The sequence below is a fragment of the Bufo gargarizans genome, chromosome 6, assembly GCF_014858855.1.
Source record: "Bufo gargarizans isolate SCDJY-AF-19 chromosome 6, ASM1485885v1, whole genome shotgun sequence".
NCBI classification, from domain to species: domain Eukaryota; kingdom Metazoa; phylum Chordata; class Amphibia; order Anura; family Bufonidae; genus Bufo; species Bufo gargarizans.
This window is the reverse complement of record NC_058085.1, coordinates 181,819,949-182,047,195: the sequence shown is the minus strand read 5'-3', so window position 1 is coordinate 182,047,195 and position 227,247 is coordinate 181,819,949. Positions and strand designations below refer to the sequence as shown.

Genomic DNA, 227,247 nt, shown 5'->3' with positions numbered 1-227,247 from the left:
CGACAAACCAGGGGAGGACATACTGGGGGAGATTTATCAAACTGGTGTAAAGTAGAACTGGTTTAGTTGCCCATAGCAACCAATCAGATTCCACCTTTCATTTTGGACAGCTCCTTTGGAAAATGAAAGGTGGAATCTGATTGGTTGCTGTGCAGCTTAGCCAGTTCTACCTTCACCAGATTGATAAGTCTCCCCCGCTGTATGTGCGGCCGGCTCAGCAGGGGCCCGGTGTGGGAGGGCATGCAGACACCTGCGGGCAGATTTGAGAAGCTGAGGGCGAGTTTCGGGCCATCGTCGAGGATTCCGTCAAAAAACACCGGAGGAAAATGTCCTGCATGTTGAAAAAAAGAAAGTGAACAGACTCCATTGTGCTTTTTTGTGTAATTCTGTACATCTGTGATGTGAACTCGGCCCCACTGAAAAAAACCCCATAGGAAATGAAAGCTGAGCTCTGATTGGTTGCTGTGGACAAGAAAGATGTGGTAACCAATCACTGTGCACCTTTCATGTGTCAGAGCAGTTCACAGAATAAAAGCTGAGCTCCGATTGGCTGCTGTGGACAACAAATTCATGGTAACCAATCACTGTTCACCTTTCATGTGTCAGAGCAGTTCACAGAATGAAAGCTGAGCTCTGATTGGTTGCTGTGGGGACAGCAGTTTAGGTAAAGGTGAATGTGGTGCTTTCCTTTTCCTCTCCTTATCGAAGCCCCTATTTCAGACCACCTTAGACTCAGGTAAGCTGTGCTGGAGTCATTGATCTGGAGCAGAGCTGCAGTGTAAAGCATGAGTACGGACGGCATTCTGAGCCTCCGATGTAACCGGTTGTGGGTTTCAGACCTTGACTTTTCTGACGGTTTGTCTTCTGATCCCTGTACACGAGTAATTCATGTTATCCCCCAGGGGTCTGCCCAGCGGCGGGGACACCTACCTTTAAGACATAATCTGGAAGATACGGGGCGCCATTACACCCAGTGATACGATTCATGGAGCCTGTGTGTGGAACGCTGGGGAAGGTCGTGTGACCGGCTAGTCCCAGTGCACGCGGCAGGTCGTGTGACCGGCTAGTCCCAGTGCACGCGGCAGGTCGTGTGACCGCCTAGTCCCAGTGTACGCGTCAGGTCGTGTGACCGCCTAGTCCCAGTGTACGCGGCAGGTTGTGTGACCGCCTAGTCCCAGTGTACGCGGCAGGTTGTGTGACCGCCTGGTCCCAGTGTACGCGGCAGGTCGTGTGACCGCCTGGTCCCAGTGTACGCGGCAGGTCGTGTGACCGCCTGGTCCCAGTGTACGCGGCAGGTCGTGTGACCGCCTAGTCCCAGTGTACGCGGCAGGTCGTGTGACCGCCTAGTCCCAGTGTACGCGGCAGGTCGTGTGACCGCCTAGGTCCCAGTGTACGCGGCAGGTCGCGTGACCGCCTGGTCCCAGTGTACGCGGCAGGTCGTGTGACCGCCTGGTCCCAGTGTACGCGGCAGGTCGCGTGACCGCCTGGTCCCAGTGTACGCGGCAGGTCGTGTGACCGCCTGGTCCCAGTGTACGCGGCAGGTCGCGTGACCGCCTGGTCCCAGTGTACGCGGCAGGTCGCGTGACCGCCTGGTCCCAGTGTACGCGGCAGGTCGCGTGACCGCCTGGTCCCAGTGTACGCGGCAGGTCGCGTGACCGCCTGGTCCCAGTGTACGCGGCAGGTCGCGTGACCGCCTGGTCCCAGTGTACGCGGCAGGTCGTGTGACCGCCTGGTCCCAGTGTACGCGGCAGGTCGTGTGACCGCCTGGTCCCAGTGTACGCGGCAGGTCGTGTGACCGCCTGGTCCCAGTGTACGCGGCAGGTCGCGTGACCGCCTGGTCCCAGTGTACGCGGCAGGTCGCGTGACCGCCTGGTCCCAGTGTACGCGGCAGGTCGTGTGACCGCCTGGTCCCAGTGTACGCGGCAGGTCGTGTGACCGCCTGGTCCCAGTGTACGCGGCAGGTCGTGTGACCGCCTGGTCCCAGTGTACGCGGCAGGTCGTGTGACCGCCTAGTCCCAGTGTACGCGGCAGGTCGTGAGGTTCTGATCTTAAATTTCTCTCCTGCCCATTCCCCAGAATGCAATGCAGCGGACTGTGAGGGCGGGTTGGGGTGGAGATGACAGCCTGCAGAATGGTGACTGAAGCTCTGGATGTGACTAGAGAAGAAGACACAATGTCACCCAGGGTGAGTGCACAATGCTGCTCGTTGCCTTGGATACAGACAGTGGCTCATCCACCCTCTGCGGACATGCTTGTCACCCACCAGCCTATTCTGTGCATCTGTTATTTCAGCTCTGGATGTTACTGGTGACAGCAGAATTATAACTGCGGCTCTGGATGGGACTGGTGACAGCAGAATTATAACTGCGGCTCTGGATGGGACTGGTGACAGCAGAATTATAACTGCAGCTCTGGATGGGACTGGTGACAGCAGAATTGTAACTGCAGCTCTGGATGGGACTGGTGACAGCAGAATTGTAACTGCAGCTCTGGATGTGACTGGTGACAGCAGAATTGTAACTGCAGCTCTGGATGGGACTGGTGACAGCAGAATTGTAACTGCAGCTCTGGATGGGACTGGTGACAGCAGAATTGTAACTGCAGCTCTGGATGGGACTGGTGACAGCAGAATTGTAACTGCAGCTCTGGATGGGACTGGTGACAGCAGAATTGTAACTGCAGCTCTGGATGGGACTGGTGACAGCAGAATTGTAACTGCAGCTCTGGATGGGACTGGTGACAGCAGAATTGTAACTGCAGCTCTGGATGGGACTGGTGACAGCAGAATTGTAACTGCAGCTCTGGATGGGACTGGTGACAGCAGAATTGTAACTGCAGCTCTGGATGGGACTGGTGACAGCAGAATTGTAACTGCAGCTCTGGATGGGACTGATCTCTGATGAGCTGTCAGTCTCAGGTCACGTTGCGCTCAGTCTTCAGTCCCTTACATCACGGTGAATGGCGGTCATGGGTGTAACTGGCGGTTTATTTTACAAGATTAGTGACGGGCCGGTTATTTCCTGGGACGATTCTAGGATTTCTGTGAATCACGGGACACATTTGGTCGCTGATTACCGCCTGTGTGCACACTCGCAGCACTGGGGTAAATACAGCGCCATCCAGGGACATCAACGGGTTCTGCAGCTTTCTAACAGGCGTTGTGTTTTTGTCATCACTCTCAAGATCTCTGCTTGCAGCCAATGTCCTGACCTAATACATCTCACCACTGAGGGTTTGGTATAATGTATCAGTGTAGTTTAGAGGCAAGATCAGGCGCGGCATCTATGGTGTTGTGATCTACACTGATACATTGTTCCATACCCTCAGCTGTGTGAGCGGGGTGGGTCAGAACAGGTTTTCGGTGTCTACATTTAAACAAGAACATTCATATTCACTGAAAGCAAGCAGAGATCTTGAACATGGCGAGAAATTGAAGCACAGCGTCTCTCAGGAGCTTGCAGTGTGCGGCCGGTCGGGGGGACGTGACCATACATTGGCGCTGCGGTGGGTGCGTCCTCTGTGGCGCTCGGCTGTTGATGAAGTGGAGGGTGAAGGGCAGCGGCCGATCGATGGACGCGCTTATTGCGATCTCCGCAACGCCGGTCGAAGTGGATTTAATTGGCAGAAAGTATGTGCACAGTGCTCCGGGCCTGAGATCAATGGCCGCCCTCCCGTCAGCGCATGGCTGGATCAGATCATGTATGTAACACGTATGACGCCGCTGCGCTGTTCCTGCTTACACCAGAAGTTATGTCATGCATGACGTTGTCCCTGTGATTGGCCGCAGTGGTTGTCATGGTTACAGGCTACGTGCTCGCTTCATCTTCTGAAAAATGCAGGCTCCGTCCAAGTTCTGATGCTGACGACATAAAAAAAAGATGGAAACGCGGGAGGACGGCGCGAACAGATGTGAGCGGCGAGCGTCACGGGGCGTGCGGTGTGGGTGAGCCGCTTCATGTCTTTCTGTCCAGTGTTACATGGGAATGCCACAGATACATTGTAACCATCAGAGCCTGTGCGTCTCCCTGGCGATAATCATTACCCACATCCCAGCGTTTCCCCGGAGGCGCAAAAATCCCGAATATTACATGTACAAACCGGACATGGCGACATTTCTGTGCGTCACCGAGCATCCGGCCGCAGCTCGTTCTGTCAATTTCCTCCATGTTTTGAATCCTCTGCTCGCGGTTTTTCACGTCTGCGTTCCTGTTTGGAGCCGCCGCTGCTCTGCACGTGTCCCCCGCTCTTCTCTCTGACCTTGCGTGACCTTGGAGCGTGACATCATCACTTACCTGTTGCATGCATCTACAAATCCCAAATCATTCTCCCAAAAACAAGTGTGCGAAGTGCGGGCCGACGTCTGTGCCTGTCCCCAGGAGCTGACAATCTACGTCCCGCATATAGAGTAATTAGTGATTGTACGGATACGACTGTAACAAACCCTCAGCTATGATGTACAGGGTCAAAACGACTCTCTAGATGCAAATGATCATTTTCTCATTTACTGGCTGCAAGCAGAGATCTTAACAATGGTAAAAGTTGCAGAATTTCTTATTATACAATTGTATTGAAGTGTTCAGAAAAGTCAGTGTGGAGCCGCCATACCATGTGCACAGACCCTACCGCACCCCTGTGCACACTCCTCTGTACACCTCTCCATACCCTTCGTGCACCCTGCACCGCTGTATACCCCCCGCACAACTCTATACCCCCTGCACACCCGTCTGTGCACCCTGCATACCCCCCTCACTACTCTGTACCCCCCTCACTACTCTGTACCCCCCGCACACCCCTGCATACTTCCCGCACCCCTATATACCCCCTCACTACCCTGTACCCCCCTCACTACTCTGTACCTCCCGCACACCCCTGCATACTTCCCGCACCCCTATATACCCCCTCACTACCCTGTACCCCCCTCACTACTCTGTACCTCCCGCACCCCTATGTACCCCCCTCACTACTCTGTACCTCCCGCACCCCTATATACCCCCTCACTACCCTGTACTCCCCTCACTACTCTGTACCTCCCGCACCCCTATATACCCCCTCACTACCCTGTACCCCCCTCACTACTCTGTACCTCCCGCACCCCTATATACCCCCTCACTACCCTGTACCCCCCTCACTACTCTGTACCTCCCGCACCCCTATATACCCCCTCACTACCCTGTACCCCCCTCACTACTCTGTACCTCCCGCACCCCTATATACCCCCTCACTACTCTGTACCTCCCGCACCCCTATATACCCCCCTCACTACTCTGTACCGCCCGCACCCCTATATACCCCCTCACTACTCTGTACCGCCCGCACCCCTATATACCCCCTCACTACTCTGTACCTCCCGCACCCCTATGTACCCCCCCTCACTACTCTGTACCTCCCGCACCCCTATGTACCCCCCTCACTACTCTGTACCTCCCGCACCCCTATATACCCCCTCACTACTCTGTACCTCCCGCACCCCTATATACCCCCTCACTACTCTGTACCGCCCGCACCCCTATATACCCCCTCACTACTCTGTACCTCCCGCACCCCTATATACCCCCCTCACTACTCTGTACCGCCCGCACCCCTATATACCCCCCTCACTACTCTGTACCGCCCGCACCCCTATATACCCCCTCACTACTCTGTACCGCCCGCACCCCTATATACCCCCTCACTACTCTGTACCTCCCGCACCCCTATATACCCCCCTCACTACTCTGTACCGCCCGCACCCCTGTATACCCCCCTCACTACTCTGTACCTCCCGCACCCCTGTATACCCCCCTCACTACTCTGTACCTCCCGCACCCCTATATACCCCCCTCACTACTCTGTACCTCCCGCACCCCTATATACCCCCCTCACTACTCTGTACCTCCCGCACCCCTATATACCCCCCTCACTACTCTGTACCTCCCGCACCACTGTATACCCCCCTCACTACTCTGTACCTCCCGCACCCCTATATACCCCCCTCACTACTCTGTATCGCCCGCACCCCTATATACCCCCCTCACTACTCTGTAGCTCCCGCACCCCTATATACCCCCCTCACTACTCTGTTCATCCCGCACCCCTATATACCCCCCTCACTACTCTGTACCTCCCGCACCCCTATATACCCCCCTCACTACTCTGTACCGCCCGCACCCCTCTGTACACCCTGTATATCCCTGCACCACTCTATACCCCCCCACACCCCCTCATAGAAGTGGCTGTGCCTGTAAGATGCTGGCACATCTGTTCGGGGCCCACACTGTGGCCCCTGCTGTTTGTAGTGGCGGCGGCTCTGGGGCCTCTGTTTCTGCTGCACTTAGGGGCCAGCTGACGGATGCAGCAGAGCCGGCCGCCCCTGGTCTGAGCGGTGCAGTCCTTGCTGGGGGTATCTTGTTACCTTGTGACAAATGTTGAGGACCCTACAGATGACTGGAGCCCCCCCCCCCCATCCACTGCAGGGCTCGAGGGGGATACGTCTGCGACAGACAGAAATAGCAGCGACAATCTGCCGGCGTCACATCACAGGCCGCGGATCATACACCGCGCAGTGTCCGGCAAATGGTGGACGCAGGACACGGCAACAGCTGCCGCCTAACAATGGGATTTACTAGATTAGTCCTCATCTGTTATTTATATGTGCTGGACACACAGTGTATCACTCCCATCATCCATCTCACACACAATGTATCGCTCCCATCATCCCTGCCCCCAGGAGCTCACAATCTAATCTCACACACCATGTACTGGAGACCCTGTGACCCTTGTAATAGCCGCTCGCGCTCTTGCGCTTGCTCATGTTTCCTGCTTCCAGTACATCGACTTCAATAACTGACTGTTCACCCCCGACAGGCGCCTTCGTCACCGGGTAATCCGCGCTGTTCCCTGCACCTCTCGGTGGTTTTAATGTTATGGCTGCTCGGTACACACGGCGTTGTGCTGGGCCGGTGACACCGCGGGAGGGGGGCGATCCTATAATACCCCCCCCCCTCTCCGCGCTTGTACGGTAGAACATACACGCCGCTCCAGCCATGTACTGTAGGTCTCTGCCGGTGTCGCCTAAGTAATTGTGTAGACGAGCAGTGTCCTTGCTGCCATTGTCCCCGGAGCAGCCTTCCTACCGCGGGCGGCCGCGTGCTCCGTGTACGGTTTATGAAGAATGTGGCGCAATAAATAGTATTGAATCCCCCAACAAACAGCAGCACGGGGGGCTTCACATGGCTGCAGATGACAGGGGCTCGTCTGGGAAGAGAAGCTGTAGAGGTACATGGTGGATGCTCACACGGAAGAGCTGGCGACGAGGCATGTCGTGCCTCATGCCTCAGTGAAGCTCTTTACTTCATGACCTTCTGCTGCTATAATGAATAGACAGCGGGTCCTGGGACCTGACCAGGGGCCACATCTGGGTGGAGTCTGGACCTTCTCCCCATGTTCATGTGGGGTTCCTCCGGTTTCCAGAATCCTCCTCTGGTCGTGATTTGTGGGGGGGGGGGGGGGGGGGGGCCTGAGCGGCGACAACCTGTGTACAGCGCTGCGCAGTATGTAGGTGCCATCAGTGTATAGTAAGGTGCGGAGATCAGCATGTAACGCTGAGCGCCTCGTACCCCCGAGACATCCGCTCTGAGGGGCTGTATCACAGGAAGGTGGTGGGATAGCAGGAAAGTGGCCAGAGAGACCCCGAGGCCTGGATGTAAGGGGTTAATGTGTTCACTAATAGCCGGAGAGACGCAGACCGCGAGGAATTACAGAGCGAATCCGTGTCCAGCGTAAGAGGCCTGAAGGACGCGGCGGAGGGGGAATGATGGAGGAGGGGAGGAGGATGATGGAGGAGGGGAGGAGGATGATGGAGGAGGGGAGGAGGATGATGGAGGAAGGATGATGGAGGAGGAAGATTGAGGAAGGGAGGAGGAGTATTGAGGAAGGATTATGGAGGAGGGGAGGAGGATGATAGAGGAAGGATTTTGGAGGAGGAGGAGGAGGAGGATGGAGGGGATGAAGGAGGAGAGCAAGATGGAGGAGGGGAGGAAAATGGAGGGAGAATGATAGAGAAGGGGAGGAGGGGAAAAACATGGAGGGAGAATGATAGAGGAGGATGACTGAGGTGGGGGGGATATATGATGGAGGAAGATAGAGGGAAATGATGGACAAGGAGGATGATAGAGGTGGGGGAGGAGTATGATGATGGAGGTGGGGGAGGAGTATGATGATGGAGGTGGGGGAGGAGTATGATGATGGAGGGGGAGGGAAAGGATGATGGAGTCCAGCCCTGACTCGTCTTCTGATTGGCTCCGCAGTACATGACAGGTGATCTCTATCACGGTGAGGACAGAACTATTATAAAGAAGAAGATTATCAGGAAGGGCGGCCCGTAGGCTGAGGGGAGCCGTGGTGCGGGGGAGCTGGGAGGGGCTTTGAAGGGTGTGTAGACTTTTGCCACCAGCTTGGTTATTGCTTGAATTCATCTAAAATAAAAGATTAAACTACTTTGCAAATAGCGTTGTTTAAAAAAAAAAATATATATAAAATCGCCCATTTTGTGTGCAGGTCCTGTGCAGATCTATGTGTCTCCATGGTTACGTGTAGTCCTGGTCCTGGTGCTTCTACTCCTGATAAACCACAGTTAGTAAGAGGAGGGATCTGGAGCCCAGGAGGATCACACTCCGCAGGGGCTGCTTGGAGGCGGTAACCATGGAGACTCATCCCTCTGCATAGGAGCTGGAGCCCAGGAGGATCACACTCCGCAGGGGCTGCTTGGAGGCGGTAACCATGGAGACTCATCCCTCTGCATAGGAGCTGGAGCCCAGGAGGATCACACTCCGCAGGGGCTGCTTGGAGGCGGTAACCATGGAGACGCATCACACTGCATAGGAGCTGGAGCCCAGGAGGATCACTCTCCGCAGGGGCTGCTTGGAGGCCGTAACCATGGAGACGCACCCCTCTGCATAGGAGCTGGAGCCCAGGAGGATCACACTCCGCAGGGGCTGCTTGGAGGCGGTAACCATGGAGACACATCACACTGCATAGGAGCTGGAGCCCAGGAGGATCACTCTCCGCAGGGGCTGCTTGGAGGCGGTAACCATGGAGACGCACCCCTCTGCATAGGAGCTGGAGCCCAGGAGGATCACTCTCCGCAGGGGCTGCTTGGAGGCTGTAACCATGGAGACACATCACTCTGCATAGGAGCTGGAGCCCAGGAGGATCACTCTCCGCAGGGGCTGCTTGGAGGCTGTAACCATGGAGACGCACCCCTCTGCATAGGAGCTGGAGCCCAGGAGGATCACACTCCGCAGGGGCTGCTTGGAGGCTGTAACCATGGAGACGCATCCCTCTGATTAGGAGCTGGAGCCACAAAATGGCTGATGGGAATGAAGCCACTGTTTACATGGTCCTCACGCCCCCAAAACCTCTCCTATTGGCTGCGCCCTTTGTGTTGGCGGTTTTATTTCCGGCCATGCCTCCCTCATTAGCCGTGACCTCGGGGAGCAGCGAGCCTCCTATCTCCCCGCAGCTGTCATGGAGTCCCGATTGCTTAGATGACAGGCGGCGGAGTTATTTGCTCAGCTGTCCCCGCTGTTAACACCATAATGTGATGTAAATCCAGAGACGCCGCTGATATCGACCATTCGCCAGCTGTCCCAGGCCTCTGAGCGTGCGGTCTGCCCCGTAGTCAGAGGCCTAGGAAAGCTGGGTGACCCTGCATGTGGGAGCTGTGCCAGCAGACGTATTGGTTCTCGCCCAGCGTTTTCGTACGCGGATGTGTCCTCGTGTCACACGCTGGCAGGGATCACTTTGTGTTTCGCTCCTCGTACATCGCCCTGTGGTGCGGTGGCCGCTTACTGACAGACTCCAGCCGCAAATCGCGAATTAGACCAAGCGGCTATTTAATGCGTGCGGTCAGCTGTGAAACACTTCCTCAGACTGCAGGGACATGATCCCCCAGTAGAGGGGGCAGCGGCTGTGTAGACCTATCACCCCCATCTCCCCCCTGCAGCCCCGGACCCTGCCCCGAGATCAGAGTGTCAGCTGCCACAATGGCGAGGCGGAGACCTGGCAGATGGCGGATGAAGCGTCCTGCGGGGGTCACGTGTTACATTGGGGCTGCTGGCAGCTGGGGCTGTGTCATTATCATGTGGGGGCAAGGGCACTAGAAGGCCCAGCAAGACCCCCTCAGATCCCAGCATCCTTACTGATACAATAACCCTGTGATTATTACATCTCCTGCACTGCCATCTGACCAGGACATATTAATCTGTTCATCCTGAGCTGCCTGGTCCATGAGTAGAATGCCAGAACTACAGTGAGCACTGACACTTCATAGAGCGGTAGAGAGGGGCCTGATGAGTGACATTCCAGAGAACATGCAGCTCTATTCATCCAGTGCTTGCTGTTTCACGAGGCCTGCCACACAGACGGGTAGTCTATGATGAGTTCTATGCCTTGCAAAGTGTGTAGAAAGCTGGGTGGCTCCCAATATGGCCGCCGTTAGTGCTGCAGTTATCGCTCGGCCGAATATTTAATTTGTTTAGTTACTGCGGACAGAGACGGAAGGTGTATAATTTTGGGGGTCTTGTGGTCCGTGTCTGGTTCCCGTCTTCAGGGCGCTACTGCCGCTTTGTGTTTCATGGCAATCGAGGCGTGAGAGGTGATTATTGATCAGCTCCCCAGCGCCTCCTGTGGACGGACGTGAAGAGACTGGGTGGGCGCAGAGTAATGGGGAATGGTACGGGGGTTGTCGCCTCCGTGCAGGGCGCGTCCCACACCAGAAATATTTGTCTGGGGGTAAAATCCGGCATCTGTCGATGGCTCTGATGACTTATGTATTGCAGTGGGATCCTGGACTAACACAGGGAACCATCAGCAGGTAGTGTCCAGAAAGCTGAATCTGCATTGTGCACACAGGGTCTCTGCAGATTTGCTGCGGACCCCATGTTTTCCATTCAGGAGCTGATTCAGATGTTGGGAGTGATCCTCCTGCTGCCATCTGTTGCTTCCTTTTGTGTAATTCGCAGAGGATTATCCAATCTGATACACTGGAACAAACGCTCAGCTGTGAGCAGGGTTAGGTTTGTACAAGAATCCTCCTGTTCACTGACAGCAAACAGAGGTATTTTATTGGACTAGATGGTCCCTGATTTTCATAGGCCTGGCCCTTTATTTTCATAGGACTGACCCTTTACTTACATAGGACTGACCCTTTACTTACATAGGACTGACCCTTTACTTACATAGGACTGTCTATTTACTTAGGACTGGCCCCTTATTTACCCTTTATTTCCATAGGACTGACCCTCTATTTACATAGGACTATTTGTAGAGTTAATTTCCCGTTCGCAGTCGCTCGCTCTCGGCGGCGTCCGTCCCAGATTTCCTGAATCTATAGAATATTGATTTAATGTGGCAGCGGAGACAAGCGGTCAATAAGTGGCGGCGGCGCTGGAGACCGCTCGCATCTCATTACACTGGATTCACGGGGAAGAATCAGATTTACAGATGTTGTAACGAGAGAACGCAGAGCGACACGTGAGCGGGGTTCACTTACCACAAGAGTGGCGCCATATTGGTTGTTATCCAGCTTTTCCAGAAACAGATATCGCTGAGAGGCTGTAGAATATGACAGAAGGTGACGGCAGTGAAGGGGTTCCTGCGCTCCTCTGTGAGGGTCTCTTCCAGGAAACGTAAATATTTAATGGCTCCATAATGGTCTCTAAGTGTCCAGGTAAAAAGCCAGTGGTGGGGGAGGGGGCCCATGTGCTCAGCGGTTTATATGGGTGCGGCTACCACAACATGTCCCTCCCAGGAAGTTGCTATCCTCTGTTATCTGCCACTGACCCCTCACGACAGAGCTTCCACTGGTGCAGCAGTGTCATAAGGGAGTGTTCACACCTGGCAGACACGTTGCACAAGTCACTGCTGCCGTCACTAGGTGGCTGAAGCAGTCATATGACTCCATGTGTCAAGGCTGGACCATGGAGTAGAGAGACAGTGACCAGGCTGGGGGCGAACTGCGGCATGAGGATGTTCACAACATTCCGATTAGGTTTACTTGTTATTAATGCAAGTATTTTTACCTGGAATAAGCCTTCAATTACAAAGATAAAAAATAATTTACAATGTATTCAGCTCAAACATTTTCATCTGCAGTACAGTACCCCCTGGAAATCAGTTACTTACATAGTATGGCTCCACCTGGTGGTCAGTTATTTACATAGTATGGCTCCACCTGGTGATCAGTTACTTACATAGTATGGCTCCCCCTGGTGTTCAGTTACTTACATAGTTTGGCTCCCCTGGTGTTCAGTTACTTACATAGTATGGCTCCCCCTGGTGTTCAGTTACTTACATAGTATGACTCCCCCTGGTGATCAGTTACTTACATAGTATGGCTCCCCCTGGTGTTCAGTTACTTACATAGTATGGCTCCACCTGGTGTTCAGTTACTTACATAGTATGGCTCCACCTGGTGATCAGTTACTTACATAGTATGGCTCCCCCTGGTGTTCAGTTACTTACATAGTATGGCTCCCCCTGGTGTTCAGTTACTTACATAGTATGGCTCCCCCTGGTGTTCAGTTATTTACATAGTATGGCTCCACCTGGTGATCAGTTACTTACATAGTATGGCTCCCCCTGGTGTTCAGTTACTTACATAGTATGGCTCCACCTGGTGTTCAGTTACTTACATAGTATGGCTCCCCTGGTGTCCAGTTACTTACATAGTATGGCTTCCCAGGGGTGATCAGTTACTTACATATCCCCCTGGTGTTCAGTTACTTACATAGTATGGCTCCACCTGGTGATCAGTCACTTACATAGTATGGCTCCCCTGGTGTTCAGTTACTTACATAGTATGGCTCCCCCTGGTGATCAGTTACTTACATAGTATGGCTCCACTTGGTGTTCAGTTACTTACATAGTATGGCTCCACCTGGTGATCAGTTACTTACATAGTATGGCTCCCCCTGGTGTTCAGTTACTTACATAGTATGGCTCCCCCTGGTGTTCAGTTACTTACATAGTATGGCTCCACCTGGTGATCAGTTACTTACATAGTATGGCTCCCCCTGGTGTTCAGTTACTTACATAGTATGGCACCCCTGGTGTTCAGTTACTTACATAGTATGGCTCCCCCTGGTGATCAGTTACTTACATAGTATGGCTCCCCCTGGTGATCAGTTACTTACATAGTATGGCTCCCCCTGGTGTTCAGTCACTTACATAGTATGGCTCCACCTAGTGAGCAGTTACTTACATAGTATGGCTCCACCTAGTGAGCAGTTACTTACATAGTATGGCTCCCCCTGGTGATGAGTCACTTACATAGTATGGCTCCCCCTGGTGATCAGTCACTTACATAGTATGGCTCCCCCTGGTGATCAGTTACTTACATAGTATGGCTCCCCCTGGTGATCAGTCACTTACATAGTATGGCTCCCCCTGGTGATCAGTTACTTACATAGTATGGCTCCCCCTGGTGATCAGTCACTTACATAGTATGGCTCCCCCTGGTGATTAGTTACTTACATAGTATGGCGCCCCCTGGTGATCAGTTACTTACATAGTATGGCTCCACCTGGTGATCAGTTACTTACATAGTATGGCTCCCCCTGGTGATCAGTTACTTACATAGTATGGCTCCCCCTGGTGATCAGTTACTTACATAGTATGGCTCCCCCTGGTGATCAGTTACTTACATAGTATGGCTCCCCCTGGTGATCAGTTACTTACATAGTATGGCTCCACCTGGTGTTCAGTTACTTACATAGTATGGCTCCACCTGGTGTTCAGTTACTTACATAGTATGGCTCCCCTGGTGTTCAGTTACTTACATAGTATGGCTCCCCCTGGTGATCAGTTACTTACATATCCCCCTGGTGTTCAGTTACTTACATAGTATGGCTCCACTTGGTGATCAGTCACTTACATAGTATGGCTCCCCTGGTGTTCAGTTACTTACATAGTATGGCTCCCCCTGGTGATCAGTCACTTACATAGTATGGCTCCCCCTGGTGATCAGTTACTTATATAGTATGGCTCCCCCTGGTGATCAGTCACTTACATAGTATGGCTCCCCCTGATGATTAGTTACTTACATAGTATGGCGCCCCCTGGTGATCAGTTACTTACATAGTATGGCTCCACCTGGTGATCAGTTACTTACATAGTATGGCTCCCCCTGGTGATCAGTTACTTACATAGTATGGCTCCCCCTGGTGATCAGTTACTTACATAGTATGGCTCCCCCTGGTGATCAGTTACTTACATAGTATGGCTCCCCCTGGTGATCAGTTACTTACATAGTATGGCTCCCCCTGGTGATCAGTTACTTACATAGTATGGCTCCCCCTGGTGATCAGTTACTTACATAGTATGGCTCCCCCTGGTGATCAGTTACTTACATAGTATGGCTCCACCTGGTGTTCAGTTACTTACATAGTATGGCTCCCCTGGTGTTCAGTTACTTACATAGTATGGCTCCCCCTGGTGATCAGTTACTTACATATCCCCCTGGTGTTCAGTTACTTACATAGTATGGCTCCACTTGGTGATCAGTCACTTACATAGTATGGCTCCCCTGGTGTTCAGTTACTTACATAGTATGGCTCCACCTGGTGGTCAGTTACTTCCATAGTATGGCTCCCCCTGGTGTTCAGTTACTTACATAGTATGGCTCCCCCTGGTGATCAGTTACTTACATATCCCCCTGGTGTTCAGTTACTTACATAGTATGGCTCCACCTGGTGATCAGTCACTTACATAGTATGGCTCCCCTGGTGTTCAGTTACTTACATAGTATGGCTCCCCCTGGTGATCAGTTACTTACATAGTATGGCTCCACTTGGTGTTCAGTTACTTACATAGTATGGCTCCACCTGGTGATCAGTTACTTACATAGTATGGCTCCCCCTGGTGTTCAGTTACTTACATAGTATGGCTCCCCCTGGTGTTCAGTTACTTACATAGTATGGCTCCACCTGGTGATCAGTTACTTACATAGTATGGCTCCCCCTGGTGTTCAGTTACTTACATAGTATGGCACCCCTGGTTTTCAGTTACTTACATAGTATGGCTCCCCCTGGTGATCAGTTACTTACATAGTATGGCTCCCCCTGGTGATCAGTTACTTACATAGTATGGCTCCCCCTGGTGATCAGTTACTTACATAGTATGGCTCCCCCTGGAGATCAGTTACTTACATAGTATGGCTCCACCTGGTGTTCAGTCACTTACATAGTATGGCTCCACCTAGTGAGCAGTTACTTACATAGTATGGCTCCCCCTGGTGTTCAGTTACTTACATAGTATGGCTCCCCTGGTGTTCAGTTACTTACATAGTATGGCTAAACCTGGTGTTCAGTCACTTACATAGTATGGCTCCCCCTGGTGATGAGTCACTTACATAGTATGGCTCCCCCTGGTGATCAGTTACTTACATAGTATGGCTCCCCCTGGTGATCAGTCACTTACATAGTATGGCTCCCCCTGGTGATTAGTTACTTACATAGTATGGCGCCCCCTGGTGATCAGTTACTTACATAGTATGGCTCCCCCTGGTGATCAGTTACTTACATAGTATGGCTCCCCCTGGTGATCAGTTACTTACATAGTATGGCTCCCCCTGGTGATCAGTTACTTACATAGTATGGCTCCCCCTGGTGATCAGTTACTTACATAGTATGGCTCCCCCTGGTGATCAGTTACTTACATAGTATGGCTCCCCCTGGTGATCAGTTACTTACATAGTATGGCTCCCCCTGGTGATTAGTTACTTACATAGTATGGCTCCACCCGGTGATCAGTTACTTACATAGTATGGCTCCACCTGGTGTTCAGTTACTTATGGCGCCCCCTGGTGTTCACATCCGCCCGCTGAGCTGAGAACTGGTGGACACACATGCTCAGCCTCAGCCACACTCCTCTGTCCTCCTTTCTGTCCTCTGCGTAGTCATTCTCTTGTCAGAGAGCAGCAGAAGAACCAGTTGCTTGTCAGGGAAGGACCGGAGTCTTTGTAGTAGAACGGCGGAGAAGACTTCTAGCGAGCAAGTGCTGTTCACCTTCACTGGTGCAGTTATCCAACTGTGCAGGCGAGCTTACTGGGGATCATATTTACAGCTACCAGAAGGGGAAGGAGACTGACCGAGAATTTACTGGGAACTATATTTAAACTGCTACTGGGGGAAGGAGACTGACTGAGACTTTTTGTGGACTAGATTTATAGCTGCCAATGGGGGAAAGGGACTGATTGAGAACTTCTTCATGACTATATTTACAGCTGTGACATATATATATATATTTACATAAGTGACGCGTTTCGTCACCGAGCGTGCCTTCATCAGACTGCACAGACATATTAACTAAACTGTCCAAAATACAAAGGAATGTGCTACAAGAGAGGTGACAACAGTAAAGACGGAGCAGTCAGGGCCGACATTGGTAGCAGCGAGACAGAATTGAGGCCGAGCGCGTGGTCATCTCTGAGACGGGGAACCTTCCCGTGTTTAAATTGTGTAAACTGCTCGAGTGTGATAAAAGGCACACATTTCACCCATCCACACTCGGGCGAACGAATACCGGTACGAGGCGTGTTCACACGTGATGGTTGATTTGTGGTTTATATATTGAAATGTCCCTGTGGCTTATTGTACGTAGGGGCGACCTCGATGAGAATGAAGGATAGGCTCAGTAAACACAAGCCTACTATAAGATTTACTCCTCCTCGTACCGTTTTCACCAGCAGAAACATGCTGTAGCACAATCACGTTTACGGATTATTGAAGGTGTCTCACGACCTCGCCGAGGAGGTGACCAGAATAACGTGATTGAAAAGGGAGCCTTATAGCATCCACCGGGTGCAGACGATGGAACCAAGAAACCTCAACCGTGATTACAACGTATGTGGTCTCCTATGAATCAAGTCCCTGACGTAGCTCTGTCCGCCGCCTGACGTAGCTCTGTCCGCCGCCTGACGTAGCTCTGTCCGCCGCCTGACGTAGCTCTGTCCGCCGCCTGACGTAGCTCTATAGGTTTCTGTTTTAGCGGAGTTGAACACAATATTACTCTGAACACATGGACGTCTACCTATTAGTTCTGCATCTCTTTATGTATCCGTGCAGTTGTGTTCTATTGTTCCACTTGGGGGGGGGGGGGGGGGTTTAATGACATCAGTTCCTTTGTATTTTGGGGTCTATTTAAAGGACTGTTTAGTTAATATGTCTGTACAGTCTGATGAAGGCACGCTCGGTGCCGAAACGCGTCACTTATGATATGTGACCAATAAATTCAGCATTGAATAAGCTACTACAGGCGAGCCAGCCCACGGACACGTGCACCGCCACACTATTCCATCGCAGTGCCGACCGGTGAACACTACATATATTTACAGCACAGGATTAGATGAGAAGGGAAGCAGTGCAAAGCAGTGTAGAATAGTAGATGACGGCCGTAACCTCAGCAGTGTCTCGGGGTGTTCGGCGCTCGCCCGTCGTGAAGATGGAAAGATGTCTTGGCGGAATCCAGTGCATGGTTCCCCGGATCCCCCGCCCGCCCAGTCTGATCCCCCCGATCCTCGTCCGCGTTGTCCTCAGACCTCCAGCGTCCTGTGTGTTTTCTGGGTGGTGGAGCAGATTGGGGGTCAGGTGCCCCTCAGGCTGAGGATACTGTAAGGCGAGAATTCCGCGCGGGTACAATGCATGAGGTGAACACATTGCACCCGGACCCATTCACTCCAGTGGGGCTTGTGCACTTGTGCGTTGCGTGAAAATCCCAGCAAGCTCTATATTCTGTGTTTTTTTTTTCATGCAACACAGGCCCCATAGAAGTGAATGGGGTTGTGTGAAAATCGCACTGCATCCGCAGATGCTTGTGATTTTCACGCACGGTTGCTAGGAGACGATCGGGATGGGGACCCGATCTTTATTATTTCCCCTTATAACATTATTATGAGGGGAAATAATAGCATTCTTACTACAGAATGCTTAGTAAAATGTCCATTGAGGGGTTAAAAATAATAAACAAATTAACCTCCCCTCATCCACTTGTTCGCGCTGCCGGCTTCTCTTGTCGTCTTCTTCTTCTTTGAGGACCTGGGAGGAAAAGGACCTTTGGTGACGTCACTGCGCTCATCACATGGTCCGTCACCATTTTATAAGAGAAAATAATATAATCTACACAACGCCGATCTGTCCGGCTTCAGGTCTGGGTACCAAACATGCCGATTATTCTCACGTGCGTGAAAAACGCATTCAAACGCTTTGCACTTGCACGGAAAAATCGTGCATTTTCCCGCGACACACCTGCATCCTATCCGGCCCTCACACGCGACGCCCGTGTGAAAGAGGCCTAAGACCGTGGACGTCTGACACCCCCCAGATCCTAGACCCAGTCACCGGTGTTGTTGGAGTCACTGCGCCCCCATGATCCCCTGCTGTATATGGCGTCTTTCAGAGACACACTGCTCATCATGTGCCTCCTGATTCATGAACAGAATCCTATAAGTGAAGACACAGGTGACCATATAAGAACACCGGAAATGGCTGATAACAGGGAGTAGTAGACGGTAGGTGTGGTAGTGGTCCCCGGTCGGGGGCTAGCTGGGGATCTCGTGTTCGGGTCTGTCTTTGAGTCATCGCACCGTTTGGCAGGAGATTGGGGGGATGCGGAGGAGGTGGTCCCTGCGCTCTTTATGGCGGTCACTGGGCGCTCGTGTGGGATGTGAATCTCCGGTTGCTGAGAATCTTCTGTGTTTCCGCCTCAGCTCCTCGTCAGCAGCGAACATGGCGACGCCGGGCACAGCTGACTGACCTGTGTGATGCCAGCACCAGTACCAGCCTCAGCAACAATGTGACAATCTCAGTAACAATGTAACAGCTGCAGTAACAACCAGAGTAACAATGTAACAGCTGCAGTAACAACCAGAGTAACAATGTAACAGCTGCAGTAACAATCACCATAATAACGGTAAAAGCCGCTGTACAATGTAACAACCAGAGTAACAATGTAACAGCTGCAGTAACAATCACCATAATAACGGTAAAAGCCGCTGTACAATGTAACAACCATGGTAACAATGTAACAGCTGCAGTAACAACCAGAGTAACAATGTAACAGCTGCAGTAACAACCAGAGTAACAATACAACAGCTGCAGTAACAATCACCATAATAACGGTAAAAGCCGCTGTACAATGTAACAACCAGAGTAACAATGTAACAGCTGCAGTAACAATCACCATAATAACGGTAAAAGCCGCTGTACAATGTAACAACCATGGTAACAATGTAACAGCTGCAGTAACAACCAGAGTAACAATGTAACAGCTGCAGTAACAAGATAACGACCAGAGTAAAGGTGGATTTACACTTTCCAGTTATCGGGAACGAATGTTCCTTTCGATGCTTTTTCCTGACAATCTCCAGTGTAGGGCCTCATGCACACGGCAGCGTTTTTTCACTGTCAGTGATTTGGCTTCAGTGGTCCGTGTCCGATTTTGCTTCAGTTGTGTTTCCTTGTGTCTTCCTTTTTTTTTGTTAATGAAAAGTGTAATTTTATGCCGGGTGGCAGAGGGCGCAGCGGGGTGTTGTCACCGCTGATCTCTAGTGATGGATAGGCGGCATTCTCCGTGATGTCACCGCTGATCTCTTGTGATGGATAGGCGGCATTCTCAGTGATGGCACCGCTGAGCTCTAGTGATAGGCGGCATTCTCGGTGATGTCACCGCTGATCTCTAGTGATGGATAGGCGGCATTCTCAGTGATGTCACCGCTGAGCTCTAGTGAATGGATAGGCGGCATTCTCAGTGATGTCACCGCTGATCTCTAGCGAAGCTTCCAGTTTCGTAGATCTTCGTGCTGACATTGTGGTTTCCCGTCACCCCGGACGCAGCGAGAGGCGTCTCCTGCCGCTGTGGCTGATCCTGGTGGCGGCAGCTCCTGCCATATAGCCGTACATTATGTCCTAGTGATACATTGTTGGCGGTGGTGACGGGGGCTCCGCTGTGTGGGGTCTTCATGCTCTGCATGTTAATGAGCAGCTGCCCATGGTCGCCCGCTCTGCGCTTGTGGGGCTGATTGTACCCGCTCAGCGCCCTTTTTCTGCGGTAACAAGCACGCTCTGTGCTCTCAACCGGTGACTGCAAATTCCCAACAATTCCCTATTTTCAGCTTTCTTGTCGTCTTTTCTGTCGCAGTCACATGACCCGGAGCAATGGCTGCACCGGAGCCTCCGTCTTGTGATTTATCGCCTTAAAGGGACAGAGCCGCAATGATCTCTCAGTGTTGTTCGTGTTGTGCGGTGTCAGCTCTGCTGTCTGGTACAGTTGGGCGGTTGTTTTACGTCTTCGCCGAGATTCCTGGGGGTCTACGATGCCGCTGACCCCAATCACTTGTACTCGATCAGATTCACCGGAAATCCTGCAGCTGTGACGATATCGTGACCTGTGCACCGCCGCTGGTGACAACCCGCTCAGGCACATGGTGCAGGACATTTGGGTTGTCGCACAGCTTTTCCGGAGTGTGAGGTCAGCGCAGTTATCCCTTGCGTTGCGCCAGATTTCCTGTGCTGGTCGATACGGTTGTTTTGTGAATCCCCATACTGACGCTAGTCTGGGGCCTGCGCTGAGTCTTCGATATGCGCCGTCAGACATTGTGATACATGTGGCACAATTTGCGCCTTTTATGTCCACATCCGTGTATTTTCCTCTGACACCAAGACATAGCATGGAGGCGGTGATGTCACCGTGGGGGCGGTGCTTGTCTGCAGATGCTGGCGGGTTTCTTTTTTTTAGGTTTGGCCCGGATGGGCTGGCGCGGCGCTTTCGGCTCTCCTCTCCGAACTTGGATCCAGTTGCATCGGGGGCGGATTATTCCTCGCAGTTAACTGCTCGTGGCCGGGGATGTATTGCGCAGGACGCTGTGTACATCTGACATATTTATTTTAGTATTTCCCCTCAGTGTTACGTGTACTGCATTGGCTGCGTCCTGTGCTCCGGTCACTGCAGGGTTAATGGTGCCGTCCATGGATCTCATGTCACGGAGGACGAGCGAATCCTGTGCGGCGTAATCTGGAGGAACCGGATTACTGCAGCCATAATCTGCGCCCAAAACACGGAACGTGTCGCAGACGTGACCTCCTGGAAGAGTCGCCTATATTATTATTACATCTCACCTCCCTATAGGATACTATACGTCTCTCTCCCCCCTATAGGATACTATACGTCTCTCTCTCCCCCTATAGGATACTATACGCCCCTCTCCCCCTATAGGATACTATACGTCCCTCTCCCCCTATAGGATACTATACGTCTCTCTCCCCCCTATAGGATACTATACGTCTCTCTCCCTCCCTATAGGATACTATACGTCTCTCTCCCTCCCTATAGGATACTATACGTCTCTCTCCCCCCTATAGGATACTATACGTCTCTCTCTCCCCCTATAGGATACTATACGTCTCTCTCCCTCCCTATAGGATACTATACGTCTCTCTCTCCCCCTATAGGATACTATACGTCCCTCTCCCCCTATAGGATACTATACGTCCCTCTCCCCCTATAGGATACTATACGTCCCTCTCCCCCTATAGGATACTATACGTCTCTCTCTCCCCCTATAGGATACTATACGTCTCTCTCTCCCCCTATAGGATATTATACGTCTCTCTCTCTCTCCCCTATAGGATATTATACGTCTCTCTCTATCCCCATATAGGATATTATATCTCTCCCCCTATAGGATATTATACGTCTCTCTCTCTATCCCCTATAGGATATTATACGTCTCTCTCCCCCTATAGGATATTATACGTCTCTCTATCCCCTATAGGATACTATACGTCTCTATATCTCCCCTATAGGATACTATACGTCTCTCTCTATCCCCTATAGGATACTATACGTCCCTCCCTCTCTCCCCTATAGGATATTATACGTCTCTCTATCCCCTATAGGATACTATACGTCTCTCTCTCCCCTATAGGATATTATACGGCTCTCTATCCCCTATAGGATATTATACGTCTCTCTCTCCCCCTATAGGATACTATACGTCTCTCCCCCCTATAGGATAGTATACGTCTCTCCCCCCTATAGGATACTATACGTCTCTCTCCCCCTATAGGATACTATACGCCTCTCCCTCTCTCCCCTATAGGATATTATACGTCTCTCTATCCCCTATAGGATACTATGCGTCTCTCTCTCCCCTATAGGATACTATACGTCTCTCTCTATCCCCTATAGGATACTATACGTCTCTCTCTCCCCCCTATATGATATTATACATCTCTCTCTCTATCCCCTATAGGATACTATACGTCTCTCTCTCCCCTATAGGATACTATACGTCTCTCTCTCCCCTATAGGATATTATACGGCTCTCTATCCCCTATAGGATATTATACGTCTCTCTCTCCCCCTATAGGATACTATACGTCTCTCTCTCCCTATAGGATAGTATACGTCTCTCTCCCCTATAGGATACTATACGTCTCTCTCCCCCTATAGGATACTATACGCCTCTCCCTCTCTCCCCTATAGGATATTATACGTCTCTCTATCCCCTATAGGATACTATGCGTCTCTCTCTCCCCTATAGGATACTATACGTCTCTCTCTATCCCCTATAGGATACTATACGTCTCTCTCTCCCCCCTATATGATATTATACATCTCTCTCTCTATCCCCTATAGGATACTATACGTCTCTCTCTCCCCTATAGGATACTATACGTCTCTCTCTCCCCTATAGGATATTATACGGCTCTCTATCCCCTATAGGATATTATACGTCTCTCTCTCCCCTATAGGATACTATACGTCTCTCTCTCCCTATAGGATAGTATACGTCTCTCTCCCCCCTATAGGATACTATACGTCTCTCTCTCCCCTATAGGATATTATACGGCTCTCTATCCCCTATAGGATACTATACGTCTCTCTATCCCCTATAGGAAACTATACGTCTCTCTCTCTCTCCCCTATATGATATTATACGTCTCTCTCCCCCTATAGGATATGTGGGGTTTCGCTCTGGTAGTAGGATAAGCGAGCGCAGTACAGAGGCAAAATACAAGTTTGTAATTCAAACTTCAGTGTTTATTCACACATGATGCCAAAAACAAAGTGTCCCTTTGGCAGTGTCGGGGTTACTTCACACCCAATGGCATATAACAAAAGTCACCTCGGTGGCAGTTCTGCCTCAGAAAGTTCAAATACAGGCTTTAGGGGGCCTGTTCCCCGGACACATGGGTCTCCTCTCCAGCCCAGCACAGGCCTCAGATCCCAGCACACAGACCTCCTGAGCTCCACTGTCAGACGGAGGTACTCCTCTCCACCTGGCAGTGCTGGCTGCTTTTATGCCTGGCAAAACCCGGCCTGGAACATGGGGAGTAGTCACCCACCCAGCACTCTGACTACTCCCAGTAAGAGACGTCCCGGATCAGCTATTATAGCCATACTAAGTAATAAGGTGTCAAACAGCAACTGCTGCTGACACATAAAAACCTTCTCTTTCTCCACCGGAGCCAGGAACCTCTGTGACACATACCTATCATCCACGATGATTCCTTGTACCTTCTTACATGCCTCCCCCCTTTGTTCAACCCTGAGGGGGTGAACACCTGCCATACAATATACTTGGGACAGGGCATCCGCGTTTCTCTGCAACTGGCTTGCCCTGTGTTCTACGGAGAACTTAATGTTCTGTAAGGACAGAAACCACCTGGTGACCCGGGCATTCCTCTCTTTGGCCTGACTCATCCACTTGAGAGGAGAGTGGTCGGTCACCAGGCGGAATGTTCTCCCCAACAAATAATAGCGGAGAGACTTGAGTGCCCACTTGATGGCCAGGCACTCTCTCCTCGCTATACTGTACCTGGTCTGGGCTGGGGGGAGCTTACGGCTGAGGAAGACCACGGGATGCTCCTTCCATTTGACTTCCTGAGACAGTACAGCACCGAGGACTACTTCGGAGGCGTCCATCAGTACTATAAACTCCCTTTTGGAGTCAATAAAACCGGGGACCCACACAGGGCCGACTTCAAAGTGGAGAAAGCCTCTTCCGCCCGATCATCCCAGCGAACCATCACTGACTTGTGTCCCTTCAAGAGTCCTGTCAATGGTGCGATCACAAACCTCATGTAATAGCCCACCATTCCCAGGAATGACTTTATTTGCCTAGGGGTGACAGGTCGGGGCCAATTCTGTATCGCGTCTATTTTATTCACGTGGGGTGTGATGACTCCGCGCCCAATGACATACCCCAGGTACTTAGTCTCTTCTAACCCTATTGCACATTTTTTGGGGTTAGCTGCTAGTCCAGCCTTCCGAAGGGCGTCCACTACGGCCTGCACTTTGGGTAGGTGACTTTCCCAGTCGGTACTGTGGATGACTATATCGTCCAGGTAAGCCGATGTGGACGAAGCACAATGTCCATAAGTCGTGAGGGGCGCCATGCAGACCAAAGGGTAACACCTTATAGTGATACAGCCCCTCAGGGGTGATGAAGGCCGTTTTCTCTTTGGCAGCCTCTGTTAAGGGCACCTGCCAGTACCCATTGGTGAGATCCAAAACAGAAAAATACCTGCTTGTCCTAACTTTTCAATGAGCTCATCCACCCGGGGCATGGGATACGCATCGAACTTGGAAATCTCGTCCAGTTTAAGAAAATCGTTACAGGACCGTAACGTCCCATCCGGTTTGGGTATCAATACTATAGGACTGGCCCACTCACTTTTTGACTTGGTAGTAGGATAAGCGGGCGCAGTACAGAGGCAAAATAAAAATTGGTAAGTCAAACTTCAGTGTTTGTTCACACATGGTGCCAAAAACAAAGCTTCACTTTGGCAGTGTCGGGGTTACTTCACACCCAATGGCAAGTTAATAAAACTAAAGTCACCTCGGTGGCAGTTCTGCCTCAGAAAGTTCAAATACAGGCTTAAGGCGGCCTGTTCCCCGGACACGGGTCTCCGCTCTCCAGCCCAGCACAGGCCTCAGATCCCAGCACACAGACCTCCTGAGCTCCACTGTCAGACGGAGGTACTCCTCTCCACCTGGCAGTGCTGGCTGCTTTTATGCCTGGCAAAACCCGGCCTGGAACGTGGGGAGCAGTCACCCACCCAGCACTTTGACTACTCCCAGTAAGAGCCATCCCGGATCAGCTATTATAGCCATGCTAAGTACAAGGTGTCAAACAGCAACTGCTGCTGACACATAAAAACCTTCTCTTATTCCACCAAGGCCAGGAACCTCGGTGACACGTACCCATCATCCACGATGATTCCTTGTACCTTCTGTGACACAGTGAGAGGTTTGGTCTGAGAAAACAGGTATTTTCCTCTCAGCATGTTTGGCTGGGCTGATTTACAGCCAGGTGAGGTCAAATACTTGACCGGATTTTAAGTGCCGCTCCAGGTTTTGGCAGCACCTGGCTGTCCTTAAATAGGCAGCTGGGCTCAGAAGCCATGTCTGTGTGCTGGGATCTGGGAGCCTTGTATCTGGATGAAGGCTTGCTACCTGTTTGGCGTGAAAACCGGTACTGCTATGGTCAAGGACTCTGTGAGGCAGAATTGCCGCATGGTGCGAATTACCACCAACACCGCCCCTGTGGCGGCCATTAGCGGTTGTTTTCCTTGCAGGAGGCCCAGCGAGCTCTGAGTGGAATGTTAAGTCCCCGTGCTGGAGGCGGCTCCGGTACGTGCAGGACATCCCGCCGTCTCTTCCCGCGGCCAGTTTCGTCGGATGGAGCCAGCAATCGGTGATTTGTATGAATCGGGGGAGTGGGAACTGGACACCAGTTAGGGACTGGACACAATGAGATCTTGTCCTGGTCACTGCACACGTCACATACGTGATGGACGGCCGCGCTGTCCTCGCACAACCTGCTGCGCACTCAGGATTAACCCCTTCACACGCAGGAGGCAGCTGTCACCCAGCTTTTCCTGTCTGAATGCCAGCGTTCCTTATGTTTCTTGTCAGGAGAGTAGGAAAGCTGTGTGACAACCTCTGTCAGCTGTGAAGGCGTCTATGGGAGGGTTGTCACTCAGCTTTTCCAGAAATTGTTACTGGATTCACAGTATTTCTTTACATCCTGCCCTAGTCTTGCTCTCACAGCTGCAGGCTTGTTACACTGTATCAGTGCAGGTCATATTCAGCTGTAGGCAGCAGTGGTAGAGACCTCATCCCAGTGCAGCGAACCCTCAGCTGTGAGAACTATTAGGCCTTTGCAGTGTTCGGTTTCAGCACTTGAAGCCCCGAGATGACTCTGGTTCTCAGAGATGCTGAATTGTCGTGTCCGTGCCAAAGATGATGGTCCGGAAGGGGGTCATTAACCTCAGCGTCTCTGGGGTCAGCGCAGGTCATCTTAGGGAGAGCCCAGAGGATCGGGGGGCGTCTTAGGGAGAGTCCAGAGGATATCGGGGGGCGTCTTAGGGAGAGCCCAGAGGATCGGGGGGCGTCTTAGGGAGAGTCCAGAGGATATCGGGGGGCGTCTTAGGGAGAGCCCAGAGGATCAGGGGGCGTCTTAGGGAGAGCCCAGAGGATCAGGGGGCGTCTTAGGGAGAGTCCAGAGGATCGGGGGGCGTCTTGGGGAGAGCCCAGAGGATCAGGGGGCGTCTTAGGGAGAGTCCAGAGGATCGGGGGGCGTCTTGGGGAGAGCCCAGAGGATCGGAGGGCGTCTTAGGGAGAGCCCAGAGGATCGGAGGGCGTCTTAGGGAGAGCCCAGAGGATCGGAGGGCGTCTTAGGGAGAGCCCAGAGGATCGGGGGGCGTCTTAGGGAGAGCCCAGAGGATCGAGGGGCGTCTTAGGGAGAGCCCAGAGGATCGGGGGGCGTCTTGGGGAGAGCCCAGGGGATCGGAGGGCGTCTTAGGGAGAGCCCAGAGGATCGGAGGGCGTCTTAGGGAGAGCCCAGAGGATCGGGGGGCGTCTTAGGGAGAGCCCAGAGGATCGAGGGGCGTCTTAGGGAGAGCCCAGAGGATCGGGGGGCGTCTTAGGGAGAGCCCAGAGGATCAGGGGGCGTCTTAGGGAGAGCCCAGAGGATCAGGGGGCGTCTTAGGGAGAGTCCAGAGGATCGGGGGGCGTCTTGGGGAGAGCCCAGAGGATCGGGGGGCGTCTTGGGGAGAGCCCAGAGGATCGGGGGGCGTCTTGGGGAGAGCCCAGAGGATCGGGGGGCGTCTTGGGGAGAGCCCAGAGGATCAGGGGGCGTCTTAGGGAGAGTCCAGAGGATCAGGGGGCGTCTTAGGGAGAGCCCAGAGGATCGGGGGGCGTCTTGGGGAGAGCCCAGAGGATCGGGGGGCGTCTTGGGGAGAGCAAAGAGGATCGGGGGGCGTCATAATAGAAGTCTATGGGCTGCAGAACGGATCCGTCCCGTTTCTGTTATGGAGGGGAGTCCTCTGAAGGCATGCCGTCATACAATTGTGTCATGGTCCGTGGTAACGGAATCTATAACGCAATTTAGCATTTACTATCAAACGAAGCGTGAACGATTTTCACAATATGGCATTCGCTCATCTCTAATGGTGGTAGTCGCCCTCCTGCCACACCTGTCCACATGTTGGGCGGCACACAGCGGTATATTACGGCTGGAGGCGGTGGGGGCAGGGAACAATGGCCGATCCCCGGAGACGCTGCTGCTCTATTAATGCTGAGAATCAATCAGCTGCAGAGCTTTGTAACTGGACGGCAGCTGCACAACACGAGAGCGGGGGAAATGGGCAGCTGTGACGTGTGGTACACCAGAGTGTGCGGTACACAGCCGTATGTAATAATGTACAGGACACGTGTATAATACCGCCATCTGTAATACACCAGAGTGTGCGGTACACAGCCTTATGTAATAATGTACAGGACGCGTGTATAATACACCAGAGTGTGCGGTACACAGCCGTATGTAATAATGTACAGGACACGTGTATAATACCGCAATCTATAATACACCAGAGTGTGCGATACACAGCCTTATGTAATAATGTACAGGACACGTGTATAATACCGCAATCTGTAATACACCAGAGTGTGCGGTACACAGCCGTATGTAATAATGTACAGGACACGTGTATAATACCGCAATCTATAATACACCAGAGTGTGCGGTACACAGCCGTATGTAATAATTGCCCTGGCCTGTCCGGTTGCGCCCTGGCCTGTCCGGTTGCGCCCTGGCCTGTCCGGTTGCGCCCTGGCCTGTCCGGTTGCGCCCTGGCCTGTCCCGTTACAGCCGGCTCATGAAAACAGGAGTGTAAGTTTTATATGCAGTTTTGGAACTCCATTCATGAACCAGAAAGCTTAGGATGAGCATTGCTATCAGATAGCGGAGTGCTGCAGATGAACCATTGTGTATATTAACCCAGTGATAACCAGAGCAGTGACGACGCGGCCTCTGTGGGGTCTATAGGGGGTCATCACATAACATGACGCTATGACTTGGTGACAGGTTTGGCGCTCAGGTCGGTGGCGGTATTCCAGGAATGAGAAGTATTTGTCTGTGATAAGTGGTCAGGACCCAGCTGTGCCGGATCTGTCTGCGGAGGAGACGGAGAATGACCCCCGACAGCCGCGTCATTCCAGTCCTCATCATTTCCCTAGAGGTGTATTCACACGGTGCAGACATGTGCTTGCTGCCACAGAATCGCTGTGACGGGGGCTGCGTACCTCAGGCGAGGTCTGACAACAGTGGCGATTTCTGACAACGCCGTTTATGTCCAGGTTCTCCTGCACCGCGCCTCTCGTTTGTGCTTCTCCTGCGCTCCTTGGCGATAATTCTTGTGTCTTTCGTGCAGCGGTTTTCTCGACGTTTCGCTCTGAGATTATTTTTAGCTCCTGGAGCCGCTGATGTCCCCCCCTGACAGAGACCCCTGAGCCCCCCAGGTGCTGACATGGGAGGCGTCCCTGACCCCGACAACACTCTGACAACACACAACCGTCTGCAGAGTGAGGCGCGCCATGCCTCCTGCCTCATCGCTGTACTAATGGCAGGAGAGAGGAGGTGCAGCCCCCCTATATAAAGGGACACATACCGAGCCACTGGGTATATACATAACAGTCTGTATTATACTCCACAGCTGCACTCATTATTCTGCTGGTTGTTTTTGGATACAGTCAACAAGCTTGAAAACAGACACCAATGGAATTTACCCCAAGAGTATAGATACAGGGGAGCAGAGGACTCCACCAGCAGAATAGTGAGTGCAGCTCTGGAGTATAATACAGGATGTAACTCAGGATCAGTACAGGATAAGTAATGTATGTACACAGTGACTGTACCAGCAGAATAGTGAGTGCAGCTCTGGAGTGTAATACAGGATGTAACTCAGGATCAGTACAGGATAAGTAATGTATGTACACAGTGACTGCACAAGCAGAATAGTGAGTGCAGCTCTGGAGTGTAATACAGGATGTAACTCGGGATCAGTACAGGATAAGTAATGTATGTACACAGTGACTCCACCAGCAGAATAGTGAGTGCAGCTCTGGAGTGTAATACAGGATGTAACTCGGGATCAGTACAGGATAAGTAATGTATGTACACAGTGACTCCACCAGCAGAATAGTGAGTGCAGCTCTGGAGTGTAATACAGGATGTAACTCAGGATCGGTACAGGATCAGTAATGTAATGTACACAGTGACTGCACCAGCAGAATAGTGAGCGCAGCTCTGGAGTATAATACAGGATGTAACTCCGGATCAGTACAGGATAAGTAATGTATGTGCACAGTGACTGCACCAGCAGAATAGTGAGTGCAGCTCTGGAGTATAATACAGGATGTAACTCAGGATCAGTACAGGATAAGTAATGTATGTACACGGTGACTGCACCAGCAGAACAGTGAGCGTAGCTCTGGAGTATAATACAGGATGTAACTCAGGATCAGTACAGGATAAGTAATGTATGTACACAGTGACTGCACCAGCAGAATAGTGAGTGCAGCTCTGGAGTATAATACAGGATATAACTCAGGATCAGTGCAGGATAAGTGATGTATGTACACAGTGACTGCACCAGCAGAATAGTGAGTGCAGCTCTGGAGTGTAATACAGGATGTAACTCAGGATCAGTACAGGATAAGTAATGTATGTGCACAGTGACTGCACCAGCAGAATAGTGAGTGCAGCTCTGGAGTATAATACAGGATGTAACTCAGGATCAGTACAGGATAAGTAATGTATGTACACGGTGACTGCTCCAGCAGAACAGTGAGCGCAGCTCTGGAGTATAATACAGGATGTAACTCAGGATCAGTACAGGATAAGTAATGTATGTACACAGTGACTGCACCAGCAGAATAGTGAGTGCAGCTCTGGAGTATAATACAGGATATAACTCAGGATCAGTGCAGGATAAGTGATGTATGTACACAGTGACTGCACCAGCAGAATAGTGAGTGCAGCTCTGGAGTATAATACAGGATGTAACTCAGGATCAGTACAGGATAAGTAATGTATGTACACAGTGACTGCGCCAGCAGAATAGTGAGTGCAGCTCTGGAGTATAATACAGGATGTAACTCAGGATCAGTACAGGATAAGTAATGTATGTACACAGTGGCTCCACCAGCAGAATAGTGAGTGCAGCTCCGGAGTATAATACAGGATGTAACTCAGGATCAGTACAGGATAAGTAATGTATGTACACAGTGACTGTACCAGCAGAATAGTGAGTGCAGCTCTGGAGTATAATACAGGATGTAACTCAGGATCAGTACAGGATAAGTAATGTATGTGCACAGTGACTGTACCAGCAGAATAGTGAGTGCAGCTCTGGAGTATAATACAGGATGTAACTCAGGATCAGTACAGGATAAGTAATGTATGTACACAGTGACTGCACCAGCAGAATAGTGAGTGCAGCTCTGGAGTATAATACAGGATGTAACTCAGGATCAGTACAGGATAAGTAATGTATGTACACAGTGACTGCACCAGCAGAATAGTGAGTGCAGCTCTGGAGTGTAATACAGGATGTAACTCAGGATCAGTGCAGGATAAGTAATGTATGTACACAGCGACTGCACCAGCAGAATAGTGAGTGCAGCTCTGCAGTATAATACAGGATGTAACTCAGGATCAGTACAGGATAAGTAATGTATGTACACAGTGACTGCACCAGCAGAATAGTGAGTGCAGCTCTGGAGTATAATACAGGATGTAACCCAGGATCTGTACAGGATAAGTAATGTAAGTACACAGTGACTGCACCAGCAGAATAGTGAGTGCAGCTCTGGAGTGTAATACAGGATGTAACTCAGGATCAGTGCAGGATAAGTAATGTATGTACACAGTGACTGCACCAGCAGAATAGTGAGTGCAGCTCTGGAGTATAATACAGGATGTAACTCAGGATCAGTACAGGATAAGTAATGTATGTACACAGCGACTGCACCAGCAGAATAGTGAGTGCAGCTCTGCAGTATAATACAGGATGTAACTCAGGATCAGTACAGGATAAGTAATGTAAGTACACAGTGACTGCACCAGCAGAATAGTGAGTGCAGCTCTGGAGTATAATACGGGATGTAACTCGGGATCAGTACAGTCAGTGCTGATATTGGCGGATTATTGGTAATTGATCAGTGTTGGTCTCTGATCTAGCGCCGCTTGTTTCTGCTCTTATCTTGAAGGAGGTGTTTATTGTCTCTGTTATCAGCTGATGTTTCGGATCGCTTGTCTCTAATTAGCCAGATGCAGATGAGTTTGGTTTTATGTGGTTTTAATGATTTTCATCATTTTACGGCTCCGCTCTTCTGCTGTATATGTAATCTCTGCTATAAATTCCCCCCAACTGCGGCTGCATGTCGTCCCTCCCCACCTGCGACATCTTACAATGGAGGACGCCGGATTCGTTCAGCAACGCTGTCCGCATCCGCACTTCCGTTCCGCAAAAAATAGAACTTATCCTATTGTCTGCAGAAACTGACAATAAAAGGCATTTCTATTAAAGTACAAAATACGGATCGCACATGGCCGGTGTCCGTGTCTTGCGGATGTGTGAATGGACCCTTACAGGAAGACGAGCAAAAGCTGTGGAATTAAGTCTGCGCCGCCCCCCCCCCCCCCCCCTTATGTTTTTTGAGTGGATTTAATTTCACGTATTACGGTCATTATCGGAGAACCTGTTAGAGCCGAGAAGGTGGAAAGTAGAAAGCGGGAAACGCTGCGGCGGGAGAGACGTGGAGCGCCTCCGTGCGCGCCGCAGTTCACTGCTCTGTTTAGAGGGAAATCTCTTAAAGGACCAATGCAGTCCTGTGTATATGAAGTGTCATCACTGTGTTTTCAAGACCTCTGCTTGCTGTCAGGGAATGGAACGTCTTTGTTGACATCCAGTCACTGAAAGCCTGTGGGTTCGTGATCACACAGCTGATGTGCTCGTTACAGTGTATCGACGGAGATGAACACAGGTGCAGCACAGTTGGGTCTCCTCCTTTGTAGTTCTGAAGGTTTGCCACAGTGTATCAGTGCAGGCAAGTGGTGTCAGCCTGGCGTCCAGGAATGGAGAGAGATGTGTGATGCTGGGGGTTATCCACACGGATACATTGTAATAAACCCTCAGCTCTGTGAGCAGGGCGAGAACATGATGGGTTTCATCCCCTGGGTGTGAACAAGAACACAAGGATGAATCTTTATTACAGGAGTCGCTGGCCCTTTAAGTGGTGCTTGCTGGGCCGGTCCACATGTACACAAATGGCGGCTACGTCTCCAGTCACAGAACATGTGGAGGTGAAGGGATATCCCGGTGCGGGGCGTCACCGGCAGCAGATTCACAGCTGGAGTGCTTGTCACACTGTTTCTGTGCTGAGGATCCATCACTGGTCTATAGTTCAGTCTGAGTGTTACCAGGATTGGACAGTGTGTGGATTTATCCAGTGATGTCGGTGCTCAGGGGGGGGGGGGATGTCGGCAGCTCTGGGGGGGATGTCGGCAGCTCTGGGGGGGATGTCGGCAGCTCTGGGGGGGATGTCGGCAGCTCTGGGGGGGATGTCGGCAGCTCTGGGGGGGATGTCGGCAGCTCGGCGGGGGATGTCGGCAGCTCGGCGGGTGATGCCGGCAGCTCAGGGGGGGTGCCGGCAGCTCAGCGGGGGGTGCCGGCAGCTCTGGGGGGGTGCCGGCAGCTATGGGGGGGATGTCGGCAGCTCAGCGGGTGATGCCGGCAGTTCAGCGGGGGATGTCGGCAGCTCGGCGGGGAGGGGGGGGGGATGCCGGCAGCTCAGGGGGGGATGCCGGCAGCTCAGCGGGTGATGTCGGCAGCTCAGGGGGGGATGCCGGCAGCTCAGCGGGTGATGCCGGCAGCTCAGGGGGGGGTGCCGGCAGCTCAGGGGGGAGGTTACCAGTTTAGGGGGGGGGATGTTACCAGCTCAGCGGGTTATGCCGGCAGCTCTGGGGGGGAAGCCGACAGCTCAGCGGGGGATGTCGGCAGCTCTGGGGGGGAAGTCGACAGCTCGGGGGGGGGGGGGGGGTGACGGCAGCTCAGGGGGGAGGTTACCAGTTTAGGGGGGGGATGTTACCAGCTCAGGGGGGATGTTACCAGCGTAGGGGGGATGCAGGCAGCTCAGGGGGGGATGTTACCAGCTCGGCGGGGTTGGTGTTACCAGCTCAGCGGGAGATGTCGGCAGCTCAGCTATAAGAGTAAGTAATTACTATTAGGTAGTTGCATGAATAGCAATTCCCTGATACACTGCAATCATTTTCGCCTCCACCGTCACAGGCAGCAGGGCTCTGGTTGTTTTTCGGGGTGCGACGAAGGTGTCACCACAGATCTCCTGGCACCAGATGCCGGTGACCGGAGGGCACTGTAATGTATATTTGTACACTGTGTGTATATTGGGGGGGGACAGAAGGGACAGCACACAGGGCAGGCTGCATACAATGTCTCATAGTCTGCATTACACCCGGCATATGGGGAGACCCGTCCTCCTGACCCATGAGTTCCGGCTGAACTGCTGCCCTGATGTGATGGGGGGACACGCGCTGCCTGGCTGGGGGTCTGTGTGGGCCCGGCCGCTCGGCGCTCAGAAGAGGCAGTCTGTTCTGCAGCACACACAGCCCTCCACAGCTGTGCGCTGGAGCTGCGGCCCGCAGAGCTCGGAGGAGATGATGGGGATGTGGAGTCAGGCGAAAGGTCAGTCTGGGGGTCCTGCAGGGGGGGGCGATGCCTTCTCATTAACCATGTGTGCGCCGTGTCCGCTCCAGCCCGAGCTGGCGTCTGTACAGCGATTGTGTGGATGTCTCTTCCATCTCTCGGGTGCTGACCCCAAATAGGAGCTGTCGTCCCCAGAGCTGACACTTCTCCCCCCCAGTCCATCTGCGCAGACCCCGCTGTAAGCACAGGCCGGGCAGGCGGAGGGAGCGCAGCCCCTTTAAGAGGATAATTTCTCAGAGCCAGAACATAAAAAAACAGCCCCATTTACGGGTCCTTTCATGTGCACGCACGCTGCAAGGGTTACCATGGAAACGCCAGAGAAATGGGAAAATGACAAAGATGGAACAAAACGGCAAGTGAAAAGGAAACATTGAGGAGGGAGAGAGCCAGCGACACCCCAACACCATGTACGCCCGCTGACACCCCAACACCATGTACACCCGCTGACACCCCAACACCATGTACGCCCGCTGACACCCCAACACCATGTACACCCGCTGACACCCCAACACCATCTAACCCCGCTGACACCCCAACACCATCTAACCCCGCTGACACCCCAACACCATCTAACCCCGCTGACACCCCAACACCATGTACGCCTGCTGACACCCCAACACCATGTACGCCCGCTGACACCCCAACACCATGTACGCCCGCTGACACCCCAACACCATGTACGCCCGCTGACACCCCAACACCATGTACGCCCGCTGACACCCCAACACCATGTACGCCCGCTGACACCCCAACACCATGTACGCCTGCTGACACCCCAACACCATGTACGCCCGCTGACACCCCAACACCATGTACGCCTGCTGACACCCCAACACCATGTACGCCTGCTGACACCCCAACACCATGTACGCCTGCTGACACCCCAACACCATGTACGCCCGCTGACACCCCAACACCATGTACGCCCGCTGACACCCCAACACCATGTACGCCCGCTGACACCCCAACACCATGTACGCCCGCTGACACCCCAACACCATGTACACCCACTGACACCCCAACACCATGTACACCCGCTGACACCCCGACACCATGTACGCCTGCTGACACCCCAACACCATGTACGCCCGCTGACACCCCAACACCATGTACACCCGCTGACACCCCAACACCATGTACGCCTGCTGACACCCCAACACCATGTACGCCCGCTGACACCCCAACACCATGTACGCCCGCTGACACCCCAACACCATGTACACCCGCTGACACCCCAACACCATGTACACCCGCTGACACCCCAACACCATGTACGCCTGCTGACACCCCAACACCATGTACGCCCGCTGACACCCCAACACCATGTACACCCGCTGACACCCCAACACCATGTACACCCGCTGACACCCCGACACCATGTACGCCTGCTGACACCCCAACACCATGTACGCCCGCTGACACCCCGACACCATGTACGCCCGCTGACACCCCGACACCATGTACGCCCGCTGACACCCCGACACCATGTACACCCGCTGACACCCCGACACCATGTACGCCCGCTGACACCCCAACACCATGTACACCGCTGACACCCCAACACCATGTACACCCGCTGACACCCCTACACCATGTACACCCGCTGACACCCCAACACCATGTACACCCGCTGACACCCCAACACCATGTACGCCGCTGACACCATGTACGCCCGCTGACACCATGTACGCCCGCTGACACCCCCAACACCATGTACACCCACTGACACCCCGACACCATGTACGCCCGCTGACACCATGTACGCCCGCTGACACCCCGTACGCCCGCTGACACCCCGTACGCCCGCTGACACCCCGTACGCCCGCTGACACCCCGTACGCCCGCTGACACCCCGTACGCCCGCTGACACCCCGTACGCCCGCTGACACCCCGTACGCCCGCTGACACCATGTACGCCCGCTGACACCCCAACATCCTAGCCCCATCTAAACTTACTGATACCCCATCCCTACAGTGTCACATGTATGACAGTACTTTTACAGCTGCGCCATTGGTGGAGTCACATGACCTGGGACAGTCGGTGACCGTCCTTCCTTCGGCCGTGTCATCGGGGGTCTGGTGACTTTTCTGGCTGCGGTCTGTCGGCGTGCGCCGGAGACGCTCAGCACTGAGACTTATGTAAAGCCTCGAGGCGCTCGCTCTGTGCACAGTTCAGACTCGCAGTAGTTATTCCTTTGTGGTGAGATTTTCTGCGCATCTCATCCCACGTCCGTGTTTTTGTGTGTCTAATCTGCGCTTTCTGACCGCAGCAGGGCACATCGCGCCGTGGGGTGAACTCATCCGTTCCTGCTGTCCTAATGCCATGAGAAAGCCTTGTGAAATAATGGCGGCACCGGTCGGATTACTATGTCTGCGCCATTTTGTGTTCCTGAGATTTAATTTCCTAAATGACATAGAAATGAATTCTGTATGGCGGGGGAGGGGGGTATCGCACCTCAGGGGAGGATATTTACTGGATAGGTGGTGCTGTGACCTCTGCTGGTCTGATGAGCGTAGTAGTTCTCAGGCCAAACGTCCTGTACCCGCAGTGGTGCCATCATGGCCGCCGCTGTGTGTAGGATGTGGAGGCGGCCTCTGTGCCTGCTGCTGTTCTCTGGTATCCGCCGTCTGGGTGCAGTGACCCCAGTATCGGGGAGGATCGGATCTGGATCATGTGACCTGTAAGAGGGCGGCGGACACCTTATGCAGAAACCCGTCCACCCAAGGAAGGGTTAATGGCAGCGTGATTTCCTCTTCAGGGCGGCACTGAGAGCTGTGATTTCAATTCATGTCAGCGCTGAACTGGAGACGCGATACACGGCGAGCGCCATGGCGCATTAAATATTTACGCCGCCTTCTGCTTTCATGTTTCCTGGCCTTGGAGCTGAAGCTGGGATGTCGCCTGTTGTATGCGCGGGGGAGGGGGCGATCAGTGGCCTCTAGAGGGGGATATCTGCGCAGGGCGGGTGTGGCCCCGGGTCATGACATCATATTACACCAGCAGAAGGACGCGGCTTCGCTCGGGTATAGGTCATCTAGTTCATTTAATGTTTGTGTGTCGGTAAAAGATTTCGACAGTAACCCCCATAACAGTGACCTCTACAGCACCCCACCCCCTTAACGCTGACCCCCCACCTTAAAATGGGACCTCCACAACAGCCCACTCCCTTGACAGTGACCTCCACAGGGGCCCGCCCCCTAAACAGTGACCTATACAGCGCCCCCTTAATGCTGGGGCTACACGACAACATGTGTTGCGCGACACTTTGTCCCAACAATTTTTATAATGATAGTCTATGGTGTTGCACTGCGACATGTGACATGCGACTGCTACATGACGGTGTAAGATGGAACTGTCACAGTATGTCACATGTCGCAGTGCAACGCCATAGACTATCATTATAAAAATTGTTGCGTGACACATGTAGCAGCGTAGTTGTGCCCTATGTGTCGTGCAGCCCTAGCCTAAAGCGGACCTACAGCAGTGAAGAAAAATGGCTGGGTTGTTATGTAAAGCTGAAGTAAAACTGTGTGTATGTGGAGACTAAGGGCCTGTGCTCTTCTATTGGCTGATAAGGGTCATGTGACCGTGGGTATGGCAGTTGGGATATGAGTGAAAGACTTGCAGGCTTGTATTGGCTAATGCAGGTTATTTTTGGGTAATATCTCAGGAACAGTAAATCCTAGAGAGCTGAGGCCCGGTCTAAAACCTTCCCGGACACCTGATGTACCCGTGTGCCAAATTTGGTGAAGATCGGTTCAGTAGTTTGGTCACGCATAAAGAACAGACAGACGGACAGACAAACTCCTTGTGTACCGGCATGTCACCTCCACAGTACTCTTTCCCAGATAGTAAGTGATATGTCACCAAGCTTAGTAGAAATTGATCGATGAGTTTTTGAGTTACAGAGCAAAATGTGTGCAGCAAAAACAGTCGGAGCAAACAGACTCCATGCAGCTGCTGTGTAGGGGCGGAGGACCCCCACAAGATGTCCAGGTAGCAAGGGATGTGTATACCAAGTGTCGTTGAAATCGATGGTTGTGTTTTTGAGTGATCGCGAAACATAGATACACACATACAGTGCCTTGCAAAAGTATTCACACCCCATGACTTTATACGTATTTTGGTGCCTCACAACCTGGAAGTAACATGGATTGTTTGAGGATTCGCATCATGTAATTACAGAACACGACGACAACTTTGAAGATTTTTATTTTATTGTGAAGCAAACAACAAATAGGACAAAATAACAGAAAAGGTCAATGTGCAGAACTATTCACCCCCTACAGTCAGTACTTTGTAGAGGCCCATTTGCGGCAATCACAGCTCCAAGTCGCTCTGGATAAGTCTCTAGGAGCAGTCTCCACATCTGACCGCTGGGATTTGTGCCCGTTCCTCCTTGCAGAACGGCTCCGGCTCCTTCAGGTCGGATGTTTGCGCTTGTGAACAGCGATCTTTACGTCTGACCACAGATCTTCTATTGGACTGAGATCTGGGCTGTGACTCGGCCGTTCCATCACATTTACATGTTTCCCCTTAAACCAGTCAAGTCCCGTGTGTTTTGGGCCATTGTCCTGCTGGAAGGTGAGCCTCCGTCCTAGCCTCAGATCACGCACAGAGTGGGGCAGGTTCTGCTCAGGAATATCCCTGTATTTAGCACCGTCCATCTTTCCCTCAGCTCTGACCAGTATCCCAGTCCCCCCAGTATGATGCTGCCACCACCAGGTCTCACTGTGGGATGGTGTCCTCTATACATTTTTGGAGTCTCCTCAGACCAGAGCCCCTTCCTCCATACATTTTTGGAGTCTCCTCAGACCAGAGCCCCTTCCTCCATACATTTTTGGAGTCTCCTCAGACCAGAGCCCCTTCCTCCATACATTTTTGGAGTCTCCTCAGACCAGAGCCCCTTCCTCCATACATTTTGGAGTCTCCTCAGACCAGAGCCCCTTCCTCCATACATTTTTGGAGTCTCCTCAGACCAGAGCCCCTTCCTCCATACATTTTGGAGTCTCCTCAGACCAGAGCCCCTTCCTCCATACATTTTGGAGTCTCCCACAGGCCTTTTCACAACCTCACAACGCGCCTTATTGTCTTTATCTGACAGTAATGGCTTCTTCTGGCCGCTCTGCCATAAAGCTCAACTCTATGGAGTGTACGGCTTATTGTTGTCCTCTGTACAGATAGTCCAGTCTCTGCTGTGGAACTCTGCAGCTCCTCCAGGGTCACCTTAGGTCTCTGTGCTGCCTCTCTGATTAATGCTCTCCTTGCCCGGTCCGTCAGTTTTGGTGGGCGGCCGTCTCTTGGCAGGTTTGCTGTTGTGCCATGTACTTTCTATTTGGTTATGATAGATGTGATGCTGCTCCTGGGGATCATCACAGATTTGGATTTTTTTTTGTACTTCTCCACAACATTGCCCCTTACTTGTTTGGAGAGTTCCTCGGTCTTCATGGCAGGGTTTGGTTAGTGATGCCTCTTGCTTAGGTGCTGCAGCCTCTGGTGTGTATATGTAATGACAGATCATGTGACACTCAGATTGCACACAGGTGACATCATGTCACTAATTATGTGACTTCTGAAGGAAATCGGCTGCACCAGAGCTTTTTATGGGCTTCCTAACAAAGGGGGTGAATACATACGCACAGGGCAATTTTCTGATTTCTATTTCTAAACAATAGTTTTATTTATATATTTTTCTCATTTCACTTCACCGACTTAGACGATTGTATCTCATCCATCACATAACATTGAACTTAAGGCTGTAATGTAACAAAATATAAAAAAGTCAAGGGGTGAATACTTTTGCAAGGCACTGTATATATGTCCTCCTTTATACATATAGATTACATGATGATTGGCGCCAGTCATCTTTATCCTACATTATACCACAACTCCCAGCATCTATCCGACAGGAATATTCCTAACATATCCCCTAGTCTAGGGCCCTGGTGACTATCCCGGATATTGTGCAGTCCTATGTAAATGGGGCTTCAGCTCAGAAGCTCTGCAATTGTCCAGTAGTCTTTCTGTTTTACTTCCTGGCTGTTTTCAAGAGCTCTGCTTGCTGATGGAGAGTGGAGACCTTCTTGTTTACTGCCCTGACCTAATACTTCTCACAGCTGAGGAGCTGGTACAGTGTACATGTCAGCCGCACAGATCTCACTCCTGTGCAGATGGTTTGTTACAATGTATCATCCTGTTCAGCAGACTGACACATTGTAGCAGATCAGTGACGTGTGAATGTATTGTGCGCCTGGATTGATTGAAGCTGGATGTGAACATCGCGCACAGAACGTGAATTTCCCATCATCCTGAACGCGGAACGTTCTCCTCCCCCTGGAGGCGATCTCGGCTTTGCCGCAGCCATTTATATCACCGGCAGCTGGAAAGATCTGAAATAGACCGATTAAAGGATACGTAAGGAGCGCGGCGTGCGCGAGGAGAGGAGGCGATTCTGGAGGCTCGTACGCCCGACCGTCACGCAGACATTTAATGCAAAGGGCCGATGGACCGCTGTGGTCTCTGACATTGTGATCCACGGCCGGCCAAAAATACAAGGAGGCGGTGAGGTGGCCATTTGTGTTTCCTAAACTGGCGCCCTCATCGGCCAGTTACCTCCGCCATCTATAACCCCCACCAAAAGGCTGCACTCTCGCCAATACCGACCGGTTTCCTGCTGCTGAGGAATCTGTCTGATATGCAATCTATTTCAATCACAGAAAGGGTTAATGAGATGTCCAAGCCACTGGTTACCGGAATTGGGCCAAACTGCAATACCAGACATGGCCATAGCAAGGGGGGGGCGCTGGTTCTGGAAAACCAGCATAAGGGCTCGTTCACACGACCGTTGCCCCTCCGTGCCTGTGCTGTGGACCACAAATTGCAGTCCGCAATGTACGTGCACCGACCGTGGGCCAGCCGCATGCAGATCGCGGACCCAATGAAGTTGAATAGGTCCGCAATCCGTCAGTTCCGCAGAAAGATAGAGCAAGTTCTATCTTTTTGCGGTGCAGAGGCACGGAACGGAACCACAGGAAGCCCTCCGTAGTGCTTCCATGGGGTTCCATTCCATGCTTCCGTTCCGTACCGCATCTCCGGATTTGCGGACCCATTGAAGGGAATGCCCACGAACGTAAGGGCTCCTTGCCCCTTCTGCGGACCGCAAATTGCGATCCGCAATGCACAGGCATCGACCGCGGGGCAGCCACATGCGGATTGCAGATCCGCATCAGATGGTCCGCACCACAAAAAAGTAGGTGCGGAGGCATGGCCAGAAACACCACGTAGTGCTTCCACATCTCCGGGTTTGCAGACCCATTCAAGTGAATGCTGGGGGGATAGGCCGGTGCCCCGTGTATTTCGGGCCGCAATACGTACTCGGTGGGGCAACGGCCGTGTGCATGAGCCCTAACTGTTATAAAAATACTGAAAAGGTGCCTGTGAGGGAGGGAATGCTGCCCCCTAGGAGCACGGATGTAGCTAGGTCTGTCACCCCCCGATTCAGGGCGGCCGCTCACCCCATAGAAGTCAATGGTGCTTGGTACGGGAGTTATGTGACGAGCGGTGAGTGCTGGGGGAGAGGTGCAGGGATGGTGACTGCTCATGGTTCTCGTGCTGCCGGCTGCGGTCTGGTTCTGCTGCCGAGCGGCGCAATGTTCTGCAGATGTCAGAGGGTTTGAGGGCCTGCAGGCTGTAATTGTGAGACCACGCCGGGGCCACTCGGCGTAAAGATGGAGACCGGGGCCACTCGGCGTAAAGATGGAGACCGGGGCCACTCGGCGTAAAGATGGAGACCGGGGCCACTCGGCGTAAAGATGGAGACCGGGGCCACTCGGCGTAAAGATGGAGACCGGGGCCACTCGGCGTAAAGATGGAGACTGGGGCCACTCGGCGTAAAGATGGAGACTGGGGCCACTCGGCGTAAAGATGGAGACTGGGGCCACTCGGCGTAAAGATGGAGACCGGGGCCACTCGGCGTAAAGATGGAGACCGGGGCCACTCAGGAATCGCATGATGTCACCGCTGATCTCTAGTGAAGGGATAGGCGGCATTCTCAGTCATGTCACCGCTGATCTCTAGTGAGTGAATAGGCGGCATTCTCAGTCATGTCACCGCTGATCTCTAGTGAGTGAATAGGCGGCATTCTCAGTCATGTCACCGCTGATCTCTAGTGAGTGAATAGGCGGCATTCTCAGTCATGTCACCGCTGATCTCTAGTGAGTGAATAGGCGGCATTCTCCGTGATGTCACCGCTGATCTCTAGTGAATGGATAGGCGGCATTCTCCGTGATGTCACCGCTGATCTCTAGTGAATGAATAGGCGGCATTCTCAGTGATGTCACCGCTGATCTCTAGTGATGGATAGGCTGCATTCTCAGTGATGTCACCGCTGATCTCTAGTGAATGGATAGGCGGCATTCTCAGTGATGTCACCGCTGATCTCTAGTGAATGGATAGGCAGCATTCTCAGTGATGTCACCGCTGATCTCTAGTGAGTGGATAGGCGGCATTCTCCGTGATGTCACCGCTGATCTCTAGTGAATGGATAGGCGGCATTCTCAGTGATGTCGCCGCTGATCTCTAGTGAGTTGATTCCAGTTTTGCTCTGTGCAGATGACCAGAGGCTGCACTGTGTTCTGCTCCACCTGCTGTATCTCCTGTCTGAGAGGAAGAGGTTAATAATTTTGGCGCCGGTCGTAGCGTTCGCCAGTTTCAGCTACTTGAGTTGATTTTTGCAATGAATATTCATTGGTCTGAGTGCGGATTATGTCAAGAGGTCGCAGTCGCGGCGCTGGCGATATTTTCATTATTTCGTCGTATAATTTGCTCTTTTTCTGCCAATTTTTCTCCATATTTATAGGGACGGTGCTGCGTTAACCCTGTGGACTCCGCAGTGCAGGGAAAGTGGTGAAAATAACCCTAGGAGGGCAGTGGCTGTATGGGCAGCCGCCTGGCACTGAGCAGCGCAGTTGCCCTAGTTCAGGACCCGCAGAACTTTTCCAGTTTGTGGTGAATTTCCCGCCGTTACGTTCCGCTGAAGTGCCGATTTCTCCCTTCCTCCCTTTGTTACATTGTGTCCTCCTGACTGTAACATAGGGGTCCCTCTGAGAACTGTCGTGGCTAGCCTCCCGTCCAGTTGGCTCCTCATTACAGCCAATCATCATACAACACGGATCAAACACGTGATCTGCAGCAGTGAACTGGGAGGTTATGTGAGCCTCCTGCCGGTGCACGTCCTATAGGGTCCGGGACATGCATACTGGTCCAATATATCATTAACGGCATATAGCGCCAGACTTCGGGACCACAGCCACCCGCTCCCCCATTGTAGTAGTTAAATTCTTGTACATAGGAGCAGTATTATAGTAGTTATATTCCTGTATATAGGAGCAGTATTATAGTAGTTATATTCCTGTACATAGGAGCAGTATTATAGTAGTTATATTCTTGTACATAGGAGGCAGTATTATAGTAGTTATATTCTTGTACATAGGAGGCAGTATTATAGTAGTTATATTCCTGTACATAGGAGCAGTATTATAGTAGTTATATTCCTGTACATAGGAGCAGTATTATAGTAGTTATATTCTTGTATATAGGAGCAGTATTATAGTAGTTATATTCTTGTACATAGGAGCAGTATTATAGTAGTTATATTCCTGTACATAGGAGCAGTATTATAGTAGTTATATTCCTGTACATAGGAGCAGTATTATAGCAGTTATATTCTTGTACATAGGAGCAGTATTATAGTAGTTATATTCTTGTACATAGGAGCAGTATTATAGTAGATATATTCTTGTACATAGGAGCAGTATTATAGTAGTTATATTCTTGTACATAGGAAGCAGTATTATAGCAGTTATATTCTTGTACATAGGAGCAGTATTATAGTAGTTATATTCTTGTACATAGGAGCAGTATTATAGTAGTTATATTCTTGTACATAGGAGCAGTATTATAGTAGTTATATTCTTGTACATAGGAGCAGTATTATAGTAGGTATATTCTTGTACATAGGAGCAGTATTATAGTAGTATATTCTTGTACATAGGAGCAGTATTATAGTAGTTATATTCTTGTACATAGGAGGCAGTATTATAGTAGTTATATTCTTGTACATAGGAGCAGTATTATAGTAGTTATATTCTTGTACATAGGAGCAGTATTATAGTAGTTTATATTCTTGTACATAGGAGCAGTATTATAGTAGTTATATTCTTGTACATAGGAGGCAGTATTATAGTAGTTATATTCTTGTACATAGGAGCAGTATTATAGTAGTTATATTCTTGTACATAGGAGCAGTATTATAGTAGTTATATTCTTTGTACATAGGAGGCAGTATATAGTAGCTTATATTCTTGTACATAGGAGCAGTATTATAGTAGTTATATTCCTGTACATAGGAGCAGTATTATAGTAGTTATATTCTTGTACATAGGAGCAGTATTATAGTAGTTATATTCCTGTACATAGGAGCAGTATTATAGTTAGATATATATTCTTGTACATAGGAGCAGTATTATAGTAGTTATATTCTTGTACATAGGAGCAGTATTATAGTAGTTATATTCTTGTACATAGGAGGCAGTATTATAGTAGTTATATTCTTGTACATAGGAGCAGTATTATAGTAGTTATATTCTTGTACATAGGAGGCAGTATTATAGTAGTTATATTCTTGTACATAGGAGCAGTATTATAGTAGTTATATTCTTGTACATAGGAGCAGTATTATAGTAGTTATATTCTTGTACATAGGAGCAGTATTATAGTAGTTATATTCTTGTACATAGGAGGCAGTATTATAGTAGTTATATTCTTGTACATAGGAGGCAGTATTATAGTAGTTATATTCTTGTACATAGGAGCAGTATTATAGTAGTTATATTCTTGTACATAGGAGGCAGTATTATAGTAGTTATATTCTTGTACATAGGAGGCAGTATTATAGTAGTTATATTCTTGTACATAGGAGGCAGTATTATAGTAGTTATATTCTGTAATAGGAGCAGTATTATAGTAGTTATATTCTTGTACATAGGAGCAGTATTATAGTAGTTATATTCCTGTACATAGGAGCAGTATTAGTAGTTATATTCCTGTACATAGGAGGCAGTATTATAGTAGTTATATTCTTGTACATAGGAGGCAGTATTATAGTAGTTATATTCTTGTACATAGGAGGCAGTATTATAGTAGTTATATTCTTGTACATAGGAGGCAGTATTATAGTAGTTATATTCTTGTACATAGGAGGCAGTATTATAGTAGTTATATTCTTGTACATAGGAGCAGTATTATAGTAGTTATATTCCTGTACATAGGAGCAGTATTATAGTAGTTATATTCTTGTACATAGGAGGCAGTATTATAGTAGTTATATTCTTGTACATAGGAGGCAGTATTATAGTAGTTATATTCTTGTACATAGGAGGCAGTATTATAGTAGTTATATTCTTGTACATAGGAGGCAGTATTATAGTAGTTATATTCTTGTACATAGGAGGCAGTATTATAGTAGTTATATTCTTGTACATAGGAGGCAGTATTATAGTAGTTATATTCTTGTACATAGGAGGCAGTATTATAGTAGTTATATTCCTGTACATAGGAGGCAGTATTATAGTAGTTATATTCTTGTATATAGGAGCAGTATTATAGTAGTTATATTCTTGTTAATAGGAGGCAGTATTATAGTAGTTATATTCTTGTACATAGGAGCAGTATTATAGTAGTTATCTTCTTGTACATAGGAGCAGTATTATAGTAGTTATATTCCTGTACATAGGAGCAGTATTATAGTAGTTATATTCTTGTACATAGGAGCAGTATTATAGTAGTTATATTTCTTGTACGTAGGAGCAGTATTATAGTAGTTATATTCCTGTACATAGGAGCAGTATTATAGTAGTTATATTCCTTGTACATAGGAGCAGTATTATAGTAGTTATATTCTTGTACATAGGAGCAGTATTATAGTAGTTATATCTTGTACATAGGAGCAGTATTATAGTAGTTATATTCCTTGTACATAGGAGCAGTATTATAGTAGTTATATTCCTTGTACATAGGAGCAGTATTATAGTAGTTATATTCTTGTACATAGGAGCAGTATTATAGTAGTTATATTCTGTACATAGGAGCAGTATTATAGTAGTTATATTCTTGTACATAGGAGCAGTATTATAGTAGTTATATTCTGTACATAGGAGCAGTATTATAGTAGTTATATTCTTGTACGTAGGAGCAGTATTATAGTAGTTATATTCCTGTACATAGGAGCAGTATTATAGAAGTTATATTCTTGTACATAGGAGCAGTATTATAGTAGTTATATTCTTGTACATAGGAGCAGTATTATAGTAGTTATATTCTTGTACATAGGGGTGCAGTTAGTCCTATAATTGTGGGCTGTTTCTGGCTCTTTTGTTTGCTTCTGATGCTGTTTCATTATTGGAGTCTTTATCTATTCGTTCCGGTGTCTCGCCTTCGTCTACCTGTGCGCGATGCAGAAAATCTCTCATTTATATAGTCTCCTTTAAACATTATGTAAATGAGTCATGTGATGTTACCTCATTTGCATAGTCGCCGATCTGATTGACAGCATGCTTTATTTGACTCGTTACTTTGTTTGGGAGTGCAGATGAGTATTCGTCAGTCGCTTGTGTCCATTTCGCTGTCCGGTGTTGATTCCGGCTTCTGATTGGTTCAGTCCTTGTCCTCTGTTCTCATTGTCAGGTCGTTGCGGCAATCTCTCGGTGCTCTCCGTGGTCTCCCTGTCGTGACATCGCTTTTTTCTCTTTTTTTTCAGGTTCTTTCCGGAACGACGGTCTGAAAGCTACTGATGTCCTGCCGACCCTGAAGGAGAAAGTGGCCTTTGTATCAGGTATAGTGTGTTAGGATGTGTCACATGCATTATATATAGAAAGGATGCTGAGTGTATAATATCCCGTCCATTATATACTATCAGGAGTGTGGAGTATACCATCCTTTATATACTATCAGTACCTGATCTGTGAGTTCAAACCTTTCTCATTAATTTACCTTTGGATAGATACAGTTGCTCTTAGGTTCTATTACCACGTGGAGGTCATTGGTCGTAGGTTCTATTCCCATGTGGCGGTCATTGGTCGTAGGTTCTATTCCCATGTGGCGGTCATTGGTCGTAGGTTCTATTCCCATGTGGCGGTCATTGGTCGTAGGTTCTATTCCCATGTGGCGGTCATTGGTCGTAGGTTCTATTCCCATGTGGCGGTCATTGGTCGTAGGTTCTATTACCACGTGGAGGTCATTGGTCGTAGGTTCTATTCCCATGTGGCGGTCATTGGTCGTAGGTTCTATTCCCATGTGGCGGTCATTGGTCGTAGGTTCTATTCCCATGTGGCGGTCATTGGTCGTAGGTTCTATTCCCATGTGGCGGTCATTGGTCGTAGGTTCTATTCCCATGTGGCGGTCATTGGTCGTAGGTTCTATTCCCATGTGACGGTCATTGGTCGTAGGTTCTATTCCCATGTGGCGGTCATTGGTCGTAGGTTATATTCCCATGTGGAGGTCATTGGTCGTAGGTTCTATTCCCATGTGGCGGTCATTGGTCGTAGGTTCTATTCCCACGTGGAGGTCATTGGTCGTAGGTTCTATTCCCATGTGGCGGTCATTGGTCGTAGGTTCTATTCCCATGTGGCGGTCATTGGTCGTAGGTTCTATTCCCATGTGGCGGTCATTGGTCGTAGGTTCTATTCCCATGTGGCGGTCATTGGTCGTAGGTTCTATTCCCATGTGGCGGTCATTGGTCGTAGGTTCTATTCCCATGTGGCGGTCATTGGTCGTAGGTTCTATTCCCATGTGACGGTCATTGGTCGTAGGTTCTATTCCCATGTGGCGGTCATTGGTCGTAGGTTATATTCCCATGTGGAGGTCATTGGTCGTAGGTTCTATTCCCATGTGGCGGTCATTGGTCATAGGTTCTATTCCCACGTGGAGGTCATTGGTCGTAGGTTCTATTCCCATGTGGCGGTCATTGGTCGTAGGTTCTATTCCCATGTGGCGGTCATTGGTCGTAGGTTCTATTCCCATGTGGCGGTCATTGGTCGTAGGTTCTATTCACATGTGGCGGTCATTGGTCGTAGGTTCTATTCACACACGGAGGTCATTGGTTGTAGGTTCTATTCCCATGTGGCGGTCATTGGTTGTAGGTTCTATTCCCATGTGGCGGTCATTGGTCGTAGGTTCTTTTCCCATGTGGCGGTCATTGGTCATAGGTTATATTCCCAAGTGGCGGTTATTGGTCATAGGTTCTATTCCCACGTAGCGGTCATTGGTCGTAGGTTATATTCCCATGTGGAGATCATTGGTCGTAGGTTATATTCGCAAATGGCGGTCATTGGTCGTAGGTTATATTCACACGTAGCGGTCATTGGTTGTAGGTTCTATTCCCACGTGGCGGTCATTGGTTGTAGGTTATATTCACACGTAGCGGTCATTGGTCGTAGGTTATATTCACATGTGGCGGTCATTGGTCGTAGGTTATATTCACACGTGGCGGTCATTGGTCGTAGGTTCTATTTCACGTGGCGGTCATTGGTCGTAGGTTCTATTTCACGTGGCAGTCATTGGTCGTAGGTTATATTCACATGTGGCGGTCATTGGTCGTAGGTTATATTCACACGTAGCGGTCATTCGTCGTAGGTTCTATTCCCACGTAGCGGTCATTGGTCGTAGGTTATATTCACATGTGACGGTCATTGGTCGTAGGTTCTATTTCACGTGGCAGTCTTTGCTGTAATGTTGTGCTCACACTTGGCTTTCATGTTCCGTTTTCCTTTTTGTCACGTTTTTCTCAGGCGCAGTTGCAGTAATGAGCTATGACTGTTGCTTCTGGACGGATGACGTGTAATTGAATGTGTTGATGTCGCAGGGCCCTCAGCGATGCTCATGAGGGGCCACCAGTGTGTGAATCAGTGTCCCTGCATTCAGTAGTACGGACACGTCCGGTAATCTAGCGTCCGTCACCATAGGTTCCCGTAGTGCACCGCCTCTGGTGTGTATGGCACATGCAGTACCACTTGTCTCCTGGCTGTGGCGCTCTCGTCACTGCCTCCTCCCCGGGGGCATCGGTGTCATCGGTTCAGCCAGATGTGGCGGTGAATAACCCGCTGTAATCTGGGATCATCCAGTAATCCGCAGCCGGCTGTGCACTTCAGAAGCTTCTGCCCGCTTTTCTATGGATTACGATCTGCGCTGGATCACTCGACACCAAACTGCAAGCGTCTGAGGGGTGTCAGAGATTAACCCTCTGTGGTCACTGTACAAATACTGACACCTCTGAAGTTTTGTTTCTGTGTATCAGTGTCACGTCTGAACTTATATTATGGGGGGAGGGATCTAAACATCAGACCCCCCACCCCCCCCCATACGAGTCTCCCAGTCCGTCAGGTCCCCCACCATCTGCCTCTTCCACTCCTTCCGGATATTTCCGGCTGGTTTTCCCCTTGTTATCATGTGATTAGTGGTGTGATGAACTGAAGGCCGCTCCACCTGTCTGGAATAGTGGACACAGTTTATAGATTCATCTGCTGTCGGGAACCTAGGAAAGCTGGGTGATGTAACGCACAGCCGCCTGACAGCGGAGGATAGCTCCAGGACCGGGGACCACCTGTAGAGCCCAGGCAGGCCTGGACCCAGGGGCCCATCTTTAAGAGCCAGAACTATAGCTCAGAGACTGGTGTACAAGGGTCAGGGTCTAGAGACTGGGGCCCAGGGGCCAGTGTTCGGGTTTAGGGTTGGTGGCTGAGTGTTAGAGGTCTAGGGTTTTGGACACAGGGGCCGGGGTTTAAGAGCCACGGTTCAGTCCCATGGGCTCAGGGGCTGAGTTTTTGGGGCCAGGATTCAAAGGCCAGGGTTCAGGGATTGTCGACTGGGGTTCAAGCGCTAAAGGATTGGGGCTCAATTGTAAGTGTTCATGGACCAGGGGTGCAGAGGTCATGGACCAGGGGTGCAGAGGTCATGGACCAGGGGTGCAGAGGTCATGGACCAGGGGTGCAGAGGTCATGGACCAGGGGTGCAGAGGTTATGGACCAGGGGTGCAGGGGTCATTAGTCATAAACAGGAGTCAGGGGCCAACCTTCAGCAGTCATGGACAGGGTTCAGAGTCACGGACAGGGTTCAGGGGTGAGCACCCCACATGTGGGAGATGGTGTAGATGCGGAGCGATGGTTTTTCTGGCAGAACTAGCGGCATAGATGACATTATGAAGAATGAAGATGAGGGAACGAAGCTGAGGAAATTTTTGAGAAATGGCGCGGAGCCAAACTCTAAAAATAGCCGCACTTAAAGGGCTCAGAAATAGAAGGCGGAGAGGATACAATGTTTACATAATGACTGATGTCCGTTACCAAGGAAACGCCTGTATCAGGTTAACCCTTTATGCTCTCTGTCTGTCCAGGAGGCCGCGATAAGAGAGGAGGCCCAATCCTGACTTTCCCGGCACGCAGTAACCACGACAGGATACGACAAGAAGACCTGCGCCGGCTGGTGACGTATCTGGCCAGCGTGCCAAGGTGAGCCCCCTATATGTGCCGTGTATATGTCTCCTGCTTAAAGGGCCGGTAACACTGCAGTCTGGAGCTCATGACACCGACAATGGAGCCATCAATATAATGTGCATGATTGTGGAAGGGTTGGCGACCGCGGTGTAAGCCGGTGAAACTTCCTTCTTTACCAATACTCTAAAGGAGAATTCTAATGCGATAAAATTTTCAGCTGTTTGTAAAATGTTATGAAGTAACAGAAGGAACTAATCCTTCCCAATCCCTCGCCGCTCCCACGCTGACATTTCACTGGTCCCCCTCCAGTCTCTGCTCAACCAGCTTCAGGAACCATTCACCGGCTGCTGCGGTGAACTCGGCAGAGCCCCGTAAACCAGCCTCTCCCCGGCCTGAAATGGCTGATAACAGGGGGCAATAGACTGTATTCTCCGATCCTACAGTCATCCTCTCCCCTGAAATGGCTGATAACAGGGGGCAATAGATTGTATTCTCCTGTCCTACAGTCATCCACTCACCTGAAATGGCTGATAACAGGGGGAAATAGACTGTATTCTCCTGTCCTACAGTCATCCTCTCTCCTGAAATGGCTGATAACAGGGGGCAATAGACTGTATTCTCCTGTCCTACAGTCATCCTCTCCCCTGACATGGCTGATAACAGGGGGCAATAGACTGTATTCTCCTGTCCTACAGTCATCCTCTCCCCTGAAATGGCTGATAACAGGGGGCAATAGACTGTATTATTATGTCCTACAGTCATCCTCTCCCCTGAAATGTCTGATAACAGGGAGCAATAGACTGTATTCTCCTGTCCTACAGTCATCCTGTCCCCTGAAATGGCTGATAACAGGGGGCAATAGACTGTATTCTCCTGTCCTACAGTCATCCTCTCCCTGAAATGGCTGATAACAGGGGCAATAGACTGTATTCTCCTGTCCTACAGTCATCCTCTCCCCTGAGATGGCTGATAACAGGGGCAATAGACTGTATTCTCCTGTCCTACAGTCATCCTCTCCCCTGAATGGCTGATAACAGGGGGCAATAGACTGTATTATCCTGTCCTACAGTCATCCTCTGCCCTGAAATGGCTGATAACAGGGGGCAATAGACTGTATTCTCCTGTCCTACAGTCATCCTCTCCCCTGAAATGGCTGATAACAGGGGGCAATAGACTGTATTCTCCTGTCCTACAGTCATCCTCTCCCCTGAAATGGCTGATAACAGGGGGCAATAGACTGTATTCTCCTGTCCTACAGTCATCCTCTCCCCTGAAATGGCTGATAACAGGGGGCAATAGACTGTATTCTCCTGTCCTACAGTCATCCTCTCCCCTGAAATGGCTGATAACAGGGGCAATAGACTGTATTCCTCCTGTCCTACAGTCAGGCCTCTCCCCTGAAATGGCTGATAACAGGGGGCAATAGACTGTATTCTCCTGTCCTACAGTCATCCTCTCCCCTGAAATGGCTGATAACAGGGGCAATAGACTGTATTCTCCTGTCCTACAGTCATCCTCTCCCCTGAAATGGCTGATAACAGGGGCAATAGACTGTATTCTCCTGTCCTACAGTCATCCTCTCCCCTGAGATGGCTGATAATAGGGAGGCAATAGATGTATTCTCCTGTCCTACAGTCATACCTCCCCCTGAAATGGCTGATAACAGGGGGCAATAGACTGTATTCTCCTGTCCTACAGTCTCCTCTCCCCTGAAGGTGGCTGATAACAGGGGGCAATAGACTGTATTCTCCTGTCCTACCAGTCATCCTCCCCCTGAAATGGCTGATAACAGGGGGACAATAGACTGTATTCTCCTGTCCTACAGTCATACTCTCCCTGAAATGGCTGATAACAGGGGGCAATAGACTGTATTCTCCTGTCCTACAGTCATCCTCTCCCCTGAAATGGCTGATAACAGGGAGCAATAGACTGTATTCTCCTGTCCTACAGTCATCCTCTCCCCTGAATGGCTGATAACAGGGGGCAATAGACTGTATTCTCCTGTCCTACAGTCATCCTCTCCCCTGAAGTGGCTGATAACAGGGGGCAATAGACTGTATTCCTCCTGTCCTACAGTCATCCTCTCCCCCTGAAATGGCTGATAACAGGGGCCAATAGACTGTATTCTCCTGTCTACAGTCATCCTCTCCCCTGAATGGCTGATAACAGGGGGCAATAGACTGTATTCTCCTGTCTACAGTCATCCTCCTCCCCTGAAATGGCTGATAACAGGGAGCAATAGACTGTATTCTCCTGTCCTACAGTCATCCTCTCCCCTGAAGTGGCTGATAACAGGGGGCAATAGACTGTATTCTCCTGTCCTACAGTCATCCTCTCCCCTGAAATGGCTGATAACAGGGGCAATAGACTGTATTCTCCTTCCTACAGTCATCCTCTCCCCTGACATGGCTGATAACAGGGGCATATAGACTGTATTCTCCTGTCCTACAGCCATCCTCTCCCTGACATGGTCGATAACAGGGGGCAATAGCTGTATTCTCGTCCTACAGTCATCCTCTCCCCTGAAATGGCTGATAACAGGGGGCAATAGACTGTATTCTCCTGTCCTACAGTCCTGCCTCTCCCCTGAAATGGCTGATACAGGGAGCAATAGACTGTATTCTCCTGTCCTACAGTCATCCTCTCCCCTGAAATGGCTGATAACAGGGGCAATAGACTGTATTCTCCTGTCCTACAGTCATCCTCCTCCCCTGAATGGCTGATAAAGGAGGCAATAGACTGTATTCTCCTGTCTACAGTCATCCTCTCCCCTGAAATGGCTGATAACAGGGGCACAGGGGGCAATAGACTGTATTCTCCTGTCCTACAGTCATCCTCTCCCTGAAATGTCTGATAACAGGGAGCAATAGACTGTATTCTCCTGTCCTACAGTCATCCTCTCCCCTGAATGGCTAGATAACAGGGGGCAATAGACTGTATTCTCCTGTCCTACAGTCATCCCTCCCCTGAAATGGCTGATAACAGGGAGGCAATAGACTGTATTCTCCTGTCCTACAGTCATCCTCTCCCCTGAAATGGCTGATAACAGGGGGCAATAGACTGTATTCTCCTGTCCTACAGTCATCCCTCTCCCCTGAAATGGCTGATAACAGGGGGCAATAGACTGTATTCTCCTGTCCTACAGTCATCCTCTCCCCTGAAATGGCTGATAACAGGGAGCAATAGACTGTATTCTCCTGTCCTACAGTCATCCTCTCCCCTGAGGTGGCTGATAACAGGGGGCAATAGACTGTATTCTCCTGTCCTACAGTCATCCTCTCCCCTGAAATGGCTGATAACAGGGAGCAATAGACTGTATTCTCCTGTCCTACAGTCATCCTCTCCCCTGAAGTGGCTGATAACAGGGAGCAATAGACTGTATTCTCCTGTCCTACAGTCATCCTCTCCCCTGAGGTGGCTGATAACAGGGGCAGTAGACTGTATTCTCCTGTCCTACAGTCATCCTCTCCCCTGAGATGGCTGATAACAGGGGGCAATAGACTGTATTCTCCTGTCCTACAGTCATCCTCTCCCCTGAGGTGGCTGATAACAGGGGGCAGTAGATGGCCTCAGATGGTGACATTACAGTTGTGTGTATTGTGATAATCCGGCATCTTCTCCCCTCCCCCACAGCGAGGATGTCTGTAAGCGCGGCTTCACCGTCATCATTGATATGCGTGGATCCAAATGGGACTTGATCAAACCTCTCCTGAAGACCCTGCAGGAGGCGTTCCCGGCCGAGATCCATGTCGCTCTCATCATCAAGCCTGAGAACTTCTGGCAGAAGCAGAAAACCAACTTTGGCAGCTCCAAGTTCATCTTCGAGGTGAGGAATGGTGGGGTCTGGACTCTGGAGATGAGTGCAGGGCTCCAGTGCTGGGATCGTCTGAATATTCTAGGTTCACCTTCTTACGATGTGACTGTATAGAAATGCAAAACTACTACTCCTAGCATGGCTGCAGGCTGTCAGAGCTTGCTGGGAGTAGTAGTGTGCTGACCTGGCACTTTCTCTCCTTTGCACAGACCAGCATGGTGTCGGTGGAGGGGCTGACGAAGCTGGTGGACCCCTCTCAGCTGACGGAGGAGTTTGAAGGCTCCCTGGATTACAATCACGAGGAGTGGATCGAGCTGCGCGTCTCCTTGGAGGAATTCTTCAACAGCGCGGTGCACCTGCTCTCGCGGCTGGAGGACCTGCAGGAGATGCTGGCCAGGAAGGAGTTCCCAGTGGACGTGGAGGGATCGCGGCGGCTGATCGACGAACACACTCAGCTCAAGAAGAAGGTGATGAAGGCTCCGGTGGAGGAGCTGGACCGCGACGGCCAGAGGCTGCTGCAGTGCATCCGCTGCGGCGACGGCTTCTCGGGCAGGAACTGTATCCCAGGAGGCGCCGACTTCCAAAGTCTGGTGCCAAAGATTACCAGCCTCCTGGACAAGCTGCACTCCACCCGACAACACCTGCACCAGATGTGGCATGTGCGGAAACTGAAGCTGGACCAGTGCTTCCAGCTCCGGCTGTTTGAACAGGACGCCGAGAAGGTAAGGGTCTGTGGTGTTACATAGGACTGCAGGTGACATCTACTACATTATCTGTACTCAGAGAGTTATCACTGTGTTATATGTGGTGTTACATGGGACTGCAGGTGACATCTACTACATTATCTGTGTACTCAGAGAGTTATCACTGTGTTATCGGTGGTGTTACATAGGACTGCAGGTGACATCTACTACATTATCTGTACTCAGAGAGCTATCACTGTGTTATCTGTGGTGTTACATAGGACTGCAGGTGACATCTACTACATTATCTGTACTCAGAGAGCTATCACTGTGTTATCTGTGGTGTTGCATAGGACTGCAGGTGACATCTACTACATTATCTGTACTCAGAGAGCTATCACTGTGTTATATGTGGTGTTACATAGGACTGCAGGTGACATCTACTACATTATCTGTACTCAGAGAGCTATCACTGTGTTATATGTGGTGTTACATAGGACTGCAGGTGACATCTACTACATTATCTGTAGTCAGAGAGCTATCACTGTGTTATCGGTGGTGTTACATAGGACTGCAGGTGACATCTACTACATTATCTGTAGTCAGAGAGCTATCACTGTGTTATCGGTGGTGTTACATAGGACTGCAGGGCTGCATGGATGCAGTTGAATCAGAGTTTCATCTCTGCTACATCAGTCTGTGAATGTGTTGGTTACTTTGCATCTCCTTTTTTATGATTGGTTGTTCAGTGTCATGTGATTATTATATTGGATATTATTGTGATGTATTTTGTTGTGACTTCGACAATTTTAGGAAATAGTTTATAAAGCTGCGGCAGATTTGCGCCATTCTTTGTTTTAAGCTCACAGAAATGAGTATATCTCAGTTGTATACATATAACTCACATGAAGCAAAAAAAGAAATAAAACATAACTTTTAATAAAAAATATATAATATAAACAGCCGATACATAAATGAGATAATTTTATATAATTGCCCACAGATTAATCATTTATAACCGATACAAAGTCACATGTGGAGCAGATTGTGCGCAATCAGAACCAGAGGAATTCACCAAGTCGGCCTCTCGGGCTCGGTCTACACGACGACAGGTTTCGCGCAACATTTTTATTAATGATGGTCTGAAGCAGTGATGAGTAACCTTGGCACTCCAGCTGTGGTGAAACTACAACTCCCAGCATGCTCCATTTATTTCTATAGAGTTCTGAGAGCAGCCAAGCAAGGGGGGTATCTTGGGAGTTGTAGTTTTGCCACAGCTGGAGTGCCAGGGTTAGCCGTCACTGGTCTATAGTGTCGCACTGCGACATACAGCGACGCGGCAGTCGCAGAAAAATCCATCTCGAATGCATCATGTCGCAGTGCGACACCATAGACTATCATTTATAGAATTGTCGCGTGACAGATGTCGTCGTGTAGACCTAGCCTTAATGAGGTTCCTCGCGGTTCCCGTGATTTGTAGATATCGCCAGTTGGAGTGCACAGATGAATTCACGGTTCTTGCAATCTGAGAAGAGTTGCCCACCAGGGTCTGATGTGACCGAGAAGTGTGACGTCGGGAGACGACCTGTCCCTTCTTGGCTGTCCCTGCCTAAAAGCCGAGCGTCCGCCCCGAAAAGGGCGACCCCACTTCTGTGGCTAAACCCTGTACAATAGCCCTAGACGGCCCTGAAACAACTGTCAAGCTGAAGTCCCAAGGGGACAGATAATGCTACACAACGCTCTGCAGGACACGGGTAATGCTACACAACGCTCTGCAGGACACAGGTAATGCTACACAACGCTCTGCAGGACACAGGTAATGCTACACAACGCTCTGCAGGTTACTGGTAATACTACACAACGCTCTGCAGGTTACTGGTAATACTACACAACACTCTGCAGGTTACTGGTAATACTACACAACGCTCTGCAGGTTACTGGTAATACTACACAACACTCTGCAGGTTACTGGTAATACTACACAACGCTCTGCAGGACATAGGTAATGCTACACAGCGCTATGCAGGACACAGGTAATACTACACAACGCTCTGCAGGACACAGGTAATGCTACACAACGCTCTGCAGGTTACTGGTAATACCACACAACACTCTGCAGGTTACTGGTAATACTACACAACGCTCTGCAGGTTACTGGTAATACTACACAACACTCTGCAGGTTACTGGTAATACTACACAACACTCTGCAGGGCACAGATAATACTACACAACGCTCTGCGGGACACAGGTAATGCTACACAACGCTCTGCAGGACACAGGTAATGCTACACAACACTCTGCAGGTTACTGGTAATACTACACAACGCTCTGTAGGACACATATAATACTACACAATGCTCTGCAGGTTACTGGTAATACTACACAACGCTCTGCAGGACACAGATAATACTACACACAACGCTCTGCAGGACACAGATAATACTATACACAACGCTCTGCAGGACACAGATAATACTACACACAACGCTCTGCAGGACACAGACAATACACAACACTCTGCAGGGCACAGATAATACTACACAACGCTCTGCAGGACACAGGTAATGCTACACAACGCTCTGCAGGACACAGATAATACTATACACAACGCTCTGCAGGACACAGATAATACTATACACAACGCTCTGCAGGACACAGACAATACACAACGCTCTGTAGGACACAGACAATACACAACGCTCTGCAGGACACAGATAATACACAACGCTCTGCAGGACACAGACAATACACACCGCTCTGCAGGGCACAGATAATATTACACACAACGCTCTGCAGGACACAGATAATACACAACGCTCTGCAGGACACAGACAATACACAACGCTCTGCAGGGCTCATTCCTCTACGTCTTGTAGGTTGGCGCTGTTTTCAGATCTCATGCTCGCTGTACATGGTGGATTTGCGTCGCGGGTTCTGCCGCCTTTCCTTGCATCTTCTTAACAAGGAATTGAATAATTTACGAGCGCTTGCAGTTTGTCATTCGTGGTGCCGGGGATTCGGGGTCCCCAGAGGCTCCCAACACGTGGTGAAGCTGCTGCCGCTTCTCTGCCGCCGTCAGTGGTTTTCACCTCAGTCGCCCTGCGCGGTGTAATAAGTGTACATTCACACGCAGCAGCGGGCACCTCGCTCCCAGGGTTCTGTGGTTTCTTATGCAGTTGTAGTTTTTAACAGTAAATGTGGTTTTGAAGCAGGTGTGAACACGTTGTAAAGCTGCGTCCTCCAGGGCGCTTCAGTGTCTCATGTTACGCGTCGCTGGATCCTTATTGTCGCTCTCATATATACACTACTACAGGCAGGCTCACTCTCATATACACACTACTACAGGCAGGCTCACTCTCATATACACACTACTACAGGCAGGCTCACTCTCATATACACACTACTACAGGCAGGCTCACTCTCATATACACACTATTACAGGCAGGCTCACTCTAATATATACACTATTACAGGCAGGCTCACTCTCATATACACACTACTACAGGCAGGCTCACTCTCATATACACACTATATTACAGGCAGGCTCACTCTCATATACACACTATTACAGGCAGGCTCACTCTCATATACACACTACTACAGGCAGGCTCACTCTCATATACACACTACTACAGGCAGGCTCACTCTCATATATACACTACTACAGGCAGGCTCACTCTCATATATACACTACTACAGGCAGGCTCACTCTCATATACACACTATTACAGGCAGGCTCACTCTCATATATACACTATTACAGGCAGGCTCACTCTCATATACACACTACTACAGGCAGGCACACTCTCATATACACATTACTACAGGCAGGCTTACTCTCATATACACACTATTACATGCAGGCTCACTCTCATATACACACTACTACAGGCAGGCTCACTCTCATATACACACTATTACATGCAGGCTCACTCTCATATATACACTATTACAGGCAGGCTCATTCTCATATACACACTACTACAGGCAGGCTCACTCTTATATACACACTACTACAGGCAGGCTCACTCTTATATACACACTACTACAGGCAGGCTCACTCTTATATACACACTACTACAGGCAGGCTCACTCTTATATACACACTACTACAGGCAGGCTCACTCTCATATACACACTACTACAGGCAGGCTCACTCTCATATACACAGTATTACAAGCAGGCTCACTCTCATATACACACTATTACAGGCAGGCTCACTCTCATATACACACTATTACAGGCAGGCTCACTCTCATATATACACTATTACAGGCAGGCTCACTCTCATATACACACTACTACAGGCAGGCTCACTCTCATATACACACTACTACAGGCAGGCACACTCTCATATACACACTACTACAGGCAGGCTCACTCTCATATATACACTATTACAGGCAGGCTCACTCTCATATACACACTACTACAGGCAGGCTCACTCTCATATACACACTACTACAGGCAGGCACACTCTCATATACACACTACTACAGGCAGGCACACTCTCATATACACACTACTACAGGCAGGCTCACTCTCATATACACACTATTACAGGCAGGCTCACTCTCATATACACACTATTACAGGCAGGCTCACTCTCATATACACACTATTACAGGCAGGCTCACTCTCATATACACACTATTACAGGCAGGCTCACTCTCATATACACACTATTACAGGCAGGCTCACTCTCATATACACACTATTACAGGCAGGCTTACTCTCATATACACACTATTATAGGCAGGCTCACTCTCATATACACACTATTACAGGCAGGCTCACTCTCATATACACACTATTACAGGCAGGCTCACTCTCATATACACACTATTACAGGCAGGCTCACTCTCATATACACACTACTACAGGCAGGCTCACTCTCATATACACACTATTACAGGCAGGCTCACTCTCATATACACACTATTACAGGCAGGCTCACTCTCATATACACACTATTACAGGCAGGCTCACTCTCATATACACACTATTACAGGCAGGCTCACTCTCATATACACACTACTACAGGCAGGCTCACTCTCATATATACACTATTACAGGCAGGCTCACTCTCATATATACACTACTACAGGCAGGCTCACTCTCATATATACACTACTACAGGCAGGCTCACTCTCATATATACACTACTACAGGCAGGCTCACTCTCATATATACACTACTACAGGCAGGCTCACTCTCATATACACACTACTACAGGCAGGCTCACTCTCATATATACACTACTACAGGCAGGCTCACTCTCATATATACACTACTACAGGCAGGCTCACTCTCATATATACACTATTACAGGCAGGCTCACTCTCATATACACACTATTATAGGCAGGCTCACTCTCATATACACACTACTACAGGCAGGCTCACTCTCATATACACACTATTACAGGCAGGCTCACTCTCATATACACACTATTACAGGCAGGCTCACTCTCATATACACACTATTACAGGCAGGCTCACTCTCATATACACACTATTACAGGCAGGCTCACTCTCATATACACACTACTACAGGCAGGCTCACTCTCATATACACACTATTATAGGCAGGCTCACTCTCATATACACACTACTACAGGCAGGCTCACTCTCATATACACACTATTACAGGCAGGCTCACTCTCATATACACACTACTACAGGCAGGCTCACTCTCATATACACACTATTACAGGCAGGCTCACTCTCATATACACACTATTACAGGCAGGCTCACTCTCATATACACACTACTACAGGCAGGCTCACTCTCATATACACACTATTACAGGCAGGCTCACTCTCATATACACACTACTACAGGCAGGCTCACTCTCATATACACACTACTACAGGCAGGCTCACTCTCATATACACACTATTACAGGCAGGCTCACTCTCATATACACACTATTACAGGCAGGCTCACTCTCATATACACACTATTACAGGCAGGCTCACTCTCATATACACACTACTACAGGCAGGCTCACTCTCATATACACACTATTACAGGCAGGCGCACTCTCATTTCATCCCATTGTTTGCTGCACTCTCTTCCTGGTGTCCGGGGGGTTATGACGGATCTGCTGTCTGCTCCTTGTTTTGTGTTCTGCGTTTTGCCGTCTTGCGCATTTCCTGTGTAATTATGTAAATTGATTCATCAGAATAAGCGCTCACAATCAGTTGTCTTCAGAAGCTCCGGCGCAGATCAGCCGTCCAGAAAATTAAAAAGTCTTGGTTTGTTTAATAATGTCTGTGTTAATTGTCTAATCAGTGCGGGGATCTGCCGCGGATCGGATGGCGCTTCTTAAGTAGGATCAGGGATAATTGAGGATTACTCAGTCTGGATGTGCGGCGGCGGCGACTTATTATCCATAGAGGCCAATAGTCACACATACAAATAACACAACCAGCAAGTATGAGTTCAGGTGGGGGGAGATGTCATATCAAGAAACCGCCATATGTCCGACCAATGTATTGTAAAGATAGCGGCGAGAGATAAGACGCAGGCCTCCATCACCCAACCATTGGTGCGGCTGTTATTTCACTTCTTATAATTCTTCGTTATTGGATTTTCCGCAAATGCTCTGAGGAATGTCGCTGGTTAATTGTTCTGCAAGTGTTTCCAAAAGCCTTTATCTTGTTACATTGTAGCGTAGTGGGTGTGGCTTGTAAGTATAATATTTTAAGGGAAACAGGTAGATTATAAGGGGTTGGTCAGCTGAGTCGGCCAGGTAGGTGGTCTTCAGAGACATTTTGAGAGAGGTGCATACAGACTGGGCTTATTATGTACTGAGCAGATCTGGGGTGGGTGTCGTGCAGCCCCCCCTAGTGGACGAACATGGAGCTTATCTAGATCTTCTGGCACTATGACTGTTCGGAAATAGGGAGACAACCCTAACTCTTGCCCTTTTAGACCTCAGACCGGGGGCAGTACACAGCATCTGGTGAGCTGCCGCCATCTCTTTGCCGCCATATTGTTGTGTTCCTGTGGTGTCGTGTCTCCTCATCCTCCTCTTTCTTTCTCCGCAGATGTTTGATTGGATCACGCACAACAAGGAGGTTTTCCTGCAGGGTCACACGGAGATCGGAATGAGCTACCAGCATGCCCTCGACCTGCAGACCCAGCACAACCACTTTGCCATGAATTCCATGGTAAGTCCGCTACACAAGATAAAAGCCTAAAAGTAGAGCAAAACTGAGCAACATGGAGAGTAAGGGCCAGAAGAGAGCAGGAGGCCGTAATGTGGACGGTAAGAGAGCAGGAGGCCGTAATGTGGACGGTAAGAGAGCAGGAGGCCGTAATGTGGACGGTAAGAGAGCAGGAGGCCGTAATGTGGACGGTAAGAGAGCAGGAGGCCGTAATGTGGACGGTAAGAGAGCAATGTGGACGGTAGGAGAGCAGGAGGCCGTAATGTGGACGGTAGGCGAGCAGGAGGCCGTAATGTGGACGGTAGGCGAGCAGGAGGCCGTAATGTGGACGGTAGGCGAGCAGGAGGCCGTAATGTGGACGGTAGGCGAGCAGGAGGCCGTAATGTGGACGGTAGGCGAGCAGGAGGCCGTAATGTGGACGGTAGGCGAGCAGGAGGCCGTAATGTGGACGGTAGGCGAGCAGGAGGCCGTAATGTGGACGGTAGGCGAGCAGGAGGCCGTAATGTGGACGGTAGGCGAGCAGGAGGCCGTAATGTGGACGGTAGGCGAGCAGGAGGCCGTAATGTGGACGGTAGGCGAGCAGGAGGCCGTAATGTGAACGGTAGGCGAGCAGGAGGCCGTAATGTGGACGGTAGGCGAGCAGGAGGCCGTAATGTGGACGGTAGGCGAGCAGGAGGCCGTAATGTGGACGGTAGGCGAGCAGGAGGCCGTAATGTGGACGGTAGGCGAGCAGGAGGCCGTAATGTGGACGGTAGGCGAGCAGGAGGCCGTAATGTGGACGGTAGGCGAGCAGGAGGCCGTAATGTGGACGGTAGGCGAGCAGGAGGCCGTAATGTGGACGGTAGGCGAGCAGGAGGCCGTAATGTGGACGGTAGGCGAGCAGGAGGCCGTAATGTGGACGGTAGGCGAGCAGGAGGCCGTAATGTGGACGGTAGGCGAGCAGGAGGCCGTAATGTGGACGGTAGGCGAGCAGGAGGCCGTAATGTGGACGGTAGGCGAGCAGGAGGCCGTAATGTGGACGGTAGGCGAGCAGGAGGCCGTAATGTGGACGGTAGGCGAGCAGGAGGCCGTAATGTGGACGGTAGGCGAGCAGGAGGCCGTAATGAGAGAGGAAGGGTAGGCGAGCAGGAGGCCGTAATGTGGACGGTAGGAGAGCAGGAGGCCGTAATGTGGACGGTAGGAGAGCAGGAGGCCGTAATGTGGACGGTAGGAGAGCAGGAGGCCGTAATGAGAGAGGAAGGGTAGGCTGTAGTGCGGGAGCTGGAGGAGGCTCTGCCTCTGTGTTTCACCCTGAGCTTCTCCTTAGGTGTGGACTGACCCGTGTCGGGGTCACCCATAGTCGTTTACACGGGCGGCTAATCGCTCATCCAGGTAAGGAAACGGGTGTAAGATTCACTCCTGCAGAATATGAGCTGTTTCTTGAATGGTGGCGATCATCCTCCGCACCCTCACCACGGCTTCATTGCTGAGAACGAGCCCCCGACCTTCACGTGTTCCATGTCTGACAGAATTTCATGTGGAGGGCCTCGGACACGGCAGCGGGGGTCTCAGGAGCCATGGGGGGGGGTTAATATACACATGTCGTGGTGCTCGCCTAAGGAGAGTGTCTGACTTCTAGCAAAATGTGCCAAATTAGTCTTTTTCATGGCTTTGCCGCAGTTTCTGCGTTTCTGGTCTCGTCCATCTTCAGCTCAGTAATAATACATCTGCCCCATTGTGTATCCGTATTACCCAGCCATGACAGGACCTGTGCAGTTACATGGGACTGCAAGGGACACCTACTACATGTTCTGTACTACCTGTTATATGTGTATTACATGGGACTGCAGGTGACACCTACTACATGTTCTGTACAACGTGTTATATGTGTATTACATGGGACTGCAGGGTGTTTATTACATGGGACTGCAGGTGATGCAGTATTGCTATATTCTGGGCCTGCACTCTATTTCCCAGCATGCTCGGTGTCTGTATCGGATGTCGGCGTGCTGCCCCCTCCCCCGTGTTTTATGGAGCTGCTACAACACTTTATGGGTAATTAGAGCATTGAGCGGACGCGGCGGCCAGCCCAGAGAATAACCGGTCGATTCAGCGCTGGACACGTGGCGGGACAGGAGATCTCGTAAAAGACATCACCAGATCCCTGGGGGGTGGGAAGGGGGTCCAGGAATGTGCTATCATATAGGTTACCTTGAAACTGTAACAGACCTAATACTTCTCACAGCTGAGGGTTTGTTACAAAGTATGCAGTCTACACAATCCTGTGTGATGATTGTGATGAACAGCCCGGACTCCTGACTGATACATTGTAGCAAATATTATGTTATGTATAATATGTACAGGCCCAGATAATATCCATCAGCCGTCGGGGCAGGATATTGTACCGCCAGTCTGATGTACGGAAGACCTGCAGACGCCGCAGTAATAAGGCTCAATTCACACAGTAACCGTGAAAAACTGCTTTGAGATGGCCACTAAAGTGACCAAGTCAAACAATAGGACGTCTTATTCTTCGCCGTTCTCACAGCGAGCTGGGCCCCATTAAAGTCAGTGGGAGTGCCCCTGGCCATTAAAAACTCGCACACGCAGGGGCATCGGCTCCTCACTGCCGGAATTAGGGCCTGACGCTCCCAGCATGGTGACATCATCACTCTGGGAGCGTAGCAAGAATTACTGAGGGGTAAATTCTATAGACTGAGGGCATGGGGGGGCTAATACTGTACTTATAACGAGGGCACCAAAGGGGCCGTTCTTTATACTGGGGGCCAGTCATTCTACTCAGGGGGTACAGAGGGGCTCTTTCTTTATACTGGGGGGGGCACTATGGGGACATTATATGTACTCAGAGTTCTGCAGGGGTGGGAAATCAAGACTACTTTCACACTGGCGTTTTGATTTCCGTTTCTGAGATCCGTTCAGGGCTCTCACAAGCAGTAAAAAAACGGATCAGTTTTGCCCCAATGCATTCTGAATGTAGAAGGATCCGCTCAGAATGCATCACTTTGCCTCCGTTCCGTCCCCGTTCCGCTCTGGAGACCGCCTGCAGCGTTTTAGTGCCCGTCTGATGAAACCGAGCTGAACGGATCCGTCCTGACACACAATGTAAGTCAATGGGGACGGATCCGTTTTCTCTGGCACAATAGGAAACGGATCAGTCTCCCATTGACTTTCAATGGTGTTCAACTGCAATAAAAACAGATCAAAAGGGCCATTAAAAACTGAGAGAAACGGACAGAAAATGGTCGCACAAATAGTTGAAAAATGTCCATGAAAAACTGACAGTTTGTCCTTACTGTGACGGCATGTCCGTTTTTAGTGTGAATGTAGCGTTAGATTGTCAGCTTTGTGGTCTGGCCCAGTGCAGCACGGAAAGTGTTAAACAGCTTGGACCTGTCTCCGGTTTATTTTTAGGTTTTCCGGATATATTTCCAGCGTCGCTCCGTCCCTAAATATGAAATGCTATAGAATGTGGTGTTCTGGCTCCATTACATCTGCCGCCCGCGATTAAGCCGCATCTTTTCACAATTATTTACAAGACGTCGGGGGAGTGCGCAGATTTACACAGGACACCAAGATCCGTCCTGAACCTTATAACCCCGGTACCTTGAGCTTCCCACTAAGAGGGGAGCCAAGATCCTTCCTGAACCCGTACTACTCCGGTGTCGGGAGCGTCCCGCCAAGAGAGGAGCCAGGATCCGTCCTGAACCCTACTACTTCGGGGCCAGGAGCGTCCCGCCAAGAGTGGAGCCAGGATCCGTCCTGAACCCTACTACTCCGGTGTCGGGAGCTGAGGGGGGAGTCAGGATCCGTCCTGAACTGTACTACTCCGGGGCCAGGAGCGTCCGGGGCCAAGAGTGGAGCCAGGATCTGTTCTGAACCGTACTACTTCGGGGCCAGGAACGTCCCGCCAAGAGTGGAGCCAGGATCCATCCTGAACCGTACTACTCCGGGGCCAGGAACGTCCCGCCAAGAGTGGAGCCAGGATCCATCCTGAACCGTACTACTCCGGGGCCAGGAACGTCCCACCAAGAGGGGAGCCAGGATCCATCCTGAACCGTACTACTCCGGGGCCAGGAACGTCCCACCAAGAATGGAGCCAGGATCTGTTCTGAACCCTACTACTTCGGGGACAGGAGCGTCCTGCCAAGAGTGGAGCCAGGATCTGTTCTGAACCCTACTACTCCGGGGCCAGGAACGTCCTGCCAAGAATGGAGCCAGGATCTGTTCTGAACCCTACTACTCCAGGGCCAGGAGCGCCCCGCCAAGAGTGGAGCCAGGATCTGTTCTGAACCATACTACTCCGGGGCCAGGAGCGTCCGGGGCCAGGAGCGTCCTGCCAAGAGAGGAGCCAGGATCCATCCTAAATCATACTACTCCGGGGCCAGGAACGTCCCACCAAGAGAGGAGCCAGGATCCATCCTGAACCTTACCAATCTGGGGCCAGGAGCGTCCCGCCAAGAGAGGAGCCAGGATCCATCCTGAACCTTACCAATCTGGGGCCAGGAGCGTCCCGCCAAGAGGCTGCAGTTTCAGGATCATCTTCAGTACGTGGCTGGACATTTTGCTTCTCAGACTTTTAGCATAATGTTTAGGGCCCCAGGGGCCCAAACACTGCTCACTTGAGTGGCAATTTATAGCCGTTCTTGTATTAACCCCTGCTGGGTCAGTGTGTTGGTATGGATGTTTTAAAAGTTCCGACATCAGCGGGTGTCAGCTCCCGGGGCTCAGGATAAGGTCGATGTAGGAGAGGAGTCCTGTGGCCCCATTGTGCGGTATTTTCAGATCCGTGCCAGACACCAACTTACTAATCACTGTATAATGCATTCTGAAGATCTCTGCTTGCTGTCAGTGAATTGGAACGTTCTTATTTAGATTTGGGTCCAGTCTAGACAATCCTCTGAAGTAAACAGACTGGTACATTTAAGCTGCACTGATACATAGTATCAAACCCTCAGCAGTAGACTTTTTGCTTTTCCAGTTGCTGCTTTCAGTAGGTGAATGAGGATGTGAAGAGTCCTGTGACTCTTGGTTTCCATTCACATCTGTCTGTCTGTGGCTGTTACGTTAGTGTCTTGACTTACAGCTGATTTGCAGGTGAAGTGTCGTTACTGTGGGTCCGTCTGTCTTTCAGATTCATAGCTGCACAACAGTCGGGACTAAAATGACCTCACAACTTCAGACTGCGATTAGAGGGAGACCAAAGGGATGGAGATGCTGGGAGTTGTAGTCCTCATGCTCTTTACGAGCCCCCCCCCCCCCCCACACCCGTCGGCATGGGTGATTTAGATTGGCTGGGATGAGATTATGCTGTGGCGCTCGGCCTTATTTATCTGCGTGCGAGGCACTGGGCGAGCGAGGAGGCTGCGGAGAATCATGCCTGGTGCCTCACATGCCTCCTCCTGTGACAGTCATGTCTTGTAGCAGCAGATTTATAACTGCAGTATGTCACTCTTTATACTCCAGTCACATCCAGAGCTGCAGCCATGTCCTGCTGATATGTCATTTCATATACTCCAGTGGCATCCAGGGCTATATTCACAATTACATTGTTATATCACACATTATACTACAGTCACATTTCTGCAGATACACTACTCAAAAAGTTCATTATATTTAGCTTTTGGGTAAAATTTCTGGAAAACGTAAAAAGTCCCCGCTCCAGTGATATTATATCACTAAAGTCGGGTATTAAGTAGAAGCAGCCATGGTGATTTCCTCATCTCAGAAGCTGACCCCAGTGCTGGGTATACCGCCACAAGATGTCAGCGCCTCACCGACCCCAGTGCTGCGTATACCGCCACAAGATGTCAGCGCCTCACCGACCCCAGTGCTGGGTATACCGCCACAAGATGTCAGCGCCTCACCGACCCCAGTGCTGGGTATACCGCCACAAGATGTCAGCGCCTCACCGACCCCAGTGCTGGGTATACCGCCACAAGATGTCAGCGCCTCACCGACCCCAGTGCTGGGTATACCGCCACAAGATGTCAGCGCCTCACCGACCCCAGTGCTGGGTATACCGCCACAAGATGTCAGTCTCACCGACCCCAGTGCTGGGTATACCGTCACAAGATGTCAGCGTCTCACCGACCCCAGTGCTGGGTATACCGCCACAAGATGTCAGTGTCTCACCGACCCCAGTGCTGGGTATACCGTCACAAGATGTCAGCGTCTCACCGACCCCAGTGCTAGGTATACCGCCACAAGATGTCAGCGTCTCACCGACCCCTGTGCTGGGTATACCGCCACAAGATGTCAGCGCCTCACCGACCTCAGTGCTGGGTATACCGCCACAAGATGTCAGCGCCTCACCAACCCCAGTGCTGGGTATACCGCCACAAGATGTCAGCGTCTCACCGACCCCAGTGCTGGGTATACCGCCACAAGATGTCAGCGCCTCACCGACCCCAGTGCTGGGTATACCGCCACAAGATGTCAGCGTCTCACCGACCCCAGTGCTGGGTATACCGCCACAAGATGTCAGCGCCTCACCGACCCCAGTGCTGGGTATACCGCCACAAGATGTCAGCGCCTCACCGACCCCAGTGCTGGGTATACCGCCACAAGATGTCAGCGCCTCACCGACCCCAGTGCTGGGTATACCGCCACAAGATGTCAGTCTCACCGACCCCAGTGCTGGGTATACCATCACAAGATGTCAGCGTCTCACCGACCCCAGTGCTGGGTATACCGCCACAAGATGTCAGTGTCTCACCGACCCCAGTGCTGGGTATACCGTCACAAGATGTCAGCGTCTCACCGACCCCAGTGCTAGGTATACCGCCACAAGATGTCAGCGTCTCACCGACCCCAGTGCTGGGTATACCGCCACAAGATGTCAGCGCCTCACCGACCTCAGTGCTGGGTATACCGCCACAAGATGTCAGCGCCTCACCAACCCCAGTGCTGGGTATACCGCCACAAGATGTCAGCGTCTCACCGACCCCAGTGCTGGGTATACCGCCACAAGATGTCAGCGCCTCACCGACCCCAGTGCTGGGTATACCGCCACAAGATGTCAGCGTCTCACCGACCCCAGTGCTGGGTATACCGCCACAAGATGTCAGCGCCTCACCGACCCCAGTGCTGGGTATACCGCCACAAGATGTCAGCGCCTCACCGACCCCAGTGCTGGGTATACCGCCACAAGATGTCAGTGTCTCACCGACCCCAGTGCTGGGTATACCGCCACAAGATGTCAGCGCCTCACCGACCCCAGTGCTGGGTATACCGCCACAAGATGTCATCGTCTCACCGACCCCAGTGATGGGTATACCGCCACAAGATGTCAGCGCCTCACAGACCCCAGTGCTGGGTATACCGCCACAAGACGTCAGCGCCTCACAGACCCCAGTGCTGGGTATACCGCCACAAGATGTCAGCGCCTCACCGACCCCAGTGCTGGGTATACCGCCACAAGATGTCAGCGCCTCACCGACCCCAGTGCTGGGTATACCGCCACAAGATGTCAGTGTCTCACCGACCCCAGTGCTGGGTATACCGCCACAAGATGTCAGTACCTCACCGACCCCAGTGCTGGGTATACCGCCACAAGATGTCAGCGCCTCACCGACCCCAGTGCTGGGTATACCGCCACAAGATGTCAGCGCCTCACCGACCCCAGTGCTGGGTATACCGCCACAAGATGTCAGCGTCTCACCGACCCCAGTGCTGGGTATACCGCCACAAGATGTCAGTGTCTCACCAACCCCAGTGCTGGGTATACCGCCACAAGATGTCAGCGTCTCACCGACCCCTGTGCTGGGTATACCGCCACAAGATGTCAGTGTCTCAGGAACTTGTCCTGTGGCCTTGAGCATCAATTGCAGCCTGACAAAGACGTCTCCTGCTGTTCACAAGTCATCTTATTGTCCTCTGAGGCATGGCATCCCACTGTTCTTGAAGGGCAGCCCTCAGGTCATTGAGGTTCTGAGGTACAGAGTTACGTGCCTCTAGACAGCAACTCAGCTGATACCAGAGATTTTCAATGGGATTCAGGTCTCGCGAAAGTGCAGGTCACGCCATGTGAGGTCTCCAGCGGTTCCCTAATGATGTGACCTCGATGCTGGGGCATTGTCCTCCATGAAGATGACATTAGGCCGGTGCTGTTCCTGCAGAGGCACCATGACTGGAGTAATGATGGTCTTCAGGTAGTCTGGGCTGTCACTGGACCAGTCACACAGTGTAGGGCAGGTCTGTACAGACTAGACGCACCGGCCCGCACTGTGACACCACCAAAGGCTGGTCCGATGACCACAGTGGATGATGCAGAGCGCTCTCCTTGACGTCTCCAACATCATCTCGGCTCAGAATGAATAGACTTTCATCAGTGAACAGCACTGAGGCCACTGGTTCCTCGTCACCAGCGTAGATGTTCCTTTGCCCATGCAGGACAATGACGCCTGTGCCTGGTGGTGCGGTCAGGTACCCTGCAGGTTGTCTAGAACGCAGACCACGCTGATGTAAACGGTTTCCGATGGTCTGACGTGACACTTGGTGCCTCTCACCTCCCTGTGCCTGGAGTTGTGTTGCATTCATCATCCGGTTCCGCAGTGCATTGCTCACAATGAAGCGGTCATCAGTGTGGGATCTGGCCACTTCTCTGCCTTTCTGTGACTCTTCCAGTCTCTGTATCTCTGATGCAACCTGCTGATGACTCTCTGTGACAATCTAAGCTCAGGGGCCACTTCCATCTGAGAACATCCTGCTTGAAGCCACTTCCATCTTGAAGCCTCACAATGACGAGGTACTGTTCATCAATTGGTAGGTGTCGTCTTGGTCTCATGATGTCAGAATGTGAGCAGCGTGATGAGGAGGACTGTTTAGTACCAATTCTAATTGATCCATGAATCGCCCAATAAACTTCCTGGACCAAACGCTGTTGTGAATTTTGCTGTTAAGCTCATTGTTAGGCTGAGTTCACATCAGCGTTCAGCCTTTCCGTTATAGGAGCAGGAGAACGGAAAGGACTGATTCGGCACATAACTGAGCCGAACGGAGCCAACGGACCCCATAGACTATAATGGGGTCCGTTAGGTTTACACTCAGAAGATTATTTGGGAGCGGAGAAAAAAGTTGTGCATGCAGGATTTTTGTCTCCGCTACAAAATTATCTTCTGAGCGTAAATCTAACGGACCCCATTATAGTCTATGGCAGGCATCCTCAAACTGCGGCCCTCCAGCTGTTGCAAAACTACAACTCCCAGCATGCCTTAACAGTCTACAGGTATCTGCCTACAGCAGGGCATTGTGGGAGTTGTAGTTTTGCAACAGCTGGAGGGCCGCAGTTTGAGGATGCCTGGTCTATGGGGTCCGTTGGCTCCGTTCGGCTCAGTTATGTGCCGAATCCGTCCTTTCCGTTCTCCTACTCCTATAACGGAAAGGCTGAACGCTGATGTGAACTCAGCCTTTGAGAACAGCAAGTTGTGCAAAAAGTCGTTGGACGTGTGCATTCAGAAGGTTAGAGAAGGTGACATTAAGTCCTCCTGTAAAGCTTAGAGGGCATTTTAGGTTCATCCTGAAATTTCACCCATAGGCCAAATATCCCGAACATTTTGGGAGTAGTGTATATCTTGTCTTATACTCAAGTCACATCCAGAGCTGCAGTCATGTTTCTGCAGATATATCATGTCTTTTATGCCAGTCACGTCCAGAGCTGCACTCACAATGATGTTGGTATATCACACATTATACTGCAGTCACAATTTTTGCTATGTAATGTCTTATTCTCCAGTCACAGTTAGAGCTGCAGGATGCTACTGCATTGGATGACCGTTTTATGGACAGGTTAATTGGGGCTCCTATAATGCATTGCACAGTCACTGTGCATACCCTGGTGTGGACGCTACATGTCATAGAGCGAGCACTGTGCAGATATTGAATCAGCGAGGCGTGTTGGGAGATATGAGGTCACCTGCTTGCTGAGCAGAGAATGCAGCTCTGGTTGTGACTGGAGTATAAGACATCAATGTATGTGCACACTTTGTCTGCTTGCAGTTTATTGCTGGCTGTTGTCAGCCCTTTAAGGTACTCTCGTCAGGCTCTACTGTCCTGAAATGGCTGATAACAGGGAGCAGTGAATAGTATTTTAATGTTTTGGGCCCCGCTGCTCTTCACCTCTTGAGCTCTTCCTCTTGTGGTTGCAGAATGCCTACGTCAACATCAATCGCATTATGTCCGTGGCCTCGCGTCTGATTGAAGCCGGACATTACGCATCGCAGCAGATCAAGCAGATCTCCACGCAGCTGGATCAGGAATGGAAGAGCTTCGCCGCCGCGCTGGACGAAAGGAGCACCATCCTCGCGATGTCCGCCGTGTTCCATCAGAAGGCTGAACAGGTGATGATGCTGGTGATAGTGGTAGTAGTTGTAGGGATAATGAAGATGGGTGATGATGATGAGGATTGTGGTGGTGATGGTGGGCTCATCAGTCTCGTCCGATAGGGCATCTCCAGCACTATGTAATAATAGTAGCTGTCATATATTAGATTGCGAGCTTCACAGTCCAGAGTGCAGAATGACATCACCACTGCCAATATTATAAAGTACAGGCAGATGTTACAGGACTCCTCTGTATGTTGTCGGACATTGCAGGACTCCTCTGTATATTGTCGGACATTACAGGACTCCTCTGTATGTTGTCGGACATTACAGGACTCCTCTGTATGTTGTCGGACATTACAGGACTCCTCTGTATGTTGTCGGACATTACAGGACTCCTCTGTATATTGTCGGACATTACAGGACTCCTCTGTATATTGTCGGACATTACAGGACTCCCCTGTATGTTGTCGGACATTACAGGACTCCTCTGTATATTGTCGGACATTACAGGACTCCTCTGTATATTGTCGGACATTACAGGACTCCACTGTATGTTGTCGGACATTACAGGACTCCTCTGTATATTGTCGGACATTACAGGACTCCTCTGTATATTGTCGGACATTACAGGACTCCTCTGTATATTGTCGGACATTACAGGACTCCTCTGTATATTGTCGGACATTACAGGACTCCTCTGTATATTGTCGGACATTGCAGGACTCCTCTGTATATTGTCGGACATTACAGGACTCCTCTGTATATTGTCGGACATTACAGGACTCCTCTGTATATTGTCGGACATTACAGGACTCCTCTGTATATTGTCGGACATTACAGGACTCCTCTGTATATTGTCGGACATTACAGGACTCCTCTGTATATTGTCGGACATTACAGGACTCCTCTGTATATTGTCGGACATTACAGGACTCCTCTGTATATTGTCGGACATTACAGGACTCCTCTGTATATTGTCGGACATTACAGGACTCCTCTGTATATTGTCGGACATTACAGGACTCCTCTGTATGTTGTCGGACATTGCAGGACTCCTCTGTACATTCTAGGACATTACAGGACTCCTCTGTATGTTGTCGGACATTGCAGGACTCCTCTGTATGTTGTCGGACATTACAGGACTCCTCTGTATGTTGTCGGACATTGCAGGACTCCTCTGTATGTTGTCGGACATTGCAGGACTCCTCTGTATGTTGTCGGACTTTACAGGACTCCTCTGTATATTGTCGGACATTACAGGACTCCTCTGTATGTTGTCGGACTTTACAGGACTCCTCTGTATGTTGTCAGACATTACAGGACTCCTCTGTATATTGTCGGACATTACAGGACTCCTCTGTATGTTGTCGGACATTACAGGACTCCTCTGTATGTTGTCGGACATTACAGGACTCCTCTGTATGTTGTCGGACATTACAGGACTCCTCTGTATGTTGTCGGACATTACAGGACTCCTCTGTACTTTCTAGGACATTACAGGACTCCTCTGTATGTTGTCGGACATTGCAGGACTCCTCTGTATGTTGTCGGACATTACAGGACTCCTCTGTATGTTGTCGGACATTGCAGGACTCCTCTGTATGTTGTCGGACATTGCAGGACTCCTCTGTATGTTGTCGGACTTTACAGGACTCCTCTGTATATTGTCGGACATTACAGGACTCCTCTGTATGTTGTCGGACTTTACAGGACTCCTCTGTATGTTGTCAGACATTGCAGGACTCCTCTGTATGTTGTCGGACATTACAGGACTCCTCTGTACATTCTAGGACATTACAGGACTCCTCTGTATGTTGTCGGACATTGCAGGACTCCTCTGTATGTTGTCGGACATTACAGGACTCCTCTGTATGTTGTCGGACATTGCAGGACTCCTCTGTATGTTGTCGGACATTACAGGACTCCTCTGTACATTCTAGGACATTACAGGACTCCTCTGTATGTTGTCGGACTTTACAGGACTCCTCTGTATGTTGTCGGACTTTACAGGACTCCTCTGTATGTTGTCGGACATTACAGGACTCCTCTGTACATTCTAGGACATTACAGGACTCCTCTGTATGTTGTCGGACTTTACAGGACTCCTCTGTATATTCTAGGACTTTACAGGACTCCTCTGTATGTTGTCGGACATTACAGGACTCCTCTGTATGTTGTCGGACATTGCAGGACTCCTCTGTATGTTGTCGGACATTGCAGGACTCCTCTGTATGTTGTCGGACATTACAGGACTCCTCTGTATGTTGTCGGACAGTACAGGACTCCTCTGTATGTTGTCGGACATTACAGGACTCCTCTGTATGTTGTCGGACAGTACAGGACTCCTCTGTATGTTGTCGGACATTACAGGACCCCTCTGTATGTTGTCGGACATTACAGGACTCCTCTGTATGTTGTCGGACATTGCAGGACTCCTCTGTACATTCTAGGACATTACAGGACTCCTCTGTATGTTGTCGGACATTGCAGGACTCCTCTGTATGTTGTCGGACATTGCAGGACTCCTCTGTATGTTGTCGGACATTGCAGGACTCCTCTGTATGTTGTCGGACATTACAGGACTCCTCTGTATGTTGTCGGACAGTACAGGACTCCTCTGTATGTTGTCGGACATTACAGGACTCCTCTGTATGTTGTCGGACATTACAGGACTCCCCGTGATTGTGCAGCGCTCATCCATTGTTCTGCTTTTTCTTGCAGTTCCTGTCTGGTGTGGACACGTGGTGTAAGCTCTGCAATGACGGCGGGCTCCCATCTGAGATGCAGGGACTGGAGATGGCGATTCATCATCATCAGACGCTGTACGAGGAGGTGACGCAGGCGTATGCAGAGGTAAGTCCCCCTGTGTGTATGGCCCAGCTGTCGGCAGATGTGACACTTTATATAGATATATAGGTCACGTCCCCCAGTATAATGACCTCTCCCCTGGCCCCAGGGCAGAGTTCCCCTTCAACGATATTGTCTCCTTGCGTTCTTACTCGTCTCCCCTTGTAGCCCTGGTGTCACTGTCAAGCTTCCTGATCTTTCCTCCTCCGCTCTCAGGTCAGCCAGGACGGGAAGGCTTTGCTGGATGTTCTGCAGCGTCCGCTCAGCCCAGGGAACTCCGAATCTCTCACGGCCACTGCCAACTACTCCAAGGCCGTGCATCAGGTTTTGGATGTCGTCCACGAGGTTCTGCATCACCAGCGGCGGTTGGAAAGTATATGGCAGCACCGTAAAGTGCGTCTGCACCAGCGTCTCCAGCTCTGCGTCTTCCAGCAGGACGTCCAACAGGTAACGCGTCAGCCAGCAGTCCAGCTTAGGAGCCAAGCAGCCCCTGGGGGGGGACGGTGGCACTGAGGACCAAATAGGACTGTAAACCAGCACGCCGCTCCGCTTTATCCTATTTTGCGTATGTGGACAGACGGTGATGCATCATGTGACTCCAGACTGATACATTGTATATCTCTCATAGAATTGTCCACACTGACCCACTGTAGCAAACACTCAGCCGATAAACAAGTGTTCATCCTTCTGTAGAGGTTCTCTGACAAAAAGCAATAACTTGTAATAACATCCAGGTGAATTCCAGGTACGACCCGGCTGCTCGGGATCTGTGCCGCTAAGGGATTGTCTGCTTTTATGGAAAACATGAGCCGGACCTATTGGTTTGTTACAGTGTATCAGCGCAGATGATGTGTATCAGTCAAGAGTCTGTGCTGGATGCAACTGTAACAAACCCTCAGCTGTGAGGGGCTGTAATCTGTAGGGGTTGTCCGCCTCTAGATGTTAACAAGAATGTTCCTTTTCACTGACAGTAAGCAGAGATCTTGACGCACAGAGTAGATTAGATGGTTATGGAAGTTTCAATCATGTGACACTGGGACAGGGGCTGATATCTGATGATAATTACGTTCGCGGGACCCGGGATGTGTCGCTGCACGCACTGCGTTTCGCCTGTGCACTCTCGTCCCTCGCATCTCGTCACTGACTCTTTTTCCGACCGCTGTTTCCTTGATTTGCATCCTGATGGAGCATAAATAATGGCCGTCGTGTTTTGCCAGTCGATCGGCCGCCACTTCGCTGCTGAAGGTGACGTTGATTTTGATGAATTTTCAGTTGTTTTTAAAAAATAAGTGTTTTTTTCCCTACATTTGTCACTTGTCCATGAAGTATTGATCCCCTCGCCCGGCCGCAGCGCTCCTGCCAGGGACGGAGTGATGGATGTCGCCTGTGTTTGTGGCGGCGTGGGCGGCTTATATACTGGGTCCCCACTGGTTGATTCCTATGGAGACCAGTGACCAGACAATGAAGGATCACTGGGCAACAGTACACAGTTCAGCTGTGGAGAACTACAAGTCCCAGCATATCCTTCCTGCAGCAGCGTTGTATGTAACATGGGGGCAGGGAGCGTTCTGCATGAGCTTTCGCCTGTCCTGTACTCCGCTTCTGGCCGATAACAGGAGACAATGGATTGCAATTAACAGCGCAGTAAAAGAAGATCCAGTAATCGGCAGGGTCCCTTTAAGGATATGGGGGAGGGGCATTATAGTCTGCGGCTGTCATTTCTCATAACACCCCCATTATAATACTTGGACCCTCCCATTTATGCTAATTACCAACCTGGCGCCTGATCAGGACCCCCGGGCTCATTGGGCCCATTATCAGCGGCTGCAGTAAAACACGATGGTCCCTCAATCGGACGGCTGTGATCAGACAATAGCGCTCCTGGGGGGGGCGGCCCCTCCATTGTGTGTGCTGCCCCCAGCCTGCTATCTGCCCCTAACAGATGCAACAACATTAACCACCGTGGCCGCAACAACCGGCGCAAATCATAAACCTCAGCGCCTGCGATCAGCCTGTTTCCACAGCAACGGGAGAAGCGACTCCATAATCTGCGCTGTGATATAATGAGCCGTGCCACAGAAGTAAGGGGTCGATGGTCTGGAGTCGCCGCTATCTTATCCTTGCTCATCTACCCAAAAACGGTCTGTGGGGGCGTCCGGCAGCTTTCCCCTGAGCCCGGACAGTAGGAAATCCGCAGATTCATTTCCCAGCTCCCCCTCTATTGGTAGTCTGTCCGTGTGTCAGTCTTCACTGCAGTTCTAGCATTTTATTCATGAGCCAGGAGGCTCAGGATGAATACATATAGGTCCCTCCAGAACAGGGGATTGTGTGAGGACCCAGAATAAAGTGACAGTAGTGGCTAATCTCCGGTGGTGGGGTCATGTCCTGTGAGCAGTGGAGGATGGGGGCTGCATCCGGCCGCTGCTGACTGTGTTCTGTATCATGTTCCCCGCAGGTCCTGGACTGGATCGAAAATCACGGAGAAGCATTCCTCAGTAAACACACTGGAGTGGGCAAATCTCTCCACCGGGCGCGGGCGCTGCAGAAGAGGCACGACGACTTCGAGGAGGTTGCACAGGTAATATTATGTCCTGTAATGCCTCCCCCCCGCCTCAATCATACCGAGGTCTGCTCTAAATGGAGACAATCTGCTATAAATGGAGACACCGGGATCTGCTCCATCTGTAATGAATACGCAGAACAGTTCTGCTCCACCAACTGCAATAATGTACTGTACTGCTCCCCCGTCACATTGTATCACGCTGTACTGTACAGCTCCCCCGTCACATTGTATCACGCTGTACTGTACAGCTCCCCCGTCACATTGTATCACGCTGTAATGTACAGCTCCCCCGTCACATTGTATCACGCTGTACTGTACAGCTCCTCCGTCACATTGTATCACGCTGTACTGTACAGCTCCTTCGTCACATTGTATCACACTGTACTGTACAGCTCCACCGTCACATTGTATCACTGTGTACTGTACAGCTCCCCCGTCACATTGTATCACTGTGTACTGTACAGCTCCTCCGTCACATTGTATCACGCTGTACTGTACAGCTCCTCCGTCACATTGTATCACGCTGTACTGTACAGCTCCTCCGTCACATTGTATCACGCTGTACTGTACAGCTCCCAGTCACATTGTATCACGCTGTAATGTACAGCTCCTCCGTCACATTGTATCACGCTGTACTGTACAGCTCCCCCGTCACATTGTATCACACTGTACTGTACAGCTCCCCCGTCACATTGTATCACTGTGTAATGTACTGCTCCCCCGTCACATTGTATCACACTGTACTGTACAGCTCCCCCGTCACATTGTATCACTGTGTAATGTACTGCTCCCCTGTCACATTGTATCACTGTGTAATGTACTGCTCCCCCGTCACATTGTATCACACTGTACTGTACAGCTCCCCCGTCACATTGTATCACGCTGTAATGTACAGCTCCCTGTCACATTGTATCACGCTGTACTGTACAGCTCCTCCTTCACATTGTATCACTGTGTACTGTACAGCTCCCCCGTCACATTGTATCACTGTGTACTGTACAGCTCCCCCGTCACATTGTATCACGCTGTACTGTACAGCTCCCAGTCACATTGTATCACGCTGTAATGTACAGCTCCTCCGTCACATTGTATCACGCTGTACTGTACAGCTCCCCCGTCACATTGTATCACGCTGTAATGTACAGCTCCCCCGTCACATTGTATCACGCTGTACTGTACAGCTCCTCCGTCACATTGTATCACACTGTACTGTACAGCTCCTCCTTCACATTGTATCCCTGTGTACTGTACAGCTCCCTCGTCACATTGTATCCTGCTGTAATGTACAGCTCCCAGTCACATTGTATCACGCTGTAATGTACAGCTCCCCCGTCACATTGTATCACACTATACTGTACAGCTCCCCCGTCACATTGTATCACGCTGTAATGTACAGCTCCCCCGTCACATTGTATCACGCTGTACTGTACAGCTCCTCCGTCACATTGTATCACGCTGTACTGTACAGCTCCTCCGTCACATTGTATCACACTGTACTGTACAGCTCCACCGTCACATTGTATCACTGTGTACTGTACAGCTCCTCCGTCACATTGTATCACGCTGTACTGTACAGCTCCTCCGTCACATTGTATCACGCTGTACTGTACAGCTCCTCCGTCACATTGTATCACGCTGTACTGTACAGCTCCACCGTCACATTGTATCACTGTGTACTGTACAGCTCCCCCGTCACATTGTATCACTGTGTACTGTACAGCTCCCCCGTCACATTGTATCACGCTGTACTGTACAGCTCCTCCGTCACATTGTATCACACTGTACTGTACAGCTCCACCGTCACATTGTATCAGGCTGTACTGTACAGCTCCACCGTCACATTGTATCAGGCTGTACTGTACAGCTCCTCCGTCACATTGTATCACACTGTACTGTACAGCTCCACCGTCACATTGTATCAGGCTGTACTGTACAGCTCCACCGTCACATTGTATCAGGCTGTACTGTACAGCTCCACCGTCACATTGTATCAGGCTGTACTGTACAGCTCCTCCGTCACATTGTATCGCGCTGTACTGTACAGCTCCACCGTCACATTGTATCACTGTGTACTGTACAGCTCCCCCGTCACATTGTATCACGCTGTAATGTACAGCTCCCCAGTCACATTGTATCACTGTGTAATGTACAGCTCCCCAGTCACATTGTATCACTGTGTAATGTACAGCTCCCCAGTCACATTGTATCACTGTGTACTGTACAGCTCCACCATCACATTGTATCGCGCTGTAATGTACAGCTCCTCCGTCACATTGTATCACGCTGTACTGTACAGCTCCCTGTCACATTGTATCACGCTGTACTGTACAGCTCCACCGTCACATTGTATCGCGCTGTAATGTACAGCTCCTTTGTCACATTGTATCACTGTGTAATGTACAGCTCCCCAGTCACATTGTATCACGCTGTACTGTACAGCTCCCCACATTGCGCTGTCGGGGGGCTGTAGTCGCTGCTGTGAGGGATTTGCTGGTATTTTTGATTCTGTTCTGTCATTTTTGAATGGCTGCATTAACTATAATTCCTGGGATCATGGAGTGTGGAAAAACAGCGTTACTGATGTGCGGTGGGCGGCGAATTCATCATCCTGCAGAGCAACAAACACGAAATGAGAAAGAAATAGGATTAACCCTTCACTGGAATTGCAGCTGCCTTCTCGTTCTTATTGGCGCCCAGCTCCATCTCTGTATTTTTCCGGTTTATTTGGTATCAGACGGGAGTTTTGCTTGTAGCAAACCCTCAGCTGTGGTTACTAGGTTCTCAGGCTCTGGATCAGCGCTTCTATTCACTTGCAGCAAGCAGAAATGATGAACAGGCGGTCTACTTTATGCCGTCTTTTGCTGTATTTCCATTGCAGTGGGTTGTGTGTAATGTGTGGGATACTGAGTGGTCTTCAGGTGTGAATGGCGTAGATGCGGTGTTAGCCGCCATTATCCACGGTTGTATTAACTCTGCACTGTGCGGACATGATGAGATGATGATGATGCTGTGATTTACACGTAGAAGCAGTGAATCGTGGGTGGATGCAGTAACCATAGCAACTGTTCCTAGTAACTGGGTGCCACGTGCCCACCGGCGTCGCCGCCTCCGCGTGCCATCAGGACCTGATTTTAGGTGTTTAGTAGTTGTGGTTCTGGCCGTACCTGAGGCTGGTGACAGAACGCGGCCCAGTCACGGAAGGGTTGCCCGTCGCTGGGGCGTGTGATTGCTGTATGGCGGCAGCTAGTCCTCCCATCTTCACAGCATTGTGTTGTTACAGTGTATCAGCGGCTTGTCGCTGGGTTATTCTGTATCAGTCATTGCATGAGGTTATTTCCAGGCTTTTCTTATTCCTTTGTTTCTTGGTTATTTGTCATATTTTCTTCATGTAACAGAGAAGATTTGCATTCCGTTCAGGATCAAAGAAAAGCTGGGTGACCTAGTTCAGTAGTGCAGACCTGTGGGGGTCTCTTATGTATCATCTATATAAAGCTGGATGACAGTTCAGTAGTGCAGACCTGTGTAGCCTCTTATGAATCATATATAGAAAGCTGGATGACATAGTTCAGTAGTGCAGACCTGTGGAGTCTCTTATGTATCATCTATATAAAGCTGGGTGATATAGTTCAGTAGTGCAGACCTGTGGAGTCTCGTATGTATCATATAAGCTGGATGGCATAGTTCAGTAGTGCAGACCTGTGGGGTCTCATATGTATCATCTATATAAAGCTGGATGACAGTTCAGTAGTGCAGACCTGTGGGGTCTCTTATGTATCATCTATATAAAGCTGGATGACATAGTTCAGTAGTGCAGACCTGTGGAGTCTCTTATGTATCATCTATATAAAGCTGGATGACATAGTTCAGTAGTGCAGACCTGTGGGGGTCTCTTATGTATCATCTATATAAAGCTGGATGACATAGTTCAGTAGTGCAGACCTGTGGGGGTCTCTTATGTATCATCTATATAAAGCTGGATGGCATAGTTCAGTAGTGCAGACCTGTGGGGTCTCTTATGTATCATCTATATAAAGCTGGATGACAGTTCAGTAGTGCAGACCTGTGGAGCCTCTTATGAATCATATATAGAAAGCTGGATGACATAGTTCAGTAGTGCAGACCTGTGGAGTCTCTTATGTATCATCTATATAAAGCTGGGTGATATAGTTCAGTAGTGCAGACCTGTGGAGTCTCGTATGTATCATATAAGCTGGATGGCATAGTTCAGTAGTGCAGACCTGTGGGGTCTCATATACATCATCTATATAAAGCTGGGTGACATAGTTCAGTAGTGCAGACCTGTGGGGTCTCTTATGTATCATCTATATAAAGCTGGATGACATAGTTCAGTAGTGCAGACCTGTGGGGGTCTTATATGTATCATCTATATAAAGCTGGATGACATAGTTCAGTAGTGCAGACCTGTGGGGTCTCATGTGTATCATCTATATAAAGCTGGATGACAGTTCAGTAGTGCAGACCTGTGGGGTCTCTTATTTATCATCTATATAAAGCTGGATGACATAGTTCAGTAGTGCAGACCTGTGGGGTCTCTTATGTATCATCTATATAAAGCTGATGACATAGTTCAGTAGTGCAGACCTGTGGGGTCTCCTGTGTATCATCTATATAAAGCTGGTGACATAGTTCAGTAGTGCAGACCTGTGGGGTCTCTTATGTATCATCTATATAAAGCTGGGTGACATAGTTCAGTAGTGCAGACCTGTGGGGTCTCTTATGTATCATCTATATAAAGCTGGGTGACATAGTTCAGTAGTGCAGACCTGTGGGGTCTCTTATGTATCATCTATATAAAGCTAGTGACATAGTTCAGTAGTGCAGACCTGTGGGGTCTCTTATGTATCATCTATATAAAGCTGGATGACATAGTTCAGTAGTGCAGACCTGTGGGGTCTCTTATGTATCATCTATATAAAGCTGATGACATAGTTCAGTAGTGCAGACCTGTGGGGTCTCTTATGTATCATCTATATAAAGCTGGTGACATAGTTCAGTAGTGCAGACCTGTGGGGTCTCTTATGTATCATCTATATAAAGCTGGTGACATAGTTCAGTAGTGCAGACCTGTGGGGTCTCATGTGTATCATCTATATAGAGCTGGATGACAGTTCAGTAGTGCAGACCTGTGGGGTCTCTTATGTATCATCTATATAGAGCTGGATGACAGTTCAGTAGTGCAGACCTGTGGAGCCTCTTATGAATCATATATAGAAAGCTGGATGACATAGTTCAGTAGTGCAGACCTGTGGAGTCTCTTATGTATCATCTATATAAAGCTGGGTGATATAGTTCAGTAGTGCAGACCTGTGGAGTCTCGTATGTATCATATAAGCTGGATGGCATAGTTCAGTAGTGCAGACCTGTGGGGTCTCATATACATCATCTATATAAAGCTGGGTGACATAGTTCAGTAGTGCAGACCTGTGGGGTCTCTTATGTATCATCTATATAAAGCTGGATGACATAGTTCAGTAGTGCAGACCTGTGGGGGTCTTATATGTATCATCTATATAAAGCTGGATGACATAGTTCAGTAGTGCAGACCTGTGGGGTCTCATGTGTATCATCTATATAAAGCTGGATGACAGTTCAGTAGTGCAGACCTGTGGGGTCTCTTATTTATCATCTATATAAAGCTGGATGACATAGTTCAGTAGTGCAGACCTGTGGGGTCTCTTATGTATCATCTATATAAAGCTGATGACATAGTTCAGTAGTGCAGACCTGTGGGGTCTCCTGTGTATCATCTATATAAAGCTGGTGACATAGTTCAGTAGTGCAGACCTGTGGGGTCTCTTATGTATCATCTATATAAAGCTGGGTGACATAGTTCAGTAGTGCAGACCTGTGGGGTCTCTTATGTATCATCTATATAAAGCTGGGTGACATAGTTCAGTAGTGCAGACCTGTGGGGTCTCTTATGTATCATCTATATAAAGCTAGTGACATAGTTCAGTAGTGCAGACCTGTGGGGTCTCTTATGTATCATCTATATAAAGCTGGATGACATAGTTCAGTAGTGCAGACCTGTGGGGTCTCTTATGTATCATCTATATAAAGCTGATGACATAGTTCAGTAGTGCAGACCTGTGGGGTCTCTTATGTATCATCTATATAAAGCTGGTGACATAGTTCAGTAGTGCAGACCTGTGGGGTCTCTTATGTATCATCTATATAAAGCTGGTGACATAGTTCAGTAGTGCAGACCTGTGGGGTCTCATGTGTATCATCTATATAGAGCTGGATGACAGTTCAGTAGTGCAGACCTGTGGGGTCTCTTATGTATCATCTATATAGAGCTGGATGACAGTTCAGTAGTGCAGACCTGTGGGGTCTCTTATGTATCATCTATATAAAGCTGGGTGACATAGTTCAGTAGTGCAGACCTGTGGGGTCTCTTATGTATCATCTATATAAAGCTGGTGACATAGTTCAGTAGTGCAGACCTGTGGGGGCTCTTATGTATCATCTACATAAAGCTGGTGACATAGTTCAGTAGTGCAGACCTGTGGGGGCTCTTATGTATAATCTATATAAAGCTGATGACAGTTCAGTAGTGCAGACCTGTGGGGTCTCTTATTTATCATCTATATAAAGCTGGGTGACATAGTTCAGTAGTGCAGACCTGTGGGGTCTCATATATATCCTCTATATAAAGCTGGATGGCATAGTTCAGTAGTGCAGACCTGTGGGGTCTCTTATGTATCATCTATATAAAGCTGATGACATAGTTCTGTAGTGCAGACCTGTGGGGTCTCTTATGTATCATCTATATAAAGCTGGGTGACATAGTTCAGTAGTGCAGACCTGTGGGGTCTCTTATGTATCAGCTATATAAAGCTGGTGACATAGTTCAGTAGTGCAGACCTGTGGAGGCTCTTATGTATCATCTATATAAAGCTGGGTGACATAGTTCAGTAGTGCAGACCTGTGGGGTCTCATATATATCCTCTATATAAAGCTGGATGACATAGTTCAGTAGTGCAGACCTGTGGGGTCTCTTATATATCATCTATATAAAGCTGGATGACATAGTTCAGTAGGGCAGACCTGTGGGGTCTCTTATGTATCATCTATATAAAGCTGGATGACAGTTCAGTAGTGCAGACCTGTGGGTTCTCTTATGTATCATCTATATAAAGCTGGGTGACATAGTTCAGTAGTGCAGACCTGTGGGTTCTCTTATGTATCATCTATATAAAGCTGGGTGACATAGTTCAGTAGTGCAGACCTGTGGGGTCTCATATACATCATCTATATAAAGCTGGATGACATAGTTCAGTAGTGCAGACCTGTGGGGTCTCATATGTATCATCTATATAAAGCTGGATGACATAGTTCAGTAGTGCAGACCTGTGGGGGTCTTATATGTATCATCTATATAAAGCTGGATGACATAGTTCAGTAGTGCAGACCTGTGGGTTCTCTTATGTATCATCTATATAAAGCTGGATGACATAGTTCAGTAGTGCAGACCTGTGGGTTCTCTTATGTATCATCTATTTAAAGCTGGGTGACATAGTTCAGTAGTGCAGACCTGTGGGTTCTCTTATGTATCATCTATATAAAGCTGGATGACATAGTTCAGTAGTGCAGACCTGTGGGTTCTCTTATGTATCATCTATATAAAGCTGGATGACATAGTTCAGTAGTGCAGACCTGTGGGTTCTCTTATGTATCATCTATATAAAGCTGGGTGACATAGTTCAGTAGTGCAGACCTGTGGGGTCTCATATACATCATCTATATAAAGCTGGATGACATAGTTCAGTAGTGCAGACCTGTGGGTTCTCTTATGTATCATCTATATAAAGCTGGGTGACATAGTTCAGTAGTGCAGACCTGTGGGGGTCTCATATACATCATCTATATAAAGCTGGATGACATAGTTCAGTAGTGCAGACCTGTGGGTTCTCTTATGTATCATCTATATAAAGCTGGATGACATAGTTCAGTAGTGCAGACCTGTGGGTTCTCTTATGTATCATCTATTTAAAGCTGGGTGACATAGTTCAGTAGTGCAGACCTGTGGGTTCTCTTATGTATCATCTATATAAAGCTGGATGACATAGTTCAGTAGTGCAGACCTGTGGGTTCTCTTATGTATCATCTATATAAAGCTGGGTGACATAGTTCAGTAGTGCAGACCTGTGGGTTCTCTTATGTATCATCTATATAAAGCTGGGTGACATAGTTCAGTAGTGCAGACCTGTGGGTTCTCTTATGTATCATCTATATAAAGCTGGATGACATAGTTCAGTAGTGCAGACCTGTGGGTTCTCTTATGTATCATCTATATAAAGCTGGGTGACATAGTTCAGTAGTGCAGACCTGTGGGGTCTCATATACATCATCTATATAAAGCTGGGTGACATTGTTCAGTAGTGCAGACCTGTGGGTTCTCTTATGTATCATCTATATAAAGCTGGGTGACATAGTTCAGTAGTGCAGACCTGTGGGTTCTCTTATGTATCATCTATATAAAGCTGGGTGACATAGTTCAGTAGTGCAGACCTGTGGGGTCTCATATACATCATCTATATAAAGCTGGGTGACATAGTTCAGTAGTGCAGACCTGTGGGGTCTCATATATATCCTCTATATAAAGCTGGATGACATAGTTCAGTAGTGCAGACCTGTGGGGTCTCTTATATATCATCTATATAAAGCTGGATGACATAGTTCAGTAGTGCAGACCTGTGGGGTCTCTTATGTATCATCTATATAAAGCTGGATGACAGTTCAGTAGTGCAGACCTGTGGGGTCTCATATACATCATCTATATAAAGCTGGGTGACATAGTTCAGTAGTGCAGACCTGTGGGTTCTCTTATGTATCATCTATATAAAGCTGGGTGACATAGTTCAGTAGTGCAGACCTGTGGGGTCTCATATACATCATCTATATAAAGCTGGATGACATAGTTCAGTAGTGCAGACCTGTGGGTTCTCTTATGTATCATCTATATAAAGCTGGGTGACATAGTTCAGTAGTGCAGACCTGTGGGGTCTCATATACATCATCTATATAAAGCTGGGTGACATAGTTCAGTAGTGCAGACCTGTGGGGTCTCATATACATCATCTATATAAAGCTGGATGACATAGTTCAGTAGTGCAGACCTGTGGGTTCTCTTATGTATCATCTATATAAAGCTGGGTGACATAGTTCAGTAGTGCAGACCTGTGGGGTCTCATATACATCATCTATATAAAGCTGGGTGACCGTTCAGTAGTGCAGACCTGTGGGGTCTCTTATGTATCATCTATATAGAGCTGGATGACATAGTTCAGTAGTGCAGACCTGTGGGGCTCTTATGTAACATCTATATAAAGCTGGTGACATAGTTCAGTAGTGCAGACCTGTGGAGGCTCTTATATATCATCTATATAAAGCTGGGTGACATAGTTCAGTAGTGCAGACCTGTGGGGTCTCATATATATCCTCTATATAAAGCTGGATGACATAGTTCAGTAGTGCAGACCTGTGGGGTCTCTTATATATCATCTATATAAAGCTGGGTGACATAGTTCAGTAGTGCAGACCTGTGGGGTCTCATATACATCATCTATATAAAGCTGGGTGACATAGTTCAGTAGTGCAGACCTGTGGGTTCTCTTATGTATCATCTATATAAAGCTGGGTGACATAGTTCAGTAGTGCAGACCTGTGGGTTCTCTTATGTATCATCTATATAAAGCTGGGTGACATAGTTCAGTAGTGCAGACCTGTGGGTTCTCTTATGTATCATCTATATAAAGCTGGTGACATAGTTCAGTAGTGCAGACCTGTGGGGTCTCATATACATCATCTATATAAAGCTGGGTGACATAGTTCAGTAGTGCAGACCTGTGGGGTCTCATATACATCATCTATATAAAGCTGGGTGACATAGTTCAGTAGTTCAGACCTGTGGGTTCTCTTATGTATCATCTATATAAAGCTGGATGACATAGTTCAGTAGTGCAGACCTGTGGGGGCTCTTATGTATCATCTATATAAAGCTGGTGACATAGTTCAGTAGTGCAGACCTGTGGGGGCTCTTATGTATCATCTATATAAAGCTGGTGACATAGTTCAGTAGTGCAGACCTGTGGGGGCTCTTATGTATCATCTATATAAAGCTGGGTGACATAGTTCAGTAGTGCAGACCTGTGGGGTCTCATATACATCATCTATATAAAGCTGGGTGACATAGTTCAGTAGTGCAGACCTGTGGGGTCTCATATACATCATCTATATAAAGCTGGGTGACATAGTTCAGTAGTTCAGACCTGTGGGTTCTCTTATGTATCATCTATATAAAGCTGGATGACATAGTTCAGTAGTGCAGACCTGTGGGGGCTCTTATGTATCATCTATATAAAGCTGGTGACATAGTTCAGTAGTGCAGACCTGTGGGGGCTCTTATGTATCATCTATATAAAGCTGGTGACATAGTTCAGTAGTGCAGACCTGTGGGGGCTCTTATGTATCATCTATATAAAGCTGGATGACATAGTTCAGTAGTGCAGACCTGTGGGGTCTCATATACATCATCTATATAAAGCTGGGTGACATAGTTCAGTAGTGCAGACCTGTGGGTTCTCTTATGTATCATCTATATAAAGCTGGGTGACATCGTTCAGTAGTGCAGACCTGTGGGGCGCTATACTGCATTGCGGGTGCAGCTTCAGGTGACTCCTTATTGGCCCCGTGAAACACGAGTCCGATCGCTGCGCCCCATTCATCTCTTGCGCCCGTTGCGCTGCTGTCTACATAGGCTCCTCCCCTAATTCCCAGAAAATTGCAGGAAAACATGCAACGCCCTGTACACACATTATTCCGCTCTGGTGTCGCGTTTATTCCGCTTTTCCATCCACGTGTGATCCGAGAAGACGCGGCAGAACGCTCCTCAGGGGGCACAGACTGCGTCTCCCTCGCCTCCCAGTAGAACAGCGCCACCTGGCGGCCATAATATCATTAGCGTTTAATGATGAAGGCCTTCGCTCTTCTTCTCTTGGCAGAACACGTACACCAACGCCGACAAGTTACTGGAGGCGGCGGAGCAGCTCGCTCAGACCGGCGAATGTGACCCGGAGGAGATCTACAAGGCGGCCCGGCATCTGGAGGTGCGGATCCAGGACTTTGTCCGGAGGGTGGAACAGAGGAAGCTGCTGCTGGACATGTCGGTGTCCTTCCACAGCCACACGAAGGAGGTAAGAGCCGGCCTCACCGCAGAGCATCGCGTCTCCTGGGGAATCTCCCAGGACACGAATCGTCTCATTCATTGTAATCTCAGGTTCACACGTAGATTATAAAGTTATCTCCAGAGAAGCTGGGCAGGGAGCCGATCAGTTCCCAGGGGCCACTCAGTCTATGTTATAGGGCCACAGCTCCGCCATCTCCATGTGATGGTTCCCAGGGGCCACCCCAAATATATTTCAGGGCCACAGCTCCTCCATCTACATGTAATGACCCGAGGCAGTCAGCTGCAGGGGCCACACAGTCTATGTTATAGGGCCACAGCTCCGCCATCTCCATCTGATGGTGCAGGGAGCCGATCAGTTCCCAGGGGCCACACCATATATATTTCAGGGCCACAGCTCCTCCCACTCCATGTAATGATGCAAGGAGCTGATCAGTTATAGGGGCCACGCAGTCTATGTTATAGGGCCACAGCTCCGCCATCTCCATGTGATGGTGCAGGGGGCTGATCAGTTATAGGGGCCACGCAGTCTATGTTATAGGGCCACAGCTCCGCCATCTCCATGTGATGGTGCAGGGGGCTGATCAGTTCCCAGGGGCCACGCAGTCTGTTATAGGGCCACAGCTCCTCCTGCTCGTGGTGTAGATCTGTGTCAGATATTAATATCTGTGTCTTTCTCACTGGATGTTCCAGTTATTTTCCTAATTTTGCCGCCCGGATCCTGGGAGATGATTGTCTGCAGACGGAATTAAAGCTTCTTAATTAGGACATTGTCTTTTTTGCACTTTAATGAGGTTTTGATGACACAAGAGGACGGAGGACGTTACAAGGTCACAAAACCTGAACACAGTCAAATACAGAAAACCTGAAAACTGGGACAGGGGGTAAAATAATCCACAGCTGTAGCCAGAGGACAGATACGTGTGACCGGCTCCTAAAGAGAGCTGTCTGTGTATAGCACCCTGGGGAGCGGGGAACAGGAGCACCCTGGGGAGCGGGGAACAGGAGCACCCTGGGGAGCGGGGAACAGGAGCACCCTGGGGAACAGGAGCACCCTGGGGAGCGGGGAACAGGAGCACCCTGGGGAGCGGGGAACAGGAGCACCCTGGGGAGCGGGGAACAGGAGCACCCTGGGGAGCGGGGAACAGGAGCACCCTGGGGAGCGGGGAACAGGAGCACCCTGGGGAGCGGGGAACAGGAGCACCCTGGGTAACAGGAGCACCCTGGGGAGCGGGGAACAGGAGCACCCTGGGGAGCGGGGAACAGGAGCACCCTGGGGAGCGGGGAACAGGAGCACCCTGGGGAGCGGGGAACAGGAGCACCCTGGGGAGCGGGGAACAGGAGCACCCTGGGGAGCGGGGAACAGGAGCACCCTGGGGAGCGGGGAACAGGAGCACCCTGGGGAGCGGGGAACAGGAGCACCCTGGGGAGCGGGGAACAGGAGCACCCTGGGGAGCGGGGAACAGGAGCACCCTGGGGAGCGGGGAACAGGAGCACCCTGGGGAGCAGGAGCACCCTGGGGAGCGGGGAGCAGGAGCACCCTGGGAGCGGGGAACAGGAGCACCCTGGGGAGCGGGGAACAGGAGCACCCTGGGGAGCGGGGAACAGGAGCACCCTGGGGAGCGGGGAACAGGAGCACCCTGGGGAGCGGGGAACAGGAGCACCCTGGGGAGCGGGGAACAGGAGCACCCTGGGAGCGGGGAACAGGAGCACCCTGGGGAGCGGGGAACAGGAGCACCCTGGGGAGCGGGGAGCGGGGAACAGGAGCACCCTGGGGAGCGGGGAGCGGGGAACAGGAGCACCCTGGGGAGCGGGGAACGGGGAACAGGAGCACCCTGGGGAGCGGGGAACGGGGAACAGGAGCACCCTGGGGAGCGGGGAACGGGGAACAGGAGCACCCTGGGGAGCGGGGAACGGGGAACAGGAGCACCCTGGGGAGCGGGGAACGGGGAACAGGAGCACCCTGGGGAGCAGGAGCACCCTGGGGAGCGGGGAGCAGGAGCACCCTGGGGAGCGGGGAGCAGGAGCACCCTGGGGAGCGGGAGCAGGAGCACCCTGGGGAGCGGGGAGCAGGAGCACCCTGGGGAGCGGGGAGCAGGAGCACCCTGGGGAGCGGGGGAAAAAGGAGCACCCTGGGGAGCGGGGGAAAAAGGAGCACCCCGGGGAGCGGGGGAAAAAGGAGCACCCTGGGGAGCGGGGGAAAAAGGAGCACCCCGGGGAGCGGGGGAAAAAGGAGCACCCCGGGGAGCGGGGGAAAAAGGAGCACCCCGGGGAGCGGGGAAAAAGGAGCACCCCGGGGAGCGGGGGAAAAAGGAGCACCCCGGGGAGCGGGGGAAAAAGGAGCACCCCGGGGAGCGGGGGAAAAAGGAGCACCCCGGGGAGCGGGGAACAGGAGCACCCCGGGGAGCGGGGAGCAGGAGCACCCCGGGGAGCGGGGAGCAGGAGCACCCTGGGGAGCGGGGAACAGGAGCACCCTGGGGAGCGGGGAACAGGAGCACCCCCGGGGAGCTGGTAACAGAACCACCCTGAAGAGCGATACTTTTGGGGCTCCACTTCAGTGACCCGGCTCCTAAAGAAAACTGTGTATAGCAGGTGTTGGGAATGGAATATCCAGAGGGACACGTTTGAATAGTACCACGCTGGAAAGCAGAGAACAGAACCCCCCTGAAGAGCTGCCCCCAGCCATCAGTCCTGCAGCAGCCCGTGGGCAGACAAATGTAACGGGTACAGTCCTGCTGCGGAAATAGGAGTGTGAGAGGTGCAGGGTCCATCCAAATAATCCTGCCCAGTACTATGTAGACATAATGGCAGATGATCACTACTGAGCGCAAAGAGACAATCCGCAACCATGGCAGAACGTTACAATGTACGTCAGCATCAGCGGTGCCGAAATGATACATTTGTCAATAATGAGGATGTTTGTAACAATGTAATAGCGTCCAAAGATGGCAGCGATGCGTGTGGGCTCCATTTCAGTGACGGGAATGGGATTTCCAGAGAGACACGTGTGAATAGTACCACGAATAAACAGACCCAACTCCACAATGTAATGACTAGTATGTAGAGATCATGTGTACACACCGCTACCGACCGTAACATGCGCCGCGGAGCACCAGGCGACTCACACGCTGACATGTGCTCATGTTGGAGCTCTTCTTTCTCCTTTCGGTGGTGTCTTCTGACTCTTCCTCCTCTCAATGGTGTCCTCTGTCTCTTCCTTCTCCTGTCACTGATGTCTTCTGTCTCTTCCTTCTCCTGTCACTGATGTCTTCTGTCTCTTCCTTCTCCTGTCACTGATGTCTTCTGTCTCTTCCTTCTCCTGTCACTGATGTCTTCTGTCTCTTCCTTCTCCTGTCACTGATGTCTTCTGTCTCTTCCTTCTCCTGTCACTGATGTCTTCTGTCTCTTCCTTCTCCTGTCACTGATGTCTTCTGTCTCTTCCTTCTCCTGTCACTGATGTCTTCTGTCTCTTCCTTCTCCTGTCACTGATGTCTTCTGTCTCTTCCTTCTCCTGTCACTGATGTCTTCTGTCTCTTCCTTCTCCTGTCACTGATGTCTTCTGTCTCTTCCTTCTCCTGTCACTGATGTCTTCTGTCTCTTCCTTCTCTCGTCACTGATGTCTTCTGTCTCTTCCTTCTCTCGTCACTGATGTCTTCTGTCTCTTCCTTCTCTCGCTGGTGTCTTCTTTCTCTTCCTTCTCATCTTGCTGATGTCTTCTGTCTCTTCCTTCTCCTCTTGCTGGTGTCTTCTTTCTCTTCCTCCTCTCGGTGATGTCTTCTGTCTCTCATTTTTCCCTTTTTGCTTCTCAGCTCTGGACCTGGATGGAGGATCTGCAGAAGGAGTTGCTGGAGGATGTGTGTGCGGACTCTGTAGATGCCGTCCAGGAGCTCATCAAACAGTTCCAGCAGCAGCAAACGGCCACACTGGACGGGACCCTCAATGTCATTAAGGAGGGAGAAGATCTCATCCAACAACTCAGGTGGGTGCTAATGGTGATGGTGGAGGGAGGCTGAATCCCTGGGGGCCTTTATGTACTTGCAGATTATAAGGAGGAGCAGCCACATTTTAGGAGCCCTGTTCAGACGTGGTGCAGAGCTGAGTTGTGGTCTGTATGATGACACGTGGTGCAGAGCTGAGTTGTGGTCTGTGTGATGACACGTGGTGCAGAGCTGAGTTGTGGTCTGTATGATGAGACGTGCCGCAGAGCTGAGTTGTGGTCTGTATGATGAGACGTGGTGCAGAGCTGAGTTGTGGTCTGTGTGATGAGACGTGCCGCAGAGCTGAGTTGTAGTCTGTATGATGAGACGTGCTGCAGAGCTGAGTTGTGGTCTGTGTGATGACACGTGGTGCAGAGCTTAGTTGTGTTCTGTATGATGAGGCGTGATAACACGTGGTGCAGAGCTGAGTTGTGGTCTGTATGATGAGACGTGGTGCAGAGCTGAGTTGTGGTCTGTGTGATGACACGTGGTGCAGAGCTGAGTTGTGGTCTGTATGATGAGACGTGCTGCAGAGCTGAGTTGTGGTCTGTGTGATGAGACGTGCCGCAGAGCTGAGTTGTAGTCTGTATGATGAGACGTGCTGCAGAGCTGAGTTGTGGTCTGTGTGATGAAACGGTGCAGAGCTGAGTTTGTTTTGTGCTCCACAGGGACTCGGCGGTGTCCAGCAATAAAACTCCGCACAACAGCTCCATCAGTCACATCGAGTCTGTTCTGCAGCAGCTGGACGAAGCTCAGGTTCAGATGGAAGAACTTTTTCATGAGAGGAAGATAAAGTTGGACATCTTCCTGCAGCTGCGGATCTTCGAGCAGTACACGATCGAGGTGAGTCATGTGACGGCGCTATTTATTGGGCGCAGTGTTTCTGTACATCTGTAAGGAGAAACAACCTTGTAATAAAATCCACGGAAGAAACCGCTGAAAAAACACAGGTGTCAGTTCGGCCGCATGTGCAGTGGCTCCTCGTCGGATTCCTCTGCCATTATTATAATGGGCTCCGTTGGCGAGCTGCGACGGACGTGCTTAATTGCGCTAATTACATCAGGACGTCTCGCGTTTGGTAATTTTGTGTAATAACATTTATTTAGATAATTAGTTCTCGCTTTCTTTATTCAGCAGCAGAATAGTTTCAGAACGTGACCAGATTGTAGGTTGAGGCGATCGCTCTGCGCTGGGGTGCGGTGCCCTGGGGGCTCAGCGGGCTGTACGTACTGCGCGGCCTCTGGTGATGGGGGCTGCAGGGACTTGGCCCAGTGGATGTCTACTTGCTGACTGTTTCAGGGGGTCACCTATTATCCCCAGCATTAGGCAGAGGCATTATTAGAAGGCCAGGGAGGTGCTGACAGTTGGAGCCAGGCCCAGACAGGTGAGCAGGCAGTTAGATGTAGCAGAGCTGAGTCCGTTTTTTCATATGACTGCAGATATTTTTTTTGGTCTGTGCTCAGGGACCTGTTACTGTATGTTATATGTGGTGCTCGGCTACATCTGTAAATGATATAAGATCTGCCTGGTCCTATAATGAACCGCTATGTAGGTGACGGCTGAGCTGGACGCCTGGAACGAAGATCTTCTCCGTCAGATGAATGACTTCAACACAGAAGACCTAACCCTCGCAGAACAGCGGCTGCAGCGGCACAAGGAGCGGAAACTAGCCATGAACAACATGACATTCGAAGTCATTCAGCAGGGACAGGACCTTCACCAGTACATCATGGAGGTGCAAGCGTCAGGTAAGTGGCTGTGAAATCCAGTCCTCCAGTGTCCACACGGGAGGGATTTGTCATTGCTACCTCAGCTGGAGAGTAAAATGGTGATGACAAGTGAGATGTAAAATATCTGCCACATATGTCGTAAGTAGGAACTGGTGGATCATCACATTATACAAGTGGTAGGTCGGCTTTGGAGTGGATGAGGTTGAAATGTCTTGATGGTGGCAGTCTAGATGTGGTCAGAAGATGTTGAGGTGTAGTTGGGGACTGGATGAGATTTAGCTGAGGTCTGGAAGAGGTGTAGATGAGATGTAGTTGAGGTCTGGATGTGGTGTAGTTGAGGTCTGGATGTGGTGTAGTTGAGGTCTGGATGTGGTGTAGTTGAGGTCTGGATGAGGTGTAGTTGGGGTCTGGATGAGGTGTAGTTGGGGTCTGGATGAGGTGTAGTTGGGGTCTGGATGAGGTGTAGTTGGGGTCTGGATGAGGTGTAGTTGGGGTCTGGATGAGGTGTAGTTGGGGTCTGGATGAGGTGTAGTTGGGGTCTGGATGAGGTGTAGTTGGGGTCTGGATGAGATGTAGTTGGGGTCTGGATGAGATGTAGTTGGGGTCTGGATGAGGTGTAGTTGAGGTGTAGTTGAGGTCTGGATGAGGTGTAGTTGAGGTCTGGATGAGGTGTAGCTGAGGTCTGGATGAGGTGTAGCTGAGGTCTGGATGAGGTGTAGCTGAGGTCTGGATGAGGTGTAGCTGAGGTCTGGATGAGGTGTAGCTGAGGTCTGGATGAGGTGTAGCTGAGGTCTGGATGAGGTGTAGCTGAGGTCTGGATGAGGTGTAGCTGAGGTCTGGATGAGGTGTAGCTGAGGTCTGGACGAGGTGTAGCTGAGGTCTGGATGAGGTGTAGCTGAGGTCTGGATGAGGTGTAGCTGAGGTCTGGATGAGGTGTAGCTGAGGTCTGGATGAGGTGTAGCTGAGGTCTGGATGAGGTGTAGCTGAGGTCTGGATGGGTGAGCTGGATGAGGTAGCTGAGGTCTGGATGAGGTGTAGCTGAGGTCTGGATGAGGTGTAGCTGAGGTCTGGATGAGGTGTAGCTGAGGTCTGGATGAGGTGTAGCTGAGGTCTGGATGAGGTGTAGCTGAGGTCTGGATGAGGTGTAGCTGAGGTCTGGATGAGGTGTAGCTGAGGTCTGGATGAGGTGTAGCTGAGGTCTGGATGAGGTGTAGCTGAGGTCTGGATGAGGTGTAGCTGAGGTCTGGATGAGGTGCAGCTGAGGTCTGGACGAGGTGTAGCTGAGGAGTAGTAGGGGTCTGGATGAGGTGTAGCAGGGGTCTGGATGAGGTGTAGCAGGGGTCTGGATGAGGTGTAGCTGAGGTCTGGATGAGGTGTAGCTGAGGTCTGGATGAGGTGTAGCTGAGGTGTACCTGAGATGGGTTGATGCCTGACATTGTCCTCGGTCTTCTCAGTGGATAACTGCATGACGCCTCTTGCTTTTTCGCCCTTCTGCAGGCATTGAGCTGATCTGTGAGAAGGACATAGACCTGGCCACACAGGTGCAGGAATTGTTGGAGTTCCTCCATGAGAAGCAGCATGAACTGGAGCTGAACGCAGATCAGACCCACAAGCGCCTGGAGCAATGTCTGCAGCTGCGCCACCTACAGGCCGAAGTCAAGCAGGTTTGTCCCTTAAGGTCCAATGTGAAAGTCTGAGAACTTTACACAGCAAGGACACGCCTGTGTATTATACCAGGAGGACTGGGGGTCTTATTACTCCCCTGTGTATTATACCAGGAGGACTGGGGGTCTTATTACACCCCTGTGTATTATACCAGGAGGACTGGGGGTCTTCTTACACCCCTGTGTATTATATTAGGAGGACTGGGGGTCTTATTACTCCCCTGTGTATTATATTAGGAGGACTGGAGGGTCTTATTACTCCCCTGTGTATTATATTAGGAGGACTGGGGGGTCTTATTATACCCCTGTGTATTATATTAGGAGGACTGGGGGTCTTATTACTCCCCTGTGTATTATATTAGGAGGACTGGGGGTCTTCTTACACCCCTGTGTATTATATTAGGAGGACTGGGGGTCTTATTACTCCCCTGTGTATTATATCAGGAGGACTGGGGGTCTTATTACACCCCTGTGTATTATATTAGGAGGACTGGGGGTCTTCTTACACCCCTGTGTATTATATTAGGAGGACTGGGGGTCTTCTTACACCCCTGTGTATTATATTAGGAGGACTGGGGGTCTTATTACTCCCCTGTGTATTATATTAGGAGGACTGGGGGTCTTATTACTCCCCTGTGTATTATACCAGGAGGACTGGGGGTCTTATTACACCCCTGTGTATTATATCAGGAGGACTGGGGTTCTTCTTACACCTCTGTGTATTATATCAGGAGGACTGGGGGTCTTATTACTCCCCTGTATATTATATTAGGAGGACTGGGGATCTTATTACTCCCCTGTGTATTATATCAGGAGGACTGGGGGTCTTATTACTCCCCTGTGCATTATATACGGAGGATGGGGGTCTTCTTACACCTCAGTGTATTATATCAGGAGGACTGGAGGTCTTATTACTCCCCTGTGTATTATATTAGGAGGACTGGGGGTCTTATTAAACCCCTGTGTATTATATTAGGATTACTGGGGGTCTTATTGCTCCCCTGTGTATTATATCAGGAGGACTGGGGATCTTATTACTCCCCTGTGTATTATATCAGGAGGACTGGGGGTCTTATTACTCCCCTGTGTATTATATCAGGAGGACTGGGGGTCTTATTACTCCCCTGTGTATTATAGAAGGAGGACTGGGGGTCTTCTTACACCCCTATGTATTATATTAGGAGGACTGGGGGTCTTATTACTCCCCTGTGTATTATATTATGAGGACTGGGGGTCTTATTACTCCCCTGTGTATTATATCAGGAGGACTGGGGGTCTTATTACTCCCCTGTGTATTATATCAGGAGGACTGGGGGTCTTATTACTCCCCTGTGTATTATATCAGGAGGACTGGGGGTCTTATTACTCCCCTGTGTATTATATCAGGAGGACTGGGGGTCTTATTACTCCCCTGTGTATTATATTAGGAGGACTGGGGGTCTTATTACTCCCCTGTGTATTATATTAGGAGGACTGGGGATCTTATTACTCCCCTGTGTATTATATCAGGAGGACTGGGGGTCTTATTACTCCCCTGTGTATTATATCAGGAGGACTGGGGGTCTTATTACTCCCCTGTGTATTATATCAGGAGGACTGGGGGTCTTATTACTCCCCTGTGTATTATATCAGGGGGACTGGGGGTCTTATTACTCCCCTGTGTATTATATAAGGAGGACTGGGGGTCTTCTTACACCCCTGTGTATTATATTAGGAGGACTGGGGGTCTTATTACTCCCCTGTGTATTATATCAGGAGGACTGGGGGTCTTATTACTCCCCTGTGTATTATATTAGGAGGACTGGGGGTCTTATTACTCCCCTGTGTATTATATCAGGAGGACTGGGTGGCTTATTATACCCCTGTGTATTATATTAGGAGGATTGGGGGTCTTATTACACCCCTGTGTATTATAACAGGAGGACTGGGGGTCTTATTACTCCCCTGTGTATTATATCAGGAGGACTGGGGGTCTTATTACTCCCCTGTGTATTATATTAGGAGGACTGGGGGTTGTATTACTCCCCTGTGTATTATATTAGGAGGACTGGGGGTCTTATTACTCCCCTGTGTATTATATCAGGAGGACTGGGGGTCTTATTATACCCCTGTGTATTATATCAGTAGGACTGGGGGTCTTATTATACCCCTGTGTATTATATCAGTAGGACTGGGGGTCTTATTATACCCCTGTGTATTATATCAGGAGGACTGGGGGTATTATTATACCCCTGTGTATTATATCAGGAGGACTGGGGGTCTTATTATACCCCTGTGTATTATATTAAGAGGACTGGGGGTCTTATTACACCCCTGTGTATTATACCAGGAGGACTGGGGGTCTTATTGCTCCCCTGTGTATTATATCAGGAGGACTGGGGGTCTTATTACTCCCCTGTGTATTATATTAGGAGGACTGGGGGTCTTATTAAACCCCTGTGTATTATATTAGGATTACTGGGGGTCTTATTGCTCCCCTGTGTATTATATCAGGAGGACTGGGGATCTTATTACTCCCCTGTGTATTATATCAGGAGGACTGGGGGTCTTATTACTCCCCTGTGTATTATATCAGGAGGACTGGGGGTCTTATTACTCCCCTGTGTATTATAGAAGGAGGACTGGGGGTCTTCTTACACCCCTATGTATTATATTAGGAGGACTGGGGGTCTTATTACTCCCCTGTGTATTATATTATGAGGACTGGGGGTCTTATTACTCCCCTGTGTATTATATTAGGAGGACTGGGGATCTTATTACTCCCCTGTGTATTATATCAGGAGGACTGGGGGTCTTATTACTCCCCTGTGTATTATATCAGGAGGACTGGGGGTCTTATTACTCCCCTGTGTATTATAGAAGGAGGACTGGGGGTCTTATTACTCCCCTGTGTATTATATCAGGAGGACTGGGGGTCTTATTACTCCCCTGTGTATTATATCAGGAGGACTGGGGGTCTTATTACTCCCCTGTGTATTATATCAGGAGGACTGGGGGTCTTATTACTCCCCTGTGTATTATATCAGGAGGACTGGGGGTCTTATTACTCCCCTGTGTATTATATTAGGAGGACTGGGGGTCTTATTACTCCCCTGTGTATTATATTAGGAGGACTGGGGATCTTATTACTCCCCTGTGTATTATATCAGGAGGACTGGGGGTCTTATTACTCCCCTGTGTATTATATCAGGAGGACTGGGGGTCTTATTACTCCCCTGTGTATTATATCAGGAGGACTGGGGGTCTTATTACTCCCCTGTGTATTATATCAGGGGGACTGGGGGTCTTATTACTCCCCTGTGTATTATATAAGGAGGACTGGGGGTCTTCTTACACCCCTGTGTATTATATTAGGAGGACTGGGGGTCTTATTACTCCCCTGTGTATTATATCAGGAGGACTGGGGGTCTTATTACTCCCCTGTGTATTATATTAGGAGGACTGGGGGTCTTATTACTCCCCTGTGTATTATATCAGGAGGACTGGGTGGCTTATTATACCCCTGTGTATTATATTAGGAGGATTGGGGGTCTTATTACACCCCTGTGTATTATAACAGGAGGACTGGGGGTCTTATTACTCCCCTGTGTATTATATCAGGAGGACTGGGGGTCTTATTACTCCCCTGTGTATTATATTAGGAGGACTGGGGGTTGTATTACTCCCCTGTGTATTATATTAGGAGGACTGGGGGTCTTATTACTCCCCTGTGTATTATATCAGGAGGACTGGGGGTCTTATTATACCCCTGTGTATTATATCAGTAGGACTGGGGGTCTTATTATACCCCTGTGTATTATATCAGTAGGGACTGGGGGTCTTATTATACCCCTGTGTATTATATCAGGAGGACTGGGGGTATTATTAAACCCCTGTGTATTATATCAGGAGGACTGGGGGTCTTATTATAACCCCTGTGTATTATATTAAGAGGACTGGGGTCTTATTACACCCCTGTGTATTATACCAGGAGGACTGGGGGTCTTATTTCTCCCCTGTGTATTATATCAGGAGGACTGGGGGTCTTATTGCTCCCCTGTGTATTATATCAGGAGGACTGGGGATCTTATTACTCCCCTGTGTATTATATCAGGAGGACTGGGGGTCTTATTACTCCCCTGTGTATTATATCAGGAGGACTGGGGGTCTTATTACTCCCCTGTGTATTATAGAAGGAGGACTGGGGGTCTTATTACTCCCCTGTGTATTATAGAAGGAGGACTGGGGGTCTTCTTACACCCTATGTATTATATTAGGAGGACTGGGGGTCTTATTACTCCCCTGTGTATTATATTATGAGGACTGGGGGTCTTATTACTCCCCTGTGTATTATATCAGGAGGACTGGGGGTCTTATTACTCCCCTGTGTATTATATCAGGAGGACTGGGGGTCTTATTACTCCCCTGTGTATTATATTAGGAGGACTGGGGGTCTTATTACTCCCCTGTGTATTATATCAGGAGGACTGGGTGGCTTATTATACCCCTGTGTATTATATTAGGAGGATTGGGGGTCTTATTACACCCCTGTGTATTATAACAGGAGGACTGGGGGTCTTATTACTCCCCTGTGTATTATATTATGAGGACTGGGGGTCTTATTACTCCCCTGTGTATTATATCAGGAGGACTGGGGGTCTTATTACTCCCCTGTGTATTATATCAGGAGGACTGGGGGTCTTATTACTCCCCTGTGTATTATATCAGGAGGACTGGGGGTCTTATTACTCCCCTGTGTATTATATCAGGAGGACTGGGGGTCTTATTACTCCCCTGTGTATTATATTAGGAGGACTGGGGGTCTTATTACTCCCCTGTGTATTATATTAGGAGGACTGGGGATCTTATTACTCCCCTGTGTATTATATCAGGAGGACTGGGGGTCTTATTACTCCCCTGTGTATTATATCAGGAGGACTGGGGGTCTTATTATACCCTTGTGTATTATATCAGGAGGACTGGAGGTCTTATTATACCCCTGTGTATTATACCAGGAGGACTGGGGGTCTTATTACTCCCCTGTGTATTATATTAGGAGGACTGGGGGTCTTATTACTCCCCTGTGTATTATATTAGGAGGACTGGGGGTCTTATTACTCCCCTTTGTATTATACCAGTAGGACTGGGGGTCTTATTACTCCCCTGTGTATTATATTAGGAGGACTGGGGGTCTTCTTACACCCCTGTGTATTATATTAGGAGGACTGGGGGGTCTTATTATACCCCTGTGTATTATATTAGGAGGACTGGGGGTCTTATTACTCCCCTGTGTATTATATTAGGAGGACTGGGGGTCTTATTACTCCCCTGTGTATTATATTAGGAGCAAGGATTTTTTCAAGGTAAAAAATCTCATTTTATTCAATATAAATCACATGATCATTACAGGTATTGCTCAATAGGGACAGGACATGGAGACTGAGCCACAAGGGGCTATACAATGTGGAGAATCACAATGGGGGATAATGTGACCATACCCAGCAGAGAACAACAATATACCAGAGGCCGTGAGCAAAAGTGTAGTTGCGGGTGCAAATGCTGACCCCTAGTATAAAACAACTACTGACTATTGCTCACAACCTCTGTCCGGGGATGCTGTGAGGTGTCAATGGACGGTGCAGTACTACTAATAAAGATGGCATATAACAATGAACTGCAAACCTCTCGTCCCACCCTGATCCAGCTACCAAGTTACCTACCCATGTTGCTGCTGTAGAATGGTAACACGACTCCCCCACTGTTTCAACCTCGACACGTGTTTCGCCACGTAGGCTTCGTCAGGAGGTATAAACACACTAAGACAAACTTGGGCATATAAAGGCTAAAGAGGAGGGATTAATTATCACTCACCATGATCATCTGTACTGGGGGTGTGTTCCGGCGCGAACCGCCCATGTTGCAAGACTGCCTCCTTCAGCGCTCCCTGGTCATCAAAATGCGACCTGATTCCAGCACTTCCGGGTGGCAGTCATACAGAGCATGCTCCAGCCGCATCATCCCCCAATCACATGATCGCTCACTGGTCACATGGTCCTGCATCATGGACATGTGACCATCTCCTAGGTCCTTGAGCTATAGCTAAAAAGTACTCCCAGGTCCTGAATACAACTATAGTAAATAACTACCAGTCATTGAGCTAAAGCTAGCTATCCATAACTCAGCATACCTCTCGATTATCTTCATTTCAGCTCATAGGTAAATTCATGAAATACAAATATAATCTCAATTTCATAGTAAAATATATCTTTAAATTACCATGATTAAATTGTAGGGAGAAGGAAAGGGGAGGGAGGGTGACCATCCACTCATCCATTCATACAGGGAAGGCAAAAATCGAAATCACTAAATGGATACATAATCTTTACATTTAGCCAAAACCTACGTGCAAAAGAATAAAGTGCATGTGTGCTCAAATAGCTTATATGATCACAATGACATTTGATGTCAATAATTATTACCAAAATATAAAAAAATGTATTACATAGTGAGCGGATCCAACCCCCAATAGCTGGCTGCAGGGCGACTGATCCCAGGGAAAATTGGGAATTAGCCGCGCCGCAACCGCCAGTGGTGGGTCAGATCCGTCCCAACTCAAAGTGATTGAGGTACATGTCCAAATGAGGATGGAACAGACCCACCCATAAGGTGGCCCAGTCCCCCATCAGATGGACATATGCCTTGTGATTCCCCAAACAGGTGCTGAATACAATGCTGCTGGTGCACCCACCTCCCAGTGGGCACAGCAGAGAAGCCAATCCACGAACCAGAGTTGACCTGTCCGCCGCGCGCAGTGGGGGGTGGGTTATACCACAGCCGCATGAAAAATAACAAATGTATGGGTCAGCTGTCCACCTAAGGGCGGACTGAACCACCCATACTTACGGGACGTACGTCCTGTGAAAACATCAAAAGTGTATACAATACATGATCTATGTTGGTCATCAATGTGACAAAAAATAAAAAATTATTAAATAAAAATATATAACATATGAACATGATAGTGCCAAGAAAATGTACAGGTTGCTTCTTCTCTGATGATGAGTGACAGTCCCATGAAGAGTGTTCAAAAAGGGGGGGTCCAATATGAAGATACCCCATATCTCCCTCTCAAATCACGTCATGCATTTGACAGGTTTTCTTATGGTTCGTGGTTATCTACCATCCAATCTTACTCCATCTTAAATCTAAACAAAAAAAATCACAATTAGACACACATAAACAAACTTATTTGCCCATAGTAAAATTCACGTCTTACAAAAAGGACTTGAAGCTATTATATTCATTTAACCCACTTGGAACCACTGTATTGAGCACAGTAATCCATTTAGTTTCTTTTTGTAGTAACGCCTTCTTTGCGTCACCACCTCGCACCCCCAACCTAACTCTGTCAATACCTCTTACCCTCAGGACACTCGGGTCACTATCATGGTACTTGAGAAAATGCCGTGGAACAGATTGTAATTCATCCACGTCCTGGTCTTTACATTGTGAGGCTGTGCGGATTTTGCTGGCATGTTCCAATATCCGAGTTTTCAAAGCTCTTGTTGTCATGCCGATATAAATCAATCGGCACGGACAAGTTAGCCAATATACGACTCTCTCAGTGGTGCAGGTTATATAGTGAACGATCTTAAATTCTGCGTCCCCAGAGGCGTCATAGAAAGTGGTGGAACGTTCCATGTACATACATGCGGCACATTTCCCACAAGCTTTCGAACCCCATCAGAGAAGAAGCAACCTGTACATTTTCTTGGCACTATCATGTTCATATGTTATATATTTTTATTTAATAATTTTTTATTTTTTGTCACATTGATGACCAACATAGATCATGTATTGTATACACTTTTGATATTTTCACAGGACGTACGTCCCGTAAGTATGGGTGGTTCAGTCCGCCCTTAGGTGGACAGCTGACCCATACATTTGTTATTTTTCATGCGGCTGTGGTATAACCCACCCCCCACTGCGCGCGGCGGACAGGTCAACTCTGGTTCGTGGATTGGCTTCTCTGCTGTGCCCACTGGGAGGTGGGTGCACCAGCAGCATTGTATTCAGCACCTGTTTGGGGAATCACAAGGCATATGTCCATCTGATGGGGGACTGGGCCACCTTATGGGTGGGTCTGTTCCATCCTCATTTGGACATGTACCTCAATCACTTTGAGTTGGGACGGATCTGACCCACCACTGGCGGTTGCGGCGCGGCTAATTCCCAATTTTCCCTGGGATCAGTCGCCCTGCAGCCAGCTATTGGGGGTTGGATCCGCTCACTATGTAATACATTTTTTTATATTTTGGTAATAATTATTGACATCAAATGTCATTGTGATCATATAAGCTATTTGAGCACACATGCACTTTATTCTTTTGCACGTAGGTTTTGGCTAAATGTAAAGATTATGTATCCATTTAGTGATTTCGATTTTTGCCTTCCCTGTATGAATGGATGAGTGGATGGTCACCCTCCCTCCCCTTTCCTTCTCCCTACAATTTAATCATGGTAATTTAAAGATATATTTTACTATGAAATTGAGATTATATTTGTATTTCATGAATTTACCTATGAGCTGAAATGAAGATAATCGAGAGGTATGCTGAGTTATGGATAGCTAGCTTTAGCTCAATGACTGGTAGTTATTTACTATAGTTGTATTCAGGACCTGGGAGTACTTTTTAGCTATAGCTCAAGGACCTAGGAGATGGTCACATGTCCATGATGCAGGACCATGTGACCAGTGAGCGATCATGTGATTGGGGGATGATGCGGCTGGAGCATGCTCTGTATGACTGCCACCCGGAAGTGCTGGAATCAGGTCGCATTTTGATGACCAGGGAGCGCTGAAGGAGGCAGTCTTGCAACATGGGCGGTTCGCGCCGGAACACACCCCCAGTACAGATGATCATGGTGAGTGATAATTAATCCCTCCTCTTTAGCCTTTATATGCCCAAGTTTGTCTTAGTGTGTTTATACCTCCTGACGAAGCCTACGTGGCGAAACACGTGTCGAGGTTGAAACAGTGGGGGAGTCGTGTTACCATTCTACAGCAGCAACATGGGTAGGTAACTTGGTAGCTGGATCAGGGTGGGACGAGAGGTTTGCAGTTCATTGTTATATGCCATCTTTATTAGTAGTACTGCACCGTCCATTGACACCTCACAGCATCCCCGGACAGAGGTTGTGAGCAATAGTCAGTAGTTGTTTTATACTAGGGGTCAGCATTTGCACCCGCAACTACACTTTTGCTCACGGCCTCTGGTATATTGTTGTTCTCTGCTGGGTATGGTCACATTATCCCCCATTGTGATTCTCCACATTGTATAGCCCCTTGTGGCTCAGTCTCCATGTCCTGTCCCTATTGAGCAATACCTGTAATGATCATGTGATTTATATTGAATAAAATGAGATTTTTTACCTTGAAAAAATCCTTGCTCTTTTTTTTGTACAAGTTGCAGTAGGTTGGGGAGTGAGGTACTGTTTTTGGGTTATTGTAGGCTCTTATTATATTAGGAGGACTGGGGGTCTTCTTACACCCCTGTGTATTATATTAGGAGGACTGGGGGTCTTATTACTCCCCTGTGTATTATATTAGGAGGACTGGGGGTCTTATTACTCCCCTGTGTATTATATCAGGAGGACTGGGGGTCTTATTACTCCCCTGTGTATTATATCAGGAGGACTGGGGGTCTTATTACTCCCCTGTGTATTATATTAGGAGGACTGGGGGTCTTCTTACACCCTGTGTATTATATTAGGAGGACTGGGGGTCTTATTACTCCCCTGTGTATTATATCAGGAGGACTGGGGGTCTTATTACTCCCCTGTGTATTATATCAGGAGGACTGGGGTGTCTTATTACTCCCCTGTGTATTATATCAGGAGGACTGGAGGTCTTATTACTCCCCTGTGTATTATATTAGGAGGACTGGGGGTCTTATTAAACCCCTGTGTATTATATTAGGATTACTGGGGGTCTTATTACTCCCCTTTGTATTATACCAGTAGGACTGGGGGTCTTATTACACCCCTGTGTATTATATCAGGAGGACTGGGGGTCTTATTGCTCCCCTGTGTATTATATTAGGAGGACTGGGGGTCTTATTACTCCCCTGTGTATTATATTAGGAGGACTGGGGGTCTTATTACTCCCCTGTGTATTATACCAGGAGGACTGGGGGTCTTATTACACCCCTGTGTATTATATTAGGAGGATTGGGGGTCTTATTACTCCCCTGTGTATTATATTAGGAGGACTGGGGGTCTTATTACTCCCCTGTGTATTATACCAGGAGGACTGGGGGTCTTATTACACCCCTGTGTATTATATCAGGAGGACTGGGGGTCTTATTCCTCCCCTGTGTATTATATAAGGAGGACTGGGGGTCTTCTTACACCCCTGTGTATTATATTAGGAGGACTGGGGGTCTTATTACTCCCCTGTGTATTATATCAGGAGGACTGGGGATCTTATTACTCCCCTGTGTATTATATTAGGAGGACTGGGGGTCTTATTACTCCCCTGTGTATTATATCAGGAGGACTGGGTGGCTTATTATACCCCTGTGTATTATATTAGGAGGATTGGGGGTCTTATTACACCCCTGTGTATTATAACAGGAGGACTGGGGGTCTTATTACTCCCCTGTGTATTATATCAGGAGGACTGGGGGTCTTATTACTCCCTGTGTATTATATCAGGAGGACTGGGGGTCTTATTACTCCCCTGTGTATAATATTAGGAGGACTGGGGGTCTTATTACTCCCCTGTGTATTATATCAGGAGGACTGGGGGTCTTATTATACCCCTGTGTATTATATCAGTAGGACTGGGGGTCTTATTATACCCCTGTGTATTATATCAGGAGGACTGGGGGTCTTATTACACCCCTGTGTATTATATTAGGAGGACTGGGGGTCTTATTACACCCCTGTGTAATTATACCAGGAGGACTGGGGGTCTTATTGCTCCCCTGTGTATTATATCAGGAGGACTGGGGGTCTTATTACTCCCCTGTGTATTATACCAGGAGGACTGGGGGTCGTATTACTCCCCTGTGTATTATATTAGAGGACTGGGGGTCTTATTACACCCTGTGTATTATATCAGGAGGACTGGGGGTCTTATTGCTCCCCTGTGTATTATATTAGGAGGACTGGGGTCTTATTACTCCCCTGTGTATTATATTAGGAGGACTGGGGTCTTATTACTCCCCTGTGTATTATATTAGGAGGACTGGGGGTCTTATTACTCCCCTGTGTATTATATTAGGAGGACTGGGGGTCTTATTACTCCCCAGTGTATTATATTAGGAGGACTGGGGGTCTTATTACTCCCCTGTGTATTATATTAGGAGGACTGGGGGTCTTCTTACACCCCTGTGTATTATATTAGGAGGACTGGGGGTCTTATTACTCCCCTGTGTATTATATTAGGAGGACTGGGGGTCTTATTACTCCCCTGTGTATTATATCAGGAGGACTGGGGGTCTTATTACACCCCTGTGTATTATATTAGGAGGACTGGAGGTCTTATTCCTCCCCTGTGTTTTATATTAGGAGGACTGGGGGTCTTATTACACCCCTGTGTATTATATCAGGAGGACTGGGGGTCTTATTACTCCCCTGTATATTATATTAGGAGGACTGGGGATCTTATTACTCCCCTGTGTATTATATCAGGAGGACTGGGGGTCTTATTACTCCCCTGTGCATTATATACGGAGGATGGGGGTCTTCTTACACCTCGGTGTATTATATCAGGAGGACTGGAGGTCTTATTACTCCCCTGTGTATTATATTAGGAGGACTGGGGGTCTTATTAAACCCCTGTGTATTATATTAGGATTACTGGGGGTCTTATTACTCCCCTGTGTATTATATCAGGAGGACTGGGGGTCTTATTACTCCCCTGTGTATTATATCAGGAGGACTGGGGTGTCTTATTACTCCCCTGTGTATTATATCAGGAGGACTGGGGGTCTTATTACTCCCCTGTGTATTATATTAGGAGGACTGGGGGTCTTATTACTCCCCTGTGTATTATATTAGGAGGACTGGGGATCTTATTACTCCCCTGTGTATATATCAGGAGGACTGGGGGTCTTATTACTCCCCTGTGTATTATATCAGGAGGACTGGGGGTCTTATTACTCCCCTGTGTATTATATCAGGAGGACTGGGGGTCTTATTACTCCCCTGTGTATTATATCAGGAGGACTGGGGGTCTTATTACTCCCCTGTGTATTATATAAGGAGGACTGGGGGTCTTCTTACACCCCTGTGTATTATATTAGGAGGACTGGGGGTCTTATTACTCCCCTGTGTATTATATCAGGAGGACTGGGGGTCTTATTACTCCCCTGTGTATTATATCAGGAGGACTGGGGGTCTTATTACTCCCCTGTGTATTATATTAGGAGGACTGGTGGCTTATTATACCCCTGTGTATTATATTAGGAGGATTGGGGGTCTTATTACACCCCTGTGTATTATAACAGGAGGACTGGGGGTCTTATTATACCCCTGTGTATTATATCAGTAGGACTGGGGGTCTTATTATACCCCTGTGTATTATATCAGGAGGACTGGGGGTATTATTATACCCCTGTGTATTATATCAGGAGGACTGGGGGTCTTATTATACCCCTGTGTATTATATTAGGAGGACTGGGGGTCTTATTACACCCCTGTGTATTATACCAGGAGGACTGGGGGTCTTATTGCTCCCCTGTGTATTATATCAGGAGGACTGGGGGTCTTATTACTCCCCTGTGTATTATACCAGGAGGACTGGGGGTCGTATTACTCCCCTGTGTATTATATTAGGAGGACTGGGGGTCTTATTACATTACACCCCTGTGTATTATATTAGGAGGACTGGGGGTCTTATTACACCCCTGTGTATTATATCAGGAGGACTGGAGGTCTTATTATACCCTTGTGTATTATATCAGGAGGACTGGAGGTCTTATTATACCCCTGTGTATTATACCAGGAGGACTGGGGGTCTTATTATACCCCTGTGTACTATACCAGGAGGACTGGGGGTCTTATTACACCCCTGTGTATTATATCAGGAGGACTGGAGGTCTTATTATACCCCTGTGTATTATACCAGGAGGACTGGGGGTCTTATTACTCCCCTGTGTATTATATTAGGAGGACTGGGGGTCTTATTACTCCCCTGTGTATTATATTAGGAGGACTGGGGGTCTTATTACTCCCCTTTGTATTATACCAGGAGGACTGGGGGTCTTATTACACCCCTGTGTATTATATCAGGAGGACTGGGGGTCTTATTACTCCCCTGTGTATTATATTAGGAGGACTGGGGGTCTTATTACTCCCCTGTGTATTATACCAGGAGGACTGGGGGTCTTATTCCTCCCCTGTGTATTATACCAGGAGGACTGGGGGTCTTCTTACACCCCTGTGTATTATACCAGGAGGACTGGGGGTCTTCTTACACCCCTGTGTATTATATTAGGAGGACTGGGGGTCTTATTACTCCCCTGTGTATTATATCAGGAGGACTGGGGGTCTTATTACACCCCTGTGTATTATATCAGGAGGACTGGAGGTCTTATTACTCCCCTGTGTATTATATTAGGAGGACTGGGGGTCTTATTAAACCCCTGTGTATTATATTAGGAGGACTGGGGGGCTTATTATCCCCCTGTGTATTATATTAGGAGGATTGGGGGTCTTATTACACCCCTGTGTATTATAACAGGAGGACTGGGGGTCTTATTACTCCCCTGTGTATTATATCAGGAGGACTGGGGGTCTTATTACTCCCCTGTGTATTATATCAGGAGGACTGGGGGTCTTATTACTCCCCTGTGTATTATATCAGGAGGACTGGGGGTCTTATTACTCCCCTGTGTATTATATTAGGAGGACTGGGGGTCTTATTACTCCCCTGTGTATTATATCAGGAGGACTGGGGGTCTTATTACTCCCCTGTGTATTATATTAGGAGGACTGGGGGTCTTATTACTCCCCTGTGTATTATATACAGAGGATGGGGGTCTTCTTACACCTCTGTGTATTATATCAGGAGGACTGGAGGTCTTATTACTCCCCTGTGTATTATATTAGGAGGACTGGGGGTCTTATTAAACCCCTGTGTATTATATTAGGAGGACTGGGGGTCTTATTACTCCCCTGTGTATATCAGGAGGACTGGGGGTCTTATTATACCCCTGTGTATTATATCAGTAGGACTGGGGGTCTTATTATACCCCTGTGTATTATATCAGTAGGACTGGGGGTCTTATTATACCCCTGTGTATTATATCAGGAGGACTGGGGGTATTATTATACCCCTGTGTATTATATCAGGAGGACTGGGGGTCTTATTACACCCCTGTGTATTATACCAGGAGAACTGGGGGTCTTATTGCTCCCCTGTGTATTATATCAGGAGGACTGGGGGTCTTATTACTCCCCTGTGTATTATACCAGGAGGACTGGGGGTCGTATTACTCCCCTGTGTATTATATTAGGAGGACTGGGGGTCTTATTACACCCCTGTGTATTATATCAGGAGGACTGGAGGTCTTATTATACCCCTGTGTATTATATCAGGAGGACTGGAGGTCTTATTATACCCCTGTGTATTATACCAGGAGGACTGGGGGTCTTATTATACCCCTGTGTACTATACCAGGAGGACTGGGGGTCTTATTACACCCCTGTGTATTATATCAGGAGGACTGGAGGTCTTATTATACCCCTGTGTATTATGCCAGGAGGACTGGGGGTCTTATTACTCCCCTGTGTATTATATTAGGAGGACTGGGGGTCTTATTACTCCCCTGTGTATTATATCAGGAGGACTGGGGGTCTTCTTACACCTCTGTGTATTATATCAGGAGGACTGGGGGTCTTATTACTCCCCTGTGTATTATATTAGGAGGACTGGGGATCTTATTACTCCCCTGTGTATTATATCAGGAGGACTGGGGGTCTTATTACTCCCCTGTGTATTATATACAGAGGATGGGGGTCTTCTTACACCTCTGTGTATTATATCAGGAGGACTGGAGGTCTTATTACTCCCCTGTGTATTATATTAGGAGGACTGGGGGTCTTATTAAACCCCTGTGTATTATATTAGGAGGACTGGGGGTCTTATTACTCCCCTGTGTATTATATCAGGAGGACTGGGGGTCTTATTACTCCCCTGTGTATTATATCAGGAGGACTGGGGGTCTTATTACTCCCCTGTGTATTATATAAGGAGGACTGGGGGTCTTCTTACACCCCTGTGTATTATATCAGGAGGACTGGGGGTCTTATTACTCCCCTGTGTATTATATCAGGAGGACTGGGGGTCTTATTACTCCCCTGAGTATTATATCAGGAGGACTGGGGGTCTTATTACTCCCCTGTGTATTATATCAGGAGGACTGGGGGTCTTATTACTCCCCTGAGTATTATATTAGGAGGACTGGGGGTCTTATTACTCCCCTGTGTATTATATCAGGAGGACTGGGGGTCTTATTACTCCCCTGTGTATTATATTAGGAGGACTGGGGGTTGTATTACTCCCCTGTGTATTATATCAGGAGGACTGGGGGTCTTATTACTCCCCTGTGTATTATATCAGGAGGACTGGGGGTCTTATTACTCCCCTGTGTATTATATTAGGAGGACTGGGGGTCTTATTACTCCCCTGTGTATTATATCAGTAGGACTGGGGGTCTTATTATACCCCTGTGTATTATATCAGGAGGACTGGGGGTATTATTATACCCCTGTGTATTATATCAGGAGGACTGGGGGTCTTATTACACCCCTGTGTATTATAACAGGAGAACTGGGGGTCTTATTGCTCCCCTGTATATTATATCAGGAGGACTGGAGGTCTTATTGCTCCCCTGTGTATTATATTAGGAGGACTGGGGGTTGTATTACTCCCCTGTGTATTATATTAGGAGGACTGGGGGTCTTATTACTCCCCTGTGTATTATACCAGGAGGACTCGGGGTCGTATTACTCCCCTGTGTATTATATTAGGAGGACTGGGGGTCTTATTACACCCCTGTGTATTATATCAGGAGGACTGGAGGTCTTATTATACCCCTGTGTATTATATCAGGAGGACTGGAGGTCTTATTATACCCCTGTGTACTATACCAGGAGGACTGGGGGTCTTATTACACCCCTGTGTATTATATCAGGAGGACTGGAGGTCTTATTATACCCCTGTGTATTATGCCAGGAGGACTGGGGGTCTTATTACTCCCCTGTGTATTATATTAGGAGGACTGGGGGTCTTATTACTCCCCTGTGTATTATATTAGGAGGACTGGGGGTCTTATTACTCCCCTTTGTATTATACCAGGAGGACTGGGGGTCTTATTACACCCCAGTGTATTATATCAGGAGGACTGGGGGTCTTATTGCTCCCCTGTGTATTATATTAGGAGGACTGGGGGTCTTATTACTCCCCTGTGTATTATATTAGGAGGACTGGGGGTCTTATTACTCCCCTGTGTATTATATTAGGAGGACTGGGGGTCTTATTCCTCCCCTGTGTATTATACCAGGAGGACTGGGGGTCTTATTCCTCCCCTGTGTATTATACCAGGAGGACTGGGGGTCTTATTCCTCCCCTGTGTATTATATCAGGAGGACTGGGGGTCTTATTCCTCCCCTGTGTATTATATCAGGAGGACTGGGGGTCTTATTCCTCCCCTGTGTATTATATCAGGAGGACTGGGGGTCTTATTGCTCCCCTGTGTATTATACCAGGAGGACTGGGGTCTTATTCCTCCCCTGTGTATTATACCAGGAGGACTGGGGGTCTTATTACTCCCCTGTGTATTATACCAGGAGGACTGGGGGTCTTATTACACCCCTGTGTATTATATCAGGAGGACTGGGGGTCTTATTACTCCCCTGTGTATTATATTAGGAGGACTGGGGGTCTTATTACACCCCTGTGTATTATATTAGGAGGACTGGGGGTCTTATTACTCCCCTGTGTATTATATTAGGAGGACTGGGGGTCTTATTACTCCCCTGTGTATTATACCAGGAGGACTGGGGGTCTTATTCCTCCCCTGTGTATTATACCAGGAGGACTGGGGGTCTTATTCCTCCCCTGTGTATTATATCAGGAGGACTGGGGGTCTTATTACTCCCCTGTGTATTATACCAGGAGGACTGGGGGTCTTATTACACCCCTGTGTATTATATCAGGAGGACTGGGGGTCTTATTATACCCCTGTGTATTATATCAGGAGGACTGGGGGTCTTATTACTCCCCTGTGTATTATATTAGGAGGACTGTGGGTCTTATTCCTCCCTGTGTATTATATCAGGAGGACTGGGGGTCTTATTACTCCCCTGTGTATTATATCAGGAGGACTGGGGGTCTTATTCCTCCCCTGTGTATTATATCAGGAGGACTGGGGGTCTTATTGCTCCCCTGTGTATTATACCAGGAGGACTGGGGGTCTTATTCCTCCCCTGTGTATTATACCAGGAGGACTGGGGGTCTTATTACTCCCCTGTGTATTATACCAGGAGGACTGGGGGTCTTATTGCTCCCCTGTGTATTATATCATGAGGACTGGGGGTCTTATTACACCCCTGTGTATTATATCAGGAGGACTGGGGGTCTTATTCCTCCCCTGTGTATTATACCAGGAGGACTGGGGGTCTTATTACACCCCTGTGTATTATACCAGGAGGACTGGGGGTCTTATTCCTCCCCTGTGTATTATATCAGGAGGACTGGGGGTCTTATTGCTCCCCTGTGTATTATACCAGGAGGACTGGGGGTCTTATTACACCCCTGTGTATTATATCAGGAGGACTGGGGGTCTTATTACTCCCCTGTGTATTATATTAGGAGGACTGGGGGTCTTATTACTCCCCTGTGTATTATATTAGGAGGACTGGGGGTCTTATTACTCCCCTGTGTATTATATCAGGAGGACTAGGGGTCTTATTATACCCCTGTGTATTATATCAGGAGGACTGCGGGTCTTATTACTCCCCTGTGTATTATATTAGGAGGACTGGGGGTCTTATTCCTCCCCTGTGTATTATATCAGGAGGACTGGGGGTCTTATTACTCCCCTGTGTATTATATCAGGAGGACTGGGGGTCTTATTCCTCCCCTGTGTATTATATCAGGAGGACTGGGGGTCTTATTGCTCCCCTGTGTATTATACCAGGAGGACTGGGGGTCTTATTCCTCCCCTGTGTATTATATTAGGAGGACTGGGGGCCTTATTACTCCCCTGTGTATTATATTAGGAGGACTGGGGGTCTTATTACACCCCTGTGTATTATACCAGGAGGACTGGGGGTCTTATTCCTCCCCTGTGTATTATACCAGGAGGACTGGGGGTCTTATTACTCCCCTGTGTATTATACCAGGAGGACTGGGGGTCTTATTACACCCCTGTGTATTATATCAGGAGGACTGGGGGTCTTATTCCTCCCCTGTGTATTATATCAGGAGGACTGGGGGTCTTATTGCTCCCCTGTGTATTATACCAGGAGGACTGGGGGTCTTATTACTCCCCTGTGTATTATATTAGGAGGACTGGGGGTCTTATTACTCCCCTGTGTATTATATCAGGAGGACTGGGGGTCTTATTCCTCCCCTGTGTATTATATCAGGAGGACTGGGGGTCTTATTGCTCCCCTGTGTATTATACCAGGAGGACTGGGGGTCTTATTACACCCCTGTGTATTATATCAGGAGGACTGGGGGTCTTATTCCTCCCCTGTGTATTATATCAGGAGGACTGGGGGTCTTATTACTCCCCTGTGTATTATATCAGGAGGACTGGGGGTCTTATTCCTCCCCTGTGTATTATATCAGGAGGACTGGGGGTCTTATTGCTCCCCTGTGTATTATACCAGGAGGACTGGGGGTCTTATTCCTCCCCTGTGTATTATACCAGGAGGACTGGGGGTCTTATTACTCCCCTGTGTATTATACCAGGAGGACTGGGGGTCTTATTGCTCCCCTGTGTATTATATCAGGAGGACTGGGGGTCTTATTACTCCCCTGTGTATTATACCAGGAGGACTGGGGGTCTTATTACACCCCTGTGTATTATATCAGGAGGACTGGGGGTCTTATTCCTCCCCTGTGTATTATACCAGGAGGACTGGGGGTCTTATTCCTCCCCTGTGTATTATACCAGGAGGACTGGGGGTCTTAGTCCACATTATTGGGGGGTGATGCTTTTCCTTTGTCTCGTCGCTCGCCCTGAGATCTCGATTGGCCTTCACTCTCGGCTCCTGTCTTACATCTGACAGAGATCGGGAATCTGGATGATGAGTCCGGGCTGTGGCCCCCAGTCAGATGGAGCCAGGTCTGACCGGGGGCCACAGCCGTCCCCCCAGAGGTCGCCTGTAGATGAGAGCAGTGGGGATATGGGGTCTTAGGAGAGGTTCAGACCCTGCTGTGACGCCATATCTGACAACCCCTGCCTGGCTGTGGTGGCCGCTCTGTTGGTTGTCACACTATCCAGGTACAGTCCTGAATGATGTCCTTTCTCGCTGACTCCTCAGCCTCTGACAAACATGGAGGTGGAGGTTGTCAGTGACGGGGACATGTCCTCTCTCTTCCAGGTGTTGGGATGGATCCGCAATGGGGAGTCCATGTTGAACGCCAGCCTGGTGAATGCCAGCTCGTTGTCAGAGGCCGAACAGCTCCAGAGGGAACATGAGCAGTTCCAGATGGCGATTGAGGTGAGCGGGTGGCGGCAGAGCATTGCCCATGGTAACATAACGGGGAGCGATAGCCTGCGTATGACTGCCCTATGGGCACAGAAGACTGGTTGGCGCCCCCTGCAGTGTAGAGACAGTGAGGCGTCTTGTGGTGCCTCGTCGTGCCTCATTTCTCAGCTCTCTGGTTCTCTTCGCACAGTCCCTCTTCCACGCCAGCTCCTTACAGAAGACGCACCAGAGCGCTCTGCAGGTGCAGCAGAAGGCGGAGGCGCTGCTCCAGGCCGGCCATTATGACGCTGACGCCATCAGGGAGTGCGCCGAGAAGGTGGCCATGCACTGGCAGCAGCTGATGCTGAAGATGGAGGATCGCTTGAAGCTGGTCAATGCCTCGGTGGCCTTCTACAAAACATCTGAGCAGGTCAGGAGCCCCCGTGTATTTGGGGTAGGGGCGATTGCCTTGGCGGTTTCCTCCTGAGCGCTCTCATTTATTCTGCCGTCCTGGTCTAGGTGTGCAGCGTCCTGGAAAGTCTGGAGCAGGAATACCGCAGGGACGAGGACTGGTGCCGCGGACACGATAAACTGGGGCCGGTGACCTCGGACGGGGACCACGTGATGCCGCTGATCAGCAAGCACTTGGAACAGAAGGAAGCCTTCCTCAAGGTGAGGGGTGCCATATTCAGGGGCGTCGCACTTGCTGAGCGGGGGCGGGTCCCGCTCCTCATCTACCCCATGAATAACGGCAGAAAGTCCCGTATATGACCCCGATAGGTGGGCGGGGCTTATAGGACGCAGCGGACCCTGCATTATTAGAGGGAATGTCCTCTCTGCTTGGAGCTGATCACAGGGGCCCCTGGGCTGTCCGTATGCCTCTCGCCTGGTTATGTTGCCTGTCATTTTTCTCCCCTCTACAGGCCTGCACATTGGCGCGGAGAAACGCGGAGGTTTTCTTAAAATATATTCACCGTAACAATGTCAGCATGCCGGGAGTGGCCCCGCATACCCGAGGGCCCGAACAACAGGTCAAAGGTAAGTGTGCCCCAACACATGGAGCAGCCATGTCTGACCTCTCTTCCTGGACTGCAGGGGGCGCCGGATGTGGTTTATGGGGGTCATGTCCAGCCTTCTGCGCCCCATAGAGACCCTCATCTCCTCACCGTGTCAGGTGACTACCCGGCATGAAACGCGTCTGCTCTCAGCCCTCCATTGGCTCCAGGGGTTCTGGAGTTTTCCCTGAATTGTTAATGATCGCAGCTCCGGAGTCCGGCATTTTATTGGATTAGCTGATGTTAAGCTGCAGAACGGAAGAGATTACTGGTAATGCCAGAAACGCGCGGCAGATCCTATTTAGGTGCCATAGAGATTGCTGGCAGGATGTCAGCGTGTGCCCGCATGTCTCATATATCAGACCGCACTCTCCCAGATTAGACTGCCAGTCAGTTAACGTGTGCAACAGATATTGGGTTCAGATGAAACCATTAATCCCCCCCAAGTCTGTGCTGGGTATGTGGGGTACCAGGAGTGTACCGATACGTCAGGGTGGGGTACCAGGAGTGTACCGATACAGCAGGGTAGGTTACCAGGACTGTACCGATACGGCAGGGTAGGTTACCAGGAGTGTACCGATACGGCAGGGTGGGGTACCAGGAGTGTACCGATACGGCAGGGTGGGTTACCAGGAGTGTACCGATACAGCAGGGTAGGTTACCAGGAGTGTACCGATACGGCAGGGTGGGGTACCAGGAGTGTACCGATACGGCAGGGTGGGGTACCAGGAGTGTACCGATACGGCAGGGTGGGGTACCAGGAGTGTACCGATGCTGCACGGTGGGGTACCAGGAGTGTACCGATACGGCAGGGTGGGGTACCGGGAGTGTACCGATGCTGCACGGTGGGGTACCAGGAGTGTACCGATGCTGCACGGTGGGGTACCAGGAGTGTACCGATGCTGCACGGTGGGGTACCAGGAGTGTACCGATGCTGCACGGTGGGGTACCAGGAGTGTACCGATGCTGCACGGTGGGGTACCAGGAGTGTACCGATGCTGCACGGTGGGGTACCAGGAGTGTACCGATGCTGCACGGTGGGGTACCAGGAGTGTACCGATGCTGCACGGTGGGGTACCAGGAGTGTACCGATGCTGCACGGTGGGGTACCAGGAGTGTACCGATGCTGCACGGTGGGGTACCAGGAGTGTACCGATGCTGCACGGTGGGGTACCAGGAGTGTACCGATGCTGCACGGTGGGGTACCAGGAGTGTACCGATGCTGCACGGTGGGGTACCAGGAGTGTACCGATGCTGCACGGTGGGGTACCAGGAGTGTACCGATGCTGCACGGTGGGGTACCAGGAGTGTACCGATGCTGCACGGTGGGGTACCAGGAGTGTACCGATGCGGCACGGTGGGGTACCAGGAGTGTACCGATGCTGCACGGTGGGGTACCAGGAGTGTACCGATTGCTGCACGGTGGGGTACCAGGAGTGTACCGATGCGGCAGGGTGGGGTACCAGGAGTGTACCGTTGCGGCAGGGTGGGGTACCAGGAGTGTACCGTTGCGGCAGGGTGGGGTACCAGGACTGTACCGATGCGGCAGGGTGGGGTACCAGGACTGTACCGTTGCGGCAGGGTGGGGTACCAGGACTGTACCGTTGCGGCAGGGTGGGGTACCAGGACTGTACCGTTGCGGCAGAGTGGGGTACCAGGAGTGTACCGATACGGCAGGGTGGGGTACCAGGACTGTACCGATGCTCCACACAGCAATGGCGGCCAGATCAGGTTCTGTGATAGGGCGGGGGGTGTCCATGTGCGTAAACGTCTCCATTGGCCGTCCTGTACCACCCGATGGATGGGTCATGGGTCAAAGTTCTTCATAATGTAAAAGAATATGGCGGGTGCGAATTTCTCCATATGTTTGCATGTTCGGCAAACTGCAAGGCCATCTCTATTGATATGTTGGGTACCAGGGATGTATGGATATGTTGGTACCAGGGATGTATGGATATGTTGGGTACCAGGGATGTATGGATATGTTGGGTACCAGGGATGTATGGATATGTTGGGTACCAGGGATGTATGGACATGTTGGGTACCAGGGATGTATGGACATGTTGGGTACCAGGGATGTATGGATATGTTGGGTACCAGGGATGTATGGATATGTTGGGTACCAGGGATGTATGGATATGTTGGGTACCGGGGATGTATGGATATGTTGGGTACCGGGGATGTATGGATATGTTGGGTACCGGGGATGTATGGATATGTTGGGTACCGGGGATGTATGGATATGTTGGGTACCGGGGATGTATGGATATGTTGGGTACCAGGGATGTATGGATATGTTGGTACCAGGGATGTATGGATATGTTGGGTACCGGGGATGTATGGATATGTTGGGTACCGGGGATGTATGGATATGTTGGGTACCAGGGATGTATGGATATGTTGGGTACCAGGGATGTATGGATATGTTGGGTACCAGGGATGTATGGACATGTTGGGTACCAGGGATGTATGGACATGTTGGGTACCAGGGATGTATGGATATGTTGGGTACCAGGGATGTATGGATATGTTGGGTACCAGGGATGTATGGATATGTTGGGTACCGGGGATGTATGGATATGTTGGGTACCGGGGATGTATGGATATGTTGGGTACCGGGGATGTATGGACATGTTGGGTACCAGGGATGTATGGACATGTTGGGTACCAGGGATGTATGGACATGTTGGGTACCAGGGATGTATGGACATGTTGGGTACCAGGGATGTATGGATATGTTGGGTACCAGGGATGTATGGATATGTTGGGTACCGGGGATGTATGGATATGTTGGGTACCGGGGATGTATGGATATGTTGGGTACCGGGGATGTATGGATATGTTGGGTACCGGGGATGTATGGATATGTTGGGTACCAGGGATGTATGGATATGTTGGGTACCAGGGATGTATGGATTTGAGGTGCAGGGAAGTTTACTTTTCAGTGGAATTTTGCAGCCATCCTAAGTGAACTGCTCCAGAGGGAGAACCGAGTGCTGCATTTCTGGACCCTGAAGAAGAGGCGCCTGGACCAGTGCCAGCAGTATGTGGTTTTTGAAAGAAGCGCCAAGCAGGTACGTGGATACAAGCTCTCCCCAGTCAGGGCCGTCCTCCGTGGACAGGTGTGAACAGTCACCATGATGCTGCTTCCCGTTTGCTGGAGCTCTGGGCGTTTGGTTTTATACAGTCTTCTGCCACCTGCTGGTCACAGCTGGTATTACAGTCTATCACTCTAGGAAGTAACCCTACACTATTATAAACCACTTAGCAAATAGTTTTTATTATTATTATTTTTTTAATTCTCTTCCTTCTCTATAAATGTAATGTTAACCTTATAAGAACCAGAGCGCTGTTTTATTTCTAATACAAAGCTCCATATGCTTGTGCTCACAGCCACAGCTCGGGCCGGTGCACAGAGCAATGATCTGTTACCTGGATAAACTGTCTGTTCCCGGTGCTTGACCTTCTCTTAGGGTTAGGCCCCTTTCACACGGGCGAGTATTCCACACAGGTGAGATGCGTGAGGTGAACGCATTGCACCCGCACTGAATCCGGACACATTTATTTCTATGGGGCTGTGCACATGAGCGGTGATTTTCACGCATCACTTGTGCGTTGTGTGAAAATCGCAGCATGCTCTATATTGTGCGTTTTTCATGCAACGCAGGCCCCATAGAAGTTAATGAGGCTGCGTGAAAATCGCAAACATCCGCAAGCAAGTGCAGATGCGGTGCGATTTTCACTCACGGTTGCTAGGAGACGATCGGGATGGAGACCAGATCATTATTATTTTCCCTTATAACGTGGTTACAAGGGAAAATAATAGCATTCTGAATACAGACTGCATAGTGCAATAGCGCTGGAGGGGTTAACAAAAAATTATTTAACTCACCTTAATACACTTCTTCGCGCAGCCGGCATCTCTTCTGTCTTCATCTTTGAGGAAAAGGACCTGTGGTGACGTCACTGCGCTCATCACATGGTCTGTCACATGATCCGTCACCATGGTGATGGACCATGTGATGAGCACAGTGATGTCATCAAAGGTCCTTTACCCAGGTCCTGAAGAAAAAAGACAGAAGAGATGCCGAACAAGTGGATTAGGGTAAATTACATTTTTTGTAAAAAAAAATTAACCCCTTCATCCCTATTATACTATGCATTCTGTATTCAGAAAAATATTATTAACCAGGGGAAAATAATTACATCTACACAACCTTGAACCCAAACCTTAACTTCAGTGAAGAAGTTCGGGTCTGGGTACCACATTCAGTTTTTTTTATCACATGCGTGCAAAACGCATTGCACCCGCGAGATAAAAACTGAACAACGGAACGCAATCGCAGTCAAAACTGACTGAAATTGTGTACCTACTCGTGCGGGTTAGCCGCAATGCACCTGGAACCTGAGCCAAAACGTGACGCCCGTGTGAAAGAGGCCTACGTTTTTTATCGCGCACGTGAAAAACGCATCAAAACACCATGCACCCGCGCGTAAAAAACTGAACGCAATTGCAGACAAAACTGACTGAACTTGCAAAATGGTGCGAATTTCACTGAACGCATCCGGACCTAATCCGTCACGCTCGTGTGAAAGAGGCCTCAGGACATGCTGCTGACTAAATAAGGATTTTAGTATGAACACATGCTGTTTTACACAAGGCAATTATTGGGAGCAGGAATTCATCCAAATGTTATTCCAGATAATTGTCCTGATCCTCGGGCTATGTGAAAGGGACTTTAATGTTACCTAAGACTCCATCACTAGGGGGGTTCACTGCATACAGTTATACTGTATACATTCACCACTAGAGGGAGCTCCTCACATACAGATGTATATACAGTCACCACTAGAGGGAGCTCCTCACATACAGATGTATATACAGTCACCACTAGGGGGAGCTACTCACATACAGATGTATATACAGTCACCACTAGAGGGAGCTCCTCACATACAGATGTATATACAGTCACCACTAGGGGGAGCTCCTCACATACAGATGTATATACAGTCACCACTAGGGGGAGCTCCTCACATACAGATGTATATACAGTCACCACTAGGGGGAGCTCCTCACATACAGATGTATATACAGTCACCACTAGGGGGAGCTCCTGACATACAGATGTATATACATTCACCACTAGGGGGAGCTCCTCACATACAGATGTATATACAGTCACCACTAGAGGGAGCTCCTCACATACAGATGTGTATACAGTCACCACTAGAGGGAGCTCCTTACATACAGATGTATATACAGCCACCACTAGGGGGAGCTCCTCACATACAGATGTATATACAGACACCACTAGAGGGAGCTCCTCACATACAGATGTGTATACAGTCACCACTAGAGGGAGCTCCTCACATACGGATGTATATACAGTCACCACTAGAGGGAGCTCCTCACATACAGATGTGTATACAGTCACCACTAGAGGGAGCTCCTTACATACAGATGTATATACAGCCACCACTAGGGGGAGCTCCTCACATACAGATATATATACAGACACCACTAGAGGGAGCTCCTCACATACAGATGTGTATACAGTCACCACTAGAGGGAGCTCCTCACATACGGATGTATATACAGCCACCACTAGAGGGAGCTCCTCACATACAGATGTATATACAGTCACCACTAGGGGGAGCTCTTCACATACAGATGTATATACAGCCACCACTAGAGGGAGCTCCTCACATACAGATGTATATACAGTCACCACTAGGGGGAGCTCTTCACATACAGATGTATATACAATCACCACTAGGGGGAGCTCCTCACATACAGATGTATATACAATCACCACTAGAGGGAGCTCCTCACATACAGATGTATATACAGTCACCACTAGGGGGAGCTCCTCACATACAGATGTATATACAGTCACCACTAGGGGGAGCTCCTCACATACAGATGTATATACAGTCACCACTAGGGGGAGCTCCTCACATACAGATGTATATACAGTCACCACTAGGGGAGCTCCTCACATACAGATGTATATACAGTCACCACTAGAGGGAGCTCCTCACATACAGATGTATATACAGTCACCACTAGGGGAGCTCCTCACATACAGATGTATATACAGTCACCACTAGAGGGAGCTCCTCACATACAGATGTATATACAGTCACCACTAGAGGGAGCTCCTCACATACAGATGTATATACAGTCACCACTAGGGGGAGCTCCTCACATACAGATGTATATACAGTCACCACTAGAGGGAGCTCCTCACATACAGATGTATATACAGACACCACTAGAGGGAGCTCCTCACATACAGATGTATATACAGTCACCACTAGGGGGAGCTCCTCACATACAGATGTATATACAGTCACCACTAGGGGGAGCTCCTCACATACAGATGTATATACAGTCACCACTAGGGGGAGCTCCTCACATACAGATGTATATACAGTCACCACTAGGGGGAGCTCCTCACATACAGATGTATATACAGTCACCACTAGGGGGAGCTCCTCACATACAGATGTATATACAGTCACCACTAGGGGGAGCTCCTCACATACAGATGTATATACAGTCACCACTAGGGGGAGCTCCTCACATACAGATGTATATACAGTCACCACTAGGGGGAGCTCCTCACATACAGATGTATACAGTCACCACTAGGGGGAGCTCCTCACATACAGATGTATATACAGTCACCACTAGGGGGAGCTCCTCACATACAGATGTATATACAGTCACCACTAGGGGGAGCTCCTCACATACAGATGTATATACAGTCACCACTAGGGGGAGCTCCTCACATACAGATGTATATACAGTCACCACTAGGGGGAGCTCCTCACATACAGATGTATATACAGTCACCACTAGGGGGAGCTCCTCACATACAGATGTATATACAGTCACCACTAGGGGGAGCTCCTCACATACAGATGTATATACAGTCACCACTAGGGGAGCTCCTCACATACAGATGTATATACAGTCACCACTAGGGGAGCTCCTCACATACAGATGTATATACAGACACCACTAGAGGGAGCTCCTCACATACAGATGTATATACAGCACCACTAGGGGGAGCTCCTCACATACAGATGTATATACAGTCACCACTAGGGGGAGCTCCTCACATACAGATGTATATACAGACACCACTAGAGGGAGCTCCTCACATACAGATGTATATACAGTCACCACTAGGGGGAGCTCCTCACATACAGATGTATATACAGTCACCACTAGGGGGAGCTCCTCACATACAGATATATATATACAGACACCACTAGAGGGAGCTCCTCACATACAGATGTGTATACAGTCACCACTAGGGGAGCTCCTCACATACAGATGTATATACAGCACCACTAGAGGGAGCTCCTCACATACAGATGTATATACAGTCACCACTAGGGGGAGCTCTTCACATACAGATGTATATACAGCCACCACTAGAGGGAGCTCCTCACATACAGATGTATATACAGTCACCACTAGGGGGAGCTCCTCACATACAGATGTATATACAGTCACCACTAGGGGGAGCTCCTTACATACAGATGTATATACAGTCACCACTAGAGGGAGCTCCTCACATACAGATGTGTATACAGTCACCACTAGAGGGAGCTCCTCACATACAGATGTATATACAGTCACCACTAGGGGGAGCTCCTCACATACAGATGTATATACAGTCACCACTAGAGGGAGCTCCTTACATACAGATGTATATACAGACACCACTAGAGGGAGCTCCTCACATACAGATGTGTATACAGTCACCACTAGAGGGAGCTCCTCACATACAGATGTATATACAGTCACCACTAGGGGGAGCTCCTCACATACAGATGTATATACAGACACCACTAGAGGGAAGCTCCTCACATACAGATGTATATACAGTCACCACTAGGGGGAGCTCCTCACATACAGATGTATATACAGTCACCACTAGGGGGAGCTCCTCACATACAGATGTATATACAGTCACCACTAGGGGGAGCTCCTCACATACAGATGTATATACAGTCACCACTAGGGGGAGCTCCTCACATACAGATGTATATACAGCCACCACTAGGGGGAGCTCCTCACTTACAGATGTGTATACAGTCACCACTAGAGGGAGCTCCTCACATACGGATGTATATACAGACACCACTAGGGGGAGCTCCTCACATACGGATGTATATACAGTCACCACTAGGGGGAGCTCCTCACATACAGATGTATATACAGTCACCACTAGGGGGAGCTCCTCACATACAGATTTATATACAGTCACCACTAGGGGGAGCTCCTCACATACAGATGTATATACAGCCACCACTAGAGGGAGCTCCTCACATACAGATGTATATACAGTCACCACTAGAGGGAGCTCCGCACATACAGATGTATATACAGTCACCACTAGGGGGAGCTCCTCACATACAGATGTATATACAGCCACCACTAGAGGGAGCTCCTCACATACAGATGTATATACAGTCACCACTAGAGGGAGCTCCGCACATACAGATGTATATACAGTCACCACTAGGGGGAGCTCCTCACATACAGATGTATACACATCTGTGTATCTGTGGTATTATCGTGTCTCTATGTATTATGGTATGCTTCGTGTCGGTGTGTATCGCTGTCTCCGGTGTAGACGTCTCGCTATCGCCTCTCGTCTTCGCCTCTTTCAGGCTCTGGACTGGATTCAGGAGACCGGAGAACATTTCCTCTCCTCGCACACCAGCTTCGGGGAGAGTCTGGATGAAACTCAGGGTCTGCTGAAGGAATATGAAGATTTCCGCATTCCTGCCAAGGTGAGGGCCGCGCGGAGGATGGCGGTTTGTGCGATTGTCTGCAGCAGGATCGGGGGTGGCAGGCGTCCTGTGATCAGTCTGCGGGGCCCGCTCCGCCGCGCTCTTCAGTAGGCTGCGATGCACATGGCGCCACTGTTGACACCTGCGCTGTCCGTGTTGCTGCCATGACAGCCGTCATATTTTATCATGTGAGCGAAGGTCGCGGTGTCCTCTCCTGGCGTCCGCGCCTCTCCGGCCGGGTCTCTGGCGCTTGCGGCTCTTGAACCGATCCGTGTCTCGAGGCTTCATATTAATGTTGTAATGAAGAATGCGCCGGTTTGTATAGAGATCAGCGGCGTGAGTCGCCGTCCCGCCGCCATCATTACATCTGTCTCTTCTCTCTTCTGGCAGCAAACTAAGGAGAAGGTGCGGCTGCTGATCCAGCTGGCGGACAGCTTTGTGGAGAAAGGTCACGTCCACGCCACCGAGCTGAAAAAATGGGTGACGACCGTGAACAAGCATTACCGCGACTTCTCCCTGCGGATGGGAAAGTACCAGTGCTCCCTGCAGAGGGCGCTGGGCATCAGCACTGAGGTACCGCACCGAGGACTGGCCAATCAGAGGGTGGCTGCTCCTCTGATTGTAACGTGCCGCCATCTTGGATGAGCGCGTCGTCCTGTGTGCAGAGCCCCATATATATTTCACGAGCAGCGCTGCTTATAATTAACGACTCTACATCCGTAATCTGGAGGCGCCCACTGCCGTATTCTCTCAGAGACCGCTCTCTGGTCCCGACGGCTATTCCCCTGGTGACCACAAGGTGGCGCAAGATGTTATGGGATAATATGAAGATGTGAGGGGCTTGGGGGGGGGGGGCAGTGATTATAGGACAGACGGACATTATAAACCGGAGGGGGGGTGTCAGCGGCAGCGCCCCGGGTTTGGCGGATTGTCACAGTTTTTTTTTTTTACTTCTGTCTCCAGGACAATAAAGATCTGGAACTTGACATCGTTCCGGCCATTCTGACCGACCCGGAAGTGAAGCTGCGAGACGCCGGCCACGAGGTCAACGAGGAGAAGAGGAAATCTGCCCGGAAGAAAGAGTGAGCCGGGAGCCACATGACCGCTCGGGGCCCCTGTTTATGTATTAATGGGGATCAGTATGAGAGCTCAGGGCCCCTGTTTATGTATTAATGGGGAGCAGTATGAGAGCTCGGGGCCCCTGTTTATGTATTAATGGGGAGCAGTATGAGAGCTCGGGGCCCCTGTTTATGTATTAATGGGGATCAGTATGAGAGCTCGGGGCCCCTGTTTATGTATTAATGGGGAGCAGTATGAGAGCTCGGGGCCCCTGTTAATGTATTAATGGGGATCAGTATGAGACCTCGGGGCCCCTGTTTATGTATTAATGGGGAGCAGTATGAGAGCTCGGGGCCCCTGTTTATGTATTAATGGGGATCAGTATGAGAGCTCGGGCCCCTGTTTATGTATTAATGGGGATCAGTATGAGAGCTCGGGGCCCCTGTTTATGTATTAATGGGGAGCAGTATGAGAGCTCGGGGCCCCTGTTTATGTATTAATGGGGATCAGTATGAGAGCTCGGGGCCCCTGTTTATGTATTAATGGGGATCAGTATGAGAGCTCGGGGCCCCTGTTTATGTATTAATGGGGATCAGTATGAGAGCTCGGGCCCCTGTTTATGTATTAATGGGGAGCAGTATGAGAGCTCGGGCCCCTGTTTATGTATTAATGGGGATCAGTATGAGAGCTCGGGGCCCCTGTTTATGTATTAATGGGGATCAGTATGAGAGCTCGGGGCCCCTGTTTATGTATTAATGGGGATCAGTATGAGAGCTCGGGCCCCTGTTTATGTATTAATGGGGATCAGTATGAGAGCTCGGGCCCCTGTTTATGTATTAATGGGGATCAGTATGAGAGCTCGGGCCCCTGTTTATGTATTAATGGGGATCAGTATGAGAGCTCGGGCCCCTGTTTATGTATTAATGGGGATCAGTATGAGAGCTCGGGCCCCTGTTTATGTATTAATGGGGAGCAGTATGAGAGCTCGGGGCCCCTGTTTATGTATTAATGGGGAGCAGTATGAGAGCTCGGGGCCCCTGTTTATGTATTAATGGGGATCAGTATGAGAGCTCGGGGCCCCTGTTTATGTATTAATGGGGAGCAGTATGAGAGCTCGGGGCCCCTGTTTATGTATTAATGGGGAGCAGTATGAGAGCTCGGGCCCCTGTTTATGTATTAATGGGGAGCAGTATGAGAGCTCGGGGCCCCTGTTTATGTATTAATGGGGATCAGTATGAGAGCTCGGGCCCCTGTTTATGTATTAATGGGGATCAGTATGAGAGCTCGGGGCCCCTGTTTATGTATTAATGGGGAGCAGTATGAGAGCTCGGGCCCCTGTTATGTATTAATGGGGATCAGTATGAGAGCTCGGGCCCCTGTTTATGTATTAATGGGGAGCAGTATGAGAGCTCGGGCCCCTGTTTATGTATTAATGGGGAGCAGTATGAGAGCTCGGGCCCCTGTTTATGTATTAATGGGGAGCAGTATGAGAGCTCGGGGCCCCTGTTTATGTATTAATGGGGAGCAGTATGAGAGCTCGGGGCCCCTGTTTATGTATTAATGGGGATCAGTATGAGAGCTCGGGGCCCCTGTTTATGTATTAATGGGGAGCAGTATGAGAGCTCGGGCCCCTGTTTATGTATTAATGGGGATCAGTATGAGAGCTCGGGGCCCCTGTTTATGTATTAATGGGGATCAGTATGAGAGCTCGGGCCCCTGTTTATGTATTAATGGGGATCAGTATGAGAGCTCGGGCCCCTGTTTATGTATTAATGGGAGCAGTATGAGAGCTCGGGGCCCCTGTTTATGTATTAATGGGGATCAGTATGAGAGCTCGGGCCCCTGTTTATGTATTAATGGGGATCAGTATGAGAGCTCGGGGCCCCTGTTTATGTATTAATGGGGAGCAGTATGAGAGCTCGGGGCCCCTGTTTATGTATTAATGGGGAGCAGTATGAGAGCTCGGGCCCCTGTTTATGTATTAATGGGGAGCAGTATGAGAGCTCGGGGCCCCTGTTTATGTATTAATGGGGATCAGTATGAGAGCTCGGGCCCCTGTTTATGTATTAATGGGGATCAGTATGAGAGCTCGGGGCCCCTGTTTATGTATTAATGGGGATCAGTATGAGAGCTCGGGGCCCCTGTTTATGTATTAATGGGGAGCAGTATGAGAGCTCGGGCCCCTGTTTATGTATTAATGGGGATCAGTATGAGAGCTCGGGGCCCCTGTTTATGTATTAATGGGGATCAGTATGAGAGCTCGGGGCCCCTGTTTATGTATTAATGGGGAGCAGTATGAGAGCTCGGGCCCCTGTTTATGTATTAATAGGGAGCAGTATGAGAGCTCGGGCCCCTGTTTATGTATTAATGGGGATCAGTATGAGAGCTCGGGCCCCTGTTTATGTATTAATGGGGATCAGTATGAGAGCTCGGGCCCCTGTTTATGTATTAATGGGGAGCAGTATGAGAGCTCGGGCCCCTGTTTATGTATTAATAGGGATCAGTATGAGAGCTCGGGGCCCCTGTTTATGTATTAATGGGGAGCAGTATGAGAGCTCGGGGCCCCTGTTTATGTATTAATGGGGATCAGTATGAGAGCTCGGGGCCCCTGTTTATGTATTAATGGGGATCAGTATGAGAGCTCGGGGCCCCTGTTTATGTATTAATGGGGAGCAGTATGAGAGCTCGGGCCCCTGTTTATGTATTAATGGGGAGCAGTATGAGAGCTCGGGCCCCTGTTTATGTATTAATGGGGATCAGTATGAGAGCTCGGGGCCCCTGTTTATGTATTAATGGGGATCAGTATGAGAGCTCGGGCCCCTGTTTATGTATTAATGGGGATCAGTATGAGAGCTCGGGGCCCCTGTTTATGTATTAATGGGGAGCAGTATGAGAGCTCGGGGCCCCTGTTTATGTATTAATGGGGATCAGTATGAGAGCTCGGGGCCCCTGTTTATGTATTAATGGGGATCAGTATGAGAGCTCGGGCCCCTGTTTATGTATTAATGGGGATCAGTATGAGAGCTCGGGGCCCCTGTTTATGTATTAATGGGGATCAGTATGAGAGCTCGGGCCCCTGTTTATGTATTAATGGGGATCAGTATGAGAGCTCGGGCCCCTGTTTATGTATTAATGGGGATCAGTATGAGAGCTCGGGGCCCCTGTTTATGTATTAATGGGGATCAGTATGAGAGCTCGGGCCCCTGTTTATGTATTAATGGGGATCAGTATGAGAGCTCGGGGCCCCTGTTTATGTATTAATGGGGATCAGTATGAGAGCTCGGGGCCCCTGTTTATGTATTAATGGGGATCAGTATGAGAGCTCGGGCCCCTGTTTATGTATTAATTCGTGATCAGTATGAGAGCTCGGGCCCCTGTTTATGTATTAATGGGGAGCAGTATGAGAGCTCGGGCCCCTGTTTATGTATTAATGGGGTGCAGTATGAGAGCTCGGGGCCCCGTGTCGATTCATCCCAGTGATCCCTTTTCACTCCTGACCTCTGAGGGAGGGAACGTCAGGGGTCAGGTACCAGGATTCACCCCTCAGAGCAGCAGACAAGCATCCTGGCGCCGCTGATCTCCTCTGTCTTTCCATGATGATGGATCTTTATATGGAAATGATGCGACAACATCACAGGAGGAAGATAAAACTGCCCTCCATGTAACCCAGGACCAGTATTAAACCAGTATCTAGTATGACAGTGTCCATTATGACACCATTGACCAGTCTGATATCAGTATAACCTCAGTGACCAGTATAAGGGTACTAGTGTTATTCTTTTCCGGCGCTGAGTTCCGTCCTAGGGGCTCAATACCGGAAAAGAACGGATCCGTTTTGTCCCCCTGCATTCTGAATGGAGAGCGATCCGCTCAGGAGGCATCAGGACGTCTTCAGTTCAGTCTTTTTCACTTTTCCGGACGCAGATAATACCGCAGCGTGCTACGGTTTTATCCCCGGCCAAAATTCCAGAACACCGGAGAGATGGATCCGGCATTTCAATGCATTTGTCATATGGATCAGGATCCTGATTGGGCTGACAAATCCCATCAGTTTGCATGCGTTTTGACGGATCCGGCAGGGAGTTCTGGCGATGGAACTGCTCGCCGGATGACTCTGCCGCAAGTGTGAAAGTAGCCTAACCCCAGTGACGCTAATGGTAACGTTAATCCTTCTTCGTCAGGTTTATAATGGCTGAACTTCTCCAGACAGAGAAAGCTTACGTCCGAGACCTGCACGAGTGTATGGAGGTATCTATTATCTGTCTATTATCTGTCTATTATTGTCTTGGACGTTCCTGTGGCAGGTACCAGGAGATCGGAGAGACTGGCAACTCGTGGGTTAAATTGACAAGTTCCCTGTGGCTCTTATTGTGTCTGTGTTTTCGTGAATGCCCCCCCCCCCCCCCTTGCTTCAGGTGTTGCTTGTTGGTAATTTACCTTCCCCATTAGTAGCCGCTTCTCGCTCTTGGAGGTGCGGTTTATAGATTGTCTTCCTCCCTTCTAGCTGCTCGGTCGTCCTCTGGCTGCTCGGTCGTCCTCTGGCTGCTCGGTCGTAGCTCTGGCCGCTCGGTCGTAGCTCTGGCCGCTCGGTCGTAGCTCTGGCCGCTCGGTCGCGCTCTGGCCGCTCGGTCGTAGCTCTGGCCGCTCGGTCGTAGCTCTGGCCGCTCGGTCGTAGCTCTGGCCGCTCGGTCGTAGCTCTGGCCGCTCGGTCGTAGCTCTGGCCGCTCGGTCGTAGCTCTGGCCGCTCGGTCGTAGCTCTGGCCGCTCGGTCGTAGCTCTGGCCGCTCGGTCGTAGCTCTGGCCGCTCGGTCGTAGCTCTGGCCGCTCGGTCGTAGCTCTGGCCGCTCGGTCGCGCTCTGTGCGACTTCTGCAGTCGCCAGTTTTCTACTTTCAGATAAGTCTTGCCTGAGACAGAGACTTCCTTTCGTCCATCTCGGGAGGAAGGGGTTGTCTCTGCTCCTAACCTCATTCCAGGGACTTAGGCCTCGTTCACACTTCAGTGTTTGGTCAGTGATTTCCATCAGTGATTTGTGAGCCAAAACCAGGTGCAACTCTAAACACAGAACAGGAGCAGATCTTTCCCTTTTACCTCATGTCTGTGGAGGCTCCACTTCGGGTTTTGGCTCACAAATCACTGATGGAAATCACTGACCAAACACTGTAGTGTGAATGTGGCCTTATAGGGACATGAGGGCCTAGGTATCCAGCATACGAATATTCCTACCTTCACGGCCTATTCATATTGATAGGTGGTCAGGGCCCCGATCAGGGCTGTCTAGGAGGTGACCTGTTCCGTCCCTAGTTTCCAGGCCGTTACTGTCCCCCCCCCCCCCCCCCCACAGGTTGTGACAATTATCAATAGCAAAAATAATAGTGTGAGCGGCACCGCAGGTCAACCGACAGATGGTGCCAGCGGATGTTGAAGCGATCCAATCTCCAAAAATGCAAGAATTAATATCCCACGCAAAAGAGTAAAATATGTGTGCCTTTTATTCACCTTGCTGGAGGAAGGTTCCAGTGTGCCGACCGAAACGCTGCGTGGAGTATTTATCCTATCTATTATCTCTTTATCTCCTATCCGTCCGTCCGTCCGTCTGTCCGTGTCTCCGTCTCATACCTGTGTGGCCCCCTCTCTTGCAGACGTACCTGTGGGAGATGACCAGTGGTGTGGAGGAGATCCCCTCCGGGATTGTTAATAAGGAGCACATTATTTTTGGGAACATTCAGGAAATCTACGATTTTCACAACAAGTGAGTCCTCGGGGATCGGGGTCCTTCTCGGGGTCCCCTCCCCCCTTTAGTGTCATGTGACATTTATAACCATATACTGCAGGTCCCGCTGTTGTCTGCTCTGGTTAATGCAATAATCTGCAACTTTATAATAAACTTTCACTTTCTCACCACTTCCAAGATCTCTGCTTGCTGTCAGTGAATAGGAAAACTCTGGTTTCCATTCAAATGCAGTAATCCTGGGCTTGTATCCAGACTAGACAATGATTTGTGAGCTGAGCACAGCAGCGCACGCCTCTTCTCTGGTTTGTTACAATGTTTCAGTCTGTGGCGTCCAGGCTGTTTCTGATGGAGGATTCTCAAGACTGGATACATCTGTAACAAACCCTCAGCTCAGAGCAGTACACTCCTTACAATGATCCCAGCGTCTCAGATCGTATAGTGGACGGCGTTCTTCTCTATGTATATACCGTATACCGTGCGTCCCCTTCTCACCCAGAATCCTCTGCTTCTCCTCAGCATCTTTTTAAAAGAGTTGGAAAAATATGAGCAACTTCCTGAGGATGTCGGACACTGCTTTGTCACCTGGGTAATTATACGTATAGGGTTGGCGATGATGGGGTATACGACATGTATAGGGTCGGCGATGATGGGGTATACGACATGTATAGGGTCGGCGATGATGGGGTATACGACATGTATAGGGTCGGCGATGATGGGGTATACGACATGTATAGGGTCGGCGATGATGGGGTATACGACATGTATAGGGTCGGCGATGATGGGGTATACGACATGTATAGGGTCTGCGATGATGGGATACAGGACATGTATAGGGTCGGCGATGATGGGGTATACGACATGTATAGGGTCGGCGATGATGGGGTATACGACATGTATAGGGTCGGCGATGATGGGATACAGGACATGTATAGGGTCAGCGATGATGGGATATAGGACATGTATAGGGTCAGCGATGATGGGATATAGGACATGTATGGGGTCGCTGATGATGGGATACAGGACGTGTATAGGGTCAGCGATGATGGGATACAGGACGTGTATGGGGTCGCTGATGATGGGATACAGGACATGTATAGGGTCGCTGATGATGGGATACAGGACGTGTATAGGGTCACTGATGATGGGATACAGGACATGTATAGGGTCGCTGATGATGGGATACAGGACATGTATAGGGTCGCTGATGATGGGATACAGGACGTGTATAGGGTCACTGATGATGGGATACAGGGCATGTATAGGGTCGCTGATGATGGGATACAGGACATGTATAGGGTCGCTGATGATGGGATACAGGACGTGTATAGGGTCGCTGATGATGGGATACAGGACGTGTATAGGGTCGCTGATGATGGGATACAGGACGTGTATAGGGTCGCTGATGATGGGATACAGGACGTGTATGGGGTCGCTGATGATGGGATACAGGACCTGTATGGGGTCGCTGATGATGGGATACAGGACGTGTATAGGGTCGCTGATGATGGGATACAGGACGTGTATAGGGTCTCTGATGATGGGATACAGGACGTGTATAGGGTCACTGATGATGGGATACAGGACGTGTATAGGGTCGCTGATGATGGGATACAGGACGTGTATAGGGTCACTGATGATGGGATACAGGACGTGTATAGGGTCGCTGATGATGGGATACAGGACGTGTATAGGGTCGCTGATGATGGGATACAGGACGTGTATAGGGTCGCTGATGATGGGATACAGGACGTGTATAGGGTCACTGATGATGGGATACAGGACGTGTATAGGGTCGCTGATGATGGGATACAGGACGTGTATAGGGTCGCTGATGTATAACCTGCTGGACTCCTCTTCCAGGCGGACAAGTTTCACATGTATGTCACGTACTGTAAGAATAAGCCGGACTCCAGTCAGCTGATCCTGGAACACGCCGGCGCCTTCTTTGATGTAAGTATGGCCGCCATGTGCGCTGTCTACGCGTCCGCGGCCTCCTGCTCACCCAGTCTGCTCTCCGTTATAGGAGATCCAGCAAAGACACGGACTGGCCAATTCCATCTCCTCGTATCTCATCAAACCCGTGCAAAGGATCACAAAGTACCAGCTGCTGCTCAAGGTACGACCCCCCCCATCATCCCTGGAAATGACAACTCCCCACAGGCACCACAGCCCTGCAGCAAATCCTACGGGTGACAACAACACCCATCTAATCCAGAGAAACCCTGCTCATACTCCAGTCACATCCAGAGCTGCACAGTGTTTTATGTCAGGCCCTCTTCCTCCCGGTATCCAGCAGACTGCAGCCTTTCTGCTGATGAGGGCTCGGTGCAGCTCTGGATGTGAGTGTAGTGTATCTGGGGGTCAGCTGTCACACTATTACTCCTCCTTGTGTGCGGGGTCTCTGCTCCCGTTGGTGGGGGTGGGGGACACTCGCACGTTTCGTGTCTGTGTTACAGTTTCCATTGCCGATGAGATAAATATTTGGTGGACTCGGCTCCGTGCGGATTCTCTTACCTCCGTCTCTGTCTCCTCCTCTAGGAGCTTCTGACCTGCTGTGAGGAGGGCAAAGGCGAGATTAAGGACGGCCTGGAGGTGATGCTCAGCGTGCCGAAGAGGGCCAACGACGCCATGCACGTCAGCATGCTGGAAGGTGACTACTGCCGCGAGCACTGCGGGAACTACAAGTCTCAGCAATGCTATGACGCCTTCAGCCTCCCTCTAACTCTCTGTGTTGTTTTTAAGGGTTTGACGAGAACCTGGATGTTCAGGGCGAGCTCATCCTCCAGGATTCCTTCCAGGTCTGGGACCCCAAATCTCTGATCCGCAAGGGGCGGGACCGGCACCTCTTCCTGTTCGAAATCTCCTTGGTGTTCAGCAAAGAGATCAAGGACTCGACGGGACACACGAAATATGTCTACAAGAACAAGCTGCTGGTAAGAACCACCGCAGATCCGCGGGGGTGGGGCTTCAACCGTGGGGGCGGGCTGTTATCAGTACTCCATGGGGGCAGGGCGGTAGATATTCATCATGGGGAGGGGTGTTACCAGTACACCATGGGGGTGGGGCATCAGTGATTTATAATGGGGGTGGGGTGTCAACCATGGGGAAAAGTGATACCAATACACCATGGGGGTGGGGCATCAGTGATTTATAATGGGGGTGGGGCGTCAACCATGGGGAGGGGTGTTACAATACACCATGGGGGTGGGGCATCAGTGATTTATAATGAAGGTGGGGCGTCAACCATGGGGAGGGGTGTTACAATACACCATGGGGGTGGGGCATCAGTGATTTATAATGAAGGTGGGGCGTCAACCATGGGGAGGGGTGTTACCAATACACCATGGGGGTGGGGCATCAGTGATTTATAATGAAGGTGGGGTGTCAACCATGGGGAGGGGTGTTATCAGTACACTGTAGGCGGAATTTATCATGGGGTGGGGTATTAGACATGGGGGCAGGGCAGAAAACCTGTCCTGATTGATTGCAGCTGAGGGTTTGCTACATTTGCAGCCAGTGTAGATAATCGTCTGTGATATAAACACCTGGACTTTTGATGGATTTGTGTTACCTTCTTTGATACATTGTAACAACATATCAGTGTTTATCTGACTGAGGATTATCTACACTGATGTAACTGTGACAGCCCCTCAGCTGTGTGAACATACCCTTAGGTGAGAACAGATTTTTAAGGCATGAGTGCTTCCATTCACTGACAGACAGCAGAGATAACTAATGGTAAGTTAATATAAGGAACCCTGTAAGCAGCCTGACACCCCTTGCTGCTGCTGTTTGTCACCGGTGATGGCGGCATCCAGGGTAGGCATCCAGGGTACATGTCCGTGAGGTTTATAAATTCGGTCACCGCTCTCGTCTCCGTGACTCCGTTCTGTTTTCGCCACTCCTTAGCCACACCCACCTGTAGTAGAGCGCCACTAGACCTGCTGGTTGAACGGATGCTGTAGCGATAAGTTTGGTGCGGGCACGAGCGCCCTCTTGTCTCTGCCCGGGATGCAGCTCGTTTGTTCTTCCTCTTTCTTCCAGACCTCTGAGCTGGGGGTGACGGAGCACGTGGAAGGGGACTCTTGTAAATTCGCCTTGTGGTCGGGTCGCACGCCATCCTCCGATAATAAAACCGTGCTGAAGGTTCGTTCCTCATGAATTCTGTCAGATTCCTTTTTTTTTTTTTTTTTGCACTTTCCACTAGACCTGATTCATATACTCCAGTCACAGCTGAAGCTGCCCTCACAACCCTGCTACTTTCCCTGCATAAACTCACCTGGCGCTCCAGTGACTGCTACCTGTCAGCATCTGTATAGGCGCTCAGGGCTGGCTGATATCAAGGGATAGTGAGCAGAATTGTGACTGCAGCTTTGGAGGTGACTGGAGCATAAGATATGATGTAACTGCAGTAGTGTGACAGGAGTGTAAGGCATGACATAAGCACTGAATTAAGACTGCAGTGCAGGAGGGGAGGTCATGATGGAACTGAAAACAGTGGCTTAGTATGTGGCGCATCTTGCGCTCTTCTCTGCGCGTGCGTCTGGTGCGGAGCCGCTGCTCTTCGGCTCTGACGTCTCCTTTGTCTGTAGGCATCAAGTTTAGAAGTAAAACAGGAATGGATCAAAAACATCCGAGAGGTGATCCAGGAGAGGATGATCCATCTGAAGGGCGCCCTAAAGGAGCCGGTCCATCCCCCGAAGACCCCGGCCAAGCAGAGGAACAACAGCAAGAGGTAAGAGTCGCGCAGAGACGCAGCCGCCGTAGATGGAATCGTGAATGTGCATAGTTTGTGGAACTAGAAGTCCCAGCACACAATGAGATGGCACTTAAGGTTCAGCGGCACTTTCAGGACGGCCATAGCCTGGGCCATGTCTCTGCCGCTGGCCTCTGTGCACCAGGGCTGTCTCCTAGCTCGGGTGTAGCTGTGGATGCCCCTCTGCAATACTGACAGGAGCCGATCCTCTCCTCCACCCAGCTTTCCCAGAGTCCTGATAGCTACTTACATACATGAACTGCCCCCGCTCCCATACTGCCACATACAGTGTGTGATACTGGACTGTGGGAAGAATGGCTGACAGGTCTAGCAGAGCCGTAATGGACATCACCCAGCTTTCCCAGAGTCCTGATGGCTACTTACATACATGAACTGCCCCCGCTCCCATACTGCCACATACAGTGTGTGATACTGGACTGTGGGAAGAATGGCTGACAGGTCTAGCAGAGCCGTAATGGACATCACCCAGCTTTCCCAGATATGATATGGCACAGAGGAGACTGGGGATAATACTTTTATGTGAGGGATGAATGCAGGGACTAAGGGGGTGACACCATCTTGTCATCTAGGAGGGCAGGGAATGGAAGAAGGTTGCAAGTCCAGGGGCGCAAGGTCTGGGGGGCAGGATTCAGAGGGGTAGGTTCTGGGCGTCCTAAACAGCAGAATGTGGGGATGGTGCAGGATCTAGATGGACACAGTCTGTACGGGCAGAGTCTGGGGACGAGGGGCAGATGCACATTTCATTGTACAGCTGATAGTTGTGTCTTTTCCTTGCAGGGATGGATTGGAGGATCTGGACAGTCAGGGGGACGGCAGCAGCCAGCCGGACACCATCTCTATCGCATCGCGGACGTCACAGAACACTGTGGACAGCGACAAGGTAAGACCCCAAACCCTGCACCCTGTGATAGACCCGTCTTGTACGCTGGCAAACATGAAAGCAATGCAAGAGAGACCCCGACTTGTAGTGGTGATGACAGTTTATGGTGGGCATGGAGGTCTTCCAGACACTCGTCCCATCGAAGCGCACTACAGGGGGCAATAGACTGTATTCTCCTGTCCTACAGTCATCCTCTCCCCTGAAATGGCTGATAACAGGGAGCAATAGACTGTATTCTCCTGTCGTACAGTCATCCTCTCCCCTGAAATGGCTGATAACAGGGGGCAATAGACTGTATTCTCCTGTCCTACAGTCATCCTCTCCCCTGAAATGGCTGATAACAGGGGCAGTAGACTGTATTCTCCTGTCCTACAGTCATCCTCTCCCCTGAAATGGCTGATAAAAGGGAGCAATAGATTGTATTCTCCTGTCCTACAGTCATCCTCCCCCTGAAATGGCTGATAACAGGGGGCAATAGACTGTATTCTCCTGTCCTACAGTCATCCTCTCCCCTGAAATGGCTGATAACAGGGGGCAATAGACTGTATTCTCCTGTCCTACAGTCATCCTCTCCCCTGAAATGGCTGATAACAGGGGGCAATAGACTGTATTCTCCTGTCCTACAGTCATCCTCTCCCCTGAAATGGCTGATAACAGGGGGCAATAGACTGTATTCTCCTGTCCTACAGTCATCCTCTCCCCTGAAATGGCTGATAACAGGGGGCAATAGACTGTATTCTCCTGTCCTACAGTCATCCTCTCCCCTGAAATGGCTGATAACAGGGGGCAATAGACTGTATTCTCCTGTCCTACAGTCATCCTCTCCCCTGAAATGGCTGATAACAGGGGGCAATAGACTGTATTCTCCTGTCCTACAGTCATCCTCTCCCCTGAAATGGCTGATAACAGGGGGCAATAGACTGTATTCTCCTGTCCTACAGTCATCCTCTCCCCTGAAATGGCTGATAACAGGGAGCAATAGACTGTATTCTCCTGTCCTACAGTCATCCTCTCCCCTGAAATGGCTGATAACAGGGAGCAATAGATTGTATTCTCCTGTCCTACAGTCATCCTCTCCCCTGAAATGGCTGATAACAGGGGGCAATAGACTGTATTCTCCTGTCCTACAGTCATCCTCTCCCCTGAAATGGCTGATAACAGGGAGCAATAGACTGTATTCTCCTGTCCTACAGTCATCCTCTCCCCTGAAATGGCTGATAACAGGGGGCAATAGACTGTATTCTCCTGTCCTACAGTCATCCTCTCCCCTGAAATGGCTGATAACAGGGAGCAATAGACTGTATTCTCCTGTCCTACAGTCATCCTCTCCCCTGAAATGGCTGATAACAGGGGCAATAGACTGTATTCTCCTGTCCTACAGTCATCCTCTCCCCTGAAATGGCTGATAACAGGGAGCAATAGACTGTATTCTCCTGTCCTACAGTCATCCTCTCCCCTGAAATGGCTGATAACAGGGGCAATAGACTGTATTCTCCTGTCCTACAGTCATCCTCTCCCCTGAAATGGCTGATAACAGGGGCAATAGACTGTATTCTCCTGTCCTACAGTCATCCTCTCCCCTGAAATGGCTGATATTCTCCTGTCCTACAGTCATCCTCTCCCCTGAAATGGCTGATAACAGGGAGCAATAGACTGTATTCTCCTGTCCTACAGTCATCCTCTCCCCTGAAATGGCTGATAACAGGGAGCAATAGACTGTATTCTCCTGTCCTACAGTCATCCTCTCCCCTGAAATGGCTGATAACAGGGAGCAATAGACTGTATTCTCCTGTCCTACAGTCATCCTCTCCCCTGAAATGGCTGATAACAGGGGCAATAGACTGTATTCTCCTGTCCTACAGTCATCCTCTCCCCTGAAATGGCTGATAACAGGGGCAATAGACTGTATTCTCCTGTCCTACAGTCATCCTCTCCCCTGAAATGGCTGATAACAGGGAGCAATAGACTGTATTCTCCTGTCCTACAGTCATCCTCTCCCCTGAAATGGCTGATAACAGGGAGCAATAGACTGTATTCTCCTGTCCTACAGTCATCCTCTCCCCTGAAATGGCTGATAACAGGGGCAATAGACTGTATTCTCCTGTCCTACCAGTCATCCTCTCCCTCTGAAATGGCTGATACAGGAGGCAACTAGCCTGTCTTTCCTGTCCTACAGTTCATCCTCCCTGAACATGGCTGAATACAGGAGTCAATAGACTGTATTCTCCTGTCCTACAGTCATCCTCCTCCCCTGAAATGTCTGCATAACAGGGAGCAATAGACTGTATTCTCCTGTTCCTACAGTTCATCCTCTCCCCTGAAATGTCTGATAACAGGGAGCAATAGACTGTATCTCCTGTCCTACAGTTCATCCTCTCCCCTGAATGGCTGATACAGGAGGACAATAGACTGTATTATCCTGGTCCTACAGTCATCCTCCTCCCCTGAACATGGCTGATAACAGGGGGCAATAGACTGTATTCTCCTGTCCTACGTCATCCTCTCCCCTGAAATGGCTGATAACAGGGGGCAATAGACTGTATTCTCTGTCCTACAGTCATCCTCTACCTGAAATGGCTGATAACAGGGGCAATAGACTGTATTCTCCCTGCCTACAGTCATCCTCTCCCCTGATAATGGCTGATAACAGGGGGCAATAGACTGTATTCTCCTGTCCTACAGTCATCCTCTCCCCTGAAATGGCTGATAACAGGGAGCAATAGACTGTATTCTCCTGTCCTACAGTCATCCTCTCCCCTGAAATGGCTGATAACAGGGGGCAATAGACTGTATTCTTCTGTCCTACAGTCATCCTCTCCTCTGAAATGGCTGATAACAGGGAGCAATAGACTGTATTCTCCTGTCCTACAGTCATCCTCTCCCCTGAAATGACTGATAACAGGAAGCAATAGACTGTATTCTCCTGTCCTACAGTCATCCTCTCCCCTGAAATGGCTGATAACAGGGGCAATAGACTGTATTCTCCTGTCCTACAGTCATCCTCTCCCCTGAAATGGCTGATAACAGGAGGCAATAGACTGTATTCTCCTGTCCTACAGTCATCCTCTCCCCTGAAATGTCTGATAACAGGGGGCAATAGACTATATTCTCCTGTCCTACAGTCATCCTCTCCCCTGAAATGGCTGATAACAGGGGGCAATAGACTGTATTCTCCTGTCCTACAGTCATCCTCTCCCCTGATATGGCTGATAACAGCCGGCAGTAGACTGTATTCTCCTGTCCTACAGTCATCCTCTCCCCTGAAATGGCTGATAACAGGGGGCAATAGACTGTATTTTTATTTACATTAGGCTACTTTCACACTCGCGTTTGGTGCGGATCCGTCATGATCTGCACAGACGGATCCGTACAGATAATACTGCCGTCTGCATCCGTTCAGAATGGATCCGTTTGTATTATCTGTAGCATAGCCAGGACGGATCCGTCTTGCGCTGCACCACATTGCGGACAGAAAAAACTGCGTTTTGGTTTCCGCCTCCAGAGCGGAATGGAGACGGATCGGAGGCAAACTGATGGATTCTGAGCGGATCCTTTTCTATTCAGAATGCATTAGGGAATAACTGATCTATTTTGGTCCGCTGAGCCCTGAACGGGCTGGAAAGCCAAAATGCCGGTGTGAACGCAGCCTTACTCTGACCTATTTAATATCGTGACTCAGGCTTCAGAGTTGTTAATGCACTTATTTATTCCTCATCATTTAAGATCTCGGTTTGCTGTCAGTGAATTGGAGGTAATTGTAAGCTAAACACCTCTGCAGCACAGGTATCTGCTATGCTGGTCTCTGGGCTGATAGTTCTTACCTGTACTGATATACAGTAACAACCCCTCAGCAGTGCGAAGGTTTGGGTCAGGATGAGTTTTCAGGTTCTTTTTTGCAGAGATCTTAGGCTCCATTCACACGTCCACAAATGGGTCCGCATCCGTTCCGCAATTCTGCGTAATGTGTGCGGACCCATCCATTCTCTATGGGGACGGAATGGATGCGGACAGCACACAGTGCGCTGTCCGCATCCACATTTGCGGAGCGCGGCCCCGATCTTCGGGTCCGCAGCTCCGCAAAAGATAGAACATGTCCTATTCTTGTCTGCAGCTGCAGACAAGAATAGGCATTTCTATAGGGGTGCCGGGCGGGTGCATGCGGGTCCGCAACACACCACGGACGTGTGAATGGAGCCTTACAGGAAATCTGTCTCCAGCGACCTCCCTATTCCGCTGCCTGGGGATGTTACTCAAAGCAACGAGGGAAGGGCTGGCCACAGCAGGAGGTGGAGCTTAGGAGCGACAAGAGCAATGACGATGCCCTTATTGCCCTAAAGGCCTAATCTGCATATTAGCTGAAAGTATCAGAACTCGGGAACGGAGCCTCGGATCAATAAAGTAAACACAGGGTTTTAATCAAGAGAAGCCGCTCTCGGTGTCTGCAGAGGGATCGGGTGGTCTGGTTCCGGGTCTGTGAAAATCGGAGAGACAAGTTGCGGGCAGTGTGATTGCGACCTCGTACCCGCAGTGTCTCGGAGTGATGTGCGCCCCAGACCCGGCTGACATCTCCTGGTGTCTTCCTCCTCACATTCCTGCTGAACCTGCTGGACGAGCGGCGGGCGCCGTGTGCACAGTCTGGCGGTCTGTATTGTCAGGTCCACAGCTTTATAATCAGAGGGTTTTGTTACCATTCTTATATGTAGCAGAGCTGGTTGTGCGTTATCCTCTGTTCTGGTAACTGATGTGCTCCTATCTGCCTGTGGGGGGGGAGCGCGTCTGGTCGCCCGTCTGGTCGCCCGTCTGGTCGCCCGTCTGGTCGCCCGTCTGGTCGCCCGTCTGGTCGCCCGTCTGGTCGCCCGTCTCTCTGAGCTGCCGCACCCGGGTGTAGTACACGGCCTCCTGCGAGCTAATTGCCTGCGCAGCCTCTGCTAATCACAAGACGTTCCTGACACACATGTGATGTGCTGCAGGCTCTGCGCCGGCCCCTTGTGTCAGTGTGCAAACCCTCGCCAGCTGCAGCCACACACTGCCACAACCGCTCTGCTGTGCCGTCCGTGGAGGGCGCACCATGAAAAAGTGGCTGAACACCAAGCAGGCAAAGCGGGGGTCAGCTGTAAGTAGACGCATGGACTGTGAGTGCAACACTCTGCATACAGGGTGCTTATCTTAGGAGAGATGTTCTGCGGGCTGGGCGTGGGTGAGCTCGTTACCTGACTGTACCTTGATGGGCATAGTGTGGGGCTGCGAGGGTGCAGGGTTATACGGGGGTCCGTGCCACCCCAGACCCAGGGATAAACACTCGGAAGCTGCTGCCGATTAACCCCGCCAGTGCCAGGTCCGCACACAGTGCCTCCATTGTGTCCCTGGGGGTTGTGCCCTCATTGTCTGGTGCCCCCTGATGTTACCCAGCCCCCCGCATTGTCTGGTGCCCCCTGGTATTACCCAGCCCCCCGCATTGTCTGGTGCCCCCTGGTATTACCCAGCCCCCCGCATTGTCTGGTGCCCCCTGGTATTACCCAGCCCCCGCATTGTCTGGTGCCCCCTGGTATTACCCAGCCCCCCGCATTGTCTGGTGCCCCCTGGTATTACCCAGCCCCCCTCATTGTCTGGTGCCCCCTGGTGTTACCCAGCCCCCTGCATTGTCTGGTGCCCCCTGATATTACCCAGCCCCCCGCATTGTCTGGTGCCCCTGATGTTACCCAGCCCCCCGCATTGTCTGGGGCCCCCTGATGTTACCCAGCCCCCCGCATTGTCTGACGCCACCTGGTATTACCCAGCCCCCCGCATTGTCTGGTGCCCCTGATGTTACCCAGCCCCCCGCATTGTCTGGTGCCCCCTGGTGTTACCCAGCCCCCCGCATTGTCTGGTGCCCCCTGGTGTTACCCAGCCCCCCGCATTGTCTGGTGCCCCCTGGTGTTACCAGCCCCCCTCATTGTCTGGTGCCCCCTGGTGTTACCCAGCCCCCCGCATTGTCTGGTGCCCCCTGGTGTTACCCAGCCCCCTGCATTGTATGGTGCCCCCTGGTGTTACCCAGCCCCCCGCATTGTCTGGTGCCCCCTGGTGTTACCCAGCCCCCTGCATTTTCTGGTGCCCCCTGGTGTTACCCAGCCCCCTGCATTGTCTGGTGCCCCCTGGTGTTACCCAGCCCCCCTCATTGTCTGGTGCCCCCTGGTGTTACCCAGCCCCCTGCATGTCTGGTGCCCCTGGTGTTACCCAGCCCCCCGCATTGTCTGGTGCCCCCTGGTGTTACCCAGCCCCCCCGCATTGTCTGGTGCCCCCTGATATTACCCAGCCCCCCCGCATTGTCTGGTGCCCCCTGGTGTTACCCAGCCCCCCGCATGGTCTGGTGCCCCCTGGTGTTACCCAGCCCCCCGCATTGTCTGGTGCCCCCTGATGTTACCCAGCCCCCCGCATTGTCTGGTGCCCCTGATGTTACCCAGCCCCCCGCATTGTCTGACGCCACCTGGTATTACCCAGCCCCCTGCATTGTCTGGTGCCCCCTGATGTTACCCAGCCCCCGCATTGTCTGGTGCCCCCTGATATTACCCAGCCTCCCGCATTGTCTGGTGCCCCCTGGTGTTACCCAGCCCCCGCATTGTCTGGTGCCCCCTGGTGTTACCCAACCCCCCGCATTGTCTGGTGCCTCCTGATGTTACCCAGCCACCCGCATTGTCTGGTGCCCCCTGGTATTACCCAGCCCCCCGCATTGTCTGGTGCCCCCTAGTATTACTCAGCCCCCCGCATTGTCTGGTGCCCCCCTAGTATTACTCAGCCCCTCCTCTCGGGCGCAGTGATGATCGATGCAGGTGTCACGTGGCTCCGTGTGGACCAGTCATTAACCCTGTACGGACTGGTGGACGGCTGCATCCCCCAGTATAAAAAGTCAGGGCTGTGTGGTGGCACTCCGGGTGTGTAGGGGTTAATGGTGTGTGTCCGCAGTGTGCGGGTAAAGTCCATATAGTGATCGGGGATCGAGGAGACGCCTTCCTTCACAGGGACAAGAGCCGTCTGACATTGTGCCGGCTCCAGGACCCGAAGACCGTGTAATGAGCCGGGGGCCTCCGCATGTAACATGTCATCTGCAGAGCTGTGTGCTATTTACTGACACAGGGTCCTCCGCATGTAACATGTCATCTGCAGAGCTGTGTGCTATTTACTGACACAGGGGCCTCCGCATGTAACATGTCATCTGCAGAGCTGTGTGCTATTTACTGACACAGGGTCCTCCGCATGTAACATGTCATCTGCAGAGCTGTGTGCTATTTACTGACACAGGGTCCTCCGCATGTAACATGTCATCTGCAGAGCTGTGTGCTATTTACTGACACAGGGTCCTCCGCATGTAACATGTCATCTGCATCTCTTCCTTTTCGTTAAAATGTATTAGTCAGGCAAATATTAGGTCAGGACGGGTGTTCAGCTTCTGGACGTAAACTAGGCAGTTTCCATTCCCTGACAGCAGTCAGAGATCTTGGAAAGGGTTTGGGACAAAGCCCATGAGAGGGATGCAGAACGTTTCACTATAGGATGAGGCAGTGTTCAGCGGAGACCAGACGAGGCTTGGCTGATAACAGCGGAGAATAGATGGGACGCCGCTCGCTGCACGGATGGACGCCGCAGTCAGTACCAGGACGGCGCAGTCAGTACTAGGGCGCTGCTCGCTGCACGGATGGACAGCGCAGTCGGTACCAGGACGGCGCAGTCAGTACCAGGGCGCTGCTCGCTGCACGGATGGACGCCGCAGTCGGTACCAGGACGCCGCAGTCGGTACCAGGACGCCGCAGTCGGTACCAGGACGCCGCAGTCGGTACCAGGACGCCGCAGTCGGTACCAGGACGCCGCAGTCGGTACCAGGACGCTGCTCGCTGCACAGACGGACACTGCAGTCAGTACCAGGGCGCCGCTCGCTGCACGGATGGACGGTGCAGTCGGTACCAGGACGGCGCAGTCAGTACCAGGGCGCTGCTCGCTGCACAGACGGACGCCGCAGTCGGTACCAGGACGGCGCAGTCAGTACCAGGGCGCTGCTCGCTGCACGGATGGACGCCGCAGTCGGTACCAGGACGGCGCAGTCAGTACCAGGGCTCTGCTCGCTGCACGGATGGACGGCGCAGTCGGTACCAGGACGGCGCAGTCAGTACCAGGGCGCTGCTCGCTGCACGGATGGACGCCGCAGTCGGTACCAGGACGGCGCAGTCAGTACCAGGGCGCTGCTCGCTGCACGGATGGACGCCGCAGTCGGTACCAGGACGCCGCAGTCGGTACCAGGACGCCGCAGTCGGTACCAGGACGCCGCAGGGCGATTTGCTTGTTATCTTTCATCGCGATCTGAATAATTTCCTGCGTGCAGTAGAAAGGTTTATATAGCATCCAAGGGTCAGGACTTGTCAGATAAAGCTGCAGCGCAGAAAGGGTTAAAGTCTGTGTGGTTGCGGCTCAGTGATCCATCGCCGGTCACACCGTCCCGTACACTAAGCGGTGTCCGGCATGATCAGCGGCGCCTCCCCAGAGACCAGGAGCTGCCTTTCTCTGGACTGGGGGCACAAACTTATTCATATATAAAAGACTGGGCACACCTGAGAAATGGTCACTACGTTTATTAAGTTAATTGTGATAATGTAAGACTATACGGTGGATCCGATGATAGCGCGCCAATACAACGAATTATCTACCACCTGTGGGTAAATGGCAAAACAATACACAAGATGTAGAATAAAATAGGATAGAATATACAATATAAACCCCTGTAAATAAATATAGGGAGGTTAGTGCATCAATTTGTAGGATAAAAAATATATAATAAAAGTATAGCAGCATAAGATGGATGTAGCCGCGCGCATCAAATCTGCTGACAGAAACAAGCGACTTATTATCATATATTCATTCCAATAAATCGGAAAAAACGTGCACAAAGTCCAGCAAGGAGTCTTCGTTATCTGCACCACATACTGAGGAAGGGGATATCTCAACCCCGAAACGCGTCTGGTCAGACCCCCCACTTGAATGTGTGTGCACCAGAAAGATCCCGCGGGAGTGGTGGCATCAAATCGGAGCCTGAATCCAAACCGGCGGCACATGTGAAACAATCCACCGACGCGGTAGACTAGCATCCTGGAGGACACAAGAAAAGTATCCTATTGAAGCCCGCAGGACGGCAGAGGTCTCCAAGTACTGGTCGACTCGAGTGATCACAAATCCTATTACTTACCTCTAGGTTAGCGATACAGCGGGACGCCGCTAGGTTAGCGATACAGCGGGACGCCGCTAGGTTAGCGATACAGCGGGACGCCGCTAGGTTAGCGATACAGCGGGACGCCGCTAGGTTAGCGATACAGCGGGACGCCGCTAGGTTAGCGATACAGCGGGACGCCGCTAGGTTAGCGATACAGCGGGACGCCGCTAGGTTAGTGATGCAGCGGGACGCCGCTAGGTTAGTGATGCAGCGGGACGCCGCTAGGTTAGTGATACAGCGGGACGCCGCTAGGTAAGTGATACAGCGGGACGCCGCTAGGTTAGCGATACAGCGGGACGCCGCTAGGTTAGTGATACAGCGGGACGCCGCTAGGTAAGCGATACAGCGGGACGCCACTGGGTTAGCGATACAGCGGGACGCCGCTGGGTTAGCGATACAGCGGGACGGCGCTAGGTAAGCGATACAGCGGGACGGCGCTAGGTAAGCGATACAGCGGGACGCCGCTAGGTAAGCGATACAGCGGGACGCCGCTAGGTAAGCGATACAGCGGGACGCCGCTAGGTAAGCGATACAGCGGGACGCCGCTGGGTTAGCGATACAGCGGGACGGCGCTAGGTTAGCGATACAGCGGGACGCCGCTGGGTTAGCGATACAGCGGGACGGCGCTAGGTTAGCGATACAGCGGGACGGCGCTAGGTTAGCGATACAGCGACTTTGGGCAATGACCTATTCGGCAGGTTGTAATACTATGTGGTGCAGATAACGAAGACTCCTTGCTGGACTTTGTGCACGTTTTTTCCGATTTATTGGAATGAATATATGATAATAAGTCACTTGTTTCTGTCAGCAGATTTGATGCGCGCGGCTACATCCATCTTATGCTGCTATACTTTTATTATATATTTTTTATCCTACAAATTGATGCACTAACCTCCCTATATTTATTTACAGGGGGATATATTGTATATTCTATCCTATTTTATTCTACATCTTGTGTATTGTTTTGCCATTTACCCACAGGTGGTAGATAATTTGTTGTATTGGCGCGCTATTTGGGATCATCGGATCCGCCGTATAGTCTTACGTTATCGCGACCACATTTCTCAGGTGTGCCCCCTCTTTAATATATATATTTCTAGCATTTATTTAGTAGTGGGTGACACTACTGGACTGTGGGCACCCTGGTTTGGCGAACTATTAGCCTGTGCGTCCTACTACCCTATATATACAAGCTTATTCATGTTCGTCTTTGTCTGTGTTGCTTTCTCTGCGCCAAATCCTCAGAATCTCCCATTGCCCTTGTTTTGTCACATTGTAACGAGAGAACGACAGCCAATATGGCCGCCGGCAGTAGGTGTCGGAGTCCTGTCGCCTCCCAGGTTGAGCTCTGGTTTTATTGTGCACCCCGCGTCCGAAATGGTTAATGGCGGAGTCTGGCGAGGAGCGGAGACTCGCGGCTGCGGATTTGCAGGAGTATGACATTTATTCCGGTGCCTGCATTGCCGGCTTCGCCTCAGCCCCCCACCGTCTGCCGGGATCCCGTGTCATCCCTGGACGGAGGATCGCCCTGCACTCAGATCCCTCCAGACTAGGACAATGATTGTGCTCAGATCCTGGAGCTGACGTGACGCACGGTATTTTACTCTGCGATCATCGCCCTGATCATGTCTGACATGTGATCAGGATGGCGCCATTGGTAGCACTGTTTCAGCCGGCCACCGGTGTCAGAGCGCCGCCGCCCAGAGCCGTATGATTCGCATGTCATGAGCTCCGCCTGTGACCCCCTTAGATGACAGAAGATGAGGTGTTAGGGCGCTGCCAAGACCCCTGCCCAATTACTGCCCGCTGCAGGGACCCTGGAATCTGGCGACATCTGCTGTTTCCTTGTGTCAGATCGATACTTTATTGCGACTGATCTTGTTATTGATGACTGATATGCGGGGGTTAATGGCTGTCATATAAACATGTCATCTGTGACCGGTAAGCGGCACTGACACCTGCGGCCGTCTCACACTGATGGGAGGATCGCTCTGTTTACCTGGCTCCAGTACTGTGTGGCTGAGGATTTGTTACATTTGTATCAGTGTAGACAGTCCTCTGAGGCAAGCATCCTGGACTCCAGGCTGACACATTGTAACAAACTATCAGGTGAGGAGAGAGATTAGTGCTGCTGATGTGTTGTCCAGACTGATACAGTGTAACAAGTCCTCAGCAGAGTAAACAGACAGCTGACAGCAAGCAGAGATCTTGAGGAATTATACACAAAATATATTAGAAAGTTAGATTTGTATCCTCAGCAACTGCACCACCAGCTGCTCCCTCTGGTGTACTGGTGCAGTGCTGTGTGCAGTGCTCAGGGCTCTAGCTGCTCCCGTCAGTGTACTGGTGCAGTGCTCAGGGCTTCAACTGCTTCCGTCGGTGTACTGGTGCAGTGCTCAGGGCTTCAACTGCTTCCGTCGGTGTACTGGTGCAGTGCTCAGGGCTTTAGCTGCTCCCGTCGGTGTACTGGTGCAGTGCTCAGGGCTTTAGCTGCTCCCGTCGGTGTACTGGTGCAGTGCTGTGTGCAGTGTTCAGGGCTCTAGCTGCTCCCGTCAGTGTACTGGTGCAGTGCTTTAGCTGCTCCCGTCGGTGTACTGGTGCAGTGCTGTGTGCAGTGTTCAGGGCTCTAGCTGCTCCCATCAGTGTACTGGTGCAGTGCTCAGGGCTTCAACTGCTTCCGTCGGTGTACTGGTGCAGTGCTCAGGGCTTCAGCTGCTCCTATCGATGTACTGGTGCAGTGCTGTGTGCAGTGTTCAGGGCTCTAGCTGCTCCCGTCAGTGTACTTGTGCAGTGCTCAGGGCTTTAGCTGCTCCCGTCGGTGTACTGGTGCAGTGCTCAGGGCTTCAGCTGCTCCTATCGATGTACTGGTGCAGTGCAGTGTTCAGGGCTTTAGCTGCTCCCATCGGTGTACTGGTGCAGTGCTTTAGCTGCTCCCGTCGGTGTACTGGTGCAGTGCTGTGTGCAGTGTTCAGGGCTTTAGCTGCTCCCGTCTGTGTACTGGTGCAGTGTTCAGGGCTTTAGCTGCTCCCGTCGGTGTACTGGTGCAGTGCTCAGGGCTTTAGCTGCTCCCGTCGGTGAACTGGTGCAGTGCTCAGGGCTTTAGCTGCTCCCATCGGTGTACTGGTGCAGTGCTTTAGCTGCTCCCGTCGGTGTACTGGTGCAGTGCTGTGTGCAGTGTTCAGGGCTTTAGCTGCTCCCGTCTGTGTACTGGTGCAGTGCTCAGGGCTTTAGCTGCTCCCGTCGGTGTACTGGTGCAGTGCTCAGGGCTTTAGCTGCTCCCGTCGGTGAACTGGTGCAGTGCTCAGGGCTTTAGCTGCTCCCATCGGTGTACTGGTGCAGTGCTTTAGCTGCTCCCGTCGGTGTACTGGTGCAGTGCTGTGTGCAGTGTTCAGGGCTTTAGCTGCTCCCGTCTGTGTACTGGTGCAGTGTTCAGGGCTTTAGCTGCTCCCGTCGGTGTACTGGTGCAGTGTTCAGGGCTTTAGCTGCTCCCGTCGGTGTACTGGTGCAGTGCTTTAGCTGCTCCCGTCGGTGTACTGGTGCAGTGCTCAGGGCTTCAGCTGCTCCCGTCGGTGTACTGGTGCAGTGCTCAGGGCTTCAGCTGCTCCCGTCGGTGTACTGGTGCAGTGCTGTGTGCAGTGTTCAGGGCTTTAGCTGCTCCCGTCGGTGTACTGGTGCAGTGCTCAGGGCTTCAGCTGCTCCCGTCGGTGTACTGGTGCAGTGCTCAGGGCTTTAGCTGCTCCCGTCGGTGTACTGGTGCAGTGCTGTGTTCAGGGCTTTAGCTGCTCCCGTCGGTGTACTGGTGCAGTGCTGTGTTCAGGGCTTTAGCTGCTCCCGTCGGTGTACTGGTGCAGTGCTGTGTTCAGGGCTTTAGCTGCTCCCGTCGGTGTGCTGTGTGCAGTGCTGTGTTCAGGGCTTTAGCTGCTCCCGTCGGTGTACTGGTGCAGTGCTGTGTTCAGGGCTTTAGCTGCTCCCGTCGGTGTACTGTTGCAGTGCTGTGTTCAGGGCTTTAGCTGCTCCCGTCGGTGTGCTGTGTGCAGTGCTGTGTTCAGGGCTTTAGCTGCTCTCGTCGGTGTACTGGTGCAGTGCTGTGTTCAGGGCTTTAGCTGCTCCCGTCGGTGTACTGGTGCAGTGCTCAGGGCTTTAGCTGCTCCCGTCAGTGTACTGGTGCAGTGCTGTGTTCAGGGTTTCAGCTGCTCCCGTCGGTGTACTGGTGCAGTGCTGTGTGCAGTGCTCAGGGCTTTAGCTGCTCCCGTCAGTGTACTGGTGCAGTGCTGTGTTCAGGGTTTCAGCTGCTCCCGTCGGTGTACTGGTGCAGTGCTGTGTGCAGTGTTCAGGGCTTTAGCTGCTCCCGTCGGTGTACTGGTGCAGTGCTCCCTCCTATAATCCCTGGCGTTACAGGACGGGTGTGGAGATCTCTTTGGGTGATGCCAGTATAGCGCCTATAGATGATGTCTTCCCGCTGCCCACAGGCCCTGGAATTCTATTCATCACTCCGCAGGCTGCTCACATAAGAGAATAGATTGCGGCGAGGCAGATGGTCGGGGCCGCCCCGGGATTTGGGCCTCACTGGGGTTTTCTTATGTAACACTTCCCATCCTGATAGGTTGTTACAGTGTATCAGTGCAGGTAACAATGTATCAGTCTGGATTCTGGGCTGTTTATCCTACTGAGGATTGACTAGACTGGATACAAGAGTAACAAACCCTCAGCTGTGAGGAGGTATTGGGTCAGGACAGGTGTTCTGCTTCTGTAAGGACAATGGGGCAGAACTGGCTTAATCGCCCCTAGCAACCAATCAGATTTCACCTTTCATTTTCCAGAGAAGCTGTGAAAGATGGAAGGTGAAATCTGATTGGCTGCTGTGGACAAATAAGCCAGTTCTACCTTACACCAGTTTGATAAATCTCCTCCAGTGTTTTCATTCACTGAAAGTAAGCAGAGAGCTTAAAAATAGTGATGAAATGAAACCAAAGCCTGCTAGGCCGTTCTGATCCAGTGCTGAAGGTCTACTGACTTCGGTTTAGCTGCTTGTTCGTCACTTTGTGTCATGTCCTAATGTGAGCTTCTGACACAGAACCGCTCGGCCCCAAGAGCGGAGAAGACTGAAACGTGTCCTTGTCCCATCGCCTGTAGTGGGGTACACGGGGTCAGCGAGGCGCCTCACAATCAAACATCCAGCGCCCCCCCCTGGAGCACCACCCCTATGTATATGTGTAATAGTGGTATCACTCAGGCTTAGATACAGTATCACTCAGGCTAGGCTTAGATACGGTATCACTCAGGCTAGGCTTAGATACGGTATCACTCAGGCTAGGCTTAGATACGGTATAACTCAGGCTAGGCTTAGATACGGTATCACTCAGGCTAGGCTTAGATACGGTATCACTCAGGCTAGGCTTGGATACGGTATCACTCAGGCTAGGCTTAGATACAGTATCACTCAGGCTAGGCTTAGATACAGTATCACTCAGGCTAGGCTTAGATACGGTATCACACAGGCTAGGCTTAGATACGGTATCACACAGGCTAGGCTTAGATACGGTATCACTCAGGCTAGGCTTAGATACGGTATCACTCAGGCTAGGCTTAGATACAGTATCACTCAGGCTAGGCTTAGATACAGTATCACTCAGGCTAGGCTTAGATACGGTATCACACAGGCTAGGCTTAGATACGGTATCACACAGGCTAGGCTTAGATACGGTATCACTCAGGCTAGGCTTAGATACGGTATCACTTAGGCTAGGCTTAGATACGGTATCACTTAGGCTAGGCTTAGATACGGTATCACACAGGCTAGGCTTAGATACGGTATCACACAGGCTAGGCTTAGATACGGTATCACACAGGCTAGGCTTAGATACGGTATCACACAGGCTAGGCTTAGATACGGTATCACACAGGCTAGGCTTAGATACGGTATCACACAGGCTAGGCTTAGATACGGTATCACTCAGGCTAGGCTTAGATACGGTATCACTCAGGCTAGGCTTAGATACGGTATCACTCAGGCTAGGCTTAGATACGGTATCACTCAGGCTAGGCTTAGATACGGTATCACTCAGGCTAGGCTTAGATACGGTATCATATCACTCAGGCTAGGCTTAGATACGGTATCACTCAGGCTAGGCTTAGATACGGTATCACTCAGGCTAGGCTTAGATACGGTATCACTCAGGCTAGGCTTAGATACGGTATCACTCAGGCTAGGCTTAGATACGGTATCACTCAGGCTAGGCTTAGATACGGTATCACTCAGGCTAGGCTTAGATACGGTATCACTCAGGCTAGGCTTAGATACGGTATCACTCAGGCTAGGCTTAGATACGGTATCACTCAGGCTAGGCTTAGATACGGTATCACTCAGGCTAGGCTTAGATACGGTATCACTCAGGCTAGGCTTAGATACGGTATCACTCAGGCTAGGCTTAGATACGGTATCACTCAGGCTAGGCTTAGATACGGTATCACTCAGGCTAGGCTTAGATACGGTATCACTCAGGCTAGGCTTAGATACGGTATCACTCAGGCTAGGCTTAGATACGGTATCACTCAGGCTAGGCTTAGATACGGTATCACTCAGGCTAGGCTTAGATACGGTATCACTCAGGCTAGGCTTAGATACGGTATCACTCAGGCTAGGCTTAGATACGGTATCACTCAGGCTAGGCTTAGATACGGTATCACTCAGGCTAGGCTTAGATACGGTATCACTCAGGCTAGGCTTAGATACGGTATCACTCAGGCTAGGCTTAGATACGGTATCACTCAGGCTAGGCTTAGATACGGTATCACTCAGGCTAGGCTTAGATACGGTATCTAAGCCTAGCCTGAATGATACCGTATCACTCAGGCTAGGCTTAGATGATCCAGTATCGATCAGGCTAGGCTTAGATGATCCAGGATCGATCAGGCTAGGCTTAGATGATCCAGGATCGCTCAGGCTAGGCTTAGATGATCCAGGATCGCTCAGGCTAGGCTTAGATGATCCAGGATCGCTCAGGCTAGGCTTAGATGATCCAGGATCGCTCAGGCTAGGCTTAGATGATCCAGGATCGCTCAGGCTAGGCTTAGATGATCCAGGATCGCTCAGGCTAGGCTTAGATGATCCAGGATCGCTCAGGCTAGGCTTAGATGATCCAGGATCGCTCAGGCTAGGCTTAGATGATCCAGGATCGCTCAGGCTAGGCTTAGATGATCCAGGATCGCTCAGGCTAGGCTTAGATGATCCAGGATCGCTCAGGCTAGGCTTAGATGATCCAGGATCTCTCAGGCTAGGCTTAGATGATCCAGGATCGCTCAGGCTAGGCTTAGATGATCCAGGATCGCTCAGGCTAGGCTTAGATGATCCAGGATCGCTCAGGCTAGGCTTAGATGATCCAGGATCGCTCAGGCTAGGCTTAGATGATCCAGGATCGCTCAGGCTAGGCTTAGATACGCGCTGTCCTTCTTGTCCGCCTCACGCTCTGGCTTCTCTTCTCTGGCAGTTGTCGGGGGGCTGTGAGCTGACAACCGTCCTGCAGGATTTCATCGCCATCCACAGCAATGAGCTGAGCATCCAGGTGGGTCAGACGGTGGAGCTGCTGGAGAAGCCGAGTGAACGGCCCGGATGGTGCCTGGTCCGAACCACAGACAGGAGCCCCCCGCAGGAAGGGCTGGTCCCCAGCAGCGCCCTGTGCATCTCTCATTCGCGCAGCAGTGTGGAGATGGAGTGTTTCTTCCCGGCAGGAAAAGGTAAGATGGAGGCGATCATTGCATCTTATACACAGGCACATGCCGGGGCCACAGGGGCCAATGTCTGATAGTAGTCACTGGGGCCCTCATCTAGCCTGCGCTCCCTGCTGGTACCACTGTTTCTGTGTGGTTCTACATTGTGCCCAGTAGGTGGCGCTGTCTTCCTATAGGTAATGTGCAATTAAGGGGCCACTAACCCTTCCGAGCCGCTGCAGCCGCGGAGATCCGTCACTCGTATGATGGGGGGCCGCCTTCAGTACATTTTCCTTCTTTTATTTTATTTCTGTTCCTGTTTCTCTACTTGCTGTCAGTGAATTAAGGCATTCTTGTTTCTTGCTTCTTAGTTTTTCCATTTGATGACCGCAAGCAGAGATCTTTAAAGTCGTTGAATCCTGTTAGAAAGCTGTGTGGATAAGCTGTGTCTACATGAAACTCCCAGAATGCTTTGTGCTCTGCTGCGTTGCATTCTGGGAGACACTGAGGCAGCAGATTTGTAAATGCAGCTCTGGATGTGACTGGAGTATATGGAGACTATATCTGTCACCTGTAGTAAATGACGCCCACCTTCCTTCCTGCGGTCGACCCCTACAGGAAGCCCCCCTCCCCATACACCTGTCACCTTGCAGATCTGGCTCGTCTCGGGGGCTCACATGCTTCACATTCATGAGGGGCTTTATCTCCTGCGACGCTGATCAGGAGCCTGATGGGTCAGTCATGCGGGAACAGCCCACCCGCCCGGCACTGCGGGCCCACGACAACTGACACCCGTGAGGGGGAGGAGTCACCACAGACGGCTATTTATTCCATTATGTGTGATGTATCCAGTGCAGACTGTCCCAGCCTCCCGGGTGATACATTGTAACAAACCATCAGCATGGGAAAGAGAGTTGTGATGTGTTTACCTCAGCAGATTGTAACAAACCCTCTGCTGGACAGTTTTTCATTCACTGACAAGAAGCAGAGATCATAAAATGGTGATGAAATAAAACTACAGTCTTGTTCTCTAGGGACTAAGCGTGGGTTTTATCTCTTGCCTTTGCCTCCCCCCTGATATTTTGGGTTTGTGCACCCTGGGGGAGGAGGATTCACCTGTTCCTCCATGGTGCCCCTCCCCCGCTTGTATCCTGTGGCCCCCCATACGCCCGCTCGGTGCACTCAGGAAGCAGATGGGGGATGATCTGTGCCCTGGAAATGCCGCACCTGAGCTGACAGTGATGTGGCCCCCGTGCTGCCGACAGACTCGTCCTCCATCAGGCTGGGATCCGACAAGAGATTTGTGGACACCTTCCTGCTCCAGCTCCATTGTTTCTGTCACTTTCTCGATACTTTGTTTCTCTTCTCAGTCGTCGTCTCCGCCGCAGAGTCGCCAGCGTTCCCGTAACAGCGACTCCCACATCTGTAGAGAAACGTCCAAAAGTTCTAGGGCTGAAAAACAAGACTCGCCGTTCTGCAAGCAGTGATGTCATTGATCAGTGACATCATCAGTAATCATCGCATCATAAATATGTGATGATGTCATCAGTCTGTGAACCGTAACAGCATAGATTTGTGTGCAGTGACACAATGACATCATCAGTCCGTGTGCGCCTGAGGATGGGGGGGCTTCTCCCCAAAACACGCGTTGCTTCCCGTTATTCTATTTTTTTATTCCCCTTTTTAACCGTTTCCTGACCATAATCCCTTTCCACTGGGATCTCTGATGTCCTCCATCCAGAGTCACCGTCTTTCGTGCTTATTGCCTCCGATTTCTTTGTGTCCCAGCTTTGTGACGAGGCCTCGGTGACATCGCTGGAGGTGCAAGGACGAAATTCTCATCTGATTTTCTTTTTTTCAATGGAAATAAGTAATGTAAATACGGGCGCAGGATTGTGCTGGCGAGCAACTGCCACAACCGCTCCCTGCTCCATCCACTGGATGTCCACCTTAATGGCCGCCACGGGGCAGTCACCTGTATTTTCTACTTTTTGTACCCCTATAATCTAACTGTTCATCACAAGCCTGGTTCATGAATAGAATGCCAGTACTGCAGTGAGGCATGCACATCCCGGTGTTCTGGCAGTGCAGGGGTTACAGCTTCTGGTTACCGTAGAACAGGAGTCTATTGTTTTCTCATGTAGATTGTAGAAAAAGGAACCTCTCGCCCAAATTATTATGGTTATTGCGGTTGTAGAGTGCAGTGCCCCCGGAGGCTGTGGGTGCAGGGTGCAGGGCCCCCGGAGGCTGTGGGTGCAGAGTGCAGTGCCCCCGGAGGCTGTGGGTGCAGGGTGCAGTGCCCCCGGAGGCTGTGGGTGCAGGGTGCAGTGCCCCCGGAGGCTGTGGGTGCAGGGTGCGGGGCCCCCGGAGGCTGTGGGTGCAGGGTGCGGTGCCCCGGAGGCTGTGGGTGCAGGGTGCAGTGCCCCCGGAGGCTGTGGGTGCAGGGTGCGGTGCCCCCGGAGGCTGTGGGTGCAGGGTGCGGGGCCCCCGGAGGCTGTGGGTGCAGGGTGCGGGGCCCCCGGAGGCTGTGGGTGCAGGGTGCGGGGCCCCCGGAGGCTGTGGGTGCATGGTGCGGGGCCCCCGGAGGCTGTGGGTGCAGGGTGCGGGGCCCCCGGAGGCTGTGGGTGCAGGGTGCGGGGCCCCCGGAGGCTGTGGGTGCAGGGTGCGGGGCCCCCGGAGGCTGTGGGTGCAGGGTGCGGGGCCCCCGGAGGCTGTGGGTGCAGGGTGCGGGGCCCCCGGAGGCTGTGGGTGCAGGGTGCGGGGCCCCCGGAGGCTGTGGGTGCAGGGTGCGGGGCCCCCGGAGGCTGTGGGTGCAGGGTGCGGGGCCCCCGGAGGCTGTGGGTGCAGGGTGCGGGGCCCCGGAGGCTGTGGGTGCAGGGTGCGGGGCCCCCGGAGGCTGTGGGTGCAGGGTGCGGGGCCCCCGGAGGCTGTGGGTGCAGGGTGCGGGGCCCCCGGAGGCTGTGGGTGCAGGGTGCGGGGCCCCCGGAGGCTGTGGGTGCAGGGTGCGGGGCCCCCGGAGGCTGTGGGTGCAGGGTGCGGGGCCCCCGGAGGCTGTGGGTGCAGGGTGCGGGGCCCCCCGGAGGCTGTGGGTGCAGGGTGCGGGGCCCCCGGAGGCTGTGGGTGCAGGGTGCGGGGCCCCCGGAGGCTGTGGGTGCAGGGTGCGGGGCCCCCGGAGGCTGTGGGTGCAGGGTGCGGGGCCCCCGGCGGCTGTGGGTGTAGGGTGCGGTGCCCCCGGAGGCTGTGGGTGCAGGGTGCGGTGCCCCCGGAGGCTGTGGGTGCAGTGCCCCCGGAGGCTGTGGGTGCAGTGCCCCCGGAGGCTGTGGGTGCAGGGTGCAGTGCCCCCGGAGGCTGTGGGTGCAGGGTGCAGTGCCCCGGAGGCTGTGGGTGCAGGGTGCAGTGCCCCCGGAGGCTGTGGGTGCAGGGCCCCCGGAGGCTGTGGGTGCAGGGCCCCCGGAGGCTGTGGGTGCAGGGTGCAGTGCCCCCGGAGGCTGTGGGTGCAGGGTGCAGTGCCCCGGAGGCTGTGGGTGCAGGGCCCCCGGAGGCTGTGGGTGCAGGGTGCAGGGCCCCCGGAGGCTGTGGGTGCAGGGTGCAGGGCCCCCGGAGGCTGTGGGTGCAGGGTGCAGGGCCCCCGGAGGCTGTGGGTGCAGGGCCCCCGGAGGCTGTGGGTGCAGGGTGCAGGGCCCCCGGAGGCTGTGGGTGCAGGGCCCCCGGAGGCTGTGGGTGCAGGGTGCAGTGCCCCTGGAGGCTGTGGGTGTAGAGTCCGGTGGGTATAGCGTGCGGGGCTGTGTGCAGGGAGCTCCCCCGCCTCTTGGCTCTGGCTCCTCCTGCCTGGCTGCGAGGTGACCTGCTCTTCCAGTCCCTGCTGCTGGGGGTTGCTCATTGCTGATCATGAGAGGATGAAGAGTGGAAGCCCCTGCAACCCCCCGCTCTGCACCCCGTCCTGGTTCTGCTCCAGGTGCTGCTGCTGCCTGCTGGAAGGTAGGTGCTCCCTGGATATTGGGGTCAGATAATCACCCCTCATGATTGTCGCTCTCACAGATCATTTGGTTTATGTTGAGGCTGTAACGGTGCCTCCTGCGGGCTGATGTGACCCCCTTGCGGGCTGATGTGACCCCCTTGCGGGCTGATGTGACCCCCTTGCGGGCTGATGTGACCCCCTTGCGGGCTGATTCCTCCAGGATCTTGGTCTCCTCTGTTGCACTGAGCTTTGGGATGCAGCGGCCGGGGCCCTGGGGCTCCAACTTGTTGTGGGGTCAGTTTTGCGGGTGTGGTGGTTACACAGCGCAGGGTCTGACCCCCTCCCGGGGCGATACTCACTCCTCTCATGGTAATTTGTATCCAGGTTTTATGAATGGAGATGTCAGGGGGGGAGAGGACCAAAACTTAGCCTGGAGTCACAGAGTATCAGATGCAAGTACAGCAGTGTAATGTGACATCCACCTGCCCCCTGTACCTGCCCGCCGCCATCCCCCTGTACCTGCCCGCCGCCATCCCCCTGTACCTGCCCGCCGCCATCCCCCTGTACCTGCCCGCCGCCATCCCCCTGTACCTGCCCGCCGCCATCCCCCTGTACCTGCCCGCCGCCATCCCCCTGTACCTGCCCGCCGCCACCCCCCTGCACCTGCCCGCCGCCACCCCCCTGCACCCGCCCGCCGCCACCTGCCCGCCGCCACGGCCCAGCACCTGCCCGCCGCCACGGCCCAGCACCTGCCCGCCGCCACGGCCCAGCACCTGCCCGCCGCCACGGCCCAGCACCTGCCCGCCGCCATGGCCCAGCACCTGCCCGCCGCCACGGCCCAGCACCTGCCCGCCGCCACGGCCCTGTACCTGCCCGCCGCCATGGCCCTGTACCTGCCCACAACCTCTCCTGGTGTCTGGGGCACATATGGAGCGTGACTTATGTTGAACAGAGGAAGCGGCTCCATCCTGTGTCAGCTCCTGGCAGGGGCCCCGTCTGCAGAGCATTCCTCCTCCTCCCCCCCCCTCCTGGGGCTTTGATGTGCAGGTCTGTGCTCCCAGGACGGCAGAGCTGCTTATCAGTTATGGTGATGCTCTTGTCCTCTGACCGCTCGGGTGCCTCTGATGGCTTCCACAGCTGGACTTATGGTTGGCAAGAAATTTGACTGAAATTGTGCGCAGTCCAGTAACGCCCGGGGGTCTGACCGACATGTTACTGAGGGTCCGACCTGTGTGATGCCGACTCAGCGAATCACACACATTATATCCCCGCTGTAACGCAGACGCAGCAGTAATGTTTCAGTGCTGAACTCGATGGTACAAACAAGATGGCACACTGGTCAGTGGTGGCGCATGGTGAGAGCGCCCCGATCAGCAGATCCCACCGTCCACCTATCAGGATTCCTGCCGACATTGAACCTGTCTGTTTAACCCTTCGCCAGCCATTCTGCTCTCTGGATTTGTTGTGGGTTTAGGCAGGTTGGCAGTGGCTTCTTCCATGCCTAACCACGTGGTGATCTAACTGCTGGCTCAGTCACACATTGGTGCCCGCTGTATCCTGCCCAGGAATGTGCGAGCACCACCGTACATGTCTGTCTGCAGCTCACTGCAGAATACAAGCTACTGACCCCTGTTATCAGCCATGTCAGGGGAGAGGATGACTGTAGGACAGGAGAATACAGTCTATTGCCCCCTGTTATCAGCCATTTCAGGGGAGAGGATGACTGTAGGACAGGAGAATACAGTCTATTGGCCCCTGTTATCAGCCATTTCAGGGGAGAGGATGACTGTAGGACAGGAGAATACAGTCTATTGCCCCCTGTTATCAGCCATGTCAGGGGAGAGGATGACTGTAGGACAGGAGAATACAGTCTATTGCTCCCTGTTATCAGCCATTTCAGAGGAGAGGATGACTGTAGGACAGGAGAATACAATCTATTGCTCCCTGTTATCAGCCATTTCAGGGGAGAGGATGACTGTAGGACAGGAGAATACAGTCTATTGCCCCCTGTTATCAGCCATTTCAGGGGAGAGGATGACTGTAGGACAGGAGAATACAGTCTATTGCCTCCTGTTATCAGCCATTTCAGGGAGAGGATGACTGTAGGACAGGAGAATACAATCTATTGCTCCCTGTTATCAGCCATTTCAGGAGAGAGGATGACTGTAGGACAGGAGAATACAGTCTATTGCCCCCTGTTATTAGCCATTTCAGAGGAGAGGATGACTGTAGGACAGGAGAATACAGTCTATTGCCCCCTGTTATCAGCCATTTCAGGGGAGAGGATGACTGTCGGACAGGAGAATACAGTCTATTGCCCCCTGTTATAGCCATTCCAGAGGAGAGGATGACTGTAGGACAGGAGAATACAGTCTATTGCCCCCTGTTATCAGCCATTTCAGGGAAGAGGACGACTGTAGGACAGGAGAATACAGTCTATTGCTCCCTGTTATCAGCCATTTCAGGGGAGAGGATGACTGTAGGACAGGAGAATACAGTCTATTGCCCCCTGTTATCAGCCATTTCAGGGGAGAGGATGACTGTAGGACAGGAGAATACAGTCTATTGCTCCCTGTTATCAGCCATTTCAGGGGAGAGGATGACTGTAGGACAGGAGAATACAGTCTATTGCCCCCTGTTATCAGCCATTTCAGGGGAGAGGATGACTGTAGGACAGGAGAATACAGTCTATTGCCCCCTGTTATCAGCCATTTCAGGGGAGAGGATGACTGTAGGACAGGAGAATACAGTCTATTGCCCCCTGTTATTAGCCATGTCAGTGGAGAGGATGACTGTAGGACAGGAGAATACAGTCTATTGCCCCCTGTTATTAGCCATGTCAGAGGAGAGGATGACTGTAGGACAGGAGAATACAGTCTATTGCCCCCTGTTATCAGTCATGTCAGGGTAGAGGACGACTGTAGGACAGGAGAATACAGTCTATTGCTCCCTGTTATCAGCCATTTCAGGGGAGAGGATGACTGTAGGACAGGAGAATACAGTCTATTGTCCCCTGTTATCAGACATGTCAGGGGAGAGGATGACTGTAGGACAGGAGAATACAGTCTATTGCCCCCTGTTATCAGCCATGTCAGGGTAGAGGACACGACTGTAGGACAGGAGAATACAGTCTATTGCCCCCTGTTATCAGCCATTTCAGGGAGAGGATGACTGTAGGACAGGAGAATACAGTCTATTGCTCCCTGTTATCAGCCATTTCAGGGGGAGGATGACTGTAGGACAGGAGAATACAGTCTATTGCCCCCTGTTATCAGCCATGTCAGGGTAGAGGACGACTGTAGGACAGGAGAATACAGTCTATTGCTCCCTGTTATCAGCCATTTCAGGGGGGAGGATGACTGTAGGACAGGAGAATACAGTCTATTGCTGCCCTGTTATCAGCCATTTCAGGGGAGAGGCGACTGTAGGACAGGAGAATACAGTCTATTGCCCCCTGTTATCAGCCATGTCAGGGGATGAGGATGACTGTAGGACAGGAGAATACAGTCTATTGCCCCCTGTTATCAGCCATTTCAGGGGAGAGGATGACTGTAGGACAGGAGAATACAGTCTATTGCCCCCTGTTATCAGCCATGTCAGGGGAGAGGATGACTGTAGGACAGGAGAATACAGTCTATTGCTCCCTGTTATCAGCCATTTCAGGGGAGAGGATGACTGTAGGACAGGAGAATACAGTCTATTGCCCCCTGTTATCAGCCATTTCAGGGGAAAGGGAGGACTGTAGGACAGGAGAATACAGTCTATTGCTCCCTGTTATCAGCCATTTCAGGGGGGAGGATGACTGTAGGACAGGAGAATACAGTCTATTGCCCCCTGTTATCAGCCATTTCAGGGTAGAGGACGACTGTAGGACAGGAGAATACAGTCTATTGCTCCCTGTTATCAGCCATTTCAGGGGGGAGGATGACTGTAGGACAGGAGAATACAGTCTATTGCTGCCCTGTTATCAGCCATTTCAGGGGAGAGGACGACTGTAGGACAGGAGAATACAGTCTATTGCCCCCTGTTATCAGCCATGTCAGGGGAGAGGATGACTGTAGGACAGGAGAATACAGTCTATTGCCCCCTGTTATCAGCCATTTCAGGGGAGAGGATGACTGTAGGACAGGAGAATACAGTCTATTGCCCCCTGTTATCAGCCATTTCAGGGGAGAGGATGACTGTAGGACAGGAGAATACAGTCTATTGCCCCCTGTTATCAGCCATTTCAGGGGAGAGGATGACTGTAGGACAGGAGAATACAGTCTATTGCCCCCTGGCCGTATCAGGAATGGCGCAGTATCCATGTAACGTGTCTGGAGCTTTATGTATAAATGTGATGCACACATAATCGATCAAGACTAACCCCAAGAGCTTACACTCCAACGGCAGCCATACTGTCACAAACAGCAGCTTCCACCTGAAATACTGTGTGTGAAATTTCTGCTGATGATCAGTGGCGGCGTCACCCACATCTGATGCACAGATGGAGGAAATATGGGGGGGAGCGAGCGGATCTCTGCCAGGGTGTGGCTCTAGAGCAATGGTGGAGAATTGTTTAGAGGCCGAGTGCGCAAAGTGTTATCCAAAACTCGCATATTTATCGCAAAGTTCCAACACAGCAATTCACCCTGAATACCACCGTCCAGTACATCCTCCATGTAGTATAATGGCTTGTTTACATTTAGTGCGCTGCCTGCGCGGTACATGGTGCGTCCTGCGCTGCCTGCGCCGTACATGGTGCGCCCTGCGCCTCACATAGTGTGCCCATGCAGAAAGCTTGCTCCGTATACGCCAGACGTAACCCCAAGCTGTGACCTTGCGTTCATTTCTTGTTAAGGAAGCAGAATGGCAGCATGATGCCCCCACAACAAAGCACAGAAAAATCCCAGCGCGGTGCGAGGCGGCCAGACCGGTTCCTCCACATTCCGCTGCTGGGTTGAGGTGAATCTCTGGATGCTGCCCATGACAACCCTGCTGTCTCCTAAGATAGTAATGGGGGAACTATAGGAGTGTTCATCCTGTGCCTCCTGGTTCATAAGTAGAACACCAGAACTGCAGTGTAGACTGACACAGTATAACTGTATAGCAATACAGATCTGTGAGACGTTCAGGGTAGAAGGAAAGCTGAGTAATTATTGATGTAATGACAGAGTAGGATACTCAGGGACTCGTGGCCCGACAGCCTATTGTATTAAATCAACTTTGGCGCAGTCGTCTCCTCTATCAGGCGCTTTAAGTTGAAGTTTTTGTCTCCAGCCGCCATTACAAGTCCGGAATCTGGGGAACGTGCTCGTGCCCATTCAGTACCCCATGGACGTGCTGACCCAGCTTTCCCAGTATCCGGAATAGCAGAGCGGGGGAGGTGTCGTATCTCGCGCCGGCTTCCTTCAGAGCTGGCTGACAACCCCTGTGTGAGAAGTAGTGGTGGCCATGTTGGTGCTCACCCAGCTTTCCCAGATACGGATATAATCAAGTAAAAGTCACAAGCACGGCCTGGACTACTCATCCATCATCCTGACAGCACATTAACTACAAAGAAGCAGCTGGGAATAATAAAGAGGCTACAGGGTTAATGAGGAGCAGGTGGCAGAGACCTGCAGTTGGGGCCCCCCACCGGGGACAATCCGTAACATGTGCGATGTCGCAGTGTCAGGAAGTTCTGCAGCTTTATCCATCAGAATGATTGTGACCTCGAGGCCCAGGAAATATTGGTGAAGTTATCCTGCGGCGACCAAGCAGATTGCAGCCTCTGGTGCAGGTCGCACTGAAGCTCATGTGCTGGGGGTATAGACGCTGCTGCCCCCAGTGGCCGGGTTGTTATTAGCAGGCCAGTGCTGTCTGGTAATGATGTAGATTTAAAGGGCGTCCGTCATATACAGCGCTTACATGGCTCTGCAGCAAAACCTACACAGGATTGTAGCGGTACCTTTGTTCTTTTCTTTAGACTTGCACCAGCAGGAAAAACTAAGTTTAATTCATATGCAAATGAGCACTCGCAAGTGTCCAGGGGCGGCGTTCAGCGTGTAGGTGTCCAGGAGCGGCGCTCAGCGCGTAGGTGCCCAGGGGCGGCGTTCAGCGTGTAGGTGCCCATGGGCGGCGTTCAGCTTGTAGGTGCCCAGGGGCGGCGTTCAGCGTGTAGGAGCCCAGGGGCGGCGTTCAGCGTGTAGGAGCCCAGGGGCGGCGTTCAGCGTGTAGGAGCCCAGGGGCGGCGTTCAGCGTGTAGGTGCCCAGGGGCGGCGTTCAGCGTGTAGGTGCCCAGGGGCGGCGTTCAGCGTGTAGGAGCCCAGGGGCGGCGTTCAGCGTGTAGGTGCCCAGGGGCGGCGTTCAGTGTGTAGGTGCCCAGGGGCGGCGTTCAGCGTGTAGGTGCCCAGGGGCGGCGTTCAGCGTGTAGGTGCCCAGGGGCGGCGTTCAGCGTGTAGGTGCCCAGGGGCGGCGTTCAGCGTGTAGGTGCCCAGGGGCGGCGTTCAGCGTGTAGGTGCCCAGGGGCGGCGTTCAGTGTGTAGGTGCCCAGCCTGCTCTGCCTTCTCTTCACTTTACTCCTCCCCAGCCTCTTTCTTTGCCGCCCTCCAAGTCTCTTGCCTCATCGATAGGTCCGGACATGGAGGGCGGCAAAGGAAGAGGCTGGGGAGGAGTAAAGTGAAGAGAAGGCAGAACAGGCTGGGCTCCTACGCGCTGAACGCCGCCCCTGGGCTCCTACGCGCTGAACGCCGCCCCTGGGCTCCTACGCGCTGAACGCCGCCCCTGGGCTCCTACGCGCTGAACGCCGCCCCTGGGCTCCTACGCGCTGAACGCCGCCCCTGGGCTCCTACGCGCTGAACGCCGCCCCTGGGCTCCTACGCGCTGAACGCCGCCCCTGGGCTCCTACGCGCTGAACGCCGCCCCTGGGCTCCTACGCGCTGAACGCCGCCCCTGGGCTCCTACGCGCTGAACGCCGCCCCTGGGCTCCTACGCGCTGAACGCCGCCCCTGGGCTCCTACGCGCTGAACGCCGCCCCTGGGCTCCTACGCGCTGAACGCCGCCCCTGGGCTCCTACGCGCTGAACGCCGCCCCTGGGCTCCTACGCGCTGAACGCCGCCCCTGGGCTCCTACGCGCTGAACGCCGCCCCTGGGCACTTGCGAGTGCTCATTTGCATATGAATTAAACTTCGTTTTTCCTGTTGGTGCAAGTCTAAAGAAAAGAACAAAGGTACCGTTACAATCCTGTGTAGGTTTTGCTGCAGAGCCATGTAAGCGCTGTATATGGCCATATGGAGGTGACAGACTCCCTTTAAGGTAATGCACTACAGTCCTCATCATGCCAGGAGCGTCGCAGGCTTGCTGGGAGTTGTAGTTTGCAGCAGGTTGCAGAGATAATAATGACACAATCGCACATATTAATCCTGTGCTCAGGGCGGGAGATCAGTGCAGAATCCACCCAGCGTGTGCGCTCCTGTCTGCCCCCGCTGTTACGGTGCAGATTCCACCCAGCGTGTGCGCTCCTGTCTGCCCCCGCTGTTACGGTGCAGATTCCTCCCAGCGTGTGCTCTCCTGTCTGCCCCCGCTGTTACGGTGCAGATTCCACCCAGCGCGTGCGCTCCTGTCTGCCCCCGCTGTTATGGTGCAGATTCCACCCAGCATGTGCGCTCCTGTCTGCCCCCGCTGTTACGGTGCAGATTCCACCCAGCGCGTGCGCTCCTGTCTGCCCCCGCTGTTACAGTGCAGATTCCACCCAGCGTGTGCGCTCCTGTCTGCCCCCGCTGTTACGGTGCAGATTCCACCCAGCGTGTGCGCTCCTGTCTGCCCCCGCTGTTATGGTGCAGATTCCACCCAGCGTGTGCGCTCCTGTCTGCCCCCGCTGTTACGGTGCAGATTCCACCCAGCGTGTGCGCTCCTGTCTGCCCCCGCTGTTACGGTGCAGATTCCTCCCAGCGTGTGCGCTCCTGTCTGCCCCCGCTGTTACGGTGCAGATTCCTCCCAGCGTGTGCGCTCCTGTCTGCCCCCGCTGTTACGGTGCAGATTCCACCCAGCGTGTGCGTTCCTGTCTGCCCCCGCTGTTACGGTGCAGATTCCACGTAAGCATGTGCGCTCCTGTCTCCCCCCGCTGTTACGGTGCAGATTCCACCCAGCATGTGCGCTCCTGTCTGCCCCCGCTGTTATGGTGCAGATTCCACCCAGCATGTGCGCTCCTGTCTGCCCACGCTGTTACGGTGCAGATTCCACCCAGCGTGTGCGCTCCTGTCTGCCCCCGCTGTTATGGTGCAGATTCCACCCAGCATGTGCGCTCCTGTCTGCCCACGCTGTTACGGTGCAGATTCCACCCAGCGTGTGCGCTCCTGTCTGCCCCCGCTGTTATGGTGCAGATTCCACCCAGCGTGTGCGCTCCTGTCTGCCCCCGCTGTTACGGTGCAGATTCCACCCAGCATGTGCGCTCCTGTCTGCCCCCGCTGTTATGGTGCAGATTCCACCCAGCATGTGCGCTCCTGTCTGCCCCCGCTGTTATGGTGCAGATTCCTCCCAGCGTGTGCGCTCCTGTCTGCCCCCGCTGTTATGGTGCAGATTCCACCCAGCATGTGCGCTCCTGTCTGCCCCCGCTGTTACGGTGCAGATTCCACCCAGCGTGTGCGCTCCTGTCTGCCCCCGCTGTTATGGTGCAGATTCCACCCAGCATGTGCGCTCCTGTCTGCCCCCGCTGTTACGGTGCAGATTCCTCCCAGCGTGTGCGCTCCTGTCTGCCCCCGCTGTTACGGTGGTCACGCCCGGATTGTACTGTACGTTGCGTCCTGTGCTCGCCTCCACCCAGGTCACATGTAGCAGCAGAACAGACGATGTCTGGAGATAGTCGAGGAGGTGAAGTCCTGTTGATGCTTTGTGACGCGGTGATGTCACAGGTAACGCAGGGTGACGGGATTCATCCCCCAGTTCACGGTGGAGATCCTCCACATAGATGGAAGTCCTGCTGATTTCACATCCGCGCTGCAGGTCGCTTACACTGCGGACTTGTTGGGCAGCGCGTGCATCCTCCTCTTCACTGCTTCATTCCAGCGCTGTGCAATTGCCGCACGAATATCCGTGTCCTATACGCCACGTGTGAACATACACAGAGGGGACCGCAGATTACGGAGCAGGCGTATGGTAACCACGTGTGGCAGGATTTTTGCAGGTGGATGTTGACGGATCTTTAAATCCGTCTTTTCACATCTGTAGTGCAGTGAAATCCGCAGGGTACGGATCCTCCGTGTGTGAATTGTGTCGACCCTGAACCGGATGACATAATGCTGGGCTGGCGTCTTCCCAGGGAAGATCTGAATGTGGCGCAGTGACATTCCTGCATTATAATGACTAATTATGGTTATTAATAGTCTGAGGAGGAAGCGCCGGCCGAGGTCTGAGCCCAGGTGAGTCCCAGCTCCAATCTGACTCTCTCACCCATCAGTGCCAGACGGAGCGGCGGCGGAGAGGATGGCGGCTGCACGCTGCAGCGTGGTCCACATCAGAGGTCGGTTATTCCGTCTATCCGGTTATATCACATTATATACTATACTACACTACATTATATACTATACTACACTACATTGTATATTATACTACAGTACATTATATACTATACTACACTACATGATATATTATACTACACTACATTGTATATTATATTACACTACATGATATACTATACTACACTACATTATATATTATACTACACTACATTATATACTATACTACACTACATTATATATTATACTACACTACATTATATACTATACTACACTACATGATATATTATACTACACTACATTATATACTATACTACACTACATGATATACTATACTACACTACATTATATATTATACTACACTACATTATATACTATACTACACTACATTATATATTATACTACACTACATTATATACTATACTACACTACATGATATATTATACTGCACTACATTGTATATTATACTGCACTACATGATATATTATACTGCACTACATGATATATTATACTACACTACATTATATATTATACTACACTACATGATATACTATACTACACTACATTGTATATTATACTACAGTACATTATATATTATATTACAGTAAATTATATACTATACTACACTACATTGTATATTATACTACACTACATTGTATATTATACTACAGCACATTGTATATTATACTACACTACATTGTATATTATACTGCACTACATGATATATTATACTGCACTACATGATATATTATATTACACTACATTATATATTATACTACACTACATTATATACTATACTACACTACATGATATATTATACTGCACTACATTGTATATTATACTACATTATATATTATACTACACTACATTATATACTATACTACACTACATGATATATTATACTACACTACATGATATATTATACTGCACTACATTGTATATTATACTACACTACATTATATATTATACTACACTACATTGTATATTATACTACACTACATGATATACTATACTACACTACATTGTATATTATACTACAGTACATTATATATTATATTACAGTACATTATATACTATACTACACTACATTGTATATTATACTACACTACATTATATATTATACTACACTACATTGTATATTATACTACAGCACATTGTATATTATACTACAGCACATGTATATTATACTACACTACATTGTATATTATACTACAGTACATTATATATTATACTACAGTACATTATATATTATACTACACTACATGATATATTATATTACACTACATTATATATTATACTACAGTACATTATATATTATACTACACTACATTGTATATTATACTACACTACATGATATATTATATTACACTACATTATATATTATACTACAGTACATTATATATTATACTACACTACATTATATATTATACTACACTACATTGTATATTATACTACACTACATTGTATATTATATTACAGTACATTATATATTATACTACAGTACATTGTATATTATACTACAGTACATTGTATATTATACTACAGCACATGTATATTATACTACACTACATTGTATATTATACTACACTACATGATATATTATATTACACTACATTATATACTATACTACACTACATTGTATATTATACTACACTACATGATATATTATACTACACTACATGATATATTATACTGCACTACATTGTATATTATACTACACTACATTATATATTATACTACACTACATGATATATATTATACTGCACTACATTATATATTATACTACACTACATGATATATATTATACTGCACTACATTGTATATTATACTGCACTACATTGTATATTATACTGCACTACATTATATATTATACTGCACTACATTGTATATTATACTGCACTACATTATATATTATACTGCACTACATTATATATTATACTGCACTACATTATATATTATACTGCACTACATTATATATTATACTGCACTACATTATATATTATACTGCACTATTATATATTATACTGCACTACATTGTATATTATACTGCACTACATTGTATATTATACTGCACTACATTGTATATTATACTGCACTACATTGTATATTATACTGCACTACATTGTATATTATATTACACTACATTATATCCGCGGTGCGTCATCTGATGTGCGGGAATCGCACACAGCGAGTCGACTGTCATCAAATCTGATCCACCCATCATGAGAGGATGAGAGTAGTAGGCATCCAGACTGGTGGGCGACAATATGCTGGGTATCTTCCTGGTTACACTATGCACAAGAGTGTATCTAAGCCAATCATGTACGGTGCTGCCCACTAAGCTGCTGTATCTAATCCTGCCCTGTGTGATGCTGTCTGCAGGCCTTCTGTATCTAATCCTGCCCTGTGTGATACAGTCTGCAGGCCTTCTGTATCTAATCCTGCCCTGCGTGATACAGTCTGCAGGCCCTCTGTATCTAATCCTGCCCTGTGTGATACAGTCTGCAGGACCTCTGTATCTAATCCTGCCCTGTGTGATACTGTCTGCAGCACCTCTGCATCTAATCCTGCCCTGTGTGATACAGTCTGCAGGACCTCTGTATCTAATCCTGCCCTGTGTGATACTGTCTGCAGGACCTCTGTATCTAATCCTGCCCTGTGTGATACTGTCTGCAGGCCCTCTGTATCTAATCCTGCCCTGTGTGATACTGTCTGCAGGCCCTCTGTATCTAATCCTGCCCTGTGTGATACTGTCTGCAGGCCCTCTGTATCTAATCCTGCCCTGCGTGATACTGTCTGCAGGCCCTCTGTATCTAATCCTGCCCTGTGTGATACAGTCTGCAGGACCTCTGTATCTAATCCTGCCCTGTGTGATACAGTCTGCAGGCCTTCTGTATCTAATCCTGCCCTGTGTGATACTGTCTGCAGGCTCTCTGTATCTAATCCTGCCCTGCGTGATACAGTCTGCAGGCTCTCTGTATCTAATCCTGCCCTGTGTGATACAGTCTGCAGGCTCTCTGTATCTAATCCTGCCCTGTGTGATACTGTCTGCAGGCTCTCTGTATCTAATCCTGCCCTGTGTGATACTGTCTGCAGGCCTTCTGTATCTAATCCTGCCCTGTGTGATACTGTCTGCAGGCTCTCTGTATCTAATCCTGCCCTGCGTGATACAGTCTGCAGGCTCTCTGTATCTAATCCTGCCCTGTGTGATACTGTCTGCAGGCCCTCTGTATCTAATCCTGCCCTGTGTGATACAGTCTGCAGGCTCTCTGTATCTAATCCTGCCCTGTGTGATACTCTCTGCAGGCTCTCTGTATCTAATCCTGCCCTGTGTGATACTGTCTGCAGGCCCTCTGTATCTAATCCTGCCCTGTGTGATACAGTCTGCAGGCTCTCTGTATCTAATCCTGCCCTGTGTGATACTGTCTGCAGGCCTTCTGTATCTAATCCTGCCCTGTGTGATACTGTCTGCAGGCCCTCTGTATCTAATCCTATCCTGTGTGATACTCTCTGCAGGCCCTCTGTATCTAATCCTGCCCTGTGTGATACTCTCTGCAGGCCCTCTGTATCTAATCCTGCCCTGTGTGATACAGTCTGCAGGCCCTCTGTATCTAATCCTATCCTGTGTGATACTGTCTGCAGGCCTTCTGTATCTAATCCTGCCCTGTGTGATACTCTCTGCAGGCCTTCTGTATCTAATCCTGCCCTGTGTGATACTCTCTGCAGGCCCTCTGTATCTAATCCTGCCCTGTGTGATACAGTCTGCAGGCCCTCTGTATCTAATCCTATCCTGTGTGATACTGTCTGCAGGCCTTCTGTATCTAATCCTGCCCTATGTGATACTCTCTGCAGGCCCTCTGTATCTAATCCTGCCCTGTGTGATACTCTCTGCAGGCATTCTGTATCTAATCCTGCCCTGTGTGATACAGTCTGCAGGCTCTCTGTATCTAATCCTGCCCTGTGTGATACTCTCTGCAGGCATTCTGTATCTAATCCTGCCCTGTGTGATACAGTCTGCAGGCCCTCTGTATCTAATCCTGCCCTGTGTGATACTCTCTGCAGGCCCTCTGTATCTAATCCTGCCCTGTGTGATACTCTCTGCAGGCCCTCTGTATCTAATCCTGCCCTGTGTAATACTCTCTGCAGGCCTTCTGTATCTAATCCTATCCTGTGTGATACTGTCTGCAGGCCCTCTGTATCTAATCCTGCCCTGTGTGATACTCTCTGCAGGCCCTCTGTATCTAATCCTGCCCTGTGTGATACTGTCTGCAGGCCTTCTGTATCTAATCCTGCCCTGTGTGATACAGTCTGCAGGCTCTCTGTATCTAATCCTGCCCTGTGTGATACTGTCTGCAGGCCTTCTGTATCTAATCCTGCCCTGTGTGATACAGTCTGCAGGCTCTCTGTATCTAATCCTGCCCTGTGTGATACTGTCTGCAGGCCTTCTGTATCTAATCCTATCCTGTGTGATACAGTCTGCAGGCCTTCTGTATCTAATCCTATCCTGTGTGATACAGTCTGCAGGCCTTCTGTATCTAATCCTATCCTGTGTGATACTGTCTGCAGGCCCTCTGTATCTAATCCTGCCCTGTGTGATACTGTCTGCAGGCCTTCTGTATCTAATCCTGCCCTGTGTGATACTGTCTGCAGGCCCTCTGTATCTAATCCTGCCCTGTGTGATACAGTCTGCAGGCTCTCTGTATCTAATCCTGCCCTGTGTGATACAGTCTGCAGGCCCTCTGTATCTAATCCTATCCTGTGTGATACTGTATGCAGGCCTTCTGTATCTAATCCTGCCCTGTGTGATACTCTCTGCAGGCCCTCTGTATCTAATCCTGCCCTGTGTGATACTGTCTGCAGGCCCTCTGTATCTAATCCTGCCCTGCGTGATACAGTCTGCTGAGCTGTGTATCTAATCCTGCCCTGTGTGATACTGTCTGCAGGCCTTCTGTATCTAATCCTGCCCTGTGTGATACTGTCTGCAGGCCTTCTGTATCTAATCCTGCCCTGTGTGATACTGTCTGCAGGCCCTCTGTATCTAATCCTGCCCTGTGTGATACTGTCTGCAGGCCCTCTGTATCTAATCCTGCCCTGTGTGATACTGTCTGCAGGCCCTCTGTATCTAATCCTGCCCTGTGTGATACAGTCTGCAGGCTCTCTGTATCTAATCCTGCCCTGTGTGATACAGTCTGCAGGCCCTCTGTATCTAATCCTATCCTGTGTGATACTGTCTGCAGGCTCTCTGTATCTAATCCTGCCCTGCGTGATACTGTCTGCAGGCTCTCTGTATCTAATCCTGCCCTGTGTGATACTGTCTGCAGGCCTTCTGTATCTAATCCTATCCTGTGTGATACTGTCTGCAGGCCCTCTGTATCTAATCCTGCCCTGCGTGATACTGTCTGCAGGACCTCTGCATCTAATCCTGCCCTGTGTGATACTGTCTGCAGGCTCTCTGTATCTAACCCTGCCCTGTGTGATACAGTCTGCAGGCTCTCTGTATCTAATCCTGCCCTGTGTGATACAGTCTGCAGGCTCTCTGTATCTAATCCTGCCCTGTGTGATACTGTCTGCAGGCTCTCTGTATCTAATCCTGCCCTGTGTGATACAGTCTGCAGGCCTTCTGTATCTAATCCTGCCCTGCGTGATACTGTCTGCAGGACCTCTGTATCTAATCCTGCCCTGTGTGATGCTGTCTGCAGGCTCTCTGTATCTAATCCTGCCCTGTGTGATACAGTCTGCAGGCCTTCTGTATCTAATCCTGCCCTGTGTGATACTGTCTGCAGGCTCTCTGTATCTAATCCTGCCCTGTGTGATACAGTCTGCAGGCCTTCTGTATCTAATCCTGCCCTGTGTGATACTGTCTGCAGGCCCTCTGTATCTAATCCTGCCCTGTGTGATACAGTCTGCAGGCTCTCTGTATCTAATCCTGTCCTGTGTGATACTGTCTGCAGGCCTTCTGTATCTAATCCTGCCCTGCGTGATACTGTCTGCAGGCCTTCTGTATCTAATCCTTTCCTGTGTGATACTGTCTGCAGGCCCTCTGTATCTAATCCTGCCCTGTGTAATACTCTCTGCAGGCCTTCTGTATCTAATCCTTTCCTGTGTGATACTCTCTGCAGGCCTTCTGTATCTAATCCTGCCCTGCGTGATACTGTCTGCAGGCCCTCTGTATCTAATCCTGCCCTGCGTGATACTGTCTGCAGGACCTCTGTATCTAATCCTGCCCTGCGTGATACTGTCTGCAGGCCTTCTGTATCTAATCCTTTCCTGTGTGATACAGTCTGCAGGCCCTCTGTATCTAATCCTGCCCTGTGTGATACTGTCTGCAGGCCTTCTGTATCTAATCCTGCCCTGTGTGATACAGTCTGCAGGCTCTCTGTATCTAATCCTGCCCTGCGTGATACTGTCTGCAGGCTCTCTGTATCTAATCCTGCCCTGTGTGATACTGTCTGCAGGCCTTCTGTATCTAATCCTGCCCTGTGTGATACTGTCTGCAGGCCCTCTGTATCTAATCCTATCCTGTGTGATACTGTCTGCAGGCCTCTGTATCTAATCCTGCCCTGTGTGATACTGTCTGCAGGCCCTCTGTATCTAATCCTGCCCTGTGTGATACAGTCTGCAGGCTCTCTGTATCTAATCCTGCCCTGTGTGATACAGTCTGCAGGCTCTCTGTATCTAATCCTGCCCTGCGTGATACTGTCTGCAGGCCTCTGTATCTAATCCTGCCCTGTGTGATACAGTCTGCAGGCTCTCTGTATCTAATCCTGCCCTGCGTGATACTGTCTGCAGGCCCTCTGTATCTAATCCTGCCCTGTGTGATACTCTCTGCAGGCCTTCTGTATCTAATCCTGCCCTGCGTGATACTGTCTGCAGGCCTTCTGTATCTAATCCTTTCCTCTGTGATACAGTCTGCAGGCTCTCTGTATCTAATCCTGCCCTGCGTGATACTGTCTGCAGGCCCTCTGTATCTAATCCTGCCCTGTGTGATACTCTCTGCAGGCCTTCTGTATCTAATCCTGCCCTGCGTGATACTGTCTGCAGGCCCTCTGTATCTAATCCTGCCCTGTGTGATACTGTCTGCAGGCCTTCTGTATCTAATCCTTTCCTGTGTGATACTGTCTGCAGGCCCTCTGTATCTAATCCTGCCCTGTGTGATACAGTCTGCAGGCCCTCTGTATCTAATCCTGCCCTGTGTGATACAGTCTGCAGGCCTTCTGTATCTAATCCTGCCCTGTGTGATACTCTCTGCAGGCCTTCTGTATCTAATCCTGCCCTGCGTGATACTGTCTGCAGGCCTTCTGTATCTAATCCTGCCCTGTGTGATACAGTCTGCAGGCCCTCTGTATCTAATCCTGCCCTGTGTGATACAGTCTGCAAGCCTTCTGTATCTAATCCTGCCCTGTGTGATACTCTCTGCAGGCCCTCTGTATCTAATCCTTTCCTGTGTGATACTGTCTGCAGGCCCTCTGTATCTAATCCTGCCCTGTGTGATACAGTCTGCAGGCCCTCTGTATCTAATCCTGCCCTGTGTGATACTGTCTGCAGGCCCTCTGTATCTAATCCTGCCCTGTGTGATACAGTCTGCAGGCCCTCTGTATCTAATCCTGCCCTGCGTGATACTGTCTGCAGGACCTCTGCATCTAATCCTGCCCTGTGTGATACTGTCTGCAGGCCCTCTGTATCTAATCCTGCCCTGTGTGATACTGTCTGCAGGCCCTCTGTATCTAATCCTGCCCTGTGTGATACAGTCTTGGAGAGGTGTGATCCAGGATGAGGTGTCTCTTTATAATCTCTTTCCTGTTATAAACTCCAGATAATAACTCCTATAAATGTCAGGGAGTATTACGGGGACCCGGCGCCCTCGTCACCTCGCGGCTTCCACTGTTTTCTATGGCGTTGCACTGCATTAATATCTAGGTGTTGATTTGTGGTCCCCATGACCAGTCCTCCTGGTTGTGCTGCACCTTTTTCTTTCCATCCACAGGCTGGAGCCCCATCCTCTCCTGATTCCTCTCACAGCTGAGGGTTTGTTACAGCTGTATTCAGGCTGGACAGTCTAATGTGATATAAACAGCCCGGACTTGCTGCACACACGGCTGCATTTTGTTACAATGTATTAGTGCAGGCTAAACTTATCAGCCAAAAATTACAGCAGCAGAAATCTCTCCGCTGTCCTGGTGGTTTGTTACAATGTGTCAGTCTGGACTGGATACAATTGTGTGTGTCCACTTCTCGGATGACAGCAGAACTAGTGTTTTTTCGCTGACTGCAAGCAAAGATCTTAGAAAATTATGAAGAACTGAAACACCATAAGCAGCGGTTGGGACCGCGGGAGCGCACATAGGCCGGTGCTTTTACCTGTAGTGTGGAGCACGGCCACTGCTGCTGGATTACAAGGTGGTCGTAACCATGGAAACAAGCGCTGTATAATGTGATGGAAAATCACAATACATTAGGAAGGGCCTTGTTTGTCCTGCGCTCCTAGTCCCAATTAGTGCTGTCAGCAGTTTAGCATGGTGAAAACTGCTGACGGACTCAATAATTTTCCTGGATATGCTCTTGTATATATTAGGCTAGGGCTACACAGCGACATTTGTCGCAGCAATGTCACGCAACATATTTTACAATGCTAGTCCATGGTGTCCACTGCGACTGTGACATGACAGTTGTAAAAAAAACCTCCAAAATGGATATGGCCGTGCGACACCATAGACTAGCATTATAAAATATGTCGCGCGACACGTTACAGTGTAGTTGTGTCCTATACACAAGACGCTGCGTAACCCTAGCACATATGTACGTTCCCCGTAAAAGTGGCTACTATAATGCTCTGTACATATAGGAAGTCCTTGTATATGCTCAGGGCGGGCGTCCATTTATATATTTCAGGACTCCTATAGAGAGGGCAGGGAATCCTTTCTCCTCAGACCTCTTATTTCGTTCTCCACAGGTCGCCATCGTTGTCCCTTCCCTCTGGGGACGCCGCACAATGGCCTCTTCTCTGTCACATTCAGCCCCTTCTAAATCAGCCTTTGTTTTCTGATGAGGGGGCCGAAGAGAGCATCTGCTGTATACTGACCCGCTGTATGTGGTGGGTGGGGGGCTTCTTCATAACGGGCCAAATCACCCACAGATCTATAGGGTGTCTGTCTTGTCTGCCCTGTACTCCTAACTTGTCAGATGTGTGTGTATATATATATATATACACACACACACACTCTATAGGCCATGTATCCCCTATGGATATATACACCATAGGCTCAGTATCTCCTATGGATATACAGTGGCATACAAACTTTTGGCCACCCCTGGCCACAGTTCCTGTGAACAGTTCAGCAGGTTGAAGATGATGATTATTTTTGTTTTGTACAAATTTAGAGTGAAAACAAGAAAGGAGCCCCTTGAAAAAGCATGGGAACCCCAGAAGATGTGAGCGCTCAGATAACTGTAACCTGTTAGGGTTAAGGCTTGTTCACACTCATCGTTAGGAAAGTCCAGGTGATGCAGATTTCACAGCTTTATAAATCCCCCGACACCTCTAAACTTGTCCCTAAAAACAGCCATGGGTTCTTCTAAGCAGCTTCCAAACATTCTGAAAATGAAAATGGTTGAGGCCCACAAAGCAGGAGAAGGCTATAAGAAGATGGCAAAGCGTTTCAGGTTGCCATTTACTCTCCTTGAAATGTAATTAAGAAATGGCAGCTAACCGGAACAGTGGAGGTCAAAAGAAGGTCTGGAAGACCAAGAAAAATGTAAGAGACAGCTGCTCGTAGGATTGCTAAAAAGGAATATCAGAACCCCCGCTTGACTGCAAAAGACCTTCAGGAAGATTTAGCAGACTATGGAGTTGTGGGACATTGTTCTACTATTCAGCGACACCTGCATAAATATGGCCTTCATGGAAGAGTCATCAGAAGAAAACCTCTCCACAAAATTCAGCAAAAGAACATCTAAACAAGCTTGATGTGTTCTGGAAACAAGTCCTGTGGACCGATGAGGTTAGAATAGAACTGTTTGGCAGTGGTATGTTTGAAGAAAAAAGGACCCAGAATTCCATGAGAAGAACACCTCTGCAACCATGAAGCATGGGGGTGGATTAATCACGCTTTGGGTTTGTGTTGCAGCCAGTGACGTGAACATTTCACAAGTAGATGGAATAATGGATTCAATAAAATTCCAGTAAATTCTGGAAGCAAACATAACACCAACTGTAAAAAAGCTGGAGCTGAAAGGAGTATGGCTTCTACAAATGGATAATGACCCTAAACCCTAAACACACCTCAAATTCCACCATAGATGACCTCAGAAGGTGCTAGCTGAAGGTTTTACCATGGCCCTCACAGTCCCCTGATCTGCTGAAGGTATAACCATGACCCTCACAGTCCCCTGATCTGCTGAAGGTTTTACCATGGCCCTCACAGTTCTCTGATCTGCTGAAGGTTTTACCATGGCCCTCACAGTTCTCTGATCTGCTGAACGTTTTACCATGGCCCTCACAGTCCCCTGATCTTCTGAAGGTTTTACCATGGCCCTCACACTTCCCTGATCTGCTGAAGGTTTTACCATGGCCCTCACACTTCCCTGATCTGCTGAAGGTTTCACCATGGCCCTCACAGTTCTCTGATCTGCTGAACGTTTTACCATGGCCCTTACAGTTCTCTGATCTGCTGAAGGTTTTACCATGGCCCTCACAGTCCCCTGATCTGCTGAAGGTTTTACCATGGCCCTTACAGTTCTCTGATCTGCTGAAGGTTTTACCATGGCCCTCACAGTCCCCTGATCTGCTGAAGGTTTTACCATGGCCCTCACAGTCCTCTGATCTGCTGAAGGTTTTACCATGGCCCTCACAGTCCCCTGATCTGCTGAAGGTTTCACCATGGCCCTCACAGTCCCCTGATCTGCTGAAGGTTTTACCATGGCCCTCACTGTCCCCTGATCTTCTGAAGGTTTTACCATGGCCCTCACAGTCCCCTGATCTGCTGAAGGTTTCACCATGGTCCTCACTGTCCTCTGATCTGCTGAAGGTTTTACCATGGCCCTCACAGTTCTCTGATCTGCTGAAGGTTTTACCATGGCCCTCACAGTCCTCTGATCTAAAATCATTGCAAATCTGTGGATAGACCTCAAAAGAGCAGCACATGCAATACGGCCCAGGAATCCCGCAGAACTGGAAGACGTCTGCAAGGAAGAATGGAGGAAAATCCATCAAACAAGAACGGAGAGACTCTTGACTGCTACAAAAAGCTTTATAAGCTGTGATACTCACCAAAGGGGGGCGCTACTGGGTAGTAACCATGCAGGGAGCCCAAAGGTTTGTTTCTGGCCTTTTTCCTTTTTTCTTATTTTGAAAATGTAAAAGATGAAAATAAAAACTATCGGTCCTCCTGTGAGCGGCGTAGCCTCCTCTCAGCCTTTCCTAGGCTGGAGACGTCACATTCATCTGTCACGTGACCTAGAGTAGGAGTGAATGGGGCTGAGTGCGATACCAAGCACGACCACTACACAATGTACGGCGCTGTGCTTGGTGAGCACGGAGAAGGCGGGGGGGGGGGGTGGGTGTCGGACCACCACCGATCAGATACGGATGACCGATCCTGAGGACAAGTCATCATTTATAGAGTCTTGGAAACCCTTTTGGAGATCATTTCATCGTCCACTTGCTGAACTGTTCACAGTAACTTAGAGCAGGGTGCCCGGACTTCTGCATGCCCCTGTATACACTCTAGCTTCTGCATCTCCTATAGAGTTATACACACTGGGAAAGATGTATGGATGTGGCCTAACAAAGCTGAATGCATCAGAAATAATGCGCCAGTTTATTGTTTTAGACACTTTTTTGCACCTCAGGCCATTTTGAAAGTCTTAGAAAAGGGGGAGGGGCCTAGGGGTTGCGGGATTGTACGAATACTTTGTGTGTACTCATTGCCTAAAGCTATATACAATGTATCCCATATACGTATCGACAACAGATCACCCCTCTCGGGTATTCACAGTACTCCTCGTGTGTCACCACCTATATATACGTACACTGTACTCCTCACCTATAGGTGTATACTGGGTGACATCACTCCTATATATACAGACGGTGTACTCCTCACCTATAGATGTATACTGGGTGACATCACTCCTATATATACAGGCGCTGTACTCCTCACCTATAGGTGTATACTGGGTGACATCACTCCTATATATACAGGCGCTGTACTCTTCACCTATAGGTGTATACTGGGTGACATCACTCCTATATATACAGGCGCTGTACTCTTCACCTATAGGTGTATACTGGGTGACATCACTCCTATATATACAGGCGCTGTACTCCTCACCTATAGGTGTATACTGGGTGACATCACTCCTATATATACAGACGGTGTACTCCTCACCTATAGATGTATACCGGGTGACATCACTCCTATATATACAGACGCTGTACTCCTCACCTATAGGTGTATACCGGGTGACATCACTCCTATATATACAGACGCTGTACTCCTCACCTATAGGTGTATACTGGGTGACATCACTCCTATATATACAGGTGCTGTACTCCTCACCTATAGATGTATACCGGGTGACATCACTCCTATATATAGACGCTGTACTCCTCACCTATAGGTGTATACCGGGTGATATCACTCCTATATATAGACGCTGTACTCTTCACCTATAGGTGTATACTGGGTGACATCACTCCTATATATACAGGTGCTGTACTCCTCACCTATTGGTGTATACTGGGTGACATCACTCCTATATATACAGACGCTGTACTCCTCACCTATAGCTGTATACTGGGTAACATCACTCCTATATATACAGACGCTGTACTCCTCACCTATAGATGTATACCGGGTGACATCACTCCTATATATACAGGTGCTGTACTCCTCACCTATTGGTGTATACTGGGTAACATCACTCCTATATATACAGATGCTGTACTCCTCACCTATAGATGTATACCGGGTGACATCACTCCTATATATACAGACGCTGTACTCCTCACCTATAGATGTATACCGGGTGATATCACTCCTATATATAGACACTGTACTCTTCACCTATAGGTGTATACTGGGTGACATCACTCCTATATATACAGGTGCTGTACTCCTCACCTATTGGTGTATACTGGGTGACATCACTCCTATATATACAGATGCTGTACTCCTCACCTATTGGTGTATACTGGGTGACATCACTCCTATATATACAGATGCTGTACTCCTCACCTATAGATGTATACCGGGTGACATCACTCCTATATATACAGACGCTGTACTCCTCACCTATAGCTGTATACCGGGTGACATCATTCCTATATATACAGATGCTGTACTCCTCACCTATTGGTGTATACCGGGTGACATCACTCCTATATATACAGACGCTGTACTCCTCACCTATAGATGTATACCGGGTGACATCACTCCTATATATATATACACATACGCTGTACTCCTCATCTATAGGTGTATACTGGGTGACATCACCCCTATATATACAGACGCTGTACTCTTCACCTATAGGTGTATACTGGGTGACATCAGTCCTATATATACAGACGCTGTACTCCTCACCTATAGGTGTATACCGGGTGACATCACTCCTATATATACAGACGCTGTACTCCTCACCTATAGGTGTATACCGGGTGACATCATTCCTATATATACAGACGCTGTACTCCTCACCTATAGGTGTATACTGGGTGACATCACTCCTATATATACAGGTGCTGTACTCCTCACCTATAGCTGTATACCGGGTGACATCAGTCCTATATATACAGACGCTGTACTCCTCACCTATAGGTGTATACTGGGTGACATCAGTCCTATAGATACAGACGCTGTACTCCTCACCTATAGGTGTATACCGGGTGACATCACTCCTATATATACAGACGCTGTACTCCTCACCTATAGGTGTATACTGGGTGACATCAGTCCTATATATTACACTGTACTCCTCACCTATAGGTGTATACCGGGTGAAATCACTCCTATAGATACAGACGCTGTACTCCTCACCTATTGGTGTATACCGGGTGACATCACTCCTATATATACAGACGCTGTACTCCTCACCTATAGGTGTATACCGGGTGACATCAGTCCTATATATTACACTGTACTCCTCACCTATAGGTGTATACTGGGTGACATCAGTCCTATAGATACAGACGCTGTACTCCTCACCTATAGGTGTATACTGGGTGACATCACTCCTATATATTACACTGTACTCCTCACCTATAGGTGTATACTGGGTGACATCGGTCCTATAGATACAGACGCTGTACTCCTCACCTATAGGTGTATACTGGGTGACATCACTCCTATATATACAGGCGCTGTACTCCTCACCTATAGGTGTATACTGGGTGACATCACTCCTATATATACAGGCGCTGTACTCCTCACCTATAGGTGTATACTGGGTGACATCAGTCCTATAGATACAGACGCTGTACTCCACACCTATAGCTGTATACCGGGTGACATCACTCCTATATATACAGGCGCTGTACTCCTCACCTATAGCTGTATACCGGGTGACATCACTCCTATATACACAGGCGCTGTACTCCTCACCTATAGATCACACGTGACTGGACATACCATCACCTGCTACTATAGCACATATGTGCGCGTTCCCCGTTACATCATATGCGTGGGTTCATACCCAGCGTCAGATTGCGCAGTGATTTGTACAGAGCGAGTTCTCAGTCCAGCTGTGGAAGGGTTAATCCTGGCCTCCATGGAAATCATTAATGTGTTGTGACCTTCTTCTTTGTCCCCTGTGCAGCTTATCAGGGCGCTGTGCACACAGAGCGAGGGCGGCAGCAGCCGGGGCCCCACTGACGGGTCTCCAGTATCGCACTCTGCATCACGTGCCTGCCATGATGCGCTAGAAGGGGTGGAGTCTGACACCTGGGAAATAGAGCCATGGCGGGTGGTGGTGACGGCCGGGCGGACCCTCGCTGTAGACCGGATGTTATCGGACGCCTCCCTCGCAGACCTCCCGATCTCATCACCGTCTTTCTTCTTTTTCAGATGCGTTTTCTGTATCTGGGGGAGAAAATGGCGGCAAGACAGACTCCGTGGCCAATTTACAGCCGCAGTCATCGCTTAATTCAATCCAGAGCTCGCCGGGACCCAAGCGCTCCACCAACACGCTGAAGAAGTGGCTGACGAGTCCGGTGCGGCGGCTGAACAGCGGGAAGGCCGAGAGCAACATCAAGAAGCAGAAGAAGCGGGCGGGAAACCTGGGCTCCCCCCGAGCAAACGACGACACCACTCCGCAGGGCGACAGCGCCGACGAGGTGCGAGCTCCAGTATAGACTCCACCCAAAGAATACCACAGAACCATCAGGGTGTGACCACTATGATCTCCGAAATCAGCCCCACCCTCTACTGAGCAGCAATGTCTCATTGTATAGAAGGAATTAAAGGGGAACTCCACCCAACATATTTTTCTTTGCGTCAATCAGAGGCTGGCGATGACGTTTCTTGTCTTCTACCTGGGGGAGTTCTGGGTGGAGTTCTCCTTTAATTATAAGTATGGACGCTTCCTCTTCGCGCACCACCCCTCCCCCATGTGGTTCTGTAGTGCAGGGTAGTATAAGGCTCATCCTCCACACTGTGTCAGTGTCTGCTTTTTTTTCCAGAAGGGTAAGAGAGGATGGGACGAAGAGGCCGACGACGACTCGCACACTCCGCTCCCTCCGCCTATGAAGATCTTTGATAATGAACCAGTACCGGACGACAAGGTACCGAGAATCCCGCAAATCCGCTGTGACGCCATCCGGGGGCGGTCAGGTCACGCCCTGTAATGAGGGGGTTGGGGTAACCAATAGCAACGCTTCTGTCACACACCCAGACGGCAAAACGCCCTCTGCATTATTCATCTTGTCCAAAACTACAGTCACCTCCAGAGCTGCAGCCACAGGTCTTCTAAGTCAGACTTCATCTCTTCTACTCCAATCACCTCCAGAGCTGAGTTCACAATTCTACTGTGACATCATATCTTGTGCTCCAGTCACAGCCGGAGTATAGTACTAGGATCTCGGACGCGGCACAGTTATTAGTATATTCCTGGGGGTACAGGGTTCTTTGAGCAGGGGGACATGGCTTAGGAACATTAAGGAGAATTGTTAAACGCAGCTCAGGATGTGATTGGAGCATAAGACATATGTGTGAAGTAGAGGTTCTGTAAGGTTTCCCATGTTTCTGTGGTGTTACATTGTGTCTCTGCAGGTTGTCGTGCGTTACGATTCTGTGTCTCTCCCGCTCGCACATTGCCGCTTTTCACAGTCTTCATTTAATTCTCTATGGTTGTAACTCAGCAGATCTCCGGGGCGGTCACGGCACTTGTGTCATCGAGCACAGCCAGCAAATTCTCTGCCAGTTTCCTAAATCCAGCCTAACGTCACCAGAGAGGGTGTCATCGACACTTAACCCTTCCCGTGCCAGAATCCCTACAGCATGTGGAATGGTGCATGCAATGTGATGTGGGAGACGTACCATAAAGCTTGTTCTATAATTCCTGTCACTCATCCCATTGATTAACACTGTAGTTGTCCTCTCCCCTGAAATGGCTGATAACAGGGGGCAATAGACTGTATTCTCCTGTCCTACAGTCATCCTCTTCCCTAAAATGGCTGATAACAGGGGGCAATAGATTGTATTCTCCTGTCCTACAGTCATCCTCTCCCCTGAAATGGCTGATAACAGGGGGCAATAGTCTGTATTCTCCTGTCCTACAGTCATCCTCTTCCCTAAAATGGCTGATAACAGGGGGCAATAGATTGTATTCTCCTGTCCTACAGTCGTCCTCTCCCCTGAAATGGCTGATAACAGGGGGCAATAGATTGTATTCTCCTGTCCTACAGTCGTCCTCTTCCCTGAAATGGCTGATAACAGGGGGCAATAGACTGTATTCTCCTGTCCTACAGTCATCCTCTCCCCGGAAATGGCTGATAACAGGGGGCAATAGACTGTATTCTCCTGTCCTACAGTCATCCTCCCCCTCAAATGGCTGATAACAGGGAGCAATAGACTGTATTCTCCTGTCCTACAGTCATCCTCTCCCCTGAAATGGCTGATAACAGGGGGCAATAGACTGTATTCTCCTGTCCTACAGTCATCCTCTCCCCTGAAATGGCTGATAACAGGGAGCGATAGACAGTATTCTCCTGTCCTACAGTCATCCTCTCCCCTGAATTGGCTGATAACAGGGGGCAATAGACTGTATTCTCCTGTCCTACAGTCATCCTCTCCCCTGAAATGGCTGATAACAGGGGGCAATAGACTGTATTCTCCTGTCCTACAGTCATCCTCTCCCCTGAAATGGCTGATAACAGAGGGCAATAGACTGTATTCTCCTGTCCTACAGTCATCCTCTCCCCTGAAATGGCTGATAACAAGGAGCAATAGACTGTATTCTCCTGTCCTACAGTCATCCTCTCCTCTGAAATGGCTGATACCAGTGAGCAATAGACTGTATTCTCCTGTCCTACAGTCGGCCTCTCCCCTGAAATGGCTGATAACAGGGGGCAATAGACTGTATTCTCCTGTCCCACAGTCATCCTCTCCCCTGAAATGGCTGATAACAGGAGGCAATAGACTGTATTCTCCTGTCCTACAGTCATCCTCTCCCCTGAAATGGCTGATAACAGGGGGCATTAGACTGTATTCTCCTGTCCTACAGTCATCCTCTCCCCTGAAATGGCTGATAACAGGAGGCAATAGACTGTATTCTCCTGTCCTACAGTCATCCTCTCCCCTGAAATGGCTGATAACAGGGGGCATTAGACTGTATTCTCCTGTCCTACAGTCATCCTCTCCCCTGAAATGGCTGATAGCAGGGGGCAATAGACTGTATTCTCCTGTCCTACAGTCATCCTCTCCCCTGAAATGGCTGATAACAGGGAGCAATAGACTGTATTCTCCTGTCCTACAGTCATCCTCTCCCCTGACATGGCTGATAACAGGGGGCAATAGACTGTATTCTCCTGTCCTACAGTCATCCTCTCCCCTGAAATGGCTGATAACAGGGAGCAATAGACTGTATTCTCCTGTCCTACAGTCATCCTCTCCCCTGAAATGGCTGATAACAGGGGCAATAGACTGTATTTTCCTGTCCTACAGTCATCCTCTCCCCTGAAATGGCTGATAACAGGGGGCAATAGACTGTATTCTCCTGTCCTACAGTCATCCTCCCCCCTGAAATGGCTGATAACAGGGGGCAATAGACTGTATTCTCCTGTCCTACAGTCATCCTCTCCTCTGGAATGGCTGATAACAGGGAGCAATAGACTGTATTCTCCTGTCCTACAGTCATCCTCTCCCCTGAAATGGCTGATAACAGGGACAATAGACTGTATTCTCCTGTCCTACAGTCATCCTCTCCTCTGAAATGGCTGATAACAGGGGGCAATAGACTGTATTCTCCTGTCCTACAGTCATCCTCTCCCCTGAAATGGCTGATAACAGGGGGCAATAGACTGTATTCTCCTGTCCTACAGTCATCCTCTCCCCTGAAATGGCTGATAACAGGGGGCAATAGACTGTATTCTCCTGTCCTACAGTCGTCCTTTTTATAGGGCAGATTTCTAATAGGCTTTGTGTTCAGTTCTTCCTGGTTGTTAAGACCTCTGACTGCTGTCAGTGATTTGGAACATTCTGAGGCCTAAAGCCTGTCCTGACCTTGTCCTTATCACACAGGATTGTCACTGTCTCATTGTAACAAACCCTCTGTGCAATCCAGACTAGACCAGCACTTCCTTACACATTGATGAGGACTGGACACTGTCCCTTTAATGACTTGAGTCTAATGTAATGGAACGTGCGTTGCTGCAGCTCCACAGATCATCACCCTCATCATTTCATAGCTGCTCCTCCCATCTAATCAGATTGCACTGCGGCCAAATAACTGCCCGGCCGCCTCTTGTGTAAATGAACCACCTATAGAGCCTGTCGCCCTGTCCTGTGCCCCAGAGGGGGAGGAGCCTCCTGTAACCCACAATGGAGAAACAGTGGCCGGGGGCAGGTGACCCCAAGAAAAACGCATTCGTTTTGTACAATAATGTGTGATTTGGGGGAATTCCCAGAACCCTCTGTGACCCCCACCTATTATATTGACTTTAGTACACGGGGGCAGGGCGTGCTGAGACCGTTTGGGGGTGACATCTGCGTCTCTTCTCACTAACATTGTTCCTGCTTTCTCTCCCTGTAACCCCGCGGCCCCTGCCTGATTCCTCTGCTGCTCCTCCTGTCGGCTGCTGCTAACCCGCTTCTTTTGCACGCCCGCGGCTTCCAGCCTTCCTTACTTGTGACCCGTCAGAGCTCTGCAGAGGTGCCCAGTGCCGCCGAGCTGGTCAGTGCTATAGAGAATCTGGTCAGGAACAAGATGGTAAGTGACAGGACCCAGCACTAAGTGTATGCGTACAGCCTGGGCTCTGCTATGTCATCTATACTACACCTGTGTACAGCCTGGGCTCTGCTGTGTCACCTATACTACACCTGGGTACAGCCTGGGCTCTGCTATGTCATCTATACTACACCTGTGTACAGCCTGGGCTCTGCTATGTCATCTATACTACACCTGTGTACAGCCTGGGCTCTGCTATGTCACCTATACTACACCTGTTTACAGCCTGGGCTCTGCTGTGTCACCTATACTACACCTGCGTACAGCCTGGGCTCTGCTATGTCATCTATACTACACCGGTGTACAGCCTGGGCTCTGCTATGTCACCTATACTACACCTGTATACAGCCTCGGCTCTGCTGTGTCACCTATACTACACCTGTGTACAGCCTGGGCTCTGCTATGTCACCTATACTACACCTGTTTACAGCCTGGGCTCTGCTGTGTCACCTATACTACACCTGTGTACAGCCTGGGCTCTGCTGTGTCACCTATACCACACCTGTGTACAGCCTGGGCTCTGCTGTGTCACCTATACTACACCTGGGTACAGCCTGGGCTCTGCTATGTCATCTATACTACACCTGGGTACAGCCTGGGCTCTGCTATGTCACCTATACTACACCTGTATACAGCCTGGGCTCTGCTGTGTCACCTATACTACACCTGTATACAGCCTGGGCTCTGCTGTGTCACCTATACTACACCTGTGCACAGCTGGTGCCCTGCTATGTCACCTATACTATACCTGTATACAGCCTGGGCTCTGCTGTGTCACCTATACTACACCTGTGCACAGCCTGGGCCCTGCTGTATCACCTTTACTACCTGTATACAGCCTGGGCTCTGCTGTGTCACCTATACTACACCTGTGCACAGCTGGTGCCCTGCTATGTCACCTATACTACACCTGTGTACAGCCTGGGCTCTGCTCTGTCACCTATACTACACCTGTGCACAGCCTGGGCCCTGCTGTATCACCTTTACTACCTGTATACAGCCTGGGCTCTGCTGTGTCACCTATACTACACCTGTGCACAGCTGGTGCCCTGCTATGTCACCTATACTACACCTGTATACAGCCTGGGCTCTGCTGTGTCACCTATACTACACCTGTGCACAGCCTGGGCTCTGCTGTGTCACCTATACTACACCTGTGTACAGCCTGGGCTCTGCTGTGTCACCTATACTACACCTGTGTACAGCCTGGGCTCTGCTGTGTCACCTATACTACACCTGTGCACAGCCTGGGCTCTGCTGTGTCACCTATACTACACCTGTGTACAGCCTGGGCTCTGCTGTGTCACCTATACTACACCTGTGTACAGCCTGGGCCCTGCTGTGTCACCTATACTACACCTGTGCCCAGCCTGGGCTCTGCTGTGTCACCTATACTACACCTGTGTACAGCCTGGGCTCTGCTGTGTCACCTATACTACACCTGTGTACAGCCTGGGCCCTGCTGTGTCACCTATACTACACCTGTGTACAGCCTGGGCTCTGCTGTGTCACCTATACTACACCTGTGCACAGCCTGGGCTCTGCTGTGTCACCTATACTACACCTGTGCACAGCTGGTGCCCTGCTATGTCACCTATACTACACCTTTTCACAGCCTGGGCTCTGCATATCACCTACACTACATCTGTTCATACAAACAGAGTATGCTGGGAGTTGTAGTACCCATGCAGTTATGTCCAGGTCTGATAATATCCCCCTCCCCCGTACGTAGCTGCCCTCGCTTGCTGCACCCTCTTCATCACCCATCTGGGGTTCTGCAGATTTCTGGGTACAGTCGATTTGGAGACCCCCGATACGCTGCCTCCCATGTCCTCTTCTGTGATATGAGCCCCCTGACTCATTCCTTCTCTCCACAGACGATCGATGGCAGCCCCTATAGAAGCCCTCAGACCAGTTCTGTACCTGATGGGTACAGTAATGAAGGGATGTCCCTGCCACCCGCCCCCCGGAACCACGAGGAGGAGCAGAAAGCGAAAGCTATGAGGGGGCGAATGTGAGTGACTCCTGCACCCCCCTCCCTGCTGCCCTGCACCCCCCTACCCCCTCCCTGCTGCCCTACCCACCTCCCTGCTGCCCTGCACCCCCCTCCCTGCTGCCCTGAACCCCCCCTGCTGCCCTACACCCTCTCCCTGCTGCCCTGCACCCCCCTCCCTGCTGCCCTGCACCCCCCTCCCTGCTGCCCTGCACCCCCTCCCTGCTGCCCTGCACCTCCCTCCCTGCTGCCCTGCACCCCCCTCCCTGCTGCCCTGCACCCCCCTCCCTGCTGCCCTGCACCCCCCTCCCTGCTGCCCTGCACCCCTTTACCCCCCTCCCTGCTGCCCTGCACCCCTTTACCCCCCTCCCTGCTGCCCTGCACCCCCCTCTCTGCTGCCCTGCACCCCCCTCTCTGCTGCCCTGCACCCCCCTCCCTGCTGCCCTGCACCCCCCTCCCTCCTGCCCTGCACCCCCTCTCTGCTGCCCTGCACCCTCCTCCCTGCTGCCCTGCACCCCCTCTCTGCTGCCCTGCACCCCCCTACCCCCCTCCCTGCTGTCCTGCACCCCACCATCAGCCCTTCACCTCCCCTCCCTGCTGCCCTCCTGTGAGGTTTGAGGCGGGGGTGGCCTCGCGCCAGCAGCATTTTGTGTCTCATTGCAATTCTTCTGCAATGAAACAAAGCAGTTTCTATGAAATGAAAATAACATCTCTGCCGAGACACTGGAGCCATTGTGTGCGGAGAGGGGACAGAGGCCTGGTTATGCCAGCTGCACAGGAATACCACCACCCTCATATCATCCATGACTCCTGACCCTCTAATACATCTTGACTATTTCCTGATCCACTTCCTCTAATGTCTCCTGCCCACGTCCTGATCCACTTCCTCTACCTCCTGCCCACGTCCTGATCCACTTCCTCTAATGCCTCCTGCCCACGTCCTGATCTTTTTCCTCGAATGCCTCCTGCCCACATCTTGCCCACATCCTGATCTACTTCCTCTAATGCCTCCTGCCCACGTCCTGATCCACTTCCTCTAATGCCTCCTGCCCACGTCCTGATCCACTTCCTCTAATGCCTCCTGCCCACGTCCTGATCCACTTCCTCTAATGCCTCCTGCCCACGTCCTGATCCACTTCCTCTAATGCCTCCTGCCCACGTCCTGATCCACTTCCTCTAATGCCTCCTGCCCACGTCCTGATCCACTTCCTCTAATGCCTCCTGCCCACGTCCTGATCCACTTCCTCTAATGCCTCCTGCCCACGTCCTGATCCACTTCCTCTAATGCCTCCTGCCCACGTCCTGATCCACTTCCTCTAATGCCTCCTGCCCACGTCCTGATCCACTTCCTCTAATGCCTCCTGCCCACGTCCTGATCCACTTCCTCTAATGCCTCCTGCCCACGTCCTGATCTACTTCCTCTAATGCCTCCTGCCCACGTCCTGATCCACTTCCTCTAATGCCTCCTGCCCACATCTTGCCCACGTCCTGATCCACTTCCTCTAATGCCTCCTGCCCACGTCCTGATCTACTTCCTCTAATGCCTCCTGCCCACATCTTGCCCACGTCCTGATCCACTTCCTCTAATGCCTCCTGCCCACGTCCTGATCTACTTCCTCTAATGCCTCCTGCCCACATCTTGCCCACGTCCTGATCCACTTCCTCTACCTCCTGCCCTCTACTTCCTCTAATGCCTCCTGCCCACATCTTGCCCACGTCCTGATCCACTTCCTCGAATGCCTCCTGCCCACATCTTGCCCACATCCTGATCTACTTCCTCTAATGCCTCCTGCCCACGTCCTGATCCACTTCCTCTAATGCCTCCTGCCCACGTCCTGATCCACTTCCTCTAATGCCTCCTGCCCACGTCCTGATCCACTTCCTCTAATGCCTCCTGCCCACGTCCTGATCTACTTCCTCTAATGCCTCCTGCCCACGTCCTGATCCACTTCCTCTAATGCCTCCTGCCCACATCTTGCCCACGTCCTGATCCACTTCCTCTAATGCCTCCTGCCCACGTCCTGATCCACTTCCTCTAATGCCTCCTGCCCACGTCCTGATCCACTTCCTCTAATGCCTCCTGCCCACGTCCTGATCCACTTCCTCTAATGCCTCCTGCCCACGTCCTGATCTACTTCCTCTAATGCCTCCTGCCCACGTCCTGATCCACTTCCTCTAATGCCTCCTGCCCACATCTTGCCCACGTCCTGATCCACTTCCTCTAATGCCTCCTGCCCACGTCCTGATCTACTTCCTCTAATGCCTCCTGCCCACATCTTGCCCACGTCCTGATCCACTTCCTCTAATGCCTCCTGCCCACGTCCTGATCTACTTCCTCTAATGCCTCCTGCCCACATCTTGCCCACGTCCTGATCCACTTCCTCTACCTCCTGCCCTCTACTTCCTCTAATGCCTCCTGCCCACATCTTGCCCACGTCCTGATCCACTTCCTCGAATGCCTCCTGCCCACATCTTGCCCACATCCTGATCTACTTCCTCTAATGCCTCCTGCCCACGTCCTGATCCACTTCCTCTAATGCCTCCTGCCCACGTCCTGATCCACTTCCTCTAATGCCTCCTGCCCACGTCCTGATCTACTTCCTCTAATGCCTCCTGCCCACGTCCTGATCTACTTCCTCTAATGCCTCCTGCCCACGTCCTGATCCACTTCCTCTAATGCCTCCTGCCCACATCTTGCCCACGTCCTGATCCACTTCCTCTAATGCCTCCTGCCCACGTCCTGATCTACTTCCTCTAATGCCTCCTGCCCACATCTTGCCCACGTCCTGATCCACTTCCTCTACCTCCTGCCCTCTACTTCCTCTAATGCCTCCTGCCCACATCTTGCCCACGTCCTGATCCACTTCCTCTAATGCCTCCTGCCCACGTCCTGATCCACTTCCTCTAATGCCTCCTGCCCACGTCCTGATCCACTTCCTCTACCTCCTGCCCTCTACTTCCTCTAATGCCTCCTGCCCACATCTTGCCCACGTCCTGATCCACTTCCTCTAATTCCTCCTGCCCACGTCCTGATCCACTTCCTCTACCTCCTGCCCTCTACTTCCTCTAATGCCTCCTGCCCACATCTTGCCCACGTCCTGATCCACTTCCTCGAATGCCTCCTGCCCACATCTTGCCCACATCCTGATCTACTTCCTCTAATGCCTCCTGCCCACGTCCTGATCCACTTCCTCTAATGCCTCCTGCCCACGTCCTGATCCACTTCCTCTAATGCCTCCTGCCCACGTCCTGATCCACTTCCTCTAATGCCTCCTGCCCACGTCCTGATCCACTTCCTCTAATGCCTCCTGCCCACGTCCTGATCCACTTCCTCTAATGCCTCCTGCCCACGTCCTGATCCACTTCCTCTAATGCCTCCTGCCCACGTCCTGATCCACTTCCTCTAATGCCTCCTGCCCACGTCCTAATCCACTTCCTCTAATGCCTCCTGCCCACGTCCTGATCCACTTCCTCTAATGCCTCCTGCCCACGTCCTGATCCACTTCCTCTAATGCCTCCTGCCCACGTCCTGATCCACTTCCTCTAATGCCTCCTGCCCACGTCCTGATCCACTTCCTCTACCTCCTGCCCTCTACTTCCTCTAATGCCTCCTGCCCACATCTTGCCCACGTCTGATCTACTTCCTCTAATGCCTCCTGCCCACGTCCTGATCCACTTCCTCTAATGCCTCCTGCCCACGTCCTGATCCACTTCCTCTAATGCCTCCTGCCCACGTCCTGATCCACTTCCTCTAATGCCTCCTGCCCACGTCCTGATCCACTTCCTCTAATGCCTCCTGCCCACGTCCTGATCCACTTCCTCTAATGCCTCCTGCCCACGTCCTGATCCACTTCCTCTAATGCCTCCTGCCCACGTCCTGATCCACTTCCTCTAATGCCTCCTGCCCACGTCCTGATCCACTTCCTCTAATGCCTCCTGCCCACGTCCTGATCCACTTCCTCTAATGCCTCCTGCCCACATCTTGCCCACGTCCTGATCCACTTCCTCTAATGCCTCCTGCCCACGTCCTGATCTACTTCCTCTAATGCCTCCTGCCCACATCTTGCCCACGTCCTGATCCACTTCCTCTAATGCCTCCTGCCCACGTCCTGATCTACTTCCTCTAATGCCTCCTGCCCACATCTTGCCCACGTCCTGATCCACTTCCTCTAATGCCTCCTGCCCACGTCCTGATCCACTTCCTCTAATGCCTCCTGCCCACTTCCTGATCCACTTCCTCTACCTCCTGCCCACGTCCTGATCCACTTCCTCTACCACCTGCCCACGTCCTGATCCACTTCCTCTACCGCCTGCCCACGTCCTGATCCACTTCTTCTACCTCCTGCCCACGTCCTGATCCACTTCCTCTACCTCCTGCCCACGTCCTGATCCACTTCCTCTACCTCCTGCCCACGTCCTGATCCACTTCCTCTACCTCCTGCCCTCTACTTCCTCTAATGCCTCCTGCCCACATCTTGCCCACGTCCTGATCCACTTCCTCTAATGCCTCCTGCCCACGTCCTGATCCACTTCCTCTAATACTTCCTGCCCACTTCCTCGTACATTTATCCTGGCATTCTGCTCTTCTCTTCTACAGGTTTGTGTTAAATGAGTTGGTGCAAACAGAGAGAGATTACGTGAAGAACCTGGGTGTGGTGGTGGAGGTGAGTGTGCGCTCTATTCACTGACATGGTGATGACCTGTGGGTCTGTTGTGCTCATGGCGGCTCCTCGTCTCCACCGCACAGGGCTTCATCCCCAGGATACAAGAGAAAGGGACATCGGAGGATATGAACGGGAAGGACAAGATCGTGTTTGGTAACATTCACCAGATCTACGACTGGCACAAAGAGTAAGTGTCGCGTTCAGCTCTGCTCATCCCGCGCCGCGTCGGCACCTGCATGTGTGTGTATGGTTAATGTCCGGCTGTGTGAGACCTTTGGAGGAGACTTGACTCCAGGCGTCAGTAGCACAGCTGGAACATGGCGGTATAGTCACCTGCTGCCCGCCCACGTCCCAGTGAGGAAGAGGTTAATGTTGATCTCTCCCTGGCACTCTTCATCCTTCAACAAGAACTCATTAAGACGTCCGCCTGTAACGAAGCGGCACCGTGACGTCACTGCAGAGGACGGATCCGCAGGATGGGGGTTGTGGTTCCAGTGGTTTACACTGTACCAATTTCCGGATCCACAGTTTTGCGCGTTGCGCGCTTGTTTCATAGTTTTCTCCTGAAGCCGCCATGCTCATAGGGAGCTCCACATAATCCCGCCATGTTTTCAATGATTTGCCGCAATGATGTTCATGTTTCGGCTTCACCGGGCGTGGAGACTTTTCTGTATGTAATCCGGTCACAGTAAAACAGGAACCTTCTATTGTGCACCATTTTCTCTAGATACAGCCTGCAGTGTAAAGAATGGTGGTTTCCTTGTGGTTGTGTGTATGTAAATGTAAACAGAAGACGAGCTTTCTGGTCATTAACCCGTCCGAATTCTGGGTTCCTCCCCAGAACTGCTGAATGTTTGACGCGTTTAACCCCTTGGACCCCGCCGGCTCCTCTCTGACTGTTCATTCTTTTCTTCCTCAGCTTTTTCCTGGGGGAGCTGCAGAAATGTCTCCCGGAGCCCGAGCGGCTGGCCCAGCTTTTCATAAAACATGTAAGTGGATGTGGGTCCGTGGAGTCGCCATACAGCGTATTTTCTTTCCGTGTCCTTTTGTTTTTTATGGTTGTGCCTACGGTCTGCATTCATTTTAATGAGTCCACAAAAAAAATGGAAAGTACTCTGTATGCATTCCGTTTCCGTATTTCCGTTCCGCAAAAAAATAGAACATGTCCCATTATTGTCCGAATTACGGACAAGGACAGGACTGTTCTATTAGGGGCCGGCTGTTCCGTTCTGCAAAATACGGAATGCACAAGGATGTCATCCGTATTTTTTGCAGATCCGTTTTTTTGCAGACCGCAAAATACATACGGTCGTGTGCATGAGTCCTAACTGGAAGGCTCTGGTTGTCAGAGGGGCCGAGGGCTGCACTGTATGGCAGTCTGAGATTGGAGGGGGGATCTGTCGTCCCAGGTCAGTATCACTCTGCACCCAAGACATGGTTTCTATAAAGCTGCAAAGTCACTGTGTAATATAAGCTAATATAAACCTAGTTCATGGATACAACCTGCAGTGTAAAGAATGGAGGTTTTTATTCTGATGGCTACATCCTATGTCCTGTCTGTATAGGCCCATGTAATTTAGTCTTTCCTCTCCTGTATTCATATACACTTGCACAGTATCATATGGGGAGGGGGTCAGTCAGCAAAGGGTTATTCTCAGGAAATTATTTGAAGAAACCCAATCACAGTGGAGATATGGAGAGAAGCGGCGCCACATTGTAAAACCCAGAAAGCAGCGTCATGTCATCAGTGATGTATGGTTAATTATGTGTTTTTCATGTCCAGGAGAGAAAATTGCACATGTACGTGGTGTACTGCCAGAACAAACCGCGCTCCGAATACGTGGTCGCTGAGTACGATACCTTCTTTGAGGTAAGAAAGGATCTGCAGTCACATTACTGAGCAAATCACTCCCCGCGGCTACGTGAGCCTGTAATCTTTTATTACACCTTATGTACAGATAGAATCACTGTGTACATACATTACATTATTATCCTCCAGAGCTGCACTCACTACTGATCCTGGGTTACAACCTGATCCAGAGCTGCACTCACTATTCTGCTGGTGCAGTCACTGTGTACATACATTACTTATCCTGTACTGATCCTGAGTTACATCCTGTATTATACTCCAGAGCTGCACTCACTATTCTGCTGGTGCAGTCACTGTGTACATACATTACTTATCCTGTACTGATCCTGAGTTACATCCTGTATTATACTCCAGAGCTGCACTCACTATTCTGCTGGTGCAGTCACTGTGTGCATACATTACTTATCCTGTACTGATCCTGAGTTACATCCTGTATTATACTCCAGAGCTGCACTCACTACCGATCCTGGGTTACAACCTGATCCAGAGCTGCACTCACTGTTCTGCTGGTGCAGTCACTGTGTACATACATTACTTATCCTGTACTGATCCTGAGTTACATCCTGTATTATACTCCAGAGCTGCACTCACTATGCTGCTGGTGCAGTCACTGTGTACATACATTACTTATCCTGTACTGATCCTGAGTTACATCCTGTATTATACTCCAGAGCTGCACTCACTATGCTGCTGGTGCAGTCACTGTGTACATACATTACTTATCCTGTACTGATCCTGAGTTACATCCTGTATTATACTCCAGAGCTGCACTCACTGTTCTGCTGGTGCAGTCACTGTGTACATACATTACTTATCCTGTACTGATCCTGAGTTACATCCTGTATTATACCCCAGAGCTGCACTCACTATTCTGCCTGTTGATTTGAAGCAGCAGTTGGGATCTTTCATACAATATGTCACCAAACACAATTCACCGTTACAGTTGGAGTATCGGGCGCGGCGTTATCTGCGGTGTAAAGAGCGGGTTTGAGGAGTCTCTCTTTTTACAGGCTCTTGGAGGAGATGTTACATAATAAAGTTATGGTGCAAAACTTGTAAGAATCCGTGACGGAAAGTCCAGCGCCTGCCGATCGCTAGCCTGGCGGCTGCGAGAATGTAGTATTTTGTTTGGGGGTCATTTATCAGGACGGGCGGGGAGGTCTTCAGTCCTTCCCCATTTTTCCGATTTCACATGGAAGAAGCCATGAAATTGTAACACCTGGAGGAGAGGATCGGAGCGACGTCTGTCAGGAGGCGACCAGTTCTCCGTTCACTGCCGGATCCTCGGTTATTCTAACTGCTGGATAAGGAACCAGGGCTCTGCGGAACCAGGGCTCTGCGGAACCAGGGCTCTGCGGAACCAGGGCTCTGCGGAACCAGGGCTCTGCGGAACCAGGGCTCTGCGGAACCAGGACTCTGCGGTCCAGGTCTCTGCGGACCAGGACTCTGCTGTACAGGTCTCTGCGGACCAGGACTCTGCTGTACAGGTCTCTGCTGTCCAGGTCTCTGCGGACCAGGGCTCTGCTGTACAGGTCTCTACTGTCCAGGGCTCTGCGGACCAGGACTCTGCTGTACAGGTCTCTACTGTCCAGGGCTCTGCGGACCAGGGCTCTGCTGTACAGGTCTCTGCGGACTAGGGCTCTACTGTCCAGGGCTTTGCGGACCAGGAACATCGGCAGCTGCATACAGACCCCACCTGGTCGGTTTCTCCCGTAATGGGATGATACGCAGCAAACGAGTTACAAGAACTTCTGCAAAGAGCATAACCTCCGTGTAATGAGGGGCCTAGAACTTCCGGGCTGCACCGGGCGGGGTTCCCGGCTTATGGGATAATTGTGGCGGATAATATTTTCTTCGGGAAATGGCTCCGTCCGGCGCTTTATTGAATATCCGAACTGATTGCTGAGACAAGGTTGGACTTATGGAAGTGCAGATCCGTCTACGGAGCGTCCGGGCCGCCAAGGCTCTGAGGAATGGAGTGTCAGTCTGGAGGGGCTGAGGGATGGTGGTATTATCTTCCAGTTAGGGTCCATTCACACGTCCGTAACGTGTTTTACGGATCCGCAAAACACGGACACGGCAATGTACATTCCGCATTTTGCAGACCGCACATCGCCGGCACTAATAGAATATGCCTGTTCTTGTCTGCAGTTGGGGACAAGAATAGGACATGTTCCATTTTTTTCGAGAACGGAATTGCGGACCCAGAAGTGCAGGTCCACAATTCTGTATAATTTTTTTCCCATAGAAATGAATGGGTGCGCAAAATGCAGAACGAAATTGCGGACGTGTGAATGGGGCCTTATGTGGGGGCCCGGGAGGTCCGCCGCAGTCTCCCGTTATCGTCTAGGTCGTAGTTCAGCTTAGAGCATCTAGTGGTAAATTCCCTTTGCGCAGCCAGTGGCGGACAGGAGCGTCTGCCAGTGTCGGGGGGCCACAGATTTTGAGGGGTCCAGTTACAGTAGTTTTTAGATTCTAATTCGGCTCTACAGGAAAGAGGAGCGCCATAATCCATCCATAATATATGGGGGTCCGGCACAGAGCAGGCGCGAGGGGCTGCAAGAGATTCACAAGGACTGAGGGCAGGAGGGGCAGCATCTCTGGAGCATCCGGGAGAAATCTGGATGAGACCTCGGCCTGACGTCACGCAGAGGCTGGATAGAGGGGTTAGGACGGTGGCGGGGGAGGCTCGATGAACGTCCCCCCACAGAGGCATCAGTATTCTCGAAACTCTCCGCACGACCGCTTTTTGATTTTTGTTCAGAAAATACACATTTCAGATGAAGTATTCTACATAACGGACAAATGGCGCTAGAATCCGGCAGCCGCGAAAGTGCCCTCAGCGCCACCGAACCCTAACAGCGATAAAACTACGTCTACTGGGCTTTTGGACGCCTCCACGTGTTCCGCCATTTTCATCTCTTTACGTGCGGTTCTGTTGCTCGTCCACATTATTTTGTGAGTTACGGGAGCATCTGTTTCATCAGGAGAAGGGGCCGCCCATGTCCCTCCACATGTGACCTCGGTGCAGAGAAGGGGCCGCCCATGTCCCTCTAGATGTGGCCTCAGTGCAGAGAAGGGGCCGCCCATGTCCCTCCACATGTGACCTCGGTGCAGAGAAGGGGCCGCCCATGTCCCTCTAGATGTGGCCTCAGTGCAGAGAAGGGGCCGCCCATGTCCCTCCACATGTGACCTCGGTGCAGAGAAGGGGCCGCCCATGTCCCTCTAGATGTGGCCTCAGTGCAGAGAAGGGGCCGCCCATGTCCCTCCAGATGTGGCCTCAGTGCAGAGAAGGAGCCACCCATGTCCCTCCACATGTGGTATCAGTGCAGAGAAGAGGCCGCCCATGTCCCTCCACATGTGGTATCAGTACAGAGAAGGGGCCGCCCATGTCCCTCCACATGTGACCTCGGTGCAGAGAAGGGGCTGCCCATGTCCCTCCACATGTGGCCTCAGTGCAGAGAAGGGGCTGCCCATGTCCCTCCACATGTGGCCTCAGTGCAGAGAAGGGGCCGCCCATGTCCCTCCACATGTGGCCTCAGTGCAGAGAAGGGGCCGCCCATGTCCCTCTAGATGTGGCCTCAGTGCAGAGAAGGGGCCGCCCATGTCCCTCCAGATGTGGCCTCAGTGCAGAGAAGGAGCCACCCATGTCCCTCCACATGTGGTATCAGTGCAGAGAAGAGGCCGCCCATGTCCCTCCACATGTGGTATCAGTACAGAGAAGGGGCCGCCCATGTCCCTCCACATGTGGTATCAGTGCAGAGAAGAGGCCGCCCATGTCCCTCCACATGTGGTATCAGTGCAGAGAAGGAGCCGCCCATGTCCCTCCACATGTGGTATCAGTGCAGAGAAGAGGCCGCCCATGTCCCTCCACATGTGGTATCAGTGCAGAGAAGGAGCCGCCCATGTCCCTCCACATGTGGTATCAGTGCAGAGAAGGGGCCACCCATGTCCCTCCACATGTGGTATCAGTGCAGAGAAGGGGCCACCCATGTCCCTCCACATGTGGTATCAGTGCAGAGAAGGGGCCACCCATGTCCCTCCACATGTGGTATCAGTGCAGAGAAGGAGCCGCCCATGTCCCTCCACATGTGGCATCAGTGCAGAGAAGAGGCCGCCCATGTCCCTCCACATGTGGTATCAGTGCAGAGAAGGAGCCGCCCATGTCCCTCCACATGTGGTATCAGTGCAGAGAAGAGGCCGCCCATGTCCCTCCACATGTGGTATCAGTGCAGAGAAGAGGCCGCCCATGTCCCTCCACATGTGGTATCAGTGCAGAGAAGAGGCCGCCCATGTCCCTCCACATGTGGCATCAGTGCAGAGAAGAGGCCACCCATGTCCCTCCACATGTGGCCTCAGTACAGAGAAGGGGCTGCCCATGTCCCTCCACATGTGGTATCAGTGCAGAGAAGGAGCCGCCCATGTCCCTCCACATGTGGCATCAGTGCAGAGAAGGGGCTGCCGGGAGCCATGACCGGTAACGTCTCGGAGACGTGACCCAGAGAGTCCGGCTCGTCTTCAGCAGAGATTTGTGCTCTGCAGTCTGCAGAATTGTGAGTGCAGCTCTAGAGTATAATTTAGCCCCAGATCCGGCTTCTGAAGCTTCTGTCCATCATGTAGACCTCTCCACCCCTGCCCTGATACATTGTAACGGCTCATTCCACCCCGCACCTCATGTACTGTCACATGCTTCTGCACCGCTGGGTCCTAACGAGTCTGTAACGAAACTGGAGACACTTACCTGACCTAATTCCCATCCTAAGGACGTTTATGGGTAAATACTGGGCCGCAGATGCTTCCTGCTCTCACCTGTGGGTGACGCCTCTGCTGTTTACACCTTCATGCCTCCACGTCCGCTGTGTGTGGGGGTCATTCTCTGTCCGCGGCCTCCATGTCCACTGTGTGGGGGTCATTCTCTGTCCGCGGCCTCCATGTCCGCTGTGTGTGGGGGTCATCCTCTGTCCGTGGCCTCCATGTCTGCTGTGTGTGGGGGTCATTCTCTGTCCGTGGCCTCCATGTCTACCATGTGTGTTTGGGGGTAATTCTCTGTCTGCGGCCTCTATGTCCGCTGTGTGTGTGTGTGTGGGGGGGGGGGTAATTCTCTGTCCGTGGCCTCCATGTCCACTGTGTGTGGGGGTCATTCTCTTTCTGCGGCCTCCATGTCCGCTGTGTGTGTGGGTGGGGGGGTAATTCTCTGTCCGTGGCCTCCATGTCCACTGTGTGTGGGGGTCATTCTCTGTCCGTGGCCTCCATGTCCACTGTGTGTGGGGGTCATTCTCTGTCCGCGGCTTCCATGTCTGCTGTGTGTGGGGGTCATTCTCTGTCCGCGGCCTCCATGTCCACTGTGTGTGGGGGTCATTCTCTGTCTGTGGCCTCCATGTCCACTGTGTGTGGGGGTCATTCTCTGTCCACAGCCTCCATGTCCACTGTGTGTGGGGGTCATTCTCTGTCCACAGCCTCCATGTCCACTGTGTGTGGGGGTCATTCTCTGTCTGCGGCCTCCATATCCACTGTGTGTGGGGGTCATTCTCTGTCCGTGGCCTCCATGTCCGCTGTGTGTGGGGGGGTCAGTTAATGAATAATGTTATATTGTAACTGATTTTTGCAGGAAGTGAAACAGGAAATCAACCAGCGCTTCACGATCAGCGACCTCCTCATTAAACCGATCCAGCGGATCACTAAGTACCAGCTGCTGCTGAAGGTAACCGCCGTGCCGCAGGCGCGCCTTGTCCTCTCTGGGGACCGGAGGCCGCCGTCCTCATCTTGTCTCTCTTTCAGGACTTTCTGAAGTACAGCCAGAAGGCCAGTCTGGAGTGCGCGGAGATCGAGGTCAGTCACGTCTTGATAGGAGCGGGGGCTCCGGAAGTAGTACTCTGCTGCCTCCTGCTGGACATGTCGCCCTCATCCTCTGCTGTAGGGAATTTTTGGGGTCCAGGCAGAAAATTCCTGTGAAATAAGGATCTTGTAGTCCCCTCAGGGCCCCCCATTTCCTGTGCCGGGTCCCCCTCATAGAGCCCTGCGCAGATTGAGAGTTACTAATGACTAAGTTACTTTGTCCTCCTGGAATTCCATTCCCTGATGGGAGAACTACAACCCTGATCATCCTGAGTGTACTAGCTCATGAATAAAATGAAAGAGCCTCAGTGAAGACTGACACAGTGAAAGGGAGCGGTGACTCCTGATGGCTGACCACCCCGATCTTTTATCTCCTCCTGTCACAGAAAGCCGTGGAGTTAATGTGCCTTGTACCGAAACGCTGCAACGACATGATGAACCTGGGGCGGCTGCAGGGATTCGAGGTGAGGCCGGGGGTCTGTGCTTGTATAAATCCTAGCGCCCCTCCCTGCGGGTATCCTCAGTATGCACGTTCCCTGTTATGTAATGGCTGCGGTGAGCTCACCACACACAGCGGTGTTTTTGGTACATTAGCAGTCTGGTTAGGACCGGCAGGACAGGTTTGTGCTCAGCTCCCAGTCGTCAGGCTGGGCGTGCGCAGTTGTGTAATGTTACCGCATGAGGTGTGAGCCGCCGGGGAGCCTGATGCCTCGCTGAAGGCAGATTGTGCAAGATATTTTCTATTTGTTGCCAATAATGAGGTCCTGAGGGAAGTGGCTGCCCCCGCTGGTGGGCGCTGGTATTACTGTGCACCTCGCCATCTACATGTGTATACATCGTCTTTAACGTCGCTCTCCTTCCCTCCAGGGTAAACTGACCGCCCAGGGCAAACTCCTCCAGCAGGACACCTTCTATGTCATTGAGCAGGAATCTGGTCTCCAGTCTCGACCTAAAGAGAGGAGGGTTTTCCTGTTCGAGCAGATCGTCATCTTCAGTGAACTTCTCCGGAAAGGTTCCTCCACCCCGGGATACATGTTTAAAAGAGGCATCAAGGTGAGGCACAGAGCACCTCCCCATAGAGCGCCGCCTCAGTCATAGAGCTCCTCCCCATAGAGCTCTTCCCAATAGAGCGCCTCAGCCATAGAGCTCCTCCCCATAGAGGGCCACCTCAGTCATAGAGCTCCACCCCATAGAGGGCCACCTCAGTCATAGAGCTCCTCCCCATAGAAGGCCACCTCAGTCATAGAGCTCCTCCCCATAGAGAGCCACCTCAGTCATAGAGCTCCTCCACAGAGAGGGCCACCTCAGTCATAGAGCTCCTCCCCATAGAGGGCCGCCTCAGTCATAGAGCTCCTCCCCATAGAGGGTCACCTCAGTCATAGAGCTCCTCCCCATAGAGGGTCACCTCAGTCATAGAGCTCCTCCCCATAGAGGACCACCTCAGTCATAGAGCTCCTCCCCATAGAGCGCCGCCTCAGCCATGGAGCTGCTCCTCATAGAGGGCCACCTCAGTCATGGAGCTCCTCCCCATAGAGCACCACCTCAGTCATAGAGCTCCTCCCCATAGAGGGCCACCTCAGTCATAGAGCTCCTCCCATGAAGCGCTGCCTCAGTCATAGAGCTCCTCCCAATAGAGGGCCACCTTAGTCATAGAGCTCCTCCACAGAGAGGGCCACCTCAGTCATAGAGCTCCTCCCCATAGAGGGCCACCTCAGTCATAGAGCTCCTCCCCATAGAGGGCCACCTCAGTCATAGAGCTCCTCCCCATAGAGGGTCACCTCAGTCATAGAGCTCCTCCCCATAGAGGACCACTTCAGTCATAGAGCTCCTCCCCATAGAAGGTCACCTCAGTCATAGAGCTCCTCCCCATAGAGGACCACCTCAGTCATAGAGCTCCTCCCCATAGAGGGTCACCTCGGTCATAGAGCTCCTCCCCATAGAGGACCACCTCGGTCATAGAGCTCCTCCCCATAGAGGACCACCTCAGTCATAGAGCTCCTCCCCATAGAGGACCACCTCAGTCATAGAGCTCCTCCCCATAGAGGGTCACCTCGGTCATAGAGCTCCTCCCCATAGAGGACCACCTCGGTCATAGAGCTCCTCCCCATAGAGGACCACCTCAGTCATAGAGCTCCTCCCCATAGAGGACCACCTCAGTCATAGGTCTCCTCCCCATAGAGGGCCACTTCAGTCATAGAGCTCCTCCCCATAGAAGGTCACCTCAGTCATAGAGCTCCTCCCCATAGAGGGTCACCTCAGTCATAGAGCTCCTCCCCATAGAGGGCCACCTCAGTCATAGAGCTCCTCCCCATAGAGGGCCACCTCAGTCATAGAGCTCCTCCCCATAGAGGGCCGCCTCAGTCATAGGGCTCCTCCCCATAGAGGGCCGCCCCAGTCATAGAGCTCCTCCCCATAGAGGGCCGCCCCAGTCATAGAGCTCCTCCCCATAGAGGGCCGCCCCAGTCATAGAGCTCCTCCCCATAGAGGGCCGCCCCAGTCATAGAGCTCCTCCCCATAGAGGGCCGCCCCAGTCATAGAGCTCCTCCCCATAGAGGGCCGCCCCAGTCATAGAGCTCCTCCCCATAGAGGGCCGCCCCAGTCATAGAGCTCCTCCCCATAGAGGGCCGCCCCAGTCATAGAGCTCCTCCCCATAGAGGGCCGCCCCAGTCATAGAGCCCCTCCCCATAGAGGGCCGCCCCAGTCATAGAGCTCCTCCCCATAGAGCGCCGCCCTCAATAGAATGCTGCCTCCTCTCAATAGAATGCCGCCCCAGAGAGCTCCTCCTCAGGGTCATGGAGCCCCCCCCCAGGGGCATGGAGCTCCCACCCCCCCAGGGTCTTGGAGCTTCTTCTCAGGGATGTCATTGAGCCTTGTCATGGACTCACTGGGTTGGTTTGGTTGGTGTGATGTCCTCCCAGTTTCGCTCACTGTGGTACATTTATTATAATGTCCGCGAGTCTCTGGTGTAAATTATACAGTAAATCTGTCCATAAAAAAAAAAAAAAGAAACGGAAAAGTTGGGCAAAAATTTTTGGGAAGACAAAGTCTCACATTTTGCGTACAGCAGAACACTGGAGCAAGTGGAATAATACATCCCCCAAGTCCTGGGCCGGCGCCCTCCCCCGCGCCGTTGCTCGCACTCTCCGCATTTCCTCTTGCGCTCTCTCAGCGTCTCATCCTTCCTCCTCTTACAGATGAATTACCTCATCCTGGAAGAGAACATGGACAACGATCCCTGTAAATTTGCTCTGATGAGCAGAGACACCTCCGAGAGGGTCATTCTCCAGGCCGCCAACGCCGAGATCACGCAGGCCTGGGTGCAGGACATCAGCCAAGTGCTGGAGACCCAGAGAGACTTCCTGAACGGTGAGCTGAAGGGAGGGGACATTCAGGTGATGGGCGGGGCCAGAGATGTGACGGGGTGGACTGTAGGGTGACTGGGCGGACTGTAGGGTGACGGGGCGGACTGTAGGGTGACGGGGCGGACTGTAGGGTGACGGGGCGGACTGTAGGGTGACGGGGCGGACTGTCGGGTGACGGGGCGGGCTGTCGGGTGACGGGGCGGGCTGTCGGGTGACGGGGCGGACTGTCGGGTGACGGGGCGGGCTGTAGGGGGACGGGGCGGGCTGTAGGGTGACGGGGCGGACTGTAGGGTGACGGGGCGGACTGTGGGGTGACGGGGCGGGCTGTGGGGTGACGGGGCGGGCTGTAGGGTGACGGGGCGGACTGTAGGGTGACGGGGCGGGCTGTAGGGTGACGGGGCGGGCTGTAGGGTGACGGGGCGGGCTGTAGGGTGACGGGGCGGGCTGTAGGGTGACGGGGCGGGCTGTGGGGTGACGGGGCGGGCTGTGGGGTGACGGGGCGGGCTGTGGGGTGACGGGGCGGGCTGTAGGGTGACGGGGCGGGCTGTAGGGTGACGGGGCGGGCTGTGGGGTGACGGGGCGGGCTGTAGGGTGACGGGGCGGACTGTAGGGTGACGGGGCGGGCTGTAGGGTGACGGGGCGGGCTGTAGGGGGACGGGGCGGGCTGTAGGGGGACGGGGCGGGCTGTAGGGGGACGGGGCGGGCTGTAGGGGGACGGGGCGGACTGTGTATAGACTGGTAGGTGACATGGGGTGCACACGTGGATGTCACATTGGCGCTGGTTGCTTTTTCTTCATTTTGTGCTTTTTTTTTCTCTGTTTATTGTTTTGCACTTTTACGGATGGCGGTGACTTAACCCCTCACTCGCTGGCCTCGCTGTATTGTGTTGAGTGACAACCAGTACAGCCACCATAACAGCCCCACTTGGTGTCAGGCATCTCCCAAACCTCGGAAAGGCAGGTCAGCAGACCAGCCGATCAGGGGTCTGGGAAAGCTGGGGGCCAGGATGTGAAGGGTTAATGGGACTGTCTACGGGGTCAGCCTCTCAGTGATGAATGTGTTAATTGCTCCTCTCGTTTTGCCAGTGTCTTGTTAACTCTTGCGCTTCTCTTCCTCCCATGGCTGCGCCGTCCCCTCCTCCTCCCAGTAAGTCGCTCTCTTCATACTAACCTGTTACTGCCCGTGTGCGTGGAGTGCGCGTCTGCCTGTAGTCGCTGCATGCTCACAGACCTGGGGTGTTAAAGGGTTCTTCAACATCTCTGCTTGCTGTCAGTGATGGAAAACAACTCCTGCTCACACAGCTGAGGGGTTGTTCCCATGTATCAATGTAGATTGGAGCGATGAGCCCAGAGACCAATACATGTGAGAGAAGATTTGTGCGGCTGCTAATTCACTGTAACAACCCCTCAGCTGTGTGGAAAGTGTTAGTTCAGGTCCGGGTCCCAGTCTCTCAAGGTAAACATTTATGTTGTTGCCTTCAGTGACAGCAAGCAGTGTCAGTGAATAAGAATGTTTTTGTTTATATCCAGAAGCTGAAAGACCTTCCCGATTGAATACATCTCACAGCTGAGGGTTTGTTACAGTTGTATGCAGTCTAGATAATCCTCTCTGAGGTAAGCATCCTGAGCTCCAGACTGATACCTGTTACCTGCACCGACACATTGTAGCAAACTGTCAGCACCGGAGAGATTTGTGCTGCTCACAGAGGGTTGTCTACACTGTAACAGACCCTCAGCTGTGAGAAGTATTAGGTTTATAAGGGTTATGAGAGTTGTTTCCTTTCTTTTACATTTTTAAGATCTCTGCTTACTGTCAGTAAATGGGAATGCTCGTTGTTTATTTGCCTCAGAGGCTGATGTCCCGTCCTGATGATACAGTGGACACAGCTGCAGAGCTCGTTACAGTGTGTCAGTTTCCCTCCCTTTTCAATGACCCCTGCAGCTGTGTTTGTGCCGTCTCCTGGCGGCCGCTGATCCCTCGCTCCCAGTACATAGAGAGTAGGTTATTTGTCGCACTGTTTCTGGTGATCATGTGACATGACGCCGCTCTTCTCTGTGCCGCGTGCAGCGCTACAATCACCGATAGAATACCAGCGCAAGGAAAGTAACGCTGCCATGACCAAGCCGCAGCTCAGCCGGGCGCCCACCCCCAGCAGCAGACCCCTCTCCACCACACCCATGGGCTCCGAAAAATGCGTCAACCTCCCGACCCGGAATCAGTCATTACCGCAAAGGATAATACCTACCTCCAACGGCAGCCCAGGGTATGATGTGTACCAGCCCGCAGAGAAGTACGACTCCAGCCAGGTAATCCATGGGGCGGCTGCTCGGGGTCTCGTCCTGTGGGGGCCCCGACCTATAATCTGTGAGGGGAAGAAGCCCCTGTCATATCACACATCATGTCTGCCATCAAACCAAGGCAAGGGTGGCCGTCTCAGCCGAGCATGGAGATAAGCAGATGCCAGTCGTCTCTGGTGCTGCTGATCTCCCAAGGATACAATGAATCACGACATGTTGAATCCCTTAAAGGGGATGTCTCACCGTGAGCACAAGGGTAATACAGCGCCTCATACCTCTTCCATCCCATGACGACTCCTCTCTGATGTAGATCTTCTCTGTCCTCATCTTCTCCTTCAGGCCAGACCACCATGATGATTTCTTTCAGCCATCTCTCGCCTCTGCAAAGTTTGACAACTACTTTTCCATCATCCTGCCACCTCCAATACTGTACTATTCCACAGAAACAGATAATCCCTCTGAAACTACTGGTACCGCGTAGGTAGTGCCCCTATAATAATTATTGGCACACCGTGCCCTAAAAAATGACTGTGCCCAGCAAATAGTGCCCCTTATAGTGCTGAGCTGATAGCGTGCCGGGTCCTCCCAAAAGTCCCACCAATAGTAATCATTCTCTGGAACAGTGCACCCAGTAGTGATACTGTCCCCCATTTTGCCCCCAGAAGTAATAATTCCCCCTTGTAATGTGTGGCAGTACGAAAATACCTTCTTATGTGTACCAATCCAAAAAATGTTCCCCTACGACATGTGCCAGTACAAAAAAAAAAACTTAGTGCCACATGTAGATCAAATGTCTCCTTAGAATGTGTGCCAGTCCAAAACTGCCCCCTTATGTGCCAGTCCAAAAAAGGCTCCAGTGGCGATGTGATGTGTGCAGGGGCTTCGTGTGCCTTCTTGTTACATGTAAAGGTCCCATGGGGGGGGAGAGCCTGTTCCTTCTGGGCAGCTCACATCATTAACCCCTCCTGTTCCGCCCCCGCAGAATGAGCTGGCCGGGTGTAACGGGACCACCTCCATGGCTGTCATACAAGATTACTATGCACTGAAGGAGAACGAGATCTGCGTCTACCAAGGGGAAATCGTCCAAGTCCTGGCCATCAACCAGCAGAACATGTTCCTGGTCTACCGGCCATCCAACGACCACTCGCCGGCAGCCGAAGGCTGGATCCCTGGCTCCATTTTGGGGCAAATTACAAAACCTTCTGCAGACAGTAACGACAGAGGCATCAAGTAAGTGCTGACCGGGCGCAGTGTGTGGAGTATAGGGAATTTCTCCTGGTTTCTTTCACAGCTTTTGGAAGAAGAATTGAATGTGGAGCCTGCGGCCGGCGCCACGCAGGACGTTCCTTATTTTTATTTATTTTATTTTTTTTGTATGATTTTTATTTTTTTGGTTAATAATTGTACAGAAACCTGTAAACGGTAAAGACGAGTTCTGTATAGATGAGGCGGCTTCCTCGAGCGCGGACGCCCCGGACCGGACTATGTGCCATGTGACCATACTGTAAATTGCTGATAGACTGTGGACTGAGCCAGGCTCCTCGGAGATCCTCTGTACAGCGGCCACGTTTCCCGTTTTCTTTGGACTTTATTTTCTGTTTCCCGGTCCCCTGTAAGATATTTTGTTTTGCGCCCCCCCCCCCCCCTCCCCCCAGTACATTCCTGTATAAAGTATTTTGCACTATTTAAAAAAAAAGACAAAAAGAGAGAAAAAAAGAAACCTCAGTCCCATCGATGGCGTCCGATCGTGCAATATAATGCTAGTCACAATGTCCATCATTGTACCTGTATTGTAACTAATAATTTTAAATGTACTATTTTAAATATGTAAAATAAATTTTCACCAGGATCGCCATGTGTCATGAGGCACCAGAAGTTTTTATGTTTTTTTAATGTTTTTTAATTTTTATGTTTTTCCATTTAATTTGTGGAATTTCTGTTTTTAAAATGTTAGATTATTAACAAGCATGGATAGGAGGTTCTGGAGCAGAAGGAAACATGTGGCTCCCGGGCCCGGATCTACCACAGGCCATTTGTAGGCATCGGCCTTCAGGCATTGGGGTCCCGGGGCACCTGCTTCCTCCGCACCCCCTTTAGCTGCACCCTTGCCCTGGAATGTGTGTCAGACTTGGGTTATTCCCACATATTGTACTTAAAGGGGTCGTCCAGGATTATGCAAAGTGCCCTCCAGACCACCTATAGTCCATCCTCCATTTGTGTAATCCTGGAGGCCCCCTTTAAATCTGGAAGTTCTAGATGATGCAGGACGCTGCCAGCACCTGAAGAGATATTGCTTCTATCTGTGCATGAAGTCTTGATACCATGTGCCTGGAATTGTCACCTCCTGGTCTCCAGTCCGAGGTTCTCACTGCTGATGCACAATCGCCTCGCACACATTTCTGATTTGCTGTGATGTGAAGATTTAACATGAAGTTCTACGTTTCCGGGAATGTCTGATAGATCGGCACGAGGTGCATGGTGTTTACACTAACAGTTCTTCTGGGCCAGAACCCACATCTGTCCACACTGATGCCCGGGGCTCTGGTATTGTCTGCCTCATATCTCTAGGGCAGCGGATAGAGGAGGTGGGATGGTCAGAAGGGCAGGGGTGTGGATGGTGAGGATAAGTGTGGGACTAAAAGATGAAGAGCAAGATGAGGAGCATCTGGAACACATGGGTAAAACATTTTTTGAAGATGTAGAACACATGAGAGAGATGATCTAGAACATGTGGGAATAACTAATCTAGCACCCATGGAGATGATGGACAGATTACTAGAATCTAGAACACATAAACCTCTCGAACTCATTAGGAGGCATGAGAATCTAGAGCTATGGGGGATAGGATGAGATGGTGAAATTCTAGTACTTATAGAGAGGGGTGATGACTGATCAGAAGACTTGGGTGAAGGTTGTAAGTCATGGTGCTGAGATGATCATAGATGATGGGCCAAAACAATGAGGTTCTTCTGGATGGAAGACAAGAAGTTAGAGGGCACCTTAGAAAGAGATCTAGATGTTCTTGATGTTCTAGCGCACGTGCTGTGATGTTCGATGTTCTAGAACACATGACGTTAGGGTTCTAGAACACAATGTGAGGTGATAAGACACTAGAAGATGTAGAATTCTGAGGTTCCTAGAAGACATGATAGAGTGAAGAGATAAGGAGCTAGATGGATGATCAGAAGCCACCAGCCACAGTCATCAGGTTGTAGACAATGAGGTCACGAGCTCTAGTATATGATCGAATATTGGACACTTCAGGAGATGAGGTCCATGTGCGCCCCTCGTTTACCCCCAGTAATGTGTCCTCCTTCCCAGGAACCTCGGACACGTGGTTAATTATAGTAAAGTACATTTTTGATGTTATTATATAAAATGTGCTCCCAGGGGTAGAATGTGCAGGGGGGCAAATACCGCCTCCGAGAGAGCCGGAGCCAGGGCCAAATAGTTTTCAGTGATTTTGGTCTTCTCCGGTCATTGGAGGAGTGAATGGTCAGCTCTGCGGTTCAGGTCTGGGTGTATTCACATGCTGCAGTATCACAGGTGGACGGAACGCGTGGATCGACCCCTAGAGATGATTGACTCCTCCCATTTCGGGTGAAGCAATTCGCTCATCTCCGGTAACAGATGGCGTCTGCAGCAACCAATGGCGCATCCCCCCCAAATCTGTACTGAGATTTCCTGCCTGTTCTGATCAGACTGCACCCCCGAATACTCCGGTTACCTCCCAACCAGCCCCAAACCTTGGATAGAGAGATGTGATTGGCTGCTGTGGATTTATGTTTATGTATTCTTATATATGATGGGATTGTGATACGCCTGGTGTCAGATGAGGCGCTGGAGCCTCCACCGCGCCTCGTGCCTCCCTCTAACTTGCATGACGTTTGCAGTGTTTTCTGAGCCTCTCATTAGGATCCTGCCCTGTGCGGACGGCGCCCTGTCTTCGCTCTCATTTCAGTTCTGCTATTTGATTGGTGCGTTTTTTGGTACAACAGGAAGTCATGTTCTTGGCACACGCTCCGCATGAGAAAACGGGACGGCAAGGAGGCAAACGGCCAGTGTAAAACCATGGAGGGTCTGGGCAGCAAGGTAAAAGTGAGTAAGGAGCTGGACCCCGCGGGTCAATTCACCACATCCCGCTCCTCCCGCAGGACGCAGGTTTTATGCCATTTCTGTTCTTCATGTCTGCAGGACTTTGCATGGCGCTCATTTGTATCGCACTTTATACGATTATATTATTTATCTTGCATATGACACGAGCCGTCACTGCATGCTGATTGCTGTGTGAGATCTCCAGGCATCGAATGGTTAACAGACAGATATTCCAGTGACACAATGGATTAGATTCTAACAGACTAATCTGGTGGTGGGTGTGGTCTGTGAAGGCTAATGACTAGGAGGTAAGACCATGACCTGACCCCGCCCCCGCGGAGCACTGATCCCTTTGTGGCAGACATTTTTTAACTGCATAGCAACCAATCAGACTTCACCTTTCATTTTGCAAAGGAGCTCTGAACAATGAAAGGTGGAATCTGGTTGTTATGGACAACTAAACCAGTTTACCTTTACACCAGTTACAAAATGTCCCTTGTTTGAGTCCTGTCTCTCCGGATGCCCCATCACAAGAGCTTCGTTACATTGTCTTCTGTTCCTTTGTCCCAGATGTTACATTTCTCCTCCTGTAAACATTGTGTCCATAGTTGGGTTCCCCCAGAATTCCATTGGCTGCCCCATCATGTGCTTCATTGTGAGTGCGGCTGTGGACTTGGTGCATGGACGCTGCTCCTCCGTGTCCTGGCTTCTCCCTCCGCAGTCCCTGATGTTGTCATTGTGTCCTGTAATGTTTCCAGCCTCCTCCCCTTGTTGCATCTTTGGACCATGCATGTCAGAAATCTGCAGCCCCCAATGTAAATGTATGGGGTCCGCAGGATGATACAGGAAAAACTCAGGATAAGTAATGTAATATATGTACACAGTATAGTGAGCGCAGCTCTGGAGTCTAATACAGGATGTAACTCAGGAACTGATAAGTAATGTATGTACACAGTGACTGCACCAGCAGAATAGTGAGTGCAGCTCTGGAGTGTAATACAGGATGTAACTCAGGAACGGATAAGTAATGTATGTACACAGTATAGTGAGCGCAGCTCTGGAGTGTAATACAGGATGTAACTCAGGAACAGATAAGTAATGTATGTACACAGTATAGTGAGCGCAGCTCTGGAGTATAATATAGGATGTAACTCAGGATCAGTACAGGATAAGTAATGTATGTACACAGTAACTGCACCAGCAGAATAGTGAGTGCAGCTCTGGAGTATAATACAGGATGTAACTCGGGATCAATACAGGATAAGTAATGTAATGTACACAGTGACTGCACCAGCAGAATAGTGAGTGTAGCTCTGGAGTATAATACAGGATGTCACTCAGGATCAGTACAGGATAAGTAATGTATGTACACAGTGACTGCACCAGCAGAATAGTGAGTGCAGCTCTGGAGTATAATACAGGATGTAACTCAGGATCAGTACAGGATAAGTAATGTATGTACACAGTGACTGCACCAGCAGAATAGTGAGTGCAGCTCTGGAGTATAATACAGGATGTAACTCAGGATCAGTACAGGATAAGTAATGTATGTACACAGTGACTGCACCAGCAGAATAGTGAGTGCAGCTCTGGAGTATAATACAGGATGTAAATCAGGATCAGTACAGGATAAGTAATGTATGTACACAGTGACTGCACCAGCAGAATAGTGAGTGCAGCTCTGGAGTATAATACAGGATGTAACTCAGGATCAGTACAGGATAAGTAATGTATGTACACAGTGACTGCACCAGCAGAATAGTGAGCGCAGCTCTGGAGTATAATACACCAGCAGAATAGTGAGTGCAGCTCTGGAGTATAATACAGGATGTAACTCAGGATCAGTACAGGATAAGTAATGTATGTACACAGTGACTGCACCAGCAGAATAGTGAGCGCAGCTCTGGAGTATAATACAGGATAAGTAATGTATGTACACAGTGACTCCACCAGCAGAATAGTGAGTGCAGCTCTGGAGTATAATACAGGATGTAACTCAGGATCAGTACAGGATAAGTAATGTATGTACACAGTGACTGCACCAGCAGAATAGTGAGCGCAGCTCTGGAGTATAATACAGGATAAGTAATGTATGTACACAGTGACTCCACCAGCAGAATAGTGAGTGCAGCTCTGGAGTATAATACAGGATGTAACTCAGGATCAGTACAGGATAAGTAATGTATGTTCACAGTGACTGCACCAGAAGAATAGTGAACGCAGCTCTGGAGTATAATACAAGAGGAGTAATGTATGTACTCAGCGCCATTTCTGGAGATTGTATACAGTGATGATCAGAATCACTGGTTCTATCATTTATCTTTTGAGAGTTTGGATTGTTTTCCTGATACAAAGCTCCAGATCTGCTGCACAGACTGTTATCGGGAGCTCTGTATCTGGAAACATCTCCATCTGATGGATCAGATTGCCCGTCCACGCGCAGCACGTGTTTCGTGTCTCGTGTATGACCTGTTGTCTCCATTAGACATATGATGTGACTGTCGGCCCCTCTCTGTCTCTGTCACGTGTTTGTGTCGTGTTCTCCGGCAGCTGCTGAGTGATAGAGATGTTAGGGGTCCAGGAGTCCGGCGTCTCCATGAACCCCCCATCGCCCCCCACCCCGGCCTTTGAGCCCCCTGCCAGTAGTTCCCATCTGGATACCAGCGCTGTGTGTTCTGCAGATCCCTTTCTTTTCTCCTCCAGTACAGTTATCATGTTTACTCCAGTCACATCCAAAGCTGCATTTAGAAATCTCTGTTGTTGGCTAGAACTATGACATCTGAGCTGGGGTCTCATAATGTGTGCGGAGGGATGTGGCTTTATACAGGGACAAGGAGGTGGAGCTGCACCTTTGTATCATGAGAAGTCCACTGCTTGCTGTCAGTGAATGGGAGCAGCAGCTGTTTACATTCAGAGGCTGCAAACGGACTTAAAGGGGTCCTCTCACTTCAGCAAATGGCATTTATCATGTAGATAAAGTTAATGCAAGGCCCTTACTAATGTATTGTGAGTGTCCATTTTGCCTCCATAGTACACGGCTCGTTTCCATGGTTACGACCACCCTGTAACCCAGCAGCAGTGGTCATGTTTGCACACCATAAGTAAAATGTCCGGCCTCTGCACTGCCGGAGCGCACATAGGCGACCACTGCTGCTGGCTTACCGGGGGTCGTAAACCCCTCCAAACGTGTAACGTCGGGATCCTGACTGACCCACTGACCAACCAGAACATTAAAACCACCTGCCTGTAGCCCCCTCTGTGCCCCGTCATGGGTGCGGGAAGCTGCTTACTGCCGCCTTCATGGAGACAAGTCACCACCTCCATCCTTTGTGTGGAGAGGAATTATCCTGTAGATAGGGGGCACTGCCATTAGGGGGCGCCACTGCCACGGAGGGGAGACTTGTGTGCGCAGTGGTTGGGGTAGGTGGTCAATGTCACATTCACCTGATGCCAGCAGACAAGGCCTCCCGCTCATCCTCCTCCCATAGGGCACCTGGTGCCATCTCTTCTCCAGGTAAGTGAGGCACCCGGCCGACCACAGGATGGGACTATCCAGAGAAACTACCCTGGGGAGGGGGTAGAATTTGGCTTCACCTCCTGCAGGGGCGGTGGCCATATTGTCTGCCGCATTGCATCCCCCACATTCTGCTGACCCAGACTTATACCACTATAGACCAGTAGGCGGTGTCGCGGGGATAGTACAGAAGATACAATATGGCCGCCTGTCACTGCACTTGCTGTTTACAGATCCCGCTGCGCTGATTGGTCCTTGGGATTTGTTGTTCACTTTACAGAACAGCATTCTGAGTCCTGAGATCAGCCTCTGATTGTCTCTGTGCAGGCCGGGTATATAAGCGGAGGAGCCTCTGACTGTCTCTGCGCAGGCCGGGTATATAAGCGGAGCAGCCTCTGATTGTCTCTGCGCAGGCTGGGTATATAAGCGGAGCAGCCTCTGAATGTCTCTGCGCAGGCGGGGTATATAAGCGGAGCAGCCTCTGATTGTCTCTGCGCAGGCCGGGTATATAAGCGGAGCAGCCTCTGATTGTCTCTGCGCAGGCCGGGTATATAAGCGGAGCAGCCTCTGATGGTCTCTGCGCAGGCCGGGTATATAAGCAGAGCAGCCTCTGATTGTCTCTGTGCAGGCCGGGTATATAAGCGGAGCAGCCTCTGATTGTCTCTGTGCAGGCCGGGTATATAAGCAGAGCAGCCTCTGATTGTCTCTGTGCAGGCCGGGTATATAAGCGGAGCAGCCTCTGATTGTCTCTGCGCAGGCCGGGTATATAAGCGGAGCAGCCTCTGATTGTCTCTGTGCAGGCCGGGTATATAAGCGGAGCAGCCTCTGATTGTCTCTGCGCAGGCGGGGTATATAAGCGGAGCAGCCTCTGATTGTCTCTGCGCAGGCTGGGTATATAAGCGGAGCAGCCTCTGATTGTCTCTGTGCAGGCCGGGTATATAAGCGGAGCAGCCTCTGATTGTCTCTGTGCAGGCCGGGTATATAAGCGGAGCAGCCTCTGATTGTCTCTGTGCAGGCCGGGTATATAAGCGGAGGCAGCCTCTGATTGTCTCTGCGCAGGCCGGGTATATAAGCGGAGCAGCCTCTGATTGTCTCTGTGCAGGCCGGGTATATAAGCGGAGCAGCCTCTGATTGTCTCTGCGCAGGCGGGGTATATAAGCGGAGCAGCCTCTGATTGTCTCTGCGCAGGCCGGGTATATAAGCGGAGCAGCCTCTGATTGTCTCTGCGCAGGCGGGGTATATAAGCGGAGCAGCCTCTGATTGTCTCTGCGCAGGCCGGGTATATAAGCGGAGCAGCCTCTGATTGTCTCTGCGCAGGCCGGGTATATAAGCGGAGCAGCCTCTGATTGTCTCTGCGCAGGCCGGGTATATAAGCGGAGCAGCCTCTGATTGTCTCTGCGCAGGCCGGGTATATAAGCGGAGCAGCCTCTGATTGTCTCTGCGCAGGCCGGGTATATAAGCGGAGCAGCCTCTGATTGTCTCTGTGCAGGCCGGGTATATAAGCGGAGCAGCCTCTGATTGTCTCTGTGCAGGCCGGGTATATAAGTGGAGCAGCCTCTGATTGTCTCTGTGCAGGCCGGGTATATAAGCGGAGCAGCCTCTGATTGTCTCTGCGCAGGCCGGGTATATAAGCGGAGCAGCCTCTGATTGTCTCTGCGCAGGCCGGGTATATAAGCGGAGCAGCCTCTGATTGTCTCTGCGCAGGCCGGGTATATAAGCGGAGCAGCCTCTGATTGTCTCTGCGCAGGCCGGGTATATAAGCGGAGCAGCCTCTGATTGTCTCTGCGCAGGCCGGGTATATAAGCGGAGCAGCCTCTGATTGTCTCTGCGCAGGCCGGGTATATAAGCGGAGCAGCCTCTGATTGTCTCTGCGCAGGCCGGGTATATAAGCGGAGCAGCCTCTGATTGTCTCTGCGCAGGCCGGGTATATAAGCGGAGCAGCCTCTGATTGTCTCTGCGCAGGCCGGGTATATAAGCGGAGCAGCCTCTGATTGTCTCTGCGCAGGCCGGGTATATAAGCGGAGCAGCCTCTGATTGTCTCTGCGCAGGCCGGGTATATAAGCGGAGCAGCCTCTGATTGTCTCTGCGCAGGCCGGGTATATAAGCGGAGCAGCCTCTGATTGTCTCTGCGCAGGCCGGGTATATAAGCGGAGCAGCCTCTGATTGTCTCTGCGCAGGCCGGGTATATAAGCGGAGCAGCCTCTGATTGTCTCTGCGCAGGCGGGGTATATAAGCGGAGCAGCCTCTGATTGTCTCTGCGCAGGCGGGGTATATAAGCGGAGCAGCCTCTGATTTTCTCTGTGCAGGCCGGGTATATAAGTGGAGCAGCCTCTGATTGTCTCTGCGCAGGCCGGGTATATAAGCGGAGCAGCCTCTGATTGTCTCTGCGCAGGCGGGGTATATAAGCGGAGCAGCCTCTGATTGGTCAGTGCGGCGCCGTGTCTGGTGGTGGGTGTGGCTTCTTCCTCCGGGGACGGAGCGGACGGCGCAGCTATAACGTTATTCGCCTCTTCGCTGACTTTTGCCGCCGTTGTGATGTTTTTCTGATTTTATTTGCTCATAAATCTCTTCTTGCTTCAATCACCTGACAGGATCCCCACAGCTCCGAGGAGTCCGAGTGCGACGACTACGACCTCAGTACGAGTATGGAGGTAGGTGACCGCTCACTAGATTACCGGGCAGGGCTTACAGTAAGTTATAGTCACATGCGCGCGGCCGGGGATGGCGAGTGCAGCGCTCGCCTATCTCTCCCATAGAAATGAATGAGGTGGTCGCACACGTGTCAGCGGAAGGGTTGCCAAGCAGAACTTTTCTTTTTTTCTGGACAACTTATCCCAAAAACCACGGACATCCGACGTATCGCGGACAAATAGGAGAATGAATGACACAGATCATTAGTGGTCCATGTCCACCGATGGGACCTCCTCACTGCGAGCTGCTAAATATTCTACTCAAGATCCGCCAGTCTCAGAAAATCATGGACACAGAAACAGGAAAGAAGTTGCCAATTTTTACAGACTGTCCAGAAATTTCTGGATGGTTGGCAACCCTGGCAGGGGGTAGGGGGCCCCGTTCTCATGATAAGTGGGGGTCCCAGCAGTAGGGCCCCCAATGATCTAATAGTGATGCCCAATCCTGTGGAAAGGGGAGGGGATGGAAACGTTACTATTGGGCACTACAGAGATGGGAGGGGCCTGTGTGAGGGGTGTGGCTTCTATAAAACGGAATGGCTAGATATATTCAGACCCCCATATTAATGTGAGACCCCAGACCATAACCCTATATTAAGACCAGACCCCTATGTAAATGTCAGACCCCTATATTAATGAAAGATCCCTATATTGTCAGACCCAAGACCAGACCCCTATATTAATATCAGACTCCTAAATGAATGCCAGACCAGATTGCTATGTTAATGTCTGTCCCCAAACCAGACCCCTAATTGGGATGAGCGAATCGACTTCGGATGGTAAAACCTTGTTGTAATGGAACTCCGTACAGTATTAGAATGTATTGGCTCCGATGAGCCGAAGTTATTACTTTGCGAAGTCACGTGAGACTTGGTGTAATAAATTTGGGAATTTATTATTACTGATAAAAAACCTAGGTACCCAACTCGTACCTATATTAATATCAGACCCCTATATTAATGCCAGACACCTACAGTGCCTTGCAAAAGTATTCACCCCTTGACTTTTTTATATTTTGTTACATTACAGCCTTAAGTTCAATGCTTTGTTAATCTGAATGTTATGTGATGGATGAGACACAATCGTCTAAGTTGTTGAAGTGAAATGAGAAAAATATATAAATAAAACTATTGTTTAGAAATAGAAAACAGAAAATTGCCCTGTGCGTATGTATTCATCCCCTTTGTTAGGAAGCACATAAAAAGCTCTGGTGCAGTCAATTACCTTCAGAAGTCACATAATTAGTGACATGATGTCACCTGTGTGCAATCTGAGTGTCACATGATCTGTCATTACATATACACACCAGAGGCTGCAACACCTAAGCAAGAGGCCTCACTAACCAAACCCTGCCATGAAGACCGAGGAGCTCTCCAAACAAGTAAGGAGCAATGTTGTGGAGAAGGACAAATCTTTGATGATCCCCAGGAGCACCATCAAATCTATCATAACCAGATAGAAAGTACATGGCACAACAGCAAACCTGCCAGGAGACGGCCGCCCACCAAAACTGACGGACCAGGCAAGGAGGGCATTAATCAGAGAGGCAGCACAGAGACCTGAGGTGACCCTGGAGGAGCTGCAGAGTTCCACAGCAGAGACTGGACGATCTGTACAGAGGATTACAATAAACCGTACGCTCCATAGAGTTGGGCTTTATGGCAGAGCGGCCAGAAGAAGCCATTACTGTCAGATAAAGACAATAAGGCGCGTTGTGAGGTTGTGAAAAGGCCTGTGGGAGACTCCAATGTATGGAGGAAGGGGCTCTGGTCTGAGGAGACTCCAAAATGTATGGAGGAAGGGGCTCTGGTCTGAGGAGACTCCAAAAATTTATGGAGGAAGAGGCTCTGGTCTGAGGAGACTCCAAAATGTATGGAGGAAGGGGCTCTGGTCTGAGGAGACTCTAAAAATGTATGGAGGAAGGGGCTCTGGTCTGAGGAGACTCCAAAAATGTATGGAGGAAGGGGCTCCGGTCTGACGAGACTCCAAAAATGTATGGAGGAAGGGGCTCTGGTCTGAGGAGACTCCAAAAATGTATGGAGGAAGGGGCTCATGTCTGAGGAGACTCCAAAAATGTATGGAGGAAGGGGCTCATGTCTGAGGAGACTCCAAAAATGTATGGAGGAGGGGGCTCTGGTCTGAGGAGACTCCAAATGTATGGAGGAAGGGGCTCTGGTCTGAGGAGACTCCCAAAATGTATGGAGGAAGGGGCTCTGGTCTGAGGAGACTCCAAAATGTATGGAGGAAGGGGCTCTGGTCTGAGGAGACTCCAAAAATGTATGGAGGAGGGGGCTCTGGTCTGAGGAGACTCCAAATGTATGGAGGAAGGGGCTCTGGTCTGAGGAGACTCCCAAAATGTATGGAGGAAGGGGCTCTGGTCTGAGGAGACTCCAAAATGTATGGAGGAAGGGGCTCTGGTCTGAGGAGACTCCAAAATGTATGAAGGAAGGTGCTCTGGTCTGAGGAGACTCCAAAATGTATGGAGGAAGGGGCTCTGGTCTGAGGAGACTCCAAAATGTATGGAGGAAGGAGCTCCGGTCTGAGGAGACTCCAAAAATGTATGAAGGAAGGGGCTGGTCTGAGGAGACTCCAAAATGTATGGAGGAAGGGGCTCTGGTCTGAGGAGACTCCAAAAATGTATAGAGGAAGGGGCTCTGGTCTGAGGAGACTCCAAAAATGTATGGAGGAAGGGGCTCTGGTCTGAGGAGACTCCAAAATGTATGGAGGAAGGGGCTCTGGTCTGAGGAGACTCCCAAAATGTATGGAGGAAGGGGCTCTGGTCTGAGGAGACTCCCAAAATGTATGGAGGAAGGGGCTCTGGTCTGAGGAGACTCCAAAATGTATGGGGGAAGGGCTCTGGTCTGAGGAGACTCCAAAATGTATGGAGGAAGGGGCTCTGGTCTGAGGAGACTCCAAAATGTATGGAGGAAGGGGCTCTGGTCTGAGGAGACTCCAAAATGTATGGAGGAAGGGGCTTTGGTCTGAGGAGACTCCAAAAATGTATGGAGGAAGGGGCTCTGGTCGGAGGAGACTCCAAAAATGTATGGAGGAAGGGGCTCTGGTCTGAGGAGACTCCAAAAATGTATGGAGGAAGGGGCTCTGGTCTGAGGAGACTCCAAAATGTATGGAGGAAGGGGCTCTGGTCTGAGGAGACTCCCAAAATGTATGGAGGAAGGGGCTCTGGTCTGAGGAGACTCCAAAAATGTATGGAGGAAGGGGCTCTGGTCTGAGGAGACTCCAAAAATGTATGGAGGAAGGGGCTCATGTCTGAGGAGAATAAGGCTCCTCTCACACTGCCGTTTCTGGCTCCGCCTGTGAGATCCGTTTCAGGGCTTTCACAAGCGGCCCAAAACGGATCAGTTCAGCCCAATGCATTCTGAATGTAAAAGGATCTGCGCCGAATGCATCCGTTTGCCTCCGTTCCGCTCTGGAGACCGCCTGCAGCGTTTTGGTGTCCATCTGACAAAACTGAGCGAAACGGATCCGTCCTGACACACAATGTAAGTCAATGGGGACGGATCCGTTTTCTTGACGCGATCTGGCACAATACAAGACGGATCCGTTTTGAACCAATGCAGACGGTTGTATTATCTGAACGGATCCGCACCAAACACGAGTGTGAAAGTAGCTTTAAATGATGCAAATCCTCAAACAATCCATGTAAATTCCAGGTTGTAAGACACAAAAAAACGAGTCAAGGGGGTGAATAGTTTTGCAAGGCACTGTATATTACTGTCTGACCCCAGACCAGACCCCTATATTAATGACTGATAAGGAAATAACTTTTTTCATTTTTTGCTTTTAGATCATGAATCCAAATTTCATACAGGAAGGTGAGTGACGATGATAATTTACTTCTGCTTTGTAGATGACAATACGGCCGTACAGATTTTAGAATTAGCCAAGTGCAGAACGTCTGAACGCAGACACATTGAGGGGCATTAACTAATGTCTCTACACTTATAGTGGTGGCTGTATATATCTGTATGTAGTAATCTCCTGAGCTCCCTCTAGTGGTGGCTGTATATATCTGTATGTAGTAATCTCCTGAGCTCCCCCTAGTGGTGGCTGTATATATCTGTATGTAGTAATCTCCTGAGCTCCCTCTAGTGGTGGCTGTATATATCTGTATGTAGTAATCTCCTGAGCTCCCTCTAGTGGTGGCTGTATATATCTGTATGCAGTAATCTCCTGAGCTCCCTGTAGTGGTGGCTGTATATATCTGTATGTAGTAATCTCCTGAGCTCCCCCTAGTGGTGGCTGTATATATCTGTATGTAGTAATCTCCTGAGCTCCCTCTAGTGGTGGCTGTATATATCTGTATGTAGTAATCTCCTGAGCTCCCTCTAGTGGTGGATGTATATATCTGTATGCAGTAATCTCCTGAGCTCCCTCTAGTGGTGGCTGTATATATCTGTATGTAGTAATCTCCTGAGCTCCCTCTAGTGGTGGCTGTATATATCTGTATGTAGTAATCTCCTGAGCTCCCTCTAGTGGTGGCTGTATATATCTGTATGTAGTAATCTCCTGAGCTCCCTCTAGTGGTGGTTGTATATATCTGTATGTAGTAATCTCCTGAGCTCCCCCTAGTGGTGGCTGTATATATCTGTATGTAGTAATCTCCTGAGCTCCCTCTAGTGGTGGATGTATATATCTGTATGTAGTAATCTCCTGAGCTCCCTCTAGTGGTGGCTGTATATATCTGTATGTAGTAATCTCCTGAGCTCCCCCTAGTGGTGGCTGTATATATCTGTATGTAGTAATCTCCTGAGCTCCCTCTAGTGGTGGATGTATATATCTGTATGCAGTAATCTCCTGAGCTCCCTCTAGTGGTGGCTGTATATATCTGTATGTAGTAATCTCCTGAGCTCCCTCTAGTGGTGGCTGTATATATCTGTATGTAGTAATCTCCTGAGCTCCCTCTAGTGGTGGCTGTATATATCTGTATGTAGTAATCTCCTGAGCTCCCTCTAGTGGTGGTTGTATATATCTGTATGTAGTAATCTCCTGAGCTCCCCCTAGTGGTGGCTGTATATATCTGTATGTAGTAATCTCCTGAGCTCCCTCTAGTGGTGGCTGTATATATCTGTATGTAGTAATCTCCTGAGCTCCCTCTAGTGGTGGCTGTATATATCTGTATGTAGTAATCTCCTGAGCTCCCTCTAGTGGTGGCTGTATATATCTGTATGTAGTAATCTCCTGAGCTCCCTCTAGTGGTGGCTGTATATATCTGTATGTAGTAATCTCCTGAGCTCCCTCTAGTGGTGCTGTATATATCTGTATGTAGTATCTCCTGAGCTCCCTCTAGTGGTGGCTGTATATATCTGTATGTAGTAGCTCTCTGAGCTCCCTCTAGTGGTGGCTGTATATATCTGTATGTAGTAAATCTCCTGAGCTCCCTCTAGTGGTGGCTGTATATATCTGTATGTAGTAATCTCCTGAGCTCCCTCTAGTGGTGGCTGTATATATCTGTATGTAGTAACCTCCTGAGCTCCCTCTAGTGGTGGCTGTATATATCTGTATGTAGTAATCTCCTGAGCTCCCTCTAGTGGATGGCTGTATATATCTGTATCGTAGATCTCCTGCGCTCCCTCTAGTGGTGGCTGTATATATCTGTATGTAGTAATCTCCTGAGCTCCCTCTAGTGGTGGCTGTATATATCTGCTATGTAGTAATCTCCTGAGCTCCCTCTAGTGGATGGCTGTATATATCTGTATGCTAGTAATCTCCTGCGCTCCCCTCTAGTGGTGGCTGTATATATCTGTATGTAGTAATCCTCCTGAGCTCCCTCTAGTGTGGCTGTATATATCTGTATGTAGTAATCTCCTGAGCTCCCTCTAGGTGGTGGCTGTATATATCTGTATGTAGTAACCTCCTGAGCTCCCTCTAGTGGTGGCTGTATATATCTGTATGTAGTAATCTCCTGAGCTCCCCCTAGTGATGACTGATATATCTGTATGCAGTAATCTCCTGAGCTCCCTCTAGTGGTGGCTGTATATATCTGTATGTAGTAACTCCCTGAGCTCCCTCTAGTGGTGGCTGTATATATCTGTATGTAGTAATCTCCTGAGCTCCCTCTAGTGATGACTGTATATATCTGCTATGTAGTAAGCTCCTGCGCTCCCTCTAGTGGTGGCTGTTATATATCTGTATGTAGTAATCCTCCTGAGCTCCCTCTAGTGGTGGCTGTATATATCTGCTATGTAGTAACCTCCTGAGCTCCCTCTAGTGGTGGCTGTATATATCTGCATGTAGTAATCTCCTGAGCTCCCCCTAGTGATGACTGTATATATCTGTATGCAGTAATCTCCTGCGCTCCCTCTAGTGGTGGCTGTTATATATCTGTATGTAGTAACTCCTGAGCTCCCTCTAGTGGTGCTGTATATATCTGCATGTAGTAATCTCCTGAGCTCCCCCTAGTGATGACTGTATATATCTGTATGCAGTAATCTCCTGCGCTCCCTCTAGTGGTGGCTGTATATATCTGTATGTAGTAACCTCCTGAGCTCCCTCTAGTGGTGGCTGTATATATCTGTATGTAGTAATCTCCTGAGCTCCCTCTAGTGGTGGCTGTATATATCTGTATGTAGTAATCTCCTGAGCTCCCTCTAGTGGTGGCTGTATATATCTGTATGCAGTAATCTCCTGCGCTCCCTCTAGTGGTGGCTGTATATATCTGTATGCAGTAATCTCCTGAGCTCCCCCTAGTGATGACTGTATATATCTGTATGCAGTAATCTCCTGAGCTCCCTCTAGTGGTGGCTGTATATATCTGTATGTAGTAATCTCCTGAGCTCCCTCTAGTGGTGGCTGTATATATCTGTATGTAGTAATCTCCTGAGCTCCCTCTAGTGGTGGCTGTATATATCTGTATACAGTAATCTCCTGAGCTCCCTCTAGTGGTGGCTGTATATATCTGTATGCAGTAATCTCCTGAGCTCCCTCTAGTGGTGGCTGTATATATCTGTATGTAGTAATCTCCTGAGCTCCCTCTAGTGGTGGCTTGTATATATCTGTATGTAGTAATCTCCTGAGCTCCCTCTAGTGGTGGCTGTATATATCTGTATACAGTAATCTCCTGAGCTCCCTCTAGTGGTGGCTGTATATATCTGTATGTAGTAATCTCCTGAGCTCCCTCTAGTGGTGGCTGTATATATCTGTATGTAGTAATCTCCTGAGCTCCCTCTAGTGGTGGCTGTATATATCTGTATGCAGTAATCTCCTGAGCTCCCTCTAGTGGTGGCTGTATATATCTGTATAGCAGTAATCTCCTGAGCTCCCTCTAGTGGTGGCTGTATATATCTGTATGTAGTAATCTCCTGAGCTCCCTCTAGTGGTGCTGTATATATCTGTATGTAGTAATCTCCTGAGCTCCCTCTAGTTTTGGCTGTATATATCTGTATACAGTATCTCCTGAGCTCCCATCTAGGGTATGTATGTAGTAATCTCCTGAGCTCCCTCTAGTGGTGGCTGTATATATCTGTATGCAGTAATCTCCTGAGCTCCCTCTAGTGGTGGCTGTATATATCTGTATACAGTAATCTCCTGAGCTCCCTCTAGTGGTGGCTGTATATATCTGTATGCAGTAATCTCCTGAGCTCCCTCTAGTGGTGGCTGTATATATCTGTATGTAGTAATCTCCTGAGCTCCCTCTAGTTTTGGCTGTATATATCTGTATACAGTAATCTCCTGAGCTCCCTCTAGTGGTGGCTGTATATATCTGTATACAGTAATCTCCTGAGCTCCCTCTAGTGGTGGCTGTATATATCTGTATGTAGTAATCTCCTGAGCTCCCTCTAGTGGTGGCTGTATATATCTGTATGCAGTAATCTCCTGAGCTCCCTCTAGTGGTGGCTGTATATATCTGTATACAGTAATCTCCTGAGCTCCCTCTAGTGGTGGCTGTATATATCTGTATGCCGTAATCTCTTGAGTTCCCCCTAGTGTTAGTTATATATGTGTATGTAGTAAACTGCTTAGCTCCTTAGCTTGGCTGTCTATGCAGTGGGTTTGGCGCTCTGTGTTAGGAAATATTGCTCTGAAATGAATCCTCTTAGAATTTTGGGTTAAAAACATCCAGATGATAAAAGTTTTCTCTTAAGTGGTCAGAATCATCTGTGACTCTGCAGGACAGAGGGAACCAAGGACAGGGCCAACATCTAGGACTGTCCTGCTGGATGCTTCAGGGCCTTGATAATTGCTGCTGTTCGGTGTTCCGGCCCTAAATCAGCCAATCGGGTCGCTGCTGTTGGTTCCTAAGCAATAGAGGCGGCTGTGGCGGGTGTATCTCGTCCACTCTTCATACGTGGCCCCATCTTACATGTCTGATGTTTATGGTTGCACAGTGGCCCCGGAGTTCCTCCTAAACCTGGCGGATGTCCTCTGTGTAGTGGGCGACACTGTGATTTTACACTGTAAGGTGTGCGGGCGGCCGAAGCCTAACATCACGTGGAGGGGCCCGGACCAGA

The 227,247-nt window shown here is 50.5% G+C and overlaps 1 protein-coding gene across 5 annotated transcripts; it reads left to right on the top strand.

Moving 5' to 3' along the window:
* Positions 1-50,560: 50,560 nt before the first annotated feature.
* On the top strand, positions 50,561-212,934 carry KALRN (kalirin RhoGEF kinase). 5 transcript variants are annotated; one of them, XM_044296507.1, is made up of 48 exons: positions 50,561-50,669; positions 54,288-54,480; positions 54,678-55,190; positions 62,209-62,331; positions 72,474-72,665; positions 75,372-75,503; positions 75,714-75,944; positions 77,953-78,075; positions 89,088-89,279; positions 93,079-93,248; positions 93,915-94,089; positions 94,799-94,994; positions 96,474-96,640; positions 116,249-116,368; positions 116,547-116,765; positions 116,855-117,007; positions 117,259-117,373; positions 120,349-120,464; positions 126,082-126,204; positions 126,595-126,777; positions 127,168-127,286; positions 131,445-131,511; positions 132,904-133,013; positions 133,512-133,581; positions 134,856-134,945; positions 135,019-135,111; positions 135,534-135,645; positions 135,738-135,928; positions 137,040-137,141; positions 137,588-137,730; positions 138,550-138,652; positions 155,372-155,618; positions 184,082-184,350; positions 184,696-184,797; positions 188,349-188,441; positions 190,337-190,473; positions 195,050-195,116; positions 195,200-195,303; positions 196,036-196,105; positions 196,900-196,986; positions 202,595-202,687; positions 202,765-202,815; positions 203,208-203,285; positions 203,689-203,874; positions 206,016-206,187; positions 208,251-208,489; positions 209,463-209,710; positions 212,479-212,934. In XM_044296507.1, the coding sequence occupies exons 2-48, from the start codon at positions 54,328-54,330 to the stop codon at positions 212,735-212,737; spliced, it is 7,098 nt and encodes a 2,365-aa protein (XP_044152442.1). In that variant the 5' UTR covers positions 50,561-50,669; positions 54,288-54,327; the 3' UTR covers positions 212,738-212,934. The 5 variants fall into 5 exon arrangements, with proteins under 5 accessions (XP_044152442.1, XP_044152443.1, XP_044152445.1 ...); XM_044296508.1 differs by lacking the exon at positions 212,479-212,934 and adding an exon at positions 209,890-210,329; XM_044296510.1 differs by lacking the exons at positions 209,463-209,710; positions 212,479-212,934 and adding an exon at positions 207,713-207,796 and having other exon boundaries at positions 208,251-208,385.
* The last annotated feature ends 14,313 nt before the right edge of the window (positions 212,935-227,247 follow it).

What these genes read in the sequence shown, in the direction of transcription:
- KALRN (XM_044296507.1), top strand. Translation starts at nt 54,328, where the DNA reads ATGCGTGGATCCAAATGGGACTTGATCAAACCTCTCCTGAAGACCCTG. An exon ending in AAATCTGCCCGGAAGAAAGA is followed by an intron (nt 127,287 to 131,444) that starts GTGAGCCGGGAG and finishes CTTCTTCGTCAG; the next exon opens with GTTTATAATGGCTGAACTTC. An exon ending in TGGAGTGCGCGGAGATCGAG is followed by an intron (nt 202,816 to 203,207) that starts GTCAGTCACGTC and finishes CTCCTGTCACAG; the next exon opens with AAAGCCGTGGAGTTAATGTG.